The following is a 288,358-nucleotide window of genomic DNA, read 5'->3' as shown; positions in this document are numbered from 1 at the left end:
AGATACAGATATAGTCTATTTATATAATGGCTCAGTGTTTGCACTCTTTGTCAATGTACATTCGACATGCCTGCACCTTGGTGTGACCTACAATCAGTCTTAATTTCTGCCTTCTAAATGCTTAAATTTAGTTCTGTTCTTTATGGTGTTGAACATTATACCATGGTACTCCAAAACATGATCCCAATAAAAATATGCCTAGTAAGAAAAACTAAAATGAAAACAAAGAATAGACTTAATATATTCATCCTAATTAGTTTAATGGAGGCCCTCCTTGTGAATCATTGTAAATATCATATTTGACCTAGGGTGCCTGGTCCATATATCTTAGTCCCTTTAAAGCCTTAAAAACATTTAAGTAGTGGATTTATAAACATGAATCATTCATTCACCAAGTACTTTCTGAGTATCTGCTATGTACCAGGAACGATGTCAGACTCTGAAGATACAGAGTAAAAGAAATGCAGTCTTTGCCTCAAGGAATTCAAACTGCTAAGAGGAATCTAGCAACAGCAGTCTGAGGAGATGGGTGCTGTGAGTAGTAGGCTCAGGATATGGCGGGAGCCTCCAGGAAGTGTGCCTGACCTCCAAGACATTCTCTGGGGAAGGTATCCTGGAGGAGGTGATGAAGTTTTTAAAGATTAGCAGGACTTAGCTGGGTAGAGGGGATGGAGTGGGAGGTCTGAGAAAGTGTATTCAGAGTGGTTTTCAGTCTCCCCAGGAAGACTTGCTACTGAGATTCTGTGCTTGGAATCTCCAGGGTGAGGGTGATTGAGTAGCAAGATGGTAAAAAACAAGATCTTAAAAGGTTAAAAAAAAAAAAAAACAGGTATGTTGTAAGCTAGAGTTTACTATGATCAAGACTGCATTTTGGAAAGATCTTTTCTTCTTTAACTCCAACTCATCATCATCTCAAGAACTGGGCTCACGTTTTACCAGTTAACATTCATAGCTCCTGAAGAAATGACTTTAATAAGTCATTAATTTAATAGATTCTTTAGAATAATAAGCACCAATGTAAAAAAGAACCCAGACCAAATAGAACTGTTGGGCACAACTCATCTTAATTTTCAGAGGTAGAACCAATGTTATCTCTACCAGATGTCAATTGACTCATTAGAGTTGGTGAACATTTTTTAAAAATTAATTTTTATTGGAGTGTAGTTGATTTACAATGTTGCCTCAGTTTCTGCTGTACAGCAAAGTGGATCAGCTACACATATGGGTTGGTGAACTTTTAAGGGTTGACAGGGTTTTAAAGTCCTTGGTAATGTAATGCTAAGAGATGGTGGTCCGCAGGGATTTTGACAAGCTCTAGAATAGACGGTCATCTTTGGCTCTGCCCCTTGGAGGGGGGATAGCGGATGGAAGAAGAAGAGGAAGAAACCTTACCAGAATGACCTCAGGAAGAGGCCATGTGCCATGTTGGGGTGGAGAACCTTGTTTGGATCCAGGCTGGAGGCTTGGCTTTGTGTTAAGTGGAGGCCTCTGGAGTGAAGGGCAGAAACCCAGTTCCTTTACTTGCTAGCCAAGAGTCTTTCTCTGTGCCTCTGTCTCCTCATCTGTAAAATGATGATACTTACCCAGCCTACCACTTGGGTCTATGTGAGAATTAAATATAAGTTAGTATGTATCCAACACTTAGACCCATGCCTGCACCTAGTAGGCTTTCCATAAATGTTAGCTATTGTCATGCTGTGTTGTTCCCATCATAAGTTAAGTGAAACACCTGGCATATAATTAAATGTAGTAAGCATTCATTTCCTGTCTCATTCAATATGAAGAACATAGATACAGGGTGAGAGGTATGATGGAAAGAAAGTGGTCCAGGAGGTAGGGGGTTGGGCTGGACAGCCTATTGATGACCCGCTCAGTTCTGAATCTGTGACTCTCTAAGCAGAAATAGAAGCTTGTCCGTGGTATGTGAGTCTTCATTTATTACTCTGTGGGGCCCCGGCCCAGCCTGTGGGAGACACACGAGTTGAAACTCTGCCTCCTGGAAAATTGCACCCTTGCCAAGGCTGAGAAATTGCTCTGTGCCACCCTGTTTCCCGTTGGCCTGAGACCTTCTTCTTCAATCCAAATGCATTTGCATTTTTCTCCAAGGCTTACTGAGGCTAGAGGGGATTCTGTGTAATCCCTGAGCTGGTTTCCTCTGATTTGAAACACACGCACACATGCACACGCATGCATGTACTTCATTCTCACCAGAGTCCCAGGAGGTGAAAAGTCCATTTTAGTACGTGCCAGGTTTAGGCTCCAAGGAGCCCTGAGATTTCTCCGTTAACACAATGGCCTGATTGTGCAGGCTTGTTTCAGTCCAGTGGCAGGTCGGCAGGCCAGCTGAAAGCTCATCTTGAACAACCACCTCAAACCTTAAACCCAAACACCATGGCTGCCCTCCTGGAACCAGGTCTGTTTTCCTAGAATATCTGGTTACAGTATTGTAGAAACGAGCAACCTTATTATCAATAGTGTTTCTGAGAACCCGGCATTCTTTCAGAAAATGCTACCTCTCCAGGGTTGGCAAGAGCTGCAAAGCAGACACATTCTCTCATCTGCCACCCTCTCCCTCAGGCATCACCCAGCTGAATCCAAAAGCCCAGCTTAACAGAAACGAACACCAAGACTCAATAATTCCTAAGGAGCTGGGATCCTGGGTGATGGAAGGAGGGAGTGGCATCTCTTTCCCTGAAAGTCTTGAAGAATAGGAGAGTTTTTACTAGTGCTGAGTTAGCATCACAGTATTAATGAGAACATTAGATGACACCCTAGGTTTTATTTCTCAGTTTTAGCCTTGTGCTCATTGTGTAATCTTCAACAAAGTATTAAAAATTTCTAAGCCTCAGTTTCTTTACCTGTAAAATAGTGTTAATTATTGTGAGGGTCAAATGAAATAATGTATGGGGAAATGTCTTGCAAATTAGCAAGTCTTCAAAGTTTAAAAAGAATTGTCTATTCCTCTTAATATGATCTTTCTTCATGTCTATGTATGGGAATACTTGGAACTTTCTTATCCCTCTTCAACTAGATTACAAACACTTGAGAGTTTTTGAGGACAAAATTTAATTTGAAATAAATTAAAAACACTGCTCTTGACACAATGTTGAGCACAGAATGGGCATCAAATACACGTATGAAGGAAAGTTTAAACTATGTTGTTCATTATCTATTTAAGAAGGTAGGGAACTATGTACTGAGTTTTAAAAAATTCCAGGGCTTCCCTGGCGGCGCGGTGGTTGAGAGTCCGCCTGCCGATGCAGGGGACACGGGTTCGTGCCCCGGTCCGGGAAGATCCCACATGCCGCGGAGCGGCTGGGCCCGTGAGCCATGGCTGCTGAGCCTGCGTGTCCGGAGCCTGTGCTCCGCAACGGAAGAGGCCACAACAGTGAGAGGCCCGCGTAGCGCAAAAAAAAAAAACAAAAAAAACTAAATATTTCTATGTATCTCTATTCTCATGTATCTATATGCCATCTAACTATCTATCTATCCATCTATCTATCATCTATCTTTCGTGCATGTTTCTTTATCTGCAAAGTACCAGTATCAGCTCCCAAGTATCAGCTCCTTTCTTGTTGTAAGGCAGCTCAGTGGTTTGTAAAGAGATGGGGACTCTTCACTGAAGTACCATTCAAGAGTCCAGCTCCTTTCTAGCTGTGATGTAGTCACATTACCTAACTTCTCTGAGCTTCAGCTATGACATCAGTAAGTTTGGGTCAATGTTTACCTTACCAGTTTGTGGTGAGGATGGAATGAGATAGCATATGCAAAGCATACATTATCATTCCTGACACTTATTACACATTCAATACAAGTTTGCCCTTCTACCAACATGATAAATGGGAGAGGAGGAGGGAAGGAAGTGACAGACATATGTGGGAATGACACATGCAGCAGGAGTCCAAGGGTGAAGGGAATGTCCTTTAATGGTCCTTCTAGACTATAGACCAGCCCAATGCTGAGGTAAGCCTAAGGGTACAAAGAGGATGAAATCTGAGCTTTGAGACTGAGTATATACTCCCATTTCAATGAGGTACCTGTGGTCACTCAAGATTGACCTCTTGAGTGAAGAAGACCCATTCAAGAGATACCAATCAGCCTGTCCAAGGAAACAGTTGACGTTCTGACTTCAGGCAGGTTAGGAACTGAGATAAGCAATGGGAAACATGATAAAAATCTTTTCTTTCTCCACTTTCTCCCTAGGTGGTATCACCAAGTCTCAGAGCTTTAAATATCATCTGTATGCTGATGACCCCCAAATTTGTATCTCCACCCCAGACATGGTTCCCAAACTTTAGGCTTATAAATTCATTTGTCTACTCTATATTTATCCTTGTATATGTATTTTATATCTATACCTACACCTATATCTATATCTGGATCTGGATCTAGATCTAGATAACGACTTTAAAAAGTGCAAAGCTCAATTTCTGGTCTTCCTCCCTCTCTTCCTGTATCACTTTCTCCTAACATCTTTTGGATCTTATAATTGGTTCCATGTATTATTATATAATTTTTTAAAGGAAGCATTAATATAGAAATAAATGAAATCTCAAGGACTATACTAAGTACTGGGAAAATAGAATAAAATAAAGGATAGTCCCTGCCCTCAAAGGGCTCACTAAGTAGTAGGGGAGATAGTACATTGTCCTGAAGGTATTTTTTCACACATCTAATGTATGCTGTAGGACAGAGAGGACTGGGAGATGTCCTCAGAGTGATACTGAGGAGATGACATTTTGAGCTGCTTCCTGAAGGATGATGAAGAGGTTGCTCGTTATTGTAGTGTTGCTGTTCTCCATTAGTTAATGTCGACCTATTTGAGAGGGTTGCGCATACCCACCCCACAGATTAACTTTGGCCATGTGACTTGCATTTGCCACGTGGAATGTGAGCAGAAATGTAGGCTACCTTTGAGCAGAAGCCTTAAAAGGCATCACAAGGGTCTGTTGCTCTTTTCCTTCTTTTGCAAGAATAATATGTTCCAGGGAGGGGCTTCTCCTTCAGCCAGGATCTCAGAATTAAAAAGATCCATGGAAAAGAGCTACAGCTGCCATGAAGGTCAGTGAGAAATAAGACTTTGTTGTTGTAAGCTACTGAGATTTTTGGGTAGTTTATTGCTGCAACATAAAGGACTAAAGCTGGCTAATAAAAATATTGGTATCAGAACCGGAGTGCAACAGCAAACCTACAATGTACACATTTGGCTTCCAGGTTAAGTGTTACACAGCAAGGAAACTTCTTGGTGACTCTCTTATTCAGTGGAGAAACATTCGGTAAAACTGTTACTTGCAGTATCTTGGAGGGTGGCAGATTATGTTCCTGTATAAGATACCTGTATCTATATCTCTGTATCTCTCTCTCTCTCTATCTATCTATCTTATACAAAAATGTGTGTGTAGATATGTATATACACACACATGCATATGTATATATATTCTGTGTGACAAACCACCCCGAGGCTCAGTGGTATACAAAAGTAAGCATTTATTTCTTATTCATGTGTCTGCAAGTTGTCTGGGGATCATTTGATCTAAACTGGGCTTGGCACCAGCTATATGTTAATTTTGTCTACTCTATGTTTCTCCAGATCCTCAGAACAGTGGCTAAGTGAGGCATGTTCTTCTTGGGATGAAAAGTAGGAGCAGAGAGATATACTCCTCCCATGGAATGGGTAGGGGAGGCAGTAGGTATGAGCTAAACCATGATACGATCTACCTGTGTACCTAGTGAACTTGTGGCTTTGGGTGAAAAAGAGCATGGAAATTATAGTCAAATATGCTGTTTTATTTGTGGCCCAACACTTAGTAGATGCATGCCTTGGGCAGGTCACAATTTTTCTAAATTTCAGTTTCCCCATTTGAAAAAATAGTGAAAAACAAACCAGTATTTTTTGCAAAGAATGGAAATTCCAGCTAGCTCAAATAAAGGTAGTGAATGGATGATGGTGTTTCTCATCAGAAACATTTTGTGGTATCCAACGGAAACTCAACTCTAACTAGGACTTAGAACTGAGGAATCGGAGCCCCGGGGACCCTCTGTGCCCTGCAGACCTTTAGTCATTTATTCTGTCATTAATGTGCCTCAGCTGACCCCCGTGTGTCTGTTTTGCTTCTATTGAAATTTAGTTACATGTGTATTTGTGTATAGACACACATGTATTACAATCTCATTACACACACTCTCTCTCAACCCTTTTTCTGATGATAAGAATAGAATTCATTTTGTTCCTTGGAAAGAGGAGGAAGCAGAGATAAAAAGAGAACTGTTCGACACCCAAGTCTTCAGTAGAATTGACTAAAAATAAGATGTTTGGGCTTCCCTGGTGGCGCAGTGGTTGAGAGTCCGCCTGCTGATGCAGGGGACGGGGGTTCGTGCCCCGGTCCGGGAAGATCCCACATGCCGCGGAGCAGCTGGGCCCGTGAGCCATGGCCGCTGAGCCTGCGCGTCCGGAGCCTGTGCTCCGCAACGGGAGAGGCCACAACAGTGAGAGGCCCGCGTACGGCAAAAATAAAAAAAATAAAAAAAAATAAGATGTTTGACATGAGAATATGTTTTCCTAAAAATGTGTCAAGTGGTGGCATTTCAAATTTGGGTTAGTGTGAGGCGAAACAGAAGTAGTACTTGCCAGGAGATGAGGCAGAGCAGGGGACCACGAATACATAAACCCGGAGAAAATGACACGTTATGCCAGGAGCTTTGGGCTTTGGGGGAAGTGAAGTGTTCCTAAATTTGATTAGCACTAGCCCAGATGGAGGCAGCCAGGTTCCCTCTTCTGGGCTCTGCATTTCAGAGGCCCCCTTTCTGGCTCTCCTCCAGTGGTGCCCCTCCCTGTGGAGTAAGGAGTTTGCAGAGTTGGGGATATGCACATCTGGAACCCACACCCTTCTGGATTCGTGGGACCTGGAATCCCCTATCCTACTCGTCCCAAGATGGCTTCCTAACCAGCTTGCACAGGTCCCTCTGGAGAGTAGATCACCTCACCAGTGTGTATATTTTTCTGGGCCAGAGGAGTGGCCAAGGAATTTGGTTTGCAAGGATGTGGATGGAAGTTTGGTGTTAGACCCTAAGATGTCCATATTCACACGTGTGAGCCCCTCCTGGTGCTGGATGGAGCTTGGGATGAAACAGAAAAGGATTAGTCCAGGAGCCTCCATTGGTACTCTTACCCTAGTTCCTGAGAATCTGAGAGGAAAGCTTATCTCTGCAGGACAGGGTGCCCCGAGCTGACATTCCACGTATCATAAGGTATGCCTTGGGTAACCCTGTCCTGAGGATTAACCACAAACCTCCTCCCTAACTGATATAGTAATGAAGCAGCAAGAAAAATTCACCTACAATTTTAATTTTCAAAACTCATTATGCATTACGATCCTGTAAGAAAAATATTTCATACGCAGCCACCTGTAAAGTGAAATAGGCTCAAGGCTTGGTTCTCACACAAGGCAATAATTTCTCCATTTGGAATGTTAGCAATGTCCTCTCCTCAGAAAGTTTATAGAGCTTATATCCTGCCTGTTCTCCTTTAATAAAGAAATGTTAAATATTTGAAAATAAACTTTCTTTAATGAGCCAGAAATACATGTCCTCCAGGTCTTTTGCTTCTTTAAACATCCTGAGGGCTATAAAATCCTCTGGGTTGGACTGAATGCCATGTCAGGAGTGTGCCCGACTTGCTTGGTTTAGGGGGTTCTCTCTGGTTTGCAGGGCATAGCCAGGGTGGGGAGAAGATTCCAGGTATCGCTGTTCCTTTATTTGTGTCTGTTGTCTATCTACATTTTTTCCTGATGCTTGACGGAATAAACTGAATGATTTCTGACTTCTGTGCTTACTTTTCTTTGCCTTGAGAGCCTTAAACTCCCCACCATGTGTCCACTGTTCACGTAGGACTCTTTAAGTACAAAGTAGTTTTAAACCTCATGTCCCCACTATCCCTCGCCCCTCAGGAGGAATGCACTCCTAGCCTGCAGAGAGGAAAGGGCACTGAATCCAGATGGCTGGATTGCAAGTCCACAGCCCTTCATCTACTAACTGGGTAATGCTGAGAAAGTCAGTCAAAAATGCTCCTATTAAAAAGAAGCCAGACATTTACTTAATCCTTCAAAAATTACTTACCCAAGACAATTATGTGTTAGGCAGCATGAGAGGCACCAGGAAACAAAGATGAAATGCCCAGGTAAACAGAGAGTGAGCAATTACTTTGTGACTTCTATACTTGAATAGATTAGTAACACCTGCCTTTTCTCCCTCCCAGGCAAGTTGTGAGGGTCAAATGTGCAGATGTTCTAGCTGTGCCCTACAGACAGAAGCAATCAATTGTTGGGGAATAGGAGAGTGCTGGAAAAAGACCTTATTTCAGAGGTTTACACACAGTTGGTATGCAATAATGCTCTGAGTTGAGTGTATCTGCCTTTTCAGTATTTATGATTGCTTATTTTTTGCAATCACTTCACAACTTCCTTTAAAAATATATGCAGGAGAAAACCAAGGTTGAAGTGAATTTCAACAAAGTTGGTTCTGCTAATTTGAAAATGGGATCCCCCTGGGGTATTGCAAAACTGGGCTTGGGACCTCGGTCTTGGAATAAGTGGATGATCTTTCACATTCAGAGGAGAGGAAAGCAACAGGAGATCTCCAGTCTAACAACAGAGATCATTGTACACTGGTGGAGCAACTGGGTCAAGAGTTAAAATCAGAATAATCTGAATACACATCATAAACTAGAAAAAGGAAATCTTCCATCGCTCAAAACTCCTTGAGCCATTGATTGGAATTACAGATACTGCTGTTCTCGCAGCAGAAATGTATTAAGACCATATGTAAAGATAAATATTCTGGTTGGAGCAAAGGTAGGAAAACAGAAAGCAAAGAGCAAATCCGTGGGATACCTCATGCACTGCTGTGTTTTCACCCACACTAAAGAATACTCAGAACCATAGGAGGTTTAGATCCTGTTCACCCTTTCATTTGCTCATTTATTCAATAAATATTTATTGAGTGCCTGGTGTGGGCTGGGACTTCAGAAGGAAGCAAAATCTGGCATAGTTCCTGCCTTCATGTGTGCTAATAAATGACACAGACATTAATCAAATAGTCACACAAACTCATCCACAGTTGTGATGGTGATTGCTGTGAAGAAGAAGTGTATGGTACAAAGGGAGGCTGTATGAAAAGATTTGACCTCGTAAAGGAAGACACAGCAAGGTCCCCAGAGGAAATAATGCTTGACCTCCGCTTCCATCATCATATCTCCTTCTCTGTCTCTTCTGCCCTTCTCTCCCATCTTTAAGGGTCCCTTGTGATTACATTAGACCCACCCGAATCACCCATGATAATCTTACCATCTCAAGGTCCTTAATTGAATCACATTGGCAAAGTCTCTTTTGATACGTAAGGTCATGTATTCACAGGTTTTGGGGGATGTGGACATCTTTGGGGAGTCATTATTCTACTGGTAATACCAGAGCATCTGTATTTAAACCTGAGGAGGAATTAGAGAAACAGTGGTGTATGAAAAGACATTGGCAGCCTCGGGCAACTGGAGATTTGTAGCTTAACTGTATCAGACTCGACCAAAGAGAGTGGATGGAAGGTAAGCTCTCAGCAGGAGCAGTACTGAGGAAATGAGAGGCAGTGCCCAAAACTTTATGCCTGAATGAAATGTTTATGGTGTATAAGGCTGGTCCACTCCAAAGGCAAATAAAATTCCCGATAATCCAAGGGAGTTGCGAATTTGAAAGTACATGGGTTCCGGCACTATGCTTTGCTGTGTCTGTAGCAGGGCTGCCTATGACAATCCCGGGGTGTTGTTTCTCTAAATGCATCACCCCTGTCCTTGGAAAGAGTCTGGTTTCCTGCTCTTTTGGAGGCTCCAAGTATGTGCTGTTTATTAGCATCACCATCCACCCCCTCACACTCACCTCTTCCCCAAAGAATCTAAAGTGCTTTAATCATATTGTACGTTTCCCTAGTAGAATTTTTCCAATTCCAGTTTTTCCACTTTGCTTTTATGGTCATATATTTTTTTCTTCCCTCTTCACTTTCCTTAGGCATAAAACATAACCACCCCACCTCTGGTACTGGATACATACTAGGAAAACTCAGGGGCCTTTAGTAACAGAAATCAAGGGAGAGTAGAGAGAAGAGATACCGCCCCCACCTCTCAGGCCTGTTAGGCTAAGTGGACAGCTGCTGTTGGCAGTACTCTGCACATGTAGACACAAGACCACCTCTCTGCCACTCTACCGCCCACAGAGTTCAAATTCTCTCCAGTTCCATGCATAATACCTTCCCAAGGATTCAGAGTCATGAGAAGATGGGGTAAATGTAGAAGATTCCATGAATCGCCTGGGGCTTTTCCTGGAAGTCTTCCTAAACCAAACAGAGACATCGCAGTAAAGAAGTACGGAGAGGGATTCAAACCATCATCATCAGGATCTTCCCAAATTCATTGTGGAACCATAGGTCTAATTTTCTTTTTCTTCTAAAAGTCACGGTTTTTTTTTCTTTCCCTTTGGAGCTTCTATACTTTAGCATGAACTGATTTATTCTTTGGGAAGAAGGAAAAATCTGAACACCTGAATAGGAGCTGAAATCCTCTGAGAGTCTGTTTTCTCACTTGTAGAGACTGAGTTTAGACCTTGGAAGAGGTTGAGGTTTCTTCTCTTTGCCACCCCTTTGCAGGGTATGAGAGAGAGAGACCCCTCCCATTCTCATGGTCTGTAAGAGTCAGATAATCATGCCCTATCTCAAGAGAGATGATGTATGATAATGTATTAAAGTACTTATAAGATACTTGGCATCCAAAAAGCTTTTAATAAATGTCCAGTAAGAGGCAGGAAAATGATGATGATGATGATGACAACGATGACTCTTCAGTTGTTCTAACCTGTCCTTCTCATTGGGTTCTCAAGCTTTAAAAAGATGAGGACACTTAGAAAAACTTCTAGTCTTTTTCCCAAACTTTGCTCTACTGATAAATAAAATCCTAGCAACTTACACTACCCCTTACTAAACTGGCCTACATACAACATTTTTCTCAAGTTCAACTTCAGTCATCATCTCTAAGTGACTATCTGGCTGCTATGGGGGTTGTTACTTGTAGAGTACGATACCCTGGGTAGTAACTCTAGAGACTTAGAGAATTCTCTAACTTATACTTCTTTAGATCCCACCACATTCCTCCCAAAGCACTCCTTTCAAAATGTGAGCTGTTAAATATGTTGAGAAGTTCTGGCTTAAATCATCAGGTCACACATTTCCCTTCCCCTCATAGGCTGGACAGTTCAGAGTGGGCTGTGAAGATGATCTGCTAAATGTTCTCCTGCTCCCTGAATAACCAAGTTGATTAGAGACAGACCAGTGTCTCAGATTTCCCTGAAGGCCTCTTCATGACCCTTCTGCTTTTTCATGGCTTGTCCCCAAAGAGGCCTTTCCCATCTTTCCCAGAGGGTCTAAATGCTCATTTACAAGACTCACAGAGGGAAGGAAGAAAAAGAACACCGAGAAGACGGTTCATTGCTCAATGCATCCCCTGACAACAGATCCCCAGCTTCCCCCTCTGTGTAGCCCATAAACTGCTCTGTAAAAATTAAAAAGCGTGAATTTACAGGGGCCAAAAGGAGCCAGAAGGTGAAGACCCATCTCCAACCAACAGCTCAGGCATACTGATGAAGCAGGAATATAAGGCCTTGCCAATTTCTGACCAATAAAATATCTTCTTTGCCTTTCCAGATCCTTGACCACCTCTTTCCCACACAAAACTAAGTTGGGGCACAAATGAGGGGGAAGTTCAACAAAAAAGAAGCAACACAAAGTAAAATACCCAGTGTGCACTGGCCTTTTAGGGGAACATTTGGGTGACAACGGCCTCCCTCCTGGACCCTTTATTTCTCTGTGGATCCCTTGACCATCTTGCGTGCTTAAGCTTAACCTCTTGATTTTTCATTCCAGGGCAGCTTGAGCTGGTTACTAGCAAAGACTGTTGCCAGAATAGTTTCATCTGGAAATGGAAGCCCAAGGCCCTGCAGAAACTGGGATGACTGGGTGAATCCTGTGGGTAGTAGAAAAGATACAGAAGGGGGTTTGGGAGACAAGGCTGGGGTATGCTGGCTTTGTGACTTTGACAGGTCAATTTAACCTCTCTGAATCTCAGCTGCCTCATCCCTAAGAGGAAGAGACTGAGGCTGAAATGGATCTTGAGATTTTTTTGTCTGATGTTCTCTAGTTCTTAAGTAGGTCTGAGACTCGGGGAAGAAAAGGATGGATTGGTAGGACAAGCATCATGGGACAATATGGGACTGAAGTTATCTAGGCTCGACCTTCTGAATGACCAAATGTTACCTGAATTTTGTCCATTTATCTAACTCTGGCCAAGAGTTAGATAAATGGACAAATTTATCCTTCTAATTTTTTAGAAGGATAATTCTAAAAAATTGGAAATCCTTCTAATTTTTTGAGTTTGAGACAAAAAGTGTGAACAAGAGCCAGAGAGAGAGAGAGAGAAAGAGAAAGAGAGAGAGGGAGGTTGATTTTAAGAATGAATAAATCTCGGTTGGAAATCCTTCTAATTTTTTGAGTTTGAGACAGAAAGTGAGAACAAGAGCCAGAGAGAGATGAGAGAGAGAGAGAGAGAGAGAGAGAGAGAGAGAGAGAAAGAGAGAGAGATTGATTTTAAGAATGAATACATCTCGGTTGGGTAAGAGGAATAACTGTGGTGGAGATATCAAATACTGGGGCAGACAGAATTATGATAACATTCCTTGGTTTCTTGTTTGAGGATAAAAAGTGTCTTCTCTATACCTTAAGGATGTAGCCACACAAACCTCCCAAAGAGGCAATGTATTTGATTTACCATCAATCATTGTGTGGCATGTCGCATCTATGGGGCTGAGAGGTAGAGGGAGTTCAGATGAGTAATTGTTTGGGTAGTGAGCTGCTGCAGAGTCATCCGCCAGTAACCTGGATTTGGCAAAAACAGGTATGCCATCCCCTAGGTTAGAGTCCCTGAAACCAGAGAAAGTTGGACTAGATAATCTCTGAGGCCCAGAAAATAGAAGTAATTTTTCTAAGGTCACACAACTTGTTAGTTGGTGGTCTGGAATTCATACCCAAGTTACTTCGCTCGTTTTCCGATAGATGTCAAATGTACCATATTCTGGGCTGAATGCTGTGTGCTTTGGTCTCTTGACACCCTGCCTAATTGTCTTCCCAACAGGTCATGACAACTTGATTCCTACTGAATGCACAAAATCGGCAAAGCCATACATTTCCTTCATTGCCAAACTTTTCCTCCTTTTGTTAAGATAATAGGATGGAGGAAAAAGCATAGATGATAGATCTTTTCTATTTGGAATGAGAGTAATGATCGTGGGTTTGGATGCAATCTCTATAAATATTCTATAAATACTCCCAAGTAGCCTGAGCTGCTTCATCTAGGCCCACTTTACCAACAAAGCAGCCTGACGTGCTTGGCAGACAAGTTGTGGGGTGTGGTCTTAGAGCCTGGGGAACATATTCAGAGGGGATATGCAAGTCTGAGCCTTGGAGAAGTGATTCAGAAAGAGTAAACCTTTGCACTAATGCCCAGTAAGTCAAAGATGTTCTATATATAATATTTATTTCACCTTCGTGCAGTCTTGAGTTTAGAGCTTATATATTTTCTTGCTCTTATTCAGTTTCTTCCTTGGTTATATATGACTTCTCCACCCAGAAAGGGCTTTTGAGGTTCCAATATATACATCTGGAGGGTGGTTGGGTATATGTATGTGAGTCTGTTGAGGGGAGGGTGTCCTAGCCTTGTTATTTAGGGTAGATGGGGCTGGATGAGGTCAGCTGGGTTTTTGAGAGTTCAGGTCAAGGCTCCAGCTGGCAGGGAGCAGTCACATCCTCCAAGCTTACCAGCCAAGTGCATGCTCTTCTGCAAGTCACTGAGCTGAAGATAAACATGGAGCCCATAAGAGCTTTTTCACTTGATGTCCTTTATTACATGTTCCACACTTTAAATTCCTTTGCTTCACTTCTGTATTCTTCTGGATCACTCAGAACAAACATGGAAGGAGAAAAAATAAAAGCAAACTGCCCTCTTCTATCCTTCCCATCCTTTCTGAGTGACTCACTTCAATTGGAATAATTAATCTTAATCAGGATGGTATGATAGCAGGAAAAAGACATCCACAGTGAAGTCCTTTGGTGCCAAAGACATGGTGAGGCAAACAGCTCCTTCCTCTGGGCTGCAGTGAGGGCAATGTGGAACAATTTGGTTGTTTTAAAAATAGCATTTTGCAAAATTAGAGCTGCCTTTATCTGCAGGATAGGCAGCAGGTCAGGGGTTGTGAAATGCCTGTGCTAACCACCAAGTGTTAGAAGACACTTTTAACAGTGTTGGCTGGAAGGTGATACAGGCCACCAGGCCCAAACAATCCATGCTACCTTCTCCAGCGGAGATTGAGGACAAACAGTTCCTCATGTTTGCCCTGGTGTCTTTCTCTGTAGAACTCAAAGCTTCCGCTGATGTATGCTTAACTGTTACCCTCACTTTTTGACGGGTGCAGTTACTCAGCTCCTCTCCTCTGCCCATCTCCTGTTTTGTTTTTCTCTGCATGGGCCACACTTTCCAGCAAGACACAGCTACATCTGGTACAGTAGAAAGGCTGTGGTCAACAGAGTGTACTTCTTGGAGACGGCTTAGCAAGTCGTGCAATGACCAGGAGGAACCACTTCATCACCTAAAGAATGTGGTCACATCTTTTAATTTGCAATTAACTGGTTGAGTCCTCATTAGCAGGAAGACTTCTCTCTTGAGATACAAGAACTCCAGGGACATAGTCCAAAGTGCACAGTCCTGTTTCCAGATACAGGTCTGAGAGAGAATTTGAGTGTACAGTCCATTCAATTGTGGATGCATGTTGTTTCAGCTCCTTCCATGAGTGCTTTTGTTAAAAGCTTCCCCGATACAGACTACTAAGGCTGTGGCCATACCCTTGTGGACCCAGATATGAACACTGCCAGTAATTTCAAGGCCACACATGGACACCCAGGTTCTAGCCACAATGATCCACAATGTGAAGTGGTGAGGTCATTGTGGTGGTGGTGTTGGGGGAGGGGTTGGTAGAAGGGCTTCCAGTTCATTCAGGGTGAATTCTGTCTTTTGGGGTTATGATCTCCTTTCATTCTAGAAGATCTAATTTGGGACCATCCCAATCCTCCTGATGTTCTGTGTTGGTCTGTTCAGGCCATTATAACAGAATACCGTGTCCGTGTGGTTAAACAACAGATATTTATTTCTTGCATTTCTGGAGGTAGAGAAGTCCAAGATCAAGACACTGGCAGGTCCAGTGTCTGATGAGGGCTGTCTTTGCATTGTATCCTTACGGGTGGAGAGCTGAGATAGAGGAAGCTGTCTGTGTCTCTTCTAAAGGCACTAATCCCATTTATGATGGCATCACCTAATAAGCTAATTACTTCCCCAAAGCCCCACCTCCTAATACCATCACTTTGGGGGTTAGAATTTCAATACATGAATTTGGGGGGCATACAACATTCAGTCCATAATATGTTGTAATAAGGTCTGTCTCCCAAGGAGCTCGTCAGCCCTTTGTGAATTTGCCTTTCTCCTCTGCACATACTGTGAAATGTATTAGACTTTTTTCTTTTTTTTTTTTTAACATCTTTATTGGAGTATAATTGCTTTGCAATGTTGTGTTAGTTTCTGCTGTATAACAAAGTGAATCAGCTATATGTATACATATATCCTCATATCCCATCCCTCTTGTGCCTCCCTCCCACCCTCCCTATCCCACCCCTCTAGGTGGTCACAAAGCACGGAGTTGATCTCCCTGTGCTATGCAGCTGCTTCCCACTAGCTATCTATTTTACATTTGGTAGCATATATATGTCAGTGCTACTCATTGGGAGGAAGTGAGAAAATATTAGACTGTTTTTACATTCTTTCCCCAAAGCCATGTGTGCCTGCTGGCCTTACATTCACAAAACTAAGGGAAGTCACTCCAGTTGCTCTCCCTATGTGCCTTGCTACCTTATCTTCCAGAAAAAGAATCTAATTATTTTCTGTATTCTATCTCATTGGGCACACTCTTCTACTGGGATAAGAAAGAAAATATTCCTTGATCAAATGTGCTCCAGTGCATCCAACAGCCCTTGATTGTATTAACGAGTCATTGGCAGAGAACAGAAGTCATAATATAAGAACAAACATCCCTCCATAATGGGTGTGCCATTCAGGGTCTTCATGTTTCTGTTGACAATACATTTCCCGAAGTCTGTTGTCATTCATAACTCAGACATGTTTTTTAAACCATTTTAAAAAATTGAAGAATAGTTAATTTACAATATTGTGTTAATTTCAAGTGTACGGCAAAGTGATTCTGTTCCATTAAATATATACATATATACAATGGAACTGAATCACTTATATATTATGAAATTACATAATATATAACTTTTCAGATTCTATTCCATTATAGGTTGTTACAAGATATTGAATATAGTTCCCTGTGCTCTACAGTAGGTCTTTGTTGTTTATCTATTTTGTATATAGCAGTATGTTTATGTTAATCTCAAACTCCTAATTTATGCCCCCTCATCCCCTTTGGGATAAGTCTGTTTTCTATGTCTGTGAAGCTATTTCTGTTTTGTAAATAAGTTCATTGGTCTCATTTATTTAGATTCCACATATAAGTGATATCATATAACATTTGTCTTTGTCTGACTTACTTCACTTAATATGATAATCTCTAGGTCTGTCTTTGTCTGACTTACTTCACTTAATATGATAATCTCTAGGTCTGTCTTTATCTGACTTACTTCACTTAATATGATAAGCTCTAGGTTTATCCATGTTGCTATGTTGCTGCAAATGGAAGTATTTCATTATTTCATTCTTTTTATGGTTGAGTAATAGTCCATTGTGTGTGTATGTATGTATGTGTATATATATATATCTTCTTTATCCATTCATCTGTCGACAATTAGGTTGCTTCCATGTCTTGGCTACTGTAAATAGTGCTGCTGTGAACATTGGTGTGCATGTATCTTTTCGAATTAGAGTTTTCTCCAGATATATGCCCAGGAGCAGGATTACTGGATCATATGGCTGAACTAATTCACATTCTCACCAACAGTGTAAGAGGGTTCCTTTTTCTCCACACCCTCTCCAAGATTTATGATCTGTAGACTTTTTAATGATGGTCATTCTGACTGGTGTGAGGTGGTACCTCATTGTATTGATAGTTTTGATTTGCATTTCTCTAATAATTAGTGATCTTGAGCATCTTTTCATTTGCCTGTTGGCCATCTGTATATCTTCTTTGGAGAAATGTCTATTTAGTACAACACTGACATTTCTTGAGCACCAATACTATTCCAGGCACTTATCTGAGATACTGTAGTACATGGATGGAAAATATATCATCTACCTACAATAATTATGTCATCAAGTAAGGGAGGGCCAAGGTACATGCATAAAGAACTGTATTATAAAGTAAAAAATGATAGGTTTGTGTACCCTAGAAAACAGAAAGAGAAACCACAAAAAGTATTATGCTACCTTTTTACCAGAGAGTGAGAACCTAGGAAAGGAGGAATGAGGATGGGGAAGGAAAGGATAACAATTACAAGGGAATGTTTACCAAGCTGGACACTACTGGGTAATAAGTGTCTCTAATTTCTCAGTCTCATAGGACTGTCTTCCTAGAGACCTGTGAACTATTGGGTCTCAGGGAAGTGCATGGTAGATGGGGAAGTTATTCACTTGCTCCTGTTTCCCATTGGTCAAAGCTTCATGTATATCCCACTGGGTTTAATGCTTCAGAAGCGACAAGGATATGTCAAAATGGAAAGCAAGAGGTTCAGAACACGGACCTGAAAAAAGTCACTGTCATTTTGTACTCATATGCATTTGACCCAAGACCACACAGAGCTGCTTGCTTCAGTGGCAGCTGGGTCAACAAGGGCCCATGAAGCACCTCAGTGTTGTGTGTGTGTGTGTGTGTGTCGGTGGGGGGAAGCGGGGATGGAGAGTGGGGGACAATCTCAGGTGATGCATAAGGGGAACTTAATCTAGTAACATAAGTCAGGTCCAAATTAAGTGCTTTGGGGATTCAGAGAAGTGGTGTTGGGGACAGGAAGTTGAGGGATGAGTTTTGGAGAAGCTGGAGCTTATGTGAGACTTTGCAGATGGGTGGGATTGTGGGGTATATAGATATGGGGTGGGGCTGGATGGAAAGGGCATCCCACAGAAAGGAGATCCTGATTGTAGGGACCTAGAAGGACAGTACTGAGGATACATGGAGAAAAGTGCAGGGCTCGGTCTGGCCAGGGGGATAGAAAATGTGAAGGGATGTTGAGGGATAAGGCTGAAAATGTAGATGGGCAGCCGGTAGAGCCAGGTGGAGGAGTTTTGATTGGAATCTTTTGACAATTGGAGCCATTGCAATAAAGTTTTAATTCAGGAATTTGTTTCTCTTCTTCATTAATTCTGTTCTATATAATCATCTGCTGTGCACATAATGGCATTTTGAGCAAGAGTATGGTGGACATATCTTCTGGGATTTCAACATCCATGGAATATTTTTAAAAGCTCAGTATACTGAGCTTTTAAATTTTTCGGATGAAGATGTTAAAACTTGAAACACACAGTAGTCGAGATTCTTATTTTTACTGGTTTATTTACTGAGCCCAGGTGTGGACCTGGCTCAGGCATGGGCTGAAGTTGGAGCTCAGATGATGTGCTCAGGATTCTGCACTCTGCCTCAGGACTGTCCATTCTCCCATTTGGGATTCAGTTTCAGAAAAGTGCCCCAATGGTGGTGATAAGAGTCATCAGTGGCTCCTGGGGAAATAGAATGTTCCATAAAAAAAGAGGGATTCTGGCTAGAAGATGTGAAAATGGAAAAAGGACAGATCCATCCCTTGTATCAGAAATATATTGTCTCTTTTGTAATTAGAGCTTTGTTCTTGGAGTTTGTGATGTAGAGCACAGGGGTGGAAAATAGCCATTATTACTTGTTTTTTTAAGCTGCCTGGGACAAGACAGCTTAGATTTAATGTCTGAACTCACTGAAAGAAGTCCTTTGATTCTTGTCAAAAAAGGGAATCATAGCCTCACCCTACATTCAGTGATGAGCTGTCAACATGTTTCAGCTCTTCATCTTCTACAGAATTGAAGTGGGAAGCTTTCCCCCTCAGTATTCCATGATGAGTACCCAGGACTGGAACATGGCCTTGATTACCCAGGGTTCTGAAAGGGATCTTAAGCTCTTGTATCAAAGCAGTAGACTTAAAAAAAGAATTCTCCTAGAGAATGAAAGATGGCATCTCAGCATTTTGGGTTTTTGTTTCTCTCTTTCTCTCTCCTACTTGAATTAACATGAATTCAAAACCAGATCTTAGAGTGGAATTGGCTGCCACATAATTTAGACATGTTTGCATAACATTCAGAAAATAATTCAATAAGAATAGGTTTTTCTTGGAATTTATCACTGCCTGGTAAATTAGAACCCAAACACAACAACTTCATGTTAAAAAGGCATGAGACCCAGCAAATGGAAATGACAGAGGCAGAGAGAAAGGAAACCCAAGCAGCCAGTCGCCTTTCATTATCATGATGGTGTGAAGAAGAAATAGAAAACACGAGGCAGAAGCAGGGACAAACACAGCTTGCATTTCAGACTCCCCATTTTCTCCAGGACTCAGCAACAGCTGACAGGCCAAGGTGGCAAGAGAAGGGCATCTTAGGTCTCAAGAAAGGTTCTGAGAAATTCTCTCATGCTGTATTTTTCCATGTCTTCAGCTGAAGGTTTTTTCTTTTTCTCTTATGGGTTCTAATGGAGAGGACCCACAGGTTCAGAAAATAATAAACTAACATAAACATATAAGAGCAATAAATAGTAACTTACAAGGACAGGGTTAGAGCAGTAAGCCTAAATCACAAGATCCAGAATGACTTCAGTCTCTACCATTTTCACTGGGACAAACCAAGTAATTTCTGTGAATGTAATTTCTCTACTTTTAAGATGGGGGAGAATAGTAGTTAGCCTGAATCAGTGAACATTGTTATCAGTGTAGTACTTCATAGCTACAGGGCATTTAAAATCCACATGATGTATACAGGAGACCACAGGTCTAACTCAGACCTTTTCATAGATGTCAGTTCCTTAGGGCAGTGGTCCCCAACCTCTGGGCCACAGACCACTACCGGTCTGCACAGCAGGAGGTGAGCAGCGGGTGAGTGATTGAAGCTTCATCTGCCGCTCCCCATCGCTCCCCATCCATCGCATTACCACCTGAACCAACCTCCCCCACCCCCACCATGGAAAAATTGTCTTTCATGAAACTGGTCCCTGGTGCCAAAAAAGTTGGGGACCGCTGCCTTAGGGTACCATTGTTGTTAGGCTAGAAGCTAAAGTTCTTGTGGGGCAGAATTATGTACTTAGGTTACCTTCTGGTGGCTCAGTGATCTTTGGACTCTTCCTCACTCTGGACCTTAATGACTGTGAACATGTTGGGCAAAGCTGTCTCTGCTCCCTTAAATGTTGGTGTCACTAAGGCTCTTCTCTTCTCACCCTTCCCCACCTCCCTGGTCACCTCATACATGCTATGACTGTACATTCCTCCTGTAGGAGTATGGCCCAGAATCCATATCTTTAGCCTAGACCTCTCATATGACCCCTGATGTCTACTCAACCACTTGGACATCTGGCGACCCCTCATCTGCACCTGCTCCTGTCTGAAATTGGAGTTGTTCTACCTTCTCTTCCCTGTCACAGTGCCTTAGTCAGTTCAGGCTGCTATAATAGAATACTCTTGACTGGGTGGCTTAAACAACAGACATTTATTTCTCAAAGTTCTGGAGGCTAAAAGTCCACAATCAAGGTGCTGGCAGATTCAGTGTTTGGTGAGAGTCCATTTCCTGGCTTGCAGACGGCCACCTTGTTGCTATGTCTTCACATGGTGGTGAGAGGAAGCACTGGTGTCTCATCCTTTTCTTATTCGGGTACTAAGCCCATCATGACCTCATCTAAACTTAGTTACTTCGCAAAGAGCCCATCTCTGAATACCACTACATTGGGGGTCAGGAATTCAACATATGGATTTGGAGGAACACAAACATTCAGTCCATAGCACATAGTGAATGATTCTATCATCACTCTAGGTGCTCAAGCCAGTAGACACCCAATAAGCAGCCTTGACTTCTCTCTCTCCTTCACCATCTAAATACTTGAAATCTATCAAGGTCATTCTGGCATCTGACATCAACATCTCTTGAATGTTTCTACTTTACTGTATACTCACTACCACCACCCTAATTCAGGTTCCTGTTCTCTTTTCCTGGGCAATGGCCACAGCTGTCAAATTAGTCTCCAATATACCTCCAATCTGTTCCTTTCCAGTTCCTTCCCCAAGTTGTAGCCAGAATATTTCTCAAAAGCGAATCAAACATATATTTCCTCTGCTTCACACTCATCATTGGCTTCCTCTTGACCTCGGGATAAACTCTAAATTCTTTAACATTATTTATAAACCTTACTTCCTTAGCCTGCCCCACATCTGCCTTCACCCCTCTTTAGTACCTTACATGTGCTGTGTTCTCTGTGCTTCAGAGATCTGAACCTTCATACAAGATGTTCTTTCATAAAACAATCCTTTCTACACCTTTGCCAGGCACTTTCCATTCTTCAGTTGACCTTGCCTTCCTATGAGAAGACTGCCTGGATTCTTACTCTTTAACTCCAGAGAGAGAGAAATTTCCTAGTTCCAGAAGTAGAACTATGGGACTTCCCTGGTGATCCAATGGTTAAGACTCTGTGCTTCCATTGCAGGGGGCATGGGTTCGATCCCTGGTTGGGGAAATAAGATCCTGCATGCCACACAGTGCGGCCAAAAGAAAAACAAAACAAAACCGGAAGTAGAACTAATAGCAGGTTCTTTTCCTCTACCTGTGCATCTTTTCTACAGAGGGGACAGACTTACCAGCTCTAAACAAAACAAAAGCAAGCTTTATTGTTGTCTCTCACCTCTGGTGGACCTAGTGCAGAGGGAATGGAAAGTCCTTAGCCAATGGGAAAGGAAATTTAGTTCTCTAGGCATAATGCACCCACTCAGAGGGAAGGGCATATGACATCCCAGTACCTGTAGGTCACCATAGGGTCTCGGGTTCACCTTGCCTGGTTGGGGGAAGTTCAGCAGGTTCACCAACAGGTCCTATCGGTGATAATAGCAATGATATGAACAGTGAGTGCTTATCCTCCTTGACAGGAACAGATGCTCCTCTCAGATGCTGAACTCTTCCAGTGCAGCTAGGATTCACGAGCTAAGTCACCATTCACAAATAACCACAAACATTCTCATATATTATATTGCTAAATCCAAGCACACTCTAACGAATTCAAAGTTAGTGTTTGGGCCACTGCACTTTAAGAGAGATACATCATCTTGTTTATAACTGCAGGCTATAGTTTCAATTGTTTTAGAGAATGTTATGGTGATCAGAAATAGGAAGTCTCATTGTAAGGTGGCATTTTCCTGGGACAAAGGTCCTAAAAAGGAGGATTTTCGAAGGACCCTATGTAGTCACCCTACTGAGTAGAGTTAAATGCACCTTCCTGTTCTGGGGTCACATATATCCCCATACTTATCATATCCCTTAACTCTACATCAAGGTGGTTTTAATACTTCTCACTCCCATCAGACCCTGAACTGTGAGGGTATGGACTTTAAGTGACTTTTTCAGTGCTGTGTCTATAGCTCCTGAGGCAAAATATATGCTCAGGAAATACTAGTTGAAGATATATATGCCCTTTTCCTGCTGCTCAGGAAACTGGTATGAATGAAGAATAAGGTCTCTGTAAGTGCACTGTATTCCTTCTGAATTGGATTTATCTGTTGCCTTTATTCCAAAATTGAGTATTCTGTCAGGGCAGCCACCATTTCCTTGGGTTAAGAATATCAAATCGAAAGAAACTCATCATTTTACCAACCGTAAACAGGTGAAGAGGAAACACATAGAGAAGTGAGATTAGAAACACATAAAGAAAGTAGAACCTTGTGTTTGGGGTCAGAGGAGCTAGAAGCAGGTCAGCAGACACTTGATCAGTTTCTCCCGTGTCACCTTAAGTTTCACAAGCAAATAGGCTGATGGAATATGTTACAAATCCAAACACATCATTTCCCTGAGGCCCTGGTGGCCTTGATGAATAGCCTCCATTGTGAGGCAGGCTAAAGGCACTGTCCTGTCTAAATATAAATCTTGCCTTCTCTCCCCCCATCCATTTCACCCATCTCACCCCCAGCCCCAACTCTTTCACTCCCATTTGCTCCACAAAATATGAGGAAGACATTAAGTAAATCATCCCAGCAAGAATAGAACTGCGGGAGAAACACCTCATCCATAACCAACTCATCACTCATTTTGCCAAAACTACGGTGAAATGAAGACTCTAGTATCCTTTAGAAAACTTTAGTATCTGGAACACATATGCTAGGAAAGACTATGGTCCTTCATCTTCCAATCTTAGATGAGGTGGATGACCACTGCATGAATGAGCAGGGTGTAGAATTGGAGAAACCATGAATTGGTGCTTTCACATGGCACTCCTGAATATCTCTAGGATGGACCATGGTGTTTTGAGGGTATGAGTAGGAAAAGGAGCCACCAGTGAACTAAGACACATCTTAAGATCCTAGATGTGGACCTGAAGCTAGACTGCCAAAGTTTGAATCCCACTTGCACCACTTCCTAGCTATATAATCCTGGGCAAGTTTCTCAACTTCTGTAAGCCTTTGCTTTTATTTTTCCTGTAAAATGGGGATAATAATTATGTCCAAGTCAAGGGCAATTGGGAATATAAAATGAACTGATGCAAGAAAAGGACTTAGCATTAGGAATAACACTAAAAATATCCTCAATAGATATTACCAATATCAATTCTTGGTAAACCATTTGAAGTGGTATGGTTAAATGAAAATAACTATTAAAACATTTACAGAAATATTAAAAGAAAATGTGACTTCAAGGAAATTTCCTGATTGTATAAGAATACCCATGGTTTCTGGGTACACAGTTCATTTATCTATGATATTTGGGAGCTTACTTGGAAATTTTATGAAGGCTTGAGTCATATCCCCTCCCTATCCTTCCTGTCTATCTTTCTCTCTATCTTTCTATCTATCTATCTATCTATCATCTATCTATCTATCTAGCCATCTCTAGCTAATAAAAGTGAAGTCTAAGAAAATACTGTGAATTTTGAAACTAGAATCAAAACCTAGAATGGAAAATTTCTGTTCTCTTATTCATTAGTGAATTCCTAATTCATAATTGTTTATGCTGATACTATTCACAGTGAACTTTTGAGGCACTTATGAAGGGCTTTCTCTATGCCATTTGTACTCCTCACCCTGAAAAGTGGGCACAATCATTTGCATTCTGCAGTGGAGGAACTGGAAGCTTGGGTAAATAAATTGACTTGACCAGAAGATCATGCTGCTGTGATTCTTCCACCAGTTGAAGACATTGGGTATATAAGATGCGTTAAAAAGTCCAAGTAACCTTGCATTCTAACAAGGGAAAGGAGGATGAAAGCAACAAGAGGGCAGGGATCTTTGATGGTCTGTCCACAGATATATCCCAAATGTCTAGAAGAGTGCCTAGCACTTAACAAATGGTCCATAAATATTTATTGAAAAGTTCTAAACGAATAAGAAAATGAATATTGAACATAGTAATAAGCCCAGTGAACTGTTCTTTTTCAAGTTTTAAAACTCATCAGTCATTGACATTACCAGTTTGCCTCCATTAGTATGTTACACTAGTTACCTACTCTTTAAAAGTAGAACTTATTGCTTTTACTACTTACAGAAGTAATAAAAATTGGTAAAAACCAAAAGGTATAAGAAAAATTCCACTCACTCTGTATCTCAGAGATAATAATATATTCATCTTTTCAATCTAGAAAGTCTCTCCTCTTTTGGATTTCTGTGATATCAGCATTCACATGATTCTGAAAATTATCCCCAAATTTCTGGTCCACAGTCATCTCTCTCTGCATTCTCTCCCTTGGCAGATTCATTCATTGTCATGATTTCCACTACGTCCTATGTGGGGAGAACACTTAAGTCTTCAGTTTTAGTCCTACCCTTTCTCCTAAGCTCTGGTTCATCAGTTTTGACAGTGTGCTTGACATTTTTGCCTTGATGACTTTTGTGCTGATCCAAAATGAAAGAAATTCTCTTCTCTTCTCCTGGCATGACTATTTCAGTTAAAGACCTCCACATCTTCCCAGGCAACCCATCCAGAAACCTCTGTCATCAGCGACTTTCTTTCTCCTTGGCTCAGCATATCCAATTAGTCATAAGATCCTGGGAATTATACCTCCTCATTTCTGTCCCTCTCTGCCCCTTTCTGAGACTAGTGCCATCACCTCTATTATCCTGAAGTTCAACTTGATCCATCTCTCTCCATTGTCCATGATTTCATATCACCTGAAAAATAATTGGAGCACCTAAGCCTGGCATTCAAGACTCATTACTTGACCTAAACTAACTTTTTGTTAAGTTCATCTGCTTTCATACTCTGGTGCAAGCATTTCTGAACACATCAAGGTTTTCAAGACATGCCCAGCCCTTCTTTGACTCTGTGTTTTGTTCATGCTGTTCCCTCTGCCAGGATGCTTCCTTTTTTGCTCCTCTTCCTCCTTCAGTTTTTGAGATGGAATAGAAAAGGTGGGTACAATATGCAAACACTGCTTCCCTGATGCCTACCCAAATACCCAGAGCAGGAGTTATTTCTGTCCTCTGAGCCCCATAAGATGCCATACTTTTCGCGTGTTTCTTGTGATATCCAAAGGTGTAACCCTTATAAGTGAGTATACTGTGTCTAGCCTACTAGCCGTGAGTCCTTTTAGATCTACAACTGGTAAATGTTATGGAGGAGCCCAACGCCAGACATAATACCTTGCACTTGAGAGAGAATATAAGTTTTACCCCATCTTCTCATTTTTTCCCCCACTTTCCTCCTTCCTGAAGGTGGTGTTTGACAAGATTTAGTAGCCGTTAACGTAGTAGTTCATCAAAATTATCTTATTAGAGGCAGGGTTGATCAACCTAAGGGATAATTTTAATAGTTCAGCACTGGGGGAGGGTGGGGTTGGGCACTGTAACATGGAGCTCAAAAAAAAAATGAAATTAATAGGTTCTATTGGGAAATAAAAACACTTCAAGGGAGGTCTAGTGACTGTGATGCCATCAGCATAATTTCTAACAGCATGCACTGGTGGATGTTTTCCCCAAGGATGGTGGAAATCACCTAATGATGGGATATTTCTCCTGACTCTTATGAGTTGTAGACTTTGGGCAACCATTGCAGACTGACTTGCATGCTGGTAAAGCTGGAACTAGGATTTTCTTTATTCTTCGAATCATTCAGAAGTGTGTTTACTTACAAAGTCACAGAAATTCTATGCCGTTTAAAGATATAAATATTTACTTTTCTCACATAGCAAGAAACCTAGAACTAGGCATACCATGCATCTGAGATCCATCACAAACACAGACTCTTCCTCTGTTTCAGCTCCTCCATTTTTAGCACATGCCTTTGCCTTCCTGGTCATAGGGTGGTTGTTACATCTCCCAACTCCACATCTGTGCTTTAGGCTTGAAGAAGGCTGAGGGCCAAAAGGTTTTACTTGAGGCTTTATTTATTCAGACATTCATTTGTACTGTGTTGGCTAGATTTGTGTCACATAGATAATCCAGGCTGGAGGATGACTAAGAAAATCAAGTAGTTGGCTTCCTTGGTGGTGCAGTGGTTGAGAGTCCGCCTGCCGATGCAGGGGACATGGGTTCTTGCCCCGGTCCGGGAAGATCCCACATGCCGCGGAGCGGCTGTGCCCGTGAGCCATGGCCACTGAGCCTGCGCGTCCGGAGCCTGTGCTCCGCAGCGGGAGAGGCCACAACAGTGAGAGGCCCGCGTACCGAAAAGAAAAAAAGAGAGGAAAAAAAAAAAGAAAATCAAGTAGTTAGCTATCTAGCTTCTCTTACAAAGGAAGAGAAGTGAGAAGTTAGAAATTATTTTTAAGTGAGCCAAACTGTTCTGGCTACTATAACTTCTGCCCCTCCTCTGCTGCTATTATGGTCTTTGGAAGCGGTAACATGCTTCTCAATTGTAGTTAAAACTGGGTTCTGGGAAATGTATGTATGTATGTATATGTGTATGCATGCATATATGTATGTATTTGCATACCTGTTCTAGAAGTAGTTTTGTTTGTAAGTCCATTGGTATATGCTATGATAATTCCACTTCTATTAATTCTTCTTAACATGTTTAAAAGTGGGATATTTAAGAATTGGCTAATTAATCCAAGACCCTAAAGAAACCACCCCCATTCCAGTGAGAGGCCGCAGATGTGAAGGAACACTCTATTAAGGAATCTGAGAATCCTGCCGTGTGTGACAAAGCAACATTTTTTTTTTCACAAATGGAGAAGATATTATTTAGACTTCAATTTCTGCAGTCTTTAATTTAAGAATGTCGGCCTTTAATTTGTTTGGATTATAATGTAAAGGAGGATTTGAATTTGGGACTTTAATTTCTCCCCAGGAGTTTAATACTGGGAGGCAGTTCAAATTCAAGTTTGAGTCACTCTTATTCTGCTGACATCGTATTTTGGATTGTATTGCTGTTCCTTGTACTTGCTGTATAACTTCTGATGAAGTATATTGGGCATATCTTGGCTAGTGACAACTTGAGATGGGATAAAGAATAGACAATGGATTTCCAGCCTAGGGTGTTTAACTCATTTCAGAGCCCACCAGAGCTAAGTTTAAATTCTCTATTATGATCCAGAGAATCTACCCAAAGGACAGGACATTGACATGAGGAGAGAGACTTCACCAAGTTGGAAGCAGGACCACTATGAGAGAGCTTGAGGGAACAGGCTAACCCCTGGGTGACCATGAGTTCAATTACAACCCAATGGTTTAAGAGAACAAAATCTTGAGGGTGTTAGAGAAGACATTCTCCACTCCTCATGTTTTCAAAAAGGGGAAAACATTTCCACTACACTACTCAGAAAGGAAAAATAGGGAAGAACTCTCCTCCCCTTCTCCACCCTTGTCTTAAGTGATTGTGTAATTGGATTTTAGGACTTAGAAACATGTGGCTCAGTCCCTCTGAGTTTTCTTTTTCATGGCTCTGCCTCTGCCCTTTCTCTCCTATTGAGCTCATGAGGGTCAGAGGCCGGGTGTGACTAACTACTAGAGGCTGTCCAGAGGACAGACTTTCTTTCCTGACATTTGGGACCTAATGGGTGTGAGAGAGCCAGACTGGGTAAAGGACTTCTCTTTGCAGACCCTCACACTCCATTGAGAATAGGTCCTAAGGTCTAGATCTGAGAATTAAGAAGTGTTAAGAAGCTCATTTGTGACCATGGATCCAGGCCATATTTTCCAAGATGGTTTTATTAGCCATCAAGCTGATATTTTTCTCTCCCCATCACCTGACTCCTGCATCGAAGTTTCAGTTGGTTCTAAAGTGAAGTGGGAGAAATGAGATTCATGATCACCTCTACATTCCAACAAATATTAGCAAGAGTAATTTTGTTGGTTCAGTAGAAGATTCTCCCGAAAGGATCTGACCAACCACACTTCCAGGGTGAAGCCAGGGGATGGACAGAGTCACTGAAAGGACTGAGGGGTCCTTAGGGAAAGGAAGAAGGAGGGACACCCAAAAGAAATGGAATTTCAGGATGTCCCCTGGGGGAGGACTCTATGGACTCATAGGTAACTCAACGAGAAAAGAAGAGAAATGTTTTGTACCACAGTCTGGAGCTAACTGTTATCTGTGGATGTCTCATAATAACATTTTTTCTTCTGGTAATATCCTGAAACTTCACAGTTTCCCAAATGTCATGGAAATTACAAAAAGGATGCATATATATGAGACTTTTAAGAAACATCTATTGAATACATTAAATGAAGGTGAGGATTTCTATTTCATAGAGTTAATAAGAAATCCAGCACACCAAAGGGGCACATTAAGAAAAAAAGAAAACCAAAACCAAAATCCTATCTCTCCAGTCTAAAACTTCTAGGTGGGACTCACATAAACACTTAGCAAGAATAATCAGGGGTGGAAGGAGGTGAAAAGAAATATGCTATTAAGTAGAAATATTTATAGAAGTAATATTATAGATAAAAATAATAATATAGAAATAATATTTCTATTAAGTAGCAATATTATGCTATATCAAGCTGACCTGACACCTTCATCTTAAATGGTACTTTCATATTAAAGTCTTTGTTGTAAATTATTTCATCATCATTTGAAACAAGCCTGGGGACAATACCCTAGAATAACCCTAGGTGAGACTGCAAATAAAGGAAAATAAAAAGTATTTCCATTGTGTTAAATGGAAAATTGTTAGGGTCACAGATGCCAGGTTGAAAGACCAAAAAGAGAAAAAAGTCTAATCAGGAAATGTGAAAGCTAAGATTTTAGCGAATTAACTCACCCTGATGATTCATCCCAGATGTATTAAGTTTTCACATTTAACAGCCTCTTCATTGAAATATACTAAATACCATCTGTCTCTAGCAGATGAGTTAATGCGAGTCTTAAAGCCTTAAAGTTCACATTTCCTAATTCTTTTGTTTGAAAATAAATAACTTTTATGTTGCAGCAGCATGGTCTTGGGAATGCAATTTCTTTGCCCAGTTGAGAGGAAGAAATACAAAAATTCCAGAACTGAACTCTCTGGTTGTGAAATGTTCTGTGGGTCAAAGAAGGTTGGTTCTGTGCACAAGCTGCTTCAACTGGATCCATCCCTGGGATGCTTGTTAAGATTACGTTACTTGCCTTTTTAGCCAAATCTCAATTCTTCATTAAAGTTGAGCCCACATGCGATGCTAGAAATGGGAGTTACCTGTCTGGCCCAATCATGATTCTCTGAAAGTGCCTCCAAAGGGCAAACACCACTCTTCCATTTATTCCTACCTTCTTTTCTCAACAACATTTTTTTTTTTAGGTTGGAAAATGCTATTTGGTTTGTACAAGAACACTTGGCCTTGCACATTTTGGGTGCTAAGTAAGACGGAGGGAGGTAATAAAGAAGAGTTATCAGCAATCTTCTTTATGTAAGCATAAGAAAGATAATAAAGGATAACTGAAGGGAGAAAAGGTGAGCTGTGTTTTGGTGTCCCAGGGACCCAAGTATATACACAAAGTTAGACTGTGATTTTAATGGGGCTAAAGACTGGATCTCATGCTTAGATTATGGTTCCAGCCCAGTCACTGACTTGCCAGTGACCATGGGCAAATGACCTCATCCCACGAGCCCTAGTTTTCCCTTCTTCAAATGATGGGGTAGGACTAAGGCAATATACAGATCACACTGATGCTGAATGCTTGAATAAAAAGGGAATTCATTTATGTATGAACACATGATTCTTGGTGAGCTGGGTTGGCAGCTCCGAGACAAATACTCTGAGATCATTTACTGTTTTGCTTTGTCCCAGGCCCTGTGCACTTCAATTCTTAGCATTCCAGATCTCCCAAAATTGAGTTTCATCTCACCTTTCCAATTTCTATTGATATTTCTTCCCTATGCATGGGCTTTTACTTTTCTGCAAATATCTGCTATACTCCTTCCCGTGCTATGTTTATGCTTCTGTCTCTACTATACTCTGCCTTCTACCTCTGCTTATGAAAATTCCACTTCATCCCTTAATCACAAATGTATTTTTCAGTATGTCCTTTCTGACATCTCCCTGCTTATCTCTCCCTAAAAATTCGATATGATGTGCCTCCCTCTAACTCAGGGTTTCTTAAACTCATCACTATAGACATTTTGGACCAGGTTCTTTTTGTTGTAACTGTCCTGTTCATTGTAAGATGTCAGTAGCATTCCTGTCCTTCACCCACTAGATGCCAGTATTACCCTCCCACCTCTCCCCCACCTCTCCCAAGTTAATGACAATTGAAAGTCTCCAGACATTGCCAAATGTCCCCTAGAGGTGCAAACTCTCCCTTGGTTGAGAATCACTGCTCTAACCCTCCATCCGACTCATGGTACCATGTGACTAGTGTTGGCCAATGAGCTGTGAATATTAGTGACGTGTCACTTCCATGTAAAGCATTTGATTGCTGGTATGAAACCATTCAGAGCTCTCTTTCCCTCTGCCACAGGGACCCAAAATACCCTAGATGGTAGTTGCTTCATTGAGCTGAATCCCGCAGTGAGGATTATATGGGACAGAACCTATAGCCAAGCCACGAGGGATATGTAGCATGAATTAGAAATAATCTTCGTTGTTTTAGGCTACTGATATTTGTGTGGGGGGTGGGGTGGGGGGGAAGGATCGTTATCACAGCACAACCTCACTCATACCGAATGATGCATATGATGTATGTGTAGGTCTAATATTGCCTGAGCACCTTCTATGTACTATGTTAAGCTTGCAGAGAAAGACATGAAATTATCAATTACAGAATTTACAACATAGCTACCTCTTCCATTCCAATGAAAGCCCCAGAATAGCTCCAAATTCTGTAAAGCATAATTCAAAATCTTTTATTTTTACCCTCCCATCTACTTCTAGTTTCTGCTGACCACACAGTAGTTGTCTAGAAAAGAGTCTGGAAGATCTTTTATTCTCAGTGTACAGCTACCCTAATATATCCACATGCAAGAGAGCATGTGTGTAAAGATGGAGTGTATCCAGACCGCTGGTATCAGGAACCTCATATTATACCTCGATTTGCATAATGATACCTTACTGGGGCACAGTGCTTTTATTGACTTCAAGGCACTGTCACATAAATTATCTCATTCAACAGGCTGGTAGTTTTAATCTGACTGGTTCAGTTTTTGTTACAAAGGGAAATGTCCCATAGCTCGTAGGTGGTCAAGAGCTAGAATCCTTCTAGGTCTTTTTGCGCTTGACATGGTTTCAAGCCCTTGTTATAATTCGGGGTGCTGGACAGAGACGCCAGCTATCACAACCCAGGAACCTAGTTAGCACCACCTCCCCTCAGTATTTGGAGGTCCTTGGTGTTGTGCAGTCATCCTAAAGCTGACCCTTAACCCTCTCCTTCTAACCAGGGTAGTACAATCTGTTCTCTTATCCAATTTATGGCCAAAATGGCAATACACACACTTTTGTCACAAAAATGAAGATCTCACTTAAGGTAGTCATAATGCTAGAATTCCGAGTTATTCTCATTCAATATCTTCTAAATCCTGGCCCACGTGTTGTAAGAGCAATGTCTTCTTCCTTCTTACATCCTTCCTGGCTTCCTCACTCTGTTCCCCAGTGACTGCTCATCTCTTTCTTTCTCTGCCTCTCTCCTCCTCTTCATTCCTGTCATCCATGTTATGGACTATAAATAGTTTTCTGGACCACAGCATGATTTGGATTTAGAAACACAAGTGGAGCCAATCTCCCACTTAGCAGAGGGTCCCTTTCAAAGAATTTTTGACAAAATGATTTGGTCTCTGTTTACACTGTTCAATGCTCCTTGGTTCCCAGAGGAGCCCATTCTAATGACTGATAGTTTTAGTAATGATATAGTTTTCCAGTTTTTAACATTAGCAAGATAGGAAAAAGTATACTGGCTGTTCTGTATGAGACTGTCTCTGCCCAGTAACTTTATTATGTTACTTTCCAGGAGTTGATGGGCAGGGCGAATAGCTCATGCATCTCTCCCTTCCAAGTAACGATTCTCTGATTTTTAGAAACCACAAGGGCTTAGTGTCTGGGACAACTCTTCAGGGCGTTACTATGCATTTTGAGTTTCAAGAAACTAATGTGAAGTGGGCCCCAAATTGAGTGTGGTATTCGAGAGGGCAAGATTCAAAACCCTAAGAGAGGGACAGCTGTTCTCTGAAATTCTCTGCTTCACCTAAGAGTGAAGTGACCAGCTTTTCAGTGACCTATGGCCTCCATCCACTTCTGCTCCTAGGCCTGCAAATACCCCTGGCCTCTCCTGCATCTGTGCTTTTGCTTACACTGTTCCCTTTCAAAGCGTCTCCCGAGTTACCTACCTGGGCTTCTCCCTTCTATTAAAATAATTGATATTCTTGTCCCCACTTCCTACCAATCCCATAGTAAAACTAAATTCTTATCAACATGAGGGCAAGAATTATACATGACTTATTTTTCTAAGTCCTCACTCAGCACCTAGCACACTGTCTTGAGCTCAGAATGGGTCTGCAGTACCAGAAAAAGAGTCAGTGCAATTTATGACCTAGTTCCTGCAAAGGTGAGGTCACTCAGCCAGGAATTTCACACAAAAGAAGTAAGTCCAGTCCATCACTCCCTGTGACTGAAAACTGCAGCTGACGGATCAGCCCGAGCAGGTTGTCCTTCCAGAGCAGAAATGTTTAAGCAAAGAGGACAAGCTGTTTCCTGGAGGAGGAGAAGAGAGTGCTACTGAGCGGTGGCGAGGAAGAAGCTATTGTATGAACTTCCTTGAATTGCTTAGGTCACTGACTTGCCAACAAATTGGTTTAAATAGAAAAGCGAACATGCCCAAGCCTAAATGTGATCTCTCCCCAAGATAGACAGGTACACCGGGCTGCAAGCCAGGCCCATACTGTGCCCTCTGGTGTGACCGTAGAGGGTAGGGCCAGGAAAAAAATCCTGGTTAGGAGAAACCACGGTGTATAAACAGGTCACCTCCAGTCGCTGGTGACGCTGTGTGACATAGTTTAAGGGTGACATTCACCTTCCTCTGCTGGCCGTGGAGAAAGCCAGGGAGAAACACAGGACATGCAGGAGAGGAATGGGAGTTAACACACGGCTGCAGGATGCTGTCAGGCTGGGTGTGGGCTTGGTGCCATTGCCTGGACAATGCAGGCTGTTCCAGCCCTACTGGCCCTTACAGGATCCCTGCTAATCGTGGAGGAAACTCCCTGGAGCCACATGCAAAGATGAAGTGGATAAGAAACTGTCAACATCCCTGCAGAATGCCATTTTGCCATGGAAGGAGTTTTTCTTTTCTCCCACAATTGTCTAGTTAAATGGTTCCTTGGAAAAGAAGGATGGGCAGGGATGTAGAGCCCAGGAAATTTTACCTGACGGTGGGAGGATGGAGTAAATATGTGTATGCACATCTACCACTCCCAACACATGGGTCCCGAGTCCAGCTTCATCACCTCTCATTTTCCTTTGCAGAAAGTTGTCAACCCACAAATAGCACATTATGGTATATTACCTTATTGTATAACTGTCTGTAATTACATAATTCACATAACAGCCTAATCTTTTTGTAGTTCAGGATAAGCCTTTTTCTCCCTAAACAGTTGTCAGTGTCTGGAAGGCTTTAGAGTGTTTTCTCGTTCTTTTTGTGCCTTACCACGGTTGGCATAGTTCTGGGCACACGGACCTTTCCCAATGGATATATGTGAATGTGCTCATTAATCAGCTTTATTATCTGATGTCAATAGAATTTTATAATTTTCACTACACTATGACATTAAAATGTCTCCTAACGGCTTATAGCCAAATTGGGAGAGAATATAGACATCAGCCATTATCCATGTAATTCTATCTATGCATATAAATGGACAGACAAGGTGGTCCTGTTAAACAGATGCACATGAGTGGCTCAGTGGACTGACTGGTGATTTTTCTATTAAGTGCTCAACCCATTTGTCTAACTCCTAAGTGGGTGGCATATGTTTAATGTAAGCATAATATTAATAAGAACTAACATTTATTGAGCACTTACTATGTGCCAGACATGTCCTAAGCCCTTTACATGTTTTAACTCATTTAATCCTCACAACAAACCCTGTAATTATCCCTGTGTTAGAGATAAGAAAGGCTGAGGGAAGTTGAGCAGCTGGCTTTTTTGAGTGGCGGGTCTGTCTTTGAACCCAGACAGCCTGGATTCCAAACCCATGCTTTTAATCACTGGGCTGTACAAGAAAAATACGTTCACTTACACTTATACCCTATCTCTTGATCTGTTTTAAAATAGATACAAAAAAATGTTTTCATTTCATTGCCAGGTGGTAAGGTTTCTTTATACTTTGCATTCTAAACTATAAAGTTAGGCTGAGCACAGGGCTGAAGTGGGTAATCTGCTTGGCATATAGAGCTATTAGATCCACGCTGCAGAGAACATCCTTGGAAAGGGATATTCTGATTAAAGACGAAATGAAGCTAATGTACTGCTCTTGGGAAAAGATTAAATGTGCTCACGATGAAACAGCAGACATGACCATAATTAATGAAGTAATAATCACTTTTGGGCTTAAGTAAAGCCTGATTCTTTGATTACAAGTATTTCCATTTGAAGCGAGCTGGAAGGACTCTTTGGTCTGTTGTAAATATCAGTAAAACTGTTTCATCTTAGGGTTGCAGTTATGCTTGATCAATTTATCTGTCATTTCCAAAGAGCTTCTGAGGTTTTCTTCTTCCTGTCTTTGTGCTTTCAATTGGTTTTAATCAGAGGCAAGATGCTGATTCAGCTTCTAGTCTGAATTTATTCAGCTGGTGCAAAGATTCAGTGGCAGGGTTGCATTTACATTTTTATCGCTCTCTCTTAAACCTGAATAATTTATCATGTTCTTTCCAACCCCTCACCCCCATCGTTTTACAGAACCAGAGCAAAATTCTTGCTTTTGTCATCAAACATAGTTTGGATACGCCCGCCATTTCTTATGGACTTCTGACACCCTCTTATCTGTCAGGGTGAAGTTTGGGGGGAAAGTTCTTTTTTCCTACTGACTGATTCATTTTTGTTAGATTTATCAGAGATTTCTTTGTATGCCTTGCCTTTCAAAGTGTGTGAATTCTGCAACAAATTAACTGGCTACTAAATTAAAGATTTCTGGCTAAGAATTTGATATGTTCCTTATAAATGCATTTTTTAAAAATGAAGAGATCAAAAAATGGCAGTGAACTCCAGGGAGATAATCTTATAGACTTTTGCAAGGGGGTTCCTTTTTTGGAAAATTCACTGTTCAAAGTCGAAATGATAGTCCTGACGTAATCAACAAATTCTCTTCATGGACACTATTGCCTATATATATACACATGCATACAACATACTAGTGTCTTAGACCTGAATGAAATCATTTCATCCTTTTGTCAGTTAAGAAACAAGAATGAATAAACACAAGTCCATGCACACACAAAGCCCAAGTCAAGACTTTTTAGTGTATGACATTAGAAACACATGACTGTTTCCTCAAACTAAAATATCACTACTTAATTTATCATTTTATGAAAAAATTCATCTTAAAGTTCATTAAAAAGCAAACTCCTTTGTATTTAAAATGGGTGTCGAATCACCAAAACCTTAAGAATTCTTCGATCTCTTTCAGCGACCTGATTTAGGGCTAGGATTTATGGCTCTAGGACTGTATTAAAATATGCAACTAAATTTAGTGGTAGCCTGGTTAACTTAATCTGTCAACTTGGCTAGGCTACGGTACTTAGTTTTTGGTCAAACACCAGTTTATATGTGGATGGATATGATTAATGTTTATATTAATAGGCTTTTGAGTAAAGCAGATTACCCTCCATAACGTGGGTGGGCCTTATCCACTCAGTTGAAGACTTTAAGAGAAAAGACTGAGGTTTCCCAAAGAAGAGAAAATTCTGCCTCAAGACTGTAAAGTAGAAACTCTGCCTGAGTTTCCCCACCTGCTGAGTCTTGTGGAATTCAGACTCAAGACGGCAATATCAACTTTTACTTGCATTTCCAGCCTGTTGAAATTCCTCCCCCCCCAACAGATTTTGTATTTGCCAATCACCATTATTATGTGAGCAATTCCTTAAAATTTTCCTTCTTTCTCCGTCTCACTTTCTCTCTCTCTCTCTCTTTCTCTCCCTCTCTCTCATTGGTTCTATTTCTTGGGAGAACACTGACTAATACAAATAGCAATCAGTCCTCCTACTTCCCTAAGGAAATGACTCAGCCCAACACACTCTGTCATTCCTTTTAACTTAAAATTTTAGTGCTCTTTTCTGTTGTTAGATGCAAACTTCAATTTGTAGCAGTTGATTTGTAGTGGTAAATTATGGGATTTCTGTCATTTCCTAGAACAAATCTCAACTCCTGACATCCCTGGATCCAGCTCATATGCCATCTCTTCCATGAAGCCTTCCCTGAGACCCTCCCCATCACATTCCCAAGGCTGCATTAGGTTTCCCTCTTACAGCAGCCTCTGCATGCATTTCTTCTTCACTGTGTTTAGCACACTGCATTGTAATTTTTTAAATATATTTTTCTCTCACTAATCTAAGATCTGTCAGGCTGGGATCAGATTTTATTTATCTTTGCACCCTTGGTGGATACCATAGTATCTCCATAGAGTAGGTGTGCATATATTTTGTTAGATGAATGAATGAATGAATGAAAGGACAGTGTAATGTTAACAGTTCCACATCATCTCTGGAGAATTATCTTTATACCCTTAAGGTACATTGGAAGGAGTATAGACATTTGAGTCAGACAATTCTGTCCTCTGTTCCAGTTCCCTCACCTTCTAATCTTGGGCTAGTCTTTCAGCATCTTTCACATTCCTTTCCTAATCTGTAAAACAGAAACGATACACTATACCTCCTTTATTGGGTTATCATGAGGATTAAATGATATAAATGTATGATATTTCAGTAAATAAAAGGTGTCATTTTTCCCCCTTTATTACTAAACACTTGTTCCAACACACTCTAGTTTCTTTGAAGTTGAATCTTCAGAACACACCTGTAGTCTCTGGCTGTCCCCTCAGTTCCCTCATCTCCTTTTTCTTGCTAAGAAGAGGGCATGGGCATACCGGGCCTGACACTCAACTCTGGTGCAGGATAATCTCTCACTCCAGCTAAAGACCCCTCCCTGGGGTTTCTTGCTCAGTCTAACCAACTCAGTGCAGGCAGTGTCTAATTTTAGAGACAGACAAATTATTTTATATTTGCTCTCTGAGATCCTCTAAATTAGTGATTCTCAACTAAAGGTGATTTTAGGGGACTAAAGGGGACATTTGGCAATGTCTGAAAATTTTTTTTTTCCCCCACCACATGGCTTGTGGGATCTTAGTTCCCTGACCAGGGATTGAACCTGGGACCACAGCAGTGAAAATACCGAGCCCTAACCATTGGGCCGCCAGGGAATTCCCAAAGATAGTTTTGATTACCACAACTGAGATGGCTGGAATGCTACTGGCATATTGTTGATAGAGGCCAGAGATGCTGCTCAATATCCTTCAATGCAGAGGATGTTACTAAACAACAGAATTATCTGGTCCAAAATGTCAATAGTACTAGAATTGAGAAACCCTATTCTAAGTAATAGAGAATGGACACTTCCCTCTTCAATACATAAAGGAACACACAACAAGTCACAACTGTACGTCAGAGAAGGTTCTCCTGAATTCTGATGCTAATAAATTTCTCTATCTATCTCACTTCATTTCCAGACTGCACCACTATTTATTCTCACTCTACAATAACATTATTCTATGCAAGTGTATATTCATATAAATACTATTCTCAGGTGGAGGGCTGGGCAGCAACAGAAATTTATTAGCATTGGATAGTTATAAAAATAAAGTGAGATGCACCAACACTCTTACCACATCTTCTAGTTTTATTGGCAGATGAAGACATAGCAGCATAGCCTGTGGTTAAGAGCATCATCTCTCCACTCAATCTGCTCTGGTGTCATTCTCTGCTCGGCCACATATTTAGCTGTGTGATGTTGCATAAGTTACCTAACTTCTCTGTGCTTTGGTTTCCTCACTGTACAATGAGACCAGCATCCGCTTCACAGAGTTGTTGTAAAGATAAGTAATATAAAACAAGAAAGCGGCTGTCTTTACTCTAGCTCTGCAATTTTTCAGTTGTGTGACCCTGGGCAAGTAACTGAAGATTTTTAGGCTTGAAGTGCCTTACCTATAAGATGGAAATCCTAATAGTACCTATTTCATAGGGATGTTGTATGCATTAAATGAGATAATATATGGAAAATGCTTTTGTACCCGGTAAAACTTTGAAAAACTATAATAGTTTCTACCCCTTGAACAACTGCCATACAGGATCAGAAGGAAAGATAAAGTATGGTGATCGCTCACTGGGTGAAAGGTATGGATTGATGAAAGGGGACTCAGTGATTGTCTATGGATGTCACTGTCTGGACTTGCTCTCATTCCTTCTGGGTCCAACACAGTGAGGAAGAGTCATCCGTAGAAAATGGGATGTAGTCAGGTAAAGAGAAACTTCAGTACAGTGCTTTCTTAAAGGGCTGTGGAGAAATGTAGGCTGTGGAGAAAAGAATTCCTTCTCTCATTCCCATCACCAGCAGCACAGTCACATTCTCTTATTCTGATGATTCTACAAGTCCAGCTTGGGAGATCACTTGAGTAACAGAGTCAACATGGTGGTAGTTCGGAAAAAAAACAAAAACAAACAAAAAAAACTTTTTCAATTGTCAATAATCACTTCTAAGTTAAACCCCTGGGGCCTTGGGTCCTGTCACTGAGTGGGGCTGATTGATGTTCCCTTGGGCTTCTGGATAAGATCTGAGCTACAGCATAGCGCAGTAACGTGAACGGTGCCTAATCGGATGGGGTGGAGAGCAAGGAGCCATCAATCTGTCTTTGGGCTTAGGCTTGCCCAAGGGCAATTATGGGCAAATTAAAGAATAATTCTGTAGATAAATGACATCAGGAGAATAGTCCACTTGCCTGGTAACTAGTTGCTAATAATACCTACTCTGTAACAAGGAGGAAGAAAAATGGGATGAGCTCCAGCACTTTATTAAAGGATTGTTATTAGTGCTAATAATAATTCACAGAGAGTCACACCTTATGTTATGTTTGGGATGTGTAAAAACTGGGGTGGTGAAAATTAATCAGAAAGCATCTAAATTACTTGAAAGAAAAGGAGATCTTATAAATAGGTCCTATTTTAGAGACAAATTATATCCTCCATACCCCATGCAAAAATCCAGTTTTCTTTATTGGACATCTCAAACAGAATAAACAAACAAAAAGAGATGATAAAGATGACCAGACAGATTTGGAAAAGATACAAATAGAACATTAAAAAAAAAAACTCATTTCTAAACTATCAATAAAAAAATCAGTCTACGTTGGTAGAAGAACTAACATTTTTTCTGTTTTAATTCTCTTTATAGAAAATGATTTACAAATGGCCATCACAGGAAGATGCAATCAGTAAGTCTTCAGCCAACATTTTCAGGGTAAAAGTATTATAAAAGTAGTGTTGGGCTTCTCTGGTGGTGCAATGGTTGAGAGTCCGCCTGCCGATGCAGGGGACACGGGTTCGTGCCCCGGTCCAGGAAGATCCCACATGCCGCAGAGCGGCTGGGCCCGTGAGCCATGGCCACTGAGCCTGCGCGTCCGGAGCCTGTGCTCCACAACGAGAAAGGCCACAGCAGTGAGAGGCCACCGTACCGCAAAAATAAATAAATAAATAAAAATAAAATAGTAGTGTTAATCTGTTAATGAATATAAATATTGCTTTAATTCCTCATTTTTTTGTGATATTTGTGGTCTCAATCAGCTTTTAGTAAGTTGTGCTTTATTTTGACTTCTCTTATTCTCCATAAATAACCACATTGCACCAAAAAAATTAAAAAATAAATAAAATTGCCAAAATTAAATGCTCATTATATGGGAAAACAACATATGAGGCACAAACTGAGAGATTGTTACTGAACTGGAATATATGTATGAACAAATTACCCACAGTGAAAAACAAAGGGACAAGGAGAATAAGAAAGTGTGTTAAGAGATATGAAGACAGAATGAGAATGTGGTGAAAGGGTGAAGAGAAAAATAAAAGTATAAAAAAGTGAACAAATAAGTAGTAAAAAGAAGATGGTAGAAACAAATGCAAACATACTAATAATCTCAATAATCTGACTGGACTAAACCCAACTGTTAAAAGGCAAAGAGTTTAATTATTGGATTTTAAAAAATATTTAAGAATACTTTTTGAAGAAACTCATCTGAAACATAAGGAGATGAAATGCCTGAAAGTGAAAGAATGGAAAAAGACATGGCAGAAAAAAATACTAAAATTTTTTGATAGCCATCTGAAAACAAAAGGTATTGTTACCTTTTGAGAAATAATCATTTAAAAATGTTATGTTGTTGAATTTATCAATCTTTGTGTGTGTGTGTCTTTTTTAAAACAACTTTATTGAGATATCTTTAACATGTAAAAATTGTGCATATTTTATTTTATTTTATTTTATTTTATTTTTTAACATCTTTATTGGGGTATAATTGCTTTACAATGGTGTGTTACTTTCTGCTTTATAACAAAGTGAATCAGTCATACATAAACATATGTTCCCATATGTCTTCCCTCTTGCGTCTCCCTCCCTCCCACCCTCCCTATCCCACCCCTCCAGGCTGTCACAAAGCACCGAGCCAATATCCCTGTGCCATGCGGCTGCTTATATATATGAGATCACCATAATCAAGCTAGATAACCTATTCGTTACCTCTACATAGTTACCATTTTGTGTGTATGTATGTGAGTTTGTGTATGTGTGTTGAGAAGATTTAACATCTATCCTCAGCAAATTTCAAGTATATACTACAATCTGGTTGACTACTGTCATCATTCTGTACATCAGATCTCCAAAAGGTACCTTTAAAGAAAAGACTTAAGACTAGCCACAGATTTGGAGAAGATGATTTGCCATATATATAACCTCTTTAGAATGGATGGATATATTCAGCTTGAGGAACATAGTCACAATTGGGACAATAGAAAAAAATCTCATTTAAATAACCTCTTCCATAATATTCATAAACATATCTATGTGTTTTCAAAATTTATATAAATGATATCATATCATATTTATCATTCTGCAAATAAAAAAGGCATTTTTAATAAAAGAGTTACTACATAATAATAAAAGGTTTAATTCCATAAGAATTGTTAAATAACAATTATAAACTTGTAAACATCTAGTTAGCTATACTTAAAATAAATAAAATAAAATAAGATACATCTACAGGGAGAAAAGTACAAATCTACTGTCTTCACAAGTGATTTCAACACACATTTCTCAGTTATTAATAGGTCAAGAAGTAAAATAATATTATTAATAGTGATGGTTATCATATTAAAAATATAGAATATTAAATCAACAAGCTTGATTTAAAAACATAGAAGACATTTCCAAAAAGTAGCAATATACATTCATTTGATGCACATTTGAAACATTTATAAAAACTGACAGTATTCTAGGCAATATAAGAAGTCTCAAGAGATGTCTAATACATAGATATCTACAGGGCATGTTCTCTGATCAGAGTGAAGCTAAGATAGGAGTCATTAACAAAAGATAAATTCAAATACATCCATATTTGTTAATTTTATAAGCTCTAAATATCTTATGGGTCAAAAAAGAAGTAACAATAATATTTTAAAAATCCTTACAGCTAAATGAGAATGAAAATACGTTTACAATTTTTAACATCTAGTGAAAAGGGTACTAAGAAGGAAAGTTACAGCCTAGCATAATTATATCACAAAAGAAGATGAAAAGTTACTTTTTAGTAACATTAGTAGCTGAAAATTAATGAGCTAAGAATCAATTTAAGACATTAAAAAAGAAAACAGAATAAATCACAGGAAGTAGAAGAAAGGAAATAATAAAGATGAAAATAGAAATTAATGAAATGGAAAACAAATGAAATAAATAAATGAAACAGACCAACAAAGCACAACTTCTTTTATTAATGGTTTCTGAGAAAAAGCTGTGCCAAGATTGACTAAGAAAGAGAGGACACAAGTAAAAATATTGGAAATAAAAAAGGAACATAAGTATAGACAAAGCAGAGGTATATAAAATGAGAAAATAGCATGAAACATTTTGTGGCAATATATTTGTAAACTTAGATGCAACAAATAAATTTTTCCAAAAACTCAGAATTGACTCAATAAGAAATAGAAAGCCTAAAGGGTTCTATAAAAATTAATAAAATTCAGTCTGTAGTAAATAATAATCCTGTGAAGAAAACAACATACCCAAATTATTTTACAGGCTAGTTTTGCAAGGCATAATTTAAAATCATTAACAATGAGTATAGTATGTGTCTCAAACAATCATGTTCAATGCCAGTCATAAACATTCGGTATAGGCATGCTGATGTGTACTTACTGAATGTCAGTCCTAGTTTTAAAAAATATTAAAGAAAATGATTGTTCCAATAATATGAAAACTCTTTTAGAGATGAAATAAGAGAAAATTCTCCTCAATTCAGTATGAGGTCAGTATACTCTCGATTTCAAAATCAGACAAGTAGACAAAGAAAAAGGAAAATTCAAGTTAATTTCACAAATATGGTTGCAGAATTGTTTAAACAAACCATTAACAAAATAAATTGAATGGTATATAAAACTATGATACATCATAATAAAATTAAGTTTATTCCACAAAACAACAGTGGTTGCACACTAGATATCTATAAATGTAACTGACCACATGAACTGAGCATAGGAAACATAAATATATAATTATCTCAATAGATGCCAGAAAAGCATTTGATGAAATCCAACACATATTCCATAGAGTTTAATGTATGTTTATACATGTATATGTCTTATATATACTTATGTATAAATGGGTATATATAATTATATGTTATATAAATATCCTTATATAATTGTACAAGTATATTCTTAAACATATTGACATATATAATTTATGTGTATGTGATATATACTTATATAAATGCATAGATTTAGATATAGTCTATATATACATATAACAATGTGTATATATATGATATATATATATCTATCATATATATGTATTTGGGTATAGATACCTATCATTATATTGGTATATAAATTTGCATATAGATGATGGTAGGGTAAGTTCAATTATTGTATGCTTTTATTTTGGAGTGTCTTGGTTAATCATAGCTCTTTGTTCTTGCATATAAATTTTAGAATAAACTTGCAAAGTTTCTAAAGAGTCATTTAGGACTTTTTTAAAATGTGAATTACACTGAACATATAAATCACCAAAGATGAAAATAATGACATCTTTATGATATTTAGGCTCTTCATTCATTTATACCTTTTTTCAGTTAAAAACTTGAAAATATAAAAGAAAATATCTTTGTTTTCTCTATTCTTTGAGCTAGGAAAAGATTTCTTAAATGTGACACAGAAAGGCTAAGCACAAATAAATGACTGATATATTTGACTACAATAAAAATAAACACTTCTCGGGTTTCCCTGGTGGCGCAGTGGTTGAGAGTCCGCCTGCCGATGCAGGGGACACGGATTCGTGCCCCGGTCTGGGAAGATCCCACATGCCGCGGAGCGGCTGGACCCGTGAGCCATGGCCGCTGAGCCTGCACGTCCGGAGCCTGTGCTCTGGAACGGGAGAGGCCACAACAGTGAGAGGCCCGCGTACCGCCAAAAAATAAATAAATAAATAAATAAAATAAAATAAATAAACACTTCTCTTTATTAAAGGATATTATAAAGAAAGTAAAAAACAAGTCATGTATTATGAGAAGATATTTTATTGACACAGGAATTAACAAATATTTAGCCCTGGAATATATGAAGACCTGCTACAAATCAGTAAGCAAAATATAAACAATAGAAAAACAGGCCAATTATTTGAACCAGACTTTCACAGAAGAAATTGTAAATGGCCAATAAGCATATAAAATTCTTAGTCTTATTAATACCCAAGACAATACAAACTAAAGTTATACCCTTTAAAGCTTCTCAACTGGCAATATCAAGAAGTCTTGAAACGCCAAGTGTTGGTGGGGTTAAAGTAGATTAAAGGGTGCTCATAAGTTGAGTCTACATTAATACAGCTACTTTGGAAAACAATTTGTTGTTCTTTGTAAAGTTGAATATTTGCAGTCCGTAAGACCCAGTAATTTTAATTTTAGGTGTATATTCCAGCAATATTCTTACATAAGGATAGTGGAAGACATGTAAGAATGTTCACAACAGCATTATTCCTGATTGTAAGAACTGGAGAGAACTTAATGTATATTGATAAAAAATGAATATTTATTTGTGCCATCTTTGCACAGCACAACAGAATAGTTTGAGTGGAAATGATTGATCTACAGCTACGTGAAGCAACAACAATCAATCTCAAAAACAGAATGTTCGGTGGAAAAATCCAGCTGCAAAAAACTTTGCGGTATATCTTGCCATTTTTATAATGTTCAGAGTTTAGCAAAAGTGCACAAATTTTTTTTTTTGATAAAATTATCAAAAAGTCAAGGAAATTATAACAACTGAATGTAAGAGAGTGATTACCTCTGGTATGGGATAGGAAGAAGTACACAGGTAGATAGAATAGAGTTGGTAATGGTCTAGCTCTTCAAGTGGAATGTAGGTACATGAATTCATTTTATTATTGTGCATTAACACTTAAAGATATTCTTTTGCATGCATCAGACATGTAGATATATCTGCATATCTACATATACATGTTGTAAGCTATGTTCTTGACAATTGGAATTGCATGGAGTCCTAACTCATGCTAAGTGAGAACACTGCTCTTCTTTTATTAAATTAGTAACAGATTAGATTTCATTATAATACAGCTAGACAGAAGAATTTGCCAAATATTTAGAATGAGAGTGGGCTCCAGTAATCTGAAACAAATTATTGAAATGAGATCTCCTTGAGGTTTCAAGGTGGAGGATGGAAGACCTACCATAAGGTGACCCCAGGGATCTGCACCTTGTGGATAATCTCCTTGAGTGTGAGCAGGACCCATGACTTGCTTCCAACCAATAGAATATAGCAAAGGTGATGGGATAGCATTCCCATGATTAGGTTACGTTACATGGTAAAGGTACTGGAATGTCATTCCTGTGATTATGTTTCACTATATAAGAATCTGTCTTAGAAAACTATACAAACTATATAGAAAGATTCTCCTCCTTAAGGAAGCAAATAACCATGTTGTAAACTGCTTATGGAGAGTGCCATGTGATGGGGAACTGCGAACTGTAGGATCTAAGGACCAAAAGCCAGTAAAGAGCTGGGGGCCTCACTATTACAAAGGAAAAGAATCCTTGCAACAACCTAATTGAGCTTGAAGTGGATTCTTCCCTAGTCTAGTTGTCAGATGAGAAAGAAGCCCAGGCAGTACCTTGCCTACAGCCTGGTAGTGGCCTGAGCAGAGGACCCAGAGAAGCTGTGCTGGAACTCCTGACCCACAAAAACTGTGAGATAATAAATGTGTGTTGTTTTAAGCTTTAGATCCGTGGGAATTTGTTATGCAGCAATAGAACATGAATACATCTATCCCCCGATAAACCATAGAGAACAGGTAGCCTATGGGGTCACCTTTGTACTTGCAGAATATCAAGTAAGATGTTTGTACATAGAGGTGTTAAACAAATATTTAAACTAAAGTGTCAAGTTCCCAGAGGAAATATTTCATTCATTCATTCACATCATTGAAGAAATACACTTCCTTGGTGCAGCTCTGACCCTCCAGCAGTGTGCGCTTTTGCTCCTAGCACCTCGGAGACTTCATCTTGATGCCCCATCCGCCTTTAGTTTGCCTGTCTCAGAAATCATGGTGAGGTCTCACATTCCACATCTGTAGCTTTATCTTGGCCATGCTTGTTCCCATCTCTGAGAATGATGAACAGAGAACTTCATTCTTCTCATTTCATCAGCTTCTCACCTGTTGCAGGCTTTCTCCCTGTGTCTTGGCCAATGGGGTAATTGGTGTCTTTCTAGAAATGCTACTATGCCTGAGTGTCTGGGGATTAATGCTGGCTTTGCTTTTCAGGGGGAGGCTGAAAAGCCCAGTACAACTGTATAGTTTGACACTGCCAATTCCCCCCCAAAAGCTGTTAATGCACCCTGGAGCTGAAAGTCATAGGCCACAACTGCTCCACACTGAGTGGATAAACAAACCATAAATAACTCCATGGGCACATCGTAAATGTGGGGCCAGCCTGTCTTTTCCAGCCCGCCTGTCTCTAAAGGCTACAGGAGTGATGTGAGCTAGGGAGCCTCCTTCCCAGGGGCTTTAAGCAACATGCAGAGATCAAAACTGAAACCAGAAGTTTCTCTTGTGGGTGGCGTGCAGCATCTGGACTTCACTCTTGCTAAAGCCAGAGCAAGAGGAAGGGGCTGGTATAATTGAAGGAGGGGGAAAGTATAGACCAGGGAAAGAAGCGAAAAAAACGAGACTCAATTCTAAGAGAGATGAAAGGTCTCCCTTTGGAAAGCACTTAAAAGTAAATCTTTTTGCCAGTGCATATATATGAACACATATGTGTGTGCCTATGTGTAGACACACACACACACACACACAGACTTCTGGATGACTAGAAGACACTTTCATCTTTACCTGTAAAAGGACATTGTAACCAGGGCTGCAGTTAGGCCTGCATATGTCTTTTCTTTAGTCTACATAGGTTTATAAATATTTTTATATGAAATACCTTTAGAAAAGTGTATGTATTTTGCAATTTGCTCTAGTCTCCACCACTCTCTAATGCCACACCCGATACTCCTCACAGTGTCTGTAACCTGTCTGGCCTCTAGAACTGTGTTTCTCAACCTCAGTACTAATCATTTTTTGCAGTGGGGTTGTCCTGTGAATTGTAGGATGTTTAACAGCATCCCTAACTTCTAGGAATGCCCACTAGATGCTAGTAGCACCCCCCTGCACCAACCAGTTGTGACAACTGAAAATATCCAGTTGTGTCTTGTGAAACAAAATTGCCCCCAGTTGAGAATTCCTGTCCTAGAAATATGGGAATTTAGCATCCATGCTAGAGGTTTTCTGAGAATGAGAGAGGTAAAGTGGTTTACTCAAAGTCTCAAAGCTAGTTAGTGTCAGTACCAGGAGTAGTTCTATGATTTTATATTCCTAGCACAGTGCTCTTTCTTCCATTGTGTGTATAGTAAATCTCTAGGTTACCTATTTTCCCATTATACAAGAATTCTCTGAGTCTTATAAGCAGCATTTATCAAAGGTAGTTTACTTGCCATTTTCATATATATTTTGGGTTAATATGGCCAGTTGTGTAATTTTGAGGTGATTGCCCCATCTCTGAGCTCAGTTTCCTCACCTATTAAAAGGAGCCATGGTGGTACCTGACATCAAGCCAGTCTGTACTAGATGGCCAGAGTGGCGGTTGAGGCTGGCATTGTCTAACTGGTTGGTAGTTATGACGTACTCATTAAATACTTTGAATATCACCTGCCTGTTTTATTGGGTTATTGTGAGGATTAAATAAGATGGTGCAAACTGTGATGGACATGTTCTAAACTTGTGACACTGTTAGCTATTACTTTTATGCCCAAAGTCACAGTCAGATAAAAGAAGGAAGCCCATACCTACCACTTTGACCTTATGTCTTACTCTGCTCCCCTCCTTGGCATATGCCCCAGCCACAGTGGGACAGCCTTTTGTTTTTCTACCTTGGGTTCATTTTTACCTCTGCACTTCCTGTATTTTCTGCCTAAAATGCTCTTACTCCAGACCTTTATCTTGCTCCTTCTCTTTATGTATAATTCTGCTCAAATGCCGTATCTTTAGGGATTCTTTCCTAACCTTCCTTTATAAAAAAGGACCTATCTATCCAATTCCACATAGCTTTGTGCTATCTGGACTAGTATTATTGATTTATGATGATGATGTTGATGATGTGTCTTCCTTCCTTTTCACAAATAAGGAACTTTGTCTTGTGTGCACTCTAGCTCCAGCATCCTACCATGTCATGGTAGTAGAAGCAGAGAGCCCAGGTTACCACCCAGATGCTCAATGAATACTTGTGGGAAGAATAAATAAAGGAGAAACCCTGGCTCTGATTCCAAATCTAGTGCTCTTTCCACTCCATTAGCTATAACACTATGCAGGAAAAGATGAACAGGATTCATTCATTCTTTGTTCATTCATTCCTTGATTTATTCATTCATTCATCTGTTCATTCCTTTAGCAAACACATGTCAGATACCTTATTGGGAATCTACCTAATCCATGCAGAAAAACTCAATAAATGAATTCCCGTTTCTATTATTCTTCATTGTCAGATACAAGTAAGAAAAATAGAGCTCCTCGCCTACAAAGAGTACAAAAATGTTTTTCTTTTCTTTTCTTTTTGCATTAGCATTGCCCCAAATTCTTGAGAGCCTACTGATGTTGAAAAGTTCACACAGAGCCTCTGCTACGTGCCAGGTGGTACACTTGGCACCATATATTCCAAGATGGATGAAGGCTGGTCCCTAGGCTCTAGTTGGTTTTGTATCTTCCTGTCTTCTCGTTCTCTTCTTGTTGCCTTACTCCATTGCTCATTGACTTCAGCCTGGAATATTGCAGAGCTTACTACTGGAAAACACACAGACTTGCCTCTTGTTGGCTGGGACAGTTCAGCTGCTGGAAGGCCTCAGGGATGTAACCTGCTTTACTCTTTAAATTTGGATTTCTTAGTATTCCTACTTTTTCAGGACCATCTGTAAACTAGCACAACCTGCTCCACTCTTTTTTGCTTCTCCTTAAAAAAAACGAAACAAACCAAAAAACTCCAAAACCATATACCCTCTGCTTATTTTAAGTATTTAAAATCTAAGCATTATATGTAAATAGAGAGGAATAATGTAAGTAATAAACACAGGAAATCTTATGGATGTCTTGTGCATCCTGACTCACTTTGTTAGTTGGTACCTTTAAGGTCCTTTGTCTTTCAATCAGTCTGGTTGTCTCTCTCTACTGGGTGCTAAACAGAGGAGTTTTAATTTTAGGTTAGCAGGTGACTATTTTCTTAGGATTCTCAATGCTTCCCAGAGCTCATATTCCAATCAACTCTCCATATACATGTTCCTGGAGCTGTGCTCTGACTTTGCTTAAAGATGAAGGGGCTAGTCCCCTTTTACTCCCAGACACTCTTCCTCTATAGTTTGAGCTGTTAGATGACTTTACAGATATTTCCATCACCTTCAGTTCTCACCCCTGAACATATACTTCATCTTTCCAGCTTATTGCCATTGGCCCCACTGCCTGCTCAGGTGATTCAGATTCTGGAGCATAATTTTGATCAAGGTCCAAAAGAATATGTGTGGAAAAAGAGAGCTCAGTGGAGAATCTAGGCTTTGCACATGAAGGAAATATTATCCATCTAGGGTTCTAAACACCAGGATGGCTGGATACCAGAGTGGAAATTCAACATCAGAGCAAATCTTATTATAGGGACTCAATCAGCCACCTACAAGGTGGATGGCCACTCTTCACGTCATAGGAAATTTTAGAGCCAATTCTTATTGCTTCACCCCTGCAGTCCAAACTATGCAGAGTTTCTCAAGTACATCATAAGATCATGGCTTTTAAGGTGCTGGGAATATAAGTGAATGGGTCATGTTGGCTCTCAGTGGTCAATTCGGCCTCATGAAATTACTTTAACACCCATGGACCTTGGTGTTGCTCCAATCTGGTATTTTTATAGAGAGAATTGTTTGGGCTCCAAAGAAAATATTGAAAGTTATGATTTTTTCCAAGACTGTAAAAGGGACACATGATCAGTAATAACACAGATCTGCTTTTACTCCTGCCTGCTCATACACAGCTTTTAACTCCTCAGGTATTTCTTGGGGTACTCACTGGAATTCACTCTTATGTTCACCGATCTGTCAACTGCAAGTCACTACTTAACCCCATCACTTTCTGTCTCCTGCTCTGCTCCCCTGATCATTGCCTTCAATTTCCAAAGCCACTTAGAGGAATCTGAATTCTGCCATCACTAAGACTGACCTCTTTGTTAATGTCAATGTCTATGCCAAGGGGACCATTACCCTAGGTTGTCAGTCAATAGTAGTGCTATGGCCTTGGCCAAGGTAGGACAATGACACAGTCTCCAGTTGTCTGTCACACATTTCCATAAAACTGCACTTACTGAGACCCTTCTGGTGGTAGCTTCCTTGGATTTGCCTCTAACCTGGCTAGCCATGGTCCATGAGGCCAGGTAGTGTACTAGACACCATATCTTCTTCTCCATTACCATCTGCTGCTTACACATACCTTCTTCTTTCCTTTTAAACTGGAAACAAAAGCCCCCATGCAATTCATTTACAGCTACACTCACATATGTGTGAATTTCATTTAAGGACAAGACCATCTCGGCTATTGCAGGAAAAAGAACACACATCTTTACCTTTATGGGAAGATGGAACAGAACTGAATAATTAGGCTCATCACCATCTGTCCATGTAGATTTACTTTGTCTAGAACTCTTTCTCCCCATGGCTATCCTCTTTTGCTCTTCAGTTTTTGTCCTGAAACCTGGATTTCCTGGAATTTTTGCATTAATTCACAGCCCAAGTGCAGGAAGAATTAAATGGAAGTCTTGTGTGACTTGGATCTCACTACAGAAACTGGGCAGGTGGGCGTCTAAACAACCCTCTCTCCTTGGACTTGGTTCTGGTTCTGTTGTTAGTCTACCCCTCAACAGAATGAGGTCAAATTGACATGCTTCCTAACAAGGGATGGTCAGAAAAGGGAGCACTGTGGGGGGCTCTCAGAAGCCCCCTCCATGAGAAAGTACATTGTAACCCCATATGTACATAATGTTTCCTATTTAAATTCTAGCCCCCCTTTCAGAGCCCAGTTAGATGTCATCTATCCTATGTGACTTCCTTCCCTTATCCAAACCCTCATCCAAACATTGTAGATTTGCGTTTCTTCTCCAAATGCTCTCAAGCTCTTCATGATCAAATCCAGGCTGTCGAAGTGCCTTATCTCCATTTATATGTGTCACCTCTAATAAAATGCACATTTTGTGAGATTAAGTACAGACTCTTTTAACCATTGACATCATGCCTCATTCTGTGCCTTTCTCCTGCTAGATGCTCCATAATGCTACTGTTCAGTCCATTTCCCAATTTTGTAAGAAAAGGTAATTCTTCAAAATGAGTGTGATAAATTAGTTTTATAGAATCCTTTCACATCATTTGTGTTAGACTTTACCACACTAGAATTCAAAAATAAGGAAAGCAAAAAGAACCAGCCATTGTTTTTCAAACAAAATGTCATTCTTTTTACTAAAATTCTGAATAAATTACTAACTTTCCCTCTTTTATCACAAAAAAATACTTTGAGTGAATGGTTCAAGTTATTAATATTATGATGTTATATTTCACAAGTCCCCACAGTGTCACTGCCAGCTTCTTCTTCACAAAGAACCCTGAAATCTTCATATTTCTGAAAATCTTAATTCTAATCACAATAGGCAGCCTAGAAAATGGCAAATCAGGATCATTTTAGGCTCCTGACTATAATTAAAATCCTGATTTTTACGGAACAGAATGGGAACCATTCACTCAAACTATTTTTTTGTGATAAAAGAGGGAAAGTTAGTAATTTATGCAGAATTTTAGTAAAAACAATGACATTTTGTTTGAAAAACAATGGCTGGTTCCTTTTTGCTTTCCTTATTTTTGAATTCTAGTGTGGTAAAGTCTAACACAAATGATGTGAAAGGATTCTATAAACTATTAATAATTTGAACATATAAAGTGTTCTCACTAAAATGTATAGCATGGGATATGTCTGGTTCAAACTGGGACTGAAAATATTGAGCACATTTAATCATTTTTTTATATTCATTTGTGCATTTATTTACTTATTGCTCACCTTGTTCCAAAAATGATTTAAGGCAAGAAATTTAATTTGGATTTGGTTCATGAAATAAAGATCTATGAATTTATTTAACCCACAGATTCAATGTGAACCAAAAGTAATAACTTCGTGGTGACTACACTGGGCAGATGTCATCTGGAGGGAAGAATTCATCCCTGGGTACAGTACCTTAGGAGGGCAGACAGAAATGGAACACAGAGCAGGTGATAAGACAGTGTAGGGTTTAGAACCTTTATCATATATGGAATCTGGAAGTGCTCAGGGATATGATATTAGTCTTGAGCGTGAAGAATGGGGATGTGTCTGAGAAATGCCTTGAACTATCAAGAACTTTCACATGGAGCAGGCTTAACTGCTTTCTAAGGCTGAACCAGAATTGAGGCACAAAACCTACAATGATGCAGATTCTCATGCAATGATAGAAACAATTTCTAAACAAAGATTTCTAACAGAGCACACAGCTGTCTTGTGAGGTAGCATGTTCCCCTGCACCAAAAGCTCAAATGGAGGCTCTGCAGCCCCTTTAGGCATATTGTAGGGAGAGTTGTCCTCTCTGGTCCTCCAGGGCCAGGGCCAGGGAGGGGTGAGGCCTGGGAACTGAGCCAACCCGAATGGCACCTGTTACTTGGATAGCAGCCCTAAGAGGTCCTGTGTCAAGAAAAGGGGTATAGGCAGTAAAGCCAGGAGTGATGTACAAAGACCAAGAGCAAGGTATGTCCTGAGTGGGTCACCAAAAAGCAAGGACAGAACAGACAGGAAGCAGGATAAATACAATAGGGGTGGATGGAGACAAGAAGAATCTGATTTCATGAACTCAGTATACCCGTAATGGCATTCTACTAGCATGGAAGTTGACTTGATTCACTGACACATGTGGGTATTTTTTAAATTAGACATACACACCTAATAGATTCTTGCTTTAGTAGGAGGTTAGATTTCTAACTAACTCATATTCTAGGAGCTGATATATCAGTATCCTCTTTTGTTTGACTCTTTTATTTCTATCAACCTCACTGTCATCAACAGAGAAACTACGAATGAGCCTATGGCTTCATCCCTAACCCATGGCTTCTTGTATCTGTTCAAAAAATAAGCACTAGTTTAGGGAGCTGAATACCTGAGCTCTTCACTTAACTTTCCTGTCTTCAGATTCTTTATCTGTAAGAAGGAGGACCTGCAAGAAGAGAGAAGCTCTAGTTCCAACTCTAAATTACCAGGGAGGGGCTGTATTTGCTAAATCTCTTTTGTCACTTGCAAATATTTTTCCTTATCCCAGGCATAATACTCCATGACACATATTAGCTAATATTTTTTTCTTGGCTTGCAAATGCATTCCATTGGTTCCCAATTGATGATACAATCTGGTGAACTATTTAAAACATGATGAAACTACTTCTCTAACGGAAGTGGTTCTAGATGTCGTGGAACTCTGAATGATGAAGGGCAGACAAAGCCCAAAGGTAGTGGTAGAAAAAGGGGAAGAACACCAAAACTGTCTACCAATGGTAATATGTCTTCAAGGCCCAGTTTTAAAGAGTTTCGTAGAATGAAAACAGTGCTTAACTTCAAAAGTCAAATTCTTATTGTGGGTTTTCCCAAAAGCAGAATATGAGGTAAGGCAGAAGTGTGAGTGGGTTATTTAGGAATCTGATCCTAAGGTACAGGCATGAGGGACAGGCCGTCCAAAATATATCATTGGGTTGGTAAGCACTAGGGGTGACTAGGTACTTGAGCTGTGGGGCTGTCTGAGAAGACTTATAAAATGCATTTTAGAACTCGTCCTCTGGGGGGACAAAAGGACATCTATCAATCAGTTCTTGTTTCCCATTTTCAGGAGTTTCGCCCACAAGTATTAACCCTCCAGATCTTTGGGGCTGTGCATGAGAAATGCTGAGGCATTGCCACAGGCATCCCAAGCTGTGACATCAATGAAACTTCAGGACATGAAGCAAGGAGGTGAGGAGCCATCAGGTGATTCATGGCTGAAGCTTGATGAAATCTTCAGGGAACTGGTCACCATAGCTATGGGGGAATAAGAGCTGAAATGGATAGGATCTGTAGCAATACATGAGTTGTCCAATATATACGTGTAACCCATGTTTCTCTAGATTTCATCCCTCAGAGTGTAAAACAATAGTGACCCCAAGTTCACTGCTTTTTGCTACCACCCCAAAACTATAGCTCCCAGTTGATAATTTCATGTGTACCCTTGAACAAGTCTGATGAACTCCCACAGAGCCTCCGCTGAGTACTCCCACTGCTTCTCCAGGGGACTGCTGGTCCCTTTGAGTGCTGCCACCTGTGCTGGGCACCACTTCGGCTCCTGCTAAGAATTGCCAGCTCTGCCCTTAAAAACCACGCTGCACTTAAAATCCTTTCTCCCCTGCAATTTCAGGGCTTGGTTATTTGGCCAGACTTCTTACTCCCAACTCATTCATTTTGATGAATTCATTCATTTACAGGAGACTTCTCAGTCCCTCATGGAAATAGACTTTGGAAGTGGGGTCTCCAGGTAGCCCATTGGTAAGCACAGCTAATATTGGTGCTAAACCTACATCAGTACTAGCTTGAACATCTACTGTAAACATAAAAAAAGTGTCACTTATGAGATCCATTTAGAGGAAGGGTCTAAAATAGTTGGAACTAGGAGTAGAGGATAACAACAGAATGAGAGAGAGGATATTTATGTTCAGCTAGAAGGCAAAAGAAGTGAGCATTTTAAGTCTCCTATATTTTCCCTGTACTAATAACCATGACTACTTCACATCCCTGGACCCATGAAAAGTGATTATCTGTTTTGGAAAAAAAGGTATTCTTGTACTGGACTAGATCCTGAAAGTCATCGCTTCCATGCTTCTAAGTCATTGTACTTGAATTTCTAACATTTTCCAGAGAAGGTATTTTGGTGAATTTCATTATTTACCTAATGCTATTAAATTGCTCACTATCTAGAATTCCTTGCAAATGATTACTCTGAAGCCCACATCGTATGCTGAGCCATTTCTTATTTAAAACCCAATGGAGAGGGAGGAGCTTCAAGATGGCAGAAGAGTAAGACGCAGAGATCACCTTCCTACCCACAAACACATCAGAAATACATCTACATGTGGAACATCTCCTACAGAACACCTACTGAACACTGGCAGAAGACCTCAGACCTCCCAAATGGCAAGAAACTCCCCACATACCTGGGTAGGGCAAAAGAAAAAAGAATAAACAGAGACAAAAGGATAGGGACTGGACCTGCACCAGTGGGAGGGAGCTGTGAAGGAGGAAAGGTTTCCACACACTAGAAGCCCCTTCGCAGGCGGAGACGGGGGGGGGCGGAGGGGGGGAGCTTCGGTGCCGTGGAGGAGAGTGCAGCAACAGGGGTGTGGAGGGCAAAGCGGAGAGATTCCTGCACAGAGGATCGGTGCTGACCAGCACTCACCAGCCTGAGAGGCTTGTCTGCTCACCCGCCGGGGCAGGCGGGGGCTGGGACCTGAGGCTCGGGCTTCGGTCAGATCGCAGGGAGAGGACTGGCGTTGGCGGCGTGAACACAGCCTGAAGGGGGCTGGTGTGCCACAGCTAGCCGGCAGGGAGTCCGGGAAAGTCTGGACCTGCCGAAGAGGCAAGAGACTTTTTCTTCCCTCTTTTTTTCCTGGTACGCGAGGGGAGGGGATTAAGAGCACTGCTTAAAGAAGCTACAGAGACTGGCGCGAGCCGCGGCTATCAGTGCGGACCCCAGAGACGGGCATGAGACGCTAAGGCTGCTGCTGCCGCCACCAAGAAGCCTGTGTGCGAGCACAGGTCACTATCCACACCGCCCCTCCCGGGAGCTAGTGCAGCCCGCCACTGCCAGGGTCCCGTGATCCAGGGACAACTTCCCCGAGAGAACGCACGGTGCGCCGCAGGCTGGTGCAACGTCACGCCGGCCTCTGCCACCGCAGGATTGCCCCGCACTCCATACCCCACCCTTCCCCTGGCCTGAGTGAGCCAGAGTCCCCGAATCAGCTGCTCCTTTAACCCCGTCCTGTCTGAGCGAAGAACAGACGCCCTCAGGCGACCTACAGGCAGAGGCAGGGCCAAATCCAAAGCTGAACCCCGGGAGCTGTGCGAACAAAGAGAAAGGGAAATCTCTCCCAGCAGCCTCAGGAGCAGCGGATTAAAGCTCCACAATCAACTTGATGTACCCTGCATCTGTGGAATACATGAATAGACAACGGATCATCCCAGTTTGAGGATGTGGACTTTGGGAGCAAGGAGATATATATATATATATTTCCTTTTTTCTCTTTTTGTGTGTCTGTGCATGTCTGTGTGAGATTTTGTCTGTATAGCTTTGCTTTTACCATTAGTCCTAGGGTTCTGTCTGTCCATTTCTTTTTTTATTACTTAAAATTTTTTTTCTTAATAATTATTTTTTATTTTAATAACTTTATTTTATTCTATCTTCTTCTTTATTTCTTTCTTTCTTTTTTTTCTCCCTTTTATTCTGAGCCATGTAGAGGACAGGCTCTTGGTGCTCCAGCCAGGCATCAGGGCTGTGCCACTGAGGTGGGAGAGCCAAGTTCAGGACACTGGTCCACAAGAGACCTCCCAGCTCCACATAATATCAAACAGTGAAAATCTCCCAGAGATCTCCATCTCAACACTGAAACCCAGCTCCACTCAATGACCAGCAAGCTACAGTGCAAGATATCCTATGCCAAACAACTAGCAATACAGGAACACAACCCCATTCATTAGCACAGAGGCTGCCTAAAATCATAATAAGGCCACAGACACCCCAAAACACACCACCAGATATGGACCTGCCCACCAGAAAGACAAGATCCAGCCTCATCCACCAGAACACAGGCACCAGTCCCCTCCACAGGAAGCCTACACAACCCACTGAACCAACCTTAGCCACTGGGGACAGACACCAAAAACAATGGAAACTACGAACATGCAGCCTACAAAAAGGAGACCCCAAACACAGTAAGTTAAGCAAAATGAGAAGACAGAGAAACACACAGCAGATGAAGGAGCAAGGCAAAAACCCACCAGACCTAACAAATGAAGAGGAAATAGGCAGTCTACCTGAAAAAGAATTCAGAATAATGATGGTAAAGATGATCCAAGATCTTGGAAATAGAATGGAGAAAATACAAAAAAATGTTTAACAAGGATCTAGGAGAACTAAAGAGCAAACAAACAGAGATGAACAACACAATAAATGAAATTAAAAATTCTCTAGAAATGATCAATAGCAGAATAACTGAGGCAGAAGAATGGATAAGTGACCTGGAAGATAAAATAGTGGAAATAACTACTGCAGAGCAGAATAAAGAAAAAAGAATGAAAAGAATTGAGGACAGTCTCAGAGACCTCTCAAACAACATTAAATGCACCAACATTCAAATTATAGGGGTCCCAGAAGAATAAGAGAAAAAGAAAGGGACTGAGAAAATACTTGAAGAGATTATAGTTGAAAACTTCCCTAATATGGGAAAGGAAATAGTTAGCCAAGTCCAGGAAGCACAGAGAGTCCCATACAGGATAAATCCAAGGAGAAACATGACAAGACACATATTAATCAAGGTATCAAAAATTAAATACAAAGAAAAAATATTAAAAGCAGCAAGGGAAAACCAACAAGTAACACATAAGGGAATCCCCATAAGGTTAACAGCTGATATTTCAGCAGAAACTCTGCAAGCCAGAAGGGAGTGGTAGGACATATTTAAAGTGATGAAAGAGAGAAACCTACAACCAAGATTACTCTACCCAGCAAGGATCTCATTCAGATTTGATGGAGAAATTAAAAGCTTTACACACAAGCAAAAGCTAAGAGAATTCAACACCACCAAACCAGCTTTACAACAAATGCTAAAGGAACTTCTCTAGGCAGGAAACACAAGAGAAGGGAAAGACTTACAATGATAAACCCAAAACAATTAAGTAAATGGTAATAGGAACATACATATCAATAATTACCTTAAATTTAAATGGATTAAATGCTCCAACCAAAAGACAAAGACTGGCTGAATGGATACAAAAACAAGACCTGTATATATGCTGTCTACGTGAGACCCACTTCAGACCTAGGGACACATACAGACTGAAAGTGAGGGGATGGAAAAAGATATTCCATGCAAATGGAAATCAAAAGAAAGCTGGAGTAGCAATTCTCATATCAGACAAAATAGACTTTTAAACAAATACTATTACAAGAGACAAAGAAGGACACTACATAATGATCAAGGGATCAATCCAAGAAGAGGATATAACAATTGTAAATATTTATGCACCCAACATAGGAGCACCTCAATACATAAGGCAAATACTAACAGCCATAAAAGGGGAAATCAACAGTAACCCAATCATAGTAGGGGACTTTAACACCCCACTGTCACCAAGGGACAGATCATCCAAAATGAAAATAAATAAGGAAACACAAGCTTTAAATGATACATTAAACTAGATGGACTTAATTGACATTTATAGGACATTCCATCCCAAAAAAACAGAATACACTTTCTTCTCAAGTGCTCATGGAACATTCTCCAGGCTAGATCATATCTTGGGTCATAAATCAAGCCTTGGTAAATTTAAGAAAATTGAAATCGTACCAAGTATCTTTTCCGACCACAACGCTATGAGACTAGATATCAATTACAGGAAAAAAATCTGTAAGAAATACAAACACATGGAGGCTAAACAACACACTATTTAATAACCAAGAGACCACTGAAGAAATCAAAGAGGAAATCAAAAAATACCTAGAAACAAATGACAATGAAAACACAACTACCCAAAACCTATGGTATGCAGCAATAACAGTTCTAAGAGAGAAGTTTATAGAAATAAAAGCCTACCTTAAGAAACAAGAAACATCTCAAATAAACAACCTAACCTTACACCTAAAGCGATTAGAGAAAGAAGAACAAAAAAACCCCAAAGTTAGCAGAAGGAAAGAATCATAAAGATCAGAGTAGAAATAAATGAAAAAGAAATGAAGGAAATGATAGCAAAGATCAATAAAACTTAAAGCTGGTTCTTTGAGAAGATAAACAAACTTGATAAACCATTAGCCAGACTTATCAAGAAAAAAAGGGAGAAGATTCAAATCAACAGAATTAGAAATGAAAAAGGAGAAGTAACAACTGACACTGCAGAAATACGAAGGATCATGAGGGATTACTACAAGCAATGATATGCCAATAAAATGGACAACCTGGAAGCAATGGACAAATTCTTAGAAATGCACAACCTTCTGAGACTGAACCAGGAAGAAATAGAAAATATGAACAGACCCATCACAAGCACTGAAATTGAAACTGTGATTAAAAATCTTCAAACAGGGCTTCCGTGTTGGCACAGTGGTTGAGAGTCCACCTGCCGATGCAGGGGACATGGGTTCGTGCCCCGGTCTGGAAAGATCCCTCATGCTGCGGAGTGTCTAGGCCCATGAGCCATGGCCGCTGAGCCTGCGATTCTGGAGCCTGTGCTCCGCAACGGGAGAGGCCACAACAGTGAGAGGCCCATGTACTGCAAAAAAAAAAAAAAAAACTTCCAACAAACAAAAGCCCAGGACCAGATGGCTTCACAGGTGAATTGTATCAAACATTAGAGAAGAGCTAACACCTATCCTTCTCAAACTCTTCCAAAATATAGCAGAGTGAGGAACATTCTCAAACCCATTCTACGAGTCCACCATCACCCTGATACCAAAACCAGACAAAGATGTCACAAAGAAAGAAAACTACAGGCCAATATCACTGAGGAACACAGATGCAAAAATCCTCAACAAAATACTAGCCAACAGAATCCAACAGCACGTTAAAAGGATCATACACCATGATCAAGTGGGGTTTATCCCAGGAATGCAAGGATTCTTCAATATACGCAAATCAATCAATGTGATACACCATATTAACAAATTGAAGGAGAAAAAACATATGATCTTCTCAGTAGATGCAGAGAAAGCTTTCAAAAAAATTCAACACCCATTTATGATAAAAACCTTCCAGAAAGTAGGCATAGAGGGAACTTTCCTCAACAAAATAAAGATCATATATGACAAACCCACAGCCAACATCATCTTCAATGGTGAAAAACTGAAACCATTTTCACTAAGATCAGGACCAAGACAAGGTTGCCTACTCTCACCATTATTATTCAATATAGTTTTGGAAGTTTTAGCCACAGCAATCAGAGAAGAAAAAGAAATAAAAGGAATCCAAATTGGAAAAGAAGAAGTAAAGATGTTACTGTTTGCAGATGACATGATACTATACATAGAGAATCCTAAAGATGCTACCAGAAAACGACTAGATCTAGTCAATGAATTTGGTAAATTATCAGGATACAAAATTAATGCACAGAAATCTCTTGCATTCCTGTATACTAATGATGAAAAATCTGAAAGTGAAATTAAGACAATATTCCCATTTACCATTGCAACAAAAAGAATAAAGTATTTAGGAATAAAACTACCTAAGGAGAAAAAAGACCTGTATGCAGAAAATTATAAGACACTGATGAGAGAAATTAAAGATGATACAAATAGATGGAGGGATATACCATGTTCTTGGATTGGAAGAATCAACATTGTGAAAATGACTCTACTACCCAAAGCAATCTACAGATTCAATGCAATCCCTATCAAACTACCACTGGCATTTTTCACAGAACTAGAACAAAAAATTTCACAATTTGTATGGAAACATAAAAGACCCCAAATAGCCAAAGCAATTTGAGAAAGTAAAACAGAGCTGGAGGAATCAGGCTCCCTGACTTCAGACTATACTACAAAGCTACAGTAATCAAGACAGTATGGTACTGGTGCAAAAACAGAAATATAGATCAATGGAACAGGATAGAAAGCCCAGAGGTAACCCCATGCACATATGGTCACCTTATCTTTGATAAAGTGGGCAAGAATATACAATGGAGAAAAGACAGCCTCTTCACTAAGTGGTGCTGGAATAAATGGACAGCTACATGTAAAAGAATGAAATTAGAACACTCCCTAACACCATACACAAAAATAAACGCAAAATGGATTAAAGACCTAAATGTAAGGCCAGACACCATCAAACTCTTAGAGGAAAACATAGGCAGAACACTTTATGACATAAATCACAACAAGATCCTTTTTGACCCACCTCCTAGAGAAATGGAAATAAAAACAAAAATAAACAAATGGGACCTAATGAAACTTCAAATCTTTTGCACAGCAAAGGAAACCATAAACAAGACGAAAAGATAACCCTCAGAATGGGAGAAAATATTTGCAAATGAAGCAACTGACAACGGATTAATCTCCAAAACATACAAGCAGCTCAATATCAAAAAAACAAACAACCCAATCCAAAAATGGGCAGAAGACCTAAACAGACATTTCTCCAAAGAAGATATACGGATTGCCAACAAACACATGAAAGAATGCTCAACATCATTAATCATTAGAGAAATGCACATCAAAACTACAATGTGATATCATCTGACACCAGTCAGAATGGCCATCATCAAAAAATCTACAAACAATAAATGCTGGAGAGGGTGTGGAGAAAAGGGAACCCTCTTGCACTGTTGGTGGGAATGTAAATTGATACAGCCACTATGGAGAATAGTATGGAGGTTCCTTAAAAAACTAGAAATAGAACTACCATATGACCCAGCAATCCCACTAGTGGGCATATACCCTGAGGAAACCATAATTCAAAATAGTCATGTATCAAAATGTTCATTGCAGTTCTATTTAAAATAGCCAGGACATGGAAGCAACCTAAGTGTCCATCAACAGATGAATGGATAAAGAAGATGTGGCATATATATACAATGGAACATTACTCAGCCATAAAAAGGAAAGAAACTGAGTTATTTGTAGTGAGGTGGATGGACCTAGAGACTGTCATACAGAGTGAAGTAAGTCAGAAGGAGAAGAACAAACACCGTATGCTAACACACATATATGGAATCTAAAAAAAAGAAAAGAAAAGAAAAGAAAATGGTCAGAAGAACCTAGTGGCAAGATGGGAATAAAGATGCAGACCTTCTACAGAATGGACTTGAGGATATGGGGAGGGGGCAGGGTAAGCTGGGACAAAGTGAGAGAGTAGCATGGACGTATATATACTACCAAACGTAAAATAAATAGCTAGTGGGAAGCAGCCTCATGGCACAGGGAGATCAACTCAGTGCTTTGTGACCATCTGGATGGGTGGGATAGTGAGTGGGGGAGGGAGGGACATGCAAGAGGGAAAAGATTTGGGACGTATGTATTTGTATAACTGATTCACTTTGTTATAAAGCAGAAACTGACACAGCATTGTAAAGCAATTATACTCTAATAAAGATGTTAAAAAAAAAAAAAGAAAAAACACCCAATGGAGACGGAGAACAGCTCCTGTATTCTGTGTACCCTATGGACTTTATATGATCTGACCAACCAGGTGGCTACTCTTCCCTGCATCTTAATTTCTTATGTTTTTAAGAGCCAGGGATCAGTTGTTTCTAAACCATTCCTTTCCAGTGTAGCTAATCCCAATTCCAATAGAAAATATAAGGAAGAGCCATTTACCAGTCTTTTAACCTGCAAATGCTTCTCCTGAGTCTGTTCCCATCCTTACTCAGAGTAACCTAAGGGCAGTGGAGCCTTAATAGGGTTCTTTTCAAAGAAATCTAAACTCTTTTGAGGTTTGAGTTAGCTTATCCTCTCTTCTTGTACTCCTTGGTGGAGAAAGTAGTGAGATAGAGAAAAGGATCGAGGCAGAGAGCCATGAAGAGGCATCTTCAGGGTCAGGAAGAAGCTGTCATGGAAAGGATGACAGGATGCAGAATATTGGAGGATGAAATAAGTTTCCTACTCGAGCTCTTTTCCTGTTTCTTTGTAAAAGCACTCACTCTAGTTTAGTCTCTTCGTCTGTCGATCATGGCTCCTGAGCTTGTAGAGACAAAAGGAAAGGGACCTTCCGAGGTTGTTTTATATGGTTTAATATCTTCGGACAGAACTTTACTTAACAAACTTTACATAAACATGAAGAAAGGGGGTAGAAATAGAAGGGTTAGAAATGGAAATCTATGTAAATAATAATAATAGTAACAATTATAACAGTAATAATAGCTGATAATTATTGAACACTACTCTATGACATGCTCTTGCTTATTTGATCCCCAATTAACCCTACTGTATTAATCTGGACCCTTTCAATTGCAAGTGATAAGACCTTAATCAAGCTAGTTTACACATTATTATTTTTGGCTTTGAATGCAGCCATGTTTCAATTTCCAGACACATGTGATTTAAATGATGTAAATAGGACTTAGTCTCACTTTCATTCCTTAGATCCAGTTTTCCCTGGCTTAGCTCTGTTCTCAGACAGGATCCCTCGTGGTGGCTAGTTGATTACTAGTAGCTTGAGGCTTATGTCCTATGGAAGAAAGGGATTGTTTCCTCACGTAGCTCTGACAGATTTTCAGAACAGAATCTCATTAGCTATCCTTCGGTCTTGAGTGCATCCCCAAGCCAATCAATGGCCATAAGTGTGTGATGTTCAGCTGACCAGGATTGAGTCCCATGCCAGTCCCTGGGGGCTGGGACAGGGTAAAGGGATGGTGGTGGAGTGAGCCCCCCTCAAACCTCAAGGACTGAGAGTGAGAGAGCTAGTTCCCAAAGCAAATTTGCAGTTATAGAAGGAGGAAAGACTATGAGCTATTATTCAATTCATCCAAGGCAGGATACCAAGTTTCCACAAAACCGTTTCCTATGGTACCAGTTTAGAGTTAGCCAAAATGAGGAAGATTCAAGAGGAGAGAATTAAGCAGAAGCCACTCCCCTAAAAGGTTGTCATTTGCCAGACACAGTCATGAATGGACACAGAGGAGCCTGGCTTGTTCTCGATTTGTCCATCTTGTCTTCTCTACTCTTGGTCCTGCTGACAACAGTGGTCCTGGCCTCCACCAAGCACTTAGCTGTGGACCCCCAGACAGTGGTTTCATAGCCCTCTCCTCAAGCCTCCGTTAGTGGTCCCGCTTCTGCTGCTGTGTGCACTTTGCCTCTCAGATCCTCCTGCAAGCTCTGACGTGTCCATCCTCACCACTGACTCAGGCAGACCACTTAGTGGCCAAATCTCTAATCGTCCAACACCCCTCTTCACCCCTCGGCTCCTTCTCTATTTATGCAGGCTCTAACTCTTAGTAAAAATTCCTTATTCCTATAACGCTTACAGTAACTCTGTCTTTCTCACTGAACTCTTATTGATACACTGGAAGAGTAAAAGTGACGTATATCCGGAACACCCATTATCCTCATTTTATATATGAGAAAATAAAACTAAGGATCAGGGAGTTTAACATTTTTTCCCCAGAATCACATGGCTATTGAGTGGGAGGGTCAGGATCAAAATCTAGGCTTTAAACCAGTTTTAAAACTGTTTTAAACTGGGATTAAGCGGTTCCTGAGAACCCTTTGAGCCATGTAATTAGTTAGAGTTGGGAAAACATAGAAAAGGCCAGTATCTGTGTGCGTGTTGGTGGCGTGGGTCCTTGGGGAGGTGGGAAGGAGGGAGTGGCACCTTTGAAAGGCTCTCATCTGTTGTCTCCATCCTGCCCCACTGACTTTCCCTCCTCTCTTCCCCCAAGGGAATGGGCTCTTTCCTTGGCCTCTGCTTTGCCAGTCTCTTTGAACACACTCTGCCTGGTACCTATGTTTCCTGGCATTATGATTGGCAGGCACTGTTGGAGCAGCATAGAAGGGGTACCTTCGAGAGGAGCAGATGAGGACAGAGGGCACAGACCTCGACATGGTGCAGTGCTGTGCCGGACCAGAGTCAGAGGTCAATTCATGTCCCAGCCAGAGCCAGGAAGTGGCAGAGGCCAGCTGAACGAACACCCTAGGTCCCTCTGGACTCCAAACAGCACTGGAAATTTTCACGAATGCTAAATCCACTTGCTACTTTACAGGAGAAGCTGACCCTTGAGCTATCTTTCCTTCAGCTGTTCCAGTTTGTTTTTCCAGTGGTCTTCTGCCTTAACCATCATTGCAATCAGCTCTTGGGCATATGGGGCTAAATTGATGATCTCGTTGGGTACCCAGAGACTCACACTCACACACGTACAGGAATGAAATGACATGATCATAAACACCCATAGTCTCCCATAGGCCAAAACACATTTGCATGCTTCCTGGCCTTGCCCCCAAAATAAATTACTGGTCCTTGATATTTAAGAAGCACAAGAAAATTCCAAAGCAGAGCTCCTTGCCTAAATTCAAGCCCCATCCTTATTCTATTTCATCATCATCATCATCATTATTATTTTGTAGCATAAACTCATTACAGTGATGATAAACTCATTTTGGCATTTCAGATTTCATGTTCCAAGAAATCCATTCATGGAATGAAATCATCTGGCAGAGACTGGAAAGATATGTAGAAGTACCACTTTCTGGATTATTTCTACTGTTATTTGTGGTTATCAGTAATGAAAAATACAAAAATTGTGGACAAACAAGAGAAATGGCAGAAAGAACATTAGGCTTGGAAGCAGAAGCCCTGGTTCAAATTCTTATTACTTGCTGTGTGGTCTTAAACAGAGAGTATAACCCCTTGTAGCTTCAGTTACTTCCCTCGTAAAACTCAAATAACAAAATCTACCCAAAACGTTAAAAATGAGGTTTAAAATAAAACATACAGGTAAAAGTACCTGGCACATATGAATATTCAATAATGTTTGAATAAACTATGATTAACCCACACTCATGCAGAGTTAATTAATCTGAAGATTTTGAAAGCCTAACTACGTGTATTTTCCCCCTTGGTCCTGTAGATAACTATTGTCCAAGACAACATCTGTGAGGCATTGCAAGATTTTGGTATGTTCCCTGAATAACCAAATCAAAATGAAACCATATGGTTTTTATGTTAGAGGGTTTACTGATTTTTCAAGAAATTAGCATACAATAAAATAATTTACATGTGAGGCAATGCTCAGATTTCAGATAATGCATGCAGACAATTAACCAGAATAGTCCAGTCTTATTCACACAATCATTTCCATGTAAGGTGCCACACCTGCCAAACTCAGAAAAACAGATCCTTTGTGATTTTTCCTGGTGTTCTAGCATTGAGGAGCTGCCACTGGGAAACGAAATGCCTTCCTCATGTCTCTTTAATTCCTTTGACCCATATTCATCAAGATACTGAACATTTTTAGAAGGGCTGGACTTCCTCCCCTCATCCTCTACCCATTTTTCATTTTGCTACCTTGAAGCTATTGAATGGACATGACAAAGTTCACTTTTCTCTGAGACACCAACTGGGCTTTCCTTTGAATTTGGTGCCCAACAATGTTTGTAGCCTTATTTCTCCCATCTTCTGTTTAAAGTTATAATTTGAAGAATGTCTCGAGAGGGTTTTGTCCTGGCTGCTGAGGCTTTGAACTGGACAGCCAGAGAGGCACATCTTACTCTCCCTGCAACATGGCTGCCATGTGGGATTGGGCTGTGGCCTGGACAGCTACCAAGTCAGCTGGAAGAACATGTTAGTGGCCTCTTTGTCATTGTAGGGGCAGCTCACACATGGAAAACTGGGATTGCAATTACCCTTCCAAATCAGCAAGAGGTGTTAGTTAAGCCCCCTTCTCAACTTCCTTTCTGCCTCTTGGCTCCCTTTGGAAGACAACCCAGTTCTTACCCCTGGACAGAGCTGGATCTGACCAGGAAACAGTCAAAAAGTGACAGATGTGGGCTTCCCTGGTGGCACAGTGGTTACAAATCTGCCTGCCAATGCAGGGGACATGGGTTCAAGCCCTGGTCCTGGAAGAACCTCCATGCTGCAGAGCAACTAAGCCCGTGTGCCACAACTACTGAGCCTGTGCTCTAGAGCCCGCTAGCCACAACTACTGAGCCCACGTGCCACAATTACGGAAGCCCACGCACCTAGAGCCCATGCTCCGTGACAAAAGAAGCCACCACAATGAGAAGCCCACACACCACAGGGAAGAGTTACCCCTACTCGCCACAACTAGAGAAAGCCGGCGCAACAACAAAAACCCAAGGCAGCCAAAAAAAAAAAAAGACAGATGAAGCATGGTGAGGGATAGATATCTCCTTTGAGGAAACTCTTTAGTCTTCCTAGATACAAAGGGAGACGAGAAATCCTTTTCTCAGTGTAGTTTTTCAATTTTTTTGAGTTGGCATAAACATGCCTTCCCTTAATGAACATGCATGTAGTAGTTTAGTTTCACAGAAAATAGCATGATTAACCTAAACATTTTGAATTCTTGATTGATTCCTCTGTGTGTAAAACATAATAATACCTTAGATTAGGTTTTAAAGAAATGCAAACAGCCAGATACAGTCAGCATTCTGTGAACTTTTAAACATTTACTAAACCTGGTTCAGATCGATGTCATTTTCCTGGGCTGAGAGATATATTTCACCTCCCGACTTTGTAATCCTAGATCAACTACGTCAAATGTGATGGAACCTAGACCCTCCAAGGTTGGGATCCAATAACATCTTTGCTTGTTGTTCTTGTAGTTAAAAAGAAAAATAAAGAACTTGAGAATCCATATTATGTTATCCAGCCTGACAATCTTATTCCTTTATTTGGAGAATATAACCTATTTTAAACGTAATTACTGATATAATTTTTATATCTGCCTTTCTATTATTTGTTTGCTATTTGGCTCACGTGTCCTGTTCCTTTTTTTTTTTTTTATCCTTTCTTGACTTATTGGATTAACAAGGTATTTTTATTATTCCATTTTTTAAATTGTGAATATATTCTTTTACTATTTTTTAGTGATTACCCTAGAAATTACAATCTTGATTTATTATGGTCAAAACGGACTATTATTTTTACCTCTTCCTTGCCATTGCTAGAATCTTTAAATTTTATTTCCTTTTGCAAAGCATTATTTTTGCCATGAATTTTAGTTTTATGTATATTTTTAAATCTACAAAATATTGCAGTTAATGTTTGGAAGAATCAACATTAATTTATATTTGCCTACATATTTATCTTTTCCAGTGTTCTTTATTTTTTCTTGAATTTCCATGTTTTCATCTGGGATGATTTTTCTTTTGCATGAATAACTACTTTTGGTATTTCCTGTAGTGCACACCTGCTACTAACAAATTCTGCTGTTGTTTTAATTTCTGAAAAATATCTTTCTTTCAGTTTCAGAAAAGAGTATTTTCATTGGGTATAAAATTCTGTTTGATATTTACATTCTTTCAGTATTTTAACTCAGTCTCCTATCTCCTCAATACATTATATCCTGGTTTTCATCATTTCTATTGAGAAGTCATCTATCATTCTTATTGTTGCTCCCCTGAAGGTACATGTCTTTTTCTCTCTGGATGCTATTAAGATTTTCTCTCTGCTTTTGGCTTTCAGCAGTTTGGCTACCTTGTTCTTGGATATGCTTTGCTTTGTATTTTTCTTGCCTGGGTTTCACTGAGCTTTTTACAACCATGTGTCCGTCATCAGTTTTTGAAAATTCTAAGACATTATTTCTTCCAATATTGCTTCAGGGCCATTTTCTCTCTTTATGCCTTCTGGGATGCCAATCATATATATGTTAATCCTTTTGGCATGTTCCACGTGTCTCGTACAGTTTTTACATTTTTATTCCTCAGCAAAACTCTTGGATCAAAAACATCTTAACTGTCATTAAGCATATTTGTTGAATTCTTAATTTTGAACATTTGAACTTTTAGATTTCAAGAATGTTTATTTGTTGCTTTTTAAAAAATACAGATTCAAGTTACCTGTGGAATTTATACATACTTTCATCTCTTCTGTCCATCTTATCCTCAATTTTCTTGGAAATATTAATTATACTTTTTTGAAAGCCCTTAAATCCCAATTCCAATATCTGAATTATCTCTGGGTCTGTTTCTGGCAAATATCTTGAGGTAGACCTCCTGCTCCATGGGTCTGTTTTCTTCACCACGTGTGAGATTTCACTCTTTCTTTACGAAGATTTCTGCCCAGTTCTCTAGGCTTCCTCATAGACTCTCAATGCAGTAAATGTTCCATGGAGCCATGCCTTTGAAACCTTCTAAGTTTTCCAACAGGTAACTTTGGGTCCATATGACTGCCCAAAATTTGCTTGTTTCTCTTGCCTTCTGCCGATCCACTCTGTCTTGGATAGGCAATTCTCATCCCACAATTAAAATTTTCAAATGCCCCCAGTGGAAAAAAAAATTACTGATGTTCATCAGCTCACCTTGAAATGGTTTTCTTTCTGTGGATTTTAGTTGATTCAGTCCTCCTGTAGTTCTCTGATCCTTTAAAATTGTGACTTTTTTTCCTAATTTCTGTGGCTTTGTCTGTCTGTGGCAGTGGGAACAATGACATGCTGTGACCTCTACATCCTGCCCAGAAGGTGCAACTATAATTTTCTGAGCCATGCTCTGATTGGCTGACTCTAGTCATTGTCAATCTATTTTATTATAACAAAATGTGGGTATAATAATGTATGAATAAACTCAAAACTGCATCTGCCTATTTTTTCTACCAATCCCCCACTCTCTCAGAATTATAGATCCATTATTTTTGTAGGCATTCAATCCATGCTTAATGCCAGTTTTCTTTCTAACAAACTAAACATCTATTCAATAGCTAAATTAAGTTGCAGGATAAATTGGGGTTTTTAATACTTCACAACTAATTATTTTACTTCTAATAACTTGCAGGAAAATCTCTCTAAAATAATATGACTTTGCAACTCTTTTGGACTTTTTATTATGTTTGACCTATAACAGACAACATTATTGGGGCAAACTACATAATTTAGACCTTTATATGGTATTTTTCATATTGAACCTACATCTCTGTATCTTAACACTACTGTAAAAGTAAGTGTTGGGTAAAACTATCTGACAGATTATAGTGTACTTTTGATGGCTCTAAACTAGACTGTGTTCTGTTTCCTCTTATTTTTAGCCTATAATTTTACTAAATGAAATCATCTTTATGTGAACAAGATACATGTGCTGATGCAATAAAGAATAGAAGGTAAATTATGATTCTATACACTGATAATATGGTTACATTTTCACAAATCAAAGATGATCTTGACAGTAGGATCTAGCCCCTAGTTAGTACAGAAAATCAATTTCAAAACCGAAATTATCATCACTTGTCAAACTTTTCCAAAATTCAGTTAGTTTCTATCAACTTACTCCAAATTGAAGGATGGATTATTTGATTGGGAGGGGAGATTATTTTGCAGTTATTTCAACCTGATAGATTCCCTAGGAGTCAGGACACCCCAAATCAGTCACTCTGTAGGAACATTATTGAAGCCTTAATCATAATTATTATCTTTAACAGGTTGAAAACTGGTTGGAATATTTTTCAGTGTTAAATAATCTTGGCATGGCTTCATAATGGAGTGTTTTGAGAAATCAACTGAGCCCCTCTGTGTGCTGGAATCTGCTCCAAAGTGCTTATTGAGGAAGTGGCAGACGGCAGGCAAAAGACGCACTCAACTTTTCCATCAAGATCTGGAACATATGGATATGCTCTCAAACACTTCTGCAAACGCCCACTGTTCAGTTCTCATCAACAAGCACAACCTTGAACTGTCTGCTATTCAACATCTAACAAAAGCTTGGCTGACAAAGGAGATTCTAAATTCTATGTTTGGTTCAAGCTCGCTTATCTGAAAGAATGGCCATTTTGAGGCTTTTTGTTGGTTCAGTTAATAAGAGTTATGTCACTTATGCTTTGTGATGCCAAGAAACTCAGGAGGCAGTTTGAACTCTTTTGTCATATTTATGCTAGCCTTTATGCTAGCTAACTCTTTTGTCATATTTATGCTAGCCTTTATGGTCTGTATACCTGTTTTCTTCCTTGTCATGGTCTAGATTTTCTATTTCTCTTTCCATTTTCCTTTGTTCCTATTTAGTCTTTCTTTCATTGAGTATTGTACTATAAGCTACCTCAAATCTTTTTGAGCATGAGGTGTCATATAAATACATCAGTAATATGAATGTAAATTTCCTTGAATCTGTTTGTGGTATAACCACATCTCTAGGATTCCAGTGAGTTTTGACTGATGTTTGAAATGCTTAGATAAATTCTCCCTTTGAATGATCAAGAAGAGTTCTACAATTTTTATTTTTCTGTAATTCTCCCAATGCTTCTTTATTTCTGTTAGAATCTGGAGCCAGGATAGACCTGGTGAACTGAAGTAGAGATTTGGGACTAATCCTGCAACCAGGGCTTTATTTGAATAAGGGCCTTTTAAAATGACATTAGAGGGGGAACGAAAAACAAAGATAAAGCTCTAGAACCAGTTAGACTCCAATCTCCTGAGGATCTGTGAGATGAGGACTGACTCAGAGATAGAAAGAAAGTATCAGCAGAAACTGAAGATGCTGTTTTGGTTAAGCCATCTTCCATGTTGGAATCTGGGCCATAAGAAGTGATTCTTGGAAACTGGATGTCAAAATTCACTGCAGAATAAACATGAGAACAAACCTTCCATTTTGTGCAAGGCCCAACAGCAAAGTGAAGGAAGGAGCACCACAGTGGCCTAGAGAGGACCAGAGGAGAAACATTCTCACCAAGGCACCTGCAGTGCTTCCTTGAAAGACCTGTGGGCATCACTTTGCCATGAGGAGGCTGGAACAGGAAAGGACTTGTTTCTGAGTGCAACTGAGACTCCACCAATGCCTCACAGAAACTACTAGGGAAGGCTTTGAGAAGAGGTTGTGGTCAGTAGGTGTGAGAAGTCCATGCAATGCTACTAATGTCATTGGTGAGAGTGAGGGTGAAGGTACCTCATGTCCTCCTTCCCTCCAGGGCTCTGGCCCATCAAATATAAACACAAAGGCTTGAGTCAAATGGCATCAAAATATTAATTTTGATATCCAAATGATAAGGTTTCCTAGAAAACCACCTTGGGGATGCAGATTAAGTGGGAGGCCAAAATTGGGATTTTTATTCTCACCTTTTGAAGTGAACTAATTGGCTTCCAGTGTGACATACCTCTCCAACTTCCCTCCCCAAGCACTGGTGGAGAACCAAGAAAAGAGAGAGCAAAGATTATCACCTATCAACTTAGTGTGCAGATACGGCCAGTGCAAGGCGCGTCCACCACAGACCAGGAAAGCATAGAAGCATGAGAACGTTTCTTGCATTTGAAGCAAAATCACCTTATGTAGTAGCACAGGCAGTGTGGTCCCCTGGCGATCAGGCCCTCATCAATTAGATAAATCACTCCTTTACTCTAAGAAGAGAGCTAGTAAGGGGTGGAAAGAAGGCTTTAAGAGGTGACAAGAGTTCCTTTCTCTGAGTGCCAAGGCAATCATTTGGTTAGAAAAGGAAGCTTCCTCCTTATACGTGTGCTACCTCATTGAGCTTATTGGCTGGAGAGCCTGGCAACATCTGGCCTATGTGTAGACAAAGGCAAGCCTTTCACACGAATTATCTATAGGCACGTTTATGGGGATAGTGGTTGTAAGATATTTACAAGATCAAGAGGGCAGAGGCTGGCCTAATTGTGAGCAGTGGTGGTGCAGATCTGTCGGCTATAACCAATGTCACAGTGGCCACGGTTGCAAAGTTTGACCTGAGCTTTGCACTTGTTCCCTCTCTTTGAGGTAACCTTTACAGGCTCTGAGTCAGTCCTTGCAGGCGAACTCTCTGAGTTGTCAACACAGCCATCTCATTGAGGTGGCTCTTCAATTTCACCTTATGGGTTTGCTCATGGAGAAAAGCCTTCTGGGGCTACACCATAAGTGCAGACACAGAGGCATAATACAGTGAGCATGGGACTGGGGTAACTATACATACCATAGACTCTGGATGTTTGTAAGGGATACATGGAGGCCTTAAAAAAAATCCCACAATCTAAGTCAATGTAATTGCATCTGACTGTCCCCATAGCTTTTGTAAAAGCCCTACTGAGAAGTATGCACTCCAGAGTCAATTTGAATCACACAGACTGACACTGTGATACTGGGGTACAGGAGAGAGCTAGATGGTGATTCAAATTCCTGCCCCAAACACATTACAAATTACCCTGTGTCTTTCAGGGTCTCTGGCAGGTGGACACAATCGGGGGTTGTAGACATACAAATGACAAGAATAGTCTATAAAATGTTCTTATTATTGGAGAAAAGGAATGAGCCAGAGAGGACAGGAATGACATGAGAGGATCAGCACAAAGAGAGGCACAGCTGACGTCAAGTTATTCTTCTTTTCAGAGGAAGCCTTTACCCCAGAGACAACATGGAGTCAGGAAGGACTTTGAAACAGGGCCTGGACAGGGCTGGGTACATCATCCCATTGGCTGTGTGCTGAACTTGGCAAGGTGGAGGATGCAATAAGATCAAAGTCAAGTGCTTTAGGTATCTTAATGTCCAAAAATATATATTCCGTAATTCTTCTTTCTCTTAAATTATCTATTATTATTGTGTAGACTCTTTGCACAACACCAATCACTTACTAGAATTAAAACAACAATTATCAGTTAGTGCTGTTTTGCCAACTTGTAACCGGAAAGATAAATCTGGCTAATGTTGCCTCAGAATAGCCCAGGTATTTATTTGGTTGTCCTTGTCATCAGCTGGTTTTGTTTCCTGTTTATTTTTGGGTTTCGCTTGGTTTTGTTTAGTTTAGTTTGATTTGGTTTGACACTGGTGTTCAAGTTTACAGAGCCCACTTCCCTGCTATCCACTCGCTCTCCAAGTGGAATTCATCTTGCTGAGGCCCATCTGAGCTGCCAGTGCAGACCCCAGAGTCCTGTCCTCTGCATCTCAGAGTATCTGTCTTCTCTTAGGAGAGTTAAGTGTTAACATTGTCCTGACCGCATTTGCCTTTCAAGAAGATTAATGGAGTTCAGACTGCTAAGATAAGCTTGTCTGGGAGGAGCAGGCAAGAGCTAAGCTGTGTCAACACGGCCTAAGGGCAGGAGAGAACCAAATTGTCTAAGGGCAGGAGAGAACCAAATTGATTACTCAGGTTATCTCCACCCTCCCCCTCCCTCCCCCATCCATTTATAATTCTAATACAATTTGATGTCTGTATAAATGTGAAGACAGATAAAGAAGCAGGAACAGCTGCTTAAAGTCCTAGTCCTTACTAGATGCTAAAATGCACTGGAAATGCAGCAAAATGGATAAAATTGAATTTCCCAGGGACAACACTCCTTGGAGTTGGGAAGGCTTGGGGGAGGGGATGTAGGGGTAAATAGACAATGTGAGACCCCTAAGGGGTCTGCTTGAGCACTACTGATTGCTAAAATTTCTTTCCTAGGAGGATGAATCTGTTGATGTGATTCATTTTCCTAAGAGAAAATAATGCAAATTGTTTTGCAAGGGGAGAGGCAGAGGGCATCTGCCAAGGATAACCGTCTTTCAACCTTTCCCCAGGTAGCAACGACCTTCATCTTTAAAGGGGAGGGCTGAAGTATTATGCTGTTACGGACATCTGCACAGAATTGCATCTCCTGTGTCTCCTCTACATGGGGGCCTTCTTCTGGCTTTAAAGTAGATGGGGGAAGCTTTCAGAACGTCCATATAATAAAGGCCTTTGCAAAGTTATGAAACCAATCAGCACCCTGTGGGGCTCCTGGGCACAGAAGCCTTTCTGTCCCCCATTTCTTGACTCCAGCCTCCAATGACCTTCCCTGAGTTCCAAAAGGCAGATTCATACAGTTGTTAATCCAGGAAGAGAAGGGATGCAAAGACAAGGGAGGGATACATATAACAATGTCTTTAAGATGTCAGCATTCCTCATATCAGAGAAGGACCACCTGAGGCTACATTAAAGGAACCAGAGAAGCTCATCAAGAAGATTATCTGAGACCAAATTAGAAGAGTGGAGGCCTTGCACACACCTTAATTTTATCAGCAACCCCGCCCTTGAACCCTTGCTATAAAACTCCTCATCAAATCCTCCTGGGCTGGGAAACACAGTTTTCGAAGGGAGGAGACTCTTGTGTCCCCCTTTGCCTGGCAAAGCAATAAAGCTATTCTTTTCTACTTCACCCAAAACTCTGTCTCAGAGATTCGGCACCGGTGTACAGAGGCTGAGCTTCCAGTATCAGGTATCAAGGTTTCAAAAAGCCTCCTTCCCTGAGTTGCCCCTGCTGCTAACAGCTAGGAAGTTTCTTCTCAATATTTCCCTTGAAACTTTCTCCTTTCTCTCAAAGCTATCTCTGTTTAAGTGACCTGGAAGTAGCTGACTTCAGGGAGGTTTTTGACTGATTTAATAAAAATGGGAAGAGCCATTTGCTAGCTGTGAGACCTTAAACAAGCCACCTCTTGGCTCTATGTTGTCTTTATAAATGCATTACCATCTCAAGCTATCCATTTAATTCCTTCAATTACCCACTCTTGCAGGACTGTCCTATGAGACTGATAATGTCATGCTATTAAAAAGATGTTAGCTATTGTTAATACTACTGCCACTGCTAATACTGACTGTAATGAGAATAATAGTGGTCATTTTGCCAGCATCATGGGAATTATCAAAATAACCACAGGACAATAACTTAGTAGCCCAAGATACACATTTTCTCCAATCAGAAAATGGTTTCAACCAATTCAAACTGTGGTGTTTGGGCAGGAAATAAATAAACCAGAGAGAACTTGATGATAGTATAGAAGATAAACTTCATATTAGATGAACTTGAAGCTGAACAAAGTGTAAACTCCTGCATATCTCTCTGCTTTACATCTCCTTTTAGTATAGCCATTTATGAATGGCTGCTATGGACTGAATGTATCACTGCCAAATTTCATATGTTGAAACCTTAATCCCCAGTGTGATGATGGTATTTGGACAAGGGACCTTTGGGATGTGGTTAGGTCATGAGGGTAGAGCACTCATGATGGGATTAGTACCCTTGCCAGAAGAGACACCAGAGAGCTTGCTTTTGTCTCTGCTGTCCATCTTGTGAAGATATAAGGAAAGAAGACCATCTGCAAACCAGGAAGAGTGCCTTCACCAGACACCCGATCTGCTGGCTCCTTGATCTCTGCCTTCCCAAGCCTCCAGAACCATGAGACATAAATGTCTGCTGTTTAAGCTGTCAAGTCTATGGTTATTTGTTATAGCAGCCCAGACTAACTAAGAGGATGGTTATGTGCTATCAAATGTCATGCAGCAAGGTATTTTGGCTGGTTTTAGGGTCTGTAGCACAAATGCAATGGGCAGAGTCCCTCTCCCAAACTCCCCCTTCTCTACTGTCTGAGATGGATAAATTTTCTTCTGGCGTCCAAGTGGTCCTGGCAAGTGGATTTGGGTGATCTGCCTTCCCTGGGTGTCCATGCAGCCATGGATATGCAAAGGAATGGGGGACACGATTGTGGCCCCACCTCATGTATAATGGGCTGGGATGTCCTACTGAAGACAAGTCACAGGACAGGAGAGTGAGACTCCTGAGAAGGAACTTGCTCCCAGGGAATGGTCAGTCTGGACTTATGAACTAGATGCTGCCCCAAGGTCTAAATCACCAGAAGAAAGTAGGGAAAACGGCACAATGTGTCCCTTGAGCTGGAACTTCCGGATCCAAATGGGCACGTGTGTCCTGTGAACTTGGACCAGGTGAGGAAATGTTATAGCTATAAACACTGCCACATTTGGGGGCTCAAGCAGTGAAGTGAAGCACAGAGGGGCATTGTCTTTCTTACCACACAATGGCCGTGAGAGGGATTTCTGGCTTTGCTGCCCCAGGTTCACCATCATTTGACATGGCAGGTCTCCTGAGTACCTGCCACTCAGCCCTCTAGTTTCATGGTTTGGTCTTAAAGGGAGCATTTGGGCTCTTCCTTGCTTGTAGGAGATTGGCCAGATTAATTTGCAGTCATAGGTTATTCTCCAGGATAATAGGTCAAAGGAATCCTGGAATAAGCCTGAAATTCCAACTAGTAAGGAAAATGTGTTTTCACAGCATGTTAGCTTGGGCAGAAATATGTGTGAGATGTAAGTAGTCCTTGCCACTTGAGGAATTCTACAACACAGAGAGATCAGTTCCCCAGTGTATCTATGACTGAGGGTTTCCTTAGATAAATAGATAGATAACAGTTATGTGTATATGTGTGTGTATATATATATATATGCATCTACCTATGTACATAGGTATAGATACAATAATAAAAGCAATCAGACTATATATGAAACTGTATAACACTCATGTCAGTCTGGGAAGGTTCATCCTACTCTGTCACTTGTCACGTCTTGGACTTTATATATATCAAGAAAGTGTACACCCAAATTCTTGTAGGTTAGTCCAGAGGGGAACCTGCAAAAGGAGATGGACTGTTCGTGAGCCAATTTGGAGAAAGATGGATTCCAAACAGCAAAAAATGGGACTCATTGTGCAAGATCTCTTGCACCTGGAATTGGTCTCCCTGCTTCCACTCCACAACTTTTCTTCCTCTAACCAGGGTATGGCAAAGTGGATTCTTTCCAAAAAAGGAGAAAACAGAGCCCCCAAGTGAAACAGGTCTCCATTCAGGGAAACGAATGCTTTTAAAAATTTTCTACATAGCCCCATTCAGACACTCCCCAAGAGGGGAGTTGATCCTCAGTCTTGTGGAAACTATCACTATGAAGGTTTAATGCAGCACCCTAAGAAAAATCCCATTTCCAAATTGAACAGTTTATCTTGTAGGAGGAATTTTGTTTTCTTTTCATGCTGGACCTAAATTTGGCATGTTATGGAAGTTTTATTGCAAAGCATTACTTGAGAGCTCCGCCAAATATCCCAATTCAGGAATGGCAGCTGGGAAAAGTTGAATGAATGAGCTATATACATTTTTTCTTTCTTTCCTTCCCTAATTCAACATGTTTCTCAATTTCTGGCTCATAAATTTAATTAAATAAATATTTTAAAATATGGAAGATGGAGAATGTGAGAACTTAATAAATATGAAACAAGTTTCTAAATCTGTGGACATGGCATTAGTGGACCCATGCCATGTGTGTAAGGAGAAAGGTACTGCAAAGTTTTCATAGTGAAGAGGAGTTAGTATATTTTCTGGAAGAGAAGAAAGATTTTGGTGTCTAAATATGGATGTAGAGAAACCACAGGAATATGGATAGCCCTAGGAGATAACGCTCTTAGTATAAGCTTGCAAGTATGTTTGTGGGAATGAGGATATTTCTACAGTCTATTTGTTGGATTAACTTCAGGGGAAGGGGGAATAAGCAAACATGCATTGCATATTTACTTGGTATTTTCTAGTACCAGAGCACCAGGAATGAGACTTGAGCTCATTTTGAAGATGTTCAAGAAAAGGCTTCAGGGAAATGTCTCAAAGGGATACCCAGGAGAGGAAATAGGGCTGGTGCTTTAACCTGATGCTAAACAAAGAACTAACTAATATATTCTTTGACTATATGTCCTCAGGCCAAACGATAAAAGAAGTCTAAACAATCATTGTGCTATAGAGTGAAACTTGCTAATCACAGGCATGGGTTAGCAATTCTGAAACTACTCTGTGTGAATTCTAATGATGAATAAATAAGTAAATATATTATAGATAAAGGGAGTCAGTGTTCTCATCTGAAGAAAGGGAGCCATAAACATGGTAAGGAGAAAAGATAGAGTGAATTCAGTGATGTTGGATTAGAATTGGAACTTTCAGTCTGAACTCATGGCATATATTACATAGATAGAGAAAGAGAGAGAGATCACCAGATGTGCATATAAATATAGAGATGTATATGGTTGTAGATGGGCACGTGCGTGTGTGTGTGTGTATACACATACATCTATTTCCTATCTCTGTCCTCTTAGAGGGCCTAAACCAATGAACCTCAGTAGCAATGACCACACTTGGCTTCCAGATCTTAGTTTCTAAGTACAATTAAAAGAAATTGTGGGGCTTCCCTGGTGGCACAGTGGTTAAGAATCTGCCTCCCAATGCAGGGGACATGAGTTTGAGCCCTGGTCCGGGAAGATCCCACATGCCACGGAGCAATTAAACCCGTGCGCCACAACTACTGAGCCCGCATACCACATCTACTGAAGCCCGCATGCCTAGAACCCATGCTCTGCAACAAGAGAAGCCACCACAGTGAGAAGCCCATGCACCGCAAGAAGAGTAACCCCCGCTCAACGCAACTAGAGAAAGCCCGTGAGCAGCAATGAAGATCCAACACAGCCAAAAATAAATTAATTTAAAAAAAAAAGAAATTATGAATCTTTGATGAAATGGTGATTCCATGGCTAGGAGGAAAGTAGAAGATGAGTCTAGAATATCTTTTTGCTTCATAAAGTAAGAAGGTGCCCAAAGAATGATGAAGAAATTTCAAAGCGTACAGAAGTTGGCTTGTAGGAGCTTCCACTGGGAAGCTGTGGGACAGTTTGGACATCAAAATAAATTATGGTACCAAAGGATAGTAGCTTATTGAATAAAACAGGAGGCCACTAACTACTAAATGAGCAGAAGTGAAAGCTCATCCTTATATTAGAAAGTCACTTAACAAACGTAGAAGGGATGATGAAATTAGAAAATTGTCATTTGGCAACTATGGCAGGCAGAATGGGGTGCATGTCTCTAGACAATAAGCCCTTTTAAACTCATTGGTAGGTCCTCACTGGATTTGATAACTGACCCTTGAAAAGCAAAGTATCTGAATTTTGTAGCACTGATTATATCAACCTAGACAGGGTTGTGTCTCACTATTTAATGGGACTGTGTTAAAAGCCTACCACTTAGGATGATGTGTTGGGTGTGGAATAGGGTCCCTCCCCTTCCAGGGGTACCAGTGACTTCATCCCATGTTTAGACTGGTCTCTTAAGTCGAAGACAAGCAGAAAAGCCCCTCTATAACCTAGCCAAGGCCATTGGCTTGGAGGAATACTGCTCTACTCACAGGGCGCAAAACACACCTTTGTATCTCTTACAGAGTTTTGAGTGGTGCAGTACACATGAAGAGACTTAACAAATGTTTGCTGAATGAATGAATGAACAAATGAATGGGTAAAGTTGGAGAATAAGTTTTAAATTAATTGTCAAGGAAACTTAGAAAGGAAAAAATACCTGTTTCAAGAAGATTACGATCTAATTTTACTCCAGTAAAAGAATTTACTCTCTTGGAGTCTGAAGATATTTACAAGTTTTTGCATCCCCGTTCTTCAATTCTAACTCCCTTTGTATTTATGAATGACTGAGAGCATGCTTTATGAAATACAACCTTTGGAACTTCCCTGGTGGCACGGTGGTTAAGAATCCACCTGCCAATGCAGGGGACATGGGTTCGATCCCTGGTCTGGGAAGATCCCACATGCCGCGGAGCAACTAAGGCCATGCGCCGCAACTACTGAGCCTGTGCTCTGGAGCCCACAGGTCACAACTACTGAGCCTGTGTGCCACAACTACTGAAGCTCGTGTGCTTAGATCCCATGCTCTGCAACAAGAGAAGCCACCGCAATGAGAAGCCTGTGCACTGCAATGAAGAGTAGACCCCGCTCGCCGCAACTAGAGAAAACCCGCGCGCAGCAACGAAGACCCAATGCAGCCATAAAATTAATTAATTAATAAAAAGAAATACAACCTTTGTAAATGCTTCCTGAGTTTGAACATTATGTTGCTTTGCAATTCCCTCCATTTGGGATTCCAAATGACCCCAAGTGGATTTGCTGGGGGCCTTGGATAGCTGAGGACCCAAAGAGAGAAGGCACACACACACAGCATACACAAGCACACGTATGCCAACAACATAAACAGACACCTAACGAGAAACAGCTGTGCAGAGCTATTTAGTAAAAGTTCGAGTAGCTGAAACCAGCAGGATTGAGTGGGAACGAGTTCAAACTCCCCCCATGAGGCCTTCCTAAGGCTTTGCAGGAGGGCAAGAACAAGGTCTGGGAAGCAGGGAAGTGGAATGGCTCATCCTGTCCTCAGCGACTCAGTCCCTGCTGACTCCCCACTTCTGCTCACCCTTGCAAGATTACATGGTTTTATTTATGTAACATTCAGGCAGAAAGAAGGCTGCAGTGCTCTGGGGGTATTAACTAAGAAGAAATAAAAATCAGATTTGACCAAAGGAAAAAGAAGCCTCAGACATCTGCATGGGAATAAAAAGGATATCATATACTCTTTTAGCTGTCCTCTTTCTGGCTCAGGAAAGTCAATGGATAAATGATAAAATTTATAGTACATGGAGGGTTGAGAAGCAAGACTTGCAGCATTCAAACCTGAATTCCTGGCATGAATGTGATGTTTATATTCCCCCCAAAACCCTTGTTTCCAACGCAATCTTGTTCATTGCTAAATAGCATCTCCTCAGTCTCTTCCAGGTTCTGAAGTGGGGTAGCAGCAAAGGCACATCTTTATTTTGAAGGTGAGAGATCTACCTTATTTGTAGTTAAAATGTTCTCTTCTGAGGGACAATATATAGTAGAATCACAGATTCTAGAACTGGAAGGACCTTAGAAACTACATAGTCTAAGTCTCTTATACACAGGAGAAAACAGAAACATGGAAGGAGGAGCAAATTTTCCTAATGTTTTAGGAAGACTAAGCAGAATTGGCACTGCTAAAAAATCCCTATTTCAACTCTAAAAAAATTAGGTGGTACACAGCGCTATTTACACAACTGAATCTGCTTTCTTTCTTATGCTCTTCAGTTGTCGTCCAAAAATATCCAGCTTGATTGCTCATTTTAGTCATCTGGTATATCTGAGCCAAATCGAATTCCTGTTCAGCAGCCACAGGAAGCAATGCCTATTCTGTCCAGTTGCCTTAGTGTTGTCAAGACCCTGTGGATTTGACAAGAGGAATGCCAGTGGAGTTTTGAACAATGGTGACATTGTTGGGAGAGGCATGTAATTCCCAAGTGCGTGAGTTCTGATTGTGTGTTGTGGTGGTTTACATTTGGAGCTTGAATATTGGCTCTGCTACTTTATAGCACAGTGAATTTGGATAAAATCCTTTACTGCCTACCTTGTAGGATTAAATGAGATAATGTGTAGAGAGCACTTAGCATAGTTCCTAATGCATTAAAATAACCACCATTTACTAAAAATGTAGTAATACTGTTTTACCACTTATGTTTCTAGAATAAGTCTAAGTCAATATCTTGGTAACTATTAAATGCCATTATGCCTGGGAGCTTGTCCTCTAGCATCAAGGTCATGTGAAGCAACTTGGGCTAGTCTGCTGGAGGACAAGAGACATGTTGTCCCATGGACCCCATTGTCATGACTTGGTGCTCAGTAACTGCCAGACCATGTGAGTGGGGCCACCCTAGATCATCTCGCCCCCAGATGACTCTCCAGCTGATTGCAGATGCGTACGTAAGCCCAGGAAGGATTAATGGGCTGGCCTAGACCAGAAGAACTGCGCAGCTGACCCAGGGAATTGTGAGTTTAAATAAATGGTTGTTGATTTAAGCCATTAGTTGTTTTCTTTTGTTGTTGTTGTTTTATTGCGGTACGCGGGCCTCTCACTGCTGTGGCCTCTCCCGTCGCGGAGCACAGGTTCCGGACGTGCAGGCCCAGCGGCCATGGCTCACGGGCCCAGCCGCTCCACGGCATGTGGGATCCTCCCGGACCGGGTCACGAACCCACGTCCCCTGCATCGGCAGAAGGACTCTCAACCACTGCACCACCAGGGAAGCCCAAGCCATTAGTTTTTGAGATGGTTTGTTATGCAGCCCAAACTGATACAGTGTCGCTATGTGATCATGCCCCAAATGAAGGAGACATGATAAAGAGAAGATGCCATGGTTTTGCATGCAGTTATCCCCATCTTCTTTCTTGGCCCCTCCTTTTCTGGTGAAGAGTACAATCTGTGACCCCAGAATGGAGATGGCTGGTTGGGTGTGGTGGGGGACCAGGATATGACCTGGCCTCATTAACACCACGCTCTGACCAGCTGAGCCAATTGTCCTGTCTCTGTCCTCCTGGAAAATTTTACCACCAACTGTCTCCCAGACTACAGCACCCCACACATCAGTCTTCCCTGAGAAACAAAAATGCATGCGAGCACGCAGTGGAAATCCCAGGCAATGACACTGGGCAGATGCTTGCTTTCCAGCACTCTGTGTTGGGGCTCCATGACGGCAGAAATGCCACACTGGAGTCACAGGTGCTAGGAAGTCCTCACTCCCGGCTACAACAATCTTCTGTGAGGGTGTCTCTATAAAGAGAAACTCCATTTACTCCAGAAAATCATTCTCACCTTCCCAATCCTCTCCAGGAAAAGGGTTTTACTCATGTGGTAATTTTAATCTTTCTTTATTTCAATTCCAGGCCATATCAGGTACCAATTTCACTAGCATTTAATATTTCATAGAATAATATCTGTTGATTTGAACATGTCAGTCAAACTCTCTAATCTCCTTTTTACCAGTATGTCAAGGTAAGGGGAGAATTAACAATCATGTCCTCAGATAGGTCAGTTAGTTTTACATGGTTTTATTCACTGTTGCCTGTTCCACTTCATTCTACCCTTGTTTCTCATGGGATCCTCAGCTCTTGGGCTCTTAAAGGAAATGGGATATACCAGAGGGTGAGTTGGGCAACTGCTCCAGGACCCACGTTCTCTGCCCTCATATGCCCGTGGCTCATTACACTTGTCTTCAACTCTTCAAAGCGAGACACTCTGGTTGCCATTCGATGAGCCTGCCATCTGCCTCAGTTTTCTCACCTAGTTTTGGTCTCTGTTTATTCATTGCTCCGATTTTAGCATTGACCCCTGAGTAGGTGATAAACCCCTGCTCTTGCATTTAGTCTCATGGAGTATCACCCCAATAGGCCAGGCCCTACCCACCCACAATTTGTGGTACTTGGGACAGTCCCTACTGTCTAGTCCTCCAATCAGTCCGCCTTCTCCAAAATCAATGTCTCTAAACTATTATTAATGCTTGAATTTCCACCATGAGAGGATCTCTGCTTTAATTCAGGAGCCAGAAAACTTTTTCCATTAAGGCTCAGATAATAAATATTTCAGGCTTCACATGCCACTTACGGTCTCTGTCACATATTATTCTTTGTTTTTTTTGACCATTTAAAAATGTATACACCATGCTTTTCTTGATGGCTGTACACAAAATGGTGTGAGCTGGGTTTGGCCTTTGGACCATGGTTTGCCAACCTCTCTTTTAAATTAAAGCATTCTATTTTTAAAACACAAGTATCCCTGGATATTATGAGTAATTAACAATTCAGTGTGAATTTGATCATTCTCCTTCTTTCTAGTTCCAACTGGATGGAACCATGTTTTGAACAAGGAAGGTGGGAGATAGGGATGCTTCAGGCCAGGCTGGCTGTGCAGTGAACAGGAAGAGTGGAAATCTTGGGAGGCTTGGGCAAAGAGGAGAACAAAAATGGTGCTGAGTCAAAGTGTTCTACTATGTGTTAATATAGTGGGATGATATTCAAAGTACATAACAACTGGTAAGACATAGGCACTGATCAAAGGAAAAGGACATCAGGCAGCCTTTATCAGGGAATGGAGATTCCTCTTGGATCAGGCATTTATGCTTTCACTGTTGGATCATGGACAGGTTCAGACTCATCTTGGAGTAGGCATGGGAAGTGAGAAGGAGTATGTATTGTGAGGCCCCCTCTGCAAGGAGGAAACTGTCAGGCTCCCAACCCATTATGACTACAATTCTTGCAATATTGGGAGTGAGAGAAAATAATATGGAAATGGTAAGGTCATCATGGAATCTCAGTATCAGAAAGGAACTCACCAATGCAGTCCCTTCATTGTACAAATAAGGATACTGAGCCCAGGGAGGGGAAGTGATTTGTACAAGGTCATAATGGGGAAAAGATGCTGGAGAGAGAAACAGCAGGGAGAAAACAGATAGGGAGAAGGCAGGTATGAAAAAGCATGATAGGAAAGTTGTTAATTGTTGTTTATGGTCACCCAAGAATGGGGAAGTAAAATAAGAAAAAACAAATCTGTCCACTGCTTAGCTTCTGGCACCACTGAGAAGTAATTGTTTCAGTAAAAACAAATGGAAGTTGCAAATAAAAGACACTGCTATCATTGTTGTTGTTGGTCAAATTTTCAGATGTACTTGTGGTAACTTCTTTGACATCGTTGCCGACTCTGTGAGAAAGGCAGGATACAACTCTTTGATTTTTATTAACCCTCCAACATCATACATTCTGGGACTTTCCCAAGTCACACAGCAGAGACGTTCTGACTCCAGGTCCCTTATAAGGTTAATAACTTCTTTCAAGGAGGGGAAACTTAATCCCTGTTGGGTAGATCTCACTCTTTAAATCAGTAGGTTGCTTGTTTCAGTAAAATTCAGAGGCTTTTACTGAAGGGAGATGCTGAATTCCAAGTGAAGGCAGGCATCATGCAGAGCACTCCTGAAAAAAATTAGAAGACATCCGCTACTTTTGGAAATATACACTGGTGCCACCTCCTTGAAGGGCAATTGGCAATATCTATCAAAAGGACAGACATGCATCCTTCTGACCCAGCAATTCATCATCCAGGAATCCATCTGACAATATACCAACATACATATCATGTTACTCATCACTGTATTACTTCTAATAGCAAATGACTGAACATAACCTAAATGTTCATTAATAAGTGATTAGTTAGCCAAATGACTGATCAATAGCATTCTCTGCGGCTCTGAGTTAAATGAGAAATATTTTAATGGGGATGGTTTCTAAAATAGATTATTAAATTAAAAAGTAAAAAGCAAAGTAAAGAAGTGCTCAAAAAACTCCACAGTGATGGAATGGTATCAAAGGGACACAAGAGACAACTGAAAAAGCTCTCAATGGTCAAAACTGGAATAATTTATTGAAAAAAAGTAAAGTAGTATTGGACTATGTCTCAGCCTGAATTATGTCCCTTCCAAATTCATGTGTTGGAGCCCTAAACCCCAATATGACTGTATTTGGAAATAGGATCTTTACGGAGTAATTAAGGTTAATGAGGTCATAAGAGTAGGGCCCTGATCTAATAGGATTAGTGTCCTCATAAGAAGAGACTTGAGATAGCTCACTCTCTCTCTGCCATGAGGATACAGTGAGAAATTAGATGTCTACTAGCCAGGAACTGAGCTCTCACCAGAATCCAAGTCAGCCAGCACCTTGATCTTGAACTTCCTAACTTTCAGAACCGTGAGAAAATAAATTTTTGTTGTTTAAGTTACCAGTCTATAGTATTTTATTATGGCAGCCTGAGCAGTCTAATATAAATTATAACACAATGTATACAATAAATATCCATGGGTTCATACTGCTATAAATAAATGACTGAATAAATAAGTACATTGGGGAAAAGTGACAAATCTCCTGTGCAGAAAAATTCCAAATAATTTATGTAGATACTTTGCCTTCAAAAATCCTAAAATTTATATGGAACTGCAAAAGACCCTAACTGCCAAAGCAATCTTGACAAAAAAGAACAAAGCTGAAAGTATCATGCTCCCTGACCTCAGACTATACTATATAGCTACAGTAATCAAAACAGCGTGGTACTGGTACAAAACAGACACATAGATCAATGGAATAGAATATGGTTAATTAATCTACAACACACTTATGGTTAATTAATCTGCAACAAAGGAGGCAAGAATATGCAATGGAGAAAACACAGCCTCTTCAACAAGTGTTACTGGGAAAACTGGACAGCTACATGTAAAGCAATGACATTAGAACATTCTCCAACACCATATATAAAAATCAACACAAAATGGATTAAAGACCTAAATGTAAGATTAGAAACCATAAAACTCCTACGAGAAAATATAGGCAGAACACTCTTTGACATAAATTGTAGCAATATTTTCTTCGATCAGCCTCCTAAGGCAAAAGAAATAAAAGCAAAAATAAATAAATATGACAAAATGAGAAGACAACAGAATGGAAGAATTTATTTGCAAATAGTGTGACCAAAGAGAGGTTAATATCCAAAATATACAAAGAGCTAATACAACTCAATATCAGAAAAACACCAAACAACCCAATCAAAAACTGGGTCCTCACCTGTTTTTAAGCTTCCTCATGCTCCTGGCCTCAGGAAGTGATGTTACAAGAGTGCTAAGTGGAAGCAAGGACTTGGGTGTAGGTAAAGAAAATGCCCTAAACCTTTGCCCATAACCTGGACCATAACCTGGAGCTCTGGGAGGCAGTGAGAAAGTTTCATGAGCTTCTTTTGTTCATTATTTTAGATATGCATAAATATTTTTGTTCTTTATGCATTATTATTCCTTTTGTTGAACTAGTTTTCTGACATTTTCTGACTGACATTGGAAGGTCAAGTTCATGTAGAGCTTTCAGACTCCTCAGAAGACCTTGCAACAATATGGTGGCTTGTGGTGAGCTGGCCCTCAGCCCCAATCCCTAATCCCTAGATTACCCCATTTCTGCTTCCTGCCCAGGCACCTTCTCACACCTGGTAGGCATGTGCGTATACACCCCAGCTCATGGTTCCAAGCTCTGTTCCTGCTCCTAGAAATAGCTGCTTCTTGGCTACCCCCTGAATGAGAGGTATGGTATTTCTTTGGGAAGGGAACTCTGGAGTCTCAAACACCCAGAACATGGTATAGAAGGTGGAGCAGCAGCTCTGGGTGGGCATGATCTCATGATCTTGCAGATCTTCATGCTCTTCGGAGAGGGGCAAGCAGAGGAGGGCTAGAGTGATGCCTCTAAAATGTGGGGCCCAGAGCAGCACTCCTCTTGTCTGTTGTTATGAACTAAATTGTGTGCCCCCCAGATTCATTCAAAATTGGTTGAAGGTCTCATCTCCAATGTGACTGTATTTGGAGATAGGTCCCTCAAGGAGGTAACTAAAATTAAATGAGGTCCTTAGGGTGGGCCCCTGATCTGATAGGACTGGTGTCCTTATAAGAAGAGGAAGGGACACCAGATCTCTTTCTCTGTGTGTCTCTGTCGGTCTCTGTCTTTCTTCATGCTCACACAAGAAAGGCCATGTGAGGACACAGTGAAAAATGTGGCCATCTAAAATCCAAGGAGTTTTCACCAGAACTCAACCCTGCTGGCACCTTTATCTTGGACTTCTGACCTCCAGAACTATGAGAAAATAAAATTCTTTTGTTTAAGTTACCAGTTTGACAGCCTGAGTACACTCATACACCTGGGAATGAGTGCAGTCCTGTGCAGTCACCCAATCTTAGACGTGCTCTTCCAAGTGGTCTGAAGAGGGAGGCTTAGATTAAGTTAAGGGAGGTTGCGGGAGGGCTGGTGGGACGTAGAAGAAAGAACGTTGATAAATCCAAAGCAGAAGCATTACTGGGAAGTTTGGACCCCATGGAGCATTGTTCCTCCATTATCATATTCACTTAGCAAATTATGTGTTGAATTCCCACTTGTACCACGCATTGTGCTAGGCAGTGGAACAAGATAGAAAAGGTCCCTGCTCTAAATGGACCTACTTCTAGTGGGGCCACTGGGTGGTGGTGTCAGAATGGCCCCTTAAATCCCAAACGGATGGGGCTTCCCTGGTTGCGCAGTGGTTGAAAGTCCGCCTGCCGATGCAGGGGACACGGGTTTGTGCCCTGGTCCGGGAAGATCCCGCATGCCGCAGAGCAGCTGGGCCCGTGAGCCATGGCCGCTGAGCCTGCGCGTCCGGAGCCTGTGCTCCGCAACGGGAGAGGCCACAGCAGTGAGAGGCCCGCGTAACACAAAAAAAATTCCTAAAGGGATGGATGAGCAGCACGCTTTTGGAAAAGCTTGCTGACCCAGGGGATCCCTCAGCCTCACTCTCCACATGTTCCTCATCTGAGAGTGTGACCCAAGAGGAGGGGGGTCCCTCTGTTGCCTTGACGAACCTCTCTCCCCTGACACCTCTGGCAATTAGAGGAGGATGGGTGTGATAAACCCGTCTAGCATTGTAGCTCAGCTGGGCCCCAGATGTGGCTCTGGGGGACCGGCTTGGATCAGGAGGTTGACGAGAGGTAAGCTCAAGCAGGCGCTCTAATTCCTGGCTCTCTGTATAAAAAGGTCAGGTCAATGCAGTGACTTCAAGGTTTCAATCCTTTATTTCTCAAAAAGTCACTGGACTAGAAATTTCCTGGACTCCCTGGCTACTTAATCCACCTGCAATTAACCTCAATATTCACCAGCCTAAGAGGGGTGTCTTAAGACTTTCTTGCTTTTTTTCCAAATGAAAACAAGGCTTCCCTCCTCCTCTTCCTCATGCACTGTGTGCCCCTTCCCCAGCAGACCTTGGTTCTAACTTCTCAGGCTCAGCTCAGCATTCCACAAATGGCATTACTTGGAGTCAAGATTTCAGATAATATGTGGTTCTCCAGGCCTTGAAATAAAGCCAATCTGATTAGCATTGATCACCTAATTTTTTTTAAAAAAGAGACCTGTTTATTTTCTCAGGGAGAAATTTTCTTTATTTCCTCCATCTCATCTCTTCACTGTCAGCTCTTTTCAAAACTACTAAGCACAGGTTGGTCCCATACCAGATCATGCCTGTGGGTTTTAGAAATTAGGGGGAAAAAAGGCTAAAAACGCTCAACTGCAACTTCCCAGTGAGAGAATGAAAGAATCCCATGTTCACCTCATACCTTGACCATGAGACTAGCTTTCAAAAGGTTCTTGATATTGATTTGAACTTCTCTTGCTCTCTCTCTGGAAATTTTAAGCCAGCAAATCTCCAAATTAAAATGATTTGAGGGCTTCCCTGGTGGCGCAGTGGTTGAGAGTCCGCCTGCCGATGCAGGGGACACGGGTTCGTGCCCCAGTCCGGGAAGATCCCACATGCCGTGGAGCGGCTGGGCCCCTGAGCCATGGCCGCTGAGCCTGCGCGTCCGGAGCCTGTGCTCCGCAACGGGAGAGGCCACAACAGTGAGAGGCCTGCGTACCGCAAAAAATAAAAAAAATAACAACTTCAAAATACTAAAAGAAGGGCAAAACCTCCTATCTTTACAGTCGGTTTTAACTCTGGAAGGGTGAGCAGTAACTGGTCATTAATGGTATGACCAGTCACTCGTGCTCATTTTTATTGTCTGTCTTCCTCAATTCTTGGGGTCTATCAAGTTACAGGAACCTTTCAGTACTAAAAGGATCAGTTTAAAAGGGTTATGCAGACAGAGCCAGTTCTGCTTTGGAAATGGAGAAGAAGATTAGATTGGAGGGAGATGATACGTCTATTTTCTAGACAGAAAAGACATCTTCTGCTTTATGCAGGAGACTTTCACACATCTATGCCTATTACTGACTCCCCCATTTATGCCCACTCCAGGGGACCTACAAAGTCTTCCTCTCACATATTCTTGGAGAATCTTAGGCCCTGTTATTCAGCCTTGAATCCTCAGTGGCCCCCATTCAACATCTCCACCCTGAAACTTCATCCCCATCCAGTCCCCAGATCTAAAATTAGTCCAATTCCTGGTGTCCATCAGCCTGGTCTCCCTGGCTCTTTGCTCATTCATTCATTGGGTTGGGTTCCTGGTTAGCTAGCAATGCAAGAACAGGACAGAAGAAGCAATCACACCAAGCAGGCTTCTATGCTTCTCCAGGTCACCAAGGAACCCGTGACCTGGCACAGGTATCCAGTGACCAGGAGCTATTGTTATCATGATATTGCCATATCCTAACTTAGCTCAGGGATCCTGGCCCTGTGCCCCCTTTCCAGCCCTCAATAACTCCTGAGATTTCTCCTTCTCCAAAGAGCCTCACAGAAGAACCAAAGGGAAAATGAATATGGGACCCCCATTATTTAAATATGCTCATTCTCAAAATACATGGCATGTATCATTATGGGTTATCTACTTATTTGGTAGAACTGAACATGTGCTACAGGTACCAGCTAAGCAGGAAGTAGACAGAAAACAGAAAAGTTCATTTCTAATGACCTTTTTGGCAGGATTTTGCAAGCAAAATATCTAAGGAGAAAAAAACTATTTTCACTTCAGTAAAACTTGTAGTCCTTGTCTTTTTATATTTGGTGTTTATTTTGAACAACACATTAGTTTACTTTTCATACCTACACTTTCTTAGTGTCTTATTCTGACCCTAAATATTGTGGAAACAGCACAGGGTCAGGGGTCACTGCAGAGGAGACGCTAGAACCTAAGTGTTCTAACTGGTTGTATGACCTTGGTCAAACTCTGTAACTTCTCTGGACTTTAGTTTCTTTAAGCATCAAACAAAAATGTATCTCAATGTTTAAAATCCTTTTTAAAGGTCCCTGGTGCTATAACTTGACAGTAATTTATGTCCCTGCACACAAACCAGCTGAGGTTTAAAAGTTATAATCAACTGATTACTGCCATCAAGGCAGTAACCCTTGGAAGCCATAGTTGCTTATAGAGCAGAGAAGATGCTTTGGCATGTGCCTTTAATGGTTGCTCCTTTGGGACATGGCACATGACTCTGTGGCTTGTAGTGGGATGGAAAATGCACTCTCCGTGAGACAAAGGCCTCTTTCGGGTCTGGATGCTCTATGCAAACTGAAAAACCAGAAGACACCACCACGTTTCAATGAAAGATGCTGATGGAAAACAGATGCTGGGCCCAGGCCCACAGTTGCACAATTCCTGGTGATGCCCAGCTCCTGCTCAGCTCACTGCTCTGCTCCGTTGGTAACTGAGAAAATGGAAAGGACCTTGCTTTTGATCTCTTTAAATAGACCTAGGCCTCATTTCCAGACCTAATCTACCCGCTCCCCAGGGGAATCCTGATCAGAGCCTGCCTGGGCAATGACCTCTTGGGGAATGTAGTAAATCCTACTCAGTAGGTAATCTTTAAGGAGCCTTCAGGCTTTGGTGCCTTGTGACTCAAAACCTGGGGTCTTAGGGATAGGGGGTTGATTTCCAGGGAATTAACCACAGCCCTATCTACAACCCCGTTTCTCAGCCATCAGCTCTGCCTGGGCTGGGAAAGGCCGGCAGTCCAGAGTCGATGCAAGCAACAGCTAAAGAACAGCAACTTCACAGCACTGACGTTCTGTATGTGATTGGGGGTAAGGAATACACAGTTTCTGTAGAGATAATCTGAGAAGGCTTCTTAGAGGAAGTGGGAGGCTGGGAGTGTTTTAAAGAAGGGGGAGGAAGACAGCTTGGCAAATTTGAGATTAAAGAGGAAGCTCTCCACAGGCAAAACCAAGCTGATTAGCTGCCTGAATGCTAGAAGTTGTGAACTCTGTGTACCCACTCAGTGGGTGGTCTGTGCTATTGTGCAAATTACCTAAGGACCCCCAGAAAGTTGTAGGCTGTGCTGCCCAGGTTGGGCTGCTGTTACAGCTCCCTTTAGCCTGAGCAGGAGACAGCCGTAGTCCTGACAAGGAGTCGAGGCAGAGGTGAAGAGGAAAAAGTGGTGATGGACTTGGAGGACAGTGGCAGTCAGGTCAGGCCAGGCAAACAGGTTGTCCAGAAGCCTCCACTGTCCACTCATCTCCCCTTCGTCATCTCGCTCTACCCTCACAAGGCCCTCCAGCATGAGCTCCTTTCCCACCAGATGTTTTGAATCTCCTTTCCAGGCCTAATTGAAGACAGCTTTTCTTTCTGCTTGAGAGGAAAGGGGAGAAATATGCCCTGCAGCCTTTTCCCTCCTCTCCTCCCCTCTCCTTCCTCTGGGGTGGAGACACTCTTCATTTCCAAGCAAAAGGTGGGGTTAGATGGTTCACCCCGCCCTTTCGCAACAGAAAGCAGGTCTCCCAAGGAAACCAGCTCCTTTTTCCCATAGGAGGAATGTGTTCCTCACCACCATTCCCCCCACCCCTCTCCCCTACAGACACTCACCTCAGTAAGATAGCTGCAAACCCCATCCCCTCCAGAGGAGTTGCACTTTCCAACTGTCAGTGGAGGAACAAAACCTCTTTGCCCTAGATCAGATGTTTTTCCCTGGAGAGGACTATGTCCAGTTAGAGAAATTATTAACTTTTCTCTCCAAGTAGCACTGGGACCCACTATATTAGGGATAACCATAGTTCAATACCAGTTATTCCTGAGAGTGAAATCGTTTCAAGATTCACCAGTGGGCCTGTATAGTCATCTGCCAGCCCTAGTGCTTTTATCAATCACATTTGATATTCTGTGATTCTGGGAATCATAAGGCAAAGTGAAATGATCCATATAGAGCATTGTGGAGTAGCATCCTTTCATTTAATCAGTAACCTACATTTTTCGGACCACCAAGCCTGAGGATAAAAATACGATCCCAAGAGTAAACATAGAACTTCTCCAGGAGACTACACTTGTGTTCTGAAAAAATTAAGCTCCCCCTCAAATTTCTTCCAAGTAGTCCTGGGTTCCTGTCTCTCGTGGTATCCATCAGTAGCCTCAGAGCAGAGAGTGTTCATTATATGCTCTGCAAGCCGGTCCTCTGGGCTACAATGTGATATCTGGTGTTTTATCTCTTCCCATGCTGGCTTATTTGGGGTAATGACTCCCATTCCTTCTGAAACTCTGTCACTGATGTCTGCTGAAGACATTTAGCTCCAGCCAGTGCCTAATGTCAAGACCTTTGATGTCTATGGTAGGGCAACCTCACCAGTTACTACTGAAGATACTGGCATCAATTCTGCAGATGTCCTGCATGCTAGTATCCCAGCCCTTTTGTTTTAACTTTGCTCTTTTACTGGTTCCAAAAAATCACAGTGACTGGTATCAGGGAAAGGGAATCTTCCCTTTCCTCTAGAATCAGTGGACCATATCCTCGAAGTGAACACATGCGCCCTGACAATAAACTCATTTCATGATTTCTTGTATAAATAAATACCTGGAAGATTCACCTCATCAGTCTTCAACATATGTCATATCTTCTGAATCCTAGCACCTGGGTAGTTCAAGCTGAGACAGGTTCAGAATTACTATGACTTTGGTAATTAAGAGCTTAGGTTTGAATCCTGGCTCTATCACTTACTACTTCTGAGCCTTAGTTTCCTCATCTGTAACATATGGATAACAATAATTCGTATTAGGTTGTGTTAAAGACAATGCATGCAACTTATGTAATCTAGTGCTTAGAATGTGATCAATAAAAGTTGACTATTATAATTACTGTTATTATTACTTAATTTTTTCTTAAAGAAGAAGGAGCTGAGGTTGAGGTAGGTGAGAATTGTCCAAGATTACACAGCCAGTGTGTGGCGAAGACAAGACAATGTACTTCCAGGCATTTGACTCAGGGTTCAGTCTTCTTGAATAACATCATCTTTCCATAGCCCACGGGTGAGTTTCTAAATGAACTGTATTTTCTTGGCTGTATTTCCTATTTAATTTCATTGATGAGCCCATGCAGAGAGAACTCAGTACCCAGAGCCAAAGGAAGGCATGGAAGGAGATGAAGAGGGACCAGACTATAAATACTGGTGAAGCAGAGGAAATAGTGCATTAGTCATGCAATTATGTCCAATGTCTTCAGCTCCTTGTTTTATTGAGGAAGTTAGAAGACAAAGCCAACGCAGAGGAAGAACATGAAGCTTGGAGGCTAGTCAATCTATGTTCAAATCCCAGCACATTGACCAGCTGTTAGTTGGAGTGTCTTACTAGTGCATTGACTAGCATATGTGAAAGAACAAGGAGGAATCTTTTATAGTTGGTCAGTTATTTAAAGAGATCAAATTTGACATCTACAAAGAGAAAAGGACTTTGCCAATGTGACACATTCAGATCTGGGCAGAGCTGGAACTAGAACTCAGGTCTCATGCTTGATTTAATGTGGTTCAAATCTAGGATGCTTCCCCAAACCCTCCAGAGTCAAACCTTGAGAAGGGACACATTTTCCCACATGTCAGTCTCATGTAGGGTGCTCTAGCTGAGTAACCCAGGTTTATCAGGCTGCAGACCAGACACAGGCAGCAATGGGAAGGCAGAAAGCACTCCCTCTTCTATTCTTCTTGCTACTGAATCTCAAGTGCCAATGCCTTGGTAGAAAAAATGTTCTTCCAAAGGCTAGTTTTACCTTTTAATAAAATAGGTAGCTGCTTTCATGATGGTGAGTTCAGGGAGCCAGGTTAAGTTTCTCTACTAGCTATCCATTGTTGCATGACAAATCACTCCAAAACTTAGTGGCTTAAAACAACAAAATTTGATCTGAATTTCTGTGTGTCAGGAATTTGAGAGTGGCTTGGTGTCCTTTATAAAGCTTCAGATGTCAGCTGGGTCTGCAGTCAACTGAAGGCTCGACTGGGCCTGGGGGACCTGCTTCCAACATGGTGTCCTTACAAAGCTGGAGGCTGGAGGCCTCAGTTCCTCACCACATAGAAGTGAAAGGTCAGCTGATGTCCCCAGAGAGAGTGATCAAGAGAGAGACCAAGGAGGAAGCTGTAATGCCTTTTATAACCCAGTCTCAGAAGCTACATGCTGTCATTTCTTCCATATTCTAATATTTAGGAGTGAGTTACTAAGTCCAGTTCACGCTTAATGGAAGGGGATTTAAGTTCCAACTCTTGAAGGAAGAAATATCAAGAATTTGTGGACATGTGTTAAAATCATCACATGCTCTATCAGCTGGAACACTATTCATCTGTTTGAAATTCAGCCATTAGTAAACCCAAGAGAGATAAGAACATAACTCATTTTCAGTTTGCAAACAATTTAAATCTGTGCTAACTGTGAGTGAGTGTCTGGGATGGAACTGCCCAGGAGTTGGAGCCTCAGGTTCTCTTTTACACACTGCCCCTGGCATGCCACAGTCCTTGGACATATCACTTCTTCTGGGCCTCAGTTTCTTCCTTTGTAAAGGAGATGCATGGATTGGAAGATTTTTATTGTCCCTTTGGGCTCTGATATCTTCTCCTTGAATATTATCTAAAAGATTTTAAAGTCCATTTATGAGAGTATCTCTTGTGTGTGCTATCTATCAATCTATACATACATACATGCATATATGTATGTATAAATATTTAACATGGTTTTATATGTGTCTCTATATTTCAAAAGCCTATTTAAATAAATCTTTTATGACCCTTTAGTTTTAGAGGGAAGGTGAGGCTGTTTATGTTACAAGAACATATTTTATTTGCCCACAGCTGCCAAGCACAGCACGCCATTTCTATAAATGGGGCATGATGGTGTTTTGTTATGAAATGCCTTTTGATGTAGGACAGCCACAGTCCAATGACTTCTAAATATATTTCAGCCTACTGTAAGGAATAAAATGTTAGATCTTCTCACGGCCACGGGGTCTCTGCACACATTTCCAGGAACTTGAGGCCACTTACTAAATCCAAACAGAGAAACATTGTTTTAATGATTATAGATGTGTCCACTCAGCTTTAAACAAGCCCTCCTTCTTCCCAGCCTAGCCCCTTGTGTCTGAAGCCCAGCATGAATCAGTCAGCCTGGATCACAAAAGAAGCGACATAACGGAGCATCTTTTCAAGACAAGATATCAACCCTCCACGTTGTTCCAAAGACCACCCCTGACTATTCCTTGGCCCACACTCTCACATCTAAATGGCTCACCACTAATAAAAGGGTCTCTTTATTTCCCCCAAGGGCTATCCACCTTTAGAACAAAATGCTTAGGGGAAAATGTTTTTTAAAAGAAGTGAGAAAAATTTAGGAATTGAATAAAGTTGAGAGTGTTGTTCCAAGTGCTTCTGTAGTCTCTGGGTCTTCCCCAGTAGTCTCATTGTGCATGTACACCCTAAGGAAATGTCCACACAGGTCCAGAGTGGGGGTCTTACTCAAAGTATTCACTGCAGTGGTGTTTGCAGTAGTGGGAGTTAGATTCAGTCAGGTGTCTATCTGCAGGGAACAGACAAGTACATGTGGTAGAAGCAGGCTATGGATACCGTGCGATTGTTAGGAATGAATCAGTTACCTATTGCTGTGTAAAAGGTTACCCCAAATATAGCATCGTAAAACAACAAACATTTACCATCTCTGTGGGTCAGGAACCAGTATGTTCTAGCTGTTTCCTTTGGCTCAGGGTCTTTCACAAGGGGGCAATCAAGTGTTATCCAGACCTGCAGTCAGTCATCTCGAGGCGTAAACAGACTGGGGGAAGATTTGCTTCCAAACTCACTCACAAGGCTGTTGACAGGATTCAGTTCCTCACACTGTTGGACTGAGGATCTCAAATCCTTGCTGGCAAAATATATTGCAATCCAACTCATAGTCAAGGTGAGGTGATTCTACAGGGCACGAAAACCAAGAGACTGTAGTCATCTTAGGAGCTGCCTATCACAAGAAGCAAGAAATTTAAAAACCACACAGCATTAAATATAATACTTAACAGAAAAAGGTAGGAGTTAGAATGAAATGTGCAGCAGAATACAAAGTGTATAAATTAAAATACAGAGGAAACAAGGGTACATGTTTTATAAGGATGCAGACAAACTCAAGGATATTTAACAATCACATCATGATGTTTGCCTGTTGGGCATGGAGAGTGAAGGAAAAGTGAGAATGAATAACTATATAAATCCAGAGTGCGGTCTTGCAGACACAGAAGAAAATGATGCACTAGAAACTCAGGATCAAGTTCAACTCTGCACTAGAGGTTCAAAAGAAAGGAAAAGGAAAGTAACAAAGCAAACACCCTAGGTCTTCCCATACTCAAGCCCTCACAGAAGGCTCTCACCAAGATCCATGTCTGTGGGAGCTCCCCCACCCCAATGTCACACTCCATTAAAGTCACCTCAAGGGCTCAGAGACTTCTACCAAGTAAAAGTGGCATCTGTTAGTGTGGTATACCTTGGAGTCTGTAAGATAGCTCTAAAAATTCAATGTTTATAAGATGTGACCAACCATCCCAAGATGGAGGGAGTTCTAGTATGTGACACTTTGAATACTAGAACCAGGACAGTCCAGGGAAAACTAGGATGAGTTGGTCACCCAGGGAGTTTGTTGAAAATGCAAATTGCAGCGCCTTCACAAGAGTTTTTGATTCTGTCTGCCAGAGCTGGACCAGGAATCTGCATTTTATGCAGTGCCAGAAGCCCTTCTAATGTAGATGGTCCACAGATCACTCTTTGAGAAACACTATCACGGAAGGATAACTTTGAAAGGTACTGCTGGTAGCACAAAGGTTGTAGCTAATCTCAATTTGTAATCACAGATTTTATGCAGCCACCCAAGAGTAATCCACCATTACCTGTTGATAATCCTATGGCTCTGGTTCACAGTTCACTGATTCTAGAACTTGTCTTTCACATAAGGCAGACCCCAAGATTAGGAGGCAAAGTTCGGGGAGGGGTCAGGCCAGGAGTTTGGGGTGGAAGACTTCCCTGACTGGCTGTTACAAGAAACCACACCCAAGTCTGGATTAGCCACTTATAGAAAAGTCTCTCAAAAGTCACCCACTCCACAGTGAGATCTGAGGAATGTGCTAATAAGATTAAAGTGAGAAACTTTAGGTCTTCAGGAAGCAGCCTGCCTAAAATGTAATCCCTGTAAAATATTTTCCATATTTGGAAAATACAAAAGTTTACACAGGTATATTGATGGGAGAAAAGGTAATAAGGTAATGACGAATGCCTCATGGGATCTAGCTGAAGGAGGGTGGGGAGTAAGAAGGATAAGAAGTCACAGGGAGGGGATCTTGAGTGGTTGCAGGTGTACGTAGGTAGATCCATCCTTATGAGAAATGGTGTGTCAGACCACAAAAGTTAGCCAACTACTCCTAGTGACCACTAAACCGTTCTTGCTTTATTTTTATATTCACTAAGTTTTTTATTTCCCTTTATTCTTTTTTCTCCAAATACAGACTGAATAACTTCTGTGTGAGGGGCACATAAAGTTTTAGAGTTTTTTATATTCTAGTCTTAATTTTTCTATTGAGTTTCAAGTCTAATGAGGGTAGACTGATTACCAGAAGACTAATGCAAATGAAGTATGTTGATGGTTTTGGAAGTCATCTCTAATGATTAGAGCTGTCATGGTTTCATTTTATTTTAATTAATTTATTTATTTACTCTTGGCTGTGTTGGGTCTTCGTTGCTGTGCGCGGGCTTTCTCTAGTTGCAGTGAGCTGGGGCTACTCTTCGTTGTGGTGCGCAGGCTTCTCATTGCAGTGGCTTCTCTTGTTGTGGAGCATGGGCTCTAGGTGCGTGGGCTTCAGTAGTTGTGGCGTGTGGGCTTCAGTAGTTGCAGTGCGTGGGCTCTAGAGCACAGGTTCAGTAGTTGTGACGCACAGACTTAGTTGCTCCGTGGCATGTGGGATCTTCCTGGACCAGGGCTCAAACCCATGTCCCCTGCATTGGCAGGCAGATTCTTAACCACTGCACCATGAAGAAAGCCTGCTGTCATGGTTTTAGATTCTTCCTGAAGCTTATCCTGAAACAAGAATTCAAGTACAAGTAGTTTATTTATGAGGTGATCCCAGGAAACACATGTAGAAGAGTGAATAGTAAATCAGGAAAGGGAAAGAAGCTGATAAAAGACACATATCAAACCAGTTACCATTAAGGGCAACTGGTGTTAGAGCCTGCTTGGGAACACTGGAGACAGCAGAGATTCTATACTGTCCATATATAGAATATACTTCAGAGTTTTTCCAAACAAGGGGTATTCATCCACTAACTCTCCAACTGTCATTAGTTGAGGGGTGCTTCCTGAGCGATTATACTTCAGACACTTCTGGTCTGTCCTACATGGGAGCTAAGCACACTCTCATGACTATGCAGAGTCACAAATGTTTTCCATAAGCAACCTTGAGATGGTAGAGATGAATACCAAGGCGAAGTGGGTGGGCTCTCAACAGCATCTGTTAGAATAGCTCAAACTTGCTGCATGTTTACAGGATTCCATGCACCAGATTAAATGTGTATCACTTCATTTAATATCTGATTAATACTCCTCCTTTTTCAGATTGGGAAACAGATGCAGAGTAAAAGTGACTTGTTCATGGTCACACAGTCAGCTAATAGTATAGCTGGAATTTGAACCATATGGTTGGTCTTTAGAATCCAAGCTTGTGGCCACTGCACTCTACTGGATCCCAAAAGAGTTTATATCTAGTTGAAGGAATAGAAATAGATTTTATATGGGTGTAAAACACAGCTGCTTCACAAAGTATGGATAAGATTTCAGTTTGGGATACAGCACTGGTATTGAAGTGCGGACACATGGATGGAGTTCAAGAACCATCAAGGGTCCTATTTGTCTGAAATACAAATCACAGGTAGTTGAGGGTAAGCTATAATAGGGGGGGATTTTGAAGGTCAAGATAAGGAGTTTACACACAGTGACTGGGCAATAAGGAAATATTGGGGCTTTTTGAGAAATAGCGTGGCAGGAGGTATGCTTGAATAACAGTAAAGAGTGTTAATAATATAAACAGAGTTAAGAGAGTAACACTGAACAGGAAGCAATGAATTGGCTGGGTTGACCAAAAGAGAGGGAAAGATGGAAAACACAGCAGGAGCTGTGGCACTAATTCTGGAATTTGAAGGTACTTCTTTCAGAGATCCAAAGTCAATGCAAATGGGAATGGTAGATCAGGTGAGAAGAATAACTCTGACTAAAGGTTTCTAGACCAAGTCGTGGACACTGAATGTTTAGTGTATCCGAGATACAAGGATCATTACTGGAGAAAAAATATTGATGAATGTTGGTTTGTTGAACCAATTCATTCAGAATTACTGATGAGCCTGGAATAACTATGTTAACTGGCTAGTTGATGCATTGTCTTTCTAGAAAAGGACTCTTCTACCTCTCTTTGATAGCTATTCTTTCTATTCTGGAACCCTAAATGTACACCTAGTCCAAGATTCTACATTCACCTTTTTGCCTGGTTATCTTAATCTAAATTCTCAACTATGCCTTTTTCCTGATGACTTTCAAACTCATGTCTCCAAAACTTACATTTTCTCTTGAACGTAATTTCCAACTGTAGGTTAGGTATGCCCACCAGAATACTCCTCTGACACCTCAAACTCAGCATGACCCAAAACCAAATTTGTCCCATTCTTCCACAAACAAGTTTGTTTTTCTGACTTCCCAATTGATATTAATGATCCCGTTATTCCTCAACTTGCCAAGGCTCAGTACTTGGAACTGTGCTTAACTCCTTGTCAACTGTCCAATCCATCTAATGTGTGTCAAAACCTTGTTGATACTACCACTACAATACCTCTTAAAATTGGTGGAGTCTTTTCTCTTCACACTAGTATAGTACAGTGTACAGTACTATACAGTACAGTAGACTTCAGGGTTTCATCATCTATTGCTTAGCATCTACTGGGAATATATTCTCACTCTTCATACTGTCCTCTCCCTAAATAAATAGGGCCTCATCTCACAGTATTTTGCTACATGTTGTACCTACTGTTGCTTTCTTATGATAATAATAGCTAAAAGCAATGCTAGGTGCCAGGCATTGTCCTAAGTGCTTTACATTACTTCCTTTAATCTTCACAAAAACCCTTTGAGATACAGACAGTTATTAGCCACATATTGCAGATGAGAAAACTGAGGTACAAAGAGGTTAAGTGGCTTTTTCAAGATAACCTAAGTAAGTGACAAGACCAGATTGGAATCTGGGTCTCTGTCTCTCCCATGAACAAAGGGCTACACTGAAACTCTTGGCTTCTTTACTAGACTTTGAACTCCTTGAAGTAGAGGTTATTCTGTGTAACTGTGTGACTTACCAATAGTAGCTGATACTTGATATATATATATATATAATTTATTTTTTTTCATGAACGAGGGTCCTGCTTGATGACAGAGTTCAGGAGAACGTGAAGCTGGAAGTCATTTGTTTCTACTTTTCCTGTAGAAGGGAGACTGTACCTAATTCAGTCTGATGACAGACTTTAACCAGATCAGATCCTCTAAGTAGTCCCTGGCTATGGGGAAACGACCCAAGAGAAATCAGGCTGCAGTCTACGTGAAATCAGACATTGGGCTCAAAAGCATGTGCAAAGCTCTACCTCTTCCTTCAATCTTATTTTTGATGGACTTTCTTTGTTGCACACCTGGAAACTCATATTCTTCTTAACCGAACAAAAGAAGAGTCAGTGTTAGAGAGACTTAAAATCACAGAGTGCATAGTAAGAGAGTGTTTGCAAAGTAGGTGGGGCCGAGGCTCTCTGAGAGGCGTGATAAAATTACTTTTTGGCTGAATGAGTTTGCAAACCTCTTCTTGAAGCTAAGCAGTGCTATTTCATGCCTCTACCACAGGCATTTTTCTCCCTGAAAAATCAATGACCCAAGAAAGCAGTTGGTGGTGGGAGGAGGGGGAGTCTCTGAGCTAATCCTTGAGTTGAGACAGAAACATGGTTGCTGTGGATTCAGCCTGGGGAGATCAAGGAGAAGCATGACTGCTCTGCGTGGAGAGGCCCTTCTTCAGATGCACCATTCTGAGCACTCAAGTTTTCTGTCAATAAGCACTCTACGGGGGAGATAAATGCATTTGGAGCTGAAGATGGGAGCAGGGTGTCTGGGAAAGAATAAACACATTATCTGAGCCCCTCCATCAAGCCCCTTCACTGAAATGCTCAAGGACTCAGACCATGTGTTTAGCAGAGGCTGATGGAAGGGCGAGAAACTCTCTCCACCCCTGTGTGTGAATCAAGCCGCAAAGATGTGGTCTAATAATGATAGACAATATTTGAAGACCAGACCTCTGCAGCTTGCTTCATCCACAGAGGTGCCAGGTACTGTGGCTATGGGATTATCAAATGACTATTTGACCACCATGTTGTCAGCAATACTAGAAACAATTGGCCTCTTACAAAGACAGAAAATTGGTTCTAGAGGCAATATTCTGCAAACATGGAAGGTGAAACCAAATACCTGGACAATTTTACCATGTGTTCTTCTAGGATGGCATCTCTTCCCGACACATTTTTAAATCCAAGAAGAGCCCTTCCTAAGAAATTATTTGCGGGGGAGGGTAAATCCGGGTACACACAGGTCCCAAGATATTAAATCACTAATGGTTTTATTTTATTAAACGTGGCCTCCCCACAGAGTAAAGGCCAAGGAATCAGATGCTAGTGTTCATTTTTGAAGAATATGGCTCTGAAAATTTATATATTTAGTTAGTTTTACCTACAGTGCAACTCAAGCATTCCTAAATCCCCTAGAAGAGCCTTGTGCTTTTAGTAACATCACTGGCTGAGTATAAAATCTTCAGATAAATAAATGTGTGGCCCTTACTTATATTTCACCATATACAAACAGCTTTTTAATTCCAGTGCATTACTTCTCCTGACAAATTTGCTGATAGGCCGCATGGACACACCATTTTGTTGCTCTTCATCCTGTGTTACCCTTTTTCTACATACTATATGATCTGGCAGTTACCTATAGCACTGGCTTTAATATCTGTTACCTACCTTCTGCCAAAAAACCCTCCTCTGTTACCCCAGGGTCAAGACATTCTTCCCTTTCCATAGCATAGAGTTCTTCTGCTATAGAATCAATTGTCGGCTCTCATGGCATTTTCATTGAAGATGTGGGATGACCTCTGTCACATTCAACTATTCTCCCTTCTTATATTTCTTATATTCTCATGATTCCTTATTTTTAATCAAACAACTCTTTTTGCCTGGACTTTATCTCATTCAGCTCCACCATAACATGCCCCAAACTGAACTCACGTCTCTTAATTCCATCAACTCTTCCTCCACCCTGCCCTTATCACCCCAGCTTCAGACTTCTTAGCTCAATGAATAACACCCTAACAAAATCTGTTGCTAAAATAAAAGCATACAAATCTTAGACACACCTCTTTTCCTGATCCTCCTAGACTCCTCAGTCATTACAATCACTCACATCTACTTCCTACCTTCTTTTCCCCTCCTTCCTTGCTCTTGTTCTCATCATCTCTCACCTGGACTATGGCTGCAGCCTCACAACATGCTTGCATCTATTTGCTACCTTACCTACAAAATAGATACCATAAAATAGGAATTTTCCCTGTGGTCTCACAACTAGCCCACTCATCATCAATACCCCAACATTGCTCCCTTTCCTCTGCCTGACCCCAGAACCATGTAAGTAGAAGACAGGGGAAGAGTAGAGGAAAGAATCATCATTTTGATAACTTGTAGGCTGAATGGGGACAGCAGTATATTCCTTTTACCTAAGTCAAGTGAGGGATCCACCAAAAGAATCTCTTTTAAAGACTCTGGATTCCCCAAGAAATAAAGGCTGAAATCCCAGTCCCTCATTAGAGGTTTGCCTGGGTAACACCCTTGATGAGCTTGTTGAACTCTCTGCATGCATTCTTCTCCAATCACTACCCACACCCCAGTAGATAAAAAGAGACCTAGATAGAAATGAGGAGAGTTTGCACTCCCTCCTTTCATGCTGTCATGGAGACATGAGATTTCTTTGAGTCAAATGGATACAACAGAATGGCCCTGGGTGTATGCTGTTTGGCTGTCTTTCCTGCTCTCCATTCAAGGTGGGTGGCTAATGAACCCTAGCATCCAGCAGCAATAGGTAGTCACTGGGTGGGGACAGGGGAGAATGCTGTTGGAAAAAATAAGCTGAAAACTAATCTCTCCAAGTCAGGCAACTGATAGGAATCCCCTTCCTCCAAAAGGGTCAAGAGAGCATTTGTGCATGCAATGAAGGTATCCACTATCAGCCAGATACCTTTATTTCTTTTCTCTTTCATCTCCAACATCTTGCATGGGCTACAGTCTTGAAGAGAGAAGGGGACAGTTTGGCCTCGGGCAGACTATTATCCCATACCAGCCCCTAGGAAGGGAAGGAGAAAAGAAATGGAAGAATAGACATCTCCCCTACTGGTATTCTCTAATCACAAGAAAGGAAGAGGAAACCATTAAATGGAATATGAGATTATAGCTTTAAATTGCATCATTTCTAATTGAAAATGACCAAAACATGGCCACCAGGAAGTTGTGTCCAAGACCTCATTACAAGGCCAAAAAGCATGCCTGAGGGCACTGACTGGGGAAAATGTCCCAAAACTACTTCATGTTTCTAGCCATGGAGTAGAGAATGTTCAAAAAATGAGTTATAATGACATGCAAGTCCCATCATGTCATCCTCCTGATGAAGAGTTCCAATGACTCCCTATTCCCTAACCTACAGGATACAAATGGACTCTTTGAATGACTCACAAGGCCGTTTGTGATCAAGCACCTTTTGCCTCCATGATGTCATTTTCTTCTTAATTTCAGGTTTGACATTTACAATCACCCCAGGATATCAGGCTCTCCCAGCCATCTGTGTTTTTGCAAACATAGCTTTCTCTACCAGGAGAGAGCACTTTTCCCACCTAACCTATAAGTGAAATTCCATCAAGTCTTGGTTTAAGCATGATCTCTTCTGTAAAGTCTTTTCTAATGCTTGCATGCAGAATTACTTATTTCTTCTACCATATTCCCTTTTTACACACAGCTCAATGATCTTATTGAGTTACTTCTTGGGGCAATCATTGTGTGTGTGTCTTCTCATTAGACTCTAGTTCCTTGAAGACATCAACTGTGTTCTCCCTTATAACCCATGCCTGGGTGGGAGGAGTGTGGTTTAAAGGACAACTGCAGAGCCTGGGCCAAGAACTAACCAGATATTCTATGAAACTTGCTTCAAAGAGATTGCCTTATGTCTGTATTGATGTGGTCTTTGGGCTGAAGAGACAAAATCTGATTTTATCTGTCAGAATTCTTTCCATTAAATATGTCTTCCTCTCAAAGTCTAGCTGATCCTGAACCCCTAACTTCAGTTCATTCTGAAAGGCCTATACCCACCCTGCCACCATGCATTCTCCCATCTCACCATGGCAAAGTCTCAATTATCTATAGGAAATCAATTTCTCCATGTCTCTGAACAGGGTTGGTATCTGATACTGTTATGATAAAATATATATAGCTCATTCGTTACACGCTGTCTTTAGTTGTCTTTCCTTGGGTAGAAATCCAATTTCATATATGACCCTCTAGAAGGCAGGCCTTATCTTGCTTTGTATTCCATATAGTGGAGACATGTTTAACTGTGTAAATGGTCTCTTGAAGCCTGACCTGGGCCAGGAGCTGTGCAGAGTAGCAGATATCATGGCCTCTACTCTTAAGTGCTTCACAGAGGCTGGTCCTTCTCTGCCTTGGAAGGTTGTATTCTTTGATCTTGAAGGAAGCTCCAGAGATGGCTTATGGAACATTGAGGACAGAGAGGGGTGCTCTCTGGGCCAAAGCAGCTGCCCCAGGCCATCAGGGGAATCCACCCTGCAGTCACTGAGATGACAAAAGGCCCATCTAAGTTATCCTCACAACTTTTTGTGTTCTAACCCTAGAGATCCTTTTTATCTGCCAGACTCAGTTTTGACTACATAGCAACTGCCACAGGAATGTGAAATAGTAGCAAGTGGTGGGCCTTATAATCAGAAATGATTGAATTTAATTCAATTTAACCTAAAGTGAGCTCCTTAGATTTAGTCACTTATTTTTCCCATTAAGTTTTGACTAGGTTGGCCAGCCTTTTATAGCCTTATTATAAATATAGGAGGGTTATTGGGATCAAGGTAGAATGTTCCAGGTCATTTCCTTGCCTTTCCCCATTCCCTGATTGGCTGCTGCCCCACTACAGATTTTCCCGACACACAAACACACACACACACACACACACACACACACACTCTCACACTCTTGATGGGCCCTTTCTCTTACTTCTCAAATAAATCCTCTCATTTTTCCTGAAGTTATTCTTCTACCTTCACTGTCTCTCAAAAATCTTGCTAAATTGCAAGAATAATTTTTTATTTTGTTCTCATAAATGAGATATTTCAAGCCTCTGAGGTTCTTCATCTCCATAATTAATGTATATTTCTGGAATTCTAAACATAAGTAAATCTGACTTTATATTTCTTTAGTCTTGAAAATAGACAAATATACATCTAGTCTATATACATAGAGACTGTGTACCTGTGTGTATTTGTGTGTTTGTGTATCATATATATGTATATATAGACATTATACAATTAACAAACATGAAGTAGAAATTTATCTTCTATTTTTACTCCTTCACTCTCACTCCAGCCTTAGACAAAAGCTTTGCCTCCCCCCACTCTTGCTGACATCTCCCCCTCCCTCCTTTCACTCTGGCTTTTCACCTTTTTACTCTCCCTTCACCCCCTGCCCCTCCCCGCCATTCACTCTTTAAACCTAGTTTTAACTGGATCCTCAAGGAATTGCACTGTGATACTCTGAGTGCAGAGACCCAGCCTGCAGGCTAAATGCTGGTGTGTCTTTTAGTTACTAGGGACATAAATCTTTCCCTCAGTTCTCTCTCAGGGCTTATTTAAATTGGTCAGATTGAGAATCCATCTATTTCTTTAAAGCCCAAGCCATGAAGAGCTGTTAACACAATGCAAGATTTTAAGGCATTAAGCGTGTACCTGCAAGCACTTTGCTGTTCTTCATTTCCTCCCCGCTAGGAGACCTTTCCAGTAGACGGGGGAGAGGGGAGAGAGCAGAGCCTAAATAAGCTGACTTATCTGGAAAAGCACTCCTCTCCATCTTTGCCATTTTAATAAAGCTTAGCTCGGAGAGGGATGTGGAGCCCTTCAAGAGCAGCCCCGTTAAAACAATCAAGGAGTGTGTAAAACACAGCTCAGGCCCTGCATGCTGGGCTGGAAACTGACGTCACCTCATAAATCCACAGGCTCTGTTCCCAGCCCCGATCTGCGAGGCGCAGCCTGGACCCATCAGTGAGCTGCTTTTTCTAGAGATTAATTATTTGTTCAGACAGAGGTCATGTGGAGGGCCTTTAAAATATTGCTTCAGTGTTTTGCCCCACCCCATCTCATTTGGGTAAAAAAAAAAAAAAAAAGGACTTCCCTGTGCGGCCAGGCTGTGGAGAGGAACACAAGGAACACAGTGTACATAGAGGCCAAATCAGCCAAATCAGAAGGGATTCGGGCATCATTTGAACCACACTGCCCTTTGGCAGAGGAGGGGCTGAGAGCCAGGGAAGTGAAAGGGTGGTCCCTTTGGTTCTTACCTTGCTGCCCAAAGGTCATAGGTTTCCAATTGTCCAGAAGATGGTCTGTTGTCAGATTGGAAATGCAAAATGAATTGAGAAAGGCACAGGGTTAGGGGAAGCCAGCTGACAGAGGGACGTCAGGGAGTGTCTGCATCCAAGGGGCCATGAAAGCTGTTGGAGGCCTCAGAGCTTACTTTCCAGGGCATGCTGGCATTTGCCCATCAACCACCTGGACCCCTCTCTGTGGAATTTCTTAAACACACTTGAAGGAAGAACAGCAATCATTTAACAGAGAGAAGAAAAGAGGAGAAAAGGCTGAGGTGCAGTTGTCAAATGAATGAGTGTTTCCAGAGGAAGACAGCAAAGGGTGGGTACTATGAAGGCAGGATAATGAGGAATGGATTTTTTTTCCTAAGGAAAAGAACAGGAATTAATTAAACTGGAGTTGGTCAGGAAGTTGCTTAAATTTTGTTCACAAATTTTAAGAGAGTGGCAAGTAGTGGTTTGTTGATAAATATTTAACAACCATCTCTACAGGGGGAAAATAAGCCCTTGTTTGCAGCATTTACTGATTTCTGCAGTATAAATACTCCCATCAACGCTGATTTCAAATACCATTGTGAGGTCAATGAACGTGGCGATGGGAAGTGATACATACAGTACGCTCTTCTGAGCTGATGGGAGCTGGCTCTAGTCCACTGCTGGTTGTGACGAATACACTAAAAGGTGACTAAGGTATGTTCTCAATTCTTGTTCTATAAGAGGCTTCACAGTTCAGCTAAAAATGTTGGAGCCCAGTGCTAGTGTGAATTTTGCCCTGCCATCAACTCCTAGCTGTGCATTTATAATTTGTATACTTTCCTCTGTATGTATTATATTTCAATAAAAAGGTTGAAATATTAAACAGTGTAGTCTTTCCATCCCTTGCAATCAGAGACACATCATTTCTCATCATCATCTCTCTAATAATTCTTGTCTTTGATAAGGCACAGGGTTGGGTTGCATCATCAAGGGGTGAAAAGTGGAACTTCAGAGAACAACTAGTGTGTGGTCTTCTTTTTGAGGAATTGGAAAGACAAAGCCTAGCTTCCTTCCAGGTAAAGGGTCTGATTGACATAGGCTGATGGGAATCATAGAGAGTTCTGGAATTCAACTCTGTTCGTAGCCCTTGGCTCCTCTGCATGCCCCAAATAAACACAAACTGTTGATGCTGGTTTCAGATGAATTCCCTACAAGTGCTAGCGTAGCAAGCTGGGCAGCCATGAGGCCTTATCCTCCCGGGAGGGAGCCCCAAACATGACTGCCACCCAGAGGATGGAGGGGGCAAAAGGGGAGGGTCCCTGAAAGCCAATCTCAGCGTCCTGTGGTTTGGCAGTTGTCCTGGGAGCCTTGGGGCCTTCTGGGGAAAAGCCAAGAAGAGAGGACGGGTGAGGGAGAGAGGGAGGGGTGCTTTCACAGGCAGGGCGGTGCTGCATGTGCCTGGCCAGAATTGTTGGCTCTTTCCTGGAGTGACTTTCTACAGAGGGGAGGAAAGTCAACCAACCTGCACGATCGTCTTTCAACCTCACAACAACCAACCCCATGGGGCAGATTTTCACCACCATTTCTCAGATGGGGAAACTGAGGGCTGGAAGGTAAAAGGACTGGCCCATGCCCCATAAATGTTAAATGCTAAAGGAGAGATTTGATCCCACCCGTTACCTGTTTTGGCACCTCTGGTTCAAACCCTTCAGATCTACTGGCTAATCCAGTGCAACATTTGTTTGTCTGCTTATCTTTGTTTCATTTTCTCCCTTGTAAACAAGCCCCTTGATTGCTGGAATGACTAACCAGAATGATCATGGTGACCTCCAGTGATGACAGGCGAGGGGTTCTTAGCCCACAGCTTCTCTTTAAGGGCAGCTCAGTGTGGAATCAGCGTCAGAGAATCTTAGCTCTGTAGGCACTACTGGGGGACCAGTGCAACCCTCCCACCAGAAGACAGTTAATGACACCAATGATTTATTTCTTTTGACTTCTGGCTTGGGAGACCAGCAACCTATGTTAAATCAACTGTGTGTCCTCACCAGAGTGTCAGCACTGGTCAGCTGCTCTGTCATGAATCCAAGCACGTCTATCTCTCTGTCCATCAGTCCTGTGGCTATGTTCTGCCCTTCAAACCCTCCCTGAACAAACATGAAACTCAGCACAGACTCCTCACAAGGGCACTAGCACCTTGGCTCTCATTTGGAATAAATAGGCAAAGCTCTAGATGCTAAAACCCTGCCCCAAATTGAAACAAGGCCAGCATGGCCACCTGCTGCCTCGCTTCCTGCACTCATTGCATTTTCTGTGTCCTGCTGCCGTTTTATACTTCTCTATTAAAAAGTCAAACACTAAAATTCCTAATTGCTTTCTTTGAAAAACTTTTGTTGAATGTTCATGGCTTAGATGTTCCATTTTCCCTATTGATGTGGTGGTAGCTTGGGGGATGGGAGGAAGGGCAGGAGCTTTTTCTCTAGTTTGAGCAGGTCTATTTTATTGTTTTGCAAGTAAGAAAACACAGAGATGAGAGTGATAACACCTTCTAGCAATAAAGATAATAGCAGCTAACATTGATTGAACACTTACTGTGTGCTGGGGAATACATCAGATGCTTTATAAAGATTACTTCTTTAAATCCTCAGGAGAACACCATGAAGTAGAACCTATTATTATTTTCATTTTCAATATGAGGAAAATGAGGCTCAGATGAGTTAAAATAAAGTTTACTTAAGTTTTCAAAACTAGTAAATAATAATAAGTCTGGTGCCAGAATCTGTATCCTTAACACACTTTCTATGTTGCTGTGAACCCCAAAATGTCTATGTGAAGGCAAGAGCGTTTTTAAGCTGAACCATATGAAAAGGTCATTTTGTAAGTCAGAAAGTGTCCGATACTGGCGATTTTATAAGGTTCAACCTAGAACACCAAATGCAGAATCTGAAACCAAGCAGGACCCTACGGGCCCTCCTAGGCACAAAGTCCCTCGATATCCCCTATTTCTTGTTTGTAGAAAAAGGCTTTAGTCTCCTAGGACTTCTCTGAGTTTCAAAGAGCAGACTCAAGCAGTTACTAATTAAGGAAGTGGGGGAATACAGAAACAGAGGGAAAGCAGTCAACAAACCATAGTTCAGCAGTAAATCAGAGTCCTAGATCCTCCCCAAGGGGTATACACAACAATCTGACACTTATCTTTGATTTGCTCTGCAGGAACTAAGACCCCCACCCAGGCAGAGGACAGTGACCCGTGCTGAGCACAAGCATGTAGACCAAGACTGGTTAGAAGCAGAGGCTAATGATTAAGATTCCTGAAACACCACACTTTTACCTCACCGCCAGCCAATCAGAAGAAATCCATGCACCCTGCCGCTCTCATTCCAAATGTTGTCTTTAAAAATCCTTCCCTGAAAGCCACTGTGGAGTTCAGGTTTTTGAGCGTGAACTGCCCATACTTCGTGCTTGGTGCCCTGAAGTAAACGCTACTTTCCTTCATCACAACCTGGTGTCAGTAAATTGGCTTTGCTGCAAAGTGGGCAAGTAGACCCAAGTTCTGTTTGGTAAAAAATCCCCTGAATGTGGTCACCAGACTTGATTATCTTTGTGTTCTGGTGCATTTCATAGATCAGGTCGTCAATCAGTACATGTTTTCTGAGCATAAGAATGAGGGATTAAGAGAGTACGTGAATGGGAGAGACATGACATATGAATGATCAGAAACAAAGGCAGCCTTCAATTTCAGACAGAATAAGCCTGGGGGCAGGGCAAGCGGTGTGTGTGTGTGTGTGCATGCCAGGACCCAAGCCATTGATGGGTGGGAGTCCAAGCTTCTTAAAAAACTCCACCCTGTCTTCACTTTCCCTGTATGACCGTCTGACCACTCATGTTCCGTCCCATATCTCTCACTATGCTCACTAAGTCCTTTTTTATCAGAGCATCAGCCCATTACCTCCAAAAGAAGTTACTGAACAGATGTTCTTTTGAAGAAAGTGCTACAGTCTTAATGAACTCCTATAACTCCTTTCTAATGCCCCTGGAATCAATCTATGTTCTCATCTCACTTTTGCTTTCCCTCTCTTCTCATCACCTGATAGGATCAGTGTAATGTAAACCCAGTTCTGCTCAGTCACCTCCACAGCCTAATTAGGACCTCAGAGCAAGAGGATGGAAGGAAGTGCTGGAGAAGAGTCTGAGGGAGAACTTTGTACCTTGGGGGTGGGAACTAGACTTTCAGAGAAGAAGCCATGTGGGAGAGGCCAGGGGCAGCCCAACCTTGCTGGAGATCATGTTCAGGGTATCCAAGAAACAAGGACACAAAACCCTAAGATTCAAGAAACAGGAAACCAAAACTTATAACTTCTTTTCTCCTCCCTGGGAAGCCTTTGGACATGATTCAGGAGAGAAAATAAATAAAAGTCAGCAGTACAAAGGAGTGGAAGAAGGGTCACATACCCACGGGAGCACCATAAAGAGAAGAAACATAAGAGAGACAGGAAAACAGACCCTCAGTTCGCCCCTACAAAGCCAGGCCTCTATGTGTTTTAATTTTTTATTGCACATCCCTATCTGGAAAAAATGTTTTTAATACATTTCCAAATAAACATATGTTCATTTATTGCAAATTATACATATTTGCTTCTATATTGATGTGTACATCTGAGACAGACTCACAACTATAAATAACAACATGCATAAGATAAAAATGAGTAAGAAGTTATACTTTCTTTCCACACCCTCGAAGAATCACCTTGTGCATCTCTTGGGTGAACTCATGCCATTTTCAAGAACTTTGAGTTAGAACAGCGCTGCCAGTAGAAATACAATGCAAATTGCATATGTAATGTATAATTTTCTGGTAATCTCATTTAAAAAATGTAAAAAGAAATTGATGAATTCTAATAATACTTTTTATTTAACCCAATATAGACAAAGTATTATCATCTCAATAGGTAATCAATATAAAAGTCATTGATGAGTTATTTTGTAATGAAGGTTTTGGAATCTAGTGCATATTCTACACCTATAGCACATCTCCATTTGGAAAAGCTACATTTCATGTGGCCAACAGCTACATGTGGTCAGTGACTGCTGTATTAGATAGCACTGGGCTAGAGGACTGTGATGGCAGGAGTAATGGGAGTCCTAGGGGACACTGGACACAGGATGTGTCTGCAGTCAAGGCTGAGAACAATAGAATATGTATGTTGATTTGCCATTGCCATAGTATGAGCTGTAATCCTCCAGTTCCATTAACTAGACGTCCTTAAAGTAAGCATATCAAGTTCAGAGTATTGTGATCCTACTAAAAGGGAATTTTATGGAAGTACATAAGCATAGTAAAGATGTGCATAAATACACAGTAAACAGTAGATATTGGTCACTGTGGGTAGACGACATTGTAGGTCAGTGAGTAGCAGATTATTAAATTTTATTTTTTTTTAATATATTTATTTATTTATTTATGGCTGCGTTGAGTCTTCATTGCTGCACGTGAGCTTTCTCTAGTTGCGGCGAGCAGGGGCTACTCTTCGTTGCAGTGCACAGGCTCCTCATTGTGGTGGCTTCTCTTGCTGTGGAGCATGGGCTCTAGGTGCATGGGCTTCAGTAATTGTGTCACGGGGGCTCAGTAGTTGTGGCTTGCGGGCTCTAGAGTGCAGGCTAAGTAGTTGTGGTGCACGGGCTTAATTGCTCAGCAGCATGTAGGATCTTCCCAGACCAGGGATCGAACCTGTGTCCCCTGCATTGCAGGCAGATTCTTAACCACCAGGGAAGTCCCCAAATTTTCTTTATATGTGTCTATATAGTTTGAATTGTCAAAATTTATATTTTTTAAAAATATAATTTTAAATGACAATAATCTTGTCAAAGACATGCACATTTTTTTCCCTAGAGAGTAGTCTTAATCCTTATTGATAAAATATGTTTCTTCAGTCATCCAGATCTGGACCTACCCATCTTACCCACACAGTCAATGTGTTCCTCTTAATGAAAGAAAAAGGCTTTTTAATTTTTTTTTTTTTTTTTTTGTGGAAGGAAGTTTGGAAGAGTTGTTGGTTTAGGGTTGCTTGATAAAATACAGAACTCCTAGTTAAATTTGGATTTCAGATACACAATGATTAATTTTTTAGCCTAAGCAGGTCATGAAATATTTCCTGTGTATGATCCCAGGTAACCTCAATATTTGCATGCGATATACATGTTTATTTAAGTGGGCATCCTATATTTATATTTACCAAATCTAACAACCCTATTTGGGCTGTCATTATCACAAGACAGCTGTGGTTGGTTGTCTTGAAGGGCTGCTTTTCTATGCACTTAGTGGAAAGTGCTACCTCTGAGGGAATTATTCCCATCAGCGCTTTCCAACTGGGATCCAGTGAGGAGGTACTTCTAATTCTTTCTGCCATGATAAAATAATTATGAAAGTAGATTCATCTTTCATTCTTTTAATCTTTCTCCCTATTTTCCTGCCAAATAAGTTCTTAAGTCTATTTAATCTGAACTTCTTCTCTACAGGTATTTTCAGAAATTTGACTGGAGAGAAATATTACAATTCTTGAATATTCTGAATAAGCACATTACTAATCATGGCAAAATTACCTGTTTTAGTCTCAGCCTTCAAAGAATTTATAGTATTTTACAAAGAATATGCTCCACTATTTTTATTACATACTTATGTATAACACAGTGTTGGAATCATGGCAAGTGGTGTGTATGTGTGTTTGTGTGTGTGCATGTGTGTGTTTGTGTGTGTGTGTGTGCATGCCCTCACCCTATATCCAGGGAATTTCCACTTTTCCACTGCTCATCACTGATTACTGATGTTGACATGGACATTGGCTTACATCAGGCTTCCAGGAAACCAAAGACCATGAAATCTTATGCAGCTCGATTCATTGAATTCAAGTTTTAGATTTACCAACCAAGGATTTTTTCCTTTTCTTTGAATAATCCAGGGATAACCTCAACCTCCAATAGCTAACTTGTCAGTCCACCCCAAAATGCAAATCCTTAAGAAATTAGCCTGGGCACCTGCTTCAGGAAACCACAGTAGTCTTTCCCTGAGGTTTTAATGATGCAAGAATCCTTTGATCCAGAGCTTTCTAACGTCTAATACATTAACAGAATTGCTTTTTCCTCCGTATCCCTCTTCACCAGATTCAATTAGCTCTGCCTATAGAAATCAAAGCACAATAGAAGGACAGGTGCTTACCCTAGTCTCCAAACATCGCTGTGTGCATTCTGAATGTGAGCCGAGGGTTGGGTGACAGTCATATTGGCTCTTCTGAGCTCATGCCTTCATGCCTATCCCTGTTCTCTCAACCAAACAATAATTGCAGGGCCAGAGGCCTAGAGTGAGTAAGATCTCTAAAGAGATGTGTCACGTGAGGAAGAAATCTTAATTTTAAGTCTGGGATATGTCCTGAAAAGTCATGTCGTTTATCCTCCTGTTCCTGGAAAACAGCAGAAATCATTATAAGGACAAGTTCTTGGATAAAAGTAAACATATTAAAAATACCTGAGTGAGAGGCTACAAAAACTGAAATTGTGATAGGGTTAATACATCAAGAAGGGCAACAAAAACATTGGAACTTCTTGAGAATCTTGGAAGAAAAAGAGTGCTGCTAACTTCTTTTCAAATATAGCTGAGCAAATTAAGATTAAATGAGCTTAACTCCCACTACAAACAAAAGACCATCTTGATTTCCAAGTTTCAACTAATGCTCATTCCCATCTTCACCTTAGGCTCTTCTTCTCTTGTCCTGAACCTTTTGTTTTATTCTTTCTGTCCAATTTCTTATCCCAAATCTTTTTTCTATTTTGTTTAATTGATTTATTTCCTGTCCTCCTGGAGACGAGGAGCCAGGTCACCTGAGAACAGTGCTTGCTTTATGGGTCTGAATTCCAGAACAGGCTAAAGTCTGTTAAATAAAGGCTAAAGTCTTTCCATAAACTCAACTGGCAGAAAGGTTTTTATCTGCACACAGAACATTCTCAGTAAAGACAAATGTATCTTCCTAAGAATATAAATGATCATTAAAGCTTAGTCCTTTAAAATATAGCCATGTTGATGATGTATCTGAACCCACATAGTGCACCTTCTCAGGACACTTTATATATCAAGGAAAGATTCACTATTTTTTTTTTTTAAAATTAATTCCTCTAAGAGACTAGATAATAGCTAGGTCATCTTTTGCAAATATATAGAAGACAGTAAGCTAAGCTCAGTTGATGATTATCTCAATAAAGAGCCATTGAATGAATGATTAAAAAATAAATAATGGCTTTGCTAATGTTTTGTGTTATGCTAGAAAGAGGTTAAGTCCAGTACACAGAATAAGGTGGTGGCATAAGAGAGGTTTGGGATGTTCTAATCCATTACAGGATTTTGCATCACATACATCACATACTCCACACTATGTAACTTTTGTACAAACTACTTCAAATTTCTGAATCTCAGTTTCCATAGCTATTGAATGGGGATGATAACTATTTTGCCAACCACACATGGAGATTATAAGAATTAATGACATGATAAAGATCTATACAGATATAGGAACTAATATTACTAAATACAATGTAAAATGTTGTGATCCCAAATAAAAAATAAAAAAGAGAGGCATGAATATATAATTCAGAAAAACACCAAATAGGTATTATTAAACATGTAAAGAAGTCCAACCTCACCAGTATTCAATGAAATAAGTTAAATTGAAATAATATATTTTGGGGTGCATAAATTTGGCTCCAGCTTTGGTATTCTCAACTACATCAGCTATTCAGCTTCAGCCTCTTCTTTTGTCAACATTAATTCTGAAATGACTGAACTTTAGTGTAATTAAAATTATGTAATTAATCTATGACAAAGGAGGAAAGACTGTACAATGAAGAAAAGACAGTTTCTTCAATAAATGGTGCTGGGAAAACTGGACAGCTACATGTAAAAAAATGAAATTAGAATACTCCCTAACACCATACACGAAAATAAACTCAAAATGGAATAAAGACCTAAATGTATGACTGGATATTATAAAACTCTAAGAGGAAAACATAGGCAGAACACACTTTGACATAAATTGCAGAAATATCTTTTACAATCCACCTCCTAGAGTAATGGAAATAAAAACAAAAATAAACAAATGGGACCTAATTAAATTAAATTTAAAAAAGCTTTTGCACAGCAAAGGAAACCATAACCAAAATTAAAATATAACCCACAGAATGAGAGAAAATATTTGCAAATGATGTGACTGACAAGGGATTAATCTCCAAAATTTACAAATGTCCATGTGGCTCAATATCAAAAAAAACCAAACAGCCCAATCAAAAAATGGGCAGAAGATCTAAATATACATTTCTCCAAAGAAGACATACAGATGACCAAGAAGCACATGAAAAGATGTTCAACATCACTAATTATTAGAGAAATGCAGATCAAAAGTACGAGATATCACCTCACACTGGTCAGAATGGCCATCATCAAAAAGTCTATAAACAATAAATGTTAGAGAGGGTGTGGAGAAAAGAGAACCTTCCTAAACTGTGTGTGGTAATGTAAATTGGTACAACTACTATGGAGAACAGTATGGAGGTTCCTTAAGAAACTAAAAATAGAGCTACTGTATGATTCAGGAATCCCACTCCTGGGCATATATCTGGAGAAAAACGTTGTTCAAAAGGATACATGTGGGACAGAGTCAAGATGGCAGACTAGGAGGATGTGGAATTTGTGTCCCTGCACAACTAGGGCACCTACCAGGCACTGGTGAGGGACCATGGACACCTAAGGGGATGGGAGGAACCCCCAGCAACAGGGTAGGACGTGGGACATGGTGGGGAGTGAGAGGGGAGGAGAAGTGGAGGTGGGATGGGACTGGCATCCCTGAGGGGCCGTTAAGGGAAGTGAAGGGATCCCGAGCCCAAAGGGGAAAATTGGGGGACCATTGTGGGGCAGAGGATCAAAAGGGAGTGTGGCCAGGTTTCCCCTGCCCACTTGGGCCCCTGGGCCTGATCCTCTGCCCACCAAGACCTCCTCCAGCTGCGCGGGTCATGAGGGAGTGGGAGGGAGGGAAAGGGGAGCAAAAGTAAAGGCCGGACCTACAGGACCAACACCCATGAGGGGTGGCTGGAGGAGGGGAGGACTTCTACACCCAGCAGGACCCACCCATGGTTAGGGGTCCAGCAGGGATGGGGGAGACCCTGGGAGAGATGGGGGTTGTGCAGAGGAATGGTAGGGAATGCAGCCAGAGCTTTCACTGTCCACTTAGGCACCGAGGAGCCTGTTGAGCTCACGGGCCTAATCCTCTGCTCTCAGAGCCTCCCTCCTGCTGTGCGGAGCCCAAGTCCCAACCCTACACCCCCACCCAGGGCCCTACCTCTACACTTAGAGACCCCCTCTGAGAACCCCACCAACTGAGCTAGGCCTAAACCCCACCCACACATCCTCACCCAGGGCCTTACCTCCAAACTCTGGAACTCCACACTCCGGAGGCCCTCCTTTGGAAGTGCTGCCTCTCCCCTTCCATGCAGGTCCTAAGCAGAGACACCACCCCATGCTTGAACCTTGCCCCACCTAGACCCTGCCCCCAAAGCCTTTTCCAGCTGGGTCCTGAGCCTAGGCCCCACCCCATGCTCAAATGTCACCACCCGACCCACCCAGGTCCCACTCCACACTAAACCCCACCCCTGCCTAAGTTCCACCCATGCCTAAACTCCGCCTCCCATAGCCAATGCTTTTTTTTTCTTTTATCCTCTTTTAGATTGGAATTCTGATTTACCTTGTTGCTTCACTTTTATTTTTCTAATAAATCTTTTATTTTTCTAAATTTATTTTATTCTTTATTCTCTATTATTATTCTGCTCCTTTTAGCTTGTTCCCCCTTTGTTTTTTCTTTTTTCTGTTGTGGTTTTATTTTACCTTGTTGCAATTATATTTTTATTTTTCCTAATATATTTTTTATCTTTTTAATTTTTTTTTATTCTTTGTTATTGTATTGCTCCTTTTTTCTTTTTCTTTTTTTTGGCCATGCCACATGGCTTGTGAGACCTTGGTTCCCAGGTCGGAGACTGGACCCAAGCTCCTGTGGTGGGAGCTCTGAGTCCAAACAGCTGGACTAACAGAGAACCTCAGACCCCAGGGAATATTAATCAGAGTGAGGCCTCCCGGAGGTCCTCATCTCAGCACCAAGACCCAGCTCTATCCAACTGCCTTCAAACTCCAGTGCTAGAAGCCTCAGGCCAAACAACCAGTAAGACAAAAATACAGCCCCACCCACTAAAAATAAAAAATGAAATGACAAAAAAATATGTTACAGATGAAAGAGGTAAATACCTACAAGACCAAATAAATGAAGATGAAATAGGCAACCTACCTGAAAAAGAATTCAGAGTAATTATAGTAAAGATGATCTAAAATCTCAGAAACAGAAATGAGAAAAAAGAAGAAACATTTAACAAGGATCTAGAAGAACTAAAGAGCAAACAAACAGTGATGAACAACACAATAACTAAAATTAGAGATACTCTAGAAGGAATCAATAACAGAATAATTGGGGCAGAAGAACAGGTAAGTGAGATGGAAGATAAAATGGTGGAAATAACTGCCAGGGAGCAGAATAAAGAAAAACAAAGGAAAAGAATTGAGGACAGTCTCAGAGACCTCTGGGACAACATTAAACGCACCAACATTCGAACTATCAGGGTCCCAGAAGAAGAAGAGTAAAAGAAAGTGTCTGAGAAAATATTTGAAGAGATTATAGTTGAAAACTTCCCTAACATGGGAAAGGAAATAGTCAATCAAGTCCAGGAAGTGCATAATCCCATACAGGATAAACCCAAAGAGAAACAAGCTGAGACATATATTAATCAAACTATCAAAAATTAAATACAAAGAAAAAATATTAAAAGCAGCAAGGGAAAAGAAACAAATAACATACAAGGTAATCCCCATAAGGTTAACAGGTGAACTTTCAGCAGAAACTCTGCAAGCCAGAAGGGAGTGACAGCACATATTTAAAGTGATGAAAGGGAAAAAACTACAACCAAGATTACTCTACGCAGCAAGGATCTCATTCAGATTCAATGAGGAAATCAAAAGCTTTACAGACAAGCAAAAGCTAAGAGAATTCAGCATCACCAAGCCAGCTTTACAACAAATGCTGAAGGAACTTCTCTAAGTGGGAAACACAAGAAAAGAAAAAGACCCACAAAAGCAAACCCAAATCAATTAAGAAAATAGTAAGAGGAACATACATATCAATAATCACCTTGAGTGTAAATGGATTGAGTGCTCCAACCAAAAGACACAGACTGGCTGAATGGATACAAAAACAAAACCCTTATAAATGCTGTCTACAAGAAACCCACTTCAGACCTAGGGACACATACAGACTAAAAGTGAGGGGATGGAAAAAGATATTCCATGCTAATGGAAATCACCTACCCTGGAGTAGCAATACTCATACCAGATAAAATTGACTTTAAAATAAAGAATCTTACAAGAGATAAGGAAGGACATTACATAAGGGATCAATCCAAGAAGAAAACATAACAATCATAAATATTTATGCACCCAACATAGGAGCACCTCAATACATAAGGCAAATGCTAACAGCCATAAAAGGAGAAATCAACATTAACACAATAATAGTGGGGGACTTTAGCACCCCACCTACACCAATAGACAGATCATCCAGACAGAAAATAAATAAGGAAACACAAGCTTTAAATGACATAGTAGACCAGATAGACATAATTGATTTGTTTAGGACATTCCACCTGAAAGCAGAAGAATAAACTTTCTTCTAAAGTGCACATGGAACTTTCTCCAGAATAGATCACACTTCGGGCCATAAATCAAACCTTGGAAAAATTAAGAAAATTAAAATTGTATCAAGCATCTTTTCTGACCACAACGCTATGAGATTAGAAATCAATTACAGGAAAATAACGGAAAAAAACACAAATGCATGGAGGCTAAACAGTGTGCTGCTAAATAACTAAGAGATCACTGAAGAAATCAAAGAGGAAATCAAAAAATACCTAGAAATAAATGACAATAAAAACACGATGACCCAAAACCTATGGAATGCAGCAAAGGCAGTTCTAAGAGGGAAGTTCATAGCAATTCAAGCTCACCTCAAGAAACAGGAAAAATCTCAAATAAACAATGTAACCTTAAACCTAAAACAACTAGAAAAAGAAGAACAAAGAAAACCCAAAATTAGTAGAAGGAAAGAGATCATAAAAATCAGAGCAGAAATAAATGAAATAGAAACAAAGAAAACAATAGCAAAGATCAATAAAACTAAAAGCTTGATCTTTGAGAAGATAAACAAAATTGCTAAACCCTTAGCCAGACTTATCAAAAAAAAAAAAAAGGGAGAGGACTCAAATCAAAATTAGAAATGAAAAAGGAGAGATTACAACTGACACTGCAGATATACAAAAGATCATAAGACTACTACAAGCAATTGTATGACAATATAATGGACAAACTGAAAGAAATGGACAAATTCTTGAAAAAGTACAACCTTCCAAGTCTGAACCAGGAAGAATTAGAAAATATAAACAGACCAATCACAGGTAATGAAATTGAAACTGTAATTAAATTCTTCCGACAAACAAGAGTCCAGAACCAGATGGCTTCACAGGTGAATTCTATCAAACATTTAGAGAAGAGTTAACACCTATACTTCTCAAATGGTTCCACAAATTGTGGAGGGAGGAACACTTCCAAACTCATTCTACGAGGCCACCATCACCCTAATACCAAAACCAGACAAAGACATCATAAAAAAAGAAAACTATACACCAATATCACTGATGAATATAGACACAAAATCCTCAACAAAATACTAGCAAACAGAATCCAACAACACATTAAAAGGATGATATACCATGATCAAGTGGGATTTATCCCAGGGATGTAAGGATTTTTCAAAATATGCAAAACAATCAATGTGATACACAAATTAAAGAATAAAAACTATATGATCATCTCAATCACATAGAGATACAGAAAAAGCTTTTGACAAAATTCAACACCCATTTAAGATAAAAACTCTCCAGAAAGTGGGCATAGGGGGAAATTACCTCAACATAATAAAAGCCATATACTACAAACCCACAGCAAACATCATTCTAAATGGTGAAAAACTGAAATCATTTCCTCTAAGATCAAGAACAAGACAAGGATGTCCACTATCACCACTATTATTCAACATAGTATTGGAAGTCCTAGCCACAGCAATCAAAAAAGAAAAAGAAATAAAAGGAATACAAATTGGAAAAGAAGAACTAAAACTGTCACTGTTTGCCAATGACATGATACTATACATAGAGAATCCTAAATATCCACTAGAAAACTACTAGAACTAATCAATGAATTTGGTAATGTTGCAGGATACAAAATTAATGCACAGAAATCTCTTGTATTTCTACACACTAACAACAAAAGATCAGAAAGAGAAATTAAGGAAACAATCCCATTTACCATGACAACACAAAAGAATAAAATACCTAGGAATAAACCTACCTAAGGAGGCAAAAGACCTGTATGCAGAAAGCTATAAAACACAGATGAAAGAAATCAAAGATAACATAAACAGATGGAGAGATATACCATGTTCCTAGATGGGAAGAATGAACCTTGTGAAAATGACTGTACTACACAAAACAATCTACAGGTTCAGTACAATCCCTATCAAATTACAAATGGCATTTCTCACAGAACTAGAAAAAGAAATTTTACAATTTGTATGGAAACAAAAAAGGCCCCAAATAGCCAAAGCAACCTTGAGAAAGAAAAACAGAGCTGGAGGAATCAGGCTCCCTGACTTCAGGTTATGCTACAAAGCTACAGTAATCAAGACAGTATGGTACTGGCACAGAAACAGAAATATAGATCAATCGAACAAGATAGAAAGCCCAGAGATAAACCCACGCACATATGATCACCTTATCTTTGATAAAGAGGCAAGAATATACAATGGAGAAAAATCAGCCTCTTCAATAAGTGGTGCTGGAAAAAATGGACAGCTACATGTAAAAGAATGAAATTAGAACACTCCCTAACACCATACACAAAAACAAACTCAAAATGGAGTAAAGACCTAAATGCAAGGCCAGACATTATAAAACTCTTAGAGGAAAACATAGGAAAACCACTATATGACATAAATCACAGCAAGATCTTTTTGACCCACCTCCTAGAGTAAGGGAAATAAAAACAAAAATAAACAAATGGGGCCTAATGAAACCTAAAAGCTTTTACACAGCAAAGGAAACCATAAACCAGGCCAAAAGACAATGCTCAGAATGGCAGAAAATATTTGCAAATGAAGCAACTGACAAAGGATTAATCTCCAAAATATACAAGCAGCTCATGCGGCTCAATATCACAAAAACAAGCAACACAGTCCAAAAACGGGCAGAAGACCTAAACAGACATTTCTCCAAAGAAGACATCCAGATGGCCAACAAATGCATGAAAAGACGCTCAACATCACCAATCGTTAGAGAAATGCAAATCAAAACCACAATGAGGTATCACCTCACACCCTTCAGAATGGCATCATCAAAAAATCTACAAATAGTAAATGCTGGCGAGGATGTGGAGAAAGGGGAACCCTCCTGCACTGTGGGTGGGAATGTAAACTGATACAGCCACTATGGAGAACAGTATGCAGGTTCCTTAAAAAACTAAAAATAGAACTACCATATGACCCAGCAATATTACTACTGGACATATACCCTGAGAAAACCATAATTGAAAAAGAGACATGTACCACAATATTCATTGCAGCACTCTTTACAATAGGCAGGACATGGAAGCAACCTAAATGTCCATCAGCAGATGATTGTATAAAGATGTGGCACATATATACAATGGAATATTACTCAGCCATAAAAAGGAATGAAATTGAGTTATTTGTAGTGAGGTGGATGGGCCTAGAATCTGTCATACAGAGTGAAGCAAGTCAGAAAGAGGAAAACAAATACCGTATGCTAATGCATATATATGGAATTTAAGAAAGTGGTACTGATGAACCTAGTGGCAGGGCAGGAATGAAGACATAGATGTAGAGAACAGACTTGAGGGCATGGTGGGGAAGGGGAAGCTGGGATGAAGTGAGGGAATAGCATTGACATATATACACTACCAAATGTAAAATGGATGGCTAGTGGGAAGCGGCTGCAAAGCACAGGGAGATCAGCTCGGTGCTTTGTGATGACCTAGAAGGATGGAATAGGGAGGGTGGGAGGGAGGCTCAAGAGGGAGGGGATATGGGGATATATGTATACATAGCTGATTCACTTTGTTGTACAGCAGAAACTAACACAACATTGTAAAGCATTTATACTCCAAGAAAGATGTGAAAAAAAAAAGGATACATGTACCCCAATGTTCATTGCATATTGTTTACAATAGCCAAGAGATAGAAGCAACCTAAATGTCCATCAACAGATGAATGGATAAAGAAGATGTGGTACTATATAGAATGGAATATTATTCAGCCATTAAACAGAATGAAATAATGCCATTTACAGCAACATTGATGGAGCTGGAGATTATCATACTAAGTGAAGTAAGTCAGACAGAGAAAAACACATATCATATGATATCGCTTATATGAGGAATCTAAAAAAGGAAAATGATACAAATGAACATATTTACAAAACAGAAACAGACTCACAAACTTGGAGAGGGAACCTATGGTTACTAGGTGGGAAGAATGCAGGTGAGGAATCAACTGGGAGTTTGGGATTTACGAGTGCATACTGCTAAATTTAAAATAGAAAACCAACGAGGACCTAATGTATAGCAGAGGGAACTCTATTCAATACTCTGTACTAACCTAAATGGGGAAAGAATTTGAAAAAGAATAGGTATATGTATATGTAACACTGAATCACTTTGCTGTATACCTGAAACTAATACAATATTGTTAACTACACTCCAATATAAAATAAAAATTTTTAAAAATTAAAAACATAAAATTATGTGATCTCATAGGATCCCATTAGAAGTAGTCAGCACAATATTAATAATATGCACAATTCATATGCAAAATTAGGTAAGCATTCTAAATATAACCTTCAATAATGATTTCCTTGTGTGCTTTATATGTTGAAATTCAACTTTGTTTGAAGTAGACATGTATATGATTTATTTAAAAAGTAAAATGTTGCAATAATTATGATTATGAAAGATAATAATTTCATGAACGTAAAACAACTGCTAAGAATTTCCAAGTAGCTAAATAAATAGGAAAACGTATTTCCAGTTATTGCTAATATTAAAAGAATATGTTAGCTAGATAAATTCAGAAAGAACATTATATATTTTTTGAGGCAATACATTTATAAATGTTTCAAAATAGTAAAAGTCAGCATGATAGATACTCCCCTAGATAGGTGTATAATGGATCATAATTTTAATCTTTATAGACTTTTTGGTTACATTTGCATTTGTAAAATAAAAGTAGCATGAAGCAAATACAAAATAACCTTTAAGCACTATATGTAATTTTTAGTTATTAATTCCATTTAGCTCATGAATTACTCAAGAAATGTATGATTTGTTAATTTTTTATGTATTATGAGGTTAGAATAAAAACAGAATGCTTACTTTGTCATCTCAAAATTTACTAAGAAGAAAAGATCAACATCCTGGATACATTTTATATTGAAATAATGAAGAATATTAAATGTAAAGAAAGAAAGAAAATGTTAGAGAAAAATTGTTCCCAAATACCTCACTTCCTTAGCAATCGCAAATGAAAAAGATTCTATTTACTATCACGTTAAATGTTCAGACAATTAGTTCAAGAGCAATATAATAGCTGACTATTCTGAGAAAACATTATTTTTGCACTATAACTCAAATTTTAAAACTTTAGCTTAAATATTTCAATAATAAAATTTATAATCACAAATAAATAGTGAAAAAAATTTTCAGAATAATTTTTGTATCTCCATATTTTATTTTGTTTTGTGATGATGATAATATTTGGATTTACCTTTTATTTCAGACAAATGAATTTAACATTCTTCCATTTCTTATTTGGCCAAAATGTTTATACAGTGTATGACTAAATTTACTCTTTTGAAAGATTGAAATTGACTCTTTTCTACTTGCAGGGTGCAGTGAGACAGGAACTCTCATATACTGTTGGAAGAATATAGAACAATTTTTCTGGAAAGTAATTTGCCAATTCAAAAAAGTCTCAAATATTGAGTAGATGGTAGCCTAGGTAATTGCTACCATATAAATCTGGTATTCCCAACATACCCTAAAAAATACACAGGAATACATTAACTACACAAAACCCATGCATCAACATAACTAAATTGCTGATGGGAATGTCACATGGTACAACCCTGATGAGAGGAATTTGGCAATATCAAGTAAAACTATGTACATGCTTATCATTTGGCCTGGTGATATCACTTCTAGGAATTTCCTTGAGGATTCAAAAGATTATTCATTGCAGCATTATTTATAATTGAAAACTGGAAACTGAACAACCTATATGCCCACACATAGAAGCATTGTTGAGTAAACTATGTTACAATCACACACTGGAGTACTATGTTGCTATAAAAAACAGTGGAGAATGAATTCTATGAACTGATGTTGAGTGATCTCCAGGCTATGTTATTAAGTGAAAAAAGTAAACTATGAAAGAGTTTAAATAGTATGCTACCTTTTGCTTAAGGAAGAAATACAAAGAGGAAAATAAACATGAATTTGCTCATTTGTTCAAAAGATAATTATAATGCAGTAAAGATAAACCAGAGACTATAAGATTGGGTACTGTATTAGTTTTCTATTACCACAATTTAGTGATTTAAAACAAAACCCATCTATTAACTAACAGTTCTGTAGGGCAGAAGTCTAGGTGGGCTTGACTGGATTCTCTGCTGAGAGTCTCATAAAACCAAAGTTAAGGTATCAGCCAGTCTGGGTTCTTAACTGGAAGCTTTGGGAAAAAAATCACTTCCAAGCATATTCAGGCTGTTGGCAGAATTCAGTTTCTTGTGATTGTAGGACTGAAGTCCATGATTCCTTGATGGCTGACAGCCAGAGGCTGCTCAGCTTCTAGGCTCTGCCTCTACTCTTTGCCACATGGCCTTCTCCATCTTCAAGCCAGTAATGGTGTGTTAAGTCTTTTAAAAAAAATTTTATTTCCCCTTTTGATTCCAGGCACAGAAAACTCTGCCTTTAAAGAATTCATGTCATTAAGCTAATCTCCCTTTTGCCTTATAAAGTAACATAATCACAGGAGTGATGTCTCATCATATTCACATGTTCTATCCATATTCAAAGGGTCAGGGATTAAACAAGGGCCAAGGTCATTGGCAGTCATCCTTAGAATTCTGTTCACCATACTGTTAATAAAAGATGAGTGAGAAGGAGGCTCAAATAATAGATGGAATGGAGAAAATGACACTTATATGCACATATTTATTGCATGGTTTTGACTTTTGAAATCATGTTAACATTTTACATAGTTAAGAAAAAGTCAGCAATGAAAGAAGAAAAAAATCCTAAAAGATAATTTAAACAAAAACAAGTGAATCGGGCTTCCCTGGTGGTGCAGTGGTTAGGAGTCTGCCTGCCGGTGTAGGGGATGCGGGTTCATGCCCCGGTCCAGGAGGGTCCCATATGCCGTGGAGCGGCTGGGCCCGTGGGCCATGGCCGCTGGGCCTGTGCATCCGGAGCCTGTGCTCTGCAGCAGGAGAGGGCACAACAGTGAGAGGCTCACGTAACGCAAAAAAAAAAAGCAAGTGAATCAAGTCAAATATCAAATTAATAATATAACCGTACTAAAGTGGGAAAGAAGACATAAGCTGAATAACTTCTGAACATAGTATTTATATGCCCTAAGGATAAAAAGCCAACAAGCTTTAAACAAAATTAAACTCTAGTTAATAGACTTTTTTAATTAACAGAAGCATGAGTTAACAATTTTGAAAATACTTTTTGTGTTTTGAGAAAATAAGTACATATATAAAATAGATGCCATATTTCTCACTACTGGATAAGGAAACTCCAATTATGGAAAGGGAGGGATAGAGTGAGTCTTGTGTCATGGAATTGGAATGGAGGTATCTGTGGAAATTCATAGGTTTTAATATATAGATAAAAGTGATAGAGATATAGACATGGATATTATATATGTATGCATATGAACTTATATACACATCTGTTTTCCATCTCTATTGATATGACCTAGAAACAATGATATCCCAAGGTCATGGATCTAAATTCCATTTGTCACTAAAAGGAACCAGGACTCTTTTGAGAAATGGCTGATTCTGAGGCTGGAGCGGGAAAAATACAAAATGAGCTGAGAATGTCTTGTGTCAAAAAGTAAGAAAGTGCTCAAAGAATAATGAAGATATGTCAAATGGAGACAGGGGCCAGTTTGAAAGGGCTTGTACTGGCCAAATTTAGGACAATTTGAGCACCAAAATAAATAAACATAGTAGGGAACTATAACCCACAATATGTAAAATATAAATATATGTTATAAAATAAAATTGTTTAGTCCACACTGACATAAATGAATGAATGAATGAATGAGCAAATAAAATGGATAAGAAAGGAAAGTTTTTTTACATTAGAAAGCCAATAAAAAATCATTCAAAGAATGATGGAATTAAAGCATCACTCATTGGTAACCATAGTAATAATAATGGATTTAGGCAAAAGTCTTCAATGGATGCTAAAGCTAATATGTGAAAGTTTAAGGAGTAACAGGATACTGTATAACTTCAATGTACCTCTCCATGAGATACTTCTTAATAACAAGGAATAAAATAGTAGCATTATCGTGTAGAAATCTGGCAGACACTACCTTAACCAAATGATCAAAATTATCATCTCCAGATAGGAGACAAATAGATACTATGTGCCACCTGATAGGATTCACTGAGAAGAACACAGATCACTTCTCTGATATTCTTGCCAAAATTGCATAACTTAAGTTTAATCAAGAGGGAACATCAGGCAAACTGAACTTGAGGGACATTCTACTAAAAAACTGGGACTTGCAGCCTTCACAATTGTCAGTGTCATTAACGGTAAAGAAAGACTGAGGAACTGTTCCAAATTAACCTAAATATACATGGTAATCAGAAACAAAGTACAATATGGAATTTTCTTTTGCTATTAAAAAAATTACCAGAATTTGGCAAATATAAACAAGGCCTGTAGATTAGATTATATCTAATTGCATCAATGTTAGTTTCCTCAAGGTGGGATTAAGATGGTCTTAAATGACACATTAGACCAAATGGAATATATATACATATAAAACATTCCATCCAAAAGCAGTAGATACACATTCTTTTCAAGTGCACGTGAAATATTCTCCAGGATTGATCACAAGCTAGGCCACAAAACAAGCCTTAGTAAATTTAAGAAAATTGAATCAGATCAAGTATTCTTTCTGACCACAGTGCTATGAGACTGGGGATCAACTACAAGAAAAAAAATCTGCAAAAAAACAAAAACACATGGAGACCAAACAATATGCTACAAAACAACTGATGGATCACTGAAGAAATCAGAGAATAAATAAAAAAATACTTGGAGACAAATGAAAGCAAAACACAACCATCCAAAATCTATGAGATGCAGCAAAAGCAGTTCTAAGAAAGAAGTTTATAGCAATATAAGCTTATCTCAGTAAACAAGAAAAATCTCAAACAAAAAACCTAATCTTACACCTAAAGGAGTTAGAAAAGAAGAACAAGCAAAGCTCAAAGTTAGTAGAAAGAAAGAAATCATAAAGATCAGAGCAGAAATAAATGAAATAGAGACTAAAAAACAAATATAAAAGATCAATGAAACTAAGATCTAGTTCTTTGAAAAGATAAACAAAATTGATAAACCTTTAGCCAAACCTATCAAGAAAAAAAGAGAGAGGGCCCAAATCAATAAAATCAGAAATGAAAAAGGAGAAATTACAACCAACACCAAAGAAATACAAAGGATAATAGGAGATTACTTTGAAAAATTATATGCTAATAAACAGTCAACCTAAAGGAAGTGGACAGATTCCTAGAAGTGTAAAATCTCCAAAGATGGAACCAGGAAGAAATAGAAAATATGAGCAGATCAATTACCAGTAATGAAGTTGAATCAGTTAAAAAAAAAAAAATCCAACAAACAAAAGTTCAGGACCAGATGGATCCTACCAAACATTTAGAAAAGAGTTAACACCTATCCTTCTGAAACTCTTCCAAAAAATTGCAGAGGAAGGAAAGCTTCTGAACTCATTCTACAAGGCCAGCATCATCCTGTTACCAAAATCAGTCAAAGATATCACACACACACAAAAGAAAATTACAGACCAATATCACTAATGAACAGAGATGTAAACATCCTCAACAAAATATTAACAAACAAAATCCAACAATATATTAAAAGAATCATATACCATGATCAAGTGGGATTTATTCCAGAGATTCAAGGATGGTTCAATATCCACAAAGTAATCAATGTCATACACCATCATAACAAAGTAAGAGTAAAAACCATATAATCATCTCAGTAGATGCAGGAAAAGCTTTCAACAAAATTTGACATCCGTTAATGATAAAAAACACTCTAGGGTCTTCCCTGGTGGTGCAGTGGTTGAGAGTCTGCCTGCCAATGCAGGGAGCACGGGTTCACGCCCTGGTCCAGGAGGATCCCACATGCCGTGGAGTGGCTGGGCCCATGAGCCATGGCCACTGAGCCTGTGCATCCGGAGCCTGTGCTCCGCGACAGGAGAGGCCACAACAGTGAGAGGCCCGCGTACCACAAAAAAAAAAACCACTCTAGAAAACTGGTATAGAAGGAACATACCTCAACATAATAAAGGCTATATATGATAAGCCTACAGCTAACATCATACTCAATGGTGAAAAGCTGAAAGCATTTTCTCTAATATCAGGAACAAGATAAGGATGCCCATGCTCACCACTTCTATTCAACATAGTGTTGGAAGTCCTAACCACAACAATAAGGCAAGTAAAAAAAAAAAAAAAATAGAAGAAATCCAAATTGAAAAGAAAGAAGTAAAGCTGTCAGTGTTTGCAGATGACATGTTACAATACATAGAAAATCCTAAAGATGCTTTTAAAAAACTACTAGAGCTCATCAATGAATTCAGTAAAGTTGCAGGATACAAAATTAATATACAGAAATCTGTTGCATTTCTATACACTAATAATGAACTATAAGAATAAGAAATTGAATAAACCATGCCATTTACAATTGCATCAAAAAGAACAAAGTACCTAGAAATAAACCTACCTAATGAGGTAAAAGACCTCTACTCAGAAAACTATAAGACATTGATGAAAGAAATTGAAGGTTACATGAACAGGTGGAAAAATATACTGTGTTCCTGGATTGCAAGAATCAATATTGTTAAAATAACCATACTATTCAAAGCAATCTAAAGAGTCAATATAATTCCTATCATAATATCAACAGTATTTTTCACAGAACTAGAATAATTTTAAAATTTGTATGGAAACACAAAAGATGCTGAATAGCTAAAACAATCTTGAGAAAGAACTGGAGGAATCATGCTCTCTGACCTCAGACTATACTACAAAGCTACAGTAATCAAAACAGTATGGCATTGGCACAAAAACAGACACACATATCAACAGCACAGAACAGAGAGTCCAGAAATAAACCCATGTATTTATGGTCAATTAATCTATGAAAAAAGAGGCAAGAAAATACAATGGAGAAAAGACAGTCTCTTCAGTAAGTGGTTTAGGGAAAACAGGACAGTTACATGTAAAATGATGAAACTGGAACATTTTCTTACACCATTTGAAAAAATAAACTCAAAATGAATGAAAGACCTAAATGTAAGATGGAAAACCATAAACCTCCTAGATAAAAACTAAGGCAGAACACTCTTTGGTTCTGTCTTCTAAGGCAAAAGATAAAAAAAGCAAAAATAAACAAATAGAACCTAATTAAACTTAATAGCTTTTACACAGCAAAGGAAACCATCAACAAAACGAAAAGACAATCTAATGAATGTGAGAAAATATTTGCAAATCATATGACCAAAAACGGGTTAATATCCAAAATATACAAACAGCTCATACAACTCAATATTTTTAAAAAAAACCTGATTAAAAATGGACAGAATACCTGAATAGACATTTTCTGAAGAATATATATAGATGGCCATCAGGCACACATAAAGATTCTCAACATTGCTAATCATCAAAGAATTGCAAATCAAAACTGAAATGAGACAGCACCTCACACCTGTCAGAAAGACTATTATCAAAAAGACCACAAATAACAAATGTTGGCAAGGATGTGGAGAAAAGTGAACTCTTATATACTGTTGCTGGGAATGTAAGTTGGTAATGCCATGGTGGAAAACAGTATGGAGATTCCTCAAAAAGCTAAAAAGAAAACTACCATATGATTCAGTGATTCCACTCCTGGGTATATATCTGAAGAAAACAAAAACACTTATTTGTAAAGATACATGCACCCCAATGTTCACAGCAACATTATTTACAATAGCCAAGATGTGGAGGCAACCTAAGTGTCCATCAACAGATGAATGGATAAAGAAGATGTGGCATATATATACAATGGAATACTATTCAGCCATAAAAAGAATGAAAAATTTGCCATTAGCAACCACATGGTTGGAACTAGAGGGCATTACCCTTAGTGAAATAAGTCAGAGAGAGAATGACAAATACTGTATGTTGTCACTTATACGTGGAAACTAAAAAATTGTACAAACTAGTGAATATAACAAAAAAGAAACAGACTCACAGATACAAATAACAAGCTAGTGGTTATCATTGGGGAGAGGGGTGTGGGGAAGGGCAATATAGGGGTAGATGATTAAGAGATACGAACTACTATATATAAAATAAATAAGCTACACGGGAATATAGCCAATAGTTTACAATAACTTTAATTGGAGTATCATCGACAAAAATGTTACATCACTATATTGTACACTTGAAACTAATATTATAAATCAACTATATCTCAATAAAATAATTAAGTGTCACTGTACAATTCAAAGATGAATGATGAAATCCACGCTAATAATTTATAATTTTTTCTTTACTTAGAATAACATTAAATAAAAAACAACTAAGTCAAGAGAGATTGTGGAAGAATACAGAAAGCCTTATATTTTCCTACCTTTATGCCAATTTTCCCATTTTTGGGCAAGAGTTCACACATTTCCATTTTGCAGAGCCTGAAAATGAGGTAGCTACACCGTGCTGCCTCTCTCTGCCACTTGCTTACTCCATAATGATTCCCAAATGATTCATTTCTCCATCCTTGGATTCCTCTTCTATAAAATGGGGATCCCAGTAGAATGTATATTATGAGGTTGTTAGAAGGATAAAATAACAAGATGCTTAAAAATGTTTAGCATATTAGTGTCTGCCTGGCATATGCTCAATAAGTGAATGATAGCATTGCCAGTTGGTAACCACTGGGGATACAGCTCTACAGTGGGAGGTGGTGAGGGAGGTGGTGATAGGAGATGGTGGACATGGTGGGGAGGTGTGCATGGATAAAAGTGGGTAGAATTGGATGCAGAGAATGGAGGTGTGACACAGGAGTCCACCCAGAGTTCTGCATAGGACTTAGAAGGTCAGGACCCTGACCATCACGCTCTCTGTTCAAAAGTTCTAATTCACTTACATTTTGGGTAAACACTGAACTGCTTACTATGGTGCATTAGCCCCTCATGAGTTTTATCTGCCTCCAGACTCCCTACTCTTCTCCCATTTCTCTCCATTCAAACAGATATACTTGAAATTCCCCAGGCATACTTAGTGGGTGCGTGCCACGCAGATTATGTAGTTTTGGTCCTTGCCTTTGTGAATGCTGTCACATTGGGAAGAAATGCTCTCCACTCTCTTCTTTTTATTCACCCTTAAAATTTTAGACATTCATCAAAATGTTTTCCTCGCTTCCTTCCCAAAGCCTTCCCAGCGCCATGCACTTACCTCATCTCTTTCAGATCTTATCACTGACTAATAATGTAAATACCGACTCTCCTCTTGTTGAACTGAGTGGAAGGTAACACTGTGAGTGGAGGGGTATGAGGAAGGACTGGAGATTCTGAGAGGAATGATACATAACTCATAAGTAGGAGGGAAATCTGAGGGGAAATAGGCAGGAGGGAGTGTATGCAAGGCACTTTGTGGGACAGGGGATGGCAGAAGGTCTTGGAAACAAAGATAAGATAAAGTGAGACAAACACCCCAGGTCCAAAAGTGCCTCAGTCTGGACCCTTCTGACAGTGGTAGTGTTTTAATCCCCTCTAAAGATGGAATTTTTCCTGTTTGTCTTGGGATGTTAATTTACTCTCTGGTTTACTATATCTCAGATAAATTTTCACTGGGATTCATCTTTGGAGATGTCTGAACTTTTGATCACTATTAGTTTTTCTCTTTGAAAGTGTAGCTCATCCACTTGACCTAAGCCATCAAGTGAAAAAGAGATGCTACCTCATTGCTAAGTCCTTGGAATCTCACAACTACCTCTGGCAGTCCCTTTCTGTATTTGACTGAGCAGGAGGGGGAGTTTTCTCAGACCACTGAGCATCCTTATCTAACCTCAGAGATGCCACTCCCAGTTCTTTTGGGGGCCATCTTGCCTATCCCTTGCCCCCAGAGAGCTGTGCCTTTCACACATCCCAGATCATGGCAAGAGAAAAAAGCAAAGTCAAATATTAAAGTTTAATTACCGCCTCTTCTGCTATAGTGTGCTAGATGCCTTCTTAAGAAATCCAACATTATCAAAAATCATGTTATCAAAACCTCTGTTACTCTGGGAAAATAAAAGTTATTGACAAGAGAGCTGTAGATTATTTTTTTCCCTGAAGAAATATTTAAAAAGTTGATTTTAATAGTTTTAAGTTATTTTGTTGTGGCTAAAGTAAGCAAAATATAACAACTTGAGACCAAAATAAATGTAAATATCTCTGCGAAAAACTCCAAGAGGGCAAAAAAAATGTCCTAAATTAACAAATATCTAGGTAAATTTTAGATGAGTTTCCAGCCATCAAGGTCAAACAAAACACAGCTGCCAAACGAATAGCTGGCTACTCAGACAAAGCAGCTGTGGATTCTTATAATATCTTTGAAAATATTTTTCCCCAATATATGCCTATGTGCTGTACTAGTCACCAATTGCAAAAGCATTTTAACCAACCATAGAGAGCATAATGCCAGGTAAATGTAATGAGGTTATGTAACCTTGAATAATGATAGAAAATGACTGAAATGCAAAGGGATGATATTTTGTAGGGAGGTGAGTGTAAAGATAAAAAATTAGCATCCTCAAATCATTTTTACAGAAGTCCAAAGATGTTACTTATAAAATGGGTTCCATAGAGCTTTGAAAGAAATATGTCCACAGCAGCAAAATATGGTTCAAGCTGAGGAGGGAAGGTGATAGTCTTCAGGCAGGTCAGGAGGACTGGTTGAATCCAGGTAGAGATATTTCCGTTTCAAGAGATAGAGAGCTGTTTTCTTTTGTGTTTTCAGATATATACCCAGAAGTAGAACTGCTAGATCATAGGGTAGTTCTATTTTTAGCTTTTTGGGGAATCTCAATACTGTTTTCCATAGTGGTTGTACCAATTTACATTCCCACCGACAGTGTACTACTGATCTCTTTTCTCTACATCCTCGCCAACATTTGTTATTTGTAGACTTTTGGATGATAGCCATTCTGACAACGGAATATTACTCAGCCATAAAAAAGAATTAAATTCCGTCATTTGCCATGACGTGGATGGAACTAGAGAGTATGATGCTTAGTGAAATAAGACAGAGAAAGACAAATGCTCTATGTTATCACTTATATGTGGAATCTAAAAAAATAAAACAAATAAATTTACATAACAATACAGAAACAGACTCATAGATATAGAGAACAAACTAGTGGTTACCAGTGGGGCAAGGGAAGGGGGAAGAGGCAAGACAGGGATGAGGGATTAAGAGATACAAACTATTATACTATGTGTAAAATAGATAAGCAGCAAGAATATATTGTACAGTATAGGGCAATATAGCCATTGCTTGCAATAACTTTAAATGGAGTATAATCTATAAAAATATTGAATAGCTATGTTGTACACCTGACACTAATATAACTGACACTAATAAATCAACTATACTTCATTAAAAAAAAAAGTTGAATAGGAAGAAGGAACTGAGAAGGTGAAAAGCAGATGTTCATATGGCAGGGCCAAGGTGGAGGATCTGGAGTGCAGAGATTAGGAATGGAGTTCAAGGGAGAAAAAGGCAGGAGAAGAGACAATCCAAGACCTTAGTTTAGACACACATGTTCCTGAGAACAGAGCCAGGGCGCTGGTAGAATGGCTGAGTATGTAGCCATATCTTCAACTCAAAGAATGTTAGAGTGGAAGAGACACCAGCACTCATCTAATCCAAACCATTCATTACCAGGAGGATAAACTGAGGTACCAGGAAGAACATGACTTACCCAAAGTTATGCAACAGAATTTCCAACTTTAATTCAATGCTTTTTCTGCTGCACCACAAAGTCATTTATAGGAATATCTAGGCTCTATCTTTCTCTTCTAGAATGTATCTTTCTCTTCTAGAAAGAGAAGGTAGAAAGGTGATCAATTCCATTTGGAAATAGTAAATGTGGTAAAAGAACTAGCCCCAAATCCGCTGCAGAAATTAACATTTGATCTTCTAGCACTTATCAAGTTCAAGGCATGTGCTGGGCACAAGGCAGAAACCATGGGTTCCAAGATTATTTCCCTGCTGACTGTAACTGGGTCAGGAACGTATCTCACTTACTCTTCCATCTCCGGCACCTGTGTAATTGTCATCTTTTAATAAATATGTGTATCTTTTAACAAGTCATTAATTATTCCTAGGGTCCCTTGCATCCCAATTTCCCTCATAGGACATAGAAATTCACTCAGATCAGAAAAATAAAGAGAAAAGTCTATAGTCACAGAGTGAATTAAGAACAGAACTCAAGTTCACCCTACACTTTTTCCTCACCATTGCTGTTGCTACCTCTTCAAGGGGCCTAAGATAAAGGTAAGAGCTGAAGCAAAAATGGATGCAGAATTGAATCATAATACTATTACTATGAACAATTACCATGTACATAATAATAATCTGAAGGGCAGAGTCTAAATAAAAGATCTCTGAATGGGAATAGTAATACCCAGTAAGGACTTCTTCAGAGTCTAAGGCTGGGACTGTTCATAGCCTCTTGATATTCACAGCATCTAAAACAAGGCTTGGCATACAGCTCCACATTGATATTAGAAATGCAGCTCCAATTTTAAAGTAATAAACAGTATATCCTGTAGTTAAACTGCTCACCAATATCTACTGAGTGCCAGCTTAGTGTTTCAAACTTGAGTTAAGTTACCAGAAGCCTTCAAAACAATATTGTGTGAGATAAACACAATGGTTGTAGTCTGTGACCTGAAATTCTTTCACTGTGGGAAAGTCAGTTTCAAAAATGATTTGAAGGTTGAATGAGGTCAACATCAAAACAACAGAGCATGTACTGGACTGTGGGCAGTGGGCAAGGAGATGGAAAGTTTTTTTGGAGAACTAGACATTGGGGAATAGTCATACTCCTTGATAACATTATCCAAAGATGTCAGCAGTTAGTGGAGTTGAATAATCAGACTCTTAAAGAACACAGTTTGAGCTATGGGTGGAGGAGAGGGAGGGAGAGCCATTTTCCAGGGTCCCTTCAGGGTTTTTTAAATCTTTAAATATCCTCAAAGAAGGGACACCCCACAGCCTGCTCAGAACCATCATTCCAGTTTATTTATTATATCTCAATGCTTACTGTATGATTAATGACGTTTCACCAGAACAGATAGTAATTCAGACATATGGGTTGGATTTTGTTTTTTAACTACTAGGGGAAAAATAAATTCCAGTTGATTTTTTGCCCCAGCAGAGCAGTTTTTGCAGAAAAAGGGATAAAGCAATCTTGATGAAGAGCAAACAAAATCATCTTAGTGAAGAAATGTCAGATCAGAATGTAATTCCCTTGTTTGTGTATTTCTTAGAAAGCATTTTCCTTCAGCCTGGTTCTGGGAGCAAAGCCAAAGCCTGCTTCAGAAGAACATAGATTTCCAGTAAATTGGGTGGTGAGGGTGGCTGGGTGGGTGAGAGCCTGGGGAAGGTTTGTGGGGGACAATGCAGAAACATATGTGCCAGCCTGGGAAGGATGAGGTGCTAGGTCTGCCTCTTATTCTCTGACTGACAAGGTCTCTGAGAAACGTTTAAAGCCTGGGAGGGGTGAGATTGAGTCAGAAAGTAGAGCCTGGACATTCCCTGGTCTCAAAATAATTAACAAACCATAAAATTAAGGTGGGAAGGACGAGAGGGAATGGAGCTGATGTGGAGTTAGGTACTGTTTCCCACCCTCTCTGTTGGTTATACCTACCAAGGTGTCACAAGATGCTGGGTTTCATGATAGCATCAGTCTCATCCTCAGAAGCTTGTCTTAGAACCATGTTCAAGTTCCATGTTTTTCCTCCTTTGCTTCTCTCCAAATCACTCCTTTTTATCTATTTTTCCATGGTGGTGAGTGGAAAAAGAGCAGCAGACCAGGATTCAGAAAGGAAGCCAGGAAAGAGACTAATAGTTTCTGAACAGAAAAATTCACAGGACATTTTGTTAGGTGTTTTAGCTTCTTGCCTAATTCATATTATCTTCACAATTCAGAAAACTTGAGCTTTAAGGTTTTGAACTTTCTTACACCAAGTGTTGAATGACTATGGATGAGTCAAGCAACCTCTATGCTCCTTACTAAGGAGCTCAGCTTGTGTATAAAATGGTGACAATGCTATTTTCCCATCAACCCCAAGAGAACTGATATAAAAATCAAGTAAGATAATATACAAAGAAACACTTGGTGAGCTGTGAAATACTGAACTTGTGGAAGGAATTATTATTTACTTAGTAAACTGCTCTCCAAGACACCAGTCTTTGAGATCCTCCTGCTTGAGAGATGGGTGTTTTCTCCATTTATCCCAAACATGTATTCTGACTCCAACCCAAAGTCACTTGGAGATTGGCCTCAAAGATTTAACCATATCTTTTGCACCAGCCAGCAAATCAGAACTTGGTTCCTGCCACTGTCTTCATTTACAACATGGCTTCTGAAGAGAGAAGCCAATTTCAGGTTCCACTAATAGTGAAACAAGGGGGATCAGAGCCTCACACACTAATCTTGTGCTCAACAGAGAAAGAGGAAGAATCAGGTGGTGATGATGAAAGGTACAAGTGCAGGGTGAAGTGGGAGGTAAGTGTAAGGAGGAGGATATTGCCCTGATCATGACAGTAGGGGCTTAAAGGATGTGTCTTCCGGAGGGCACATTTTTCATGGATGATCAGGAAAACCAAATCATTCTGGGACAAAATAAGAGTTACTAGAGGAGGAAAATAGAGAGGGAGACTGTGGAAAACTGGCAAGAAGAAATTTTAAAAGCAAGGGAGAACACCAAATCACTTGACCACCTGCAATATGCCTGCTATGATGCCCTATTATACATTTTTCCTTTTATCTGTGATCTCTTGTCCTCCAGCCCACCTCCTGCCCCACTTGATGCTGTGTTACATCATTGGACAGCAGACATCTGTGAGTGAGAATGTTCTAGTAGCACAAACTCTTTAAGAATCCAGACATGACCTACCCATTGACTGCTGAAGTTAAAGTCTGGGTCAGGAAGAGAGTCGACAGAGAGAAGGGTGGAGAGAAGGAACTTGGGGTGATGGCGGTGGCGGAAGAACATCTAGCTCTGTTGGGAAAAATTACCAAACAGCAACTCAGAGTCCTTCACAACCAATGCACAGTTTTTGCATAGGACCCTTCCTTTCCTCCCTCTGCAGCTCTTGCCTCTATGGAACATCTACCAACACTGGGCTCAACCACTAGACTCTTATTGCGGCTAAAGTTGAGGTAAGCTTGGATTCAAATCCCAGTTTCTCTACTTACTAGCTGTGTGGACCTGCTTTGTTGGTTAACTCCTCAGACAACTCCCCTTCTACCCAACAGAGTTAATAACACCTATTCGGTATCCAGAAAAATTGAGATATGTATGTACAGTGTTGAACCCAATGCCTAGTTCAATAATGGGAGTGTTTATTATGACTTTATTATTAATCATCCAGCTGTCACCTCCTAAATATCACCAGTTTCTCCAGGACTAGCATCTATTAAAGACTTACTATGTGCCAGGCTATTATACTAGTCACCGAGACCATGAAGATAAAATAGACAGAACCCAGACCTCAAAGAGCAAACAATCTAATGTAAACAAATAGTGAGAGTCTCAGATCACAGGAAGACATACCAGCTGTGGTCGTGTGTTTGAAGGTGTGTCACACGGACAAAGAGGTAGGTTTGTTTGAGGGGCTTCAGAGGACTCTGGGGGTAGAGGTCCAGGGGCAGCTGTAGCTGCTCTGAAGCTGCTGTGAAGACCTATGAGTAGGGCTGAGTCTCCACTTGCCAAGGATCCTGCAGAGGAGACCCTGTCGTAATTTGTGCGGGGCACTCAGCAGTTTTCAAGCTGTTTGTGGTTGATGAGACTAGGGCTCCAAGGAGGCATCTCAGAGGCCATTTGGCAGAGAAAAGTGGGCAAAGATGGTAGGTCCTCAGCCCCCTATTTAGACCTCATCCAGAGCTGCTTTGATTATATCTGTTTTATAAGTTGGGAATCTGAGTTAGATTCAAAGAAACGGTCATGCTGATAAAAATGTTCAGGAACCCTCAGGCTAAGTGATTTCTAAGATCCTTACCAAAGATGGGGTGTCAGCATCCTCTCCAGCCTGTATCAGTCCAGAAGTGCCTGGAACTCACCCATCTTGGCTTCAAGTACATCCATCTTCAGGGTCTGCAGTCTCCCTGAACAGCAGCAGTTCTCTGTCCAGAGTTCTCTCATTCTATCATGCTTTTCATGAGTATTTCCTAATACTTCCTTATCATCCCAATCCTTCCCCACTTCCTGCATCAACATAGCTCATTCCCACCAATTCAGCAATCAGAGAAGAGGCCAATTGATCCTCTTGAAGAGATTCTCAAAAGAGAGACTTAACCTGCTGAGACTTACCAGAGAAGCAAGTTTTCTGTTTGCAGAAGAACCAAGTGAAAACATAACAATAGGTCAGAGAACTGTTGACTTAATTTAACTTGAATTCCAGTCCATCAGCCAAAGTCGTGACCTTTAGGTCAAAAGTCAGGTTGTCAGAAATATGCAAAAACAAGCCCTTCAGGGTAATGGGAGGCTGAGTGTCCCACTAAGGAGGTTTTCCTCCACTGTGAAGTCCCACAGGGGCTGGAAGAGGACTCTCAGCCTGAAACCAGGGCCTGGTGTGAATTTTCTTACTATGTGAGGACAGCTCTTAAATTGAGTTGAGTTCTACGTTCCAATATAGTTTGTATGTGAACGGTAATTCAAGATCATCATTGCCTTCTTTGCTGCCTTATGATAAAGGGCAAAGTCCCTTGTTTAAAAAAGAAAGAAAAGAAAAGAGAGAGGAGGGAGGAAGGAAGGGAGAGAATGAGAAGAAGAATCTTTAAAAAATAAGAATCACATTTGGTAAATGAATTCCATTGTGTTTCTTCAGAATAACAGTCTGTGGTACAATCATAAGTCCAAAGTTTAAAATTTGTAAATATTTTTAAATAGGGTGATAAATGTGAAACAGAACATTAAGTTGTCAGGACCTATTTGCCACCTGGTAATAGTAGCAGCTGACCAGGCAGTTCTGACACTGTATACACAGTATAGAGTATACACTTTTTACACTGTAAACAAACCTCTTCATGTTCCTAGTCGTTCCACCCAAAATCACCTTCTTGTGTCACTTGTCATGGTCACATGTTAAGGGAAACGCCCATCTTTCCGTGAAAGTAGCCAAAAGTAGCAATGTGACATAATTACACTGTAAACGTTTCTAATTTCAGTGATCTGTTTCTTATTTAGCAAATGTCAAAACCCAATTTTATATATCAATTCATCCATTCCGTTGAGTAAAATGGGCTGTAATTATAATTTAATGATGCTCCACGTGTTTAAAAGCAAGGATCCTAATACAAATTTTAAAGCCATTCCCCTGTAAGGGAATTTGTCTCATATGCAACACGAATATTTGTCCATAATTCCAGGAACTCTGCTAGCTAGAAAGATGTTTTGCTTAGGGTGGCTCATTTGCTCCAAAGGGAGAGGAAAGTTATGTGGCACTGTAAAAATAAGCTGTCATGGGACACTGCTTTATGTATGTAGAAACGAGTGGAGGAAAGATCTGTGGGAGCATTTCCCTTTACTCTAGATTTATCTACTGCTGTGGTCATACTCAAACCTTCAGAGAGAAGCTCTCTAAACTGTAGCTCTCATGTGCATTGATAGAGCAGTGTTTTATTTAGTTGGCTTAGCCAACATTTATTATGATATGTGTTCTCAGCATTTTAAAGTGTCAGGTAAGAAAGAACCTCAAGATTTAGTTTCTTATAGTCAAGATCATGGGCCAAAGACCACTGTGGTGCCTTGCATATCATAATATCCTGTGTTGGAGTTTCAGGCTGGTAATATTCATGCCTCTCTCTCTTCAGAGTTCTGAACTCTGAATTGAGACCCAGATGCAAGAATTAACTAGAGATCGTTGGCTTAATTGCTTATGAAATTGAACTGGAGAGCACTTTGGATGTGAAGCCAAAACAGGCTGTCTTGCACTTGCTCTCACGTTGAAATCTTGGGACTCAAGGCTGAGCTCAGTTTGCAGAGCTGATGCATATTCAGTCAGCCACAAGGAAAACTGTGCCTTCCCCATGGGATGGGTGAGTAGTCCTGGGGGGATGGGGTGTGGGTAGAAGGTAAGTTCCTATGTGTTTCTGACCTCTAAATTGCTAACTGCAATCAGGCAGGAATAAGGACTGATGGATGGTGGTCCTCTATTTCTTCAATCAAATAAATCCCCTCCGAGGGGGAGGAGCCATCTGAAGCTAGAAGGAAGGCGCGAGGAGTTCTCACTAGTGATTTTTTTGGGGCAGAAGTTACTCCTTTTCAGCCACCAGGAATGAGAGGGAGAGAAACACAGTTATCTCTATACCCTTGACATTGTCCATAGGAGGTTAGTGAAGCAGAGGTAAGAGCGTGGGACCTCTGGACACTGACTGCCTATGTTTAAGTCCTCCTTCTGTCACTGATTGGGTGACTTTGGAAAACTTCTTTTGGCCTCTCTGAGCCTCAGTTTCTTCAAAAGTAAAATGGGGGCTTCCCTGGTGGCGCAGTGGTTGAGAGTCCGCCTGCCGATGCAGGGGACACGTGTTCGTGTCCCGGTCCGGGAAGATCCCACATGCCGCGGAGTGGCTGGGCCCGTGAGCCATGGCCGCTGAGCCTGCGCGTCCGGAGCCTGTGCTCCGCAACGGGAGAGGCCACAACAGTGAGAGGTCCGCATATCGCAAAAAAAAAACAAAAAAAACAAAAAAAAAAAAAGTAAAATGGGAATAATAATGCTTTTTTCATAGTGCTATTACGAAGGCTTAAAGAAGAAATGAATTAAAATCTTCAGCACAATGCCTGGGCAGCAAGGAAAGCTAAATATATAGTATTCACTGTTGTTAGTTGTTTTGGTCCATTGAACAGAGATTTCTCGTCTTGATTCTGTTTTCATGCTTCAGTTTCCTTCTTCACACCCATGGTTCTTTGCTTCAGTGATGGCATAAGAATAAAAGAAGCCAAATCTGTTGAAATGGGAGAATGTAGGCAAAGATGAACAGCTTTCTGTTACAGTCTCAATCTTCCACAAATTAAGTGTCCCTTCCCTTGTCATTGGGACGTTTGCCCAGATGACTGAGGAAGACACTGGTTTCAAAGGAAAGATTTGTTGGTGTATATCACTTGTCTGGGACTATCCCCATTAAAAAGGCAGAGCTAAATCAAGAAGAAGTGAGGGAAGCTCATTTCTTTGGCAAGACACTTTCCTCAGGGGCCCTCTGGTAGTCAAACTCTGGGGCCATTTTGAAATGCTCTGTTGAACTGAACTGAAGGGGGAAGACTAGAGTTCTTTGTATCAGTCTGAAGGAGAGATAATGAGAATCTTAATGAACTGTGACTGTGAGAGTAATAAACAGGATAGTTGGGAACCAACATTTTAATAGATTTTCCAAATTGTACATGCTACACTGGTTTTGTTTAAAGAATTGGCTCTTGGGTTTAGTCATCAATTTTACTGGATTTGTGTTTTGGTTTCCCACTTCACTGATTTCTGTACTTGCTCTTGTTTTTACTTTGTTTATTTGAGGTGAAAGCTTGGTTTAGTTATTTTTATTCTCTCTTGCTAAAAAGGGAAAAGTTTAAGATTATTAACTTATCCTCTTAGTAAGTCTTTGGCTACATCCCGTACATTCAGTAATATAGTGTTTTGCTGTAGTTTAGTAACACAGTATTTTCTAATGAATACTAATTGCAATTTTGATCTCCTCTTATATCCAATATTCACATATGAGAGAGTTTCTTTTTTATTAATAGTAGTTGTTTGCTTTATACACTTTTTGTTTTTTAAATCAATATTTATTGATGGATCAACTATGCATTAATGAGAATATTTTGCCTGGATGACATTAGCTTCTATAATTGAATTAAGACCTTTTTTCTTTCTGGTGTAGTATATTACTAGTATTTGAGAGGTTAGTGTGGACAAATGAAAAGGAGGTATGGGACCTGTTTTTCAAATTAAGAAAATCTATCTATCTATCTACATCACATGTATATTTATATATACACATATATATCAGTTACACATATATACACACATTCATATACATATATATTAATATAATATTAGTAATTTTGTTGTTTACATTTTCACTATTTTTTATCTGCTTCATTTGCAAAAATTAATATGTGTGTTAGTGGTTCTCACAATAACTGTGTGTTCATTTCTCTTTACATTTTCTTCACATTGTATTTCTAGCCATTTAAAATTTTTATTTTGGTTTTTATATATATGGATTATATGATGATCAGTGTAATCTTTTTCAAATCATGTTGTCTTTGGCTTTTAATTCTACATTTTGTTTGAAATTTATATTGACACTGCTGCTTTGGATTTTTAGTTTTTGTTCTTTTTACATTTGCCTGTTGAACACATTGTGTGTATATGTGTCTTTCTAAGGTCATTTCTCTTAAAAGCAGAATGTCATATTCCAAGTCTTTGTCTTTCATAATGGATAATCTGGTCACCCTCCTTTTATCTTGTTTATGGAGGTGGGACAGGACAGTGACTGAAAGTAGGTCTGTGGGTCAGATAAGCCAGGGTTTAGACCTTGAATCTGCCACTTACATCTGTATGACCTCAGAAAAGTGATTTATTCTCTGTGGGTTCCTGCTGATTCATCTGTAATGTTGAAAAGATAATATTACTAAGGTTGCTGTAAAGAGTCAATAAAAAATAACAAGAGCGAAGCCCCTAATGGTACCGGGTACACTGTACTCATGCAATAAATGTTGACTGGCATTTTATATGTAGCAATAAGTATAAATACTATGTTACTCTATGCATATATCCCATTATTTTAAGCTTCATACTTGTCATTCCTTTTGTTAATTCTTTATTCTCTTTTGATATATGGACTAAATTTGTTTGCTTTTCTCTTCCCTAATGATTTGAAAGGCAGACATTTGTTTTTAATCAACTAGTGGTCACCTTCATGTTTTCCAAAGACATTATTTGAATTATTTTTCTGTGATTACCAAGGCCAAAAATCACTTCCCCTTATGTAATATTTATAATTTGGAATGTCTTTACTCATTGCCCTCCCTTGCCTGCCCAATCTTTATTAATATAATTTGGGGTTCTGTTGATAATTATTTTATAATAAATTATATATATATTTGTATAAAGTATGTTTTCTTCTCAAAAAGAAACATTTGTTTTGCTGTGTAACCATACTTATAATTATTTAGAGACAAATCTGTGTTTAACAGATTTAATCCCAAACACTGGTTCTAATATACTCTTACTTCTTAATTTTTAATTTTTCCTTGTTCATTTATTTCTCAATTTCATCAATTTCATGGAGCGTGTCATCAAGAAAACTTTTCAAGGTGAAAATGTAAATTTTATATATATATATATATATGTATTTTTTTAAGCCCTAATATATCTGGAAATGTTTTCATACCAAGAGCATCTTTATGTTACGACCCTATTTTCCAAAACACTGAGGACCTTGCTGCAGTCTGATCTGGCTTTGTAGTACTGCAGATAAGTCTGCAGTGGACATAGATTCTGGCCCTGTGTTTTGTTTTGTCTTGCTCTGTCTGTTAGTGTGGATCAGATGCCTCCCTGCCCTCACCTTGTCACACCAACACAGAGGTAAAGAATGGAGACCCACAAGGACTAAAACTGTTGTTTCTATCATAAGGTAGAAGGTGGCTTTGATATAGAAATCCAGTTAAAGCTTTACTTTTTACAATTCATTGTATATCACCTGAGTTTATGCAGTGATATTCTGAGTTGCTATAGAGATCAAATAGTTAGAGCTTTAGGAGAAAATGGGGAATCTCCTGCAATTGGAGGAAAGTGCACAGGAGAAATGTAGGATCAGCTTTGTACAAAGAAAACTATGAGGCCCCATGAGGAAGTTCAGGTTTTCATCCTTTTCCATGCCTGGCTCCGTGTCTTCAAATAGAAAGTCCCAGAATATGTTGATTTTAATTTCTTGAATTAATTTAGTAATTCATCTGTCAGTTGAACAACCAAAATAAATAAAACACAATCCCCGCCCACAGAGTGTTTAAACTCTGCCAAAGGGAAAGAGAAGAATTGCATACAAATTTTGTAACACATAAACATCAAAAATGTGAAAAACATTTTAAAGAGTCCAAGTTCTCTGTTGATTGGGGTTGGGGGTCACATGAGCTGTTCATAAGCATGTTCTTAGCAAGTTCTCTGGACCTGGAAACGACCAAAGGGACACTGGATAACCTTTGTGGATGTGGATCCATCTGTAAAGGGATAGACCACTGGTCTCTAAGGACTTTCTCAATTCTGAGGTTCTATGAGAATGAAGGAAGTTTAAATAATAAATAGTGTTTTAGAACACCCGCAACCCGAGTTTCCCCTTTCCTCAAAACTTCTGTACTACCAATCTCGGTGGCTGCCTTCAAAACCTCCTGCATTTTCACAACTCCACTCCACAGTGGCTGTATCCTCTCAGCCACTTACAAAACTCTTACATACATTGTAATTACTTCTCTACATGTGTGTTCTTTCCTCTAAGAGGAGTGAAAAACAGGGATAAGTCTTGAAGTTTGAGGACATAGAAAGATGTGAAGGGTGCCTGTCACTGTTAGCATTGCGTTCCTTGGAGGATGGGATGGGAAGATCATCATGTTTTCCTTTATGTACCTTCGTATAATTGAACTTGTTGCCTCAAGTAGAGAATGTTTTACTTTCATTATTAAGAAAGTCAGTGAAGGAACTGAAAGAATAAGAAGGAAAGGAAAGTTCTATGTATCCTGCCATAGTGTCCCACCCAGAGAGAAACTGTGATGGTCTGTGAAATTAGTTCTCTACTTACCCATCTTGACTTCCACTCCTGGGCTTACCCCTGGCCTCTTCCTTCCTGGTCACTGATTTCACTGCGATAAGGCAGAACCATTAGCATCGCTACAGTTTAATTTCATTCTGCTTACTCTGGCCCCGCCAGACCCAGGATACTCCCAAACCCACAGAAGGTCGTTATTATTATTATTTTTCCCCTCTACTTCCAAAGGGGGAAAGAACTAAAAACCACAGATAACAGAGGAGCACTTCCTTTCAGGCTGAGAGCCCCTGAGTGGAAGGGAACACAGGACCTCAGATCCTTCACGCCAGCTCCTCGTTTAGTGTGGAACAGACCCATGTGGTGGTTTGAGGCTGAGGGCTGAGTTCTTTCTTCAACTCAGGATCTTTAAGAGCTTCTCAGCTGCCCGAAGCCCCAGTTTCCTCCCCTGCACCCAGATGCAGCTGAGTCAGGAATGGCCCAGGCATCATGATGAAAGAGTTGTGTTTGCCTTTGGTTCCAGTCCTGTCTCCCTTCTCAAGCCCTCTGGCCCGCTCCTGGACCATCCTGGGCATTTCGTCTGCCTGGCCCTGCTTTCTTTTCTCTGCCCAGCAATCCAGAGATAGCTCTTCTTCATTCCTATTGAAACTTGCAGAGAAAAGTGGATGTGGGAAGCAGGGCCCCGCAGGCCGACAGCCTAGGAGTTGTGCGAACTTGCACAAGTGACTTTTCTGAGCCTGGATTTCCCCTGAAAGCAGGGTTGTGGGGAGCTTCAGTGACCAGCAGGTTGAGTTGCCAGAGCATACTGCACATGCCATGGCCACTTGCCCGTTTGTAAAATGAGCATAAGAATTACTGCTCACAGGGGAGAGTGGAGAGTTAATGAATCAGCAAATGGCACACTGTTGATGCCCCATATCAGCTCTTCACAGTATTCCATTTCCACCAGGGCTTGCTCTCTGATAATTCCTTTACATCCCCTTGCTCATGCCTCCAGCTAAACGAGGGGCATGGCTTAATAGGAGAGTCAGGTAACAGCTGTGCTTTCTAGTGGTGATAGCCTTCTGAGACATGACTCTTGCTTTTGTTATCTAACCTATTAGAGTCTGTAATGGAGAGAGAGAGGCGAATACCTGTGGATTTGTGGAGACTGCCAGTCACAAGATATTTGATACACAGGAGTCTACAACTCTGCTTATATAGGGATCTCTCATCACCTCCTCACAATCCAATCTTTGTCTCCTCTACCAAAAATGAATGATATCCTACCTAGCCCTTTCACCAAGTCCATTAACAGACAGAGGGATCTTAAAATCTATCCCCCTGGGCATGGGCATTCTCCAGTCACACATCACTTAAGCCGGTGTCTGGCAAGTTACATTCTTTTTGCAAAGAATGGAACCAAGATGAGAGAAAAAGAAAGGAGCAACGGAAGAGAAAGCCCTTGGGGAAGCTCAAAGCTAGCAGAATACAAGATGGGGGAGCACTCCAGGGTGCTAAATAAATGCTGAATAAACCAACTGACTCCTTACTTTTTCCTTTGGGTCTGAAGTTCCCAGGCCAAAGGCTCAGCTCCGCTCTTTCTCTTTGGAGGATCCTCTACTATCTATCTCAGCAACCCATAAATGGGACTTTTAGGAGGATGAGAGTTAAAGGGAGGAAGAAAAGGACAAGGTCAGCAGCATGTGTCCCATGACTTTCTCCTGAGTCTGGGCCTCATACAAGCTGTTTTCACAGAGGGTGTGTTATTTGCCAAGCACTCGGCTTCTTAGAGTATTAACTCATCTAATTATAGCAAGCCCATGAGAAAGGTACTATGGTTACCTCCATTGCAGAGACTCAACAAGCTATGAGACTAACCCAGGCCATGCAGCTGGGAATGGCAGGGCTGTGTCACTCACAGAATTCCTGCCCTGTTCTAACCACTGCCCCACACTATCAGCTCACAGGGTGACCCTGGACCACCCATGTCCCAGCTCTGGTCTCATTTTCCTTCTCTACAGCACAAAGGGGGTGAATGAAATGTTCTCTCTACATTCCCTTCTACCTTCACCTCACCATAACTCTTTCCTCTCTCCTCTTCTCCAATGCAAAGGGAGATTAAACAAAGCTCATTTTTCAATTCCGGGAAAGCTAGTGAGATTCCACACGCATCGTTAAATATATAAACATTTGTTGTCATGCCCAGACTGTCACAAACTTTTCAGAACTTTTCCTATAAGTTGTCACCCCTACTCACCCATCTATGGCCCCCTGCTCCTGCCCTTTGGTAGAGACAAAAGCAGTATAACGTTACAGATGAAAATGCCTATTTCTTTCTTTTGTAGCTCCCAGTAGGCTACAGGCATATCCATGATCTCTGAAAATCTTTCGTGGGACACTCCTTTTCCAAATTTTTTCATCACCAGCATCCCATTTTCCCTGAAGTCCACAGACAGACTTGGGCAAGACAACACCAAGTCATATTTATAAAAATAATATTCACTTCACCCCTTACATCCAAAGTGAAAGAGGAAGGAACTAACTTCATCTGAGCATGGAAAGTAAAATTGAACATAACGTATGCCAGTTCCAAAGCTCCAAACCAGTCCCTCACATTCTGTTGTGGTTGCGTAGAGTTGAAGGAACAGGGGAAAAAATGCTATTTTAAGTTTCTGTAAAGCAGTGAGGAAAAGTGCAGAAATACATCCAGACCCCCAAGTTTGTGCAGAAGGTATCCAATTCCTTCATTCAGTGGAATAGCAGGCTAATATTAGAATTTCTGACTTAATAAGCAGCTTTTTTAAAAAGAAAAAAAACACTACCTTATTATAGGGAGGCACTCTCATGTTATTGGTGGGAAACTCCCAGGCAGAATATGGGAAGGAATCTGCAGCCAATATACACAGCCTTAAATGTTACTTGCAATTCAATTTTAAAAAGGGGATTTAGCAGCAGTGATTAAAGTCTCTTGTCTCTGAATCTGCAAACATAAAAAATATGCTGCTGAGGAATTTAGACATTTATCATGGGCTTTAGATAGCTACTAACCTTTCAGCTGTCCTGGGATGTTTTAAAGATGTACATCCCTATTTTTCTTTCCCAAAATATACAGCATGGGATTTATTTAATGGAGGATGAACATATTCTTATAGCAGAAATTTCCTCTTGTATTGAGAGAGATGGAGGGAACTGAGGCCAAAAATATAATTCTTAGGACTTCTTGTTTTTTACTTTTTGACTCAGTTAGGATTACAAGTAGAAAACCCAACTCTAAATGGCTTAAAAATATTAATAAAAATAATAATTTATCAAGTTCTCTTCTCAAGTTCAGGTTAGAGTGGTTTCAAAATTGGTACGTCCAGTAGCTCAAAGATACCATCATGAATTCAGGTTTGTTTGTTTTTTCTTTCTCTTTCTGCTTTGCCAGCCTCAGTTAACCAGCTCTGTCCTCAGGCTCAACTCCCTCATATCACAAGACGGCTGCTGAAGTTCCAGACATCACATACATAGGTTACAATTTCAAGAAGCAGCAGCAGCTTTCTCTTCCTGCATGCACTTCTATTTTTGAAAGCAAGGACATCTTTTTCCAGAAGTCTCCACATACTTCCTCCCTGATTTGTAGGGCAGAGTTTCATCATATTTCTATTACATGGCCAGGGTCATGAAACCACCATGATAGGCTTAGACCAATCAAGACCCTCCTGAAACATATGACTTTGCAGTGGAGGGTAGATACCAAAAAAAAGTACCCAGTTCTCCAGGAAATTGGAAGTTAAAAAGAAAAGAATGGATGTTTTCATAACAACCCATAGTATCTACTATACTCCATAATGAAACACTTTTATGATTTATTATTCTGATTTATAATTCTCTGCATTATGCCACACATTCAGAGAGCTCTAGAGGGGAAGGTTTAGGACATATGGAGGAATTTGTTTACTTATATTGACCACAACTATTTTTCCAATATTTTGTGTATCAGATTAATATAAATGTCTTTATGGGAAACAATTGATGGAAAAATAAAACAAAAACTGAGACGACCGGGTCTAAAAAAGTCTAGGATATGCAGGCACTCTACATTTCATAATTAGAATAGACTAGAGGTTAAGTTCATGGACTCTAAAACCACTCTAAACCGCTAGCATTCATGTAATGCCTCTACCACTTACTAGCTGCTAACTTTGGGCACATTATTTAACCTCATCATGAGGTTAAACAGCACTTACTTTGTTAGGAGGACAAAGGGAGTTAATACTGGTACAGGGTTTAGAAGAGTGCTTGCCATCCACAAATTGTTACAAAAGTATAATGTGTAATCATTATCTAATAAATACTTTATCTCTTCATACACAAACAAATCCTTTGGAATCGCTATACTTAAGTCCAATGTGTTTTCAAGAGTATTTCCTGAACAAAGAGACAATTAGAAAATGACTCCTTTTCAACATTTTCCTGCACTTGTATTTATCTTGATCAAAAGATAAATTTCTTCTCTGGTTAACTTTTTATACCAAATCTAAGCAGGTAGACTCTGAATTTCTACTAGAATGAAGGGGCCAAATTTGTTTCCTGCACTATTGTATTTCTCACTACCAGATGCAGGTCTGGCACACATAAGTGCGCAGTATGTGTTCTGTTTCATTTTAGAATGAATGAGTGAATAGACATAATAACTCCTGTCTCCCTCTTAAGTCAGTTGTGATAGGCGTGGTCCACAGCACGGGCCCAAGGAAAAGTTGAGTAAGTAAATATTTTTCCTGGGGATGATATCAATCATTTTTCTTCCTTCGGCCCAAACTTCACCAGCTCCCATCTCCATCCTCCATCTTTTTGCAAACCATCGCCCCTTCCCCATTGAACGTGAAAATGTCTAAAGATGAACAAATTCACAGTGATACAGCAAAGTGACACAGGCAGAAATGACTCAAGGGTGTCTTCTGCTTCTAGCCATGATGGAATAAGTCACACTAGACATACTCTCTGCTATGAGTTTAATTGTGTCTCCTAAAAAAATGTTGTACTCATAACCCACGGTACCTGTGAATGTGGCCTTATTTGGAAATAAGGTACTTGTCGATGATTAAGTTAAGATCAGGACATTGGGGTGGACCCTAACCCAATATGACTGTTAAAAAAAAGGGGGGGGGGAGAAATTTGAACACAGAGGCACTCAAAGAAAGAAATACATGTGAAGACACAGGAAGAATTCTACCTACAAGCCAAGGAATGCCTGAGGCTACCAGAAGCTAGGCGAGAGTCATGGAATGGAATCTCCCTCAGAGCCTCCAGAAGAAACCAACAATGCTGACACCTTAATTTTGGACTTCTAGTCTCCACAACTAAAACAATAAATTTCTGTTGTTTAAGCCACCCAGTTTGTGGTACTTTGTTAAGGCAGCCCTAGCAAACTAATGCACCTTCCTACTGAAAACAACTATAAAACTGGACAGCATACAGGAGGGAACTGCTTTTAGATATTTGGACAACAGTTAATACAGGGCTGTGATCCTTGAGAGAAGGGAAACACATGAGGTAAATAAAAGTTAGAAGAATTCCTTGCCAGAATATCTGCAATACAAGAAACATTAAAGGAGGTTTCCCTGGTTTAAGGAACGTGACATTAGATGACAGCTGAATCTACAGGAAGGATGAAGATTACCAGAAACATCAAATATGAGGGTAAATATTGAGACTACTTATTTTCTTCTCTTAACTTCTCCAAAAGATAACAGACTGTTTGAATAAAAATAATAACATTAAATTGTAGGGCATGTTACATAAATAAATATAAAATACGTGTCGAAAGTAGCAGAAAGAATGGGGATAGGGTACATGGAACTTTAGAATAGTAAGACTTACATTTTATGTGAAGTGGTGCAATCTCAACTCTAGGTACTCCATGATATGTTAACATTTTATATTGTAATTCTTGGAAGAGACACTTAAAAATACAAAGAAGTATAGCTAAAAAGCCAATAGAGGACGAAAAGGGAATACTTAGAAATATTCAATTAAAAGAAGAAAGAAAAGGAAGAATGGAGGAAAAGAAAAAAATGATGGGAGAAATAATAAACAAGTAGCAAGATGGTAGAATTAAACCCCAATATATCAATAACTATATTAAATTGTTAATGAACTAAACACTCCAATTAAAAGGCAAGATTGTCAGGCTGAATGAAAAATCAAGACACTTTAATGTAAAGACACACAGATAGGATGAAAAGAAAATGATGGGGAAAGGATTTATCATGCAGTGAATAAGCACAAAGACATGGTACAGCTATATTAATCCTAGAGAAAGTACACTTTAACATAGGAGGATCCACAAAGATAAAGAGAGGCATTTCAATATGAGAAAAGAGTCAGTTCTCCAGAAAGATATAACAGTCCTAAATGCATGTGAACCTAATAGCAGAGCTTTAAAATACAAGAAGCAACAAGTGACAGAATTAAAGGAAAAGTAGATAAATCAGTGCTTCTCGTTTGACATTTTAATACCCCTCTCTCATTAATTGATCAACTAGACGTAAATTCAGCATGGATGTAGAAGATCTGAACCATGCTATCAATGAATATAACCTTAATTGAAGTTTATAAAACATTATATCACATATCATAGTAGAACACGTATTATTTTCAAGGCACATGGAACATTCACCAAGATAGACCAATTACTGAGCATAAAATGTCTCAAATTTGGAAAGATTTAAACCCTACAGTGTATATTCTCTGGGCACAACGTCATTAAATTAGAAATCATACAATATCAACAACTCCTCAAATATTATGGAAATTCAACAATACAATCTAAATAATCCATGACTAAAAAAGAAATAACAAGGGTAATTAAAATATTTTAACTGAATGATATTAAAAATACAATACATAAAAACTTATGAGATGTAACAAAAGCAGCACTTAGCAGGAAATTCATGCCATTAAATGGTCACATTAGAAAAGGGGAAAGATTTAAAATCAATGTTCTAACTTTCCACTTTAAGAAGCTGGAAAGAGTAAACCTCAATAAAGTAGAAGAAATAAAATTTCTTTGAAAAGATGAATAAAATTGGTTTAGTAATGTAAGAATGGAAAAGGAGATATCACTGAAAATTCCACAGACATTAAAAGGATAATAAGGGAATATTATGAAAAGTAAAGCATTAGGCTAATAAATTCAACAACTTAGAAAAAAATGGACAAATCCCTTGAAAAACACAACTTACCAAAACTAATAAAATGAATTAGAAAACCTGAATATCTACTAAAGATAGTAATTCATTATCAAAAACCTTCCTCAAAGACAACTCCAAGCCCAGATCATCATTGCTGATGAATTCTATCAAATACTCTGCAAAATTCTACCAGACACAATACCGAAGAAGATAAAAGAATAGCTAACAAGCCCACAAAAATATGTGTGATATAATTAGTCTTCAGGGAAATGCAAATCAATCAGAATCCCATGAAGTGATATTACTTCATACACATTGGAATGGTTAAATGTAAAAAGACATTGTGACATCAAATGCTGGCAAGTATCTGGAGCCACCAGAACTTTCATACATTGCTTGTGCACTACGACCCCTTTGGAAAACTTTCTGGCACTTTCTTACAAAGTTAAAAATAAACCTATTCTATGACCCATAAATTCCACTTCTGGGTATTTGCCCAAGATAAATGAAAACATATGATCATGAAAATACTTGCACAAGAATGTCTACAGGAGCTTTTTAAAAATTGGGTACAAACTTTCAGTTATAAGATAAATACATTCTGAGGATCTAATGTACAGCATGGTAACTATAGTTAGTAATATGGAATTGTACACTTGAAATTTGCTGAGAGTAGACTGTGTTCTCAGCACACACACGAAAAAGAGTTAACTATGTGAGGTGATAGCTGTTAACTGACTTGAATTTGGTAATCATTTCACAATGCATATGTACATCAAATCATCAAGTTATACACTTTAAGTATAAAAATTTTATTTGTCAATTACTCCTCCATAAAGGTGGAAAAAATAAATAAAAATTAGTAGTTCCAAATTGGAAACAAATGTATGTCCTTCAACAAGAAATTAGAAAAAATACAGTCTATTTGTACATTGGAATGGTACTTAGCAACAGAAAGGGAACAAATTACTAATAAATCACAACACTGATGAATCTCACAGACATCATGTTGATGGAAGAAAACAAGATACAAAATGTAATTCTATTTGCGTGAAGTTCAAGAACAAGCAAAAGTAAACCTATGTTGATTTGCCTCTCTGGGCATGGAGGATTGACTGAGAAAGGGCATGAGCAACAGTTTGCTGGAAAACTGGCTCTCGGGGGCCGGGGGGCATGGGGGAATCTCTGGTTTGTAGTATTTGCTGATTTCCCATCATGGCCCTCTTTAAGATAACAACAGGATACGGGGATGAGATGTCTGGAATTGTCTGTGTGGTGGCTAGCTCCTGCACACCACTGGCCCCAGGAGACTTTTCTGGGTTGATGGAAATGCTTTGTACTTTGACTGGGTGCTTTGTACTTTGACTGGGGTGGGTGGGTAGTTACTTTGGTGTACACAGTTGCCCAAATTCACTGCACTGTATAATAAAGATCTGCACACTTCACTGTATGGAAATTTTGTCTCAGTGAAAAGAAAAGCATACCAGTGTTCAGCTATAAGACGAATAAGGTCTGAGGATCTATGTAAAGCACAGTGACTATATTTGATAACACTGTATTTTATATATATATATATATATAAAGAAAAGAGTCAATGGGTTATCCCCAGGATATAGGCATTTGAAAGACTGAAAAGCCCTCAAACCAGTGGAATGTCCTTCTCCATGTAAATGGCAGGCATGAAAGAGAAGACCCAGGAAGATGTTGAAGCTGGAATGTGTGGGTTCCGGTTGCAGTGCCTCTACTTGGTGTCTGTCCAGTGTGTGTCTCTGTCACTCTCCCTGTAGTTGGCCAGATTGTGTACATACGCCAACCCATCCTAAGAACTAAGTTGGCCCCATCTCCCGCGCTGGATAAAGAGTCTGAGTTGAAGCCTGTCCCTCACAATGCCAATCTTTGGGGCCATTATCCTGGAACCCATTCCTTCTTCCAGCATTCTCTTATGGCATGTTCTTTATGTTCTCTGTGTTTTTCTCCCTAGACAATTGCGTCTTAGTCTCTGAGTTCTAGGAGTGAACTCATTGTTTCATTGAATTCATTTATTCATTCTTAAAACTTTTCCTAAATGTCAACTTTGGTTTGGGACCGCTCTGTGAGGCCATGTGTAGCTGGTTAATATAAACCCTTTGAAGATAGTGTTAATGACTCCAAGCAAGGGCTCATCAGTGAATAATAAAATACTCATCCTTCAGCAGATGAGTCTGGAACAGAACCGAAATCCTGCTTCCCTCCTATGAGGGTCTGAGCCCTCCCCAACAAATCTCCCATTTAGACTCCACCAACCCTGGGATAGATAACAGCCCTCCCTTATTAAGGGATTTGTTGCTGAGTATTATTTGGTATTTAATTTTATTTTGGGTCAGAGTCTTCGAAACCTCATCTTTTTTTTTTTTTGTCTGTAAAAACCCCATTATCTCTCCATATAGATCTGTCATTGATATGGGTCTATAAATATACATGGCTTTGTTTATAAAGACATACAATATGTGCACCGGATTACTATCTGTTTGCACCAGGCTTATACTGGAAGTTTTCAGAGCCAAATTTGATATAGTGCAGAGGCAGCTGGTGGGTTAGGGGGCCCTGGGGGAGAGTCACTGGTTATCAGTACAGAAAGCCTGGGTGAGGCATGGATACTCCAAATGCCAGGTGCCAAGTCTTCACCGGGGACTGAGAGTGCAGGAAAAAAATGAGAGAGAGAGAGGCGGGCACACACCCATTCAGCCCCTCTTTTGTTTAGCTTTTCCTACCAGTACGGACATGCTCAAAATCAAGTCTCAGTGGAAGGACCTCATAGCCCAGCTCTGCCAGACAATTGTCTCTTGGCGCCTTCAAACCTAACTGCGTGAATGAGAGAGCCACTTGCTCCTAAGCAAAGCCTGAGGACTAAGCGGGGGTGGGGGGGAGAGAATAATTAAAATAAATTAGAGGGTGAATGGGGAGATGGGAAATCATGCCTAGTCCTGTTGCTCAGCCTGAGGCTCCAAGGCTTGAAAGGGGCAGGGCAGGATTATTCCCAGGAGTAACCTGGTTTCCCCAAACCGCATCCCCCACCAACAGTGATGAACACTCATCCTAGCAGAGCTATGCTAGTATTCATGTGGCCTGTGGCCTTAGGACCTGAGAGCTTTGCAAGTAAGTAGCCACAACTCGCAGCTTGCACACATTTAAAACAGTTCCACATATTTTTCTGTCTTTCCTATTTGACAAGGGTTTTCATTTATCTCTTTTTATGAAGTAGGTGAGTGGTTCTCAACTGAAGGTGGTTTTGCCTCCCAAGGGATGTTTGGCAATGTCTGGAGACATTTTTGTTTGTTGCAAGGGGGGGCGAGGGTGGGTGTGTGCTACTGGCATCTAGTGTAGAATTGACACATAAAATGCAGGATACCTAGTTACATTTAAATTTCAGATAAAGAAAGATTTTTTTTTTTTAGTATTAGAATGTCCCAAATATCGTACAGGGCATACTTATTCTTAAAAACATATTCACTGCTTATCTGAAGTTCAGTTTTAAATGGATTTCCTATATTTTTAATGCTGGATGCTGCTAAACAGCCTAAGTGCACAGAACAGTGCCACCCTCCAAAGAATTAGCCCAAATGTCAACAGTGCTGAGGTTGAGAAATTTGACAGTAGATGGTAGCAATACAAGTACAGTTGAGACGCTAGAGTGTAGATTATTTTTAATTCTGAACATGTTGAGTGAACACACATCCTTTACAGGGCCACTAATATACACTTGTGTATATAAACTTTTCAACTCTAAGTTATGACATGTGTCATAGACCTGTGCTCCCTCATCTCTCTGCAAAATGGGCTGGCAGGTGTTAGTAGTAGACTGAATACAGGTCCCTAAAGTTATCAGGTCCTAATCCCTAGAATCTATAAATCTTACCTTATTTGGAAAAAGGGTCTTTGCAGATGTGATTGAATTAAGGATCTTGAGATGAGATTATTTTGCATTGCCCAGTGGCTCCTAAGGGCCAACACAAGAGTCCTTATAAGACAGAGGCAGAGAGAGAGAGTTGACACCCACGAAGGAGAAGGCAATGTGATAGAAGCAGAGAAAGATATGGAGATGTTGGCCTCGATGGTGGAGTGATGCAACCACAAGCCAGCGGCCACCAGAAGCTGGAAAAGCAAGGAAGCAGCTCTCCTGTATGAACCTCTGGAGGGATTGTAGCCCTGCTGACACCTTGATTTCAGCTCAGTGAAGCTTATTTCAAGCTTCTGGCCTCTAGAGCTCTGAGAGAATACATTTCTGTTGTTTTAAGCCGCCAAGTTTGTGAAAATTTATTACAGCAGCCCCAGGAAATTCATATATTGTTCTCTTGAGGATCAAAGCCAGCAACCACTCTTTCCAGGAGGGCACGGACCAGAGACCAAACAAACACAGCCTCTTGGATCCAAGATGGGGAACCAGAGGCAACAGGGGCCTTGTCGGTGTTCACCTTTGGGTCCTAACACAGGACAGTTCTAGTGATGGATCGTGAGCTCTGTAATGGTCTATAGCCGGAAAGTGGGCGACTCTTCAGCTCTCCCTAGGATTTAGTAGGAAATGTGTGTATGTCTAGGTACTATGAAGCCCACGTCTAGAACTTTGGAAGAAATTTGCCTAAGTGGAAGGTTAGTTATGCCTCCTTCCCAGCAATTGTGAGTCAGCTCAGCTATGGCCATTGAACTGGCTCTTGAGGGACAGAAGACTTTGTGCCATGTGGTCTCATCTAGGGCTTAGGCCATAGGATTGGGGAAAATGAACTTTTGGTTCAGAAGGAAAACTATTTTATATTGTGTGATATGTGTGTGTTTTCTGGGAGGTCAGCCATTTGGGGTCCTTGGGAAATACCTTGTGAAGAGGTTGAGTTTCAGGGGATGGCTGCACATATCTTTGAAAACCTCCGGACATTTGGCTGTGCTGTTGGGATGGGTGGCCAACAGCAGGAAAATTACACACTTCCGAATGAAAAATAGAAAAACATGTGAAAGTGCCAAGAGTGATAAGAAGTTCTTATCTGTGGAGTAACTAGGAAACATCCCATGGTCATTAGAGGGGAACAAACAAGCAGAGACTCTGTGGTCTGTTCTGGGTCTGCACCTCTGGCTGTAATCCCAACTCTTTCCTGCCTGCCGTAGTCAAACCTGGGAATTGGGTATTTTTGAAACAACCCCTGGAAGTGTGATGGGCTTTGCCAATTTGGTATTGGGAGATCAGCAGTTATCTCTTTGTTGCCCTAATTTCTGGAGAGAGACGCCAAGTTAGTCACTTTACTAGAACGCAATGGAGAGAGTGGTCGGGGGGCTGGGGGGAGTAGGATGTGTAGACTTGAAATGGCTATGGCTCAAACAGCTGTATCCAGCTGGGCCTGAATATTCCTCAAACAACGTGAAGATGGCCAGAGTTCAATGAGTGCTCAGTCTTACCTCCAAGGGACAAGATGCTCAGAGGAGAGGCTTGCTCCAGATGGCCTCTTGAAATCACTCATTGCTGTTGACCAGAAAAGCCAGGCTTTTGGGTCAAACTCAAGAGTCTTGGGAGAAGTTTTCATTCCTGCATTGCAATCTAGACTCTGCATTCTCCTAGCTTTGCAACTTTGGACAAATTACTAAGAACCTCCCTAAGTCTCAGGGTCCTTAAATGTAAAAGTGGAAGAAAAATACCTATTCTATAGCATTGTGACAATCATGTGAGGAAACATATATAAAGTGCTTAGCACAAGAACCTGGTGTATGGCAAGAGCTCAGTAAATACCATCTATTTTTAGATGCTTTGTTGGGACACTGGGCAGTCTTCAGAGAGGAAGAGGGTGAGAACTACTGTGCTTTACCCTGTACAAAGAGACTTTCTATATATGTTATACTAGTCAATAATAGATACTACGAGTTTTTCCAAATTGGTCTGACAATACGGAACACATTATCATGCTGAGCAGCTGTCACTGTTCTGCACTTATAGGACCCCACCTGTCACAAAGAATGCAAAACATGCTCCACAAATACCTGGGATCACGCCCTGTGTGTGGATGTGTATGTGTGTGCATTGAAAATATCTGGACCCTACCGTTTTATGTGAAAGTCAGCTAACACTTTAATCCAAAGACTTTTATCTTATATACCTTCAGCTTGAGAACACCAAAATGGTGAGATATACAAATGTGTGGATGAAAATAGTTATTTTACTTTATTTACTTTATTCCATCCCTCACTAGTCAAGAAAGTGTAGCACCTTAAAACTTCTGCAGTGGCCCTTTTATTCTGACATCACACACCGAGATGTGTTTCTGTGGCAGGTCCACTGGCCGAAGAGGATTTTTCTAATATCTCATTTCTTACCAGCGAGACTGCAATAAATTATTTCTCCTTGCTTGTGCTCTTTCTAACACACCTTGTCCACCTCTCTCTGTTCAGAGTGAAGCTATAAAAGGAAAGTCTGATCATGTTGCTCTCTCCTTTTGTGATCCCTCTGCTATAGAGGAGGGCTTCTCAACCTTGGCATGATTGACATTTGTGGAGGAAAACTCTTTGTTGTGGAAGCTGTGCATTGCACAGTGTTCAGCCATATCCTTGGCCTCTCCACAATAGATGCCAGTAGAACTTCTTGAGTTGTGATGACCAGAAATATGGAGAGACATTGTCAGATGTCCCCTGGGGGAGCCAGATCACCCCTGGTTAAGAACCGCTGTTGTAAAGTACTTTCATCTTCTTACCTGGCTTACAAGGTCCTGAATGCTTCCATCTCCCCTTTCTCTGCGGGCCGCACTCTCAACACTGCCCCTCTGCTCTGTGAGGCAGCCAAGTGGAAACTATTTCAGGCCCTTGACCATGGTTTTTTCACTTCTGTTTCTTCTAATTCTTTTTTTGTTTTTGGCTGTGCTGCGTGGCTTTCAAGACCTTAGTCCCCAGCCAGGGATTGAACCCAAGGCCCTGGCAGTGAAAGTGCCAAGTCCTAACTACTGGACCTCCAGGGAATTCCTTGCTTTTTCTAATTCTGAGTTAGGGGCCTCAATATTTTTTCTGCCATAGCACTTACTCCATTATAACTGCCTGTATAATTTCCTGTGACATGTTCCTTTCTCAATGCCCTCCCATAGCCTGTAAGCACAATGACGATGTGGACCCTATCTCCTATGCTCACTTCTGTATCCCACTAGCTAGTACAATGCCTGTCACAACATAGATGCTCAATAAATACTTATTTAATGTGCTCCTTGAAAAATCACTCTCTGGAAGAGAGGAATTTTTCCTTTGGAGCCCTTTAATTTGTGGAGACCATAAGTAGGTCTTGCTGACCTGTGTGTCCATACATTAGTGGATCTTAATTAGAGGACAGATGTTCTGGATTTTGAGGTTGATTTCATCAATGCCCCTGACCTGATGCAAGTGTATGCTTGAGCATTCTGGGCAGACGATTGTCATTAACCCTTAACATATGACCATCAAAACATTTTTAAAAGGAAGAAAGGGGGCCTGGAGCCAGCAAGTCCCACGTCTGGCCTCTGAGATCCTAAAATGAACAAAGCCAGCAGAGCATGGAGCAGGATAAAAATCCAGTTCAGTGCAAACACAGTTAATAAGGGAGCCCTAGAGTATGAAAAGTTGCTGACAAAAATCAGAACTATTTAGTCTAGAGGAAAAGATTGAGAAGCAATCTGATAGTGGTGCTTTAAACCACCTGTAGCCTGGGGCGCTGCAAACAATTCAGATGGATGGTCTGTTTGAGGTGTGTGAACAGGCCCAAACTTGTGTCTGCTGAGAGGGGATTGCTTGTTAAAGGAATTTAAGTAGGCACTTTCTAAGGTGTAATTTCAGTTGAGGGTTTGGGGCAAGTCTGAGAGTAAAAAGTAAAACAAACTTTGCTTAGGGACTGTCCCCAAATTTCCCACTAAATAGACTGTTTACCTTAGATTTAAATTTGGGACTTAAATGAGAATTGCAGGCCATCTGGTTTTTCCCCTCGGCTCCAGACAAGACAGCATTCAAACTAAGGCAAATGTTGGCTGCTTCTTAAAACACACAAACACACACACATGCACACACACCCCTACCTTTGCACCCAAGTACTCACTAGCTTATGCTATTCCCTAAGATACATAGGGCTACATGGCCCTTTTCTTCCCAGGTCCATTTCACAATTGGTTCTTTTACTGTTACTTATATATCTGGTTGCCTTTACCTTTGTTTAGATGAATTACAGAATGCTGTATGAGAACTTAGAAGTCCTGGTTCAAGGTCTTCATTGTGTAGAAGATGAAGCCGGGTCATAGAAAAGATAAACAGTTTTCCAAAGCTCAGAGAGATTTAGAAAATTAGGTCCACTGCCAGTTCTTTGGTCAACTCCCAACAACATCCTCTACTGAAGAATAATAAAGGGTCAGCACAGAGAGCTGGAGGGTTCTAGAAAGTTAGATCAGGAAACAGTTGGTGGAATGTTTAGGATTTCTCAGGTGCAAGCAGCCTTTCTTGGCCAAGGTTTTGTGCAAAAACTAGGCCCTACAGAAAGTGATTTGAGTTAACTATTTTCTCAGCTGGATCTGATGGTGTGCAAAGACAGGCAGAGTCCTTGCCCTCATAGAACTTAATATATTGAAGGTAGGGAAGAGGAGATGGAGTCTAATTAAAAAGTTAGATACAATAAATGTAAAATTATAATTGTGATAAATGCTGCACAGTAGCAGGAGAGGGGTCCATCATACATACAAATAAAGGGGCCGTAGATATGGTAAGAGGAGCTCAGGGAACTCTTCCCTAAGGAAATAGTGATTCTGCTGAATCCAGAAGGAAGAGTCTGAGGTAAGGAGAATAAGGAGGGAAGTAATGGGGAAGAGCATACTCAGTGGAGGGAAGAGTGCCTGTAAAGGGCATGTGGTAGAGGAGAACATGAAAGAATGTTAGTGTGGCTAGAGCATAGAGACAACATGAAATGAAGGTCAGATAAGGCTGGAAAAATGAAGGAGGCCAAAATGTATGGAGCCTTGTAGGCCCAGGTTAAAATTTTACCTTTTATCATAAGAGTCTTGGGAAGCAGAGTGGGGACTAGTTCAGATTTACCAAAGATGAAATTCCAATTGCAAAGTAGAAAATGGAAGTTCAAAGAAGTAGATGCTGGATGAAGAGATTACTTTTAGTAAACTATTGGTGAAGGCTTCGTTAGAGGTGGTGGCTGTAGAAGAGAACTAACTGGATTAGAGAGATACTTAAAGGGTAGAAGGGATTAGAGTGGCTGGTGGATTGAACGTGGGGATGGAGAGAGAGAGGGAAGTGTAAATAACAACTCCTAGGATTATTGGTACCCAATAAATATGTGTTGAATCAGTCAATGAATCCATGCCCCTAAGTCTAAACACACAGATATCCTTAATATGTCTTCCTTTTTTAAGGCATGAATTTCAGGCTCACTGATCGCTTCACCAATTTACCAACAAGGCTATGCTCAAATAGCTCTTCTTCTGAGAAACTCTCATAATCCCCATACTGTCCTCTGTGTACATAATACAACTAAATTCATGTTTATGAAGTGATAACCAGCTGTAGAAGGCATGGAGAGATTATAAACACTTTGAGGGCAGGGGCTGTATCTTATTAATCCATGTTTTGCTAGACCCATATCTGGTACATAAAAGGGGCCAGGAAAGTTTGTTAATTTTGTTGAATTGAGTTGGAAAGCTGTATCTTTCCTCTCAAAGCTTCCAGTCTGGCTGGGTCAATAAGACTAAGTGTATGAGAGTGATCAAAGGCTGAGGGATGTGATGGAGGTTATGAATGAGTCCCAAGCATTCCCTGGGTTTGTAGTTCCTTGAGGATACTTGGGGAGCACCACATTGAGAGCTCCCCTTGGATAGTACCACTTTGAAAGTGCTTTGTATGACACCTTTTCGAATAGCTTTATAAACCCCTTGGACTGGTCTTGAAGGTTTCTCAGGGCTTGCATTATTGAGAAGAGTGGGGTAGGTTTGGGGAAGAGCTTCAGCAAAGACGGGGAGAGTGGAATAAACACATGCAAGGGCAGGGTTGAGGATTCTGTCCTCACAAGAGCTAAAAGGGAAAGTGTGGGGAAATGGAAAGAATATCAAGAGGCTGTCAGATCTTGTCTTTAATCTTGATTCTGTCTTTTTGCTTAGCTGGGTGCCCTACGGCGAGTTGCTAACCTTCTTTTAGCCCCAACTTCCTCATTTGTTAAGTGGGTATAATAATAACAATAATACTAACAACAACAATAACACCTGTGTTTGTGTATCAACTAAGAAAATGCACTTGAAAGTGTGTGCTGTGGAAACTAAAGTAGTGGTATATATCTCATTTTTCTGGGGCCCTCCCCAGACAACTGCTGAATCAGAATCTCTGGGGTGGGGTCACAAAGCTATATTTTTGAAAGCCCCAGTGGTTATTCTGATATATTGCCAGTTTTGAAAACTATACCTCCAAGTAAAAAAATGTAATTTATGAGGTTGTTGTCAAGAAGTTGGAGAAAAGTGGTAGACGTTCAGTCCTAGAGGGTTTATAGATGAAAAGGATGAGATGAAAATTCCCAATTACTTCTTATCCCTTCCCTCTTTTTAGATGCTCAATAGCACCTCCAGGGTAAAGCCTTTAACGTGTAATGTTTATTAATTGGAATCTGGCTTACACTCTCCCTACCTTGCTTATCCCTCTATTGCAGATCTGGTCCCCTGGGAAACAGACCTAGGTGGTAAGCAGGCAGGTTATTGTGGAGTGAGCTCAGGGTCAACATCTGAGGGAGGGAAATGTACAGGATAAGATGGGGCAGAAAAAGTTGAGCTGTGAAACAATCATAATGAAAGCCTCAGCTGATCCCATGTGGAGCTCAGGACCTGGGGAGGCCCTGAAAATGTGACCACATCTAGGCAAGGGTACCGGATACTGGGAGGGGTGTGACCTCAGGGGAAGCAATTCCCAGAGGTCCGCTGTTTGTGCTCAGGGGCCAGCATTCTTAGCAGGTGGGGGAATTGGTTCTTTCTTCCTGAAAGGGTCTGGGCAGCACAGCATAGGCTTCACTGCAGCCTCATTGCCACCTACAGCTCTGCTTTAAGTCTACCTTTCCATTATTTAAAAACCATTTTCCCCCATTGTCCATCAAACAGGTTGGCATTCAGAATTCAGCACCATCTACACCTGAACTACACTTGTTGACTGATTATTTTGCTACTTTATTATATGTTCCTTTTGTTCCAGCCCAACTGGACTACTGTCCTTTCCTAAGACTAACCTTTCCCCTGCAACTTTCCCCTGCAACTTGGATCAGTTGGCCCTCATCCCTTCTCATTAATTTCTCACTATCCTTCAAGGTACATGCAATGGACAATTAAAAATTTTTGGACTGTCTAAAAATTCCCCCTTTCTTCTAGTAAAAATATATGCTCACTCCCAAACGCACGTCTCTGTCTGTGTCTCTGTCTCTGTCTCTCTGTCTTTCTGTCTCTCTGTCTCTCTCATACACAGACACACATAAACACGCACACTCCCCTGTTTTGTGCATGGAATATCTTGGCCAGATCTCCAAGATCTTGGAGTATCTTGTTAGCATATAATGAGGTTCTAATCAATTGTGAAAAGAGCAAAAGATGTATTTACTTAGAATATAAACACTTCCAAATTACTAAGTCAAAATCCTGCGCAAACAATCAAAAGTTGTGGATGTAAGAAGTTAGGTCTTTCAGCCAGATTTCCAATAAGCTCAAGCCCCCCATTTTCAATAGGTTTCTAGTCTAAGAATGCTAAGTCAAAGGTTTTTATGGTTTCAACTATTCCAAAAAAAGGTAAACAACCAGACCATGACAAGAACACAGCAGACTTAGAGAAGGGAACTGAAGTCAGGTTTGTGTATTCTTCCAACTTGAAAAATTATGCCTTTGAACAAGTCAATTTCTTCCTCTGGACTTATGTTTTCCCATTTCTAAGAGAAAGTTGATGACCACTAATGTTCCCATCAGTCCTAATTGTCTATGATGATAAGAAAAGGAAAGAGGAAATGGAGGCTTACCAATTTCTGTCTCTTCCCATCCTCCTTCCCTCTTGTCCTAAAGGATACAGTTTCTTTGAAGCCCTTACAGTTTCTCTATGAGCCATGTTCTCTTGCTCCCAGGCCTTGAGAATTCTCCTTTCCCAAGTCACTTCCTCTTGCACTGATCGATCCCTAGGAAAACTATAAATGTCACTTTATATGTTACTTTCCCTAAGAAGCTTCCTTTGACCATTTGGATTAGGTTGGGAGTCCATGCTAGGTACTCCAATAACATTCTGTACTATCAAAACGTACATCTCACTTTATATATTTACTCATTTAATTGTCTCCATGCTCTACCCTCGCTCTTTAGAGTGTAATTTTTGAAAGAACAGGAACACATGGGAGGAGCTAAAAATTGACACTGGATGAATTAATTAATAATGAACAAATGTGACATAAACCAATGAAGAAACAGTATAAGACCAATGAGCGTTTGCTTTTGGTCCTCATTTTTAATTCAGATACTTAAGTCACCTTTTTCCCACCGTGGGACAGATGTTCACATCCAACCCATGAATCGTCAGTGAGAAAGGTCATTAACTCCACCAGAGGGAAAATAATGCCGACTGCAGTTTTAACCTCCTTTGACTTTCCAAGAACTGCTTTGAGTACATTCTGTTTTTGAAGATGAACCTCTCTCCTGCTTCCAAAATCCTGTTCCAGCCTGTCCAGCTCATCCCTGGCCCTGGTTGCAGGGGGATATTGAGTCCTGCAGTTTCTGAGCCAGTTCTAGCCGAAAAGCAGAGATTGGAGGAAGCAGGATTTGATATTCTTGGCCTCTAGAACTCCCTGATTATAATTTTTTTAATATCCTGAGAACAGATTAGGATGAAGCAGATTAGGGAAAAGTCACGAGATATAAGTCATAACTGAGCTTCTCTCTGCCACAGGCTTTCCCTTGAGGAAGAAATCTGTACATATCCTTCTGTATAACAGGGTAGGACTTGGGAACCAAATTAAATGCAGTCTATGGATAAGCTTTTCTTCTTCTCCCCCACCGACCACACTTATTAATGGAAACTGGGTGATGTGACACATATAAGAAAGACCCAATCCCTGAAGGTAACATTACCTTGTCATCTCCCCTCCCAGTAAAGACATTAGTTCTCTTCATACTTGGAATTCTGTTCCAGGATCATAAAGGATCCTGCCTTTACCCCCCAACTGGATTACTGCTAATTCTCAAAATCCCAAATCCAAGATTTGAGCTTCCGATACTAAAGGTTGAAGTCCCTACTGTGTCAGTTCCTTCTACCAGGACGTTAGGGAAGTTCCTCTCTTGGCTTCACAAGGCTTTGGTGAGTGTTAAACATGATGGCAGAGATGAGAAAGACTGACACAACCTCTAACACAAAGTGGGTCCTCAGTGAAAGCTCATTCATCCAGTCACTTATATGGGTGACCAGAGACAGTCCCAGTTTATGCCTGTTTTCTAGAATAATTATAGCGAGTGACCACTTTCCTCTAAAAATGTCCCATTTGGATGATAAATTTAATGGCCACCCTAGTTATGACTCAGAAATCAATGTGATTCATTTGTTAACTGTTCACTAGAGGGTTCCTCTGAAGTGGTGGCATCTATTATAGACACACTTCCCCCAAAGTACTCAGAGGTTACATATCCTTCTGTCCTTCTCTCCTCCCTTTCTTAAGCCAAAGGCAGTCTTGCATACTTTCCACTCAGTTGTACTGGGAGGAACACTTCTGAGATCAGAAAGAAGTGATATAGAAACCATCCTACCCTGGAGCTATTGGCAGGACCCAACTAACTCATTTTTCCCCACATTTCATTTTAAGGAAGTTACTTAGATCCTTTAAGGCAAAGCCCAGAACATTCCAGAGTGCTCTGGGGTAACAAATGTGTACCTCAAGAAGGAAAGGCATGGCAAATGGCAGGTTCTTGGAGAATCCAACATGGAATCTTATATAACAGGATTCAGGCATGAATGGTTAATCAGCAAGTGCTAAAGGGAGAAGTCCCCAAGTTAGGGAAGAAGAGCAGTATCTATGTCAGTCCAAAATGATGAGCAAAACACAGAAAATGTCTTGAACATATTTCTGCCCAATGACACCAGCCTGCTCAAGAGGAGTTTGGGTAGCAGACTGTGTTTGTACCATTTGGATGAAGCCAAGGAATCATTAAATTGAACAGCAAGGCCAAATGATATATTTCAATGAGAAATATGGGGATTATAATCAGCATAACAGCATTCTAGAATATATAGCTAGATAAATGAAACAGTGATGTTTTAGCTTGCAATACTGGTCTTCTGTAAATTGCTTTACGGATTACTCTGATGACCCATGCCACATGCATACATGCTTCCACCAGAGTTCTACACCTTCTTTTCTCAACATTTTTGATTTGAGCCTAGTTCCATGAGCTTCGTTATCTGGCTTATTGACTACTGTCTTTAGTCTCTTTCAGTGAGCCATTCTGTACAAAATCTGGTCAGCACGCCTCCATGCACATGGCTCTGGATCACCTCTGGACCAGAGCACTGCAGGTGGCATTTAGAGTGTCCTGCCCATCCTGAGTCCATCTTCCTCTGCCGATCTGCCAGGCTCTCCATATGCTTCTCCAGAGGAGAGAAAGGCATCAGAGCCAACTACTACCAGATTTTAAAATATTAATAATAGTAATGATTTAAAAAAAAGACCCCAAAGGAATGTCTGCAAAGAGCAGACCCTGTTCAGTATGTTTTCTAAGCAAATATGGAAGGAAAAAAAGGGGAGGGGGAATAGAGCCAAAACCAAGAATAACATCCGACCTGGTGCTGCCAGCCCATTCCAGGTCTTGACAAACAGGAGGCTGTATCTAGGCTGGCTTCTGGGAAATGGAGTGGATCTGTGTATTTGCTTGTAGGTGCCGTAGGAAGCGTCTGCCTGCCAGCGCAGCAGGGAGCAGCATGTTGCTGTTGGATCAATGAGACTGAAGGTGCAGCTGTGCTCTCACTGAGCGCAGAGCTAATTACTGAAGAAAGACACAGACTGCAAATCGATGACTTCATGTGGAAAATATGACCTAAGGTGAACAAACAAGACTCCTGGAGGTGAGGTGTGCAAGCTTGCGAGACAGACAAAGGAGAACCAAATGTTGGCATGTTGAGCCTCTGTCGGTTGAAAGAGGCTCCAGAATTGAATACAGAGCCAGGAAAAGGTTAGAGTTAAAGAAGAAAGCAAGAAAACACCCACCCTAAAGTGTGCAAGATAAAGATCCAATATATGTGGTTGCCCAGGAAGTGTCAGAAAATGTCCATCATACACTTTCCCCCATCATATACATTCTACTTATTCAAAGCCTCCAATGGGTCAGCTGACCCAGGAAAGGTTATCTTTTCCCTTTAAACAGGAGCAAAATCATCCTTTCTCTATCAGATATTATTTTCAATGCTCTTTCCTACCAATAAGCAAGGTGGTTACTACAGCTTTGATAATGTGTTTTCAGATTTCCTAATCCCCATTAGTTGAAAGGTCTTTCTGATATCTGATCTGCTCTTAATTTATTCCATCACATCTCACTAAACTAATTGGAAAAAAATAAATAAAGGGAGAACACGTTGTCCTATGACCACTTATAATTTAGAGAGATACAATTTAAAAACTATAATATCTCACTATCAGACTGTGCTTTGTCACTAACATGTTGGGTGACTCATGGTAAGTCAATTAACATGTCTGAAACTCCTTTTCCCCGTTTACAAGGATGATAAGACTGATCCCATCTATCTTACATGGCTATTTTGAGAACCCAGTATAAATAATCTAAAAATGATTTGAAAATTATAAAATGTGTTTGCACAGGCAAATTGGGGTCATGACTTAAGGACTATTGATTTAATCCTTTAATTAAAAGATTCACGTTTTAGAAACTTAAAAAAATAGTATAGGAATCTCTTACAATTCTTTCTTTGCCAGAAAAAAAAAAAAATGCTTCCAGAGAATTTCCTTCAACTCACATTCCATTTTAAAGACTCCTTGAAAATTACAAAAAGAAGTTAAATTTCAGTTGTGGGATAAACATTTTGACTATCTGAAAGGGTAAATGTCTGTTTCTGTTAAGCGATCCCAATTTCAAAGGTTTCATCTGAGCCATAAGCCATCATTCTCTACTTGGAAGGCAGAGGAATAAATTCTGACACAGGATGGAAACTCAAGAGGTTGGCAACTCACAAAGATTCTTTACTTTTAAAAAAACTATGATGAGAATTGCATTGGCAAACAACAACTTTGTGTGTGTGTATATGTGCAAGTGTGTTTTTCTATCTTAGGATAAAAGTAAATAATAATGATGCAAAAGAATTAAGTAATTTTTACTTTCCCAACATAGTTCCAGAGAAATATGGCTGATTTTAGAAAGAGACACCAAAAAAGAAAAGAAAAAAAAAGGCAAATATATAGAGTTTGAGTTTAATTAACTGGCTTTAGTGACTATAGATTCTGTTGGTTGCGTTTCCACCACGTCTCCACTTTCCTCCTTTCTAATAGAACCCTGCTGTGGATCAGGAATTATGCCCTTCTCCACAAAGCCATATGTTTCACATCACAGTCATGGTGATCCCATTGCCTTGCCAGCAATTGGTTTTGAATGGGAATGCGCCTCCACATTTGGTTAGACATATATATGAAAGGGAGTCTTCTGCGGAGGTTTGTGGAAAAGATCTCTTCATTTATTTCATGATACAGCATCTTGTTCTGCTGGAAGGTGACATGACTGAAATGAGACAGACTTCTTGTGATCCTGAGAAGAGCTAGCCTGAGGACGACAGATCAGAAGAGTAAAGATGGAGGCCTCTATGATAAAAGTAAAGAGGTCCTTGTGATACTATTGAGTGGCCGAACAGCCAGCCCTGGAATTGCCCCTCTCCTCAGTTTATTCTTGTAGGAGCTATAAACATCCCTGTAACATAGGTCAATTTAAGTTGGGGGTTTCTATAGTTGGTTGCCAATGTTATCCTATCTGATTAATTCTTCATCTTTGCTTAAAAGTTGGTGCTAACATTGTGATGGCATCAAGATGACACTGAATGAATGAGAGGTAAGTGAGCTGAGTTGGTGCCATGGAAAGAGACAGTAATCAATTACTGTTGAATGACTTGTCAAATGGATTAAATGAGTTCTCTGTCCTAGGCATTGTGCTAGACTCTTGAGTTAAAGACCCAATTTCTGTTCTTTGAAAGCCCAAGATCTAGTGCTACCATAATTTCAAGTATATGGTGCTGTTTTCTCACAAGCCATGAAGTATATGCATATTGCTCTGAGCCATAATCTCTCCCACAAAACAACCCCTGCTTCTTTGTGTCTCAAATTGCTTATTTGTGATGATGTACTTGCTGTATAAATATATTTTTCTCAACCCATTGAAAGTAAAAAGGAATGTTTTAGAGCACTGCATCTTGGCTCAGTTAGGACTTGCTAAATGGATTATTGTTTTGCATAAAACACCTGTTATGTGCTAGGCATAATGCCAGCGGCTTTAGGGGATATAAAATTTAAAAACACAATCCTTGTCTTCAAAAGGTCTACAATTTAAGAGAAAAAACATGTAAATAGATGGTTACTGTATAAGTCAATTTGTACCCTATCAACAGCAAGAATTAGGAACTCATAGGAGCAGAGGGGACAAACTACTTCTAGTTGTGGCAAGTCTCCATGAAAGACATGGAATTTGAGCTGCACCTTGAAAAGATTTGGGAGTCCAAGCATGAGCAGTATCCATGGAAAGAGAAGCATCAACCCTGGTGGTGGAAGCAACCTGCAAGGCATGTTCACCAGGGTCGATCAGATATTGAAACGGCCCATAACTGGGAGGGCATGGCTGAAATATTTGGATGACAGAAACCAGACTCCAAAATGTCTTGACAGGCTGGAACAATAGACTGAATCTAACATGATGGAAATGAACTGGGCTAAATATACCCTTTTGCATTTAATTATTAAAGGGCAAGTATTCACAATCACAGCTGCTTATGGGAAAATACCTTGTGTTTTTGTTGAGTATAAGCACCATATAAATCAACACTAATCATTGCCAAAGAAGCTGAGGCATGCCTAGGTCATATTTCTCTCCAAAAATATAAGATACCTTTACCTTTCTGTTCAAAACGAATCATAGCAGACTGTACACATTTTCTATTGCCATCATAATAAATTGCCACAAACTCAGTGATTAGAAAGAAAACAAAATTATTTTCTTACAGTCCAGTACAGGTCTCACCAGACTAAAGTCTAGGTGTTGGCATTGTTTCCTGGGGTTCTATGGAAGAATCCATTTCCTGTTTGTTTAAGTTGTTAGTAGAATTCTGTTCCTTGGGTTTGAAGGACCAAGGTCCCTATTTTCTTGCTGGCTGTAAGCTGAGGATCATCCACAGCTGCCAGAGACCACCATATTCCTTAGCTCATTCCTTAGCTCATTCCTTACCTCCATCTTCAAAGCCAGCAACGGCAGGTTGAGTCCTTCTCGTGTCACATCTCTCTGACACTTCTTTCATCATTGCATCTCTCTCTTTACTACCAGGAAAGATTTTTCTTGTTATTAAATTGTTATTAAATTAGGCCCACCTGGATAATCCAGGATAATTGCCTCATCTCAAGGTCTGTAACCTTCATCACATTTGCAATGTCCCTTTTCCATATATAGCAACATATTCACAGTGTTGGGGACTAGGACATGGTCATCTTTGTAGGGGGTGTTATACTGCCCTCTCATCTGAAATGTTCTGCTCAGTGCTGGGTGCCACCCTTGGCTCTACATTGATAAACTGAGGTGGATCTATGGGAGAGTGACCATGGTGGTTAGAAAACTCAAAGCTGTATCATGTAAGGCATGTTTGAGAGAACTGGGAACATTTATCTCTGGAACTCTGAGAGTAAGGGGAAGAATAAAAGCTGTTTAAATCACCTTAATTCTTGTCATATAAAATCGACTTATCCTGTATTATATAGAATGCTGAACAAAATCAAGGGAAAAAGAAATAAATTTTAGTTCAATATGGGGAATGTGATTGCTGGTCTCAAAAAATGGCCTTGATGAGATGAGCCATACCTCTTGATATTCATGCCCTTACTAATATCCCTTCTCTCTGCATTGAAATTGGGCTCGCCTAGGACTTGCATTATTAACCAGTGGAATGCAGCAGAAGTGACCATGCAGGACTTCTGAGTCCAGCCATTAAGAAGCCCTGGAAGCTTCCATTTTCACACTTTGGTGAACCCTGAACCATCATGTCAGAAGTCCAACTACCCATGTGTAACTGCGTGGACAGGTCGGATGAAAAGGAGAGGACCTAAGACTACATGGAGAGGGAGAAAATCCTCAATGTCCCAGATGAACCTCCATTTGACTGCAACCTCATGCTAGACCCCAACCAAAATCAGTAGTACTGTCTGGCTGAACCCAACTCAAATTACCAACCCACAAAATTATTAGCTAAATAAGTGGTTGTTGTTTTAAGCCACTAAGTTTTGGGGTGATTTGTTATGCACCAGAAGCAAACTGATACACCTGCCCAGCTAATTGAATGTGTGTGTTTGTGCACATGTCAAGCACATTTTGAGTTTTTCACCTTACAAACCAGAGTTTGTTTTTCTTTACTTTCGATTGCAAAATAACACCATAGGCTTTCACAAATTATTTCAACTTCCTGCCAGCATTGTGTTTGATTTAATGTGCTGTTTATAGACATATGCCTGGGTATATTTGCTTTTCCTGACCTTGTGATTTTCTTGATTACCCAAATGTATGGAACACTCTTAGTCATTTTGCTGTCATAATTCATCTACCTTTAAAAAATAAAAAAAAATTTAAGTATATCTCAACTGGAATATAAGTCAGTAATTAAAAACAGATGGTTTAAAGAGTATGCTTGAAAGAAGTGAAAATATACAAGATAACGAAAAAGAGCAGAAAAACCAGAAACGCTCCAAAGTTTTGTTGGGCACAATGTTGTCACAGAGACTCCTTGTGATGAGCTTGACAGTAAAGATGATCGCACTTCCAATTTAGGGACTAAGCATAACTCATCAGTCTAAAGAAACACAGACATACTAGTATTTTGGGTTTTATTTCTGTGGCAATTCTAGTGAGCCTGAACCTTGGTATTTTTCCTCTAAAGTGACTGAATGAAACTATAAGATTTTCAGCCACACACACACACACACACACCACATGCACACACACAGACCATGCATTCCCATCGACAGTGTACAGGATTCCAATTTCTCCATGTCCTCTTCAACAATTGTTATCTTTTGTTTTGTTTTGAATAGTCATCCCAAGAGGTGTGAAGTGATAATCTCACTGATTTGCACTTTCATGATGAGTAGTGATGTTGAGAGTTTTTACATATACCTGTTGGCCATTTGTATGCCTTTTTTAAAGAAAAGTCTATTACAGAGGTTCCTCAAAAAATGAAAACTAGAGCTACAGTGTGGGATCTTGCAATTCCACCTCTGGGTGTATATCCAAAACAATTGAAATCAGGATCTTGAAGAGGTATACTTTCATGTTCATTGCAGCATTATTCATAATAATCAAGATATGGAAACAACCTAAATGTCTATCAACAGATGAATGCATAAAGAAAATGTGATATATACAATCAATGGAAAATTATTCTTAAGACGATCCTTAAAATTATACTCTTAAAAAAGAAAGTCTGTACGAGATATGGATATTAACTAAATCTATTGGTGGTAATCATTTCACAATATATGTAAATCAAACTACCATGCTGTATACCCTTAAACTTATACAGTGATGTATATCAATTATTTCTCAGTAAAGCTGGGGGGAAATGTAAGAGAAAAGAAGGAAATCCTGCCATACGCAACAACATAAATGAACTTGGAGGATATTGTGCTAAGTGAAATAAGCCAGTCACAGAAGGACAAATACTGCATAATCCTACTTATATGAGATATCAAAAACAGTCAAACTCATAGAAGTAGAGAGAAAAATCATGGTTACCAGGGGCTGGCTGGGGACAGGGGGGTCAGGGAGAAATGAGAAATTATTGTTCAATGAGTATAAAGTTTCACTTAAGCAAGATGAGTAAGTTCTAGAGATCAGCCATACAACATAGTGCCTATAGTTTACTGTTTGTACACTGAAAAATTTGCCAAAAGAGTAAATCTCAAGTTAAGTGTTCTTACTACAAAAAGGAGGGGGTCAGAGGAAATTTTTGGAGGTGTTTTATGTGTTCATTATCTTGATTGTGGTGATGGTTTCACAAGTGTATGCAATACATTCAAACCTATCAAATTGGGAACATTAAATGTGCACAGATTTTTTGTATATAAATTACACTTCGGTAAAGCTGTCAAAAAATACAGTTTTTAATTACAATCTCCAAAGTTGTAGACATTTGAAAAAAAGAGAAGACATAAGGGCAACGCGAATTAACGATAGCTATTTTTGATGCATTATTTATTATTGCTGTGTCCTATGCAGAGTACTTTAGGCGGAGCACATTCTTGAAAGCTGACAACAATTCTATAAGTTAGGTACTTTTATTTTCTATATTTTACATATAAGGACATCACCATTAAAGCAAAAATTTTGATTGCTTGTCCAATTGTACACTTTTTATGAACTTTTTGACAGATCAGTTCCAGAATCACCTTGGTTAGGAAAGCTCAAACAGTAAGGAAATATGATGAAATTCTGTACTGTTAGTATGCTAAAAGTTAGATGAGGGAAGAAGCACCAAGTTGAAAAAAGTGTCCTCATCAAATAACACTATTAAATATTCTAAAAAGACATGTTGAATAACCACTCAAAAGAACAAGTCCTTATCATATAGTTCAATGAATGCATGGATTTAATGATTTTAGTGTTTCACTAATATTTTTGTTTATGTTTGTATATTTATAATGAAGGTGTTTGCAAAGCAATGAAAAGAAACCTGGGGTGTGGGAAAAGGAGTGGGAATGCTATAGCAGGAAGAAAGGGAAAATACTCAGCTCTTTAAGCATGCTGTCATTTAATCTTTGAAAACATTCAACAGAAGTGCTGTGACATCTGCATTTTATACAGTCAGGAACTGTGCCAGCTAGAGTCAAATCCTCTGCTTCATTTATTACTCTTGAGCATCCTGCAAGAAGTGGTGGCATCACTTTTACACATAAATGCAATTGGCTCTGAGAAGTTAAGTGACATGTTCAAATTCTTGCAGGTAGAATGAAATGGAGCTGGCATTATAGTTTGTATTTTCCCAGTCTTGCACATTTCACTGAATCCTTCTACCTGGAGACTAATAGGAGGTACCAGCAGTAATGACAGGAAAACAAAAATGGGCATCATATTACTCTCAGGGCTCTAGAACCTGATGGACATTTCTTTTAAAAAAAAAAAATAGATCTTTATTGGAGTATAATTGCTTCACAATACTGTGTTAGCTTCTGTTGTACAACAAAGTGGATCAGCCATATGCATACATATATCCCCATATCCCCTCCCACTGGAGCCTCCCTCCCACCCTCCCTATCCCACCCCTCTAGGTCATCACAGAGCACCGAGCTGATCTCCCTGTGCTATGCTGCTGCTGCCCACTAGCTATTTTACATTTGGTTGTGTATATATGTCGATGCTACTCTCACTTCTCCCCAGCTTTCCCCTCCGACCCCCCATGTCCTCAGGTGCATTCTCTATGTCTACGTCTTTATTCTTGCCCTGACACTAGGTTCATCAGTACCTTTTTTTTTTTTAGATTCCATATATATGTGTTAGCATATGGTATTTGTTTTTGTCTTTCTGACTTACTTCACTCTGTATGACAGACTCTAGGTCCATCCACCTCACCACAAATAACTTAATTTTGTTTCTTTTTATGGCTGAGTAATATTCCATGTATACATGTGCCACATCTTCTTTATCCATTCATCTGTTGATGGACATTTAGGTTGCTTCCATGTCCTGCCTATCGTAAATAGTGCTGCAATGAACATTGTGGTACATGACTCTTTCTGAATTTTGGTTTTCTCAGGGTATATGCCCAGTAGAGGGATTTCTGGGTCATATGGTAGTTCTATTTTTAGTTTTTTAAGGGACCTCCATACTGTTCTCCACAGTGGTTGTATCAATTTACATGATCTGACAGACTTTAACCATAGGTAGTTGTTGATCTGTAGCTTCTGAGAACAGGGGCAGAGGCTCAAACAGGCTCTAGTTATAGCTCTGCCATCATCTAGTTGAGTATTTTCAACTTACTCAACCTCAAGCTCATGATGAGTCAAATAAGACCTCAAATAAGACAACTTCTTAGAACTTTAGATTTGAAGGAGTGCGTGTGATGAAACAGGAAGTATTTTCCAAATGACTTACATCAATTTACATCACTATCAGTAAAAGAAAGCATTATGGAAGTGAACATTAGAGTCATTTACTTAAACCCCATCAAATCCACCTCTGCGACTTCCAGAATGTCTTGCACAAATATGCTCATTAAAATGTTAATTTTAAGAGCAAAAATTTGGAAACAAATTATTAGCTAATAAATTCCCTTTTGCCAGACATCTAGAATATATCCATTTGGAAGAATACTATGTTGCATTTTAGAACTCTGCTTATGGAAATGCCCGAGTTATGTTTCTAAGTGGAAAAAAAGTACAATCATCATATAGAAGGAATGATGACAACCAAGTAAAAGTTCATGTCAAATAAAAAAGGACCCACACATCATGCCTCCACTCAAAGACTGTCATAATTAACATTTTAATGTGTTTTGCCCATCCTTTTTCTTTCTGTCTTTCTATATGTCACCTGAGATTCATCAGATCCCATCATCTTCCATCTCTTGACTTAATTGGGAATGTTGCAAAATCTCAGGTGTGCTCACAATTCTGTCTTTCAGGTACTGTGGACAAAAGGAGTTCACTATGCCCTCTGTTTGCAGCCTTTTGTTGATGCTTAATATCCATGAGGCCAATGAGTCATGTCTCATCAGGAGCTGATGAAGAGAGGATCAAGGTAGATGTGTTTTCAGTGACATTCTCCAAACCATCATCTTTAAAAATGCCTATTCAGGGCTGAGCTCCCTGAAGCAGAAATATTCCCTTCCTGCAGCTTTTGCTGGCTCTCTCTAGATCCCAGGCCCAAGGCCTGGGAGCTTAGGCAAAGGGAGCAACAGCTCAGAGAGACAGTGGGCCACCCTCCAGATGGGCCAATGCAGCTGCACAACAAGCTGAATGGGTCTGTGGTGCTGCCAAAACTCCAGGGATAGTTTACTCTCCAGTGATTCTGGGTGGTCTCTTTTATCTCCTTTTAGCTGTGTCTTAGACCCTTGTTACTCAAAGGTCTGGAAGCTTCAGCTACCAGACTGGTAGCTTCAGCATGACTTGGGAGCTTGTTGGAAATGCAAAAGTTCAAGCCCTACCCCAGCCATACTGAATCAGAATCTACAAGTGATTCCTATATACCTTGACATTTGAGAAACACTGTTTTAGACCATGTTTCTCCAAGTCTTTCCCCTGCATTTCTTGGCGACAGAACATGTCTCAATATCAGATTCTAGACAACTAGCTCTCCATTCCACTCCACCTCTAAACTATACATGGTCTTGATTCAATTAGTGGCTCTATTTTCACATTGTTAACTCATCTTTGTATAGGGACAGGTAACTCTGGATGCCCATTGATGGATGGCTCTGTCTTAGGGGTATGGTCTCGGACAAGTTACTCACTTAACCTCTCCAAGCTTCATTTTCAGAAATGAGAGAGACTGAGATAACTTGAAAAGTGAGGCATTGGAATTTTATCTTTCTTCTGCTCCTAAGACAAAACTCCAATGAGGAGCTGTCATTATTTCATAAATTAAAGCACCACTTGGGTGAGAGCTCAATTACCAGCACAGCTACAATCTACTAATAGGATATCATGGATGGACACCAGCTGGTTGGTATACTTTAGCTATTTACTTCATCTACCAACTGTTTCAATAGGTGAATTCACATAGCATCAACCATGTCCTCAACACTCTGTGAGCCCCTGAAAAGGACAAAAAAAAAAAAAAAGATAAGAAAACTAGAGGTGCCACCTCAAAGTCTGGGCTGCATTTCTCTCTTTCTCTTTTACTCTCTGCTTTGTTTCTCCATTCATGGGGACATGGAACAGGAAGTGATGCCTCCTTCAGGATAGATTGATTTATAGAACTAGAGATTCTGTGGCCTCAAAGCTTGAAACAGGAACCTGCTGTACTCTCCCATTGAATCACACACACATGCCTGTTAGAAGTAGGAGTGAGGAAGAACCTGAGTAGTAGGGATTCTATGAGAACACAGGTCAAAGCATTTCTGAATAAAGCGGAGAGATGATGGCATCTGGTCCTGCTCCCAAAGGCTGAGCTTTGGTTTCATGTTGTTCTATATCCTTTGCCTTTTAATTTTAGATTCTTAATTGACTGGGCACCTAAGACTTTACATTTGTATTTACTTACTTACCCCATCCAACTCTCTTTAGAGGCTGAATATGGTCACTAACCCTGATTTACTGGAAGCCGACTATGTTACAAGGAAAGAGGAAAAAAACAACACAGTTCTAAGAGTAACTTTAAGATAGGCAGATGAGAAATAAACACAGGTACACAGCTACCTATACTCATGTGTGTGCAACACACATACACACACCACATGTCAACAGGCAGCCCAGACTATTGTGGGAATATTTATTAATATTAACAGTTATTAATAGTATTAACCCATTGCCATGGTTCTTTCCCTGCCTTCATGGCCTACCTCTCTATTCCACTAGCCTTCTTACAGGAGTTACTGTAGGAACACTTGATGAGTAGAAATAATAGCTGAGATATGAACTTTCTGGGACAATTCATTGGAATTCAGGCTTCCTTCTCACTAGTCTTTTCTTATGAGATCATTTATTTTGGGTACCTTAGTAAAGAAAACTGCCCTGATGAAGCAGTCACTAAGCTTAGATTACTCTAGAAAGAGAAGAATGCCAGATAATGTAGATAACAGATTTTGAACAGTCCTTGCTAATTGTTTTATATGTCTATCTCCTTTAATCACAACAACCTTAAGAAGTAGATACTAATATCTTTATTTTATGAATAAAGCAGGGATCAGTGTCTTACATATAACAGAATGGATTCAAATCAAGGGTTTTATGGTAAATCCACAGGCAGTTCCCTCTGTATAAACACAGCTTCAGGAGCATGTCCAAATACGGCAGCCTCTGATTCCAAAGGAGTTTGCTCTGGCTAGTATTTAGGGACCAGACCTGATAGGGACTTTTGCAAAATTCTTTCTTGTTTCCTTGAGAACACCATAGCCATGAAAGCTGCATATCGATCTCTCCTTGACTCATTTTGCTCTTCTAACATGACTTTTTGAAGAATGTAACACTTTCCATACATACAGGAAACAAAGAAAAGAGCCAACAGTGGAGCACCCAACTTGGAAATTTGTTCTTTCTGTTGTTGGTCAAAAGGTATGACCTTATTGTATTATCTGATGAAGAACCTGTGGCCAGGATGCAGGTCTCTAATACTCATGCTGGGCTTTATCCCACTGTCTCATATTTCACTTCACAGTGATGAATAAAATAGTGGCAGCTAAGAAAAGAACAGAATCATCAAAGAAATGTTATCACTGAGGGAAAGTCAGTAAGGATATCATAATTCTTTTTTTGTGTGTGTGTGATACGCAGGCCTCTCACTGTTGTGGCCTCTCCCATTGTGGAGCACAGGCTCCGGACGCGCAGGCTCAGTGGCCATGGCTCACGGGCCCAGCCACTCTGCGGCATGTGGGATCTTCCCGGACCGGGGCATGAACCCGTGTCCCTTGCATCGGCAAGTGGACTCTCAACCACTGTGCCACCAGGGAAGCCCAAGGAAATCATAATTCTTTATTCATCGAATCTGTGAGCAGTGGGCAGAGTCTGGAGGAAAAAAAAAAAACAGCAGCAAATGCACTTTAAGGGAATTATCAGAAGAAAGAAAGGATAAAAAGAACTGTGACCCATGAGGAGAGAATTAAGAGTGAAGAGACCTGGATATGATCCTAGATCCTACAACGCAGCTTGAGCGGTCTTGCATAAGTTTCTTCCCTTCTCTGGGCGTCAGTTTTCACATGGAAAATGATGTGGGAGGGGGTTTGATGATCTCTGAGATCCTTTTCTGCTCTAAAATTCTGTGTTCTGTAGCTGTGCAGCAAGAGGTAGTTAAACACTGGCCTCTTCCCCCAGAAAAGCCTTGGGGTATTTTGCTCATTAAAGGGATTAGCTGTCCATTTGCAGGGATGTCTCTCCAATGAGGTAGGGACAGAATGGCCCAACACAGCATTAGTTTTGATTCACTTTATAAAGTGCATATCCAATTCCCTGGCAAGTTAAGCCAAGCACGTCTTCCCATGTGTTTTAGGAATCAAGGATTTTGGCTGATACAGAGAGCAAATGCCTCTTATTAATGTGTGACGAATCCATATGGAGGAAAAGCACTGTTTCTTTTCTCCCATATGGCATAGTTGAGTAAAGCTGACTTTTCTGGCCTTGAAATGATTCCATGAACCAGGTGGGTGGTTTATTTCACAGGCTGGTGACAATCCAGTGTGTCTCTCCCATGAAGATGGGAAGGGATGAGAATTCCTCTATTAAGCCCAGGGCTGTCAGCAAGGTCTGTGACATGGGCCATTGGCTCCTTTGTCAGGATGTTAGGTAGGTGAACTACTGTAAGGAAGAAGAGAGAGAAATCTCAAACCAGTTTGAGTCCTGGATCTGAACTTTGTGCAAACCCCAAAACGTTTGGAGTTTTGGCCCAGCAAGAATGGATTAACTTTTTATCCTGGAAAACACTCAGTCCTCTCCCCTTAATTCCAATGTAGTGAGCGTGATGAGGTCTTTGGGAGAGAGCAGGCACAAGGGGGAGGCAGCTCTCTAACCTCCTTCAAACTATAGGTCCAAAGGATTAAGACTCAGTGGCTTCTAGTTTTAATCTGATGTTGGCCCTTTGCAAGATGTGATGAATTAGCTGTTTCCCCTCTCTGATGTTTAGGGTACAGACAAAAATACAGAGAATATTTCATTGACTAAACATGAAAAATAACTCAAACAACAGCAGCAACAAAAATCCAACTCAATCAATACCTCTAAAATAATTCTACCTCTTTAAAAGAGTAAGAGATTATGCTCGAAAGAAACATAATCATGTCCTCTGCCCTCTGTTAAGTCAATATGAACTAGAGAGGGATGATGGCTTCCATTGGCCCTGTAATGCCGGGTAACGAAATCAAACTCTTATCTTTCAGGAATAATCTTCTCAAGTTAAATTTTTTTTTTTTTTGGTACACGGGCCTCTCACTGCTGTGGCCTCTCCTGCTGCGGAGCACAGGCTCCGGACGCGCAGGCTCAGCGGCCATGACTCACGGGCCCAGCTGCTTCGCGGCATGTGGGATCTTCCCGGACCGGGGCACGAACCCATGTCCCCTGCATCGGCAGGCGGACTCTCAACCACTGCACCACCAGGGAAGCCCTAAATTTTTTACTCTTATCTTTTGGCTATGCTATGGATGAGCCACTGCTTTAATATATATGTATTAATATATTCATTATATTATGTTATATGTTTGCTTGACCAGAGTCAAGCAAATGTAAATATTTTTCTCTAATATGTAAATTATCATCACACACAATTAGGCACAAATGTAAAAGGTTTGCTAAAAACAAAAAGCAGTTAAGTGACAGGATGTCAGATTTGGAAGAAAACATAAAAGATTTACTACAATCTAGAAAATCAGAACCAGGTAGTTTATGAGAATGGGTTTGGATAAACACACACTTGCGTACACACACACACACACACACACACATTCACATACAGTTTGATTTCCTAGAAAGAGTGATGTAGGTATGAACTTGCTATATATTGAGAAGGTTCCATATTGAACATTAAAGGACCTCTTAACTATGAGAATTATTTGAGTAGTCAAAGAAGCTGTAATCTTTCTTGGATATATTTGTGGACTCTTTAAATTCTAAAAATCTAAAATATTTGTTAAAGATCATCTAGTCCGGTGGAGAAAATCCCCTGTAAAGTTTTCATATCAACTTAAACCGTGTCTCCTAAACTGTTTCAAGGAATGGAAACTTATCCCCAGACATGATCCAGCGTCATACATTTGCAAGTATTAAAAAATTCTTCCTTATAGTAAACCAATATCTATAATCTTTACTTATGTCCCTCTGGAGCTGTGTAGAATATCTGATCTGTTCACATGACAAATCTTCATATTTTTCAGGTTACTTTTTACATCTCTCATAATTCTCATAATTTCTTTCAGATTAAGCATACCAAATTATTTGAAATGAATAAGCATAAGAGTAAATGGAAAAATTGGCAGGTATTACCATGTTGGTGAAGGGACTTCAATCAACAATTACTGGTCATGCACGATGCTTCCACAGTGTACTAAGTTCAAAGGTCCCTTTTAAAGTCCAACACACACTCCAAAGGGTTCTTCTTAGCTCAGAATAGAATGGGTCTACCAACACTTATTGTGCTTTGCAGGATGAGGGCAGTATTACTGAGGGACAGAAGACAGAAAGTATGAGTTAATTTCACAATGGCCTTCTCTAAACCTGTGATTCCACAAATAGCTCTAATTCTACAAAGGAACTTAAGCTCTTAGTTTGAAAGCCACAAGAGGGCACTAGACTACTACGTGGACCTAGCTCTACTTCTCACCCAAAATATAAAGCAAGGGTAAGTACTGACATTACACTGACTCTGGCAGTTGTAGATGGCCGCCTCAGTTGTATGTCCTAAACCTGTGCCTGAGACACAGTATGTAATCATGGATGATGTACAGAGATATTGGCTATGAAACATGTATTCAGATGCTAAGCTTGGGTTACCCTAAATGTGGGAGAATTCACATGCAATTTGAAATAAATAAAAAGGAGTAAGGACTACCACCAAAGTTCTAGAAAAAGTGAGGTGGTTCTTTAGGCTGTGAGTTTTGAAAACACCATGGGTAACATGGTGATTATCAGGGGCAAACAGCAGGAGTGAGACAAATGGAGACTTCTGCAACTACTTTTGGAAAGCCTGACATCTGACGAGGTTCGTGTTTGGCCCAAGATTTTCTCCAGACTGTGAGATTTGCGCTAGACATCACCCAACATATTGTCTCTGCTCCTGAAGTGCTCTGTACTTTACAAGGTTTCAGAAAAAAATAGTCTTAAGCTAAAGGTACACTGAAAAGTCTCTCACAAATACAGAGTCTCTACAATGTCATCACTCCATTTGAAAAAGGCAAAAATCCAGCCAATTAAATTGTAGGTTTTTCTGAGCAACATCAACCAACAGATTGTTTGGGTCTATGAATGAGTGTCTACAACACAGTCAATCAAGTTAACTCAGCCAAATGTGAATCAGCACAGGGAAAATAGTCAAGTAGGTTGCTTGGAATCATGGGAATCAAACCCTAGACTGAAGGCCTGACTTTTTCACTTTTCAACAATTATGTTGACTATTGTGTGGAAAACGACTCCTTTGGTATCATAATTAGGTATGAGATCCATAAAAATAACTAGATAGGTGGATGATAGGTAGATAGATGATAGATAGGTAGATGATAGGTAGATGGTAGGTAGATAGACAGGTAGATAGAGGTTGACAGATAGATTGATAAATAAAATAACTCAGAATTTTTTCACAGAAATGAATTACTTGATTGGTTAAACCTGAGCTTCTTGCTATAGCAGGAAATATAGGAGAGGGTCATTTCCCCCCCACCCCCCCGCCCCCTCAGGTAGGGTTTAGCTCTTTGGAAGCAGTGAATCCTTCAACAGCAATTAATCCTTGTGAAAAGAGTCTCTAGCCATAGAAGTGGTTTTCGGCAGAGCCAGTTGAAATTCACTACTTATCTACATCTGGAGTTCTGGATGCATGACTTCCATTTTTTACTGTGTCAGAACCTTCCTGATTTCGATCCTCTTACTTCTGCTGTCCTTCTAACATTTGGCCCAGTCTCTGTGTCTCCTTTACTCCATCATGGACCAATGAGAACTCTCACTTTTTGCTTTCTGGTTTCATCCCAACTTTTCTCCCCAGGAATCTTGCTTTTCCTGGAATTGATCTATCTATGCCAGTGCCTCAGTTTTTAGGTCCTTTATAGTGTCAGGTATATTGAGCCTGTGGAAGATATCTTGGCTACTTGACTTGGCTTTGATCAACTTGCTTGTTTTTTCTCATTATTTTATATTTTTCTAAGTTCTGGCCACCAATGTCTGCATATTCTCTGTTTCTTGACTCTCGTTAGCTTAACATGGCACTGGAAATTCTATCTTGACTCCTTCAGTTTTGTTTTCAGAGCTCTACCTTTAACAGCTAAACCCACCCCCAATTGATGGTGGCATCCCCTTTGCAAGGCTCCTCTCCCAGCATAGACCTCATCTTCTGGCGCCCTCCCCAGCATTACAGGGGAGGTGAGTTCAGAAGAAAATATCCCAGGACCTTCTCTCTGCATTTTTTTCCCTATGGCGGGACTTTGAAGCTGCCTTTCTGGCCTGTCTTCCCTGTTACTAAACACACACATTTTAAAATTAGGAAATGAAAATGATAGCTCTACTCCAAGCCAGGAGTTCGTCTAGTGTGCTCCAGGAAAAGGATGATTAATGGAGCTAAGGCTTTATGACTGAGCCAGGGGGGTGGCAGCTTGTGGGGAATAACTCAGAAGTGCCAACCCAGCCATAGCCTCGGATCAGGTGAACTGCCTGGCCTTGGGCCTACTGGAGGCCCTTAAAGTTAGCTGGTGGCCCTGGCAGAAAGTGTGCCCCAATAAGGGCCGGGTGGCACACATGGCCCAGAGGAACATGGCAATTTTCCGATTTTTCTGGTTTATATAGAGAACAAACTTGGACAACTCTGGCCTACAGGAACTTGTCAGCAGCTGGAATATCCAGACTGGTTGTCCAGACCACCTAAATTATATTGATAATGGCAAAAGTTTCCTTTCACTGAATGTCATGTGGACTCATTCCAAAGTCCTCATTGGGTTTGAGGCCCTATGTGTAATAGTCCTTCACAAAAAGGGCAAAAAAAAAAAAAAAAAGAAAAGAAAGAAAAATGTAGGGAATTTGAGTCCTGCTTTGTCAAAAGCTCAGAACTGAGAGTAGGAAAATTCTGTATGGTCTTGGCTGACCAGTGGTTTTCCACTTTGCTCAATGTTGAAATTAACCTGATTACATGAAATACTCAAAAGATGCATTCATACAGCTTCATTTCATCTGAGGTTTGGGTTGCCAAAGACTTATGGCACAAGCCCTCAAATCACTCTGGTTTAATGTTAGGGGGTACCTAGGAGTTCATGGCATGATCCATGATGATAATCACCCTTTTTCCATCTCTGCCCGCCATACTCTTACGCACTATTCCCAAGCAAATGCTACTTCTTCCTTGAGATCTCACCTGGATCCTCCCTTATCCCTTTGTCCCCCTAGTCATTGGTGTGGCTTTCTTTCCTTAACTTGCTAAGTCTTCTTTTTACCATGTAAGTTTATTTAGTTTCCTTCATTTAAAAAAATTGTCTTTACTGTGACCTCTACACAAATAAATAGATAAAATAAAATTTGCAAAAATAAAACCTACCCTTTACTCTCTCCTCTCAGAAGAGAGAACTGCAGTTCCTATTTATCACAAGGAAGGTGGGTGGGAGGACCAAAGAAATGATATTAAGATTCGAATGACACCCTAAAAATAAAACCAATTGTGACTGCTTTAAAATGCATGATCTCATTTGATTCCTACGTGAGGCTCTTTCCTCGTTGGTAAAATGGGGATTGTAATGATTAGACCTGAAGAGGTAAAATCACTCAGCATATAAATGAGGAGATTGGAATCAGACCTGGATTTTGTCTATTCCTTTCTCTCCACCATGTTGCGTCCCAGTATACCCCAGCATCCTTAGAGACAAAGGTCTGGAGGAAGCACAAAGGGACTTCTATTTTCATCTTTCGGTTCTAACAAGATGAGGATCAGCAGGCGACAGACACACTTGGGAATAATGGCTCTGCTCTCTCAACTGGGCCCCTCCCCCTGCCTTTATCCCCACTCGGGGTGACCTCGGCAGAACAAGCTCGCTCTGTAATGACCACTTCGTTAGCAGGGGCTGTGTATTTAGTAGCAGGAAATATAAGCTTTTGTGGTCAGTGTGACGTCACCCCACCCACTGAACAGGCCTTTATAATTTGACCACAAAAAGGCTTGAAAGGGATAGACACATACACATAGAGAAGGAGGCGATAGCACTGTCAACAGTTGTCTGTGCAGTGAAAGGAGCATTGTATCTTCCAAATGTTTCCCAAAAGCCTGATGTTTGGTCTGCTGTAGACAAAACATCTGCATGATATATGGCATTTTCGCTTTGTAGTTGAGTGTCCCAACTCATCCATCTTTCTTTTCCTCTCTCCTTTCCTTCTCTCCTTCTTTCATCTTTTCCCTTCCTTATTCGCTTCACACTTCTTCTTCCCTCTCCTTCTTTTTCCCATTTTTACTTTCCTTTAATCTAAAATATACAAATAATATATTTAAAAATCTTTTCGCTGCTTTCCAACATTTAGATGCACGGCATATACACGTGCACACATGCACCATTCCCAGTTGTATTACTCTTCTGGATACTTCACTGTTAGAAGGAAAAGAAAAAGAGAGAGAGAGAGAGAGAGAGAGAGAGAGAGAGAGAGCTACAGAGACTGAGAGAGATAAAGAGAGAGAGCGCAGAGACGAGAGAGATTTTAAAAGATGTAGCTGACATATTAATGTAAATATTACAATTTGCTTCCCATGAATGTTGGTTTTCAAACTTATTTTTTAGAGGAGTAAAGAACCTATTTTGTAGGGCTAAAAGACCGAGTACCTTTTAGCGTCATGGTGTGCAAGTTCAAGGTAATATTTCACTTGGATATTTCATTTTACCTTTTGTTTTCATTTTTATTTTAGGTGAAGAAATGGCACAATAAAGATCGATATAGATAAATAAACCCAAGAAAGCAGATAGCCTGAGAAAGGAGGATAGAAAAACTGTCTATATGATACATCTGCATTGGCTTTTTCCTAGTTTGAAGCTAGGGACCTTCTGTCAGAGATTGAGAGAGACAGAGAGAGGAAGTCTGGGAGGTAATGGCGGATGTGTCTGACCTCTGAATTAAGGCTGGTAGAAAAGTATGGCTTCCTGTGATTTAAGCCTCTGTGGGAAACTCCCTCCCAGGGCTCTGAGCTCTTCTCTGAGGCACAGGTAGCAGGAAACACCTGCTTTACTTCTCCCCTGAATTTTCCCCTTTAGGGATTCTGGGACCTTTCCTCCCTTCTCTGCAGCACACAAATGGACAAGCAGATTTTCCACATGTGCCAATCTTCCTTGAGAGAGGAAGTCTGGAACCATCTATTAGTAAGTGATGCACTTTGATGGCTTCCCTGCCCCTTACTCTATTCTTTTTTATTTATTTTTTCTCTTCCAGTTGACTTCTATTATTGATTCCTCAACCTAGCTTTTTCCCTTCTTGTACTAATAATACTTTTTTTCCCAGAATAAGTTAGGCATAAGAAGTCTATCCATAAAAGCTGATAGACAAGTGTGCTTTCTGTTCATCATGATTCTTCATTTTTGGTTTTGCCATTCTCCTCCTCGTGACAAAGGAGGAAGCAAATGAAATTCCATTTTGGAAAGGCATGAAAAACAGACGCAAATATACATCAGATCAACATAGCAGCCTTCAAATAGCCTCCCAGCCAGAGTCAATACACAATTAACAGCTTCTTAGAGTAGCCCTCATCCATCACAGAAAACAGCAGCCAAGAAACCATCTACATAACATACAAAGACTATCGAAAGTTTTATTAAGTAAAAAATTATGAAATCCAAGAAATTTCCATCAGGCTTGCAAGGACTTCTGAGGGTCACCGTGTCTAGTTCACTTTCTCTAAAGAGGAGAACATCTATAGAAATGTTTGTAACACTGACCTGTCCTCCTCAATGCTTTCTTCTTCTACTCTCTAGTTAAAAAGAATTCTTGGGTAGAAAAGGGCAAAAGACAGAGAAGTCTAAAAAAAAATTATATTTTTCTAACATTATTTTTTTCATAGGAAGGACTCTATGATAACAAATCTTGGTCAGTTTAGAAGGCAGGGTGATATACTAGAACTATAAGTGATCTAAGTCAATAAATCTTAGTGAGTCACTGGAAAAATCAGGGGTACAACCATGAGAACTTGATGAGTCACTTCCTTTCTCCAGAGAGTTTAATCTGTAAAATGGGAGTGTTAAACTAAAGGATTTCTGAGGTTACTTCTATCCATGTTTCGTAATATATGTGACAGAACGGAGATGACTATCTTATCTAAATTGCTCCTAGAAACCAAGAAGAAAATAGGAAACAGTCACATAAGGAAATAGACAAGGGAATAAAAAGAACTCACAAAAGAAATACTACATTAAGTCAGTGAAGGTATGAACAGCTGTTCTACCTCACTAATGATCAAAGAAATTATTAAAAGATGGGCTCTTGACAGCGGAAACTAACACAACATTGTAAAGCAATTATACTCCAATAAAGATGCAAAAAATGATAATAATTAAAAAAAAAAGATGGGCTCTCATGGTTACTTCTGAGCCTGGTCAAAAGGGAAAAGATAAATTTTTCACAATTTTTTTGTCATAGCATTGTTTATAATAGAACATTGTATACAACATATATGCCTCATTACGGTATATCCATTTATTAGACTACTACCGTCTATTAAAAATGATGATATTGATCTACATGCTTTAATAGAAATACAGTTACCACACATTGAGAAAAAAAGGTAAGGTTGTCAAACAGGTATAACATTACTCCACTTAAGGAAAATGTATGTATATATGAGTGTATGTGCACAGGAAAATATCTGAATGGACACCCTCACAATATTAACAGTTGTTATCACAGGCTGTTGAAATCATTGTACAGCCGTCTTCTTTATACCTTTCCATATTTTTGGACCGTTTTAGAGTGAATAAGTGCTACTTTTATAATTGACAAATTTTATCTTCATTTGGGAATAATATATAACTAATAAAGTATAATGAGCATGCTGCACATAGAAGAAAATTGTATAAAAAAATAGAAATGAGTCCTCTTTGGGCAGCAGACGGTAAGGGGAACTGTTAACCTGGTCTGTTCATTCAGAGCGCCAGAATCTTGGATACAATTATCAGTTGGTTCTTTGGGTTTCAGATACTTCTCTTTCACAAGTTGCTTGTATTGTCTGAGCCTCAGTTTCTTCATCTATTAAAGATAATAATTTTCACCTTTCAAGGTAGTTGCAATAATTCAATGAAGTAACACCTATATATTGCTTAGAAAGAGATCAATAAATATCGGTTATTTGGATTACACAAAATCAATACATTTATACTATAGCAAACAGTGATTACTAAATTAATTAATAGGAACCACACTGGAATGATATGTCTATAAGTCATTTGTAATTGTTGTGTATTAACTACTAAGGTTAGCAGTTAATAGGATATTCTTAATAGGATAATGGTGAAAGCTTTGGCCATGAGTGACTTTACCTCCTTCAATGGAAAGACTCCTGAATTCTCTAATGTGCAGCCTCCATGTCTTGCTTAGACACCTGGTCACATAGCAATATATATGGAGCTACAAATGTTAGCTAACCTTGACCTAGGGGAATATGAAGAAGAGAAAAGAAGATTCAAATTATGTCTTTAATGTGCTTACAATATAACGAGAAAAACAACCCAATGCTTCACAAAATGTAGTGTAATAAAATGCTATTTGTACAACAAAACATATACACTTAAAAGCTAGAGAAGTTTGCATAATTCACACTGTAGGTGGAGGTCTCAGAGAAGCTGTGATGCCAGAGAAATTTTTAAACAGGAATTTTCTACAAGGAAGATACAGGGAAGGGCATTCAAGGCAGGAAACATGCAAAGACATTGGAAGGTCATACCCAGGAAACACCAAGCATTTTCACAAAGAGGGTGGCATGGTTGGTGCATAAGACATGTGCTAGGAATTGGAATGAGCTGGAGCTGGAGATGCACAGGGACAAGGTGGTGGGGTCTCGCAAGTCAGGCTGAGGGGTGTAAACTTTATCCTGGGATCCACAGGATGCAACTAAGAAGTTGGATATGAAATGAGCCATCTTGATCTCACATTTGGTGTGGTCACTTCCCAGTGGGATACACTGAAACGGGGTAAACATGAAAGCAGGTAGCATTAGGAGGGTTTGACTGAGATCCTACTAAGAGATGATGAGGACCTGAACCAAGGCAGGGAGAGAGGATGGCAAAGGGAGTGCTGGGTCATGGTAACAGAACTAATGTGGGAAATGAGGGGGTCTCTACTATCTCGACCACTGACTGGCTACTAGCACTTGGGCAGCAATCACTTAACATCCCTGAGAGTCTACTTTATAGACTATTTTATAGTAACAAAGCACCGAGCTGATCTCCCTGTGCTATGCGGCTGCTTCCCACTAGCTATCTACCTTATATTTGGTAGTGTATATATGTCCATGCCTCTCTCTCGCTTTGTCACAGCTTACCCTTCCCCCTCCCCATATCCTCAAGTCCATTCTCTAGTAGGTCTGTGTCTTTTTTCCTATCTTACCCCTAGGTTCTTTATGACATTTTTCTTTTTTCTTAAATTCCATAAATATGTGTTAGCATACAGTATTTGTCTTTCTCTTTCTGACCTGCTTCACTCTGTATGACAGACTCTAGGTTCACCCACCTCATTACAAATAGCTCAATTTTGTTTCTTTTTATGGCTGAGTAATAGTCCATTGAATATATGTACCACATCTTCTTTATCCATTCATCTGATGATGGACACGTAGGTTGTTTCTATCTCCTGGCTATTGTAAATAGAGCTGCAATGAACATTGTGGTACATGACTCTTTTTGAATTATGGTTTTCTCAGGGTATGTGCCCAGTCGTGGGATTGCTGGGTCATATGGTAGTTCTATCTGTAGTTTTTTAAGGAATCTCCATACTGTTCTCCATAGTGGCTGTACCAATTCACATTCCCACCAGCAGTGCAAGAGTGTTCCCTTTTCTCCACACCCTCTCCAGCATTTATCGTTTCTAGATTTTTTGATGATGGCCATTCTGACTGGTGTGAGATGATATCTCATGATATTTAAGCTGATATTTCAGCTTTAAAGTGGAAGGGGGTACGGAGTACAGACTAAGTCGACCTGGTTATAGAACTGGCATCTTAAGGTATGGTGAACAGATAGTCTTGGCTATTCTGGTACAGTCCAGTAGCTAAGAATGGGGTGTGACGGGAAGCAGGAAAGGTGCTGGGGAGACTGAGTTGAGTCTTTTCCAGAGGATGGGGTGGACACGAAGTGAGGAGAAGTTTCTCTCTCCAGAGAGATGCACAGGCAAGGTGGTGTTGGAGACCTTCGTGAACTCACTTTCTGTGACCTGAGAAAGGGTCACTGAGGGCTAGAAGGGTCAGGAAGAGGAGTTACAAGCTAAGAAAATATGATACTGCAAGAGAGTGCCGGGAAAGAGCAGTCACCAGCAGAAAACTCTGGCACCTAATCCTTACCAGTAAAACGGGCCAGCTTAGAAGCTGGCAGAGCCTTCTGGGCTGGGCTCAAAGCAAGCAAGCAGGCGGGACAAAGGGGATCTGGGGCGTGGAGCAAAGGAGAAGGAGTCCTGCTGGGCTAGCAGCACTCCCACTGCAAGGACCCCACATTTCCTCCAGTGCATCCCACCCACATTCCTTGATTTCCTCACCCAGCCTATCCCACCTACCTTACGGGCTGGAAATCAGGGGAGAGGGCTGCCATGGGTAGATAGATGTATCACAGTCTGAGCCCTGGTGTATTCATCTGTAAAATGGAGATAATCCACACCCTGCCTAGCTTACAGAGTTTTGGAAAAGGGCAACTGAAATAATGCAAAAATGCCTCATAATGTTAAAAAATACTCTAGGATTTGAGGTATGAGCATCATCATACCAGACCCTGAATAACTTTAACCTTCCAGTTCTCTTTAAGGCCAAGATATGCTGGAATTTAAAAAGATCAGGGTATCTGGTTTTATTTGGCTTCCTTACCAATATTCTTTGGATATCTTAACTGGCACTAGCTTATAAAGTATTACAAAATATTAGTAAAAATTATAAAAATTTATAAAACGAAAGACCTACTAACTCAGGGTAAGAAACCAGCCCACACCTGAAATTAGCTGCGTCTTTATACACCTTGGTTTCTGCAGTCTGGAAAACTCTGGAGACAAATGTGGTTTTGCAGAGTCCTTCACTAAGAAACAGCAAACAAGGACTCTGATCCCAGCCTGGCTACTCTGTGCCCTTCTGAGCTTTGATTTCCAAGGAGAGGGGGTATAGTCTGAAAAAACCTCTACCATACCACGTGATTCTGCACATGCAAGTCTTTAGTATTTATTGAGCATCTTCTGTATTCCTCAAGCTGTTAGGGACTCGGCAGTGGAGGGAAGGCCATGGGTAGTGCATACATTACAGTCTCTACCTCAGATATCTTCAGGTAGTTGAGGGAGTAAGGTGTAATTGTGCAGATACATAAACAGAAAATTAACAAAAATTTCTTCCATCTCTCGTTCCCATCAGGTGTTTGATGTATTTGCATACTATGGCACACACAGATTCAAAAGTCATCTGTGAAGTGGGAAGGAACTGGAAGTGGAGGGGGTGGGTTTGCCTATGCATTTGATAGAGAGAGACACTAAAATCTCCCAAGATGAGTGGCGTGCTGAGCAAGAACAGAGACTTAAACCTCTTGGCTCCTGGTACAGGTAGATGCTATGGCATACTGGAAAGCTCATGGACTGTTGAAGACAGATGGAACTATGTCAGAGTCTTCCTCTTGTCTGGGTGACTTTGGGTGAGATGCAACCTAATATACCCATTTCACAGATGAGTCGGTGCACTCAGGTGGGGTTGTGGTGAGCATTTTGAAAAGAGACTATGTGTGTGAAGCATCTCACATGGTGCCTGGCACACTGTAGATGGAAAGAAGGGAGCTGACAGGTGTCAGCTCCTTCTGCAACCTCAGGACATGGGGCTAAAGCCTGCTGGGGAGGGGCAGCTCTGGCACTCCCTGGCAGGCTCTGCCCTGTTCTCCTTTCAGCCATATGTATGTCTTGGGCATCCTGACTTGGAGTCCAGAAGTATGTTACTGGTGCCTTCAGTAAGCCCAGGGCTGCCTGGAAATTTCTCAACCTGAGATGGGATGACGCAACTGACCTGGATGCTGGGGATGGCCAGGGAAGGGCAAGTGCAGAGCCTGGCTCTTTGAAAGGAAATGGAGTTGAGCCCCGTCCCCTTTTGAGTCCTGAAACAGCATTGACCTCATTGTTCTGCAGCCACTATCTCTTCTGGTACACAGGAGAGGGAGAGGCGAGGGTGGAGAGACTGTTTTATTCCTCACCTCCTCACCTCTGACGGGTGAGGCTTTGTCAGGGTACATTTAAACCAAGCTGCATCCTAAACAAGCCAGTATTTATTGAGGACCTCCTGGATGCACATATTTTGCTAAATCTCCCAGGAGTTTTTATGTATATGAGAAGAAAACAACAAAGCGTAGTCAGGCACATTGGAATTGAATCTCGGCTCTACTATTTACTAACAGTATGATTTGGGACAATCTATTTAACCTCTAAGAGCTCTAGTTTCTTAATCTACAAAATGAGAATAATAATTCCTACCTTGAAAGATTAATATGAGTACTTAGTATGTTTAGGACATAATAGAAGCTGGATAAATTGTAACTGTAGTTGCAATTATTACTGTTACTATGTGATACAATCGGAGACTAGCTACAGCCTAAACTGTGTAGGTAACTCGAGGTACAGAAGTTAAGAGCAAGAGAACATTGGCATCAGGACTTCCCTGGTGGTCCAGTGGTAAAGACTCTCCTCCTGCCCCCCAATGCAGGGGGCCCGGGTTTGATCCCTGGTAGGGGAACTAGATCCCATATGCTGAAACTAAGAGCCTGTGTGCCACAACTAAAAAAATAAAGATCCTACATGCCGCAACTAAAAAAAAAAAAAAATAGAAAAAGAAAAAAAACAGATCCTGCATGTGGCAACTAAAGATTCTGCATGCCACAACTAAAGATCCCGCACACTGCAAGGAAGATTCCATATGCCCCAACGAAGATCCCATGTGCTGCAACTAAGACCCAGTGCAGCCAAATAAATAAATTAATATTAAAAAAATTTGGTATGAAGTAATTGCAGTAATAGGTGCAGTAAGTGGTGGGCGAGCACTTCTCAGATGATGTGTGATTAAGATTTGAGATCTGGAGTGGATTTGGATTGGCAGAAGGACAGAGGGAACATTCTGGAAGGACAGAAGAAATAAAGTCACAGAAGCAGGAATACACAGAATATGTACAAAAGGTAGAATGGAGCCAGAGCAGGGCTGAAATTGGGACATACTGGGGCTGATCCTGGATAGGAAAGAGGGACGAGATAGAGAACGTACATGAACATAGCATGAGGTCCAGACCTGAAACTATAAGCAATAGGGAGGATCTGCAGGTCTCAGACAGATGAGGTAGGTAATGAAAACAGTTTTAGGTGTGAGGGCAGCAGCAGGGTGGATTGGAGCAAGGACACATGGCAGAATGGAAAGCAATGGAGTCTGGGGTAATAAACTAGGCAAGTGATGATAAAGTCACAGGTGACAGGGATATGGAGAAGAATGAGTCTTACATGATAGCTATAGGACAGCTTTCCTCTCCCCATCATGACTGCCTGACCAAGTGTTTATGGCTCCACCTTTCTTCTCTTGGGCTTCTTGTAATTTGAGTGCCCCAGTGTTGGGCAGGAGTTGGGATGTGGATGGGGATGATGTCAACTCATAGTAAATTGTATGTAAGTCTATCAAAGCCTTGAAGCAGGGATGAATGATACTCCTGCTAGAAAAATCACTCATTACTCTTTCAAAAGTATATATATGGAGTGCCACAAACATATCAGACATGACCAAGGCATGGGGACAATTGCAGGGAATAAATAAAGTGCCTACGCGTATGGAATTATTTTCAAGATGAGGAGAGACTAGAAACAAAGCAGTTTAGATAGAATGTGTTAGATGGTGATAAGTGATTTGGAGAAACGTAAAGCAGGTAAGAGGGATAAAGCGTGCTGAAATAGATAGGTCTGATTATTATATATGAGCTGATGAATGACCTTGATGGTAATGAGACTTTTAAATTGATTCCTGAAAGGATTGAGGATACTGACTTTGAGGATGTCTGGGGAAATGTGTTCCTTGGAGAAGCAATGAAGGTCAAGGTAGCTGGAATGCAGGGACACAACAGGGAGGGTGGTGGGAGATGTAGTCAGAGGAGTGACAGCAGGTAAGAGGCCCTTGTAAGGATTTTGGCTTTTACTAAAGGTCATCATATACCTCATCAATCTGCAAATCAATTAAGTATCAGGATAACAAAAACTATTTATTGACTATTTACAATGTGACAGGTTTTATGCTAAGTACTTTTAAAACAAGATCTCAGTGAAAAACATACAACAAATCTATGAAGACAGGTTATTATTCCAGGTTACAGTTGAGGGAACAGGCTTAGAGGGTGTAAAATATTTACCCACAATAACACAGCCAGTAAGTGACAAAAGGATGATCTGATTCCAAAGTTTATTCCCTGTCCAATGTCCTGTTCCCTGTCAAATACAACCTCTGGTATTACTTTGTACTCAAATTTGAAATCACGTAGATTCAACCAAAAGTTGAGTGTGCCTCACAGAGGCCTCTGATAAAGGGTGTCTAATCATCAGCTAGGACTTTTTATAAAATACTTCAGGATTTTTTCAGATGATGAGTAGGCAAAGAGAAGCCCTTATTCAGGTTAATTGTTTACCGGAATCAAAAAGGGGGTTGATGATTAAGCCTGAAGATCTCCTGACTCTTGAGCCATCATATCATGGAAAGAGCACTAGGGTGTATGCACATAAACACAGGCAGCCTAAGCTACAGCTGAGACCCAGCAATAAGTCAGTGCTCTTCACTAGGCAGAGAGATGGCTTATTGTCTAATACAAATCAGAGCACCAGTCGCTGTAGACTGATACCGTCATGGTAGCCCTGTGAATGTACTTGGCAAACCAGAGATTCTTTAAGTGGAAATAATCTCTTATTTTAATTTTACATTGAATGGATTGGGGTTAGCCATTTGGTAATCAGTTCAGTTGGAGAAATTAGCTGTTGGAGTAGAGTCACACTTTGTACAGGAGTTAAGAAGTTTAGTTGTGAAATTTTTGCCATTATAAAGAAAAAAAAAGTAAAGTAAAATTAGCATAGAAAATCCTCTGGAAAGTTTCTACATTGCAGACCAGTGTGCCATCTCTCAATAAACCCAACAGAGTTTGGATTTAAGTGTGCACCATAGTGTAACCACAATCATCCCCGAAGGAACGGATGCTTGGGCTTGTCTTAACTAAAGAGGACGTTGCCAATTGTAAGTGGCCCATAATTCAATTGCTTGTATTTCTCCTTCTCTATCTTGCATCTTTGGGAAACTATGTCACCATTTTTGGAAATCACTGCTATCCACTGGGCCCATTTCTCCCTATTGATCCTTTAAAGCAGCATTTTAACTCTCCTCCTGTGAGACTAGATTTCCTCAGTCTTCCTCACTCTGGGTAAAAATAGTCAGTTTTTTTCTTTTAATGCCTTGCCTCCAACCTTGAACCATTCTTGTGACCCTCAGTTTATTCCACTTTCTGTGACTCAGTTTCCTTGTCCACCAGATAATTTTTAAGATGCTTTCAAGTCATTACAGTCTATGATTCTGGTATAAATCTCTTTAAAACTGTTTTCTTGAGTTATCATTAAAATGCATTACGAGAAAACTCAAAATTCCCCATGTCACACAGATTTTCTGAGGGGAAAGAACTGTGATAGTTGTTCATTTCCAAGGTGAATTTTTGTGTCTCTAAATATGTGGTGTTCATGTAACTAACTGAAGTATGAGACACATGCCCTTTTCTGTACACAAATCACACTTTCTTCCCTGAAATGTCCCTTCACTCTTCTCTCTTTTCCAGAGAATGGGGACTTCCCTGGTGGTCCAGTGGTTAAGACTCTGCTCTTCCAATGCAAGCAGCATAGGTTCGACCCCTGGTTGGGGAACTAAGATCCTGCATTCTGCATGGCCAAAAAAGAAAAAAAGAAAAGAAAAGAAAAAAAATCAAGAGAATGAAATGAAAAGAGGACATCTTCAAAATCATGGTAAGATATCTACATTTCCTTCTCAGGACACGTATGGGATTTAAAATAAATATTGCCATACTGGAAAGCAGGAATCCAACCATCAACTGTCCTTTCTTCTCCCTTGGGTAGCACTGCATTTAGATTCTGCCGGGCAGATATGTTTGCTGGCCACCAGAGAAGGGCACTTCACGCCACTCACAGAGCACTTGGTCAATAGTTCCAGTGTCCAAGGAACTTGTCAGTTGTGAAATTCATTGTGTATCCTGAATCTCCTCAGCCATGTTATTAACCGATATTCCCTTGCTCATTCCCCGGTGGACAAGGAGAACAGATGGCTATTATCTTCCTTAGGGCGGAGCATTCGGAAGCATAGGAGCCTTTACGCAAAACTCATCACTTACTTCCTTCCATCCATCATCAGTTGTCTTAATAATATCCCCTATCCCCATCCTGTATCCACACCACATAATTTCCCATCAAAACCCTAGATAAAATACATAATGGAAAATACTTCACTATGGAAATGTTCCATCTCCTGGTTTGTGGTGTCATTGTAACAGCTCCTCCAAATAGAATAAAGAGACCTGCATCCACATTTGTTTCTCTTACCATGCATGATGATATATGAAAGCAGGTTTGAAGCTGATTAAGTTCAACAACTTAATATCAAGATACAAAATATAATCTATTCTTGAGATATAAAAAAGAGAGGCATTTTTGGTTGTTTCAATTACATTAAACTATTGTTGGTGAATTTGTGGCTGGGATTTTATCAGCTTTTTGGAAAAAATGTATTATATTGTTAAAAATAAAAAAAAATTTGGTCTAGATTTCATCAATATGGATATTTGGTAAATTTTTAAACAAATACTTATTTTTAAGATTTTCAGACTCAAAATTATGACTTGTTGCTGAAAAGCAATTAATCTCTATTCCATTTTAGTGAAATTAAACATTTCCTAAATACATGTATACAATTTATTCCTAGAACTTCTTATAGGACATACAATAGATGAAAAGAAATTACTACAAGTATTTCATTCTTACTTGCTCAAAATGACTCAGTTAAAGAGGTGATGGGTATGGAGGTTCCTTAAAAAATAAAAAATAGAACTACCATATGACCCAGCAATCCCACTACTGGTCATATACCCTGAGAAAACCAGAATTCAAAAAGAGTCATGTCACAGCTCACACTTCCCCCTCCCCATATCCTCAAGTCCGTTCTCCAGTAGGTCTGTGTCTTTATTCCTGTCTTACTCCTAGGTTCTTCATGACATAGTGAGAGAGAGACATGGACATATATACACTAACAAACGTAAGGTAGATAGCTAGTGGGAAGCAGCCACATAGCACAGGGATATCAGCTCGATGCTTTGTGACCTCCTGGAGGGGTGGGATAGGGAGGGTGGGAGGGAGGGAGACGCAAGAGGGAAGATATATGCAAACATATGTATATGTATAACTGATTCACTTCGTTATAAAGCAGAAACTAACACACCATTGTAAAGCAATTATACCCCAATAAAGATGTAAAAAAAAAAAGAGTCATGTACCATAATGTTCATTGCAGCTCTATTTACAATAGCCAGGACATGGAAGCAACCTAAGTGTCCATTGACAGATGAATGAATAAAGAAGATGTGGCACATATATACAATGGAATATTACTCAGCCATAAGAAGAAATGAAATTGAGTTATTTGTAGTGAGGTGGATGGACCTAGAGTCTGTCATATAGAGTGAAGTAAGTCAGAAAGAGAAAAACAAATACCATATGCTAACACATATATATAGAATCTAAAAAAAAAAAAAAAAAAGGTTCTGAAGAACCTAGGGGCAGGATAGGAATAAAGATGCAGAAGTATAGAATGGACTTGAGGACATGGGGAGGGGGAGGGGTAATCTGGAGCAAAGTGAGACAGTAGAATTGACATATATACACTACCAAAAGTAAAATAGATAGCTAGTGGGAAGCAGCTGCATAACACAGGGAGATCAGCTCGGTGCTTTGAGACCACCTAGCGAGGTGGGATAGGGATGGTGGGAGGGAGACACAAGACAGAGGGAATATGGGGATATATGTAGACATATATACAGCAGAAACTAACACAGCATTGTAAAACAATTATACTCCAATAAAGATGTTAAAAAAAAGAACATCTTAAATTATTTTTTCTAAGTTCCAAAAAAAAAAAAAAAAGAGGAGATGGGAATCTTAACTATCTGACAAGTAATCTTCAGTGGGATTTTCCTGCAGAAGTAATGAATTGTAAGTCATATGGATTTTATAAGAGCTTCTATGTAGGTGCCAAGTAAGTTATATTGCCTAGATATTGGAACAAATAACATTTATTTAAGGTGGATGGAGATCTTCAAAATTATGTAATAATGAAATACATACCTGTGTGAGTGAATTGCTAAAAAGTAAGAGAATGATACTACACTGAAATCTACATTCTTGAATAAATCAGATTATTGGCAGGTATATTACCACCAGATAATGAAACTCTCTCTCATAAACACTGAAATCTACATTTGAAAGCAGTACTAGAGCTGTTTCATAGAGATTTGATGCTGGTTGATGAAGCTTTGTAATAAAAATTTTACCAAATAAACAATCCAAGAAAACATTAAAAAAAAAAGAAATACATAATGGAAATAAAACACACAACCTGTTAAATCTCTTTAAGATCTACTGCTACTATTATTTTGCCTGTGGCCGATGAGCCTGGTTTCTAATCTAACACTATATCTAATTGTCCTTTGAGACAACATGCATTATATAGTAGAGACCACCAAAGTGCCTGGTAGATAGAAAGAGCAATTATATGTATGAAACCATAATTAGAGTTTACATGAGAACCAGAAACTATCTTACAGCAAATGGCAGTGCCTAAAGCCATCCAAGGTAGATTCATACAGATTTTTCTAGGGAACAGTTCCCTCTTGAGGTCACATGATACTAAAAGCCTCTGGGACTCTAAAATCTCAACACACAAAGGGCAGACAATGGTATAATTCATGTCAAATATATCTTTAAATAGGCAAAGCAAATTATTTACATTTTATCTAAATCAGTGGTTTATGTTTAGATGGGATAAAGCTGTAAGTGGTGGTGGAGCAATAGATTCAGACAGAAAAGAGCAGGAAGAAATTGTCACCTTTCATTTCCCTGATCCATCTTAGGAGAAAGATTTTTATGAAAGATGGCTCTATCTGGAAGTTTCTGGAAAAATGAAAAATGTTGGACCTTTCAAATAAAAGGTAGGAAAGCTATGTCTCAGGGCCAGTATTCTACCTGGAAATGGTTTGGGGAGAGGAAAGGAGCCATAATTTGTTGAATAACTGAGCAGAGAAGCCTGAGGAGAGGAAGCGGGCAGGAGAGGAAAAAGGAATGAAATTGTGTGGGGTTGTAGGAGTGAAATGTAACTAGTTCTAGTTGAAGTTTTCAAAGCACAGGATGAACATGAGGAATCAGATCCCTTGGAGACCAGTTTCCTCCAGGAAAACCCATCCAGCTCATCTCTCTTATATCTGAGAACCTAAACCAGAATGTAAGAATCTTGAAGTAAAGAAGTACTAGGTGCCTATTTTCTTGTCTTCTGATAGATGTTTCCATTATTTCTATGGTAGCCCTGCCACATGCTCTGGCTCAACTCAAACACCAGTTTCCAACCTGCCGCTCCATATAAAGATGGCCCCCACCATTTGAAAGACTTTCTTTCCTTCTTTCAAACCTGGGCCATTCTGGATTTGGACGTCCTTTGCCTGGCTGTCCTCAATGTCAGACACAATGACCAGGTGGGAGGCCACAGTTGCTCCACTTCTCCTCCACACTAATCAAATCAACATACTGACATCAGGAAGGCTTTCCAGGTGTGTTCATCATTACCTGGAACTTATTGTAACAAACTGTTTTCTATGTCACAACCACACACTAACATTCACTTCCTCATTTTATAAAATGTATTAGTTTATCTGAGAGACTTCGAAAGCATTCAATAATCCTTCACTGCCACATACTCATTATTTGTGGTAGAAACTCAACTCATACTAGCTTAAGCGTAAAAGGTCATGTATCATATATATACTGGAGTATCTCACAAAAAAACCCAAATCGGAATATGGTTGGACATTAGAAATGATTGAAAGCAAGGACTTCAGTGCATAGGTTTGTCTTTCTGTCTTTAGTTTCTGTTTTTCTCTACACATCTTCTTCCTTCTTCTCTCACTTGGTGGACAACATTTTCTTTCCTTCTAGACACAAAGCAAAATAAATAAAAATAAATAAACACACACGTATGATTGCCAGCCAGCAACCTCTGAGCTTTATGTGTGATGGAGAGAAACTGACTGCTCAGTTCCAGTTCCAATGGGCTGTGTTCATGTGGCCATCTCTAAGGCAATCTCCCCTTTGGTCGTATTCATATGATGCTTCCATGGTAACCCTTTAATTAGTGAATCAGCTGGGGAGGATGGGGAATAGAATGAGTGGAAGGGTTCATTCTCCAGAGGTGTGTGAACAGACAGAAACATAGGTGTCCAGGTGTACCTATACCCTATAATTGCATTAATTCTCCTCACTGTTAAGGCCTGGAATAGGTCCAGCATTTTTTAGGTTAGGAAAAGATTTCCAGTGGTGACTCTCCCTGCTATGGAGTTTCACATTGTTTGCTCTCCACAGAACAGCCATAACCCTTAGACACACCATTTGGCCTGAGACTGAGGAGACTTACTTTTGGGTCTGACTCCAAAACTGAATCGCTAGATGAACTTTCTCGGACTCTGCTTCCTCATCTGTAAAGCAAGTGCTTTGACACTATAAGATCCCTTCCACCTCCAGAATCCTATGATCTGAATATGACACTGTATTCGGTACAGTTGGCACTTTCTGAGGGTGGCATCCATGTATTGACCTTCCATATGTCCTTCATGACATCCAGTAGAGAGTGGAGCTCAAAATAGGCTCAATAATTACATGTTTATTGATGATGGTTGTGGTATTGTGGTGTAGATATTGTGGAATATCTATCTCAGGACTTTGAGGAATCCCACAAAAACATCTGCTTTTAAGCACTTCCCAATGCCCATAGTGCAAGAAGATGAAAAAGATATGCTTAGACTCTCAGTGCATTTTTGAAATGCATTTATTTCTGAGTTGAAAAGAAGTTAAACCCTTTAATACTTTCCAAAGGAAATGGTTTCCTGAAAGTAATTGGACAACTATTTTCACACAAGAGAAAGAGAGAGATACAAAAAGAAAAATAGAAAGAAAAAAACCCCCACACATTTGCGAAGCCTTGAAATCTTATCACACCTCCGTATCCGGGCTCTGGAAGCACTTCCTCCCTTTTGGTTGTGGTTCACACCTCAGTCACAGAACTGAAATACCTTGTGACCTCACTTCAGAGGCTGACTAAGGATGCGAGGATCTCAGCTGCTGCAGCTGCTGCACAGTTCCCCTGAGGGCTGGGGTGGGAACCCTGGAGACTTTCTGTGCTCCCTCTTCCAAAGAAAAGGGAGGCAAAGTCACTCTAGGGCCATCTCAGAGCCCAAGAGAGGTCAGAAGCCATGGTTGGTGAGCAAAGCAGCTGCTGGAGTAGAAGAAATCAATCACAGTATATACAATTCACAAGGTCTGAGCACAACTGCCCCCTTTGTCTAAACCACCCCTGGCACCAAATCTAACCTAGACTGGCTGGGACTCAGAGTTTAAAATCATCCAAAGAGAGACCTCCAACAGTCCAGCATGATACATTTCTGCACTTAGTATTCTTTTTTACCACAAGATCATTTTTACCATCTAATCTAATTCCTTCCTGTGTTGTGTTTATTCTTAGTTATGTCATGGTCACATCTTTTAAGCAGCAATAAGTTGGAGAAATAGTTAAGAGGGTAGATTCTTGTAGGTGCCTCACTTTTTTACATTTGGCTCAGTATCCTGTATTCAGGTTAATGTCCTCCCCCACCCCCGACACATACATCTATACCTCTAGACCCCTCTGAGAGTCAGTTCTTTCTATTATCCATGTAGGGAAATGGGGGACCAAGATGGGAGGACTTAGACTGAGTGAAGAAAGTCTGTAAGTCACAAAGGCTAGTTCTGTTGCTCAAAAGTGGAGACCCTTTCTTCTACAAATGAGTCCTCTGGGGTGCAATCCAGCATGTGGTCACAGGAGAGAAGACTCAGGGTTAACACCAGTTCAAGACTCATACGCATGTACACGCACAAGGGAATACTAAAAGACTGGCTACCTCCACCACCTCCCCACTCCCACCTACCAACTGAGGCTGACTTGAGTCTCAGAAAAGCACACTGACATTGAGGTGGAAGAAACCACCTCAGGAATGACTGAACCATATGAAACCATCAAGGGGAAAGATAGGACTTTGGGTCATTCAATAATGTGACAAATAATTCAATGGATATTTTTTAAATCCCCACAATTTTATAGAACTAGGATGGTAAACTGATTGCATTGATGTCTCCAGTTTTTCAATATAACCATTGTGGGCAAGATGTTCTAACTGTTCCCTTCTCTCTGGACTTAGCCATATGACTTGCTTTGGTCAGTGGGAGTTAGTGAGCAAGACACAAGCAGAGTCTTGCAAACACTTGTAAACTGGCGTTTGCTTTCTTGCCACTCTTGTTCCTTGGCCATGAACATGAGGCTATCCCTGGGCTAGCCTGATGCAGGAATGTGAGAGGTACATGGGAGAAGGCTAAGTTTTCCCAACAACTCCATTAGTGAGTACAAGGAAACTTAGCTGAGGCTGGCTCAGATCAACAGAACCGCCCAGCCAACCCATAGACTCATGATACATAATAAATATTTATTGCTTCAAGAAACTGGATTTTGCTGAGGTTTATTACACAGCAGTTGACTGATAGAACTTCTGATAATGATGAGATGAGGTTGAGGAGAAATATTGGGGAATAAGCACAAAGGCTAGCAAGGCAATTTGCCTCAGTGTCTCTGTGACAGAAGGGTATGTGACACTGTGGTACTAGAGAAAACATCTCCTTTTACTTCCCTTCTGTTAATCTACCCTCATCCCATCCTCTACAGAATATTTGCTGAAATAACTCTTTATATGTTTCAATTTGTGTGTATTTGAAGGTACTCATGGCCAGAGGTGCAGTGAGTGTTCAAGTATGTACACTTGCAATCAGGCTGTGGGCTCACCCTCAAAGGATCTAAAATTGGATTAGAGAATTTAGCCTGGCCTGTCAGATATCTTTGATCTTATTTTTGGGGCTTAGGAGCCTCATGCCCCATTTCAGATAAAGCAGCAGGTATTTGGCACTTCTCCTAACCATTTACAGAGACCATGTCCAGGACAGTCAGTGGCAGGTTTTTATAAAAGACATCAAATGGTTTGGAGAGTAGGGTGGTTGAGGGAAAGAGGAAGAAGAGCAGGGGAAAGATAACAAAGAAAAGTTTATATTTCTGCTATCTGGATAATCAAATGCCTTTCTAGCAGTCTCTAAGTGGAATGTATTTGTTGATTTGCCAGGAAATCTCTTCACAGATTAAAGCCTTAACTGGATGTTGTTGTAAGGTGTGTCCCAACCATCCCAGGACATGGCATGCCTTTTTTTTTTTTAAACATCCTGGAGCTACTGGTGAGAAACACCTCCTTCTTGGCCTCATATTCCTCCTACTGCATCCAGAACCAATGCAATAGATAATAAAAATGGCCAAAATTCTTTGCAGTCAATTCCCATCAAATGGTAGAGTCCATTCTTCACCCCTTTAAATCGGAATTGGCCAGGTGACCTGTTTTCCCCAATGAGACATTAGCAAAGGTGATACAACAGAAGCTTGACAAGAATTTGCGTACAGGAGCTTGCTCTCTTGCTCTCTTAGAATCCAGAGCTTCTGTATGAACAAGTCTGGGTTACGCTGCTGGGAGGTAAGAAACAAGCAGCACAATCTCCCTCACTACCCCGGTCAACAATCAGCCAAACCCCAGAAGCAGACTTACTTAGCTGACCAACAGCTAACTGAAAATCCATAGTAAACCCACCTAAGACCAGCAGAAGAACACCTAGTTGAGCTTAACTTAAATTGCTGGACCACAATTTAGTTAAAAGGTAGTTATTATTTTGCTCTACTAAGTTTGGAGGTGAAGAGCTAACTGACCCAGATAGCTTGCAGAGAGCAGTTTTCCTGAGGAAAGAGATTTTCACAAAAATTAAACAAAAAGAAGACAGAGTCATTTTGAAATGCAGGCTGATGTTTATTAAACTCTCAGTATAGTTTCCTTAAGCATCCCCAGACGGCATTTAGAGAAAGATAAGTAATAAAGAATATTTATAAACACCTTTGGAAAGATTTTCATCTTGGGAATTATTCTCATCATAGATTAGATGTAACTGAAGTATGTATAATCAGGTTACATGTTAAATAAAAGCTATTGGTCAATAGGCTGCATAGACAATGAGAGACATCTCTGGCCCTGAGGTCAATCATTACAGAATAACCACTATGTTCCAGGAACTTCACTTAAATTTTATGTAATCATTATTATCCTACATTACATATGAAAAAAATTGAGGATTAGGAAGGTTAGATAACAGTTTTGAGATGTTGGGATCCAAGATCAGCAGACTTTCCACCACACTGCATTGCTTCTCTAAGTCCTAAACCAAAGAAAGTGACAAAAAAATTCAGAGTGATGAACTGAGGTATAATTGCATTGAGTGGAACACAAAGTTTATCCTGGAGAGTCATTTAGGTTCTCTAGACCAGGGGTCCCCAACTCCTGGGCTGCAGACTGGTACCAATATGAGGCCTGTTAGGAACCGGGCCACACAGCAGGAGTTGAGCTCCTGCTCAGGGGGGCAGGCGAGTGAGCAAATCTTCATCTGCCGCTCCCTATCGCTCCCCATGGCTTGCATTACCGCCTGAACCATCCCCCACCCAACCCCCCCACCGTCCATGGAAAAATTGTCTTCCGTGAAACCGGTCCCTGGTGCCAAAAATGTTGGGGACCACTGGTCTAGACTATGAATCAACTAAGATATTGGACTCTTGCATTCAGTGAAAGCAAAAATAAATGAAATAAATAACACATAAACAATAGACAAAATAATCAAAGCAAAAAGTATGTTCTTTTAAGATATTAGTGAAATTGGTAAACCTTTGACAAAACTGATGAAGGGAAAAACCCCACAAATTACTAAAATCAGGAATGAAAGAGATGACACCCTACAGATGTTACAAACATTAAAAGGACAATAAGAATATAATGAACAAATGTATGCCAATAATTTTACAACTTAAAAGGACAAGTATCTTTAAAAATATATCTTACTAAAAATGACAAAAAGAGAAATAGAAATTTTGAATAGCTCTTTGTCTATTAAAAAAATTGAATTCATAATAAGACAACTTCCACCAAGAAATTCCCAGACCCAGATTCCTTTACTGGTGAATTCTATCAAAAATTCAAGAAAGAAATAGTATCAGTAGCACACAAACTATTTCAGAAAATAGATAGAGGGAAACGCTCTCTAATTTGTTTTATGAGAGCAGTGTAACTCATATCAAAACTGTCAAAAGTGTCAAAGTTTGATAGAAATGAAAATTACTGACCACTATCCTCCCACCTTCAACATAGACACAAAAATCCTTGAAAATGGCAAATTAAATTTAAAATAAGCAATTCAAATTGAGCAATATACAAAAATAACAAGTGCTCTTTATCCTAGGAAGGCAAGGTTGGTTTAGCATTCAAATTCACTACATTAACAAAACAAAGAAAAACAAATTACATCTCAATAGATGCAAAGAAAAATTATTTGAAAAAAAATTATTAGTTATTTATGATTGAAAAATACAACTCTCAGAAAACTAGGAAAAGAGGGAATTTCTTTAACCTAATAAAGAGTACCCCCCACCCAATATTCCCAAATAAGGCAAAAAAACCCCAAAGAACAAAGAAAATAAACACTTCTGCTACTAATACCATATCAATTATGAAATATTGTGTTTTCTCCATGAGATTGGAAACAAGGCAATAATGTCTGCTACAGCCGTTTTTATTCAATATTATACTGAAGGTCCAAGCTAGTATAAGGCAAGAAATGGAAGTTAAAACATACAGATGAAAAAAAAAAGAAGTAAAACCATCTTTATTTGCAGGAGATAGAACTGTTTGAATTTTTAAAAATACCCAAAGGAATCTGTAAAACAAGTACCAGAATTAATAAGTAAATTTAGCAAGTTTGCAGGATATATATGTGTGTATATATATATATATATATATCCTGTACATATATCCTTGCAAATATATGTATATCCTTGCAATATATATATATATATATATATATATATATATATATATATATAATGCCAATAGCTAGAATAGCTAAAATACTTGAAAAAAAAAAGACATAGTTAAGTAACTAACATAACGTTATTGCAGGACTTACTGCATAGATTTGGTAATTAACACAGTGTATATTGATGTAAGGATGGACAATTCGATCAATAAAAGTGATTAGAGGGGACTTCCCTGGTGGTCCAGTGGTTAAGACTTCGCCTTCCAATGCCGGGAGTGGGAGTTCGATCCCTGGTCAGGGAGCTAAGATCTCACATGCCTCGCAGCCAAAAAACCAAAACATAAAACAAGAAATATTGTAACAAATTAAATAAAGACTTTAAAAATGGTAAAAAAAAAAAAAAAAAGTGATTAGAGAGCACAGAAATAGACCAACAAACATATGTCAATTGATATTTGACAAAGTACCAAGGAAATTTAATGAAAAAAGAATAGTGTTTTCAAAAACATGGTGGTGAGACAAACAAATATGTGGAAAACAGTGAACTACTACACTTACCTCACAACACACACAAAAGTATTTGAGTTGGATCATAGACTTAAATATAAAAACTAAAACTAAAGTTTCTGGAAGGAAACATAGTAGAATATCTTTGTAACCTTTGGGTAGGCAATAATGTTTTAGAGAGAACACAAAAAAGTCTAACTATAAAGGAAAAAGTAATCAATTGAATTTCATGACACACTACCAACAAAAGACAAAAGAGCTCTGCACTTCAAAAGTCATTATTAATAAAAGAAAGTGGGAGAAAATATCTGCAACATATAAATCCGATAAAAGACTCATTCAGAACATATAAAGAAATTTTATAAGAGAATTGAAATACAAACCACCCAATAAAAATGGGAAAATAATTTAAGAATAAATTAAAACATACTGACCACAACAAATCTTGGTGAGGAGGTGGAGAAACCAGAACACTCATACATTGCTGGTAGAAGTGTAAAATGGTACATCCACTTGGGGCTTCCCTGGTGGTGCAGTGGTTGAGAGTCCGCCTGCTGATGCAGCGGACACGGGTTCGTGCCCCAGTCCGGGAAGATCCCACATGCCGCGGAGCGGCTGGGCCAGTGAGCCATGGCCGCTGAGCCTGCGCGTCCGGAGCCTGTGCTCCGCAACGGGAGAGGCCACAACAGTGAGAGGCCCACGTACCGCAAAAAAAAAAAAAAAAAAAAAAAGGGTACATCCACTTGAAAAAACGGTTGGACATTTCTCATAAAATTAAACATGCAGAGAGAGATGTAGAAAAAGTAACAGTGTTAAGGACCTCTGAAAAATCTCTCCTCCATAAAGGCAGTGAGAAAACTTTCAAAGATTGTCAGAATCAACTTTTTTAACTCTGGAAATTGACCGAATACTTGGAGCAATCTGATGAGCTTTTATTCATGAAAAATAGATAAATCCTGGTAAGAACAATGAGCTTTATCCTGTTCTAACTTACCATTTTCCCATCCTTGTCTCTCTAGCACCACAGTAGCCAGGAAGATCAACATCTCACACTCTCCGTGAAAACCAGTAGCCTGGCAGCCAACTGAGAGGGCAGTACAGAGTTATCTTTGTACAGAGGGCAGTACAGAAGTATCTTTCTGTACCCTGGTGGTTCCCTGGAAGATCCCACTTGCAAGGTTGAGTGTATTTGACTTGACTTGGAGCTTCTCCATTACAAAAAGCCTTTCCCCAGGGATATTTGTTGAAAACAATTAGAACCAATTATTTATCTTTGTGATTGCCTGAGGTAGTGGATAACAGTTGGGGCAAACAATAGGTAAACCAAAAGTTTAAGAGAAAAATCTGGGGAATGAGATGTGCTTATGGGGCTTTGAAAACCTCTGACATATTCCTGTGAATCTAGAAAGCTGAATGTATGTGTGCAGCTGTGCACATGCCAAGGGCTGTGTGCATGCTCAGGAAAGACCTGAGAAGGCCTTAAGCTCTCACATCTGGCTGACCTTGAGGCTCTGAGACTGCAGGAAGTGAAGGCTGAGGCAGAGGTGCAATCTGCCGGGCTGTGTATGGAAGGCATAACCCAATATGCATGCAGAGCATCTTGGCAAACACTGGGAGGCTCATTGGTTCCAGACATTTAAATAAATCTGTCTAATCATTAGCTGACCACTAACATAACTGAATAGAGACTTTTGTGGCCACACATGAGAAGAATATAGGTTTTATACAATTAGTTCACAAAAGGTAACACACAAACAAAAAATGACAAATAGCAACAAAAACAAACCCTCTGGAGAGAGAAGAATCTGATTTTCGGAGGTATCATATAATGTTATTTAAAATATCCAGTTTTCAACAAAAAAATCTATGAGACATGCAAAGAAATAAGAAATTATGGTCCATACACAAGAAAAGTCAATTAATAAAAATTGTCCCTGAAGAAGTACAGATATTAGAATTACTAGACAAAGACTTTATTTCAGCTGTGTGAAATATGTCCAAAAAACCTAAAGGAAACCATTTTTTTAGAAAATTAAAGAACTTAATATTGATTAAGAATATTAATAAAGAGATGGAAATTATAAAAAAAAAATAGAGCCAAATAGAAATTCTGAGTTTGAACAGTAAAAAAACTGAAATAAAAAATTTACTAGACGGCCTCAGCCATCTATTTGAGCAGGCAGAACACAGAATCAGAAACTTGAAGATAGGTCAATTGAGATTATCCAGTCTAAAAAACAGAAAGAAAAAAGAATGAAGAAAAATAAACAGAGACTCAGAGACCTGTGAGACACCAGTAATAATATGAACCCCAGAAGGAGAAGGTAGAGAGAAAGGGGCAGATATAATTTTTTAAGAAATCATGGCCAAAATCCTTCAAATTTGATGAAAAATATTAATGTAAACATTCAAGAAACTTGATGAACTCCAAGCAGGTTAAACAGAAAGAGATCCACACCAAGACATAATTAAACTGTTGAAAGCCACAACCAAAGAGAGAATACTGAAAAGAGGAGGAGAGAAGTGACTCATCATGCACAAGTTATCTTCAGTATAATTAACAACTGGTTTCTCATTAGAAACCATGGAGGCCAAAAGTCAATGTGATGACATATTCAAAGTATTGAAAGAAAAAACTTTCAACCAAGAGTTCAATATATTACAGTGAAATCTGATTTATGCCCCAGATTCAAGTTTTGTTCAACATGAAAATCAATAAATGTAACAAATGATATTAATAGAATAAAGCACAAAAATCTCATATCAGGTAAATAAATGAAAAAAAATCGTTTGACAAAATCCAACACTTCATGATACAAACACTTAAACTAGGGATAAAAGGGAACTTAGTCAACTGATCAGGAACATGTAGGAGAACATTAAGATTACATCACACTAATAGTGAAGTATGGAGGATTTCCTACCTCAGATCAGGAGCAAGACAAGGTTGTCCATTCTTGCTACCTCTGTTAACAATGCACAGGAAGTTCTGGCCAGGAAAGTTAATCAAAAAAAAAAAAAGAAAGAAAGAAAGAAAAAAAAACATTTAGACTGGAATGAAGTAAAATTATATTTGCAGACAAAATGATGTTACACATAGAAAATTCTAAGAAATTCACATACACAAAAAATTATAGAATTAGTTCACAAAAGGTGAACAAAAAATTATTAGAGGTAATTAACTCCAAAAGATTGCATGATATAAGATCAGTATACAAAAATCAATTGTATTGCTATACACTGGCAATAAACAATATAAAAATAAAATTAATAAAATGATTCCATTCATGGTAGCATTATAAAAATTAAATCCTTAAGAATATATGTAACAGGGGGCTTCCCTGGTGGCACAGTGGTTAAGAATCCATCTACCAATGCAGGGGACATGGGTTTGATCCCTGGTCCAGGAAGATCCCACATGCCGTGGAGCAACTAAGCCCATGTGCCACAGCTACTGAAGCCCGTGCACCTAGAGCCTGCGAGCCACAACTACTGAGCCTGCGTGCCTAGAGCCTGTGTTGTGCAACAAGAGAGGCCACCGCAGTGAGAAGCCCACGCACCACAATGAAGAGTAGCCCCTGCTCACCACAACTAGAGAAAACCCATGCACAGCAACCAAGACCTAATGCAGCCAAAAATAATTAATTTTAAAAAAAGAATATATGTAACAAAATAAGTGCAATACTTGTACACCAAAAACTACAAAACATCACTGCAAGATTAAAGACGATCTAAATTAGTGAAAAGATATCTATGTTCCTGGATTGGAAGACAATACTGTCAAGAGGGCAATGTTCCCCAAGTTGATCTATAGATACTATACAAACCCTTTCAAAATCCCCGGTCGCTTTTTGTTGAAATAGACAAGCAAATCCTAAAATTCACATGGAAATACAAGAGACCCAGAATAACCAAAACAATCTAGAAAAAGAACAAAATTGGAAGATTCACACTTCCCAATTTAAAAAATTACTACGTATCAATATCTACAGTAATCAAGACTGTGTGGCAGTGGAATAAATGTTGACATATAAATAATGAAATAAATTTAAGAGTTCAGAAATAAAGCCATAAATTTATGGTCAATTGGTTTTCAACAAGTGTACCAAAAACAATTCAGTGGGGGAAAGAATAGTCTTTTCAACAAATGGTGTTGGGAAAACTGGGTATCCACCTGCAAAAAAATAAGTCTGGACCTCTGCCTCACAACATATCCAAAAATTAACTCAAAATGAATAAAAAACTTAAATGTAAGAGCTAAAAAGTGTTTTAAAGAAAATATGTGTATTTGCTTATAAATATAAATCTTCATTACCTTGGATTAGGCAGTAATTACATATATATGACACCAAAAGCACAAGCAACAAAAGAAAAAAATAGATAAACTGGACTTCAAAATCCTGTTTCAAAGGATACTTCCAAGAAAATGAAAATATGATCCATAGATTGGGAGAAATTTTTGCAAATCACATATCTGATGACAGTCTAGTATTCAGAATATACAAAGTACTCTTACAACAACTCAACAATAGAAAAGCAAATAACCTAATTAAAAGTGGGTTAAGTATTTGAATAGACACATCTTTAAAGAAGATTTATAAAAGGCCAATAAACATGTAAAAGGATGCTTAATATCAATAGTCATTAGGGAAATACAAATAAAACCATAATAAAATTTTATTTCACACTCTCTGGGTTGGCTATAACCAAAATATTGGAGCCCTCATACATTGCTGGAGGAATGTAAAATGGTACAACTATTCTGGAAAACAGTTTGGCATTTCCTCAAAAAGTTAAACATAGAGTTACCTTACGGTCCAGCAATACCACTCCTAGTTATATATCCAAAAGAACTGAACAAATAGATTCACACAAAAACTTGTAGATAAGTATTCATTGCAGTCCACCTCAAAATAGCCCAAAAGTGGAAACAACCCAAATGTTCATCAACTGATGAATGAATAAACAAAATATGGTGTATCCATGCACTGGGATCTTATTCAGCTGTAAAATGAATGAAGTGTTTATACATGTTACAACATGGATGAATCTTGAAAACATTATACTAAGTGAAAGATGCCAGACACAAAAGGGCACATATTGTGTTATTCCATTTATATGGCATGTCCAGAAAAGGCAAACACATAGGGACAGAAAGTAAATTAGTAGTTGTCAGGGACTGAGGGAAGAAAGAATGGGAACTACTGATAATAAGTATGGGATTATTTTGGGGGTGATGAAAATATTCCAAATTAGACAGTGGTGATCATTACACAACCTTGTAAATATACTAAATAAAAACTACTGAATAACTCATTTAAAAGTATGAATTTTATGGTTTGAAAATTATATCTTGGTTAAAAATAAAGTTAACTGTACATCTTCCCTATGACCCAGCAATTCCACTCTTATATATTCATCCAAGAGAAAATAAAGCATGCATCTGCAAAAAGACTTGTATGAGGATGTTCATGTCTGCTTTGTTCATGTCATCCAAAAACTAGAATCATTCCAAAAGTCCACCACCAGAAGAACAAATAAACAAATTATGGGATATTCACACAGTGGTATACTATGTAGCAATAAAAAAGTATAACTATAGCAACAGGAATAAATTTTAAAACTATTAAGTTGAATGAGAGAGGATGAGCTGAAAACAGTAAAATACTATATAATTAATAATAAACTTTCCTGACATTTAAAAAGAGGCAAAATTAACATACATGGTGATAGAAATCAAAGGTGTTTTCTTATGGGATGTAGGGTTTATTGGAGGGGCATGAGGAAAATGTTGAAGGTGATTGAAATGTTCTGAATATTGATTGGAATGGTAGCTATATGGTTGTATACATTTACCAAAACTCATCAAATTTTATAGCAAAGTGATGTATATTTCATTGTATATATATTTTACATAATTTTTTTAAAAGTTAAAAAATGTTAAAGGACTGCAACCAAAAATAAGACCAATAAGAAAATCAGAGGGTTCTTTTTAAACAGGTTTATTAATATTTAATTCACATATAATCAACTGGAGATATTTAAAGTACATACTTGATGTTTTCTGGTAGAAGAGAACTCATGAGCAAGGATTTCATGGGAGATTTCAGGGAAAGGAAAATATCTTATGAAGAAAATGAGAAGTATACATGGAATAATCACTGGAGACTTGTGACTACTAAATTTTATAGCCATAGATACTCAAAGGTTATAGCTGAAACTCTTCTAGAAGGAAAGAGGAAGAAATGTTAATTACTTGATCATTTTATTTGAACTCTATCGGCTTCCTCAAACCTCAGGACATCCCAGGTTTCACTCTTTCAACTCATCTATTTTCTCTTTTATAACACAGATACTTAGAGAACCTTGAATTCCTTGTCCTCCATTTTTAAGGACTCCTGTTGGTAGCAATGGTGGAAGAGATGGAGATGGAGTGGGAGAGGGATAAACTCTTTACCAAAATGTTGAGATCTTTCAACCAATCCCAGACAATCACAGATGTCTCATAAGAAGAGGGTCAATGAGGTCTTTAATCTACATTTCTTTCTGGACTTTCTCTCACATCTCCATCACTGTCCAAACATGAATCCAATATGTTTATTTTATGATAAATGGTATATAGTTACTTATGGCCTGAAAACAGTCCAGCAGGCTTGTTTCACTGGATTTTAAGGCATGCCCACAAGGGTTGGGTTTTGCCTGGACACTATGGTCCTGGGAAGAGGAGCAAGGATCCAGGGATCAGTCTCACCCTGAGTCCATTGATGAGCCCACATGCCCGTCACCCAACACTGGATATTCTTCCAATAGCAACTCTGGCTTCTGCAACTTAAACCTGCAGGTAACCAACCAGATCATTTAACACCATGCTTTCCACATCCTCAGTTCCAGTCACCAACTCCAGACTAAAACTCTTGCTTTATATTCAGCAAAAGGCACGGCAAAATTAAAACCAATAAGAAATATAAAACAAAGAAAGATGTGTTGCTGCTCTTGGGCTTAGAATTCCACCCTCCCATCAGCTCCACCCATTACTCTAGCCCCCAAACCAAAACCTTTACTCCAATTCTACCCAAATAGGCGGCAAAGAGAATCCTTCCCTCTGAAGACTGCCTGGCTTTTGCTGAGGGATCACTCCTAGCCCTGGGGAATATCCCCCTGCTCCAAAAGAAGCCATTATAAAATTAACTGGCGATAAAACCAACCACAGGGGGATTGTGGGGCATTTATCTTTTTCAAACGCCTTGTTGTTTTTGTCCATCTGGTTGCATTTAGTCCAGAGGTATAATTTCCAGTGCTGCTCTTTTCTGGTAGACCATACAATTAAGGTATTTGAAAAACAAACAGCTCTTAACCACTGCACAGTGAGGAACTAGTTTAGCAATCTGTGACCCATTTTCCCTGAGCAAACACAGTTCTATATCCAAGATGGACAAAAAGCAAGAACTGAAAGTCAGGAATTATTATTTAATATAATAATAATAATCTAACCTCTTCTGCACTCCTCAGAGAAGAGAAAATAGGATGTGAAGAGTGCAGGGAGAAAAGGCTGCTGAAGAAATTATACTTGTTGTGGCTCTCCTCATGAATCCATAATAGTTTCTTTAGGGCTTTCACAAAATATATATATTTGGAATACACAGAAGGGAAAGACTCAGTGATGGTGGACTTATCCTGGCAGACCTGATGGTATCTGGAAAAGAAGAATGACTCAGGCACATTTAAGAGCAGTGTGGCTGTCAATTTCTTAAAGCTGCTAGTTACCTACACTGCATTAAGTGTGCAAAATAATTAATACTGTAGTCACCCATGTGCTCTTGTGTTTATACTTGGGTCATGAGACTAATTTTGCTTTTAATAATGCATTCTTCCAAATGTCACTCTTCAATCTCACATGGGAAGTTCGACACATATTTTTTCCTTGGCTTTATGGTGCAATCCATTTTTTGAATCTTTTTAAATCTTTCATTAGAATATGAAACGAGTGTGAAATGCACATGCACACACCACACACACACTTTTTGCACAAAAGTGCAACTCACAGCCCAGACATTGATGTTTTTCACCAACTTTGGTTCTGAATGACTTGACTTTTTTTCTCAAAAAAAATTAAACCTCACCCAAAAGGAATGAAGACATTCCACCAGTAAAGAAGTTCAAAGGAATGTGCTTCAGATTTTGAGGGCCCTTTGTAAAATGAGTCCCCTAGATGTTTTAAGCCTTGCTGTTGTTCTCTGGGGACAGTGTTCCAAGAATTCTAAACCAGAATTCAGAGATGGAAGAAGTCACAATGATCTTGTAGTGCCACCCTTACCCATGCTAGGGTCACTTCCTCAAGAGTATGCCCCCTGCTGTCTCAATCCCATCCTGACTTGCCCTGAGAAGAACCAGTCATTTTGATTCCATCCTCGAGTCAGTGGAGATAAATTGATCCTGATTCCTCTTCACTGAGAGCTATGGGAAGGTTCCTCCTGAGAGTAACACATCTCTCACACTAGGAAGGCATATGGACAGATGGAGATTGACACTCAACTTCTGAAGGCCAAAGAATGTGTGCAAAGGGCGCATTTGTTTGTGTGATTCCTAGTCCTGGTTTGGGTATTCAGAGATGGGACTGTGTTATACTGGGTTTTTTGTTTTCTTATTCTCCCCCATTGTGTGGATTGCATTTGTAGAATTAAGGGTGATGAAGGTGATAATCCATTTGGAGAGTGGCAACTTGTTGAAAGAAAGGTATTATGAGCTTAAATATACAATATATGTGTTCTCTAACCCCTGATCCTCTTCCACCCCCCACCCCCCTTGCTCTCCTCATTTTCCATATGACACATATGTATTAAGCAAAAATGTTCTGGGTATTGGACTCTGGGTGATGAATCCCAAGGTGATTATGGACCCTCCTTGCCCTCAAGGGGCTCATATTCTAATCTCTTTTTTTGTTCTTCACTTTCATCTCCAGCTCCGAGTTGTAGCACATCACCGTGAGGTATCATATATGAATATTTACCTAGAAAAGGGGTTTGGGAGGACTTAATAATTCAGCTTTTTTTTTTTTTAAAGGATGTTACCTTGAAGAAGAAATCAAACTAGAATGAAAACAGTAGGAGTAATCAGATCAGGCTAAAAAACTACTGTGAACGTGTTGAGTATCAAAACTCTTTATAGAGGCAGAATATCAACTTTCTTCCCAAAAGAACTCCAGGATCTGGAGTTCCTTTCCCTCCCCTTCCATCTCAAATGGTTATGGCTTCAGGAGATGCACTATATGAGTGGTGTAAGAAGCCCCACTGAGTTTTCCACTTGACAGTTTCTCAGGCTTTGCTCACTTTCTTTCCCCTACTCACTAGTGATAGTTGCTCCCTCTTCCCCCAGAACACAAGAGACAGTACCAGAGCCCCCTCCCCACTCCTGACTATTTCAGTCACCTGTGCAGCTGAGCTCTTCATACCCTTCAGCCAACTGCTGAGTGAAATCACAAAGTATTTTGGTCCCAATGACAGAGGTGTGAATGGCAGCTTCCACCCAACTCAGATGAGATCATGCATGTGAACGCTCTCTGCAAATTATAAAATCTTGATTAGATAAATGAAGAGGTGGTTATTTTACAACTCTGAAACTCAGTGCCTCGTATACACAGCAGGCATGCCATAGGGAAAGGATCATTTCTCCTGCCCTCAGGCAGTCCATTTCCTTCCTTTACTGACAACATTTCTATTTTCTAGATCCATCTCTATTGAAGTTAAGTTGAGTCCAAGAGTTCAGGATACAAAGAAAGGCACAGCTACTTATTGATTACCCCCATTGCAAAATGTAAAGCGTTTGCCCCCTGCTCCCATAGGGTGCTGAGTGTCACTAAAGATGAAAGCAGTAAGCCTTCCAATGAGTCTTCTCTGACAAGTGAGTTCTTACCTTTTGGGAATGTCTACAGGTCACTCCATATGCTGTGTCTATAATGACTAAGTGAAGGAAACACTTAGTGCATAAAACTGGCTAACTCAAGAAAAACTTGAAAGTTAGAAAGGACTGTTATTTGTTTTCCGTAATTCTCCAGAGGTCCACTTGTCCTGGCCTGTATTGATATAGACTCCAAATACCAGCTCCCTGTCTCTCAACTTTTCCTGAGCTAATTATTCATCCACTTTATTAAGCAATAGGAAAATCTGATCATTCACTTCTCCACCTAAAAGCTTTCCCACTGCCGAATCCCAATTCCCAACCACTTATTCAATGCACAGGCCCTCCACCCTCTGCTCCTGCCATTGTTCTCCTCTCCCCACACCCAACCATCCGGGTTCTCACCTTCTGTCCTCTTTCTTAGGCTGCTTGCTCATTCTCCTTATACAGATCTCTTGTGGTTCCTCCAACATACAGTTTCTGGGCATTTGTAACCTACCATTTTCAGTGCATGCTGTGTCTTCCCATAAAACTCCTATTCATTCTTCAAAACGCAATTGAGACATCACCTGTTCCATAGCTCCTTTCTTCACCACATCTGACCTTTCCCCCTTCTCCCTTCTCTCTGCTCCTTATGATGACTCTATGACTGGATTTTGTATATTTAATTAAAACATAATAGCTTATTAAATGAGTCATGGACTTTGGAGTCAGACTGCTTGGATTTAATCCTGCCTCAACTGTGTGTTTGGGAAAGTTACTTAATTCTCTGTTTCTTACTTCATTCATCTGTAAAATGGAGACTAAAAATCATACCCGCCCCAGGGGTTACTGCGTAGAATGAAATGATTAAATGCTCAGAACACTTTCTGGCATAGAGTAAGTGCTCAATAAATGTTAGCCACTCTTAATGTAATCACTTCTCTGCCTGTTTACCTCAGGACCAGCCAGAGCTCTCCTTGAGGATAAGACCTGGTACATTGAATTTGCCCAAAACATATTTCTGCCTTTTATTTTCTTTTCAATTTATCTCTACAAGTTTTAGCCAACAGCTTTGATTCTGACTGCATAATTTCAGAACTTCAAACTCTACCTCGTCAGTATCTGAAGCCCACGCAGCCACCTTTTATTCTAAATTTCTCATTTCAAACCAATGGTCTAACTAAACTGACTTGTCTTTATCCTTTGGCCCCTGCTTCTCTCCCCACCTCCCCTTCTCCACTCCTTTTCCTCCGTACCACCTCCTCTATCTTCAGTACCTACCTGGGGATTCAGTATTTAATTCTTATGGCTGTTTGACTATTTAAAAATGGGAAGATGGGAGTGGGAGAAGGGGCAGTTGGCACGAAAGAACTACAAAGCTTTCTCATGACGGTAATGGGAAGGGTGGGCTACCACAGAGAGGAGAGGTGGCCATCCTCACATCGCTCCACACCCTCTCAGAGCATGACAGACACGTTACCCATATAGGAGTCTTCTGGGTCATTTTATAAGTGCAGGCTCCCAGGCCACACATTCCAGCCCTTGTGAACCAGAACCAGCCCTGTGCGTGAAGCTTGGGATTTTTCATGTTAAACAAACAAACAAACAAAACCCAACCCCCCAGGGGATCCTGTGCACACTCACACTCCAGAGTCACTGGCCTCGAGTCATGGACTTAGATTCTCTTCCTGGTGTGAACTTGAACCGGCTGGAGTGAAGGGGTCATCCTCTATTCTGACCAACACGCCTCCTCTCTTCCTAAATTCCCCACTTCTGCTCCACATGTTGCGCCCAATCCAGGAAAAGCTGACTTAAGCTTCTTTCCACGGAGGGAGGGTCACAAATGACATCACATCCACTACATTCAATCAAACCCACCCACCCCATGTCTGCACTTTGGCCATGAACTCCACCAAGAGGTGTGACTATGATTCGGAAAACCACAGGCATAAATCTCTTCATCTGCCCCCACTTTCCAGTCTTAGGTGTTATCTCAGGTGATTTCTTCCTATAGCTTAATTTGTTTTTAATGAAGAGAGGTAGTATGTGAAGATACTTTCCTTCTAATAAATTAAGACCCTACAGATAAAGCTGAAGTTCTCCATGATCCCTCTCCTTCCAGAACTCTCTCCAGATGTAACTACTGTTATGGTTTGGTGTGAATCCTTCTAGAAACATTTCTGTACACGTACATTTATGGAAATGTACACAGACAACATGCGGGAGTTAGGGCTGGTTTTGTATTTTTTTTAATTATACCATATTGTATGTATTGTTCTACAGTTTTTTTTTTCTGTATTTAATTTGTGTCAGGTTTTGCCATGTCTTCACAAAGTTCTACTTCATTAAAAAGAAAAAAACTACATTGCACGTTGTTATATGAATATTCCATTACTTATCTAGCATTGACCCTAATGATGGATTTTAGGTTGTTTCTAAAAAGGGGGCTGCAGAAAATACCCTAGCTGGTGCCTCCTATGTACTCATATGAGTTTATTTCTAGAAAGACAGTAAGACATGAAATAAGGGTTGAAAAGCTATCCATATTTTAAATTTTAATGGATAGTGCCAGATGTCTTTCCAAATGTCTACCAATATTTTTTTAAACTTTTTTTTTTTTTTGGCCAAGCCACTTGAGGGATCTTAGTTCCCTGACCAGGAATTGAACCTGGGCTCCCAGCAGTGGAAGCGCGCGGAGTCCTAACCACTGGACCGCCAGGGAAGTCCCTTGTCTACCAATTTGTAATGCTTCCTCTCCTGTTAGGAAGGTGCCTGATCCCCACACCCTGTTCGTTGTTTCTTGCTGGTCCATTTTTCCTACATTCTGAGCTGTCAGAAACACTGGCTATGATTCTTTCTTCATTTGGCTGTCTGAGTGTCTCACACCTGTGTTTTAACCAGGTTAGTCCAAATGACATTAACTTCCAAGAATGAGCCTGTCAAGCCATCCTCTGTGCAAGAAAATGGGTGACCTATTTCTAGTGGATTTATTGCTCATCTGTCAAGGGCTTGGGCGATGCTGGGTGTAATGCATTTTAGATGTGAATATAGGTTTTAACCCTTGGCCCGAGGGAGGTGGTGACTGAGTTAAGAAGGCAGGGCTAATAACAAGCATAAAGCAGGTAATAAGGCGTGGCTATGAGTGATTAAGTGCCAGTGAGTATTAGCAACTACAAGTGCACAGGAGCAAGAAGAAGAGAATACTATTTGAGGACAGACAGATCTTGCAAAATTTAAGGAGCAAAGTAGAATTGAGCAGGGCCTAAATTAGTGTGAGGGCTTGACAGGGGAAATTAAAAGGACATTGAAGATGGGAAGAGATACTAAAGGACTGATCTGCAGCAGGGTATTGGGGAGGAAGGAGATACAGAGTTTGAGCAGAAAAGCTGGGAGAAATAAGATTAGATGGATGGAGTGAGATTAGATGAGAGTGGGGGGTATCTTAGATGTTAAGTGATGTTTAAGCTGTTTATTCATTACTTCAACAAGAATTAAATTCCTGGTCTCTGGTGTCATGATAGATAAAGTACTGTCCAAAGGGTAGAGGTGAAAGGTTGGATGCATAAGAAAGGTCTTAGTTAAACTGGTCTGAATTATATGGTGAACATGGTTAGCAGCAGCCATGGGAAGTGTAAACGATGAATGTGAAGGCACTTCAGGGAATGAGAGAGTGAAGAAAGGAGATGGCTTTTAATTGGAACCAATGAGATGTCTTCAAATGACATCAGCTTATAACCCAGACGTGGTCTGGGAACCTATTCTTATTCTTGGTGGATTTCTGATGTTAAGTGCTTTTTCGGGCTTGTCTATTTTGTCAGAGTCTCTCTTCTTTCTTTCTCTCCCTCCCTCTCTCCCTCCTCCTCTCTCCCTCCCTCCCCTTGCCCCAAAGCTCCTCTACATACCACACACACCCCAACCATAGGGTGTACTTGGTTGGAGGACCCTAACAATTAAAGGAAAATGGATGGTGAGATCATCTGTCAATCCATGAGATATTTGGGCCCCTGTGGTTCCCTCCACCTTTCCAAGCTTTGTTGGGCTCTTTATTGGGTCTCCTATCTTATCCTAAGAGCTCCTGCTGTGGAGATGGGATAAGGGAACAACAGAGAATGCATCTCCATTGATAGTTTGAATGAAAGGGGAAGGACCTATTGCTGAAATAATTTGGACACCCATGCACAGGTGGAAAAGGAAGGGTGGAGCTAAAAGTCATGCTACTGATCCTCCTTTCTCTGAGTGTGTTTGCCTGCTCACCAGTAGTCTTCTCCCAGCACCCCTCCACCCATCCACCAATCAGCCTGTTTTTGTTCCTAAGGGATTTCATTCAACATTTGACGTTTATCATGCAGCTGTTTAAACAATATACATTGTGTTAGGTGCTGTGGAGGAGAGCAAGATGAATGAAACACAGCTCCATCCTACACTGGAGCAGCTAGCTCAGTTATCTGCAGGGATGTTTGGTGATTATTGGTATTTATTTCAATATCAATGCAGCTGGCATATCACTGATTTCTGTCTCTGTCTCTCTCCATCTGTACCCCCTTTCTCTCTGTCTCACTCATGCACCCTCTAACTTGTATGGAGGCATAGGTAGAATGACTTTCCCTGGTGTCACGGGATATAAAACACGTACATAAATCTCTGCTACAGGACATGACATATATCTAGATTGAGATTACAGATAGTGGGGGATGCATATCGTTCATAAAAGTTAAGTGTGTTAACATTTTTATTCCATTCCTTGGGCAGGGATGATCAGATATTTCCAGAGGTACTGAGTAGAGTATGTCCTCACTTACAAATTTTCTTTTTTCTCAAGAAATACTCTCTAATGGTGATGGAGGTACCTGTTAAGCAAAAGAAGGACACCTATAAAAGTTACTCTCTTGAAGCTTTACACTGTTTGGAGTCCTGTTACACACATGGAAATATTGCTGAAAAAAAAACAAACAAAAAGTGGTTCAGTTTGCTTTCTGACACATGCTCAAAACTTTTTGTGTCAAGCAAATCATAGCCAGAAGATCCCATTTTTGTTGCAGTGTAGAACTGATATATTTATTTCTGCAGTAGAAATTGAGGGTATGACAGGAATAGGACTTCTGCTCATGAAATAACTTGCCAAATGGTTATGGCCTGGCCTGTCTTCATTATGGCTGCACTGGTTCTGGTTCCTGAATGCTTAATTCTCCATGAGGAACCTGATTTTCCCTAAAGTTGGCTAAAGGAAGTGTTTTCCTAAGAAACCAGCGGTGCAACTAAAGCAAAACGATAAGTCATTCTGTAAGAATGTCCATTTCCTTCACAGGAAGCTCCATGGCTCCCCACAGCCACCCTCCCCACCCCAAGTCTTGGATCTGAGCACAATAGCAGTGGGCCACAGGATATTTGTCAAACTCTGGCTTATTCTATCTTAAATGACACCAGACCTGGGCCAGGTTGAGGGCCTCCCTTGCCACCTCCTATTCAGGTTCTTTTTTTCCTGCATCAGATGAACATAGATGTTCCTGTTCTTACTGCAATAACCTGGCCTCCCGTGAGAAACTGCTGAGACAAAAAGATCCACATTTCCCCAAAAATGAACAGCAACTTTTTGGATATTGGATATTTAAGTAAATGAATATTTGGAGAAAGGCATTGTTTAAAGATACATCCAACTTATATCACTGAACAGAATTTGAAATATCAGTTAAAGGTGTCAGCATAGTGGTACTTCATTGGCTTAGGAGGTAGGAATTCTGGAATGGGAGGTAGGTACCCACCTTGTATCTGAAAAATTGAGTTTTACAAAATGTGTTCCTGTTAAAACAAGTGAGTGAGAGCACTGCGGACCTATGATCAAATTCTTTTTTTCTACTCTAAAATACAAATACTGTTTATAACCCCCTAAACTGTAGTTTTCTCATTTAAAAAATTTTATATACAGACTCCACCAAGTCCTCTTAATCCATAATTTGCTCAAGAAGACCATGAGCTGTATAGATACAGTGCTTTAGGCAATTAGAGAAAGCCAGCCAACCTACAGCTGGAGGGTTAGGAAGACTGGGAATTGTTCATAGAGTCGGGGTGAGGATATCTGAATTTTCCTCTCTACACAAGCATAGAGAATCACACTAATAAATGTATCAGTTGGTTTCCAGTCAGAGAGATAGGGATAAAGGCATGGAATTATAATTCTGTTCATTCAAAAGTGAGAGTAAAATCCAGCTGAGATCAGTGACTGGTGATATGGTTGTTGGCATGCATATGTATCTGGATGAATACAGGCACATACATTTGGACTCTAAGATCAGGCTTTCTACTGAAGTACAGGTCAGGACAGTATATTTACCCCAGTTGGGAAACAGAAGAGAAAGGCTGGACGTGAGGAAGAGTATGGAGCTGTGCAGAAACACCTGGCTCCCTAATCTCAGTGAATGCCCAAATGGTATTTAAGGAAAACCAGGAAGCACCATTGGTAGAAGTGTCATGCAGCTTCTCAATCAGCATGTGGTTTTGGACTCCCATCTCAGCTGAGATGGATCTGAGCTGTCAGAAACACCAAGAGGTCATCAACCTAGAAGAGTTAAAATAGCCATCTTCAAACGCTCAAGAAATTGAAGAGCTGTAAGAGTTATTAAAGAGAATTTAGAGGACTTACAGTTTTGTCAATTCACCCATTTCTCTTGCCTATAGATCCATGCCTCCCATGGTTCCTGCCTTCTGTCTACATCTTGGATGATATTATGCACCATCTTTTAGGGTATACTCTACCATAATTTCTGATATATCAGGGGGCAGGACAGAGAGATCTTCTTGATGGTCCCCCAGAGTGTGATTGATAGTAAAATATATTCAGAGCCATCATCTCTAGGCAGTAGGTACTGCATTTTCAACCCAAGTACAATAGAGACTGCCAGAGGTGAACAGGAATAAAAATAAGAACTTCATGAAGCCTAAACAGTGAGTTATCTGAAAGCAGAGGAAACAGTAGGGTGGAAAAAATGGAAGGAAAAAGAAGAAAATGTGGTCACACTGTAGCTTGCTCATCATCTTGCACCCAGCCCAATGAGAAAATGCTGATAGACTGACATGAGGTTTCCTTATGTGCCATGGTGGCATTAGAGGGGCTGCTAGTAGTTACGACAGCAGTAGTGTCCACTCTGGACAAACTATGTTAAGAGAGCTGGTCAGAATGGAACCAGAGAGATGCGCTTCCGTACTGCATCTGTACTGCAAAGTCCAGGCCATGTAGTCAATAGGTTCCAGTCAGTCCTACTGAGTGAATGGTGGAGAGAGAGGAACACCTTCTTGGGAATTGAAGGTTTAATGCTATGGGTTTTCTCATCACAGCTGAAAGGTTGACAATGGAGATGAGGAATAATAGCCACTTACTTAATCTGATTGATTAGGCCATAATCATTCAGAAAGGGTCAGATGAGGACCATCTTCAACAGATGCCCAGAGTTTAAGACCAAATACAAGTCCACCCAACTCTAAGAGACTGTGAGCATCTTAAACAGGCAGAGTATTAATGAGGAAAGACAGAGTTCAAGAGAGACACTCACACATATATAAACACCCATATATGTGAGTAAAGCCAGATAAATCTTACTATTTACAAAACAGACATTATGAAAAGAAAAATCAGGTTAAGAACAAGAATAGGAAAAGAGAAAGAAGAGCCTGATAGACTGGAACACTAATGTCCTGCTTCCTGTCCAACAGGATTAAGGGGTAGAAAAGTAAATCCTGGAATAAAGGGAAACAGTGACTTTGACAGAATCAGTGCAGTATTTCTCCCACCACTCTCACCCTCTATAGCTGGCAGCCATTTGTCCTTGACCAGTCTTTCGACATTCCATTGGTGGTGAGCTGTCTATCAAAACCCTTGAATGGAAACCTTTGGGTGGACTGGAAGCCATTCTCACTTTGGCAGTTGGACAATGCCAGTTAGCTCAAACTTTCCTCATCAGATTTTGAACACCTGCCCAATATTTCTCCCAGTGAATATCCACATTCCTGCTGGATGAAAGAGAGATTGCTACATTCTCTGACCCTGAGTGGTTAGAATAAGATGAGTAAGATGAGTACCAAATTGGGAGAGAAAATGTAGGAACACAAAGAGAGGAAGTCATGAGCCAAATCTCAGTAGTCAGATAATACCATGAAATGAGCCAAGGAATGAATCAGACTGAAAAATAAGTTGGGAGAATGCACCGTGCCTGGCAACAAGGCAGCAGTCCCCAGAGCAGTAGGTCAATTTTGCAGCTACCCGGTTCCAATACCACCATCAATTCTATAGAATAGAAGCCCTACAATTTCTTCTTGCCCACGTCCTAATGGACAAATGCAAAATTGGCATTGGAGTGATGCACACAATTATCCCAAACTAAAAGATATCTGCAAGATCCCAATTTTTATTACTGTCCACAAAAAGATGAGAGTCAAAAAGAAAAAAAGAGAAACAGTTTGATCCAAGGAATGCCAAGGATTGTCAGCAACCATCAGAACTAGGAAGAGGCAAGGGAGGATCCTCCCCTAGAACATTCAGGGAGAGCATGACCCTGCCAACCTTTTGATTTTGAACTTCAAGCCTTCAGAACTGTGAGGGAATACATCTCTGTTGTTTTTAAACTACCCAGTTTGCAGTAACTCGTTACAACAGATGTAGGAAACTAATACAATTCCTCTTTCCCATCCTCTCTATGGAAATCCTTTCTCAGAAAAGACATTGACGGTGCCATCAGCTTCCCTGGTGAAGTCCGTGGATGAATGAGATCAAGAGGGGACCAGGCATTAAGGCTGGGAAGAAAGATCTACTGGAATGTCCATCCTCAGCAAGGCATTCACATCACCCTGTGTTTTAAGAACCTTGAAATTACTCCATAAAACCTGTACTGCTGATAGGCCATCCCTGCTCAGCATATTAGTGAGGGAGAGGCAAGGGTAGGTATAAATAACTTTACTGAGAGCTTATTATATGCCAGGCAATGGTCTATGTGCTTCACATGTAATATCTCATCAAATCTCCCCAACAATCCTCTAAGGTGGGGATGATTAGTACCCTTACACTCTGGATGAAGTTGTCTCACAGGGGGATGTTAACTTGTTCAAGGTCAGAGTTAGTAAATGGTAGAACCAATATTTGACTCCAGGCAGTTCCTGAATGACTATCAAAAGTTTAGAGACTGGGTTGCTTCCATATCTTGGCTTGCATATATCTTTTTGAATTAGGTTTTTGTTTCCTTTGGATAAACACCCAGAAGTGAAATTGTTGTATTGTATGGTAGTTCTACTTTTACTTTTTTGAGGAAACTCCATACTGTTTTCCATAGTGGCTGCACCAATTTACATTCCCACCAACAGAGCAGAAGGGCTTCCATTTCTCCATATCCTTACCAACACTTCTTATTTTCTTTTCTTTTTGATGATAGTCATTCTGACAGGTGTGAAGTTATATCTCATTATGGTTTTTATTTGCATCTCCCAGATGTTTAGTGATGTTGAACATCTTTTCATGTGTCTATTGGCCATCCATCTTCTTTGGAAAAAATGTCTCTTCAGGTCCTCTGCTCATTTTGTTAAACTTTTCAATACCTGTTTATTTTATGTGACCACTCCCATGTACCTGTTACTCCCTTATTATAATTTTTATCTAGTATAATTTGCATGCAGTGAAATGCACAGACCTTCAGAGCATAGTTCAGTGATTTCTAGTAAATGTATATACATAACCAGCACACCTATTAAGATATAGCCTCTTTTTTTTTTTTTTTTTGATGTTGAGTTGCATGAGTTCTATGTATATTTTGGATATTAACTGTTTAGCAAATATATCATTTGCAAATATTTTCTCCCATTCAGTAGGCTGCCTTTTCGCTTTTTGATAGTTTCCTTTGCTGTGCAAAATTTTTTTAGTTGGATTTGGTCCCATTTATTTATTTTTGCTTTTGTTTCCCTTGCCCAAGAGATAGATCTAAAAAAATATTACTAAGACCGATGTCAACAAAAGAGCAACCTAAAGAGTCCATCAATAGGTGACTGGATAAAGAAGATGTGGTGTATATATACAATGGACCATTACTCAGCCAAAATTTTAAAAAAAGTAAGAAAGAAAGAAAAAAGAAATATTGACATTTGTGACAACATGGATGGATCTAGAGGGTATTATGCTAAGTGAAATATGTCAGAGAAAGACAATTACCATATGATCTCACTTCTATGTGAAATCTAAAAAATAAAACAAACAAAACAGGATGAAAACCGACACATAGATACAGAAAACAAATGGGTGATTGCCAGAGGGGATGGGAGTGAAGGGGGTAAGATAAGTGAAAGGGATTAAGAGGTACAAATCTCCAGTTATAAAATAAACAAACCACAGGGATGTAATATACAGCATAAGGAATATGGTCAATAATGTTGTAATAACTTTGTATGGGACAGATGGTTACTAGACTTATCATGGTGATCATTTCATGGTGTACGTAAATGTCAAATCACTATGTAGTGCACCAGAAACTAACATAATACTGTACCTCAATCACATTTCAATAATATAAATAAATAAAATTTCACCCCTTAAAAAAAAATGTTTGGCGACTAGGGCGTTTAGAGGCCTCAGAATCTGATTCTGTGTCCATTTAGAAATAGATTCATTAGGTCCTGGGTAGATGGTGACCCAATTGCAGGAAGCTCATTGCTTCACCTGACAGTCCTTCCCACCTTAGAAAAATCTGAATCAGAAGTTTCAACTCAAGGAACTAGGTGAGGAGTGTTAGTGGAGGAAGTAGGGAGGATGGCCATGGTCCAGAGAGATCAGGCCATCTGAAGGTGTTCATGACCAAATAAACAATGAAAGAAGCACTGGGGGAGACAAAGATTTCAGCCACTGAGCTGGCTGGAGGAGCTCTGGTCAGATTCAATGCATCTGAAGGAGGTGCCTGGCACACGATTCCGAGCTGTGCAATCAAACCCTGAGCTGGCTGCGTTGTTGGAACCAGAGAATGTGGGGTGGGCAGTCATGATGGCCTGCCATCAATGGTCAGCAAGACCTAAGGAAAACAGAAAGAAAAGAGGGAAGAAAGGAAGGAAGGGAAGAGGAGATCATGCTGTGTCCCAATCTCTGAGTATTCTAAGTGGTAGCTGGGGCAGTTTTTGGTTTCTAATTTATTTTTCCACCATGATTTCTTATTTATCCTCCCACCTCTCAGGTACACAGCAGGTTTTGTGTTTGCTGCTTCTGGAGAATTATTATAGACCCACTGAAGAGACTTGGGTTTGATGACAGGGAAAAAGACCTTGCAGACAAATGTGGAGAGAGAGAAAGGGATTGACTTGCCTGCAATGGGATTCTTTAGGGCAGGGAGTAGCTGGGTAAAAGTCAGGTCTGGGGGCAGCTCCTGGTAATGTGTGAAGGGGTGGGAGGATCTTGGAGAAACAATCGAGGGTTGCACAGGGTGATGTGTCTTCAGCCTGACATTCACAGCCCTACCAGGAGTTCCCTCCATGGCCCCAAGCACAGAATGAAAGTAGCAGAAAGGAGGGCATGAAGGCAGCACAATGGCACAACAGTAGACATCTCTGCCACGAGAGAGTGGACAGCCCACTGAGGCCCACGGGTGCCTCTTCAAGAAGTGGGTCCTGTGTGAGATTCTAAAAACTCAGCCCTGTCTTCGAATGAGAGTTGGAGGTGAAAAATAAGATTGAATTCCTGACACCCCAGGGTAAGAATTGAATTTAATTTATGGGAAATAGACATACAATATTACTTTCACACTTGAGCCCATGGATTGAGGTTGGAACCCCCAGTAGGGTATAATGAAGCAGGTTTGCAACCAATGAAAATCTTCCATCTGGGGCCATGCTGAGTCACCAGGAGCATAGTTTACTTGGCTGTTGCAGAAAGGCCATGTTATACCATGGACAGAGAGTGTCAAATACCACAAACACTAATTAACACCATCCCTTCTTTGCCCCTTGCAACCTGCCTACATCGATCAGGCCACTGATGACCCCTCATCCACCAGCTGGCCCTCAGGACCACCAACAGTGCCTGATCTTCTCCTCTAAGGTCCAGCCTAGGGCTCTCTTTCAAAAAACCCATGTTTTGCTATATGGGGTCAGCAAAAGAAACTTCAACTTGCCTCATTTGGAAACTCCTGATCAGGGTGAGGAGAACCCATTAGGGAGAATTAGGAAGGATATTCAGAGGGTTAGAATATAGACATGGACCTTATGCTTCTGTCATGTACTCTGTCAGTATATCTTTTGAATATTTGACCCACTCTATTTTTACCAGAAACATCTTTTTGCTGATACTTCTACCCTGGGCCCTGCAGGAAGTTAAAGAGAATAAAGGAGATCCATCCTAAAGTCCCCCCATGGATGGTGGTTAAGGAGTTGGTGGGTAATTTCGCAGATGGGGTCATCCCTCAGCTAGTCTCCAGGGATGAAGCTCCAAAGTAAATCTGTTTGTTTTGTTTTCAGGGGATATAGTATACAGGCAAGAGACTTATTAAATTATCCCTTAAAATTGTCAATCACTACTTTATTCTCAAAATCTCAGTTTTCCTTTCCCTCAAGTTTCATTGCTGTTATTTTCCCTCTTAATCCTTTGAAGGTCAACAGTAATCTGGGTCCGAGGGAGAGCAAAGCAGAACATCACCCCATGGTCTATGGCTGAGTGGAAGGAATCCTGGGTTAGCGGTCTTAAGGCCTGGACTCTGGAGTCTGCTCTACCACTAAACTAATCTCTGCCTAGGTAAAGTGAGAAGCCCTAACTCAGGTCACCCCTGTGTTTCCACCCACTGCTGATATTCTGTGCTTCTACAGTTGCACATAGAACACCACTCTTGGTGTGAAGCCTGGCCTCTTGGTTTAAGGGGACCCACACCCCTCCACGGAGTCCTGCTCAGGTCAAGAGAAACAGTAGACTCCAACAAAAGGGACCCACAGGCAGCAGGTGTTCACTTACCTATATCAAGAACAACACTTTTTACATAGGATATGGTCAGTCACATTTGCAGAATAGATTTTTCTAGACCCATGTTTCCTGTGAGAAGGGTTTAATTTTCCTAGTGGGGTGAAGGAACAATCCCTAATTCCCAAAGTAAACCCTTAGTGAAACATGATCTGGGCCCAGCACAAAGCCATCATAAGGCCCAAACCAGAAGAGGCTTAAAGATGAAAATGAAAGAAAATTATACCAACAAAAATATAAATCTCTTACTACTATTTATGTCTGTCATAAAGATTCCACTGATTGTCATAACATCATATGCGCTCAAGAGAGCAAATACCACAAGAGCCAAAATCCATGATTTCTCCCAACCACCGAGCGCCAGCTGTAAACCAAGACACCCTGGTTCAGCATTACTGCTCCTCATAGGCAGCTATTCCCAGGTTGTATTTGAATTTGGACCAGAAGTCTGAGCACAGTAAGCATGCTGCTGGTGGGTTTGTTTGGCTCCCATTCAGATTCCAAGCCATGGACTCTTCCCGAAAATACAAACGTTATTGTGATTGGACTTAGCAAGTCTAATTTTCAGTTTTCTGTTATAGAGGGAAGGATTCTGATTTAAACCTTGAACTGCCAAAGGTCAGGGGTTTTGTGTTGTATTTGTTTATCTCCAAGAAGTAGCCCAGTGCATACCCCATGATAAATGTTCAATAACTTACGTGAATTCATGAATGTTGGTGGTATATGCTGTCCTCTCTCTGCCCCCACCCTTGCAACACACATACACACACTGTCCTCTACCTAGCTGGGGCCTGGCTTTGATATGTATTCAAAGCAAAGGACAAAATGGCAGCCTCACACACGTACACACAATGAGGCTGGTGTATTGCAATGCCCTGCCCACCACCTTCCCCAGGAATGGAGCTTTTCTCCTTCAGTGAAGGGAGAAAGGGCTTTGCAAAACTCATCTCACTTTCCTCTTTGTCTTTCTCCTTGGTAAGACTTGAACTCTGGAAATCTTCTCAATGGGACCATCCTTAACGCTAAAAGCCCTAAGGTAAGGGACAAAAGCATGACAGCTTAAGATCTATGGCAGACCCTGTCCTAAGGGAAAAGAATCAAAGAGAATAAGAGGGACATTTTCAAAGAGTCCATGCTGTTCAGCCCAGCTCACATGATTTGGGACAGAATACTAGTCAGATGGGGAAGCATTTTGCTGGAGAATCCCCTGTGTGGCTCCTCTCAGGAGCCCAGCATGGCAGATTAACTGTACGAGGTGCCAGCTGCTGGAGAGTTGAGAGAAAAATTCTACCAGTGTATGAACTTTAGCAGAGGTTCTCAGCATCCTAAAAGAGATAATTGCTGTGAGTCTTACCAAAACCTTGGATTCCAAGAGGCCTATACAGTGGCAGACAGACTTCTAAAATAAGTTGGCCATATGTTCCAGTTTGCCTAGGACAGTTCCTGTTATGCTTACTGTCCTAGGGTCTTATCCTGTTTTAACATTTGTTTTGGATTTTTCATCTTCCAACGTAGTGTCATCATTAATAGTTGCCTTAAAATAAGGCATAAGGGTTTGCTTGAATTCTGTTATGGACTTCCATCTTCCTTTGTGGTCATGTATAGTGTGTGTGAAACACATTTTAATATATGATTACATGGACTATGGAAAGGGAGAAAAGATACCTTTAGAGTAGAGGCCCCTGGCCTCTACTAGTTAATCAAGCTATCAAGGTTAATCTCACCAGTGATGTCATGTTGATAGCATGTGTCCTTGTATGATGTGATGCGAAGGGCACACCGTCTCTGTGGTCTTCCTCCCCAAAACCCATAACCCCAGGTTAATCATGAGAAATACATCAGACAAACTCAAATTGAGGGACATTCTACAAAGTAATTGGTCCTAAAACTCTGAAGGAAAGACAGAGAAATCGGCATAGATCAGAAATTAAGAGATATAACAAAATGTAATGTGGTATTCTAGCTGGGTTCCTGGCATAGAAGAAAGACATTAGTAGAAAAAACTAGTAAAACCTTAATAATGTATAGAGTTCAGTTAATAGTAATGTTTGTTTCATATGTGACAAATGTACCACAATTATGTAAGATATTAACAATGAGACAAACTGAGTGAGGGTTATAGGAGAACTGTACTATCTTTGCAACTTTTCCATAAATCTAAAACTATTCTAAAATAAAAACTTTATTAAACATAACAGCGGTAGTGGACGTTTTTAGAACTATTTTAATATACACACAGAAAAATCCCACTACAAATTTTTGTGACAAAGCTGACATTTAATACAAAACAATAGTTTAACATGGCAGAACATGCATTTACTCTTTGCTATTCCTCATAAGTCAAATTTTAGAAGTATTTAATCTGTTAGGGAATTACTTAGTAAATCAACTTAAGGGCCTTTAGGTGTTTTGTGAGCGAGCTCTCTTAATTTTGTTTGTCTTTGACTCAAAATATATCGAAAGTGTTTTATTAAAGTATTCAACGTGTAGAAAGCCAAAATATCAGCATTTGGAGTTTTTACTGAATTTTAGTTTTTGACGACAAAGATTTCAAATGCGAAGACATTGAAATGCATCCCATTAAAATAAAGGGGACACTGAACAAATTGTGAGTGAGAGAGAGAAAGAGAGAGAAGATATTTTCATAAGATGAAATACATGGCACACACTTATACTAAAAATGTATTTTTTGTTTATCTAAAATTCAAATTTAGCTGGGACTCCTGTGTTTTTACCTGCCTAATCTGGCAACTCTAATCATAGAAGTCTGGCTTCCAGCCCAGCCTCATTTATTCAACACATTTCTGTTAGCCTGGCTCTGTGTTAGGTACTGGGATAAAAAAATTAAAAGACATGAATATATCATTGAGAGATTCCCTCACATTAAGTCCCTGATAACTTACTGTGTGATCTTGAAGAAGACACTTCACTTCTCTGAAATCCATTTCTTCATTTATAACATGAGATTATTGCAATCCTAGGCTGATTCACGCACAAAATGGAGCTCTGAGCATAAAGGAATTTTGGAAAAGTCTGAGTTGTTAGAAAACCTATGTTTTAATTACTTCACCAAGCATCTTTGGCAACACTGAAACTAGGGCAGATTTGTGGGCCAAGTCCGCTACGTGTGTCCTAATGCATCCAATATTCTGGCCATATTTCCCTGCTCTAAAGAGCCAGCCTCCTCTCCCATCTCCTCCCCATCTTGTCAAAGCTACTCCTCTAGTCTGAACCATATCCCTGGAAAGAGACAAGGAGATTCAAAGCCAGCAGCTGCAGCGAACAGTTGGACCCACAGAGACAACTTCTCCTTTGTGTCAGCACGGTTCTCTGATGGGGAGAATTATGGGAAACAAGCAGTCGGAAAACTTTTCTAAGTACCCACCCAGAGACCCCTGAACTATGTGCTCCACACAGCTCAGGAGTCTGCTGAACACTTGAGTGAGTTTGCCAATGCTGAAATGCCCCCATCAGTCATTTTATCTAGGGGTCAAGTGGGCCTGTGACTAAGCATTCCAGAGACTGCAGAGGAAAGCCTATTCTGCAATGTCCCTAGGGAGGGAGAGACCCATGCAATTCTCATCACCTCTTCCAGCTCCTCCGCAACCACCACGAAGCCAAAGAAGTCCTAGTTAGAGGTTAGAAGCTGTAAACATTCTACTAGTAAAGACATCAAAGTCTAGTTAGAGAGGTAGAACCCATGCAATGCTACCTTATATTGGGTTTTTTTTATTACTATTTTTATGCAGCAAGTGGCAAGTCCATCATTGTCTTCACTTAGAAATCTAAGAGACGATTATGATAGAAAAAAAAATTTTGTTAAGACAAGATGCTGAACAGATTAAAGGATGCTGTTAGCCTTGATTTTTCTTGTTCTGGGTAGAAAATCTTTATTCAAATGAGTTCTTGGACTGAACAAAGCTAGAGAGGTTGTTCTACTCAAAAGTTATTAAAGTTGACAAAAGTATTCATCAGCTATGCATTTCGAACATGGAATGAAAACCATTGACAATTATTTCAGCATGAAGTATAAAAGGATGTGACTTCCAGTCTCTGGAGATCTGGTAGCCATTCTCCAGCAACTCTTTACCCAGAATCTGATGAAGACCCTCGATCAGGGTCCAAGGGAATTCACTGCCAAGGTCAGGAGGGATTTCTCTATGTCCAGATCCTGCTACAGAGGAACCTTCTCTGTCACAATCATAGCTCTCCTGTCCCCTGCAGTGGACACTAGGACTTGACTTTCTTCCATGGGGACCCTAGTTTCTCAGTCTTTGCTGATGTGATTTCTCAGCGCTCGTTAGAGTACCAAGATTTATTTCCGTTGACTTCTATATAAAGTTTTCTTCACTGAAATACTTGCTAAGATGCTCCATTAATTTGAGAATGGCTTTTGTCTGATGCCTGGGCCTCCCATGCTCCCAAGTTCAGATCTCTGCCTTACATCTGTGCTTTTGGTGAGAAGCAGGGAAAGGCAGGTGGGTTGTCCACCGTCCTTTTGCTATCTTCCATATACATAAATGAAACTCTCTCTCTCTCTCTCTCCCTCTCCCCCTCCTTCTACGACCTCTATTATCATGTTGAAATAAAACAACTGGACTGATTTTCAGCAAATTCAGGGTGCACATTTGGGATAGTCTGCTGAAATACAAGCTTTGGCCAGGAACATAAAATATGCTTTGGAAGGCCCTGGGGAAATTGGAAGATATTGGGCAGTCATCCTCAGAGCATGTCCAAAGGCTGCAAATAATTAATAGAGGGATTAAGAAGATATGAACAGAAAAAAACAATATTTTCAAACGTGAGTCCCCAAATAAAAAGACATAGCACAGATGTTGATTTACCTATTAGAACGACTGCTCACAGCCCTGGGAGGCATGTGTGTGTGTGTGTGTGTGTGTGTGTGTGTGTGTGTTTGTAATATTTACTGTCCACCATGTGCTAGGCATTATATGAACTGTGTTATATGAATTATATTCAACATACACCTAAGCTAGTTATATTATTATCAGGTTTATTTTACAGATGGGAAAAAAGGTCCAGAGAAGGTAAATAAGTATATGAACCTGGAGCAAGTTCCTTAAGTGGAAAGCTAAAATTTTAAACTCTGACTCTTTTATGGTCACTTTTTGAAGTTTGTACTAAAAAAAGCAACAAGATGATCCCTTTATGCAACTCCTCTGCAAGCCTGTTGAACGCTGCCCTGGTGGCAGTGCTAACTAGTCTCTGCATACATGCTGCAGTCTGTGTTAGCAACTTTCTCTTATCTGTGCTGTCTACTCAGCCAGGAGCACTGGCAGACATTGGAGCAGAAGCCTGTCCTATCAGCTGTCATCTGACCTGTAGGGAGAAACATTCCAAATACAAGGTGGAAGCAATTTTAGCAGGATGTAAGGAGGAACTTTCCTCCCTGGAGGTTTGAGTGACATCAGAATGGATAAGCAAGGGAATCATATCATCTACTTTCCAGGGGAAGTTTAAAAATAGCAGCAGACTCTTAGTGTTGGAATGGTGGTAACAGTATATCTGGGCCATGTCTGTATGTGATGCCAAAGTAGCTATTGTAATGCATGAATGCAGGAAGTAAATGCAGTTTATGTCAATACTGCACAAAGTCAAAGCAATTTGACAATTGTCAGCGTGACTGGTAAATCTTGACAGCAGGTAACTTGCATGCTAATCTGAATCATAGAGCTCTAATTGTTCAGGTTAGTTGTCGAGCATGATCAAACCAAATGCAACACTGCTAAGTTGCTGTTCCACGTTGCCCTAGGCAGTGGAAAGAACTTGGCGCCATTGTACTCATTCATTCATTGATTAGGCATCTACTACTTTCTAGACTTGATGGTTTGCACTGGAGTCACAGGATGAATAAGATGTGTTTCTCTTCATCATCATCAAGAAGCTCATAGCCCAGTGGTCTGGGCTCTAGTCCCAGCTGTAAATATGAATAGCTTCATGCTCTGTTCAAATGACCTGACCTCTTTCTGGGCCTGACTCCTAATCTGTAACATGAGGAAAGTAGACTGAGACCCTTGCCTGGGATGGGTACCAGCTTATGCAGCTATGTACTATTGATGTCAACTGTTCAACTAATATTTGCTAGCATCTTCCATGTACCAGGCACTGTGTTTTGCAGACATAACATGACAAGGATGCCATCCCTTCGAGAAGCAGGAGGGAAGAACATTGAGGCTGGAGAAAAAAATACCATGAGGTGCAATGTTACATTACAGGGTTTAACATGAGTCATAAGGGGGTGGGAGAGTCAGGGAATAGTCTCCCTGGCAGAAAGCTTGGTGGTGTCCTAGAGATTAAGGAGGAGCTAATCAATAGATTAAGGGAATAGGAGAAGGAATTCCAGGCACAGAGTGGATCAGGAGGCAAGAGGGAGGATAGTTGTTTTAGGGGATTATAATTAGTCTAATGTGAATTGAGGGTAAGGGGGGAGGGGCAGAGGGGAGATGGGCTGGGGTAGAGCGACAAAAGGAAAGGAGAAGGGAGAAGAAAGGAGGGGAGAGAAGAGGAAAGGGGAGGGGAAGGGAGAGGAAGGGAGGGGAAAGAGAATATGGGAATATGGAAAGGGTGAGAGGCAAAACAGAAGGAAAAATTAGGGACCAGATTATCAAGACCTTTGTCCCCCATGTTTGGGAGTTTGGACTTGAACTTGAGGCAATCAGAAGTCACAGAGGGTCTTAAGCAGCAGAATTCTGAGGTTAGAAGGGAGCTTTACAGTACAGTATGTAGAATACATATTGGAAGGGAATCAGAAGGAGCAGTCCCGAGGTTGATGGCCTATTTGGGGCCTAATGAAAAGGATTTCCTTTCCTCCTCTCCTCTCTTCCCCTTCCCTGCACTCCCCTCCCAACCCCCCTCTCTTCCTTTGGGTGTTGGGGAGGCCATGGTAGCTTCACAGGCAGGAAGGAGTGCAGTATGAGTGCTTCATGGTTCTGAAACCAACAGAGGTGGTTTTGTGACTGTATAAGGAGCTGGTGACATCCATTCATGCTGAAATTCCTTGCTGTCAAGACCAAGCTCCAGTCCATAAGAAGGCAGGGACTGCCTGGAAGTGAATCATCATGGTATCATCACAGATGATACCAGATTCTAAGAATCTAAACTATGTGGGTTAACTGAGCACCCTTGACAATTGAGCTGTTTCTCTTCTTTCCTTGTGCAGTTTTGGCCCAGAAGAAGGTGCCAGGTTTGGTCATATCCATCCTCAAACCCTGTAAAACAGTCATGCGTGGCCCTCAGAGCCCCCCGCAACCCTGCAACTCTAAGCATAAAGGATTGAGCTAAAAACACAGTCGAGGTAGTTTCAGCACAAGACAAGTAGAACCAAGGGGAAACTGAACACCAGAGGCTTTACTTGAATAAATAAGGGGGGGTCCCATTATATAATCCCCCCACATAAGTAGGAAAATGCAGTACCAAATAATTCAAAAAACAAATACAAGAGGTGAATATCAGCAGGACTGAGATTTGGCATGAAGTGATGGTTAAGAGTGAAGGACTTGGAGCCAGGATCCCTGGGCTGGAATTCCAATTTCACCACTGTGAGCTACACAACTGGGGCAAGTCAGGTCACCTCTCCATGACTCAGTTTCCTCATCTGTAAAATGGGGATAATAATAGTACCAACCTCACTGGCTTGCAGTGAGACTTAAACGAGTTAATACTTGTACTTCAAAACAGCTCCTGGCATATAACAGGTGTTATAGAAGTGCCTGTTAAATAAAAATAAAGAAAATCACCACTCCCTTAAGAAATAAGTGGTGCAAGGATTCCTGGTGGAGAGGATGAGGGGTTCAATGACATTTTTAGGTCCTGGGGACCTAAAAATAGAGAACAACTTGTGCCCAGGGGACATATTAGTGGTGACCCAGCAGACAGGGTTTGATGGTGTCTCTCTATTATGTCTTTGTAATAAAGAATCTGAACAAAGAATCAAGGGAAGAGGGTTTCTTTTAAGTTTCAGGCTGAAATTAAATCTGTTTAAGTTAGCAAATAGGGAATGAAATTTCTAAAAATAAGCTTGAGTGGAAAAAAAAATGTCAGAGACCCAGGGTTGGGCAGTTAAGAGAAGAAAAAGTGGAATGAAAATAACTCTGCACCCCTATGTAACCCCACACAAACAACGTCATTCAGACAGAGGATAAGTCTGCACCTGCATCCACCTTTCAGAAGATAAGGATCTCTCTTAAGCTTGATCCAACCTAACCAGCATATCTCTGGCTTAGAACCTCCATGCTGCAGGGAGAGGAGTAGGTCCACACTGTCCTCCTGGTTCCACTCTGTTGTTCTTCCTATGTAAGACTGACTCCCCTGGCTGAGTTCCCTGAGATCTGAAGCTAGGTCTGGCCCGGCAGGAAACACCAGCTCTTAGTTCGGGTTTGCTGGCTACTGGAAGAGTGTGTCTTGCCTGGACCATCCTTTTCTCTCTCTCTGAGCATTTTCCCTTTGCTTCAGGATTCTTGAATCCCTCATTATACCATTGTTCTTTGGGACTCACAGTCTTTGGTCTTTTCTTGAGAAACCAGAGAGACAGTTGCAAGTTTTCGGTAATCAGTTCTCCTTGCAACATTGTCCAGGTTATTGAATAGCCTGTTTTGGGGGGTCCTTGACCTCACTACCCCAAACCATTTGCATGATGAGTAGAGATAGTTGGGCATCAAGGGAGAGGGTATAGGAGAGAAAAAATCAGAGGCTGTAAATCAGCCCCAACCCCATCAAACCTGATGGTCCTACCACTCACACAGAGATGCACACAGACATACATATACACTCTCTTCCCTCATTTTCTGGGTGTAGAAACTTAGACAAGTGCATGTCACTGTCATCAGCTTTGTTTTATGGGTCTTTGTTTTAGTGATCTTTGAAGTGATCTCCAACTGTTTTATAGATCTTTGAAGTGACGAGAAAATAGTTTCTGAACTAAACATAGTTTCTTAGATGAATACAATGATAAATTAATGACTAATCAATACATGAGTAGCACTTTATAGTTTATGACTGCTGTTCATGTCCAAGAACAATTAAAAAGCCCATCAAAGAGGAGGATATAAGACACATAATTAAGCAAGGGCTGTGTGAAGACAGGAATGTTAGGGATTGACATGCTAAGCTTTCTATCCAGTTCACAGAAAAGAGTCCCTGGCATTGTTTATCACAACTACTTAGTTCATGGTTGATGTACAATGTGTGATAATGGCAAATAAATACCAAGATTCTGACCACAGCCCTGAATAACACTACTGGCTTAAATAGACATTAGGCAAATATTTTATTTTCATTTTGTGCTTATTTATCTCTGAATTACACACACACACATGTACAGACACATACTATTTCTCATTTCAAATGATACTCTGGGGATTTCAGAGAGAAGTCTGTGTACTGTAAAAGGAGGGTCCCAGGACAAGTAAATAACCTAGTTTAAAATCTCAATTAGAAAAGAGCAAAATTCCAGGTGAAATTCAAATAAAAGAATTCCTGGCAGTAATGATTGTTATATACCAAAGTGAGTAAATGAAAGAGGCTGAGGATTCATTAAAAATCTTTTAAATTACTTTTAAATACTTTTTTTCCCTCACAGTTCTGTAATGAGTAGGATTCCACCCTGCCTGGAGGTTAGGAGATGGATAACATAAACTCTCAAAGTCTTTTAAACTTGAATTTAATTTTCCTATGCTTCTGTGAGCATCAAAACTGGAAACAGGGGTATAGCTGTTAAAAATGGGACTAATAATGGGGTAAAGACTCCATTGTTTATTGTGAGGAATAAATGAGAATAAAGCATCTTAGGATAATAACTGCTACATAGAAGCATTCAGTACATGTTAAGTCTTTAATAATTATGAAGGTGATGATAAACTGTACTTTTATTTCCTTTGTGCAGGAAATTTTTTATGTAGCCCAGGTAAGAACAAGTGCTAAGAGTTAAGAATGTGTTTTAAATGAGTTCCAGAAAACCATTCCTTTAGCTGATCCTATTTTCCTGAACCTCAACTAAAAGCCTTGAGAAAAATTGGGAGCCAAAATTTCTCCTACAGCAGAGTTGGTCCTCATCAGTCTATAAAATTAAACTGGGGCTTCCCTGGTGGCGCAGTGGTTGAGAGTCCGCCTGCCGATGCAGGGGACACGGGTTCGTGCCCTGGTCTGGGAAGATCCCACATGCCGCAGAGCGGCTGGGCCCGTGAGCCATGGCCGCTGAGCCTGCGCGTCCAGAGCCTGTGCTCCGCAATGGGAGAGGCCACAACAGTGAGAGGCCCGTGTAGCGAAAAAAAAAAAAAAAAAAAAAAATTAAACTGATTATTGACTTAAAACAGTGATAGGCATTTTAGATTTATGGTCAGTCTGTGAGCTCACTTACTAGATTTTTTCCCCCCATCTTAGGATATAATTTTGGTCATTCAATAGAAGAGCACAAAACCGAAAAGAAAACCAGAGGGGTCACGGGGGAGAAGGAGGGAAACCTAACTTGAAATGCTCATTTGTTAAGATAAAAAAGTCATTATTGTTCTGTCTGAAGGCAGGGATAGAGAGATGTGAGAAAGGAGAAAGGAATTGAAGCTTTAGGTGCAAAAAATATTTGCATAAAGGATTAGGTGAGAGACACTAGAAAGGCAAAAACCTACTAGTTCAGGACTTGCTAAGAAACAGGTTGAAGTGAGAGAGTGACATGGACATATATACACTACCAAATGTAAAATGGATAGCTAATGGGAAGCAGCCACATAGCACAGGGAGATCAACTCGGTGTTTTGTGACCACCTAGAGGGGTGGGATAGGGAGGGTGGGAGGGAGACGCAAGAGGGAGGAGATATGGGGATATATGTATACATATAGGTGATTCACTTTGTTATACAGCAGAAACTAACACAACATTGTAAAGCAATTATACTCCAATAAAGATGTTAAAAAAAAAGAAACAGGTTGGAGGGATTTGGGGAGCTATAATAGAGGTGGCAAACTGGCGGCTCATAGGCAGGGTTGAACAGCTATTACATGTACACACTGCTATATTTAAAATAACCAATAAAAGACCTACTGTAAAAAATTAATTAATTAATTTTTAAAAATAAAGCAAATGATGAAATGCCAAAAAAAATTAACTTTACTTTGTTTCTAACAATTAATAATTGGAGGAATTCACATCAAATTCTGGATTTCTGGTATCTTTTGAAAAACCAGAAGATGAGGCAGAGCATGTTCTGCCCTTCCCCAAAACAAATGTCTCTTTCAGTATGTGCTCCCCAGCTTGCTGTGGCCTGAATTCTACTTCTTTCTGAATTGCATGTAGCTGGCTTTGTTCCTTTTCATGGTTCCCTGTAAGCACTGTCCCCTGTATGCACTGAAGTTTACAACATTCAGTTAAAAGGCACTGAGAGCATGGGACAAGACTTCAAGAGTTGTTTGTGGAAGCATATGGTAAAGAAAGGAGATTTCCAAGTAAAGAGTTAGTCAACAATACTTCAAAAACACCTAGACTTAGGGGTCTTGAGGGCAGGCAACATCCATTTTTATCTTTATGTTCCATGACCTTGTAACTCACTGGGGCTTGTGGACACTTGTTAGAAAATGAGTAAATTATGTGGATATTGACAAACTGATTCTGAAGTTTATATGGAGAAGTAAAAGATCCAGAATAGGCAAGACAATATTGAAGGAGAAGAACAAAGTTGGAGGATTGACACTACCCAAATTCAAACTTACTCTCAAGCTGTAGTAATCAAGACAGTATGGTATTGGGGAAAGAACAGACAAATAGATCAATAGGATGGAATAGACATCCCAGAAACAGACCCACATAAATATAGTCAACTGATCTTTGACAAAAGAGCAAAGGCAATATGATGGAACAAAGATAGTCTTTTCACCAAATGGTGCTGGAAAACCTAGATATGTACATGCAAAACAAACAAACAAAAAAGAATGTGGACACAAACTTTACACTCTTCATAAAAATTAACTCAAAATGGGCCACAGAGCTAAACATAAAATGCAAAACTGTGAAACTCTTAGAATACAACATAGGAGAAAAATCTAGATGACCTTGGGTAAAGTGGTGACTTTTTTTTTAATCTATTTTTTAAATTTTATTTATTTTATTTATTTATTTTTGACTGAGTTAGGTCTTCGTTGCTGTGCACGGGCTTTTTCTAGTTGCGGCGAGAGGGGGCTACTCTTCGCTGTGGTGCTTGGGCTTCTCATTGCGGTGGCTTCTCTTGTTGCAGAGCACGGGCTCTAGGTGCGCAGGCTTTAGTAGCTGTGGCATGCGGGCTCAGTAGTTGTGGCTCGCAGGCTTAGTTGCTCCATGGCATGTGGGATCTTCCTGGACCAGGGTTCAAACCCGTGTCCCCAGCGTTGGCAGGTGGATTCTTAACCACTGCACCATCAGGGAAGCCCAAGGTGGTGACTTTTTAGATATAACACCACAGGTCTGGTCCATGAAAGAAATAATTGATAAACTGGACTTCATTAAAATTAAAAATGTTTCCTATGTGCATGACACTGTCAAGAAATGAGAGAAAAACCACATGCTGGGAGAAAATATTTGCAAAAGAATATCTGATAAAGGACTTTTATCCAAAATATACAAAGAACTCTTAAAGCTCAACAATAATAAAATGAACAACCAGATTAAAATTGGGCAAAAACCTGAACAAACAACTCACCAAAGAAGATATGTAGATGGCAGATAAGCATATAAAAAGATTTTCAACATAGTATGTCATTAGGGAATTAAAAAAAAAAAAAAAAAAGACAGAGAGAGAGAGATACCACTCCACACTTATTAGAATGGCCAAACTCCTGAACGCTGACAACACCAAATTCTGGTGAGGATGTGGAGCATAAGAAACTCTCATTTCTTGTTGGTAGGAATGCAAACTGGTACAGCCGCTTTTGTAGACAATTTGGCAGAATCTTACAAAACTAAACATACTCTTACCATACAATCCAGCAATCATACTCCTTATTTACCCAAAAAAGGTGAAAACTTATATCCACACAAAAATTTGCATATGGATGATTATAGCAGCTTTATTTATGATCTCCAAAACTTAGAAGGAACCAAGATGTCCTTCAGCAGGTAAATGGATAACCTGCGGAACATTCAGATGTGGAATATTATTCAGTGGTAAAAATAAATGAGCTATCAAGCCATGAGAAGACATGGAGGAAACATAACTACATATTACTAAGTGAAAGAAGTCAATCTAAAAGTAAAACATACTGTATAATTTCAACTATATGACATTATGGTAAAAGCAAAACTATGGAGACAGTGGTTGCCAGTGGGGAAGAGCGTAGAGAGGAATGAACAGGCGGAACACAGAGGAGTTTTAGAGCAATGAAACTATTCTGCATAATACTGTAATGGTGGATGCATGTCATTATACATTAGTCCAAATTTCTAGAATATGCAACACTAATATGTAATTTAAACTATGGATTTGGTTGATAATGGAGTGTCAATATAGGGATGATCAATTGTAACAAACGTTCCACTCTGGTGAGGGTTGTTGATGGTGGAGAAATTTGTGTGTGTGAGGACAGGGGGTAGGGAATATGTGGGAACTCTCAGTATGTTCTACTCAATGTTGCTGTAAGCCTAAAACCTCTAAAAACTAAAGTTGATCTTTTAAAAAAATGAATGAATGAGCTCAAAACTTTGCCAGATATAATGGTGGACAGAGAAAAGGGGATAAGGCAAGCAGTCATATCCTTGTCCTCAAGGCATTTGTAATGGACTTGCAAAGATCAGACAAAATGCCCATAAAAAGGATAGTATATAAAAATATGTGATCAAGTAAGATAATTTCTTTGAAATTATTTTCTATGTTAGCTCCCTAGGAGTAGAAATCTCAGCAGTTAGCATAGTTGAAGTCTCCTAAAGTGAACAGAAGTTCTGTGGTTAAATATTAACTCTTTAGAACTGACTTTATCTCTTTTAATGTAGGAGTCCAACTGCCTGGCTTAGAATCCCAGTTCTGCCAGAGGCAACCCTGAGTTACCTTAAGTCTGTTGCTTAACCACTTCATGCTTTAGTTTCTCCATCTGCCATTGGAATGTTAATAATACTTTCCTTATATGTGGACAGTGAGGATTTCCTGGAAGAATTTGGGTAAAGACCTTAGCACAGTACCTGGCATCTACTGAGTTGGCCAAAAAGTTCTTTAGGGTTTTCCATAAGGTGTTACCGAAAAGCTTGAACGATCTTTTTGGCCAGCCCAATAGTAGCAGCTCACAAACAGGGTTTCTGTGGTTATAATAGATTGTAGAAGTTTCTTATGCACATTCATTGTTAGGGTAAAAGAGTAACATGGTATAGTGCAGGAAACACTCACCGACAGGCATAACTGTTTTCACTGTGCTTCACTTTATTGCACTTCCCAGATAATTATATTTTTCACTAGATGAAAGTTTGTGGTAAGCCTGCATTGAACAAGTCTATCAGCGACATATTTCTATAGCCTTTGTTCACTTCATGTTTGTGTGTCACATTTTGGTAATTCCCCCAATATTTCAAATTTTCATTATTATATTTGTTATGGTGACCTGTGATCAGTGACCTTTGGTATTACTATTATAATTGTTTTGGGGCACCACAAACTGCACCGACATAAGATGGTGAACTTATTGGATAAATGCTGTGTGCTCTGACTGCTCCACCAACCAACTGATCCCCCCATCTCTCTCCCTCTCCTTGGACCTCTATTCCCTGAGACACAACAATATTAAAACTAGCCCAGTTAATAGCCTTATAGTGGCCTCTAAGTGTTCAATTGAAAGGAAGAATTTCACATCTCTCACTTTAAATCAAAAGCTAGAAATGATTAAGTCAAGATAGGCCAAAAACTAGGCCTCTTATTCCAAACAGTTATCCAAGTTGTGAATGCAGAGGAAAAGTTCTTGAGGGAAATTAAAAGCAGTACTCCAGTGAACATACAAATGATAAAAAAAAAAAAAAAAAAAGTGAACCAGCCTTATTGCTGATATGGGGAAAGTTTTAGTGCTCTGGATAGAAAATCAAACCAGCCACAACATTCTCTTAAGCCAAAGCCTGATCCAGAGCAAGGCCCTAACTCTCTTCCATTCTAGGAAGGCTGAGAGTAGTGAGGAAGCTGTGGACGAAAGGTTTGAAGCTAGCAGAGGTTGGTTCACGAGGTTTACGAAACCATCTTCATAACACAAAATTGCAAGGTGAAGCAGCAAGTGCTGAAGTAGAAGCTGCAGCAAGTTATCCAGAAGATCTAGCTACAATAATTAATGAAGGTGGCTACATTGAACAAAAAATTTTCATGTAGGGGAAACAGCCTTCTATTGAAAGAAGATGCCATCTACAACTTTCAGAGCTACAGAGGAAAAGTCATTGCCTGGCTTAAAAGTTTCAAAGGACAGGCTGACTCTCTTGTTAGGGGCTAACGCAGCTTGTGACTTGAAGTTGAAGCCAGTGCTCATTTACCATTCTGAAAATCCAAGGGCCCTTCAGAATGATGCTAAATCTACTCTGCCTGTGCTCTGCAAATGGAACAACAAAGCCTGGATGACAGCACGTCTGTTTACAACATGATTTATGGAATATATTAAGCCCACTGTTGAGATCTACTCCTCAGGAAAAAAAAAAAAGATTCCTTTTAAAATATTACTGCTCATTGACAATGCACCTGGTCACCCAAGAGTTTTGATGGACATGTGCAATGAGATTCATGTTGTTTTCATACCTGCTAACAGAACATCCATTCTGCAGCCCATGGATCAAGGAGTAATTTTAACTTTCAAGTTTTATTATTAAGAAACACATTTTATAAGGCTATAGCTGCCATAGTTAGTGATTCCTCAGTTGGATCTGGGCAAAGTAAATTGAAATCTTCTGGACAGGATTCACCATTCTAGATGCCATTAAGAACATTCATGATTTATAGGAAGAGGTCAAAATATCAGTACTAACAGGAGTTTTGAAGTTGATTCCAACCTTTGTGAACAACTTTGAGGGGTTCAAAGCATCAGTAACTGCAGATGTGGTAGAAATAGAAAGAGAACTAGAATTAGTAGTGGAGCCTGGAAGACGTGACTGAATTGCTGCAATCTCATGATAAAATTTTAACAGATGAGGAGCTGCTTCTTATGGATGAGCAAAGAAAGTGGTTTCTTGAGATGGAATCTACTCCTGGTGAAGATGTTGTGAAGTTTATCCAAATGACAACAAAGGATTTAGAATATCACATAAACTTAGTTGGTAGAGCAGCAGAAGGGTTCAAGAAGATTGACTTCAATTTTGAAAGAAGTTCTACTGTGGATAAAATGCTATCAAACAGCATCGCCTGCTACAGAGAAACCTTTCACGAAAGGAAGAGTCAATGCATGTGGCAAACTTCATTGCTGTCTTATTTTAAGAAATCGCCACAGCCAGCCCAGCCTTCACCAGCCACCATCCTGGTGAGTCAACTGTCATCAACATCCAGGCAAAACTCGCCAGCAACAGAAAGCTTATGACTCATTGAAGGCCTAGATGATGGTTAGCATTTTTTAGCCTAAAGTATTTTTTATTTAAGGTATGTAACTATTTTTCAGACATAATGCTATTGCATACTCACTAGACTACAGTACAGTGTAAGCATAACTTTTATATGCACTGAGAAACCAAAAAATTCATGTGACTCACTTTATTACAATATTTGCTTTATTGCGGTGGTCTGGAACTGAATCAGCAATATCTCTGAGGTATGTCTGTATATTATTTTTCTGATTATAAAAGTGATATAGTGCAGTGGTACCAAAGTGTGACCCTTAGACAGGCAGCAACATCACTTGACAGAAATGCAGATCCTCAGGCACTACACTGCACCTACTGAATCAGAATGTCTGGGGGTGGGGCAGAGGAATCAGTGTTTTAATGGGTTCTTCAGGTGATTCTGATGCACGCCAGAGTTTGACCAGCATTGATAGAATGGGGTTCATTCTCATGAACACACACACACACACACACACACACACACACACACACCTATTTAGCATAACCAAATTCAACCCTAAGTGCTAGACAATAAAAGATAAAATAAATACGTTAACTTATTTTCCTTTTCCAATTAGAATCCAGCCTCCATTTCCCTGGAGAAGGGGGGTGGGGGGCGTAGGGAGGCAGAATGGCTCTCTAAATACAAAGGAAACCAAAATTACTTAATTTTTGACTTTTGAACATCCATGGGCCCAGATTCTGATGATTTAAGGAGTTCATCAACTGATAAATAGATACACAAAAAATAGTATATTCATACAATGGAATTATTCAACTGTAAAAAGAAATGAAGTTCTGATGCATAACATAACATAGATGAACCTTGAAGACCATTATGCTGAGTAAAAGAAGCCATTCACAAAAGACCACATATTGTATGATTCCATTTATATGAAATGTCCAGAATAGGCCAATCTATAGAGAAAGAAAATGGATTAGTGGTAGCCTAAGGCTGGGGTGTGTTTGGGGGAAATTGAGGGGTGACTTCTCATGAGTATAGAGTTTATTTTTGAGAGGAAAATATTCTAAAATTGATTGTTATGACTATTTCATTACTCTGTGAATATACTAAAAACCATTGAATTATACACTTTAAATGGTGAATTGTATGGTGTATGAATTGTGTCCTTATAAAGGTATTACCAAAAAGAGTGATTTAAAGAAATTCAAGGCTAATTTTAACTAAATTCAGTTTTTGCCTGAACCTTGTCTTTAGAACTTAACTCCCTGCCCCTTGCCCACTAACGCATGACTCCACCATATAAACTCATTGTAAAAGATCTAAATATGGATGCCATGTTAAAAATTCTCCGCTACATCAACCATTACAGCATTTTGAAACATTGGCTCATAAATGATTAGGGTTGAAAGAAGCTTCAAAGATGATCCAAACTAGTTGTTTGCAAACTTTTTTTAAGATAGGGAACTCTTGTCCAACAGAATTCTTACAAAAGCCTGAACGAAAGTCAAATATTGTAAAAATGGAGCTGTTTTGGTAGAGCAGGAGGGGCAGTCTCCACACCTTCCTCCTTTGTCACCTCTGAGGAAAGATCCAAGCAGCAAAGTTTGAAAGCAATAGATTTAGACCACTTCCCTCTGTGTCCAGATAAGGACGCCAGCAATTGGAGTGGGGCATGACTCAAGGGCACACAGGAAGCTTCTTGGTTCTTATTCTCAGCCAGTTTTGCATCCTACATACATGGCTGCTGTCTCCACCACCTGGAAACAGCTTTACAACCACGTCTTATGTGTGTATGCACAGGTGGCCTCGGGTGGTTTTGTGTCTATGTTGAAGACCGAAAAGTTGGTTCAGTCAATTCCACCAAACCACTGGTTGATTCAGTAAAGAAATATGAAGGAGGGTGTTGAAAAATCTTTCTGACCTTTTGTTTTGATTTTGGCATTGGGTAGACTAAACAGTCAGTTGACCACCTGAATGGTTGCTTCTCTGCAATTTAAGACCCCAAAGTATGGTTCAACTCACAGGGCTGTGGTGAGTATCAAATGAAAGAGTGAACATAAGAGGGCATTTTATAAATATACGGGTTCTGTATTTTTCAGAGGAAAAACTTGTGGCCATGAGATGGGGAAGGTTGGGTCAAGGTAAAGGCAAGAATTAAAATTCTGACCTCTTGATTACCGGTCCAGATGTTTGTCCTTCCACACCACCTATATCAGCAAAGATTTAATCTTGACCAGGGTCAACAAACCATAGCTGTTTTCCAAGTTATGGCAGCCAACACAGTAGGAAACTGTAGAGAAGAGGCAGCTTATTCATTGCTTGCCCCTCACCCCAACCTCAGTCAATCAACAAGAATTTCCCTCCTCTCTTCAAAAAGTAAAGAACTCTGGCTAGAGTCCTTTCTCCTTAGTCACAGAGAACCCCCACAACAGCATTCTACAAACTGGGGCTCAGTAATCTCTTGTATGATTTTTCAACTTTCTTTTCATATGCTTAAAATGTAGGGGATATAGTTTGGTGTATCATCAATGAGTGGGTGGACATAATCTAGAAAAAGAAGAATAAATAACGGAATGTGGATTTAAAGATTAGATCGAGTAGTTTCTTCTCCAACAGTGATTATAAATTAGGTGGAAATATGGTATACAGATGCTCTTAGGGTCTTCTGTCTTCAAGATGGTTTTTGTGAAAATGTGTCTTTCAGAACAACACTGCAATAGCATTTTCTGCGATGATGGAAATGTTCTATATCTGTGCTTTAGTCACTAGCCACATGTGGCTACAGAACACTTGAAATATGGCTAGAATGGCTGAAGGGTTAAATTCTTAAATTTTACTTAATTTATATTTAGAAGGCCACATATGGCTATTAATTACATTATTGGACAGTACAGTTCTAAAACAAGGTGCTAATATATCTAAGTTTAGAACTACAGATGTTTAATATTTACCTACTCCATATTGTTAAAAAGGAAAATAGTAATAGTGTTTGATCCTACACTTACATTATTTTACAATGTGTCTATGGGTAGAAATAATATACTCAAAATATTAGTAATATGTATCTCTGGGAATGGAATTACAGTTGTTATTGTTTTTGCTTTTCTGCATTTTTTATTTCCTCTGAAATAGACAATTTGCTACAAATTTTTTTTAACATCTTTATTGGAGTATAATTGCTTTACAATGGTGTGTTAGTTTCTGCTTTATAACAAAGTGAATCAGTTATACATATACATATGTTCCCATATCTCTTCCCTCTTGTGTCTCCCTCCTTCCCACCCTCCCTATCCCACCCCGCTACAAAATTTTTTGAGTGGTTGTTTCTGTATCTGTGGTCACAAACTCCACCCCTACCCCAAAGTGCAATATTTGCATAAAGTAAGTATTTATTGTATTTAATTGAAACACTATCGTGTAATTGAGTTTTTTTTCCCATGATCAGAAATGTACACAAACTTGCACAGCAGTAGGAAGACAGAGAAACACAGGGATCTGGAAATGTCACATGCAGACATAAAGAAGAGTGGATGCAGCAACTTCAGTTGCTGGGTGGGTGCCCTGGAGAGCCACCAGGACCACAAGGGCTTAGGTACCTAAGCACAGCCCATGATTCCAAGAAGATCTCTTAACTCAGAGGTGAGTCGTGGCCTTGGTAGAGTGGGTCCTGAACCTGGGACTAAGCCAGTGGGAAGGCCAGACTTAGCACACCCTCTAATAACAGACACAGACCCAAGTGGAGGCCAAGACAAATGCATTGCATCATCTTGAGTTATTATCTTCTATCATAGCCTCTATTCCTTAGGGATAAAAATTGGGTGCGGGTGGAGAAAGGCGGAGGAGAGGGGAAGAAGGCAGTAAAAAATGTTCTGCTGCAGACAGATCATTCCTTTGGGATCAGATAGTCATTGAACATCAATACTGAAAGGGGCCTGGAGAAATCTTTGCATCCATCTCCTTCCTCTATGGCTGGAATCCACTAGGTAGGTGCAAAGCTATTCTGTGTTTCAAGCCCTACAGAGACAATGATAGGGATGGGATATAATTTCTTATGTTGAATGTAAGTATCCCAAGGTGACAGTTTATGATACTTGTGTATTGTTTGTTAGAGATCCATCATTCTATTCTGTGTATATTCAAGTCCATCTTCACTCAATTTGCTACACACAGTGACTATCTATTCACTTTAGGTATGTATTATTAAGGTGCCACTCTAGAGATTATTTCTTTCATTTTTTGGGGGGTGAAGAAACCAAGATAAAGGGGAAAAGGGAGAAATTCAAGCTATCAGTGACATAAATTATATTGTAGGCAACTTTTCAATAAGTACATCTTGATGATGGAGTGAAAAACAGAACCTAAATTTCTTTATCCCTAGATTCTTTACAAATGTATAACCAAAGTCCTACCTGACAACAAAAGAAGATTGGAATGATTCTTCCTGTGTCTCAAGATTTCCCTTTCTCATAGCTGACCCCAAATTATAGAAACGACTGAGATATTTCCTCACTAAGAGTTGGGGAACTTTCTCATGGTTATATAGTTCTCTCCTATATTTGGCCATTTTCTCCCCTGATAAAACCAAGAAATCTTCATAAGAAGGAAAAAACCCACAAAGTTTTTCATTTCACATCCCCCATTTGAAATCTGGTGAATTTTTCTCATACTAAACTGATTTAAATTCAAGGACTAGAATTTCACTAATGCAGATAAGAGAAAAGAGACAAAGGTGAAATTGAATCAGGATGACCTAATCAGAGTCCAAGAATAAAGAATGGGATCACTCACACACATCCTCTCAGGACCCCACCTGCTATATTTATAAAATCCTGTTGCTCTGACCAGGGTAATATCCTGTTCTATCTATACTGTTATACCCCTCTGATCATTCTTGGGAGCAAAGAAGGTTGAGGTTCTGGGACTGCAGCTGGGCTAGGTAAAGTGCATTTGGGATGGAGAAAGGAACAAGGCAGGATATATCTGAGTACTAAGAAAAGGTGATTAGGGGGAAAGAAAAGGCCACATGAACTGCCTAGGCTAAGGTGAGGCTAGAGACGTACTAACCAGGCTGGAGTCCACGTTCTATATTGGATTATAGCATCGGGAAAGGAAACCCTCGGATACTAGTCTGAAGAATCTTGACTCAATGTAATAGGCAATCAGTGGAAGCTTTGGGATAAAGGGATAATATAGCAAAAATTGTGTTTGAGGAATACTAACGTGTCAGGAGTGTGCAGGCTTAATTTGCAGAAGAGAAGAGAGATGGCAAGCAGAGACTTTAGTAGGAGTATATTGAAAGATTCCTGGCTTGAGGCAGTGACAGCTGGGAGAGGTGGCTGACAATGGGGGCAATAATAAAAGTAATAATATAGCTCAGATTTACTGTGTGCTTACTATGTGCTAACTATTGTGCCAAGGGTTCTATTTACATGATCACATTTCATTACAACAACACGATGAAGTAGGTACTATTATTGTTCTTATTTTGAAGTGTGGAAACTGAGGCTTTTAGCTGCTAAGTAAAAGCATGTGTAGGAGCTGCATTTCAGAGGTGACTCCAAAGGATTTGGTGAGCAGGCAGTGTTAAGGGAGGAAACAGAAATTTTAAGAGCCAGAGTCTCTCGGGGCATACCTACTGGTGTCAGCAATAGGAAAAGAGAAGCTTTGCAGGCTGGCATAGGTTTTGTTAGAGGAGAAAGCAAGGAGTTTTTTGCCCCATATGAAATTCCCATATTTTCAAACCCTTTTGTTCTAAGTTCCCAGAACATTTTCTCAATAGGATCTCAATCCTTCCAACATTTCTGTAGTTTGGTAAACAGATTTGGTTGAGCTGCCTTACAGAGAGAACTGGGATCCAGCAACACTGCACCAACACCAGCTGGTGAAGAGTAACCAGAGACAAGGTTCTTTCCTTTTTCCTATGCAGGCGTGGGGTCACCAGCGACCTTCTGGTCACCCATGAGACTGGTTGAAGAACCTGGTGTTCCTTACCTCTTTGTTCCACCCCCTCTCTCTCAACCGCCCCAGGCTTCTGCACCTGGGGGGACAAAGCGGACTTCATTTTTCTACAAGGGAACCTTGTCACTCACCTCATTTAGATTTCCTCAGGTATGGAAGCGGGGTACATTGTGGGAAGACAAGAGCAGTAAAAATGTCTCTGTGAAGGATGGGACTTCCGAGGGTGTCCGGGAGCAGGCATCTGCCCAAGGGCACTGGGAGGAGGGGCGAGCAGTTCTGACGTCAAAGAGCCTCCAGGGTCCTGACACAGAATGAGATCATGTCTTTTCCTGAAGGAGCAAAGCCCCCCTTGTCCCGAGGGTCTTGTTTAACTCAGGTCACTAGGAGGTTAACCATAGATGAAAGTTCTGTGCTAACAATGAGAATCTTCTCCCCGTTAGGTTTGCCTTAGAACACGTGTGTGTGTGTGTGTGTGTGTGTGTGTGTGTGTGCATATGTTCATATATGCACGCTTTCTCTGGGTAGAACTTAAATGTGATTACTCTTATCCTTACTTTCTCTCTTTTTTCTATACTTCTTCTGTTCAACAACCATCCTCTTCCCCTTCCTCTCTTTACCCCAGCAAGTTAGAGAACTTTAAATCGCATGATTTCCGTGAGAGAAATGAGGGAAGATAATATTTATATTCCCCTCTTCCCACTAAACCCATCATAGTAAGTCAATCGCCCCATAATCAAGTTAAATAGCCAGCTAAGGGGGGCACAAGGCTTTTCGTAATGGTCTGAAGTGTGGGATTCAAGTTTATTGAATGAAATCCCAAAGGACCTCAATTATGGTGTCCTTATCAGGCCTTACAGGTGTTCAAGACCCCCATATCATCTCCAGGTCTGCAGGTAGGACCTCTGAAAACCTCTCTTATACTAGGGGATCTTGAAGAAAAGAGTCAAATCTCTAGCTTTTCAGACTTCCCAGAGCTCCCTTTTTTTTTCCATATCAGAGGACAGGATTCCCCTTGCTTTAAGATCTACATAATTGCCTGATCATGTAATTTCACTTTGTCCACAACATCTACACCCTCCTAGATAAAAACTAGCTTTATGCCATTAGCATATGAGTAGAGCAAGAGATACCTGACCATTTTGACCTTAACATAAATTGTTTTTATGGAATATGTCAAGAAACCAATTCAGTTAATCAGTCAACAAGTTAGCATTCTCCCTGACTAGAATGAAGTCTCCAGAAGGTCAAGGACTTCATATACTGTGTTCCTCATCTCCCCATCCATAAGACCCAGAGCAGTATGGGTACATTCCTAGTGGTTTATAGACATTTAATTGTCTCCCTCGTTAGAATCTCTTGGCCATATCAGTGTTGAAAAACACCCAGCCTGAAGGGTGATGCATGGAATAAAATCATCTTTTCTCATTTTGTTGGCTTAAGAGGCAGGTTTTGGTGTACTAACTCTTCTCCCCATGATTTACAGGTCTTCAAAATGCATTTTTTGTTGGGCAGAGGAGTTTAGTCATTAGCTCTGCCTGTACAATGGTTTAATTGTTGAAGGACACAGTGGTGACGTATTTAGGATGAAGGGCACTGCATTAGTTTCCTAGGGTTGCTGTGACAAAGCACTATAGACAGGGTGGCTTAAAACAGAATTTTATTCTCTCGTAGTTCTGGAGGCCAGAAGTCTAAAGCCAAGGTGTCAGCAAGGCCATGCTCCCTCTAAGACTCTGGGTAGAATCCCCTCTCGCCTTCTGGTGGTTGCAATTGATCCTTGGCATTCCTTGGCTGCATCTGTCATCACGTTGCATCTTCCCTGTGTCTCTGTCTTCTTAAAAGGAAACAAATTATATTAGAACCCATGATAAAGATTTCATCTTAACCTGGTTTTATCTGCAAATTCCCATTTCCATATAATGTCACATCCACAGGTAGTAGAGTTTAGGATTTGATTGTATTTTTTGGAGGGGACTCAATTCAACCCATACCAGGCACTCTGTCTCCTTTTTGTCACATGCCGACTCACTTGCAAGTGAGCACACAGCCATGCATGATCAAGTCTTTCCTGCTTCAGAGGTGACGCTAAGAGGGTGGGCTTGACCAGGAGTCCTGAGAGTGGTTTCTGACTGTGCTGATTAGCCATCTAACCATGAGTGGGTCACATATTACCCCCACTTTGGAACAGACAGGGAAACTGAGACCTTGGGAGTTTATCCAGCTGGCCAGACTCACAAAGAAGTTGTGAGGATGGAGTGCAACACACCTGTAAAAATAAATTGTAAAGGGTGGGAAGCTGTACAAAGTGAGGGGACATCCTCCTTCTCCAGGTTGTTTTGGTCTTTGGTGTGAGATGAAGGTACCTATTCAAGAGGGTGGAGCTAGGAATGTTGGGGTTTTCCCAGTGACAGATTGCTTTACCTTTTTCCAGTTTCTTCCAGAATCCAGAGCTCTTCCATAAAATCCCAGACATGCTTTTCCTGAAACCCTTGTTTTCTTAATCATTATTTCTGGCTGGATTTCCAAGAATATTCTACCTACATGCCTTAGATATATGGACATGGCACTTAGTAGGGCTTTTAACCCCATCTCTAGGAGATCCATCTAAGTCAGAATGAGGTTGTATTTCAGGCCCAAGAAAGACTCAAGCCCAATCTTAGAACCTTAGAGCAGTTCAGAGTTCAATGCCATGGAATAGAGATGAATCCCTCTTGCCCACTCTCATTTGCCATCCCTTTTTGCACTTGTCACACTGCACCTGGAGAGATTTTCTTAAATGCAAATCTGATCATGTAACTCCTTCTCACAAGTCATCAATGGATCCCTGTAACTTACTAGGTAAAATACACACCCTTGTCATGACTTACGGGTCCTCCACAGCCTGGCCTCTCTCTGCCCCCAAGCCACATCTCTCCCCACACACTTTCTTCTTATCCATGAAGACCTATTTGCAGTTTTCTGAATACCCCAAGATCTCTCAGCACTCCTTTCCATATTATAGTCTCATCTTTCAGTTAGAAAAAAAACAAACAAGACATAACAATGCTTTACCTACAGGAATGGATCATGGTCCTATTTAACCTGGAGAGCCTGTGAATGTAAAGGTTAGTTTTTGATTCTTCGTTTTTTTCAATCTCATTTCCCACATTCTGCCTCCACATGAAGGAGACAGATTCTGTGAACTTCCAGGGATCCTGTTTCCTGTGTCTTTTGCTGTGCTGTTGTTGCTGTTGTCAGGCATCCATTAGATTGGAGTCCAGATTATGTGGAACTAGGAGTATGGAGTGAGTGCATGTCCCTGTGTGAACACCCACACAAGTACAATAAATCCTGATAAGTGACATCAGCAGCCCCAGTCTGAATTATCCATGCTCATGGAGAAGGCTCCAGCTCTCGTATTCCCTTCCTTCCCTCCTCTCTCTATTCATTCCATTTCCTCCTCTTCCTCTCCACCACAGCCTCACTTCAGACCTCATCATATCTTAGCTGAACCACTGCAGAAGTCTCCTCCAGGTCCCTGAGTGCTCTGAAATTACCTCTCCTCTTAGGGCAGCACTTTTTCCTTTCTTTCTTTCTTTCTTTTTTTTTTCCCCCTCCACCTCTTTAAGTCCTCATGCTCTTTGGAAATTCCTATTTCTTTTGCAACTTTTCCACCAGCCCCACCACCATTCAGATTTAAATAACAAACAAACACAACAAAACAAAGCACTGTAGAGAGGGGCAAGTAACCAATATATCTTCCCCATACCCTTATCCATAGTCAGTTCCTCAAGATATCAACTAACCACTGTAATGACACCCCTTCACACACACACCAGAAACAGAATTCCCTGTCTGAGTCCCAGCCCCAAGCTTATGCCTTTCCTCAAATAGGAGCCCAGGCATCCAAATCTCTCTACCACAGTCTGTACCTGGCTATATCCAGTCCCAGTTGTTTACTCTATGAAGCAGACAGGGACAAACACCTTCGATTTACCTAAAGCACAAACACACACTGAAGACATTTCTACAGCTCTCCCTTAAATCAGTCAGAATTAACAAGGTGTGAGCAACCAGGCTAACCTTACCCAGAACCTCAGGGTAGATAGTGCAGGCAGGAAATAACTAGTGTGTATCGTAATCCTAAACCTTTGATTAGTGAATCACCCTTGGATCCTCATTCTCTCACGCTTTGGTGTGAAGACTTTGGCCGTGACTCAGCCTGGGAGAGGGTGGGGATGCCCAGAGACAGAGATACCAACCAAGTCTCTGCCACCAAGGTCGTGCCACCGAATAGCACAAACTCGACTTCCCAGTAACTTGTACCCTGAGAAATGCAATTTTCACTCTGAGACACACGCCTCAGAAAGACTCACAGGTCTCAGGTGAGATGCCAACAATATGGAAAGTAAAAAAGAAATAAAGAAATAAAAACTCCTGATCCTACAAAGCATTTGCCTGATAGAAGCAAACTGAAAACTTGACAAGTCTCCATGAATTAAGCAGGGCACAAAAATATACCCCTTAAAAAAAAAAAACAGAAAAAAACACAAATAGAAACAACAACGACAAGAAAAATCAAATGTATACACCTTTGTTTTGTAGGATTAAATGGAAGGATAAAGCATGAAATAGGAATGTAGACATTAGTTATGTTCTACTACCTACATAAGTGATTTGTTGCAAGTCTTTTAACCTCTCTGAGCCTTCCTTTGATCACCGATATGCAACCCTAATAAACTCAGAGACCCATGTAACTCAGGCTCAGAGAAGTGGCAGATTTAAGAAGCAACATTCCAAAATTAAAAGTAATAAAGATGAAATTCCATTTATTATTCATGACTCTCTGAAGACATTAAAAGGGATGAAAATACATGGTTTTCAGAAACACATTCAAATTCTGTTTCCTCTCTAACCTACTTTCTTAACATAGCTTCTCTGGCTCTGGTCTCCAGGGGGAAAATAAAAAGCTTCCTCTTTCACTCCCTACTCATAAATCTTTCTGTCATTTTCCTCCTCCCTTCCCACCTCTGAGTACTGTAATATCTAGATCAATTTATCTCTTCTTCCAGCAAAAAGATCTTCCCTCTTGTAAGAGCATAGGAGGTGGAAATTTGACTAGCATATACAGAATTCTTTTTGGTGAGGTTGGATAAAGAATGGGTCTGCAAACAATCCTAAATTATTGATTTTTAACCTTGCATCATTAATTTTTGTCCCATAACATTAAATATGAGACCTCTAAATTCTCCTTGCTTGTGTTACACATTTGTTGTTTAGAACAAATAAGATATTGATTTGGAAAACCATAAATCACATATAGTATTTTTATGTGAATCAGTTCTAAAATGTCTGGCACAATTTCCCTTTCCTGGGTGCCAAGGAAGGCAAAAATATAGAGGATAGGAAGAATTTCTCCTTAAAATAACCTGTAAATGATTATTCCTCTGAAATTGTTAAGCATCTCCCTCTACTGTTTACTATGCCTTTATCTTACTTTTCCAGTTTTAGCACTCCTAAGGATAAGGTTTTGTTTTGGTAATATTGTGTCTCTGTCAGTGGGAGCCTCCATTAATTAATTAAATAATTTATTCAATTAATGAATATTTATCAATGAAGTTGTGATTTCCTCCCTTAAAAAAAAAAAAAGAAAAAACTCCCATAAGTCAGGTTCTGGGTGTTAAATAACTCATAGCTCTTTCCCTCAAGGAGGGAATCTAGTGGGTGGGGTGAGAATGTAAGCAGACATTTTAACTCATTGATTCCTGACAGAACAAAGTCAAGGAAAGGGATAGAGATTGAGAGACCAGCCTACTGATGAAGCAGTTGTTGTCACTAATGCCTAATTCAGATCCTAGTTCTCCTATGGGCTAACCCAGAGAGAGACCAGCAGCTGTAGTGCATAATGTCGTTTGGCCATGCTTTGGCTATGTATATACCCCCTCCCTTTTTCGTATCCTACAGGACAGACTGATAAACACAGGCCACATTTTCCCAGCTTCCCTTGCAGTTAGTTAGAGGTGTGCATGGAACCCAGTCGTAGCCAGTGGGCAAGTCTGTTGAGGAACTTTGGGAAAGTTTTCCTTTCCTGGTAAGAGAAAAGAGAAATAGAAGAAGGAAAAAAGCTAAAAATATTCTACACAGCAAAGGTAACAGTCAGCAAAATGAGAAGTCAACCTTTGGAAAGGGAGAAAATATCTGCAGACTCTATATCTGATGAGGGGTTAATGTCCAAAAGATATAAGAAACTCTTACCACTCAATAGCAAAAAAACCCACAAATAACTGATTTTAAAAAGTGGACGTAGGTGTTGAATAGACATTTCTCTGAAGAAGACATACAGACAGCCAACTAGTATATAAACAGATGCTCAACATCACTAATCATCAGGGAGATGCAAATCAAAGCCACAATGAGATATCACCTCATACCTAAAGGACGGCTATTATCAAAAAAACAAAAGATAACAAGTGTTGACAAGAATGTGGAAAAATTGGAACCCTTGTACACTATTTGTGGGAACGCAATTGTGCAATCACTATGGAAAATAGTACAGAGGTGCCTCAAGAAATTAAAATTAGAAGTACCATATGACCCAGCAATCTTATTTCTGGGTATATATCCAAAAGAATTGAAGTCAGCATCACAAGGAGATGTCTGCACTGCCATATTCATGGAAGCATTGTTCACAATGGCCAAGATATGGAAACAATTTAACTGTCCATCAGTGAATGAACGGATAAAGAAAACGTGGAATATACAGACAATGAAATATTACTCAACCTTAAAAAAAAAAAAGAAATCCTGCCATCTGTGACAACATAGATGAATCTGGAGGACATTATGCTAAATGAAATAAGCGGTCCCAGGAGGACAAATGCTGCGTGATCCCACTTATAGGAGGAATCTGAAATAGTCAAACTCATAGAAGCAGAGAGTAGAATGGTGGTTACCAGGGACTGGGGGAAGGGGAATGGGGAGTTGTTTGATGAATAAAGTTTCAGTTATGCTAGATGAATATGCTCTACAGATCTGCTGTACAACAGAGTGACTATACTTAACAATACTGTATTATACACCAGAAATTTTGTTAAGAAGGTAGATCTCATGTTAAGTGTTTAATAAAAAAAGAAGAAAATCCCAGTTCTGTACCCCTCTCTTTTATTTCTGACCTTTAAGGGCATGATATTCATTTATGCAATGTCCATCTTGCAACCATCAGGTGGCAAGTTGGAGAATTAAGTCAAATGAGCCCTGGTCCTTGGTGACACTGTTGAGCTACCAAGTCAACCTGGAGAACATCTATCTCAAAAGTAAACAATAACTGTCCATCCTTTAGGCTACTGTTGATGTGTTTATTATTGTTGCTACTTGCAGCTGTGTATTCCTCATAAAATATGCAGCTTGTCAGAGCTAGGAGAGACCATAGTGTTTTTGGTTTGTTTTTTTTTTTTTTTTTTTTTGGTTTATCATTTCTTAATTAGTAGTCTACAGTTTACCAAAACAAACATTTATTTCCTTCAGTTTTGCTCTCTGCTACTCTGCAACAGTGCAGAAACTCTCTCTTCTTTCTCTCACTTCTTGGGTTTGTAATGGAGAATTTAAAAGGTTTACAAGGTCTGGAATATAGATGGGTATGAAGCAGCACTAATAATTCTTCTGAAAAGATTTACCCTAAATCAAAGAGTAAGGTGTTTTTATACAATTAAAAGAAAAAAAAATATTTGGAGGGTCTTATTCTAGGTTTTAAGCAAACATGCAAACTTCTCAGTTTATGTAGCAAGAACCACATTCTTCCCGGTTTCACCGACCTTTGGCAACACTGCCCTTAGGACCACAGAGCCTGCTTACTGGGGAAGAAACCTACAAAGAGAAGATAGGCTCATAAAGGGCAGGCATAGAGAAGAAAATGAGTATTTTGAAGGGCCTTGTAAAAAAGGTGAAAAACCATGGATAATTTCCTTTAAAAATGCACACACACTCAAAATTTTGCATACAAAGTCTCAGAATTTTTTGTCTTCTGGAGGATTATCCATGAATCCAAGTTTAATATCCCCTGCCAAAGTCTTACCAGGGACTCTGAAGAAAAAAAAAAAGCAGTTTGGTAGAAATATTCATTAGAAGGGGGAACATCTTCTACAAATGGGAATGTGAGTCACTCTACAAAGGACAGAAGGAAAGGACCAGTCAGAGTGGCATCGGGGATGGTAGTGAATGGACTTGGCTAGATTCAGGGGGTGGGGCATTGGCATTGTTTAGAGTCAGGACAGATGGATTGGGGTGTGGTAGAAGCTTGATGAGGGCCCTGAAGCATACACTTATACGGCAATATCAAGCAGGTCCCATAGGGCCATCAAATAACTCTTATTAGTGCAACTCTTATGAGAGAATAAGCACAATTGTGGGAGTGTGGGGATACGGGCAATCTGGAGAGAGTGTAAAACCTGGCTCCTCATGATTGTTGAGTTGCTGTTCCAGAGTTTTCTATATTTTCAAGGGAAGCTAAAATTCTGGATTTTTATGTAAATGTGTCATGGTTTTTAATATAGTATCTCAATTTTTATACTCGGCAGACAAGTAAAATCAGGTATGCGTGTGGGGTACAGCTCATAGGCCTCCATGTTGAAACTTCCTAACTGAATGCATGCAGCATTGGGTAATAATTTCAGATATCTGAACAGAGAGCCTAAAGATCAGTGATGGAGAGGAAACCAGTTGAGAGCATTAGTTCAGGAGAACTTGAATTCAGTACAGCCAGCAGCTGCTGATGATCTGTGTCATCTCAAAAGTGTGTCTTAACTTATTTCTTCATCTACACATGATGAGGTGGGAGCAGATGACATCCAAGGCTCCTCCTGCCACCAGCTCCGATATTGCGAGGACGTCCGTGGCCGACCTGCTCAATGGAATTCACAGACGTGCTGCTTGACCATTGAGAAGGCGCGCCCAGCTGATCCCTGAGGCTCTCAGCACCTCATTTCCTGTTATGGTCCAAGGACCCTCAGCATATCAGCTAAGTGGATCTCAGTCTGCATTTTCTCAGGGGCCTGGGGAGGCATGTCTTTGGGCTAAGATCACAGATAGCAGTTGCCTCACCTGTTTTGTGAGTCTGGGGAGGATCCCAGCACTGATAGGTATCAGTCACTCTGAGCATGTCTCAAACATGATAAAGTCTGCACCTGTAATTATCAGAAAAACTAAGGTGGAAAAGAGCCACTCCCTCTGTTAGCTAATACAGCACAGGTGCCCAGCATAGTAGAGGTGAATGACACCTACTGTCCACTGAGACCTCCCCTCCCAGACAACAGTCTGTAGGCTCAGATGATAGGAGTGCCAAAAGAAGACACCAGGTTGATAACAGTATGAACAGAATGAAATCACAGAGAACATTCTGCTCTTCAGAAAACTAAGGTCACATAACTAGCCAAGCTCAAGCAGCTAGGTAGAAACAAAGCCATGACCACTCACAGCAGCTCTAGGAGCCAGAATTAAGATCAAAGGATAAATAGTAAAAGAATAGTCAGGAGAACACATTCAACCTCTAATGCAAATTAAGAATAAGAAATACATACCAGTAATCAGAAAAGTATCATTGAAATATGAACATGCGCTTTCAGAGTGAGTCTTTGTTGGAGAAAACACTCATTTATATGCTCATAGAAGTATCAATATGCTTACTAAAATTCACTTGAAAAGTCATGGCCACAACATGTTTGTGACAACATTTCATTTTTGTTTGAATCGTATTTTGAGTTAATAAAAATTTCATTACATGAAAAATTCAATCCATAGCCCCTTTCATTGCCCCATAACTCATTCACCACACTTGAAACATCCATTTTCAATGTTTGGCTTCCTCCCTGGGGCTAGAGATTTCATGAGGGCAAGCAATTGTGTTTATCTTATTTGCTGCTCTAGCCTCAGTGCTAAGCCCAGCACCTAGTCTATGGTATGTGCTTCATAATTATGTGATGAATGAGTGAAGGAAGGAAGGAAGGAAGGAAGGAAGGAAGGAAGGAAACAAGGAAGGAAGGAAGGAAGGAAAAGTTCTCCTGACTCCCCATCCAGAGCTCCATGCTGCTAGATAAACTTACTCTCTTAAGGACTGAAACAATTAGGGATTCAAAAAGCTGTTTCTTCCCCTCCTTGTATCTCAACTGTATAACATTTCAATTGTTTTTGAAAGCTATGGCTCCAGTCTTGCACTCTACAGCCTTACTTGCTATCTGATTCCAGGACTGGAAGAGATTCAGGGACTCCCTTCCTCTATTTAGACCTCAGCTGAATCACCATTCAGTTACATTCTTCAATTCAACATTTGCTGAATGCCTGCTATGTGCAAGACAATTTTTTCTTCAATACCCAAATTAGGGTTAATATTCAGTTCAGTGATCATATTTCAGCCCCAGAGTACCTATCTTATAAATGGATGTTTAATGAATACTTTTTACTTCTACACCAGTTTGATTCTTGGCATGTGGTCTGTCTAGAAAGCCCAAATTGCACCTTCACCAAAGCTGCTTGGCAATTTCAGTCCATTTTCTGACCCAAATCAGTGTGACTAGAGATGGATCAGTAACCATTCATGTATGACGTGGCTCTAACAGGAGCTCAAATATGCTTCCCCTCCAAATCATTAACCCCTGCGAGATGGAGAGGCCAGCTGTCCTTCTATACATTTCACTGTCGTCTCTCCATGATGATGACTCTGTACAACAACAAATGCAAATTAAGAGCTCCTGCTTCCTAACTCCTGCTTTTGAGCCTGTTCTCCAAGACCATAGTGATTCTGGGCTGCATGGGACCCTGGGTATAGGTGGGTAAGAAGAGGCTTAGTCACTGCACCAGCGCTGCAAGAGTTCATGTAAGGGGGGATCCACCGGCCAGAAGGACTCTGGGAATCTGATGGCCAAGTCTTTTGTTATGAGCTGAATGTTTGTGTCCCCACCACCCAGATTTATACATTGATGGGATTAGCACCCTTATAGAAGAGGAAGAAAGAGAGATTTTGCTTCCTCCAGACCCACACACCAAGGAAAGGCCATGTGAGGGCATAGCAAGAAGGTGGCTGTCTACAAGCCTCACCAGATGCTGAATCTGGCAATGCTTTGATCTTGAACTCCCCAGCCTCCAGAACTGTGAGAAATAAAGGTCTGTTGTTTAAGCCACCCAGTCTGTGGTATTTTGATGTAGCAGACCAAGCTGACTAAGACAGCTCTTTCTACCAGTCAATGCTCTTCACATGTGACACTTGCCCTGGGCTGCCCACAGCTCTGCATCACAGCACATTCGAACAGTCCTATTTACAGCACCCACAGATGTCATGTCAGTGGTGAAATGTAGCATGTGTCAGAGAGTCCAATTAGAACCACACATATTCTTAAATTCCCAGCTTTCATTCAGCTTGACTGTTCCCTCTGCCTAGAGTCAGAAATCTTCAAGAACATGGTGTTGGATCCATCTCAGTCTCAAATCTGGGATCCATGGAACAGCCTCCATGCTGTCCCTGGATAATTGTTGGTATCAACTTTCAATATTTTTCCCCATCCTCAGCAAGAGTGACAGAGCAAGGATAATTATAAGAGGAAGAGGCCAGCCCAGTTGGTGAGGTCCTATGTCTAGACAGGCTAATAAGTAAAAAGTGTTCCTCTTGGAGGTCCATAACCAGGAAAATAACTTCAAAGACTGATTCTTTTTTTCCCCTCAATAGCCCATGATGCCTTCTCTGAAATCTCCATCCCAGGTTAAGTGGGGAAGAATGCTTCCTCTTGACACTTGGGCCCCTCTTCTGACACAGGACCTGCCAGCCGGGCCAGCTCAGGTTCCACCTTTCTTCCTCAAGGAGGCCCATTCAAAGTCAAGGGCTCCACCTGGTTGGGAGTCTCCTCAGCAAGGCTGATCTTTCAAAGGGATTCAGTATGTAGTCCCCAGCAGGGCAAGCTTTGAGGAGGGTCACAATACTCCATTCCTCAATATTCCTCACTAGGTTTTTTAGTGGTCCCTCCTATTTCCTAAAATTCACATAATCCCTTGATCTCTAAGTTGGCCGAGACCTTAAAATCCAGCCACCCATTCTTTCTGCAGGATTCTACCTGCAGAGAATCATTCAGCCTCTGCTTGAAAACTTCTAGCTATAGGGAACTCATAGCTTTTCATTCCTTCTTTGTTCAACTCTATTAGAATGCTCTTCTTTTTAATTGAGATGAAATACCTATTCTTTGTAATAACTGATTTTATTGGTGTTTTAGAGTCATGGGTACAAAAAGACTCATAATGGAAGTTAGAAGGAATCCAATTTAGCTCCTTCATTTTCCAGGGAACCCATTCAATGCAGAGAGTTCCCAAATGACATCCCAGGGAAAGTCAGGGTTGTGGACTGGACTCAAATCCAAGCCTTCCGACTATTCCAGATGAGCAGATCACCATACCAGCAGTCTCCTGGGACCAAATTCCATCATAAAAGCTATAGCCCTTTGAGACTTAAAGTTCTGGTGTGCAGAATACATGACTTTAAATTGGTTCCTAATTATTACTCTTGTTAAATGTCAGATATTTTCCAAACAGTGCAAAAAGCCTCAGTAAAATGCCCAAGATGGGCACCAGGAGGTGGAGTGAATAAAGAGGAGATGGAAGATTTGTAGGATAAACCTCCTGTCCAGGGTCCCACTGTGGGAGAACAATGTCCCAGATGGTCCTCCTCTGGTCGACCAGCTCTGTGTACAATTGGGAGCAGGGTCATGGAGGTGGGGACAAGAGAAATCAGCTAAGGCCCAGATGGCAAATCAATAAGAATGGTCTCCTCGATCTGTGTAGGGTTCTCTAGTTAGCAACATGCTTCCCCATCCATTTTCACATTTGATCTTCACAATCACACAGCAACGTAGACTATGATCATCCCCATTGCACAGATAAAGAAACTGAGCCTCACAGAAGTTAAACATGACTTGAAAGTTCAGAAAACTAGTCACTGGCAGAACAAAGACAAGAACCAAGGCACCCAGACTCCCAGTCCAGAGATGTTTTGCTATGAGATACTACCTCAGAAATCCCTGAACGGTAAGATAATAGTAATAGCTAATATATATTGAACCCTTATTATGAGCCATGCATGCTTCTGAGTGCTTTACTGTTTCAATATATTTCATCTTCCATAATGATGATTTGGGTAAAAATGATTTGGATATAATTTTTATTTCCATTTTGTGGTAAGGAAACTTAGTCACAGAGATGTTACATAATTTGTCCCAGGATACCCAGCTAGAAAGATACTAAGTCAGATTTCAAACCCAGGAACTCTGAACAACTGCAATGTGTGTCTCTCTGTTGGTTCCCCCAAACTATCAGCCCTGGGCTTCAAGGACAGAGTCCTGAAAATCTCTGAGATCTGGGTTTTTTTTTTTTTTTTTTTTGAGGTCAGATTTTTGACCTATGAGATCACTTCTAACAAAGTGCACTTGATTTTATCTCCTGATAAAATGCTTTATCTCCTGATAAAACTGGTGATGAGCCAATTTAGAAGGCACTGTGGTCTCAGCCACATCTATAGCTGAAAATCATGAATTTGAAGAGTTAAGCAGATATCTTTTCCTCTCTTTTTCTTTTCCCCTCCCTTTTCCATCAGATTGGAAGGAGTCAGGCTGCCAAGCCAAGTTGAGGAGGAACAACCCTGGGAGCAGCCTGAAAGTTTGGTCAGTTCCTCCCAATGTCCTCTAGATTCAACCAGATCCACATACAGGGCTTCAGGATTAAGCTGAGAGTCTCTGGAAAAGTCCAGAGATGACATGGCTCAGTTGTTCCTGCTTCAGCCTGTCAGTCCATAGGCCAACAGTCACCAGCTTCACTGTACACCAGCCATCTCCAGAATGAAACGCCAGCCCCTGCCCTCAGTGTGGCATCAGCACAAGAGTCCAAGGCTCACATGTTTGTGTACAAGAACATTATCTTCTCTCTCCTCATTAGGTCTTCATCCCATGCTCCAGATGTCTGTTAAGGACTATAGGGTTCGGGCCAACTCTGGCCTTTCAGAAGCCAGGTCTTGGTCATGACTCGGTTGGCAAAATGGAGAAGAGGTCAAAGGCATACCTATTGGTTATCTATCTCCTTAGTACTCTTCATGTCTGTCCTTCCTTCAGCTTCTCACCTCCTTCAGAATTGCTTGACTCTGCTTTGCCTTGGCTTTGTATCTTAACTTGTTTTACTGCCAACAGTCTCCCTTTGCTCCATCCTAACCACCACTGTCAGAATGATCATCCTAAAGTTCAGCTCCAGGCATAGCACTCTGATACTCTAAAATCTTCAGTGGCTCCCCGTTGCCTACCATCTTAACTCTTAATAAATCCTTGATGTGGATTTCCTTCCATAAGTCTTCCCATAATCTGACCACAGCTTGCCTTTCCAGAAAGTCAATCCAACAGATTGTTGCTTTTCCCAGAGGGGGTCAGTGACCATTGAGGGGATTTCCAGGCACTGAAAAGCAGTTAGAGCAGGAAGTAGCCCAGGCCCCTCTTCACTTTACCAAACCACCTGACCTTCCTCTCCTGCACCTCAAGTTTTCCATTCATTCAATGAAGACTTCACGTCAAATGGATTCAGGGATCACTTCTGGCTCTGAAATTCGAAGAAGTGGAAGGAGCATAAACCTGGATGCGGGCCCTAAATGAGATGGGAAGACTGGTCAGGGAGTGAATGACGTAGAAGTTCAGGGAATGGGAATTAACTGTGAGTGAATTGGGGCAAGAAGGGAAGATTTGGGGAAACTTCAAAGTTGGCTGTCTTACCTCAGTACATTAGTGACACACTGGAATCCCCTGGGCACTTTACAAAACACTGAATGGAACCTGGGTCCTACTCCAGAGATTCTGATTCAATTAGTGTAGAGTACAACCTACTCATTGAGTTTTTAATAGCTCCCTGGGTGATTCTAATGTGCTGCAGAGTTTGAGATCACAACCCTAAGTGAAGGGTAGGCACAGAGGGGAAACAACACAACCTTTATTAGAGGGAAGTGTTGCTCACATCAGAGTTCAGAGGGCCTGGCCCAAGGAGGCAACCTGTGCAGCAAAATGAACGTGCAAACCCTATCCCCCTGTAGCAACTGGTGAATATTTTCCTCACCTTCTCGGGCCAAGTCCATCGGGTTCACTCAGAGAAACCTCACTGTGAGAGGAGTCCCTCTACCATCACCTCTAGTTCATGAATGCCGGTTCCTTCCAACTCTCTGTGTCCAGGCCTGAGTGTAGCTGTGGGTTCCACCTGAGGTGTGAAGGTGGATATTACCAACCGTGATGTGGGCTCAGGTCTCAGCAGGTTGCGTCATCCCAGCTCACCTGAAAGCATATTTTATTTTTAGATTTGCTGGCATCACATGTGGGTGATAAGACTGCGATATCTATCAGGCTGGTGACATTTTCTTCCTCCACCATCTTCAGTGAGCCATGAAGATGAGCCATGCTGTTGAGCCATGCTGGGGAAGCCAGGTGACTGGTCTTAGCAATGCTCTAAAAAGAGTCGTTGCTGAGGGCCGCCCCTTCCAGACGCACGGAGCTGTGCTCTTTCTCAGCCAAGGGTAAGGACTGCTAGATCTGCTCTGGAACTGAAGTGAGTAGGGTGCCAGCCAGCTGTTCCTGGTCAGAGGGTGGGGGCCAACCCAGAGAGTGAGGGTCAACACAGAGGATGTTGTACACCAGAGAATGAGGTCAACACAGATAGTAGGGGTCAACCCAGAGAGTGGAACCAAATCCGTGCATTTTCAACTTCACTGCAAAAGTTTCATATTAAAATCTTTGAAAAGTGGTTACCAGACAATTGTTGGTCAATGTTTTAAAAAATAAAGTGGACATAACAGCAACCCAGGATGAGCTCCATTCTTTGTTCTTTTTGAGCCTTCCAGGCATGCCCTCTGAAATTTTACACCTTCATTTGGGGTGTTTGAGATATATCTGCCTTTTGTCCTCCATATATAGTACCCATTCTTTTCTACTCTGCTTTATACATCCTCAAATGTATGGACTGCATCAGTTACCTTATGCTTTCTGGCTTCTGGTTGGATTTAGCCACTGGGGATATCAACAGGAGATTAGAGGGAGAGAGCAGAGTGATAGTTGGGTGTTTAATGTTGTAGACAGCTGTATTTCTCCATTAAAGCTTGTAACTCCTATAAGGCTATTTTTTCCTCTGTTTTCTAGTATCCACTCCCTTCCCTTGCTCTTTCATCACTCCTGGATATGACTAACCTGGAGGATACGGCACCATTCTTCACTATTTTTGAAAATCATGCCAGGGTCTCTGGAAACAGCTTATTCTTAAATTCTCCTTTCCTACTTGGACCTTGAATGATACAAGGTGTGTGTGTGTGTGTGTGCATGTGTGTGCACTCAAGTGCTATTGTTCGGGAACACAAGCTTGCTTAGGTCAGAGTAGAAATGTGCTCTCTAAGGAAATTCTCTGGGTGAGGAAAAGCAGTCTGTCACGACACTATCCTGTGTCCTTCCCCCCTACAGCCTCCCTTGCTGATTTGCATGATCACTAAACATGCTTTTTCCCAGTTCTCCCTCTTTTTTAAGACTCTCTCCCAAGTAAGGACAAAAGTCCTCTCCTCATTTCTCTGACCACAGTTAAGCCAGAAGGACACTATCTATTATTGCTAAGCATTAACTCACAGAAAACAAAAATGTCCTTATAGTATACTGCTCTTTTGGTCCGGCTTCTCCAAGGAGAAGATGCCAAGATGGGTTTAAACATGCAAGGACTTTATAAGGGGAAATGCCTCTGTGAAAGGAAATCAGAAAAGACCTAGAGAAGGCTGGGAGAGCCTGCAGACCAGAAAGCAAGTCTAATCCTTTGTGAAGGAGAGAGGAAAGGAGTGTTGGGGTAAAGCATCCTAGATTGTCCTGAAGTCTAAGAAAGTTTTGGCAAAGCCGTTTGGGAATCGCGGAGCTGAAATGAGCTGACAGAGAAATCCTGGGACTCCTAGAAATGGATCTGTCTTAGTCCCAGTGCACTGAACCATTAGCTGGGAGCAATGTGTGGGAGGCTTGGCCTCAGAGCAAACACAGTGATGGATTTTGTTTATTTATTTTAAATTTTACTCAGTTGAATTTTCTTTTTTTATTTTTTTTTAATTTTATTTATCTTTGGCTGCATTGGGTCTTCGTTACTGTGAGCAGGCTTTCTCTAGTTGTGGCATTGGGGGCTACTCTTCGTTGCGGTGCACAGGCTTCTCATTGCGGTGGCTTCTCTTGTTGCAGGGCACGGGCTCTAAGCGAGTGGACTTCAGTAGTTGTGGCAAATGGGCTCAGTAGTTGTGGCTCTCGAGCTCTAGAGTGCAGGCTCAGTAGTGGTGGTGCACAGGCTTAGTTGCTCCATGGCATGTGGGGTCTTCCCAGACCAGGGGCTCGAACATGTGTCCCCTGCATTGACAGGCAGATTCTTAACCACTGAGCCACCAGGGAAGCCCCAGTGATGGATTTTAGAATGCAGCATCCAAGGCCCTCAGTCAACTAAGCTTCCTACAGTAGGAGATCTGTGAGACACAGCTACATGGCCACCACAGCTACATTTTGTTATCATGAAGAAAGCTATTGTCGCACTGTTACAATTCTGCTAATTTATCATGCCAAGCCATGCCGTATAATTCTAAAAGATTCAGTACATACAGATGGAGTCAATTTTCCTGCCATCCCTGAGCTATACCAGCAACAAAGACAGACTTTGAGACAACCCTAGTACTTAATGTTAGCCCTGGGTTATAGATCATATCACCTTCATTAAGAAAACTAAAGTTCTGAGAATTGAGGCTTTTATTTACTTCTTGGTTCCTTCCTTTATTAAAAAGCATAAATTGTCTATTATATCCTTAACACCGTGTCAATTACTGTGGCTACCACAATAAAAAGAAACTGTTTCTTTCTCCAAGGGTCTTGTTATCTAGGAGAAAGATGGAAAGACATAGATAGATATAGATTTATTATACAGATATATGCAGTAAAGTGTTACAGGGTCATAATGTCTATACAGGCTATGAGGGACTGGAGCAAAAAAAAAAAAAAAGACTAGTCAAGTGCACCAGTAGAGAGTATGGAAGTCCTTAGAGAGAAGTTTAACCTCATGCCAAGTCTTTGAGGGTCTACCAGATGGACAGAGACCTACCACTACAGGTGTGGGACAGAACTAGCAGGCAGAGAGAGTCATGGAAACAAGTATGAGGTTTGACCCACGTGGGAAGTTGCAACAGTTTGGAATGATAGCAACATAAGAAATGAATAGGGAGTAGGTTACAGAAGAGAGATTGGAGAGGGGTGAAGTTAGAGACAAGGCAGGGGTTGGATTGGGAAAAAACATGCAAGGAAGAAGTCTGAAATGTAACCATCATACCACAGATTGTAAATTGAGAAATGAGGTGATCAGATTTACACTGAAAGAAGATCTCCCTGGCTACAGGATGGAGAAGGGATTGAGGAAGTCAGAGTGGACACAAGGAAACCAGGTCGGTAACATTGAAAGGCCAGCAAGAGATAAGGCCTTAAATGAACCCAGGTAGAAGTAGTGGTTTTAGAGAAGAAGGTATGTGGTCAAGAAATGATGGGGACACAGCATCAATCATACTCTGATTGATACGATGTGAGGAGGAGAGGTGAGTGTGAGGAAGATATTAGCATGGTAGACGTGATGCCCTGTGGGGGTCCATGGTAAAGAAAGAAAGATACTGTTATTAACTGTGGCAGACAGAAATCTAAGATGGCCCCAACATCCTCGTCCTCTGGCATCCACGCACTGTAGAATTCCTCCCAACTTGAATGTGTGTGGGACTTGTGAGTATGATGAGGTGTTACTCCTGTGATTGTTACGTTATAGGGCAAAGGTAAATGAACTTTCACAGAGGTAATTAAGGACCTTAATCAGTTGGCTTTCTTAAATGTTTTATTTTATTTTATTTTTTCTAGTATTACTGAGATATAATTGACGTATTATTAAGCACTGTATAAGTTTAAGGTGTACAGCATAATGATTTCACTTACATACATCGTGAAATGATTATCACAATAAGTTTAGTGAACATTATCTCATATAGAAAAATTTAAAAAACAGAATTAAAAAACAGAAAACACTTTTTCCTTGTGATGAGAACTCTTAGGATTTACTTTTTTAACAATTTTCATATATAACATAGTGTTAATTATATTCATCATGCTGTATATCACATCCCTAGTACTTATTTATCTTATAACTGGAAGTTTGTACTTTTTGACTGACTTTATCTAATTCCTCCTCCCTCACCCCCTGCCTCTGGTAACCACAAATCTGATCTCTTTCTCTATGAGTTTCTTTGTATGTTTGTTTTGAAGTATAATTGACCTACAACACTCTGTTATTTCCTGTTACACAGCATAGTGATTCGATATTTCTATAAACTTCAAAACAATCACCATGAGAAGTCTAGTTACAATATATCACCAAACAGAGATTCCACGTAGTTGTTGACTATATTCCGCACATTACACATTTCATACCTATGACTTACATAGTTTGCAACTGGAAGTTTCTATCTCTTAATCTCCCTCACCTACTTCTTTCCTCCTTTCACTCAGTCTGTTGGCTTTGAGTTAATTAAGAGAGAGATTATCCTGGATGGGCCTGGCCTAATCAGATGAACTCTTTAAAACAGAGTTTATAACAAGGACCTACTGTATGGCACAGGGAACTCTGCTCAATGTTATTTGGCAGCCTGGATGGGAGGAGAGTCTGGGGGAGAATGGATACATGTATATATATGGCTGAGTTTCTTGGCTGTGCACCTGAAACTATCACCGCATTGTTAATCAGCTATACTCCAATATAAAATAAAAAGCTAAAACTAAAACAGTGTTTAGAAGTTAGAGATGCTTTCTCTTGCTGACCTGGAAGAGGCAAGCCACTGTGAGTTCTATAGCTGCAAAGAAATGAATTCTGCCAACACTCATGTGAACTTGGAAGAGGACCTCGATCCTCAGATGAGACCCTAGCCCTGCCTGAAATCTCAATTGCAGCCTTGTAAAACCCTGAGACAAGGACCCAGTGAATTTGTGCCTGGATTACTGACCCATGAAAACTGTGAGATAATAAATAATTGGCATTCATTTAAGCTGCTCAATTTGAGGTAATTTTTTAATACAGCAATAGAAAGCCAATACGCTGATAATCATCGTGAACAAAATAATCTTAATGTAATGTCTTTTATGTTCTCCAGGTAGCTTTTATGAGCAGAAAATGTTATTCAGAGGTCATTTTAAAATTAAATTTTAAAAATATTCTATTAATTAAGGGTCCACGTTCAAAAATCTAGTTCTTCTTTAATCTATTACTTTTGATTTATACATCTTACAGTTCTCATTATGGAGCTAGTGAGTTTAACCATCACTTTTTAAGGAGATTTGATCCCAGCTACAAACTTATTAAAGAAAACAGTCTGTGCTGTATTGATAAATTTAATATTTTGGATTTCACTTAAAAGAACTTTGATTGTCCAATAAAATTTCTCAATTACTTAAATGATTCTTATAAATCTAATAAATTAACCTTTTAAAATAGTGATTAAGTTTTCTTAATTATTTGAATATGATATAAACTAAGATTTCAACCAAAACTCATATCTAAATTAATCATTCAATTACTTATTGTAAATTGAAGTTACAAGGTTAGTCTGTAATTCTAATAGACCAAATTCCCTTAAATATCATAAGAACATAAAGTATCAAAAATGCACAGATTTCTAAATACAAAAATATTAATAATATGAATTTATAATCTAAATATTCTACCCTTAATTCTAAATCTTTTAAAGTAGTTATTAAAAGATACTTATATATGAAAGAAAGAAATATATCATCACAAACAATTTTGGAGGAGGGTCCTTCTCAAGTGATTGAGCCTACACTGGGGTCAGTGACATAAACCAGAAGGGGAGATCTGGAGATGCTGATGTCCAGAGAGAGTTCTTGTGACCCTGCCTGCCAAGGGGAGCACTTTTTATCATCCCAAGTTTTGAGCTCCATAAATTAGAGAAGGTGTTTTCACACCATCCATATCCTGGTTTTAAGTCATCACTAATTCTTCCACCTGCACATGGATGGAGTCTGCAATCCCAGCCCAGGAGTCACGTTATGACAGAGAATGGATCTTGGATCAGGGATGGGACCTTCAAGTCACTCTGCTCCTGCTCATTCTTGGCAAGAATTTCCCTTTCTATCCATACCAGCACCCAGCCCTTAGGTCCCTGGTGGAAGAAAGGGACCAAAGAGGTGCAAAGCAGGAGGGATAAACTGAAAAGGACTTGGTCTGGAAAAGCACGTGGAGAGCTGGGCTGTTCTGTTTTTCCTTTGGGATCTGGAAATGTAGGGAGAAGCTGTATGTATTATTTGCAGACTTATTAATGGGCTAGGTCTCATGGTTGAATTCCCAGCCAATCACTCAGCCTTGCTCTGAGAAATAGTTCCCTTCCCCCACTCCCTCTCCCTTCCTTTTTGTCCATACAATCCCATCCAAGTTGGTACAGACACCTAGGGTGGCAACATTCATTTACTCTCTGACATACACCCCTCTGCCTCTCACACTGGAAAATGCTTTAGGTTTGCCAGGAGCCAAGTGAGCTTTGGGTAACCCCAGAGATGCGAGTCCTTCTTGGAAAATGATGTCTTAGAGCATGTGTGTGCACAGCCTTGCCATCTCTTTTTTGTCTCCGTTTCTCTCCTATTCCCCACTCTCCTTTTTGTCTCCTTTTTGTCTTCTCTCCCTTTATTTTGGTCTCTTACCCTCCCTTTCTCTCATTCTCCTTCCTCACTTTTTTCTTCCTTTTTTTCTCCTATTCTTCTGCACTAGGATATACATATTTTTGGATTTCATTTTTTAAGGAGAATAGTGGGGAGATGGGTAAGTTTGTATTAGTGTCAATAAAAATAGTCAAGCTTGCGAGACATTGCTATGTAATAGGCATAGTGATAAATATCTGACATGTGTTACCATTTGATCTTCAAAACAATCTTGGTTGATTGATTGATATATATTGTTCCTATTTTCCATAGGTAGAAACTGCAGCTCAGAGAGGGTACTTAGTTTTTCCAGAGTTACTAAGTATGGTTTAATCACATGTCCCAGGCGGACTGACTCTAGCCTCACACTCTGAATCACTCTCCCTTGGCAACCCAAGGCCAATTACCCACTCCATGTGACTAGATGGCTTCAATATTATTTCCCTGACATCCTTGCCCCTTGAAGCCAGGGCGCAGCCAGGTGCCCATATCTCTGTACCTCACCCTGAGCCTCTGCACAGACTATGCCCACTAATGGAAAATCTAGAGATTATTTTATTTTGAGAAGAGTGTTTATTAAACCCACCCTAAAAGGCCAGAGCTCCTCTTTACTCATGCTTGCTGACATGTGTTGGAAACTAAGTAACCTGCTCTAGTACAGAGTACAGGGATGCTATCTGAAATGTGAGCAGACAGGGTAAAAGAGGGGAGTGGGTATTGGTGGATGGGCTGAGATTCAAAAAGTCTTGCAAGCTGGGGTGAGGATAAGTGAACTGCATAGCTACAGTCTCTGCCACAAGGAACTGTTTGGTGATCAACTGTGTATTTTAGGGGTGGCAGATGGTCCCCAAAGCATCACGCCTCCTCGTGTAGTCTTTATCACACTGACTCTGAGCTTGGCCATGTCACTTGCCCTGGTCAAGAGATGACATAAGTGACACAAGCAGAGGCATGGTAAGCTCTTACACAGAAGCTTTCCTTTCTAAACTTAGCCAATAGGTAAAGAATCCCAGACTATCCTGCTGGAGAAAGAGGCCATGTGGGCAACTGAGGCACCCCAACAAACATCCAAGGCCTCAGACACAAAAATGAGGCCATTTTGGATGCTCCAGCCCCAGGTGGGCTGTCCCAGGGGACACCATGTAGCGTGGAGATAAGTCATCCCACTGAGCCTTGCCCAGATTCCTGACCCACAGAAAAATGTGCAATAAAGTAGTTGTTTTAAGTCACTGAGTTTTGGAGTAGTTTGTTGTACAGTCATAGATAACTGATGTAGGATCCTGAAAAGTTAAGTGCTCAATGATTGATCCACAGGTTTTTTCCTACCAATTTCTCATCCTCTCTAAGGACATCTCTAACCAGCTTCTCCTCATCTCTCCTGTAGAAGAAATAAGGGCTCATGAAATGAAAAGCAGAATAGAGAGGGGCTTTTCCAGTAACTTATGGTACCCCCTGGGCTCTCCCAAGCAATGCACAGTAACATTATAGACCAAAGAGGTCAAATCATTTTTTGGAAAAAGAGGTCTCTTTTCACTTCCAGAGGCCCTGAGCTGATGAAAGTGCTGGGAATTTCCTGCGGTGCCCTGAGTAGTGAGAGGGTCTTCAGTCCTTGCAAAGAGTGGGAGAGAGGTGTCTTCTTCAGCTATGCTACCCCCACTGGAGATCCTCACAAGTTCCAAGGAGAAGTGTGGCAGAGGGTAAAGGAGCAGCCTGGGGTGAAAAGGACATGGTTTGGAGATCCCTTTGATGACACTTTGAGATCTACACACAGATTGGTTGGGAGCTAGACCTCCAGGGAGATGGTAGATTGCTTTTGGAGAGGTGGAGGACTTCATTAAAAGGAAACTATGAGAGAGGACTAGTTAATCAGTAGGTAACAATGTCTGTCCACTCAATATAGTAAATGTGTCCTTGTCCCATGAGTGTGAGCAGCTCAGGACAGGAACCATATGTTAATCATCTTAGATACACAGTACTACCACGGGCCTGGCATCATGCCCTCATGCAGGCCGTTTCACTTCCTGTCTCTACTTTCTCACCTGTGGAATGAGGTAGCTGAACAAGATACTCCCCAAATTCCCTTCTGATGTTAACTATCTTGGTCTTCCACAGAAAATGTGCAGCCTGGGGTTTCATTTCATTCGTTCTGCAGGTAAAGGCCTGATCTCTTGCCCAGCACACTAGCAGGTTAAACTGGAAAGAAAAGAGAGGAAAAACCACAGATTGGCCCTTTCCTTCCTGGTGGCTTCCCCAAATGGAGGCCCAAGAAAGGAAGAGGCAGGACTCCTTCTTCAACGTGGGGTCTGTAGCCTCAGCCTGCTGAGCTTTGGCTGGGATGCATCCCCAGCAGGGTAAAATGGGGGTTCTCATCAGCGTGGGAGAGGAAAGAAGGCAGGTGGAGTCTGTCCCGGGTCAGGGAAGTCACACAAGCATCCCAAGCAGCTGAGACAACAAGAACCCACTGAGGAGAAGAGGCACATCAGAGGAGATGGGCCCAGCAAGCCCATGAATGAAAAAGTTGGGGAGGGTAGCAGAGGCCAGTTTCACAGGCAAAGCTTTTCCGAAGGGTGGAGGAGGCAGGAATGAGAAGCAAGGTGGTGAGGCTCAGAGCCCCTGAGACAAATGAAAGTATTTGCAAGCTCATGGAAAAGAATGTGAGGAGAAATCAATAATGTCACCCAGTGGTGGGAGGTCACAAACCCGTGTCAGCAGTGGCAGAAAGAATAGAAGGAGGCAATGCAGGCGGGCAGGTTCAAAGGCTGAAGAGAAACAGGCAATAGAACCGCTGTCTCAGATTTCCCCTGCAGAAAGGTCCTGAAGATGAAGTCATGACATTTGAGACATAATTTAACATCACAAATGTGATTTATACTCTGTCCCTTATACATGACATTTGAGACATAATTTAACATCACAATTGTGATTTATACTCTGTCCCTTTTTTTTTTCTTGCTATTTAAAAGATTTAATACAGGGGAAAAAAAAGTATTATATAGTGGTACCAGTTCTTAATACAAATTAAGCATAGTTTATATTATTTCAAAAGTTATTCACATTATTTTCGATACCATAGTCATACGGAACAAGTTCTTGACACACACAAAATTTGTATAATTTCAGTATATAAAAACAAAAATTTAAACATAGGTCATTCAGAAATTTAGAAAGTTTAGAAAGTTTTAAAATGCATGGAGATGTGTACAACCAAAAGGAGAAAAAAAATGTATGTCTGTACATATTTTAAAGAAACAAACTGATCTGACTCAAACTTGTACGTCACACTCTCAATCAAAAAAGTATACATAACTGGACTGAAAGCAAACTAGAGGACTGAAACAGTACTAAATATCATAGCATCATAGCTTAGTGCTTTATGATTTGCAGCCCATTTCATTTTATCTTTATAGTTGCTTGGGGAAATCAGAAGGGCAGGTCATCAACTTCATTTACTGATAAGGGAATGAAGTCCTAAAATGATTGAGGGACTCACCTAGGTCACTCTGCAGGCAGGAACCCAGGGAAATAGATGTATACTTGGTACCAGAGGACCCCCCCCCCAGGTTCTGCTACTAGGTCGACCCAGGAATTCACTGCTTTTAAAAAATTACCATTTTTTTAAAAATATAATGAAATAAATATATTCACATGACTTATCTTTCCTTACCACTATGATTTCTTACACAATTAAAATTTGTGAGTAATATTTATGTGAATAAAAACAAACTAAATGCTGCAAACCATTGTGAGTGGGGCCATTGTATTACTCTAATTATAGAAAGAAAATTTGAAGGAGGACCTACAAGATGGTGGGGGAGTAAGATGTGCAGATCACCTTCCTCCCCACAGATACACCAAAAATACATCTACATGTGGAACAACTTCTACAGAACACCTACAGAATGCTGGCAGAAGACCTCAGACTTCCCAAAAGGCAAGAAACTCCCAACGTACCTGGCCATGTGGCTGACAGGGTCTTGGTGCTCCAGCCAGTGTCAGTCCTGAGTCTCTGAAATGGGAGAGCTGAGTTCAGGACTTTGGTCCACCAGAGACCTCCCGACCCCTTGTAATATCTCCCAGAGATCTCTATCTCAGTGCTAAGACCCAGCTCCACTCAATGACTATCAACATCCAGTGCTGGACACCCCATACCAAACAATTAGCAAGACAGGAACACAACCCCACCCATTAGCGGAGAAGATGCCTAAAATCATAATAAGTTCACAGACACCCCAAAACGCACCATCAGGTGCAGTCCTGCCCACCAGAAAGACAAGATCCAGACTCATCCACCAGAACACAGGCACCAGTCCCCTCCACCAGGAAGCCTACACAACCCACTGAACCAACCTTAACCACTGGGGGCAGACACCAAAAACAATGGGAACTATGAACTTGCAACCTGCGAAAAGGAGACACCAAACACAGTAAGTTAAGCAAAATGAGAAGACAGAGAAACACAGAGCAGATGAAGGAGCAAGACAAAAACCCACCGGACCATACAAATGAAGAAAATAGGAAGTCTACCTGAAAAAGAATTCAGAGTACTAATAGTAAAGATGATCCAAAATCTTGGAAATAGAATGGAGAAAATACAACAAATGTTTAACAAGGACCTAAAGAACCAAGAGCAAACAATGACAAATAACACAACAAATGAAATTAAAAATTCTCTAGAAGGAATCAATAGCAGAATAATTGAGGCAGAAGAATGGATAAGTGACCTGGAAGACAAAATAGTGGAAATAACTACTACAGAGAAGAATAAAGGAAAAAAAATGAAAAGAATTGAGGACAGTCCCAGACACCTCTGGGAAAACATTAAATGCACCAACATTTGAATATAGTGGTCCCAGGAGAAGAGAAAAGAAAGGGTCTGAGAAACTATTTGAACCTACGACCAAGGTTACTCTACCCATCAAGGATCTCATTCAGATTAGATGGAGAAATTAAAACCTTTACAGACAAGCAAAAGCTAAGAGAAATCAGCACAACCAAACCAGCTTTACAACAAATGCTAAAGGAACTTCTCTAGGCAGGAAACACAAGAGAAGGAAAAGACCTACAAAAACAAACCCAAAACAATTAAGAAATGGTAATAGGAACATACATATAGATAATTACCTTAAATGTAAATGGAATAAATGCTCCAATCAAAAGACATAGACTGGCTGAATGGATACAAAAACAGGACCCATATATACGCTGTCTACAGGAGACCTACTTCAGACCTAGGGACACATACAGACTGAAAGTGAGGGGATGGAAAAAGATATTCCATGCAACTGGAAGTCAAAAGAAAACTGGAGTAGCAATTCTCATATCGGACAAAATAGACTTTAAAATAAAGACTATTACAAGAGACAAAGAAGGACACTACATTATGATCAAGGGGTAAATCCAAGAAGAAGATATAACAATTGTAAGTATTTATGCACCCAACATTAGGAGAACCTCAATACACAAGGCAAATGCTAACAGCCATAAAAGGGGAAATCGACAGTAACACAATAATAGTAGGGGACTTTAAGACTCTATTTCACCAATGGACAGATCATCCAAAATGAAAATAGATAAGGAAACACAGGCTTTAAATGACACATTAAACAAGAGGGACTTAAATGATATTTCTAGGACATTCCATCCCAAAACAGCAGAATACACTTTCTTCTCAAGGGCTCAGGGAACATTCTCCAGAATACCTCATATTCTGGGTCACAAATCAAGCCTTGGTAAATTTAAGAATACTGAAATCTTATCAAGTATCTTTTCAGACCACAATGCTATAAGACTAGATATCAATTACAGGAAAAAAATCTGCAAAAAATACAAACACATGGATGCTAAACAATACACTACTAACTAACCAGAAGATCACTGGAGAAATCAAAGAGGAAATCAAAAAATACCTAGAAACAAATGACAGTGAAAACACGATGACCCAAAACCTATGGGATGCAGCAAAAGCAGTTCTAAGAGGGAAGTTTATAGCAATACAATCCTACCTCAAGAAACAACAAACATCTCAAATAAAAAACCTAAACTTAAACCTAAAGCAATTAGAGAAAGAAGAACAAAAAACCCCCAAAGTTAGCAGAAGGAAAGAAATCATAAAGATCAGATCAGAAATAAATGAAAAAGACATGAAGGAAATGATAGCAAAGATCAATAAAACTAAAAGCTGGTTCTTTGAGAAGATAAGATTGATAAACCATTTGACAGACTCATCAAGGAAACAAGGGAAAAGATTCAAATCAATAGAATTAGAAATGAAAAAGGAGAAGTAACAACTGACACTGCAGAAATACAAAGGATCATGAGAGATTACTACAAGCAACTATATGCCAATAAAATGGACAACCTGGAAGACATAGACAAACTCTTAGAAAAGCACAACCTTCCGAGACTGAACAAGGAAGAAATAGAAAATATAAACAGGCCAATCACAAGCACTGAAATTGAAACTGTAATTTAAAATCTTCCAACAAACAAAAGCCCAGGACCAGATAGCTTCACAGGCAAATTGTATCAAACATGTAGAGAAGAGTCAAAACCTATCCTTCTCAAACTCTTCCAAAACATAGCAGAGGATGGAACACTCCCAAACTCATTCTACAAGGCCACCATCAAGCTGATACCAAAACTAGACAAAGATGTCACAAAAAAAGAAAACTACAGGCCAATATCACTGATGAACACAAATGCAAAAAATCCTCAACAAAACACTAGCAATCAGAATCCAACAGCGCATTAAAAGGATCATACACTATGATCAAGTGTGGTTTATCCCAGGAATGCAAGGATTCTTATATACACAAATCAGTCAATGTGATACACCATCTTAACAAACTGAAGGAGAAAAATCATATGATCATCTCAATAGATGCAGAGAAAGCTTTCAACAAAATTCAACACCCATTTATGATAAAAACCCTCCAGAAAGTAGGCATCGAGGGAATTTACCTCAACATAATAAAGGCCATATATGACAAACCCACAACCAACATCGTTCTCAATGGGGAAAAACTGAAAGCATTTCCACTAAGATCAGGAACAAGACAAGGTTGCCCACTCTCACCACTCTTATTCAACATAGTTTTGGAAGGTTTAGCCACAGCAATTAGAGAAGAAAAAGAAATAAAAGGGATCCAAATTAGAAAAGAAGAAGTAAAACTGTCACTGTTTGCAGATGACATGATACTATACATAGAGAATCCTAAAGGTGCTACCAGAAAACTACTAGAGCTAATCAATGAATTTGGTAAAGTAGCAGGATACAAAAGTAATGCACAGAAATCTCTTGCATTTCTCCACATTAATGACGAAAAATCTGAAAGAGAAATTAAGGAAACACTTCCATTTGCCATTGCAACAAAAAGAATAAAATACCTAGGAATAAACCTACCTAAGGAGACAAAAGACCTGTTTGCAGAAAACTACAAGACACTGATGAAAGAAATTAAAGATGATACAAACAGATGGAGAGATATACCATGTTCTTAGATTGGAAGAACGAGCATTGTGAAAATGACTGTACTACCCAAAGCAATCTACAGATTCAGTGCAATCCCTATCAAACTACCAATGGGATTTTTCACAGAACTAGAAGAAAAAAATTCACAATTTGTATGGAAACCCAAAAGACCCCGAGTAGCCAGAGCAATGTTGAGAAAGAAACATGGGGCTGGAGGAATCAGGCTCCTGGACTTCGGGCTATATTGCAAAGCTACAGTAATCAAGATAGTATGGTACTGGCACAAAAACAGAAATATAGTTGAATGGAACTGGATAGAAAGCCCAGAGATAAAGCCACACACATATGGTCACCTTATCTTTGATAAAGGAGGAAAGAATATACAATGGAGAAAAGACAGCTTCTTCAATAAGTGATGCTGGGAAAACTGGACTGCTACATGTAAAAGAATGAAATTAGAACACTCCCTAACACCATACACACAAAAAAAATCAAAATGGTTTAAAGACCTAAATGTAAGGCCAGACACTATAAAACTCTTAGAGGAAAACATAGGCAGAACACTCTATGACATAAATCACAGCAAGATTCTTTTTGACCCACCTCCTAGAGAAATGGAAATAAAAACAAAAATAAACAAATGGGGTCTAATGAAACTTAAAAGCTTTTGCACAGCCAAGAAACCATAAACAAGACACACACACAAAAAAAATGCCCTCAGAATGGGAGAAAATATTTGCAAACAAAGCAACTGACAAAGGATTAATCTCCAAAATATACAAGCAGCTCATGCAGCTCAGTATCAAAAAAACAAACAACCCAATCCAAAAATGAGCAGAAGATCTAAATAGACATTCCTCCAAAGAAGATATACAGATTGCCAGCAACACATGAAAGGATGCTCAACATCACTAATCATTAGAGAAATGCAAATGAAAACTACAGTGAGGTATCTCCTCACACCAGTCATAATGGCCATCATCAGAAACTCTACAAACAAAAAATGCTGGAGAGGGTGTGGAGAAAAGGGAACCCTCTTGCACTGTTGGTGGGAATATAAATTGATACAGCCACTATGGAGAACAGTATGGAGGTTCCTTAAAAAACTAAAAATAGAACTACCATACAACCCAGCAATCCCACTACTGGGCATATACCCTGAGAAAACCATAATTCAAGAAGAGTTATGTACCACAATGTTCATTGCAGCACTATTTACAATAGCCAGGACATGGAAGCAACCTAAGTGTCCATCATTGGATGAATGGTTAAAGAAGATGTGGCACATATATACAATGGAATATTACTCAGCCATAAAAGGAAACGAAATTGAGTTATTTGTCATGAGGTGGATGGACCTAGAGTCTGTCATACAGAGTGAAGTAAGTCAGAAAGAGGAAAACAAATACCATATGCTAACACATATATCTAAAAAAAAAAAAAAATGGTTCTGAAGAACCTAGGGGCAGGACAGGAATAAAGACACAGACATAGAGAATGGACTTGAGGACATGAGGAGGGGGAAGGTAGGCTGGGATGAAGTGAGAGAGTGGCATGGACATATATACACTACCAAATGTAAAATAGATAGCTAGTAGGAAGCAGCTGCATAGCACAGGGAGATCAGCTCGGTGCTTTGTGCCTACCTATAGGGGTGGGATAGGGAGGGTGGGAGGGAGACGCAAGAGGGAAGGGATATGGGGATACATGTATACATATAGCTGACTCACTTTGTCATACAGCAGAAAGTTATACACCATTGTAAAGCAATTACTCTAATAATGATGTTAAATTAAAAAAGAGAGAAAGAAGAGTTTGGAAAATGACTTGTGCAACTGCAAACCAGTATTTAAAATGGAAATTCAGTTCTTTGCTCCTTAATCTGCTTCTTTGAAAAGAGTCAACACATAGTTGTGTGCTGGGGAAAATACTTTAACTCCAATCCTATCGTAAATGTTTCCTCTTATAAGGGTTCATGAGCTCTGGGCTGTCTTGGAATCACAGAGATCCCTAGTTGTTTTTTTTTTTTTTAATAGATCTCTATTGGGGTATAATTGCTTCACAATACTGTGTTACTTTCTATTGTACAACAAAGTGAATCAGCCATATGCATACATATATCCCCATATCCCCGCCCTCTTGCATCTCCCTCCCATTCTCCCTATCCCACCCCTCTAGGTTGTCGCAAAGCACCGAGCTGATCTCCCTGTGCTATGCTGTTGCTTCCCACTAGCTATCTATTTTACATGATAGTGTATATATGTCGCTGCTACTCTCACTTCGCCCCAGATTCCCCCTCCCCCACCATGTCTTCAAGTTCATTCTCTATGTCTATGTCTCCATTAGTTGAGTTTCTCTTTGTGCTCATGAAGGAGGGGCTGCTTGGCTGGATTTTCATCAGCAAGTAAGCAGAAGTGTTCAATGTGAAAAGGAGTACAGAGCAGTGGGCTCTGCCACCACCCATCTCATTTGCAGCAAAGGAAGGAGAGAATTAGGGCAGGCTACTAGGTCATGGGAGTGCAGGAGGGAAGCTTCCAGCAAGAGAGGGTGAAGTTCAGTAGGTGTTAAGCCCCAAATGAGAGTGCCCACAAAGTTCTTGACAGCAGGGACCAGGTGGCAATGACCATGCAAGGTGACCCATACCTTAAGGTGAAGCACAGGCAATAGGAATAAGGGCATTTAGAGGGGGCTGTGCCTTGGAGGAGTCTGGGAAGTGTCCACACTTCCAGGAGTGGCCTGGATGTGCTCCCTGAAAGTGGTAGAGAAAAGCAGGAAGGAAATCCCAGGGTAGAGATGGGGAAGCTGGACTGCTGCCTGTGTGCAGGCAACACTGGGACAGCCGGGCTGGCTGGCTGTGATCAGTGTTGGGAGTAGGTGACACGCGTTTAGAAAAATTGTTTGGAGTATGTTATAGGAAATCCAGGGAGGTAGCATGACCCTCAAGACCACCACCAAATCAGGATAACAAAGCATTCATCCAACTCTGCCACCACTGGCCATGTGCTCATGGTCAAGTCATTCTCATTCTCTCTCTCTCTCTCTCTCTCAGCCTCACTCCTATTATTTGTGTAACAAGGTGCTTGAGAAGATCATCACAATAGTCACTATTAGTCAGGCTTTGCGCTAACATGTATTCACTCAATCCTCCAATAGCCCTGTGAAATAGGACCTGGGATTATGCCCATTTTACAGATGAGAAAACTGAGACACAGAGAAGAAATAACTTCTCTGAGTATGCACAGTTAATCAAGTAGGGGAGCTGGAATATGCAATCCTTCATTCTGCCTCTAGAGCTCATGTTCTTATCCAGTACTCCATGCTGCCTCTTCAAAATCCTCCCAAATCAGCACTAAACTTAAGCATAAAATTTAAAAGAGCTGCCATCTCCCCTGAGCAAAAATAGGACACTGGACCCTTTTTCCCCAAATGACAAAGTCACGCCTCCCTCATGCAACCTTGGATCACCCCAGACTCCTGCCCTACCCAGGAGAAAAAGTCTGCTGGATGAGCCTGGAGGGTGGGAGCATTAGTGACCGTCACTTCAGCTCCTGCAGAATTTCTGTTTCAACCATGACTGCTTAAACCATG

The sequence above is a fragment of the Orcinus orca genome, chromosome 7 (genome assembly GCF_937001465.1).
Source record: "Orcinus orca chromosome 7, mOrcOrc1.1, whole genome shotgun sequence".
Lineage (NCBI taxonomy): Eukaryota > Metazoa > Chordata > Mammalia > Artiodactyla > Delphinidae > Orcinus > Orcinus orca.
This window is presented reverse-complemented; position numbering follows the sequence as displayed.